General features: G+C 38.5%; 7 protein-coding genes across 8 annotated transcripts in view; 5 read left to right on the forward strand and 2 right to left on the reverse strand.

The window, feature by feature from the left end:
• The window catches only part of ncam1b (neural cell adhesion molecule 1b), a gene marked incomplete at its 3' end in the record, with an annotated part of 71556 nt that extends 68263 nt beyond the window's left edge, over positions 1-3293 (forward strand). The window contains exons 18-19 of the mRNA XM_079246630.1: positions 1443-1644; positions 3173-3293. Coding sequence (XP_079102756.1) covers positions 1443-1644; positions 3173-3293 — 323 coding nt within the window. The remainder of the gene's footprint in view (positions 1-1442; positions 1645-3172) is intronic.
• Positions 3294-13484: 10191 nt separating this feature from the next.
• Positions 13485-34922, forward strand: zbtb16b (zinc finger and BTB domain containing 16b). The gene is made up of 7 exons (XM_079246998.1): positions 13485-13587; positions 14734-16004; positions 18323-18420; positions 20746-20832; positions 27403-27573; positions 28667-28834; positions 32373-34922. The coding sequence occupies exons 2-7, from the start codon at positions 14785-14787 to the stop codon at positions 32600-32602; spliced, it is 1974 nt and encodes a 657-aa protein (XP_079103124.1). The 5' UTR covers positions 13485-13587; positions 14734-14784; the 3' UTR covers positions 32603-34922.
• Positions 34923-45767: 10845 nt separating this feature from the next.
• On the forward strand, positions 45768-51786 carry tmprss5 (transmembrane serine protease 5; the record flags this gene model as incomplete). The annotated part of the gene is made up of 14 exons (XM_079246011.1): positions 45768-45799; positions 45892-46177; positions 46837-46975; positions 47220-47300; positions 48386-48499; positions 48892-49033; positions 49265-49378; positions 49486-49529; positions 49669-49831; positions 49976-50160; positions 50602-50700; positions 50821-50963; positions 51071-51223; positions 51718-51786. The coding sequence occupies 14 exons, from the start codon at positions 45768-45770 to the stop codon at positions 51724-51726; spliced, it is 1704 nt and encodes a 567-aa protein (XP_079102137.1). The 3' UTR covers positions 51727-51786.
• A 442-nt stretch (positions 51787-52228) lies between these two features.
• pih1d2 (PIH1 domain containing 2) lies at positions 52229-54404 on the forward strand (the record flags this gene model as incomplete). The annotated part of the gene is made up of 5 exons (XM_079247036.1): positions 52229-52411; positions 53288-53414; positions 53489-53728; positions 53860-54134; positions 54270-54404. The coding sequence occupies 5 exons, from the start codon at positions 52229-52231 to the stop codon at positions 54402-54404; spliced, it is 960 nt and encodes a 319-aa protein (XP_079103162.1).
• A 616-nt stretch (positions 54405-55020) lies between these two features.
• dixdc1a (DIX domain containing 1a) lies at positions 55021-66662 on the reverse strand. Its single transcript, XM_079246761.1, has 16 exons — positions 66474-66662; positions 66176-66361; positions 63158-63315; positions 62897-63042; positions 61121-61210; positions 60823-60876; positions 60674-60724; positions 60303-60407; positions 60122-60175; positions 59948-60040; positions 59240-59317; positions 56474-56635; positions 56279-56345; positions 55979-56087; positions 55644-55752; positions 55021-55378 (listed from the first exon to the last, which is right to left on the reverse strand). Exons 2-16 carry the CDS (start codon positions 66196-66198, stop codon positions 55295-55297), a joined length of 1383 nt encoding a protein of 460 aa, XP_079102887.1. The 5' UTR covers positions 66199-66361; positions 66474-66662; the 3' UTR covers positions 55021-55294.
• An 11286-nt stretch (positions 66663-77948) lies between these two features.
• Positions 77949-82295, forward strand: nkapd1 (NKAP domain containing 1). Of its 2 annotated transcripts, none has more exons than XM_079245851.1 (6): positions 77949-78016; positions 78254-78353; positions 80623-80711; positions 80866-81006; positions 81179-81232; positions 81654-82295. In XM_079245851.1, exons 2-6 carry the CDS (start codon positions 78270-78272, stop codon positions 82111-82113), a joined length of 828 nt encoding a protein of 275 aa, XP_079101977.1. In that variant the 5' UTR covers positions 77949-78016; positions 78254-78269; the 3' UTR covers positions 82114-82295. The 2 variants fall into 2 exon arrangements, with proteins under 2 accessions (XP_079101977.1, XP_079101978.1); XM_079245852.1 differs by having other exon boundaries at positions 78277-78353.
• Positions 82296-87803: 5508 nt separating this feature from the next.
• Positions 87804-214151, reverse strand: lrfn1 (leucine rich repeat and fibronectin type III domain containing 1). The gene is made up of 4 exons (XM_079245907.1): positions 214060-214151; positions 151655-151706; positions 91218-92613; positions 87804-89012 (listed from the first exon to the last, which is right to left on the reverse strand). The coding sequence occupies exons 3-4, from the start codon at positions 92591-92593 to the stop codon at positions 88115-88117; spliced, it is 2274 nt and encodes a 757-aa protein (XP_079102033.1). The 5' UTR covers positions 92594-92613; positions 151655-151706; positions 214060-214151; the 3' UTR covers positions 87804-88114.
• Positions 214152-270000: the final 55849 nt, after the last annotated feature.

Genomic DNA, 270000 nt, shown 5'->3' on the forward strand with positions numbered 1-270000 from the left:
GGACCACGTGATCATGTTCGTCCTGACCTGTGTGCATTTTGGTCTGGGTTGTGCTGTCTCCACCCTCAGCCACTCAGGGCTGTTCATCTGTGACATGCACTGTGGTATCACTCATCTTGTCCCTCATCACTGTTCTCCTGCTATCATAGTTCACACGTGTGGGACTTTGATCATAACAGTACAGGAGAGCTCGCCTTCTCTCTGGCCTGGCTGTCTCTCTAGGTGCTTTCACTCCTTAAAAACAGACTTTATCCACGACAGACGTGTCTCTATTATGGATGACAAAAGGATGTCGCGTTGCTTCAGAGCAGACCAGACCAGACAGACGAATTGAACCAAAGGCAGTGGAAATCCTGCGCCTCCCACTGATTCCCTCTGCTCAGCATTAGCACAGCTAGACAACAGAGAAGAGTGCCAGTTTACAGTGATGAACAATAGAAGAATCAAGCTGAGATTATTATGGTGAAAAAAAAAAAAATAGCACATAGAATCGAGTGAGAGCTGAGTTCTGAACATGGACGTTTACAAAACCACTGTATTATCTTCTTTAATGTCTCACAGAATTATGCAGATGTACTGTAAAGGTTTGCGTCATTAACATTTACATTGTTGAGAAGACAAACGCCTAACTGTAAATGAAATGTTTGTAATGTTTATATTGGGACAGATTGACAAACTGTATGCAGAATTGTTGGAAGGAAACTTATTTTTGTGCAGATTACTAAGACACATGTCTAAACATTCCTCATGCATGTAATGTTTATCAGATGCCATCAGGAATTACAAACTTGTTTTTATACATTTATACAGTAATTGGGGTGCTTCTCTCAGCTGCATTTTAGTACCTAGTCAGCATTGTTTTACTAGTTAATCTGTATTTACAGAGTAAAGTTTCTGTAATATATATAAATATATATAACAAATGATATGTCAGAGAGTTCTGCAGGCTTTCACAATAATTAAAGTGGACTTTGCAATGAATGGGGATGTGGAAAGCTCTTCACGGAATCTAGAAAACTTAATTTTTTTTTTCATTCTGTATCCATAAAATAGCCTGCATGTAACCAGCAACACTGTAAGCTTTGGATTGCTCGTCTTTCTAATACCAAATAAATGGGTTGAATATATATGTGTATAGAAATATGTTTCATCATGTCTCTTCCAGCAACGGCTGCTTTCATAGGAATTCTTCAACATATCTCATAGTTAAATAATTATCTAGTGAAACCTCAGTCTGTACACACATATGACAGTCTTAAAGTCGCCTGAGACTGCTCAAGCGTATCGGTGTACACATAAGCAGGTGAGTTGTAACTGTTTGAAGGTATTTGTGGTAACAGTAGCATAGCAGCACTTTTATTTAGCCATTGCAGTTATTTCTGGAAAAGTGTGTCCCGCTCCAGTTATTCAGCGTGCTCTCTGTGTTGTCTCCTGTTGGGCAGATTTGGGTGATGAGTCTGTGCTCTCCATGGGCATCGTGTTCTGGGCAGGAATCCTTGTAGTAGCGTTTGTCCTCCTGCTGCTGGCTGTGGACGTCACCTGTTACTTTGTCAACAAATGCGGCCTCATCATGTGTCTCTGCGGCAAATCTGTCTCAGGGACAAAGGGGCAGAATTTAGAGGAGGGCAATGCATCCTATGTAACGTGAGTATACAAAAACACAAAAGGCTGATTTCTTTTAGATATTTGATTCTTTTTTTTTCTCAGAAAAACTATTTTAAAAAAATGACTCAGGCATTTATTTTAAGAGGGGGACAGCATACACAAATATTAACTTGTGTAACTTAACTCCACATTAAAAGGAAAGGCTTGCTCCTGCTGACAATCCTGAAGTACATCTCCACATGGAAGGGGTTTTAAAGTCTCCTTTTGCCCTGACACACTTGATGCACATGAATTACACCAGCCAGACAAAGCTAGCAGCTTAGCTGATGATCACTGACACATTTAGCTGCTAAAGGTGCTGCCGCTGGCTCAGTTTTGACTTCTCTGAAGGACACATTTAAGTGAAATTGAAAAACTTGGACAAGATCTGTTTCTCTAGGATGAAAATATGTCCGTTTTTGTTTACAACCTGCAAGGTTTCATTGGACTTTTTGGTAAAGTACTGGATATAACATGAATGGACATGACATGCATGCATTTAGTATGTAAAAATGGATTTAAAGAGATTGATTTGAATATGTAAATAGCTTTTATTCCATGATTGAACAGAAGTGCTGCTATGCTCTGTAACTTTTACAAGTTTTTGTTTTTTGATGTTATAATTGTGCCGGACCCCAGGAAGAATAGCTGTAGCTTGCTACAGCTAATGGGGGACCTAGATAAACTAAACTAAACTAAACTTTTGTACCTCATGCACCCAGGATGGTCTGCAGCTGTGTTTTATCATCTACAAAAACTTCGCTTTTGTTTGTTTTGTGAATTTAATCACAAAGTAATCATCAGTTTCCAATTTTCAAACATCTGAACATGGTGTCCAGAGGAAGAAAGAGAATAAAATCAGAAGGAAACCTTGGACCAATGGTTTTGTTACTATTTTAAAGTAACACAACATAACTTTCTGACCTTAAAACTTTCTTCTTCTGACCTGTTTGATGGCGCACTGACATTAATTACGCTCATTCCAGAGCCGTAATTGCCCTGCAGTATCCTGAGGCTAAAAAAGAACAATTAACACCTTTTTCTGTTCCACATCATCATGTTACAGTGTTATTTGGTTTTATGGCACCGCATCACACGCCAGCATCTGCATATAAGTACCATGGTGTTTAATTCAGCAAAGACACCCGAGAGTGAGATGAGAGAATAGACAAGACAGGCAGATGCCAAATTAGCCAAAGTTTAATAATGGAGCTTTAGTTTGATTCAAGTAGCATAAAATAAGGACACATTGCAAGCTAGTTTAGTCATTGATATCACCAGTATGAGGTCCTCCTATGATGCTGAAGACACGAAGCCCTGTTCTGTAATAATGTTTAAACAAGTAAAACAAGTCTGCTGATTGCTTGATATTTTTGTGCAGATCTTTTTATCCTACACCAGTTTTAAACTCTGGTGGACTGTGAGACAGTTGTGGATGTTTGTTCAAGATAAAGAAATATCAATCAATCAGTTACAAGCATTAAATTTCACCATTTTTTAAAAAAGATTGTTGTCTTTTCTCCTACAGGAAAGATGAGTCCAAAGAGCCGATAGTGGAGGTGAGAAGAGAAGATGAGCACACGGCCAATCATAACGCAGCAGGACCGATAGAACCCAATGAAACGACGCCTCTCACAGAGCCAGAGTGAGTTCAAGCTGACAAACGCCACACAGCCTTTTTATTGCTTAAGTCTCATTAGCTGTTGTGCACTCCACTTTAAAGAATAATTCTATTGTTTAACAGGACTTAATCTGACCTTTGCAGTTTTTTTTTCCACCCAAAGTTGAGGTCATTCTTTAGTGGAGTCCACTGAACCGTGCTGCTTTCCTGTTTCTCCTCCCCGCTAGAGGGATTACTGTACTTTAAGTTTCTTCTGCAGCTTTTGGAAGTTTTCTGTCTCATCTTATGAAGGTTGAAGCAATACCAGTCAAAGACACAGAGGCTTCTTTCCTCTTTAGTGTGGTTAATTCCCAAAGCCATTTGACAACCAGAAAACCATCAGGAGCCTGGAAAAATGAGATAATGCAGTATGAGACTGTCACTGGTACTGTTTAACCCTTAATGGTGGATTTACGTGGTGCTGTAGTGTTGTTTGGAGGAAGGCTGGTGCCTTTGTTTTTTTTTAACTACACGAGTTTGCCTAGTCAGTGTGTACCATGTTGGTGTATGTATGGGATGTGCCCTTTAATGTTCACTCACAGCATGGCACCTTTTTTTCTTCTTTCTTGCTTTTTTTCTCACCAGGCTTAATAACTGCTGTTCTTTTAGTTGCTTCGTCTATGTTTGTGTGAATTTCTAAAGCCAACTAATCCCTCTGCATGCTCTCGTCCGGGCCACCCTTCCTCTGTCACAGTCACCCTGGTGTCTAGTCTGTGTGTCTCTGTTCTCTCCCTGCTCTCTCAGGCCGGTGACTTCTCTGCCACTGGACACCCCCTCCTCCATAGCCACCAACACTGACACAGCCACTGCAACAAATGACCCAGCTCAGGACAGCCCCTCTAGCGAGACCACTACACTAACGTGCAGCCTGTCCACCCCGGCCAATGAACCTTCGCCCACCCCTCTCGCCGCTCCGGCCCCGACCCCAGAGTCAAACATGGCCCCGCCAACTCCAGTCATCTCCTCGACTGCCGTCGAAGCTAAAATGGCCCCGTTACTCGAACAAAGAGGAAGTAACCTCCCAGATGAACAGGAGAAACTAAACACTCCTCCTTGCACCCCTGAGCTGAATCGACCTCAGAAACCTGGAACACCGATACCACCCAAGCGCAGACACTCTCCCAAGCTTGCTGCTCTGAATGCTAAAAGTAGCCCCCCTGTTTCCCCTCTTGCAGTATCTTCCCCTCCTATTCCAGACACCAAGAAACCTGCTCCGAGCCCCCCAGTCACTAAGCCCACCACACAGCCAAACACTGCAGCCTTAAACACAGACCCAGCAGCACAAGCTGCCTCCTGTCCAGCAACTATGGCCCCTCCAAAACCCGAGCCAGATTTGAAACCCTCAGCCCCACATTGCCCTGCGTTCAGTTTTCCTGCCTTCGACACAGATAAACCCACTGATGCTGCTGGAGACAAAAACACGCCCCTTACTGCAGGTAGCTCTCCTTTAGTGACCAGCAGTGCTCCTAGAGAGCTGGATAGTGAAAAGCTCGCTTCTCGAGCCGCAGACGCCCCCACACCTTTACCCGTCACCTCCATATCCTCCGTCTCAAGTGATCTCCTGACACCAGCATCAGTCATGTATGACTTAACAGCTCCAGACGCAGGGCCCAAAAATGCAGATTTACAACTCGAGCTGACAAACAACAAGAGAAGACCCTCCAGACCCCTCTCAGACCTCATTAGCTTAGAGAGCCCACCCGCTGGCCCCTTTCTGCCCAATGGAGACGGAGCAGACCTTCCCCCCTCAGGCCCAGTTGTGGAGGCTTCAGAGACTCTGGCCAAGACCGGTCCTCCTGTCAACGATGAGTACGGCTCCCTCTAGAGGTTTATCTGTGTGTTTGTGTGAGTGTGTGTAACTTGTATGCCCATTCATTCACCACCGCATCTTGCCATTAACCACACAATATATATTATTAATAACCATTACATAATTATATTGTAATGGTAAACTGTGGTAATGACATTGGGTTTTTATTCATGGAATGGTGCAGACAGACGTGACATGTTGGTGCTTGTTTTATTGCTTGTGTGTGACATGTGTTCATTGTGGGGTCTTTACTTTTTAGCATTCACATCAAGCATAGTTGAGCCCTTTTTCCGACATACAGACCATTACAGAAATATTTTACCACAAGCCTCTGTATCTCTTTTATTTCCCCTGTTTTTGGGCCATGCAGAGTTTATTTTAAATCTTACAAAACATTACATTTTTTCAATCAAACTATTCAAAAACAAAGAAAATCCTGCAGACTAGCCTGGGTTAAGCTGTTAATGTGATTTATCTTGTTTCAGATCAGTTCTTATCATTTAGTTTACAGTGTTCATATAATGTTTGAAATTAGTTTGAGCAGTCTGGTTGTTGGCATCACCCTCTATTGGGAGGCTGTTAACATGTTATTAGCTGAAAAAATAAGAAGAAGAAAATTGGTGGATATTTACTCATAAACAGGTGTAGCTGTGGGGTCCGTAATGCTTTGCTTTTTCTGCGCAGAAAGAAGCTGACAGGAAGGCAGAAAGGAACAGAAAAATGTGCTCCAATGCAGTGATTTAGTGGATGTCTGCTCCTACAAATACAAGCGCCACTGGCTCTCAGTAACACTGCGCTGATGCAAACCCTTAAAATACTTTTTCAAAAAAGTTATGTTTTAATTAGACTTGTAGTTTCATCTTCTGTATTTTTATCTTCAAAGATTAAGCGAAATCTCCAGAAAGTGATTCAATCAAAGAGCAGTGTAAACAGGGGCCCTAACTTATCATCTTATGGCTGTTTACTTCTCAGATCGTTTGAAATAGTCAGATTAATAAAAAACAAACAAATGAATCAGAGCACTTATCAGGGGATTGTCTTGTGTGTGCATCACAAGACATTTCCCCTTATAATATCCTTGCAAGTCCGTGTATTGCTCTCCCTGCCATACACCTGATGGCCTTACTGCTGTCTGCTCAACCTGTCTACTCATGTCTGCATAAAGCTGCAAACAAGTGTCTGTAGAAACAATCACTGAAATAGCAAAGTTAAAAGCTCAATGTCTGAAATGGACCTTTAATAATTACAAGATGCTTTGTCTCAAGCTGGAGCTACATGTCTCGAGGGGTTGCCTAAATCCTCACCAAGATGCGAACAGAAGCCCGACGGTGGTGTTTCCTACTCTGCACTGCACAAGAGGAAAACAGCAGCAGCTAGAAACTGATAACTAGAACAGATAGAATCACATAGCAAAGCCAGGGGCTCATTTATTCCTATACCATCATCACTTCGATGCAGAACTAATTAATACACTATATTTACTAAATATTTCCTGTTTAAGAGTAGGAATGGTAGCCGATACTGGATGTGGGTTTATCATTATCTGTTGATCTGACTGTCTTAAAGGTGGTGAAGAAATATGTAAGAAGATGTCGAAACACGGTGTCCTCTTACATATTGGGTGAAGATGTCATGAGAATAAATGGTTACAACTTTGTTCAACTACAGTGTTTGTTTGCTGAGATGTTTTTCTTGACAGATACAGTCACATCTTTCATTTGGACCTTTGCTTTCTTTCCACTGCAGGAAGATTTTTGCTGAGGAGAAAGGCAAACTGGAGGAGGCGGGCTTACCAAACGCCCTGATCACCACAGCACACAACAGTGTGATACAGACAAATCCCACCGAGAACAAAGTATGATGGGCTAGAGGGGAAACCTCGGCCCAACCCAAAACATTTTGGAGCAGCAACAAGAGGGAAACACTGCAGGAGTTATGATTTTCAGTGCCCTTAACAACGTATTCCAAACAACACATGTGACGATCTGTTAGAGCGTGACTGACTGTGCTTTCATTTCTTGTTCCATCCACAAATGTTTGCCACATCTGAGGATTTTAATCGTAAGCTCATAAGAGATTTATTTTATTTTTTAAATTATTTTATTCAACCAGTCAGATGATTTAGAACAACCTTACTTATAGCTATCACTTGGAAAATATATGAAGCTCCTCTTGTGCATAGTTTCAATTGCAGTTTCGCACAACTATTGGATTATTATGAGAAAAATACGTGTATAAAAAAAAAAAAGAAAGAAAGAAAGAAAGTGATTATATATAGAAATTATTTTTCTTATGTTCATGTTCTATTGTGCAAATGTAAAACTGTTCAAATTGTTTTTAAGTTGGTTTTTCTTTGTGGGCTAGTCTCATTAGGTAGTTTGTTCTGCATGTCTGACTTGAAAAGTGGTTGTAAAGTTTTTACAAGGTTTATTGTTTTACTCTGTCTGCAACAGGGATGCTCCATGTCCCACAGACAAGGTCCTGAGCGCAGTGCTAGGATAATAACCATATTTCTAATAGTTAAAAAAAGGGAGGAAAAAAAAGAAGTTAACAGATTAAATCCCAGCCGGCTGCAGGAGGGGGAGAGAGACTGATGGAGATTTCTTCAGCGTGTTGACGGCGCATGACCGGATCAGATTTGGACCACTTTTGAGATCAAATTTAGTCAGTCTGTCACTGCCTTACCACAGTGCTGTTAAAGTATTCGCTAATCAAAGTGTATTTGATTCGATAAAAATTAACATTCACCTTAAGACAAAAAGAATATAAAAGAGAGAAAAAACTACCAGCAGAAATGCTGACTTTCTGCCAAGGGTTAAACTGTGGATCAAGCGAATGTTTTGTGGTCCCAAGCTAGATATACGCCACATATTTGGAGGACGACGACTAGTAATAGTTGGTTGTCTTAATTCCACTTACACTCTGGCTTCATAGTTCGGGTTGTGCTTTGAAATTTAGAAAAAAGTTTTTAAAAAAAAAATACATTTTTGTACTATTTAAAAATGACAACGATTTCTTTTTCCATTCCTGCCTGCAAGCTTGTGCACTGTGCCTGTGTGTCAGTAGATTGTCTCGTCATCAGTTTCTATGATAATCTGCATAGCTCTATTGTGAGGGATTTAGCCTGTTCTTTTCATTTGATGTATTATTAGAACAAAATACAATAAGTGGACTAATGTGGTCATTATAACACGTGTAGTGTATAAAACTGTCCGTCTCTGGTCACAGCACTATATATTTCCAGCTATAGTGAAGAAAGGTGTTTCGAAGCCTTGGCATGAATTCAATCAGTACTTCATAACGTATAACTACAAGGCACACAGACGTGCTGGTGTTTGTATGGGGAAAAACTGTTCTCATATTGATTTAATGGGTCTTACCTACGGGGCTGGTTCTGGCATAATTACTCATGCTTTTTATTTCTCTCCCCCAGTTGTTCTTAAAGTGTTGTGTAATGTGGATTTCTTTTTTAGTTATTGTCTCTTTTTGTATTCAAAATTGCTCACTAAGAGCGACCGCTTGACAGGTTCAGAATAGCAGTGTCAGGAAGCAGAGTGGTCCACCTGAAACACAAGAACACACTTTTTTTTTTTTTTTTTTTTTTTAAGCTTTAGATTACATATTTGTTGTCAGGAAACCTGACTGCAGATTAGAAATGTAAAAGAAGGAAAAACTCTAGCTTCACTCTTCCTTGTACTCCACTTCTCTTACCAGACCACCTTGCTCCGTTGTCTCTGGACCCTCCCTCTTTTTTTTTTTTTTGTTTTTTTGTTTTATCGGGGTTTAGCTCAGAAAATATGTTGTGTACAGTCTGAGTGATAACCCATTTACAAAATAAAAAAATGGTTTCTGAATCTAATTTTGTCCTGGCCTATTTTGTCATTAAATTAATTTCCTTCATTTCCTCCGCGCTCTCGAGCTGATCCCCAGCATGCAGTGACGCATTTTGGACAGCAGAGGGTAGTAAAAGACTTCTTTCGTTTTGGGATCCACACACACACACGCGCGCGCGTCTGATGCTGGATTTTCGCCATGTCATGGACACGGGCTTATTTACAAAGAGGTTACAGTACATGCAGGTTATGTTTGGGCTGGAAACTCCGCGGACTTTTTGTTCAGTTAGATGCGGCGCAAATAAACACGTGTTTAATGACGCATGTTTGTGTGGGAGCGAACTCAATACTTCCAGGCTAGGATGACCACAAACTATGTCTCAGTGGGGGCTTGATATTTTCAGCTGTTGCATTCCTGCCCTCAGTACCTCTGGTGTGATATAAACCCGTGTTGTGTCAACAGATTGTCAACAACCACACTGGTTTGGTCTGGCATCCAGTTTCACTCAAACATATCCCTCTTACCTCATTTCATTTATTCTATTTTTCTGTTTTCCTCTAACAGGACTGCACTACTGTTTAGCCCCACTGAATTAACCAGGGCTGCCTCTTATTTCAGGTCAAAGAGCAGCTTCTGTAACCTCTCAGTAGTTCAGATGTCCTGTAGATGTCTGATTGCAGCTTGGATGGAGGGACGAGCTTTCAGATCCGTGACGCGTCCCTGGTGGTCAAGTCAGCAGAGGAGACATGAGGAGACACAGGAAGTTGGGCAGCTGAACTTCATAGTTAAACCAGTCAGGAAATAAGTAAACTAAAATATAGCAACAATATAAAGAAAATAATTTTTGTGTAGAGCTGACGATGATGATGAAAAAAAAGCTTTTGGATGTGATTTTAACTGAACTTTAACCAATCAACTTTGTTCATAAAGCACATTTTAATAACAGAGTGCTGCAGATCAAAAGTCGACTACGTCACTAAATGACATTAAAATAAATGATGATCAGATTAAAATAATGAAACAAGCAAAACGAGTTAAAAATAAATCAGTAATAAAAATGGACCGAATAAAGTACCTGATGAAGAACAAGGCATAGAGGACCACACAATTCAAACAGTGTTAAAAGCCAAAGAATAAAAGGGGGTCTTTAGAGGAGACTTAAAACATTCCACCGTGGGGGCAGGTCGGACACGGAGAGGCAGAGCAATCCAGAGTCTAGAGAAGGCCCTGTCCCCTCTGGTTTTAAGTCTCGTCTTAGGCACCACAAGCTGTGACTGGCCCTCAGACTTCAAAGCGTGCGCTGGAGTATAAATTTAGAAGCATTCGGTGACATATAATGATATACAAACAAACAACAAGCTCTTACCTTTAAAGTCTCTAAATGTTCAGTGTTGAAATACTTGGTAGATAACATGTTGAAAACAATGTTTCTGAACCATGAAGCCATCTCTAAATGTTCTGGTTTAATTGCACCTTGTACTCAAACTGTTCACATTTTGACATCACCAGACTGAGACAATACAACGTTCACATTGCATGTTGTGAAATACCGACCGCTGTTCTTATCTTTTATGTTTCAATACATCGTTTGAGGTGGAGGAAATATCACTACATGACTTCATCAGTTTTCTACAGTCATAATTGTTGCTTATAAATCCTGTTTGTATCTGGAGGGAGAATGCAATGAATTTAATAGACAATGAAGGGTTTGTGGTTTCCTTATGTGCACATATAACAAGCACACCAGGACAACAACAGTCATCTACCACTACAAGTCTTTTATTCAAAGCCATCAAATTCTGCTGGGATGGTCCAACTTGGGGCCCATTTAGCCAGCCCACATGGGTTCCCCATGTGTTAAATTAGCTCACTTAACCCACCTACATCCCTATGGGGCTCATGCAGGCAGTCCACATGGGCTTCACATATGGGACCCATGTAACTGAAACCCCATGGGACCAGCTCAGTTCAAGCCCAGGCACACTTGGTACCTATAGCCCAAGTTGAACCTTTTGGAGCCTCGCATGGACATGCTGGCTGGGATATGGGGCCTATATGAGATCTGTGCTACTCAGCAAGTTGACCCCCAGTTGAAACCCAGTCAGAACCAACCTGAAACTAATATGGGCAAACACATGTAAGGCCATGTAGACAAATCCACTATGGACCCTTATCGGCAGCTCAAGTTTAACCCTTACAGGGCCAACATAGGTAAGCTGGAATAGATTAACACTGCTGGGCCTGAGGCAGGGTCAAGTCATACTCCAAGAAGGCTTCTGCCAGCTCTGATGCCCTCCCCCAACCTGCGAGGCAAAATTCTACACATAAACAAGATACTCTGACAGTATCACATCAAGAATGTGATCTTTTGGTGTGTCTTTGGAAACATCCATCCTCTGCAAAAAGAATAAGTCAACATGACAGTTCTTGACAAATGAAGAGAATAAACACATGTAGAACATAAAAATAATACCATCAAATGTGGTTTGGTGAATATCAGATCTATGCCGTCAAAGTATGTTAGTCAATGACCTGATTGGTGATCATCATATTGATTGATCCATGTTGTCTTAAACAAACTTGCTCCAGCAGGATGATTATGTTAGTATCTACTCAGCGTAATTATTTAAATTCCCATGTTACTAGTGCTAGAGGCTGAGAAGGAGCTGTGGCACTTGTCTGCCAATCGGAGCTACTGATCAGTATCAGGCATAATTCTTTGAAAAAACGGACAACATCAGTTTCACCCCAAAAATAAAAATCATAGAAGCCACTTCTGCAAGCAGTAGTGTATCGTCCATCTTGACCTTTCTCAGTTTCTGACTCATTTATCACATTTCTTACTGAGCTTAGTGCTAAATACTAAATCTCTTATACGGTGCGACTTTAACATTCACGTTGCTAATAAAAATGACTTAAATATTGCCTTCAATTATATATTATTTTAACTGGCTGTTAAGAAACTGTCCTCATACCTACATATTCTCATACTCATACTCTTCATCTTGTTCACGTGCGATATTAATAGTGAAGAACTAACATTTTTTTCCTCATAACCCTGTTTTGTTCTGATCATTTCTTAATAACTTTTCGGTTTACTTGACTACATAATAGCTGAGAAGAAATTCCCTTATAGTTTGTCAGATAATGTTGTTACCAAATTTAAAAAAAATACATTTCAGCGTTTTTTTTTTTTTACGGTGCTGTGCGTCAATATGACAGACAGCAACCTTCTGAGCTTTACTCTGACACTGGTAGATCAGCTTGTTGACAGAACGTGTGCAACACCAGACTTGTTCCTCTGAAAGAAGATAACCAGTCAGAAGAAGCAGGATCTTCAGTTCATTTCACAGCTATGAGTTTTGAAACAAACACCAAAAAGATTTGAAAGGCAATGGCATTCACCTGGTCAAGAAGAATTTCACTGAGCCTGGAAAGAAGCTTTAATAATATTAAAGAAAGCGCTGCATATGGAACAGCCAATTATTCATCATCAGAAGAAGAACCGTCCCAGGTTTCTTTTCGCCCGGCTGACTGAGAGTCATTGTGACATCGAGCCTTTAACTCTCAACTGTGATGACTTCATGAGTTTCCTTATAAACAAAGTTGTTTCTATTAGAGCGAAAATCCATGATATCCTTCCTAGTCGATGTCTCGTACAGCAGCTTTAGAGACTTCATAAAAAACCTGATTTATGTTTCTGTCCTGTCCAGCTCCTGTAAAACCAGACAAATAGCTTCATCTTCACCATTAACTTGTATTTCAGTTCCCACCCCACCCAATCTGTTCAAGGAAGTTTTTCCCTTTAACACATCTGTATTGGATTTGATCAACATATCTACATTGTCAGGACATGCAACATAATCTTTTAATACTGATGTAATCAAATCTTTACTTAAAAAGACTCTTAGAGTGTTGGCAAATTATGGACTATGTAGATGATAAACTTACTACTTCCTTCTACTCCAATCTTACTGCTTGTTATTTTCCAGGCATAAGCTGGTGACAGTATTGGCATCATGAAGTATTTTTCCTCTTTCAGCACATCTCCAGTGCTACAGTGCCTGCTGGTCTCTTTCCAGTCCTCTCCACCCAAACGTGTCCAGTCACCGGTTCTACGGTATTTTTTTTCTTCTTCCTGTTAAAAGGGTTTTGCTGCTTTCCACGGTCACCCAGAGCCCCATGCTCAGGCAAGGGGACTGAATCTAAGTTAAGATTTGTGATCCAGTCTGTTGGTTTTCCTTGTAGGCTTTTAATTCTTATTAAACTTGTATGAATAGCTGGACTATTGATTCAGAGATTTAATCTTATTCAGATTGAATAAGATTAAAAGAACAGTTTTTAATTTGATTTTGTCTTGTTTTTCCCAAGATTTTTTTTTATTTCATTTTTTTAAATCGCTTACCACCCATATCTTGTAACTGTCACTCCTCCTGGCGCTTCAACACGTGGCTTTTTCCAGCAGAGTTTTGCTTTGAAAGTCCAGGCCGGAAGTCCGCTTTTCCTCCAGCTAGTTTGACGTGTCGTGGCAGGGTGATGATTTGCTTACTTGGAGCGGGACTGAGTTTGGAGCGGGTACTGTGAAATGTGTAAGCATGATGTTGCCTGGATAATCAGCGGAGGACGGTAGGAGACGCAGGTAAGAGCAGCCGCGACATCCGCCACTCTTCTTAATCCTCACCATTTCCATCCACAACTTACTTCCAATGTCAGAATAATTCCACTAATTAACATCTCTGGACAACACCGGTTCTGATCGGCTCGATATCTAGTCCTCTGAGGGCTAAACGTGGGAACCAGCCCAACTTTGCGCGCAGCCGGATTTAGGATGTTCCAAACTTGATTCCGCGCGGACACTTCACTTCACCACGAAGATCCATTTTCAACAAATTGGGTCTGTTATTTTTAAGACTGGACGTGCTCCCTCACACACTATCCAGACAGTCAATGTGCGCGCAGACAGCAGCTTAATTTGTCTCGACGTGTTTAAATAAACGAAAGGACGGATTTGCGCGTCCGCACCTGATGCGCTCTGATGTTGCGGTTAGTTGAGGATGTCAGCATCCTTTTCAAAATGCCGACTGAACTGGTCCGACAAGACAAAACATCTCAGAGGTTAATCATCATTCAGACAGTCATCCAGGTATTTAAATGCATGCCGGCGGAAACACATATACACACACATACACACACACACACACACACGCAGCTGGATTGTGCGTCATTGTCGAGCTTGAATAATTTTTTGGGGGGTAGTTTCATAACTTATTAAAGCTTAATTGTCTCCAACTAAATCGTGAACGTGCGCAGCCTAAATGAAGTGATAACCATCCCTTGGAGGCATGTGTTAATCGCCGGCCTACCTGTTGAGGACAGGGGTTTATGTGTGAAAGTGTGTGCGGAGCCTGACAAATTGAACCGTCACCTCTCAGTATGCAGACGCTATTCCAGCGACGTGACCGCTCTCAGACTAATCACCTGCTATGGAAACTGTTGCTTTGCGCTCATCGACCCGCTGTCTGCCTTTGATTCTTAATTAAAACACACAAACATGTAGGGGGTGCATCAAACAAAAACCTCTGAAGATATCACGTGGGAGTTCTCTATTTCACAGAACGTGATTAATATTTCATGCTTTGCTTCGTGTTATTTTAAAGAATATTCCCTTTGATTGGGAATGGATAAAAGTGTCCATTGCAGTTTAATTAACAGCCTTTTTACATCACATTGTGAGCCAATCAAGCTCTAATGATGCTTTATCCTCCCTCCTCCATCCAAACCACAGAGATACAACCGGACTGAAGGCAAGTTGAAGCAGGCAGAGCAGCCACACCTCATGCGTGGGCTCAGCAAGGGTCCGAGTGGATACGGTCTGACAAATATGGGTGTGCTCCAGCTTAACAATCCCACTCACTCCAGCACGCTTCTGCAGCGGGCCAATCAGATGCGTCTGACCGGCACCTTGTGTGACGTCATCATCACAGTGGATGGCCAGGAGTTTCCAGCTCATCGCACCGTCCTTGCCTGCACCAGCAAAATGTTTGAGATCTTGTTCCACCGCAGCAGCCTGCGCTACGCCCTGGACTTTCTCTCCCCAAAGACCTTCCAGCAGATCCTGGAGTACGCCTACACCGCTTCGCTCCAGGCCACAGCCGAAGACCTGGACGACCTCCTGTATGCCGCCGAGATCCTGGAGATAGAGTACCTGGAGGAGCAGTGCCTGAAGGTGCTGGAGACCATCCAGGCGGAGGAAAGCGAGGAGGTAGCGGTGAGGAACCACGGATCTGGAGACCATGGTGACCACAGTCGGGCCAGGCACTGGAGGCACATGTTGATGTCCAAGAAGCATTCCATACAGGATGGAACCAACTGCACTACTCCCACTGCCCTGCACCACCTGGCGCTGTATCATGTGACGGAGAAGAGCTCTCCTGGTCCGGGTCCTGAAGCGCCTCCTGAATCCATCCCCAAATTGGATGCTGAGGTCGACATGGATAGCACTCAACAGGTTCAGCATCGCAGCACAGATGTTACCCAGGACTCATCCCTTCATCCTGCCATAAGTGTCAAATCAGAGCGCATGCAGGTGGACGACGCCAACGGCTGTGAGGGCAGATCCTCCAGCGCTGGGGAGGGAAGCTGCATGTCTGACCAGCATAGAGACGAGGGCCCGGGTACGCCCCTCAGAGGCAGCGTGATCACCAGCGCTCGTGAGCTCCACACTGGGCCCGAAGATGGGGGACAAGTGGTGGGGAACACTCTTGACACTTTTCCTGGAATCGCTGACAAACACCTGGCCTCCATATACTCCGTGGCATCCAACCACGCAGGGGAAGGCCTGCCAGTGTCCGTTTCAGTGACCCCGTCTCTGGGTGTGCCGTTGGATCCCAGGGCCTATAGCAGCCTGCTTCACCAGGGCTTGCTGCACAGGGAGCTCCTGAGCAGGCTGGGCCAGTTTGCAGCAGGAATGAGACACGAGGGCCAGACTCAAGGCCAGCAGTGTTGTGGCGAATGTGGCCTTCAGCTGCACAGCAGGCAAGCCGTAGAGCAGCACAGGTAACATTCATCAACAACAATCATTCTACATTCATTTACTCTGACATACATCCAACTGCAACATTTAATAATTATTCTTTTTTTTCTGCTTTAAAAAAAAAAGACTTTTATATTCACTAATACTTTCTGAACTTTGTCTTTTTTATTTTTATTATCAAATGAATTTGCACGTGCAGCTTGACATCTGAGCTAAACGGCAGATTATGCTGAACACAGATGTCTCAAATGGCATCATGTGTTTTTTTTCTCCTAGACATTTTAACTTCTTGCTGTTGACACACTACAGCTCAGAAGCTGGAAACAGCAACAGCGGATGTGTTGATTTATTCTCAGGGACACCTGCACTCATGTCTTAATGGTGTCGGGGAAACTTTTAGAATCGGGGCCTCTGCGAGGGGAGTGATATAAAGAGGCCTTAGTGTGGTATAACGCTGTTATTTACAAAGCCCCTTTTTTACTATTCTGTTTGATTATTTGCGCAGACGTGTGCCTTACACAACAGTCTGTCTCTCAGGCTATTTGATATGCATTCCTTTGCATCAGTAGAGAGAAGCCTCTCAGCGGGGACCAGGCTGGACGCCTCGGCAGCAAGATGGATCACTTCTGCTTCACAGCATCACCCTGTTGTTGTTTTTATTTGTTATTTATTTAATTTTCGCCCCGATGTGTTTATTTTTTGCTTTATTTACGAGCTTGCCACTTTTTAATTTCATCATTCTACAGGAAAACCTTTTTTTTTACCACGAGAAGCTCATTAACTTGATTGCAGATGTTTGTAAATCTGTTTGCTTGGCAGTGTTTGACTCGTCACTAATCATTTGAATAGCGACAACTCCTAATATGCTGATAACCTATGATTAAGATGACTGCTCTTCCCTTTTCACGCCCCTGGCTGACATTTCAGCTGGATGCCACTCCAGAGATCTGCTAAAAGAAAGGAAATATCCGGCGAGCTAGTTAGTAACACGCATTCCTTACTTACAGAGATGTCAGCAGGTTGAAGGAGCTGTGTCGATGCCACTGCTTTAGCATGTAATGCAGTTGCTGTAGGTCTAAAACCAGGTCAGTGAGCATACACCTGGTACGCAGACTGACATTTTCTAGTGTTTGCCGAGAAGCATCTCTTGGCACGGTTTTAGACGGAAACACTTGAGGAATTCAGTCAATCTGGTTCGAATAAAGGGAAAAAAATTCCGACTTATTAATTTTAAATAGGTGGCTGTGATGCAAAATTCAAACAGAAAGGACGTAATTCATTTTAAAAAGTTACTAAAACATCATATCATTTAAATTATGAGGCGGTTCTGCATGTTTGAAGACAAAGTCATGGTTTCAGAATCTTTAATGAACCATCTTGAAGTGAAAGTTTCGTATTAATGAGTGGAGAGAAGAAGAGTTGGGTGTAAAAAATGCAACAGTTGCATCACAGGATTTTATGATCACTGCCCTTCACATAATAAGAAATCTCCTTGGTCACCAACACACCAGAAATAATAATAAAAAAAAACTGAAGTAAGATTAAGTCAAATCTTAAAATACACAAAAGTTCCCACTTTGTTGTCGATGTCGAGTGTGTTAAATCAGGGATTTTACTTTGAAATGTATTTAATTCATGGCCCATTTGTCAGCTATTAGCCTTGCCTTTAGTGTGTGTGTGTGTGGTGGAGGGTGGGGGGGAGGGTGATATAAGGATAACAGTACAGATGCCTTGCATGCTTGGATGTGTATGATATGATATGATAGGTTTTGCTGCCGGCACAGCTTCAGCGAATCATCTTCTTTTCATTGCAGTCACTGAGGAAGTGTGTGTGTGTGTGTGTGTGTGTGTGTGTGTGTGTGTGTGTGTGTGTGTGTGTGTGTGTGTGCATGCATGTTCTATTGGGATGTGAGTCTGCGTGCATCTAGTTGGTGTATGTTTGCATGCATGCCCACTGTCTTGCAGCGCTGGCGGGTGGAGGCACGCGTATGTCTGCACTCTGAAATTAGCCAGATATCCTATTGTCTGTGTTCTCTTAGCATTCATGCGTTGTGATTCACAACTCCAAGGGCCTCTTACACTAATGATGTTGCATTCAGCGAGGGATTCTTGCCGGAATTAAAACATGCTCCTCTTGTCATGAGGACAATGATGCTTCCAGGTTGGGGAGGTCTCAAAGAAAAGACGGCAGAGACGAGACGCTGCAGCATCATCAGGCTGACTCTGCATCACTTGATCAATGAGCACTATCCCCGTCGAATAAAAGACATGATCACAAGCGCGTTGTCGCTTCGTTCTTGTCTTCATTAACACATTCTTATTAGTGTTCCTCTTTTCATAGGAGGCTGCATGACGAGCAGAAGGGCAACGGCTGTGAATACTGTGGAAAACACTTCCAGGACAGCATGCGGCTCAGGATGCACATGCTGTCTCACACAGGTATTTAGAAAACTCACACACACTCATCTCACAGTGCTGATCAACCCTCTTGATACAGTAGTGCGGCCTTTCAGATGCACCTGTTCATTCACCCCCTTCCCCTCTACACACACACACACACACACACACACACACACACACACGCAGCAGTTAGTGCTGCTCCGAAAACTTGGATCATGCTTTCTTTTCCGCGCTCGTACGTCCCTCCCCTTTTCTCTCCTCTCCTCTCCTCTTCATCTCTCTCCGTTTGAATCCTCTTGTGTTTTTTCGGAGACTCTGGCAGCGCGCCAGCTCTGCCCCTTCTGAGTGATGACATCATCAGCTGCCGGCAGGCCTGGGTGTTCTGCCAGTGTTCCGAAGCGTGTGTGATGGCTCGCTCGCAGATGTGTGTCCAGGAACACACTGTACCCAAATGCAGACTTAATCAGACCTGACTGCTCTCCCAGCTACTTTATCCAAAATAGAGGAAGGGGGGGAGGCGGGGTAGGTGGGGGTGGGGGGGTTGGGGTTGGGGGGGGGGGGGGGGGGGGGGACGACGACTAAATCAGGGACTAAAAATGAAACTAAAACAGAAACCTTAATTTGAATATGTGTGCAGACAAGGCAAAGTCCCTGTCCTCTCCGCCTGCTCTCTTAGGATTGTTCAGGAGTGACATACTGCTGACAGATAAGAGAGGAAACTGCTGCTTTAAACTTCACCTGAGTCTTCCTTCATCCTCCGCCTATACCATCTGCATAACCCTAAACACACACGTTGCTGTTGCGCGGCTCTCAGACCTCTGTGGCATGCTATGATTTTCAATTCGCAGTGACATCCAGAACAGCAGCACCTTTAACCGCATTTAAATTTTTGCATGCAAACCCCCCCACCCCCCTCAACACACCCACCCATCCCATGTGTCAACCTATAATACTACAAAAAAAAAAAAAGAAAGAGAGAGATGTGGATCTCATTTCTTTGTCACTGTGTATTTCAGTATAGCTGCCTCAGATCCCGCTGGTTGCTAAGGAGCGAGTGCTCCACCGCTCTAATGGGCTGATTTGGTATTCAGCTCGATGCTGGCGCTTATTTTGGTATGCCAGACAAAGTGTTTTGATGGAGGACGATTGCAGCCGCGTCTGGAGACAGTTTGATGGTTTATGGATGAGAGCACACTCCGTGCCTTTGACTGCACAAGACAATGCACTATGTTCTCTTCTTCCCTTATCACACAATCTCACACAGCACAACACACCGCACTGGACAGCGTCAAACAACATCAGGATCTACAAATGCTGCTTCTGTGTTTCCACGACACAAGACGACTCTCAACCAAGTTTTGTTTTTTATTCTGCGAGACAAAACGCGTCGTTCCAAAACAGGAACGGTTTGTTTTCAGAAAGTGTTGTTTTTAGAAATGGAACAGATTGAGGCTTTTTTTTTTTTTTCTGTTATTTGTGTGCAGCATTGGGAACAGTGGCACACTGTCTGTGCACAGAGGCATCGTGAGAGTTGAAAGAGGACCACATTTAGGCTGTAGTGCTCAGAGTTCCCAAAGCTAGTGGGTGTTTTAATGAGTCATTTTAACTTCATTTAAAGCCAGCTGAGCAGAAAATAGATCAGTGAATGAGCCCAGGGCCAGTATGGATCTGCAACCGATTTACATCTCAGTGAGAGCCAGCCCACATCCAAACAGCTGTGTGTGTGTGTGTGTGAGAGAGAAATGTGTCTGTGGGCATGCGTGTGCATATTTGTCCTGTGTGTCAGGTGTGAGGTGAGAGCAGAACAAGGGCTGAACGTTTCTCCGAGCTATGTGCAAACTTGTTTGTTTGGTGTCTTCATCAGAGCAGACAAGGGCATTCCAAAGGTTACCTGGGAACTGTAGTTACAGTCTGTGCAATGGGATTTGGGGCGTTGACTCTGAAGAGTTTTTTTTTTTTTTTTATAAAGGGATATGCCGAAGGCAGGAAGCGTCTGCTGTTCAGAGAACACCCAGTCCTTCTGTGGCCTCTCAGGCAGACAGTCTGCTCACTGTTCAGAGACTGATAACACACCATGGTAAATAAAACTCTTCAGCTCCTTTTTGTTAAAAACGGGCTATGGCACCCTGTCTGGGGCTTTTGTTTGCCCCCCAGATGTTTTTTTTTTTATAATTTTTTTTTTTATGACACTTTCCTCTGATCTATTGTTTGCTTCCTCGTGTTAACACCCAAAGTGTGTAACAAGCGAGGGTCTTTGGTGTGTCGTTTAGTTAAGTCTCTAAATGAACTCGCTCTGCGCTCACACTCGCGTTTGTCTTCATGTGTGATCAAGATTCATTCTGATGAATTTGATGTCACCCACAGCTCCTGTGGAGGCGCTGGTGTGCGATCAGTGCGGAGCGACGTTCTCGTCGGAGGATGCTCTGGAAGCCCACAGGCAAACGCACACAGGTACCTAAACACGTGCAGATGCTGCAACACGTCACACGCATGTTATGTTGAACTTGGACAGCATGCATTTAGCTGTTGAGTAAGCCGTGACTCGGACCCTTGTGATCGGTGGTCTAAACTTGCTTGTCATGCTGGCTGGGTTAAACTGTTCCTGTCATGATGCTCCATAATTTATCAACAGGGTGGTGGGAGGCCATCTCACATATCACCCACTAATATCTCCTGGCATTCAAATTCAGTGCATGCCACTTTGCCACAGAGGAATCTTTACAGCGCCGGCGTTACACTTCCACGGACATCATATCCTCACCTCCCCCTGATGGCGGCTGTGAAATGATCTACCTTACACACTCAACAACACCTCTGTTGTTCAGCAAACTTGGATTTGCAATTAGGGACTTTTTAAAAGTTTGGAGCAACCTGCTTGAGCAAGTAAAGAAGAAAAAAAAAGTCAACAAAGAAAACACGAATAAGGCTGATGAAATGGGGAAAAAAAGCCAAAGAAAAAAAACAGACATTTATTCAGCAGAATGTTCCTTTCTCCAGTGAAATAATTTGTACGACAAAGAAAGATTTAATCAGTGGTTATTAAACTGAATTTTTTCCTTCCACTATCAGCTCCAGCCTGACTTAGCAGTTTAGCGTGAGTTGGATTCCTAAGGAGGAAGAAAAAAAAACCCAGCATTGTTGTCAGACGGTACATATGCCCGACAGTGTCTGAATCCACACCTTTTCTGCTACTGTCAGAGAAAGGTGATAACCCTCTCAGGAGCATTGGCACGTAACTGTAACTCCAGGTGGCACACACGGTATGAATAGTTAATGGATGTGGACATGGAGGGGGTGTTAACGATGCCCAGAAGTTTCTACCCTCATCTCCCCGAGTTGTAAACACCCCGCGCTCGGTTTCAGCCCGGCGGTTGTATCCAGAGCAGGGTACAGGAGAGCATTACTCTCTTATTTTGTCATGATCTCAGCTTGGCCTCGGTGACGCACTCACATGGCCTACGACATGAGCCATAGGTAATTTAATCAGCTGTGCTGAGGTTATGAGTGGAGATGCAGCCGTTTAACACAGAGATATATTGAAGAAATCACTTGTGTTGCATTTCCTCCAAACAACCCTGGATGTGTGTTTTTTTTTTGTTTTTTTTAAGTGGAGTTCATGCAGCATGTGCTTTAATTTGTGACATAACCAGTGAGTCAAATGAGTTTCCTTTTAGCAGATTAACACTTGCCAGACCTCAGCAGCTGCCACATGGCCGTCTATGTCCTATAGAGGGGAAATAACACTACTTTTAGGAGACTTATCTCTGAAGCAATTTGTCTATTTTGGCAGCAAAACTGGTTTACAGTGAAATTCTCTTTATCCATTTCAATATGTCAGAGGTGAATGGCCGTGGGTTGCTGAAGTTGGACATCAAAGAGAAGGGGTGGTGGATTTCAGGGGCGGGTTGGGTTGTGGGAAGGAAAGTGAGGAGAAAGGGGGCCGGGGGGTATGTGAGGGCTTCCTGAGGGCAGGAGGATTGCTGCTGGTGTTGGATGCCAGGAGTAAGAGGAAAACATCATGTGCTGCTGTTTACTCCTCACCACAGCAGTGTCATAGTCTCCTCTGACCTACTTGTCAGTGCCCAAAATAAAAGAATGGATCTGTCTCCAAATTGCTCGAACAACAAAGGGGTTTGTTTAGTTGGGGCAGTTGGAAGCTACAGGGCCCTGAGCTTTCAATTTTGGAAAAGCCAAGACTTTGGCTTATTTGCTGCATGCACTGTAAATGCTTCAGAACACGCTGGCTGACCATTTTGCCACCTTGCCTTCAGGAAAAGGCTGAAAGAGTGCTGCCTTTGTGTACTCACAGCAGCTGCAGTGTTTCCACACATTACTGGCTGCTTCATCAAGTGAATAATATTACCTTCTGTCCAAACCCTAATTAAACAGTCCTGTAGTCTATTCAGATACAGCCCAGGCTTTCTAATGCATTCCTCTTAATGCAGACCTTTTAGCTCGCCTAATTGCGTGCCCGTCATCATACTGCACCCTCCTCTTAATTCCCAGTTGTAAGCCTTAAACTGAACTGAACTCTGCTCTGTTTAGCCATTATGCCTCCGATATTTATTTACATCTATTCTTATGATATACAAAGCCCCAGGATATCCTGTCATGTCCTGTAAAACTGACACATGGTGCTTATACAGAAAACGGTAACGGTTCTGGGAATAGAGGCAAATGAAGCTGAATGTGTAGCCTTAGTGAACCGGACCGTGGAATGGTGCTTAAACACGAGCAACGCATCTCTTGTTGCATTAATTATTGAGTTGGTTGTTCGTCACTCGGGTAGATTAGCAGTCCACTGATGAGCGCCTGGGGTTGTTTAAGGTACTGTAGCTTTGTGTGTGTACTGCAAGGCCCACATCTCCAAGGAGCCATCTGCATGAGAACATACAATAAGCATGAATGCACAGGGTCATGTGAGGGCTTGGTCATAATGTAGCCTGCATGACTGTGTATGTTTGACTGGCTGACACAGTAGTATTTAGCCAACACACACTGTGTGTACACAGAAGCAGGGCCTGAGGACATGGTTTATGGTGCTTTCACACTGCACACTAGTGGATATGATCAGCATTGATGATACATTAAAAACTATGGAATCTGTGTGAAATCCCTCATTGTTATGAAGTCAACTGATAATTCATTCATTTTGTTGTAATTTACTGAAACAAAAACCTTGATGGATAAAATTCTGAAGAAAATAAAGCTAAATACGTAGAGTCAAACATCTATCTATCTATCTATCTATCTATCTATCTATCTATCTATCTATCTATACACCACAGATCGCTCGCACTTATCTGTGGTGTATATATATATGTATATTATATGTGTATATATATATATATATATATATATATATATATATATATACACTTAATATATATATATATATATATATATATATATATATATATATATATATATATATATATATATATATATATATACACCACAGATAAGTGCGAGCGATCTGTGGTGTATAGATAGATAGATAGGTGTGTATATATATGTATGTGTGTATATATATATATATATATATATATATATATGTGTGTGTATGTACATATATATATATATATATATATATATATATATATATATATATATATATATATATATATATATATATATATATATATATATATATATATATATATATATATATGTATATACACATACATATATATACACACCTGTCTATCTATCTATACACCACAGATCGCTCGTGTGCATATGTATAAATATATGCATATGTATGTATATATTAAACAAATGAGTTAGAATGGTGGTTTGTGGACACTAAAGTTAAGATTAGCTCAGAAGAAAATGATCCAGATCTGCGGTGATCAGCGATACAGTCCTTTGTTCAATTTGCAGTGGGTTTACTCCCAGATTCTCAGGGTGGGAAAACTTTTGTTGGTCCCTTGAAAAGAAACAGGCTGCGCTTATTTGTGAATGAAGGGATTAGCTTGAACACTTCACCCCAACAAGGACCCTGATCCTATCTGGTTGCCTAGACACTTGGTTTTGTTTCTTAGGCAGCGTGAGAGCCTGGCTAGCTCCCACCTCGGTTGGACTGAATAAGTGGCAGATGTATGAATGCAGACCATGTTAAATCACATGAGCATACGCATTGTTTTGATGGAGATATGCCGAAATAGCATTACAATCTCAAACTGGCATCAGTTGCTGACCTAACTGCTCAACAGCACATGCAGTTCTGTAATATTATGCACACAGTAAATGGAGAATTGCTTAAAAGTAAATCATTATTCGCACTGTTAAATCTCCATCCCACTGAACACAATGATCACTCAACTCTTCAGGCTTTGAGAAAAACCATTGATTACATGGTATTTACCCCAGTGAGGGCCAAAGGTCAGGAGGTCAGCCTGGGCCTTAAAAAGCCAAATCCCAAGCCCATTGTGTGGTTAGGGGTGAGAAAGCAGGGGGCAATGACAGCCAACTTTAGGGCTTATTCTCCCATAAAGAAGCTCCTCTGCACTTATTACCAGAAAGCTTACTGGAAAACTCTTTAACCACAAATCCTTTTTTGTTTGAGGAGTTACCAAAGTGCAGCGAGACGAAATGCCATCACTAATGCACGCAAACACTCCTCTGGTTTTTGTTTACACTTCAAGATATTATACGGTATTTTTATATTCAGCATCGGTTGCGCAGAATAAAAACGACTGCTGAGCTGTTGTCAGTGTGTGTCAACCTGAGATCAAGAGTGAGATTCTTGTGTGAGAGTATGTCATTTTTATTCTCAGGTTTCAGTATTGTGGGTGACAGAAGGATCAGGAGCTACATCTGTGAGTGTCTGCGAGTGTGTCAGGGAGTAACAGTTTACCTCCACAGGGAGACTAAACTTTCATAGCAGACACAGAAAAGTACGCAAACCAAGCCACTTTGAAACACAAACTTACTAAGTTTGATGGTTAAAAAAAAAGAAAAAAAAAGACAAAGTGCAGAGAGGATAATTAAAGTAGCTTTGATGTATCTACAAGGTGGATAATGTGCTTTTCAGAGTGAGGGCTCTGCTCTGCCTGCAGCTACAGTAGCACGGTCAGATTGGAACAGAAAGTACTCCCCCTGCTGGTTCATGGTGAATATCATGAGATAAAGTAAAAGGCTTCAGATCTCAGCTCTTGCAGGGAGTATATTTTCTGCTTCTTGCATGTCCGGATGGCTCATTATCCAACCTTCACCATTGCAAAGTGAATGGACTTCAGTGAGAAGTCAGGCGAAAAGTGAAAGGATTTACTGTATGGTCAGTGACTACCCAGAGTGAGGAGGGTGCAGAGGCGGTGACGATGCAGACTCTTTTGTTTACAAGTAAAATATTGTGATCCACGGGTGAGAAAAGGTCTTGGTCATTAGGTGACAGCATAAAGACAGGGATTGTCGAGCTGCATGAGAAGCCTATGACTAATGGGCTTGGTCAATAAGGGCCTGAACCTCATTGTGTGCCCTTTGTGCAAAAGTCCAGTGGACAAAGCCTCCAAACAGGTGCAGTTCATTCCACTGGATCGCCTTCCTGAAGGTTTGTTGAGATCAGGGAATGCCTTTCATCCCATCGTCTTTTCTGCTGATGATTAGGTATCATCAGAGTTGTTTTTTCTTTTTTTCTTCTTCTTTTTGGAAGGAATTCTCAAACCAGAATAGCTCAAAAAGATGTGCCCTGATTTCAAAGGCAGTGTGTCTCTAAAACTCCAGTAATCTGTGAAATGTTAACTCTAAAAACGGTTTTGTTTGAGCAAATAGCGATGCGTGCTTTAAGATGTGACACTTGAATATGTTTGATTTACCCCCTGAAAATGCGAGTTTGCCTCATTTGTTTCTTCTTCTTTCCCTTTTGGAACAGACTTGTCTGTCTGCTAACTTGATTGAACCTAAAGCAAGTGTCTGACACTCTTCCCTCTTAGTATGAGTGTGCTGTATCCCTTTCCCTGCGTTAATTCCAATTTAATTGCCAGTTGCCTCAAGGCACTTCAATAACAGTAACAAATGATTTGATTTAGTGGACCTCATCAGACTGCATTTTAAATGCGACACAGCAACCCCACTTGAATTCCAATGAAGTGCTGGCACAGTCCTCTGTTTACTAATGATCCTCCGCTGGAGATGTCTGATTGAATCTGAGTCAGGAGCAATGGGACCTGCTCGCATTGTAAATGATCTGCAACCTGAGCAGACAGAGAAATAAGGACCTCATAATCTCACATTAAAGCCTCACTCTCCAGGACATGCACATTATGTCAATGCGGGTGATTAACCAGTGCCTCAGTCTTACCACACATATGAATTTGCATCGCTGGGAATGCCAGAATGGATTTGAGTGCTGGCGTACGCAGCCTGTAGATCAAGTGTCGACTGTATGACAGCCAATGGATCTTCTTCACATAGCCATTTTGACTTAAACTACCCTGCCAGTGACTCCCTATCTGTATTCCTCTCCACACTCTTTGCAACAGGAAAGCAGCCCCAAAGAGATGCCAGGTCACACACAGGATTAAACTGGATTGTGTTTTTTCCTGCAGTCCTGCCTTTAATGGCTTGATATCACTACTTAACATTCTACACAGAGCTCATAGTGTAGGCATCATTTAGGGTGGAGCTACTATCAGCTGCTCTTTGAGCAGAGAGACAGAGGACTTCACAGGCTAGAGCTGACTCCTGATGGGGAATGAAGAGAATAATTACACATCTAACACACCAGGAAGGAGCCATTGATTGTGTGATTGGCATGCTGTGCATTGCGCAGGGAAATTCTTAAAGAAAACAATCACTTTCATGGTTTAAAATAGAATCGAAAAACGTACAAGGACTTCAGCTGGAAGTGCCTCTGGGCTTTTAGGGGAGTTAGTTTAGGTAGAGGCACTTGCTCTTTGAAAGAAGATTTTTCCCTCAGAGGACTCACACAAAGTTGAAGTGACCCAGTTTCCCCACTTAAGGCCCTGTCTGTGCATGGTACTGAAATAACTATGCGTCTGTGTCTTGTGTGATCTCCAGGGACTGACATGGCGGTGTTCTGTCTGCTGTGTGCAAAGCGCTTCCAGACCCAGAAGGCCCTGCAGCAGCACATGGAAGTCCATGCAGGGATGCACAGCTACATCTGCAGCCACTGTGAGCGCCCCTTTCCAAGCCACACAACGCTCAAAAGACACTTGCGCTCACACACGGGTAAGAGATCGCTCGCACTTATCTGTGGTGTCAGCTCCTGTCATAAAACATAAACATGCTGGTGTCAATTGTGTGCATATGTTGAAAAAGAGACAAAGACAGCTAGGTTTATTTTTGTATATGGGTTAATTTCCTCGGGTTATTGGCTGTAAGGTTTTAGTCAATTTGCATGCATCCTCTCCCACTCTTCCTTCTCCCTGACTATAAGATGACTCACCTCTCTGATGACAGCACTGTACCTTTATGGCCAGTGCATATTTTGGGCAATTTCATCCTGTTTATAATTTGGGTTCTTAGACAGCCTTTGGGCCTCTGCAATTCATGGCTGTCAGTTCTTGTGTGGTTCACCCAAAATGATAGAGGAAGCCCAAATAAATATTGAAGGAAAAGCAAATGGAAATGACTTGTCTCTGTGTTCTACCGAGGGTGAGTCTTAGTGCCGGGGGAGACGGAGAGATATTTACTGCAAAGATGTCCCCTTTTCTTCTTTTACCTTAAATAACACTCCCAGCTGTCAGGACGACTTGATGTCTAGACAGGAGAAATACATAATTGATGTGAAGAGACAGAATTGAAGGGAGTTTTGGCCATGGCAGCGTATCTTGTTTGTTTACCATTCTGCTTGGAAGTAACATTTTGTAAATGTCATCTGCTCCACAGTGGGGTGGGGGATTGGGGAGAATCGGCCTGTAATGAGGAGAGCAATGTATCCTCTGACTTGGCTGTTGCTGTGGACACTGAGATAATGAGGCACATAGGTCATTGGAGATGAGTCAAACCCTCAGCCTAGGAGAGAAATAGATTAACTACAGTATAGAAAAACAGAGCAGCACATGCCTGGAAGACTTTTATTAGCTATTAGCAGACAGCCAAGAGGAGTGTCCCGATGTCGTAACATTAGCGACGTCTGAAAGCACATCATTTCCCTGCTTGATATGCATGTTCAGAAAGGCCCCGTGTGACTGGCTGACCTATACGGCTACATATGCACCACGCCACGTTGTGCCAAAGATGAAGTTAGCCTTTAATGCGTCTCGGGATAATGGTCTGAGTTGGTGCTGCGGCTGCTGTTGTGACACGGTTGTGCTTTCAGGCGATCACCCGTTTGAGTGTGAGTTCTGCGGGAGCTGTTTCCGAGATGACGGCACACTGAGGGGCCATAAACGCATACACACAGGAGAGAAGCCTTACGAGTGCAATGGCTGTGGGAAGAGGTTCAGTCTGAAACATCAGCTGGAGACGCATTACCGTGTTCACACAGGTGAGAAAACATGTAAAGAACTGCTGTTGTAAAATTTAGAGTAAAGAGTCTTTTTTTTTTCTTACATGTTACATTTATATTTCCAGTCAGGGGCAGAAACAGCCTTTTTGTGGGTATTTGTAAAAGTATTTTCAACCTTCTCAGTTTCTGAAAAAACTCGTCACTCATCCGGCGGCATTTTCTAGAACTCGGGTGTATGAAAGTGGTCAGAAAATCCTCTCTGTCTGCCCCCCCCCAATAAACTTATTTTACTGGAAATCCCTGCAGACGGAGGCAGTTAACAATGCTCGCTGTTCAGTAGGAACGATGCGGCTATCAGCGCTACAAACAGAAGAAAAGTCTGGAGCATTTTTTTTAATTTATCAGTATAAAAATTGATCAGATTTTCCCAAATATTTTTTCTTTGATGCTGTGTACCATCAGTAATTTGATTTAATGCCAAACCAACTTCCTGTTGGCATTGAATAGACTTCATTTGTCTCCCATACTTCAGCAAAATAAGAGTTTATCAAGCTTTCGAGCACTTTTCTATTATCGAAAACGTATCCACATTTTTTTTTCTTTTGAAAGATTATTATTATTATTATTATTACTAATGATAATAATGATAATACTAATTACAATAATAACGACTTATTCAGAAAAATCCAAGCTTCAAATCCAAGAAAAACATGCTAAAGAAAAGGTAATTTTTTTTTGTCATTAAAGAGCCATTCTTGAACAACATAATGAAATAACGACCAAAGATTTAGGGTTATGTTTCTATCAAGGGGCTAAAGACAAGGATAATATTGTAACTAACAAGGTATTAAATCAAATCAAAATCATATTAAACTTTCTTATAAAGCATTTTGTCATATATAAAATGCAACTCAAAGTGCTTTACATTAAAGACCTCCCCTCCCCTCCCACCCCCCTCTTTCCCATTCTTTCCCATCAGATCTACATGACCATAAATTAGTAGCATAAGCATAAACATAGTTATATAGACATATATGGACATAAACATACCCGCACAAACGCAGACAGACACACACACACACACACACCCGTATACGTCCATGTACATAAAACATTGACACCTGTTGTACACTAAGACACATATTTACCATAAAATATTGCAAAAGATCTCAGAAACTGTATGTATCACATATGATACTTATTGGATAAAAGGAAAAAAAGGAAAAATAAAAAACTGCAAACGTTTATTCAAACTGAAAGACAATTGGCAAAATAAATGGAAGTTTATCTGTTGATACTTAGACTCTACCAAAAACAAAAGAAAAGTTCTCCTCAGACGTCTGCTCTCTCCAGACACAGTGCTAATACGTCAGTCAGCCGCGGCACAGCACCTCTCCCTCCTCAGGCAGGAGATGGAGACCTGGTGAAACTATGCTCCTGCCTTTATGTTTGAACTACTTGGTAATTTGGTAGTTACTGTTAATATTACTTCACAAGCTAAGTACCTTGGCTATGCTTTAGTCATACAGTTGGAGTGTCAAATATTTCTAGTAAAATCACCTAAAAACATTTGTGATGCATTAAAAAAAAACACACATACAAATTTTCATAGCCTAGGAGTTTACAAATTAAAAATTTAATTAAATGAATACTGTGGGTGTCACAGAGGTAACATCCCCATGAAGAACCAGTGGTGCCTGCATGATTATTATTGTTGAATGAAGGGTAATATTACATAAGAAAAGTCAATCTTATACAAGCGTGAATATTTAAAAGCAGCCATGTCTGACAGCTCTCCTCCATTAGATTATATTTTGTCATATTTTCAAACAGCTTTAAATGGCTCTTTTCTTTCCTTTCGGTTGCCTTTATGCAGCATTATGAAAACATTTTCAGAGTAAAGACAGATGTGGCAGAAACAGAAGCTAAAATTGTCATCCTTCGCTCACGCAAATAAAACAGAGCTGTTCTAGAAAGACGTGGAGCAAATGCTTCATTTTCGTAGCAATTTCCTAGTCCCGACTGAGGAACTGATAATTATTGGCGATCAAAGCCTGTGGACACAACATCAGAGCTCCTGTGGTCCCTTGTCAGTCATGAACTAACAAAGCTTCAATCTGAAATCACCGCGCCGTGAATGATGACATGCAGTACATGAGAGATTAATAAAAATATTGATCGGTGGATCAACAAAAAAGATTTTTATGTGAGCTGTTTCCATTTTGTGTTTTTTTTCGTTTTATTGTTGGTTGTACTGATTTTACCTACACTATTATTTGCATCAATCTATTGACAACAATGTCAATAATATGTCACATTTGTTATGTATAATTAGTTTTTGTTGCTTCTTACTATTTCCTGATTTTTATATTTTATGTTTTCCTTGTTATTTATTCTCTTAACTTTATTTAGTCTTAGCATCTCTTTTATTTTTCCAGTGTTTTACTTTCCCGACACAGTTATAGGGTTGGGACATCGTCTCTTGAGATACAAATGAAAGTGTTAGCATTGTTGTGTATCTGCTGGTTGAACAGATTCTTAATTTAGGGCGATATGATACGTATAGCACTTTGTGCTGCATTTTCATTGGATGAAAGGTGCTTTATAAATAAAATTGATTGATTGACTGATTGATTCACCTATTTAGAAACACTTTTTGTTTCTAAATAGGAAACAAATCATAAAAATACAGAGCAGAATATGAAAAAAAAATACATGAAAAGAGATAATGTCTGACAGCCAGGTGACTATAAGTATCTTTATTGTTGACGCATGTTGACACAGACAAGGCAGGGTTAGAAAAACATTCAGCCTAATACATTTAAACTTTAGTTTTTTCCATAAGCTGCTAACAAAAGAAACGTTCTGATATGAAATATTGATGGAAAACAGCTTGAATAATAAGCGGCATTAGGAGCTTTCACTAACAATAGGACTAAATATGTTCTATTAAACCCAAAAAAAAGTGATCAGTTTTTAGCTTTTTGGTGAATACAATTACATAGAATAAAGTTGAATCATTTAAAAGTTTAGCATGAACAATGAGAAAACAGAACGCAGCAATACGGCATTTTAATGACAGATCTTTGAGCAAGTTCTCGTCCCCCTCTGTTTTATCTTCTTACATTATCAGCTTGGTTAAGCTTCACATGCAAGTTTGCGCATGTGAAGCCTTTGGCAAAGGGACCAAAGTTCTCGGTTTCCCTCCAATGAATAAACTAAGTATTCAAGTTGAGCACTCTTACAAAAGGTTTTTAAATCTGAGTCCATACGAGCCGTTTCAGGAGCAGCACATTCGGTCCTTTTTGGTATTGGCCGTTTCAGTAGCTTTCAGTAGCTTTACTGCTGAAGTGTCACATCATGCAGTTACAACGGAGCCTACATTCTTATTTCTGACTAACTTTAACAGAATTTCTGGTGGAGAATGTCCTAATATAAAATTAATGGCAACCTGAGACAAATCTAATCCTTAAACTAACGCGCACACACGGCTCTGTGTTCCACTGTAACAGAGGTGAGTCCTGCGTCACCGTGCAGGCTTGCCGCGGGGTTAATGCTGCATTGTTGAATTTTTTAGGTGAGAAGCCATTTGAGTGTAAGCTGTGCCACCAACGATCCAGAGACTACTCAGCGATGATCAAACACCTGCGCACGCACAACGGGGCGTCTCCGTACCAGTGCACCATCTGCCAGGACTTCTGCCCGAGCCTGGCCGCCATGCAGAAGCACATGAAAGGCCACAAACCCGAGGAGGTGCCGGCCGACTGGAGGATAGAAAAGACTTACCTGTATGTCTGTTACGTCTGAGCAGGACTTGGACTCCAGGCACAGTCTGACACACACACACACACACACTGTCACTATCAGGTGGAAACCTGGTAACTCCTGTGTTGCTGATTTTAATGCTGAAGGATTACACGTTCCTTTAGGGGTTTCAAATAAAAAAAAAAGCTCGTTTTGGATAAAGTTGTCACTGTAGGAAATGCCAAGGTTCTTACCTGACACTGATATATGAAGCAAGAATACAAAAGTGTGTGTGTGCACATTAGGGCTGCAACTAACGGTTAGTTTCATTATCAGCCGGATTATTTTTACCTTGAAGAATCTCCAGAAGTAGACACGTGTTGGTGGTAAGATGGCCTCTTTTGTCTGACTAAAAGTCCACTCCAAAGAGATTTATTTTGCAATCTCTTAGACGCAAATTCTCGCATTTTGAGAGACAAGAGAGGAGCAAACGTATTTCCTGTAAAAGCATAAAAGATTGACTCTTAAAGCTGTTGACGGTTTCCTGATGACTGTTTGAGCCCTCATCCGCACAGACACACATGCTTCCTATTCCTCTCATGCAGTTTGGATAACTGTGTCTCTAAATGATCCATTGTAGTTAAAAATCAATGCCACAAAGGCTGTGACCGCTGGCCTGCGTGTTCAGCTGGAGCGTTCTGACTGATTGCTGAACTATCAGGCAAACCGAGTCATCTTCTATGATTGTACAGCAGATGTTGAAAATAATTCCACAAAGGCTCGATTGGCTGAACTTTGCAACATTTCTCTCCTAATTTTCTGTGACGTTTTTTTTTTTTTGTTTTTTTGGGTTGTTTTTCTGACATTAATTTTTTTTTTCTTTTAGAGTTGTTTATTTTCTGCATGTGTTACTTGAATGGCTGACCTCACGAGCTTGATCTCTTTAATTGCTTTGTCTCCGTTGCAGTGAGTGTTGTTGTCTCGAGGTAGCTCGCTCACAAATCGAGCTTCTCTTGTTCTAATTTTTTTTTTTTTTTTTTTTTGCTATTTATATGTTGTTTATTTGTTACCAAATACGTGCTGGTTTTTATCACCCAGTTTGTGTCTCTTGGGATGTTTTCTAGTAGAGCAAGCTCTACCTCTTCCCTCACGTTTGTTTGTTTGTTTGTTAGAAATTTCGCTGCAAATTATTCATCCATCAGTAGGTTTAATTTAGTCACAAACATCACAATTTACATGGTCAAACAGTGTGATGAGAAAAAAAAAAAAACGTGACAAGCCTCAGTAAAGCTTTTGAGTTTTTTTTTTAACCATTGCTTATATATAGATGTCTTATAAAAATGAAAGAATCAGAATTTTCTAGGAGAAAACGAGTCAAAATATTAAAAGAAGTTGTTTTTTAATAAAAAACACGATGAGAAAATTCTGTTATCGGATTACTATGAGCAGGTTATTGTCAGTTGTAGTGTAGCTGTAACGTACAAACTGTCATGGTATGTGATTCCCTTATGTGAGCCTAAAACAGGCCTTATAGATTTAAACATGTTGTATTTTTGTATTACAGTAATCTGCTATCTGTTTACATTTGGTATGATTTGAGAAACATCTTAGTGTGTGTTTTATAAGTCTCTGATTTGATTAAGATCCCTCCCTTGTGCCTCTTTTATAAGTAGAGCATTGATGTGCTTGAGTACATGGGTCTGTGCTGTTGGTAGGTGTTTCTGGGTGTTTGTTTATTGTTAATTAAAGATAGACTGCCATGTAGATCCATTTTGTCTGAACATTGCAACTGGAAGCAACATACTGTGATAGTGGCTGATAATCTGATGCAAGTTCCAAGCAATTTTGATGTATAAAAGTACACGCTTGTCTCAAATTGTTCCCTTCAGAGTGACAGTGAACTGACATCTCGGGGTGGAAATGGTGTGTATATCAAATCTTGGCATCTGTGGGCATTACCAATGCCTCCTAAAGTAGCCAACAACACTCAGTGCCATGAACACACACATTGACTGTATCTATTCTACATGAACATGCACTATAAATGGATTTCCTCGGTGGACCAAAAGAAATAGAGCACTTTTGTTTGAAAAAAGGGTTTTTTCTTTGATCTTTGTATGTTGTGATAATGCAGCTGTCTTTTATTTGATGTGTCCTAGAAGGATGTGATTAGCATTGTTTAGATTATGTCACTGTCTGTCTACCTCAGGGCCAGATCAAAGCTCGACCTGGTATCCAATCAGGGTTGTTCTTCTTGCCATGTGTGCAGTAAAATCCCTCTTCATTACAGCTTTGTAACACAGTGTGTGGAAGTGTTTTCTCAGTGTGGATTCAGGCACAACTCTGTATGCGTCAGTGTTCAGTGGCATGGTTAAAAAAAGAATAAAACGATTTACTATTTTATGCATCCTGTCTCATTTGCCTGCTGTTGCTGCTGTCTGCGTTTGGTGGAGCGTCAGTACTTCTGTTTGATCTGATGTACCCCCACAGGGGGCTTTATTTACACCACCTGACATGCAACAAGGGTCTGATATCAATATATTTCAAACTGGCTGTCATCAAACACGACAGAACACACAAGAGTTATGTGAGCTGCCAAAGTCTACACCCGTCTGGTTGAGTTTCTGTTCCACCACTAAGAGCCGGCAGGAACCGCAAATTTAAAACGTTTATTTCTTCTTTCTATTCCTAATTTAGTTTTTTTCTGCTTTTTCCATTATTGCTGCTAGCAGTAAAAACTAAAAGACAGTGGAAGTAGTTAGTCACAACTGAAAACATATTGAAAATGTATTAAATACTGAAATAAAATCTAATGATGTGATTTAACCGTTTATTCGTTAAGCTGGTTAAGGTGGATTTTTAACAATCCACAAAGGTGCTCTGTTAGATTGAGACGTGGTGACTGTGGAGGACTCTCTATGTCATGATTGAAACCAAGTGTGACGTTTCTATCTTTGTGACATGGTGCGTTATCTTGCTGGAAGCAACCATCAGAAGATGCTACAATGTGGCAAGAGGGGCGTGGTCAGAAACAGTCCTCAGGTGGGCTGTGGTGTTTATATTATGCTCAGCTGATACTAATGGAGCCCAGAGTGTGTGAAGACAATTATAAAGTTGGATCCATGTTTTTATTAGGTGTGGGAAAATCGAATCGAAAAATCAGAAATCGGGATTTTTTTCTTCACAATTTTAAAATCAATTTTTTTGTCAAAAAAAAAAAAAAAAAAATCGCATTTTTTTTTCAAATAAATAAAATGAATCCACTATAGAATTTTTGTCATTTTCATTGTTTTAATTGATCTTTTTACTTGTCTTCTTGGGCATTATAGCAGCAGAATGATGATCTGGCTACTGTGTTGTTTTTTTCCTAACTGAAATCAAGAAAAATTACTAGCAAAATGAAGTTTTATTAAAAAAAAATTTGTTTTTAATTACAAAAATCATCAATATTGAAGAATTTTGAGAATCGCAATTTAAATCGAATCGGCGCCCAAAACAATCAGAATCGAATCGAATCGGGACAAAAGCATATCGTCACAGCCCTAGTTTTTATCTTCACATCATCTGAACGTTGCAGCTGAAATCCAGACTCATCTCACTGCAAAAACTGAAATCTAAGTAAGATTAAAAATCTTAAATTGACTTCACATATGCTCATTTTTTTTTAAAGGTAAGATGATTCTTAGTTTTTATGCCAGAGAATTCCTCTTGTTTTAAGAGTATTATTATTTACTTGTTTTGGGATGTCTTGACAAGCTAAATTTTCTTGTTGTGTTGGCAGATAAATTATCTTATTTTAAGCAACATTTAGCTAATTTTTGTATATTTTTTTCTTGTTTTTTTTAAGGCTGAGTTTTTGCAGTGCTGAGCGGGCAACTTAGTTGCACGTGGGCAAATTATACCTCCACCTTCCTGTTGTAAGCTGACAGGAGCTACACCCGGTGTGGTCCTCCACTGCCTCCACCTGCTTCAGGTTTGATGCTCAGTGATGCTATTTTGCATACCTTGATTGTAGCCAACGGTTACTGCTGCTTTTCCATCGTCTGCAAACTGTCTGCTCGTTTTCCTCTGACAGCAAGGTATTTCCATCCTGATCACCGCTGCTCGCTGTATATGTAATCATTTTCAGACAAGTCTCCATTCAAATAGTCTTAGTTTATATTTGGTGTATCTTTTCATCCGGGGAACTCTCTGCCCTCTGTCGAGCGAACGTGGACTGCCTGAGGCAGACGGAGCAGCAGCAAAGACCCCACAGTGCACAGCAGAGCAGCATTAATGACAAACATGTCACTGATTTAGACAACAGTTTAAAAAGGAGGAGCTGGGATGGAGGTGGGTTTTGAAGCAGCTTGAAGAGGAAGCAGCAAACGCAGTCAGACTGGAAGGTTTAAACAGAGCACTGTAGAGTCACCGACTGAACGTGTAGAAGGGAAAAAGTGGATCAATCAGTTGATGTGGGCTGACTTTCATTACTTCTGCACCCCTGATGCCAGTTTAAATATAGTTTGTATAGCTTTGCTAAATAATAAAGCTCTTTTCCAAAGACTTTCTTTTAGCTTCTTTCTTGATGTGTGGCCCTCTGATCTAAATGTAGTCATTATTTGTTCTTTTCCCCCCAAAGTTTCAACAATCCTTACTTTTCCACCAGATTGGGGAGAATTTGACAATGATGTTATAGAAAACCTCAAATAATTTGCAGATGAATAGTTATGTCTGATTTTATTTTTAGTATTTATTATTGAGATATTTAATTTATGTTCAACATGGAGTTTGAAAAACTATATAATAAAAGATCCCAACAGTTGAGGTTTTGTGATATTTAGGGAGAACTTTCTACACACTCTTGACATCCCAACTCAACTCATTAAATTTAGCCATTGAACACTGCAGCAATGTCCAGAATTTAGACGGACACATCTTCTCTCTCTGCAGTTTATTAGCTCTTGCAACAGCAGCACAATCACTCCCACGCTATTTATAGGGTTTATGCTTCTGAGTTGCAAACCGCTGGAGTCACTCCCAGTTCTTTCAGTGTTGCAGGTCATTGTGCAACAATGTGTTCCTTTAGTTTCACACTCAGTGCCTTCATTTGTCACGCAAAGTCCCCTCTGAGTAAACTGTGATTTATTTTGACTAATTTTTTTTCCCCTTTTCTTGCTATACAGTATGACTTTTAGCCTACAGCGTTAACACTCTCTTTATAATGATCACATGCTGTTACTTTGTTAGCGTTTCTGGTTTTTTTCAGCTCAGTTTCACAACAGGAATAATTTTAGTTTAATTCATGCTCCAGTATGTGACTCCATTCAGTACTTTCCAGCTGTACAAGAGTAAACATTGAGAATGTACTCTGACAAGCCACTACGTCTGAGCCCCCCCACCCCAGCTAATATTGTGCAGTTCTTTCTTTTGGCAAAGACCACCGCTCTGACCAGTAAAAGCTTTGCGTTGTCGGAGTGTCTTCCAGTTTCTGACCGCTGCCATGGAGGGTGACTTTATTTTGCCACAAAGCTTTTCATATTATTGGTGGTTTAAGGGTTGTCTAATCTGTGCATGTGGAATGAAAGTAAATATTTTCGACAGGTAAAATTCAGGGTGAGGTTTATTTCCAACAGGACTTGGAACAGTGTAACATTGTAGCTCCATCAACTTGGCATCTTTATGACTGAACTATAAAAAATGATCAAAATCACAGTGAGTTGCCATCCAGGTTGTTATACATGTGAAAGCTCTCTGTTTTCTGACTCTGATGAAACTATTAATGTAAAAGAAAATTACCAACTAGGTGTGGAAACTGGTGCTGGATTTTTTAAAAAACAAATTTTAATGCCTTTTACGGCCCATGTCATGTCATCTCATCAACACTCCTCTCATCATCACCTGGGAGATTGGCTACACCTGGTTTTCTCCCTGGCGCTGCCCTCAGAGTGATGTGCTGGTCGGTGATTGGTTGTCTACACTCCCACCTACCTGTGATTGGCTGAGCACCAGGATAAAGGCTACCATCACGCTTCATTTGGAGAAACTGTGTTTGGTTGGGTCTCTGTGTCACAGTTTGCCACTTATTCACTGCCAGTGACTGAATTTTGACTATTTGGGTGTTTGTGGTTTAGAACTACTGTGTTTAGTAAACCGTAAACTTTTTTATTTTGGCTTTTGGGTTAGCTCTTTGAGTAACTCATGTGGCTCCTGATACCCTGTAATGACCAGTGGGTCCTAATTAAATTCTTCATATTTTGTATTTTTCTTGTATTTTCATTGTATTAATGTTGCTGCCTCTTGTTCCTCCGGACAAACTCCAACTGAGGTTGTAACATGCCTGACAACTAAAAAGAACTTGTATACATATTCTAATGAGGCGTAAATGGAAACAACTGCTAATAAAAGGAAAGAAACAGAAGAGAAAATAAAAAAGAAAACTGACTGAACTTATCGCTGCACTATGATTAAAGCGTTTGTTACTGTAATTATAATGGTGTAATTTATTAAATCATTCACATTCTTATGATGTTTAACATCGACTGGCTGTTATAAATGCTCTTTGTAAAAAAAAAAAAAAAAAAGTCAACTCCAAAAGACAGAAAATATAAGTTTCCCCGGTTTCTTGTGGCTCCACTACTTAAATTTGGCGTGCCAACATAAGTTTATTATTTTGACTTTATTCAGTTTTTTTTCCTCCCAAAAGATTCAAATTAATGAAAAGGGTGAAAATACACAAATCAAGTTGACAATATTCAGCTTACAGGAGAAATTTACAAAAAAAAATGTCATGCTATTCTGATATTTATATGTTTATAAATGTGCACTTTGAAGTTTAAATGAAGTCACACAAGTCTAAATTAAGTTTAGCAATTAAGGGAAGCTATGGCACCTTTAGGCTTTCTGACATCACACAAAAAGCAGAATATCACTGTGTGAGTAGTATGTTTGGCAGACAAAGTTATGTAAGACTGTATTTTTTATTTCTCTGGAGATTTGTAATGAAATGCATTGAAAATACAAGATCAGCTCCTTTGGATGATGACAAATCGGGACTCAATAATACTAAGGCTGAAAGTCAGTATTTGTGGAGATCACATCTGTTCTTCAGCAATCCTGCATCATCTTAGACAAACTCTTATTTCCGTAAGTAGTCTTGAAGTAACAGTTCTCCAGGCCTCTTGACAAACTTTAGAAAACTCTTTGGATGTTGGCTGCCTTTGTTCTGCTATCTGTCAACATGTTGAGGTCTGGGCTCTGGGGAGAATTCCTCCATCAGTCGGACCCACTGCCACTCATTTTCAAGGCATTTTGTAAACCTTTTCTCCATCCCACTTGGTTAAGAATGGTTTCTTGACAGACACATTTCCACAGAGGACATTTCTGAAAATACATTAGTGAACAGTAAATGCATCAGCTGATGGTTTGTATACATCTCTCCGGTCTCACATCAGGCTTTGCTAACGTTACTAACTAAAGAAATAACATGTCTTGACAACAGACTGATGGTGACAACATTTCTACATTTTAAATGGGCTCTTTTACCACGTTGCCCATTGTGTTTTCACAACATTGGTTTATATCTGGTTTATGGTTTATTCATAGATTAGTGTTTAGAAACATGTATTCTGGTACGGATCAGACTGAAATGGAGACTGGAGAATGTTAAATACAGACGTAGTGTTGTGTGATGTTTTTTTTTGCACAATATTAAAATAAATTTTTATCATGGTTAATGGTTTGTTTGTTGGCACCATAATTCATATAATCATAATTCATCACATCAACTAAGCTCATTTTCTCTTTTCTTGCAAATCTTTTCCTTTCCCCCACTGAAGACGCTTACTTATATTCAAGTAGTTGTTTTTTTTCCACAACATGATCTCATAATTTTTTCCCAGTTTATTTCCTGTTTATTGGCTTTTATTCTAATCAATCAAAGATTTTTGAGTCTTCCACATTCAGAAAACCCTCTGGTGAATCCAGCTACACAGATTTTGACCTGAACTCTGAAACGGAGCAAAACTCTTCCATGATATAAATTAAAAGTAATTGTGCAAGTCTAGCTGTGAAAAATGACAATCACCTCTGCAACCAATCAACTCCACCCCCCAACCCCCTCAAATCCAAGGCCACGCATGGTGGAGAAGCAGACAGAGTGGGAACCAGTGTTAATGTAATCTCCTCTGTTTAATTAGAGTGAGCATGGTGGGCAGCTAAAGCAAGCCACATTACTCACCATCTGGTGAGGAGCATCTCTTCTCTTAAACACACTCACTATGATTAGCCCCTACAAGACAGGATACAAACACATACATGACAGCTATTTATTCATCCTGCCACTTTCAATGTAGACACAACTGCATACCATTTAGAGAAGCACTCATAGACCTGTCACAAATGCACTGTCCTGTAATTACAATATGCCACACAACAAAGCATCCAAATTAGAGGAGTTGTCAAGGAATAACATTACAAAAATCACAAATTGTCTAACACATTTGCTGTGGCATTCATTTATTCTTTTGTCTGTCTGGATCCCACATTTTGACTTAACTTTTTGTGTGACCTTTACAACATAAGTCAGTAGAAAGCACTTAATTTACTTACTGAACTAATTAATCATATATACAAATATTTATATAGTCTATATATGCACTCAAATAATAAATCTTTAATGTTTCCTTCATTCAAAGACGACAGAAAATGTTAGATGTAGTTCCACATGTTCACCACAAGAGGGCAGCATGTTGCCATGGACAGCATGAAAGCACAATTAGCCCTTGTGTGTGTCTGTTTGTGTGCTTCATTTTATAGAAATGATGGAGAGACCAAGACCTGACTGGAAACCAGCTTATGAAGATTTCCTGTAAACATGGATGCCACAATTTAATTTTTATGCATACAGGTCATTTTTGAGGATTAAGACTTCTAAAGTCATTGTCAGAATCTTAGAGAAAACCTCCCTTAAGTTCTTCATCCTTACCCAGACAGCTTACCTGATGAACACAGGAATATATCCTGACAGTAACAATCACACTCAGCTGACAACCTTGGTACCGTCTTAAAGGTCGATTCAATCATTTATTAACACGTGAATGTGATTTACTTCTAAATATGGATGCTTTGGACTGGCTATTTAACAAACCCTTTCAAACAATCAGGCACAGTTATTGATCTTTTCCCTATGACAGCAACATTTCAGATTGAGCTAGCCAAAATGAAGAGGTTTTATCTGTTCTGCTTGCTCAATAAACAAATCTCAGTGGAGAAAGACTACTTTATCATCTCAAATCCTGGCTGAACAATGTAAATGACACATCAAATATATCCAGCTAAAGAGCGCTTCTGCAAGCTAATCAGAAAGCTAGATTTAATACTAAGTATGTGATTAATCTTTTGTCTCCCATCAAACATTCATGCATAAATCCTCATATGTGTTTTCTGTAAAAAAAAAAAAAAAAAACTAAACTAAAAATTATTTTCATTTTATGTTTTGGTCAAACTTTGAGTAAAAGAACGTTTCGATGCAAAATATCAAAGTCTGTTCTCTCATAACTTCTATCAAGGCTTAATTAGCTTGTTAGGTAAATGCCTTGTTTGCAGTAATTGGTGGAAAAGGTCAGGAGATGCAAATTAAAAAATTTCTGACTACTCAAACCTTGTCCAAACAATCAAGCAGTCATGGCGTCCTCTAAGCAGCAGCCAAGAACTCTGGAAATTAAAATAATTGATGTCTACAAAGAGGAGAGAGGCTGTAACAAGCAATGTCTTTCAGGAATAGTTCAGTTTGTAATTTAATTAGGGAAATTGAGGTAAAAAGGAATGTTAGAAGTCAATTTGAGGTCTGGACAGCCAGGAAATCACAGATAAACGAGAAGTATATAGACAGGCTAATTAACCCCCCCCCACATTACTGCAAATGTCCTTCAGCAGAATTTTAGCAGCAGGCTGAGGTGGTTGTTGTGCAGCAACATCTTCACAAAGGAGTCATGAGAAAAAAAAACAATTTCTTTGGTAGAAAATTCAATATAAAGTTAGAAAATAACATTTAAACAAGCCGGATGGATTTGGAAACGTGTTGTTTTGGGAAAACAACATGTTCCTCCCAAAACAACGTTGTTTTGGGAGGAAAATAGTTTAGAAAAGAACATGTCCCCCCACTGTTCAGCTCAGCTGTAGGTTTATTTTGGAGGTAGTGATACAAAGAATATTTTACGGGTGGCCAGAAAAAATGGATTCAGTTTACCACCAGTAAACTCTGGAAGAAGACATTAAAAAAGCATCTGAAGATGAAAATTGGAGGATTTTTGTCACTGGATGATGATTCTAAATACATCTCCAAATCCACCAGGGACTCCCTCAAAAATCTTAGGCCGAATGTTTGGCCATGATGCATAAACATCCATGGACGGCCCTCAAAATTAGAACCCACATGAACCAGCCCAAAATACTTGCATAATACTTGTGGGAGGAATGAATAAAAATCCCATAGGCAAAAACCTCAAAACTCTCCGTCTCCAGCAAGCTTTTAACAACCCCCCCCCCCCCCCCCCCCCTTTGTGAAATACTGATCAGCTGACCATGAAGGATGCACAAACTTATATGGAGCTATTTCTAACTTTTAACATATTGTCTTTCAGAACCTTTCTAGACCTGGATTCAGTGTAGTAGATTAAAATATCAAACAGACGACATAAGGATTACAGATATGAAGAGTGAATTAGCTCCCTTGGAGGTAAGCTTTGAGCATTTATCTGGCTGTGATCTGTGTGAACCTCCCATTTAGCCAGTGTTTATTAATCCTGGTCCTTGTGTGGTTCAGATGACTCTCTGTTCCAACACACCTGACTCAAACAGATGGATTGTCATTAACTTCACTACAAGCCTACTGACGTGCTGTTCTTTCCTGCCATTGAATTGCATTGAATCAGGGAAACATCTAAAACACGCAGGGCAGTGGGGACATGGACTGAGAAATGCTGCATTTAGCTGCCTGATCTGAGCGTTACAGATTTTCTAAATTTACTCAGTTTCTTTCAATAAGCCTTTAAACGTGCGAGAGCAAGTCAGATGTTGAATGTGGTAGACTGTATTCATCAGGAGTTATTAGTGTTAATCTGTTGGGTGTTTAGAGGATTCCAGCATAAGACAGAAAGCGGTACCACTGTCTTTAACAGCCTTGGCTCTCCCTGAGCAGCCTCTGTGCAGAAGACACGTTCAACCTTTACCATCTCTGCTTTGTCGTCACAGAAAAAAAGCAGGAAAACACAGGAGTGATTCAGTTTTAGATGCCTTTCTTGGCTGATTTAGTCAAAATAGCCATTCAGGTTAAAACCATCCAAGGTTAAAAAAAAATAAATAAAAGAAATAAGTTTTTCTCTATTCTGCATCCATAAAACCTTACTAAAGGATCTGTGGGTGGGGACCAGGAGACCACATCTGAGGTTCAGGAATTGGACAGTGGATAGACGGTGTAAGAAGAGAGCTGATCAAATCTCAACACCAAATGGGGAGGAATCAGTCCCTGTTCATGGCAGAAAAAAAGATAGATGCAGTTCCAAGCTGGCCTGCAGCCAGCCTCTCCGGGGGGAACCTCAGACTGTGATACATGTAGAAACAAAATGTAGTTCACACTGGGACCACTGTTATTGTTGTGGTCACTTTGCAGGCGCTTTAATTTACATGTCTGATCTGAACATGAATGTGAGCCAACCTAGTCAAGACGCTGGCACAGTTTAGAGCTGTCGTTGTTTCTCATTATAATAACTGATGTAAGAATTAAAGAAAAACCCTGAAGACTTCACCCCTTCTGAGAACAGATGTTAATTTCACTGAACTACAAGCGTAAATCTACAAATTGTTTGCACAATGATTAAAAAAAAAAAAAAAAAAACCCCCAAAAGGTCTCTAATCCTCAGTTTGGTTATTGATTTGTTGCCATCGTCGGCACCACAGACTGCAGCATCCAAATGAGAACATCAGCTGAATGGCAGCTACATGTATCACTTAGTATTCATATAGGAAGTTAATCATGGTTATGTACACCATATACAATCACAGAAGATTGAGTTTAAGCTGCACACATATGAGCAAAGGGGTCCCTCTCTTGTTTACTGTAAAGGATGAGTAACATTCACCATTTCCAAAACTACTTTTATTCAGATCATAGGGCAGATTTCCACCTCAGGGCAGTTCATCTTCGGATGAACAACTTTATTGTTCCAGAAAACATCACCATTTGACTTGTGTCTTACAATAATGGAGAGCGATGAACTGTGACATTTGAGGATACGTACTACACCAAAACATGGTGGAAAGAATGAAGATGATACAGATATGTAACCCTGAATTGAAATAAAATGAAACTCATTTCTAAGAAAGGTGAATTCAGTGAATGCTTCTCTGTAAATAACCTTACTTTGTAGGAGAATACATTTCACCAGACGGAGACATCAAGCATTCGAGGAAATTACCAGCCAACAGCTTGTATGCCTCAGCAGGAGAACAATTTAGACCAATGCTAATATCATCAAATATTATTAACCCCCCCAACCCAGGTGGTATAAAACTCAGCTGTTGCTCCATCACATGCAATTTACGCTGCTGCCATCGCTCTCATTATTCTGCGTTTGTTTTCCAAATAATTCAACGCGACACCTGTTAGATGAGCCGAATAGATCTAGGTCGTTTCTGGGATTTTGCTTTGACAGTCAGACAAGGAGGAATTTTCACCCTGGCAGTTTATCCCTTCATGTGGACTCTGTCTAATCCCCACACCTTGCAGACAGGACACACATAAATACCTCTGTTATCAAATGTTCCTTTTAGCTACAAGGATCTAATTAAGTGTCATGTCAATAGAAATTCAGTGTGTCTTCCGGGATATGAAGCAACGGCAGGCTTTGGTCTCGTATCTGATTGAAGCTCAAGATATCGTCCGAGCATTTTTCAAAAACCACACGTCCTTATTTTTTTTCTATTCTTAGAGTTAATTGCTTCTCATATGCCCCTCAACTCACATTTCATTAAGTAGCCAGACACACAAAAGAATTTAAAAAACCTGAAAAACAATTCAAGAAAAAAAAAAAGAGAAATCAATAAGCAGTTAAAAAAAAGGAGAAAGTCTCATCTGTCAGCGAGCAGACAGAGCAGACTTCATTTTGCTCATGAGTGATAAGAGATGATAGCTTCGGATTTGAAATGATGGGGACCGACATGACATGAGGCTTTTCAACAATCTGCAATAATGACCTTTTCCCAGAACCTGCAAACTGTCAGGTAATAATGGATCTCAGGTGAAAACAGACAATCTTTTGGCACAGGTAAAAAGTGTTACTTAGCAAATACCCCGGTGTCCTGTCAATATTCAGCTTGGAGGTATCTCTGGAGATGCGCCCCCCCACCCACTTACAAAGACCTGGTTCAGCTTGCTTCCACAGGCCTCATGACCTCCCTGGACAAACAACAACCTCATTCTCTAGCCTGCTGCTGACCTCATTGTCTCTTTGTGAAGGGAAAATCCAGAGTTGCATTCTGTTAAATGGCAAATGGTGCATCACCTCCGAGGGGGACAGAGCTCCACACCTCCAGCGTAGGCCTACAGATGAGCACGGATACAACTCCCTTTCCCTCAGGACTGAATGCAAGGAAAACATGGTAAGAACAAAGGAGCCCAAATATTAACCACACCTTGCTCTGTTGCAGTGTAGCGTAGTCTGCACAGCATCACCTCCATCACACTCCTATTTTCACTCTCACACTCAGAAACTCTTCACACACACCAGATTCCCTTCAAACCCAAATCTCACTTGTTTCTGTCACATTTCTTTCTTCTGAGCAGCTGTGCTGAATTTTTAATGGTTCCCTGAGCTACAGAGATGCAGCACAGGCATTCCAGAGGTTAAATTATGTTTGCCACACACAACGGCACAACAACAGATTCGTCCATATAGATGGATTTTGCTCTGTTATTGTCGCTTTTATCATAAGCTTTATTATAATTATAGCACTATTCTTGATATAAAACGCATAGAAACAGCTGCTTCTGTGAGTTAGTTCAATAAACAAACACACACACACACACATACATTGTGACTTATTTATACTTTAATCACTGAGAAGAAATGTGACATTAACACATATGTTTACAAGTGACCGCATACACATCTGGTCAGCGGTGACCAATGTTTGGGATTACAGAGCTCCTAATTTAATTTGACAGAACCTGTCAGGTGTTGTTTGGGAGCAGATGGTCAGCGCGGCTGCCCAGACGTTGTCAGACGAAAACAGCTGTAAGCCTGCTGTATTCCTTACAGAGTCTTGATGGAGACGTTTTATCAGTGATTGAAAACCCAGCAGCTGTCAGTCATCCTTTTCAGTCAGAGACAACGGAAGGAGTTGCGGGGACCAAAGGAGTCCAAGGCTGGTTAAAAGGCATTCACTCCACTAGTCATGGTAAGCTGAAGAGGTGCACCAGCCGGTGAGCAGCAGATATCAAACTACTGCAGCAGTATTTTCGGTTTTTTTTTTCTTTGCTTGTGGTTTTTGCTTTCCAATTTCTTAGTATCACACATGTATAGAACAAAGCGTGCTCCTTTCTGACTGTGTACAATTTATTTAACAGCATACGCTTGATAATTCCTCTCAGATTACATCAGGGTTCGAGAGGCATTAATTCAAGTATTAACTGTTGCTTTAGCTCACAGACTGGTGAGGCTGCTGGCAGCGGTGTGTGCAGTCGGACTCCTGGGAGGCTTAGTTGTAGGTGTCTGGTTTCTAGGTGAGTCAATGCGTCTGAGAAAGAATCACTAAATAAGCATTGCAGGGGCCAGGAAGTGGAAATGAATGTGCAAAATGCCAAATTAGAGCTGTACAGTCTTAGGTCAAAGCTAATTTACAGAGAGCATCTTAAAGCTTTTAAAATTTTGATGCAGTCTTGCAGCCACTTCTTGATTAAGAGGTAATATTATCATGTTGTTAGTAAAAACCAAACTGACTGCTGTGGCAGATTCTTCGGTTTGAGAAATGTGAGTATACTTGATGAATCTTTTTTTTTTTTTTTTTCTGATTAAAAATCCATCATTATATAACAGAGTGTTCCTCGTGAAATAAGCTTTCTCTAAGAAATGAGAAGTTAAAATTAGACTTGTTAGTGCTCTCTGGTGGTCAGACTAAGAAACATATTATCTCCACTGTGGATGATGTGTGCTGTGCTTTAATTACTTATTTGGAGGCATATTTTTGATGCAGATATGGCTGCAAATACCTAACGAAGCCAATCCTGTTCCCTGGCCAATTAATCCGCCTGGCACTGCCATATAAAACTAAAATAGGCATAAATCTTCATATGATTCATCATTCCCATCTTTTAAAAGAAGAAATCTTGGCAGCAAATGAAAGTAAAACTGATACAGCAACATATGGCTTTTAAAAAGAAGGATTTATTATGTAGAGTTCATGGATGACAAAATTGGGATATTTACTTGTTTTCTTTTAATAATTTATATCATTTCACCTTCAACTCGTTCCTATTTTTGTATTTATTTATTTTTAACTTCATTTCTCAGAAGTCCTCCAGCATTATGGAAGCACACCAGCAAATTAAGGCTTAGAGAGAAGATTTCTGGAACGTGCACAAACCATTTAAAAATAATGCTACGTTTTAATTAGCTTCTTGTCTTCTTGGCTGCCTTCTGGACATCAAGTTATTCAATTACATTATTCTCTGTAGAATAAAATTGCTCTCCTCCACTGTCTGTCTGAGTGTTAATTCAGATTATCTGGTAACATTTAGAAAAAGTTTAGGTTTTTCTGTGTTGTTGGTTGATTAATGTACTTATTAACAACATCATTATCTGCATCTAGTCAAACTTCTGCTGAGGCCGTCCTCTTCCCAAACTCCAGTAGGGCTTGGCGATACAAAGGAGACGTTTTTCTGCAACGTGACGGAGGATGTTTCTGTCGCTGACCCAAGGAAAGGTCTGTGCCTCCTCCTTATTTTTTTGGTTTTGTTCCTTTCCAGGTTTTGTGAATTAATCAGGGCAGCGATTGTGTGGCTGCTCAGCTTACTTTTATGTGATTCATTGTACAGGGTCACTTCTGAAGTAATTTTTTTTTAGTTGCACAGTAGCAAAATGAATATTCAGCAGCTGCTTCTTGTTGCCTTTTGCTCACTCTTCAACCTCCAAGGTTCCCATTGACTGACATGAAAAAAATCACACATAATGACCTGTTTGTATTGATTGCATTTGCATGGATACTTGTGTTTTTTTCTTCTTTTTTTTTCCAAAATCATTGCCCACTCGAATAGGAGGTTTGTTCATTAGTGTTGTACTGAGAGCTTGTCTCTGGAGGGATTTTCAATCAATCAGGTTCAGTGTTTTACAGAATCAGTCCAGAAAACTCCCTCTTGGAGATCCAGCTGGGGAAGCTGCCTACCTGGCTGCCGGTGTGCTATGAGAGATGGAACTCATCGCTGGGAACACTGGTTTGCAAACAACTGGGTTATCTCAGGTGTGTCTGCACTAATTGGATCTCTAACACACCTTCTCAGTTTATAGTGCTCAACCCTGAACACAGACTGAGGCTACGGTGGCAGCTAACTGGTGGAAATTTGGCCAGCTTTGCAAAGGCTTGGCTTATTCATCATCTTTTAATACCTCATTTACAATGTTCTACAGCTTATGAGCATGAATTATTTAGATTCTCTCTCTCTTATCACTTTTTCTAATCCTTTGTTGCCAGACTAACCAGGCATAAAGGAGTGAATCTAACAGATATCGGACCAAACTACACTGACGGCTTCATACAAATTACCTCAGAGCACAAGAACAGTCTGGAAAACATTTGGCAGCTCAGGTAAAGCAGTTTGTCTGATGACTTCATATTCATAAATATGCATGGAAAATCACGGCTACCAACAGCTTAATTGTGCTTCATTAATTAACCAGTTTATTCTCATTTAGAGGGAGCTGTATCACAGGGAAGGTTATTGCATTGCAATGTTTCGGTGAGCAAATTAAACACAGCTTTTGGTGTGATATCAAACGTATCATGTAGCTCAGAACAGAGTGCATGATTACGTTTTTTACAGCGCTTTTTGACCTGTCCAGTTAAACTCCTTTCTTATGAATGGGATCTCTGTGTAGAGTGTGGAACTCGTGCAAAGCTGTCCAGGATAATAGGGGGAGTTGAGGCCACTCTGGGCAGGTGGCCTTGGCAGGTCAGCCTTTACTACAGCAACCGTCACACCTGTGGAGGCTCCATCATCACCACTCAATGGATAGTAACAGCTGCCCACTGTGTACACAAGTAAGACTGCTGACCTTAACAGCACTATAGGTCAAAGGTTACAGCAGCTGTGAAGGACAAAAATCAGTCATTAACAGCTGCACAAAGCTGGATATTATCCTTCTTATCAGTGTCTGTCTTGTGTTTTCTTCTTTCAAATGTCAGCTACAGGCTACCTCAGGTGTCTAGCTGGGTGGTATATGCCGGCATTGTGACCCGCAGCTCCGCTAAAATGGCTCAGCATACGGGATATGCTGTGGAGAAAATCATCTACAACAAAAACTACAACCACAGGAGCCATGACAACGACATAGCTCTGATGAAGCTGCGAACACCACTCAATTTCTCAGGTGTGTCTCGTAACAAGCTTTTGTTGAGACATGAAACACAAAATGTCTGTTTGTGGAAAACACACTCTATCAAGCTACATTGTAGTTTCCTTAATAAAGCGTTAGTTTGACCCTCTAATCCCTCATAATCCACACAACGAAGCAAAAAAAAAAAAAAAAAGAAAAAAATCCACAGGATCTATGGGATTCAGTTGAATAGTTTACTTGAAACTTAGAACACTATTTGTTCAGCAGTTCTCCAAAGTATGAAAAACAAAACAACAAAAAAAAAAAGAAATAAATAAATTAGAAGAAATAAAACAAGAGAATGAGAGGTAAAAAAAAACTGTGTGGCTCTCCTCCACACATGCTTGCATGGAGATGAAAAGATTTGAAATGGTTATTTAATCCAATTTGTGATGTTTTTGCATGTCAGAAAGTTTCTTTTTCCTTTGTAACTAGATGCAATCAGGCCCATCTGTCTGCCCCAGTATGACCATGATATCCCAGGTGGAACACAGTGCTGGATTTCTGGATGGGGTTACACTCAGCCTGATGGTGGTAAGTTGATGCACCACTGCTCTAAATTTTCTCGCTGCCTTAAGTATAATTCAAACATAGTGAGAGATCGTAAGAAAGATATTGATAGAGCAGCCTTAAAATGCATTCTTCCTCTTGTAGTTCACTCACCTGACACCCTAAAAGAGGCACCAGTTCCAATAATAAGCACAAAGAAATGCAACAGCTCCTGCATGTACAATGGAGAAATCACATCACGGATGCTTTGCGCAGGATACATCGAGGGGAAAGTGGATGCATGTCAGGTCAGACGCATAGTTTGAAAAGTTTGTAGGACCTAATTAAAGATTTATAGTCTATTGTGAGATTTGTTTGCAGCTGAAACAAAGAGCTTCCGTATCTATCCCTCCAGGGGGACAGTGGAGGTCCTCTGGTTTGCCAAGATGAAAATGTGTGGAGGCTGGTAGGGGTTGTCAGCTGGGGGACAGGCTGTGCTGAGCCAAACCATCCCGGGGTTTACACCAAAGTAGCTGAGTTCTTGGGCTGGATCTATGATATGATTGAGGTAGACTTTTATTCAACATGGCATCACCACATATTTTGACAGTTCAGAAATCATAGTGTAATCCTAATGTATGCGTTCACCCTGCCTTTACAACAGCTATTCTATTCTAAAACTAATGATCAGTGTGTTTTATAGGAATCAGTAGCAAATTAGTTTGTGAAATAGTTCAAATTTTAATGTGATCATTGTCAATATTATTTAATGTCATTGTTATAATATTGTCAATATTATTTGTTGAGGCTTAGTCTAAGCAGAAGCTTTTGCTTTAATAATATTTTTCTTCACACTGAAATGTAATTAGATGCTTTTTAATACATTTTTTTTATGTTTAAATAAGTATTCCTTACTTACTTAACTAAAAAAAAGAACATGTTACGCAATCCCCAATTGAATCAAAACATTATCAAAATTACATATAGTAAAACAAAGAAAGTTGCAAAATGAACAATATTGAAACATCTTACTATTTACTAATGATTACTCTCTCTTTGCAGAATTATTAAAAGCTCAAGGAGCACAGGAAGAGGATGCTGCTGCTGTAACAAAGATATTTAAAAACTACAAATATATACTATATTTATACTTTACATGTTTGTTATATAATGTACACATATAAAGAGTGGAAACAAAGAAATACATTTTTATGTTATATTTTTCACGTATTGAATAATAAGTTGTGCTTCTGGACAACGTGTTAAGCCTGTTTATTGAACGACAGATGTTTTCGTCGCTAGGTGGTGACTGTGTAACGTTTCATGCGGTTTCCATAGCAACTGACAACATTAGCCAAGCCAGTATTAGAAAGTTAATGTGATAAAGTTAAAGACGTATAGTATAGACTAACTGGACTCATCTCCAAGTAAAATACTCGTTTCGTAACTTAAAAAAGAATACGTTTCCTACTCTTTTTTTTTTTTTTTTTTTTTTTTTTTTTTTTTGTTATTAGCAAGAAGCTAATTAGCTGACGGTCAGGGGCAGGACTGCATTCAATGCGTTCATCTTAAAATGTCCTTTACTGGAAGTACAGCGGATGTTTTGCAGCAGGTCAACCAGCTTTGGTCCATGCTGGACGATCTAGCTGAAAATGACCCCGAAGGCTATCGCAAGTTCACAGAGAAACAGATGACGGAAAGAGCTAAATTCAGTTCACCACCTGAGCTCCACTCTTGTCTGCGCACTCAAATACTGGTAAGTTCCAGCTGTTAATGCAAATATGAGACTGCAAGCAAGTCAGCTTGCCCTAAAATATCACACCCACTGGATGAAATGTGCACGCAGAAAATGCACCGGTCTGTTTCATTTAGAAATCCTCAAAGTAGGCTTTGTAGCTAGACTGGACAACAATAAATAGAATAAATAAATAAATTATATACATATATACATATATATATATACAGGGCCGAATTAAAGTGCACAGGCCCCTTGAGCCCAAAGTGTTCCAGGGGTCCCCTTCCCCCACTGCAACATTGTGAAATTTGCAAATGATACAGTGTGAAATGACATTTCTAACATCTCTCAACCAGTGGTACCAACAGGAATACACTAAACACTGTGGTGTAACTATCTGGCTTTTATGTATATTTTGTTCATGTCAAAACTGCTGGTGTTTGCCCTACGTGGGCCCCACATGGGCCTAAAAAGGGCCCTAAGTGAGCATGGCCTGTGCCCATAATGCCGATTGGATAATCTGACCTTGTACACACACACACACACACACACACACACACACACACACACACACACACACACACACACATATATATATATATATATATATATATATATATATATATATATATATATATATATATATATATATAAGGAATATTTTTTTGAATATTATATGGCCTATCCAGTATTTACTAAAAATTAATTATGACATAGAGTTTCTGATAATTAATCTTGTGGTGACCTGTCAAACTGTTTCAGCTCCATCTGGCTCCTCATGGAAAACATCCGACTTTTAGCATGTTCTGTAAACCTGTCAAGCCTTGGTCCATTTATAGCTAAGGAATGTGGCATGTTTTGGCGGTCCCTTTGACAGTACATCCATGTCCTTATCAGGAACCAAAAACAGGCTTGCTGTACATTAATATATGCAGCTGGAAATGTGTGCCTGTGCCCCAGGATCTAAACAGCCCCATATCAGTGTGTGCAGGAAAAATGGAAACAGGCACAGAAGAAAATCAAGGTACATCATATGCAACAAAGCCATCCTTTGTGTTACATGACATAAACAAGGTACTCAAAGGCTTTTGTCCACAGGTTGGTTTGCTGTGTTGGATGTGGCATTAAATCCTGCAGTGCTACCAGAAAGCAATGGAGATAAAGCAGACATTAACAAGGTCTATGGGGTAGTCCTGAGGTTTGCCCAGCAGCAGCATGGGATGCGGTTATCTCAGGAGTACAGTGTTGTCAGCTGCAGCCCAAAAAGTAGTCCAGGTGACTTACACCACCGGCTTGGGTTTCAAACGAAGCCCAACACCTCCAAACAAATGGAAACAGGTAGAGAAAACGACACATACTCTGATAAGCTACTGCGAGCCCTTTATGTTGAACCTATTTTCCTGTCCTTTGAAGGTGTATTATCTGAAACCTCCCACCAGGCTCTCATAATCTAGTCTTCCTTTTTGCAGTCAGCCAGACTCCAGATGGCCTCTTGAGGCTGATCTCTTCTCTACGATCAGAGAAACAAGACGAAGTCTCCACAGCCCAAATTACCAGTAAACCTGCGGTGCACATAAAGAAAGATTTGATCCAGGTCATCTCTACTGCTTTTGTGGAGCCTCAAAAGCCTGAGTACCAACTTGAGGTGAAGACTGATACAGCAGGAGTTCCTCGCAGCATGGAGCTGACAGTAGAGCTGCCAAAGGTACGCTCTGTGTCAGAGTGCCAGCTGAGACTGTCCAAGGTAAATGGTTACACACTCCCCTGAACAGTTATAATGAACCACTTCAGATCCCAGTGTGCATCAGTGCATGTGGCTGGTTGTCATAATTGGCTTATAGTGAACATTACAATGTACTGGATGCGTTTTGCTTCACAGGAAGATGTCTTACTGGAGGTGGAGGACGTTTACTATTTACTTCTGGAATGGCCAAAAACCATAAAGGAGGACTCTGCTTCTGCCATATTCAACAAGAAAATACGAAGGCTGAAGTTGAAAGTTGATGTTTTGTGAACATTTTAGAAAAACAGTGGAGAAAAAATTCTCCAAGCAAGGAGTGAAAATACAGCAGTGGAAAAACAACCTGACAAGACCATAGTAGACTGCAGAGTGGAGCATGGTCTGCCTCCAACTAATCTGCAAGTATTTTGCCTGTAAACTGATCTACTTTTAATGGCAAAATCTTTTTATGCACATGTGTAAGACTGTCCCTTTTGTTTTGTGGGCTGATCTACAAAAGCAAATTTACCTCCACCCCCTTCCCTCCTCTCCTCCCACCTCTCCAAAACAATAATTGACTTTAATGACAGTCTACAAAGTCTGTTTACTAATATGTGGGCGTCTGCATGTAGGTGTATAATGGCTAAAAGCTAGTGAACAGCGTCAGTAGCATATGCAAAGGGGAATAATTGTCAGCAAAATGATCCATGCAATAATTTACGTTTATTAAAACATCAAAATTGATGCAGAACAACAACATCACTGTTTGGCAATCCAGAACGTGTGAAAAATGTCAGTAGACGCTTCCATTTTGACGTGCATGTGTTATGCACTGATTACAGCCTTTATGGCAAATGAACATTCTTTTGTATTTAAGAGCTTCAAGTATTGTATTACTGACCATTAAATTGCAATTCCACTTGTTAATTTTTAGCTTCAAACATTGTGTAGTGTGCATTCAATTAAACAAACTATTACCCAAATGTAAAGTCAAATTCTTGGTATGAAACATTCATTTTTAAAACATGGTTGGGAATTGAGAGGCATTAAATCCATTGGTCCCAGTAAATTGTATAATAATACTGTAGCTGTTCTTTCTTATGGCATCACATGTATTTATAGTGGCTTCCGGGTCCAGCAGGAACAAGGGAGGTTTCCAGTGGTGATCTCCGGTATTTGGGGCTCTACCTCCGCTCTCCATGGTCCTCCTCCACCCACGCTACAATCTTCCCCTCCCAGCCAGGCACAACTGCTCCATCCTGAAACACCTGAACGACCAACAGAGCAGAATTTACATACAGGAGAGACTTGCACCTAAAAATTACAACACAAAGCTTTAGATGGGATGTGAAAATAACTACTCGGGTGTTTTCAGATTCTCTGGGATAGAAATGAGTCACTTTGCAGTGTTTTAAATAAAGAGCAGGTGTAGTTGATATTTGCATATCCTTCTCTATAACTGCCGTTTTACATTGTACCCGCTGAAGTTGACGTGAAAAGATGTAGGGGCTGTGATTTTACTCCCACGCCTACCTCCTCTTTCACTGTGCCGAACTCTGGGTCAAGGGCCTTGAAGTGGTATCTGAAATTGCCTTGTCTGTCGACAGCAGCCTTGAAGTCCCGAAGTGTCACTTCACCCAGCCTGTAAGCACAAGCTGTCAGTTATGATATATGCATTCAAACACCCACGTAAGCTTTTCTTGGATAAACATAAAGCCACCTAAGAGCCCATTTTAATGCTCTGGTCATGTCTCAATCCAGCTCAAACCTAAACAGCAATTTGTCTGCAAATCACACACTCTGCTGTGAAGAAATAAACAAAGACACAGCTACATAAGCCTGCCATTAGGGTGCATTTTTATGTTTACCTTTTTGGGATGTTAATCAGAAACGGAGTGAGCGAGCGGTCTGTGAAGTAGAGCACTTTAGTGGAGATGGCAGCGTCCAATCCCGGGCTGCTGTGCGAGTGTGCCATTTCTGGAACAAATAACAAGAACAAGAAATAGTTTGCACGATCAGAATGTGAAATGGCTCTTGCCTCACAGCCACAAATACAGCCTCTTTCTAAAGCAACATAACTGAATGGGACAATTTGATTTAGCAGCCCAAGCTGAGATGTTGGAGAGGATGACAACTACGAAGCAAAACAAGTATTTTGTTTGTCTCACTTGAACTCGGTGGCCAGGAGTCACGGTCTGTTGAGTTGGCTCTGCGTCCTGGTGATTTAAATTCCTCCTAGAATAAGGACCAATCGCTCATGGTAAACAGTCAAGTGTGTCATAGATGCTTGAGTCATGATATGTCAGGTGACAAACATGCTACTGCTTCTTAAAATGGTCTGAGATGCTTGTTTGAGTGTTTACCCCTCTATCCTGTCTGCGCTGGGTGTCTAAGGAGTGCAGTCGGTCCATGAGACTGGCCACACCCTGCTCCAAAGTGTCCAAGGTGTGATGTTGAGGGTCATGGCCCGAGAAACTGTCCCTTAAACTGCGAAGCGCTTCTCTGACGAGCTGCAGCTCCTCACCCTGTGACAAAACAAACTTATTATTTCATGGTCTGCACTTGATTTAAATAAAAAACTTGCGATGCTGTTTTAAAGACTAGCATGTGTTCAGTTTGGCTGCGAACACAGGACAAATGCATGTGGTTACCAGATCAGCTGAAATGAATAAAAAGCACAAGTTACAATATGTTTTATTGCACATGGATGGGTGAATTTTCTCTCTGCGTACTCCTCTCTGGCTCAGAAACCGACTCCCACATGCAGCTGGTATGATAGGCTTCAGTGGAGACTTACTGAAGGAATTGATTAAACAGTAATAGCTCACAAAGTGGAAAAGTACTGACGCACAGGTACAGAGTAAATTGATCTCTAAAACGTACACATGAACAAGAATACATTAGAAGAATATGCATAAAGTTTAAAATGATAAATGCATCGATTGAAGATATATGAGGATGAACCTTTCACTGTACAACAACATGACAACTGTCCAATCAGGTGCACCCAACATTTTCACTCCTGTTTGAATATAGACAGGAAAAACAATCTGTATTTCTTTTTATTTTGCATGATGTATGATTTCAGCAGCTCACCACTCAGTTTCCCCTTTCTTTCACTTTTTATTACATAAACGTAAACACATTTTCAATCAGTGATTGCCCTAAACTGCAGGTATACTAGTCTGGGCGCCTATTTATGAAGTCGTAAGAGCTGCAGGGTAGGATGGACACCGAGCCTCTCTCAGCAATTGAGTGAGACTCTTAAATTCTACTTTGGGAGGTTGTGGCATTCATGAAAATCTGGATACTGTGAATTTGTTATAGTAGAGTACTGTTAGGAAAATTTTAGCACCAACATGGATGAACATAGTCAACCTTTCTGTAGTTTAGACACAACAATGAAAAAACAAATACTTTGATTTAATCAGGTTTTGAGAAATTACAGATCTTGTCCCAATGTTGAAAAAAAAAAAGTATTTTTCAATCATTTGTTTAAGAACAACTCAGAGTCAGATGGATTTCATTCTAGTGCTTGTCTTCTTAACACCATCAGTGCAATAAACTGGACACATGTCAGATTTGTTCCTTCACATGCATAACATCCTGACATAATAGTCCAGGTCATCTGTAACTCCCAGATGCTCCTGCTGAATGTGGTCATGAATCATTTCTATTCAACCCAATGGTTTCTTCATCAATGATTAGTTAAATTAATAATGCCCTGATTGTTTGGTTTCTAGCAATGGTAACCAACTTATCTGGAGAGTTAGTTTAGCATCTGTCATTTTAACAGCACACCGCATCTTAAAAGGATGCCATAACAGGAGGCAAATTGCTTTAAACACTGTAGAAGGGACAGGAGGCAATGTATGTAATGAAAATGTATCCTTGTGTACATTTTCCTCCTTCAGCCACTACACCACAAGGATGTGTGTCCTAACAGCCTCATGGGACCAGACTACAGGCTCCTGTCCAAGTTCAGTTGTAAATAATTGCCTGTTTGCACATAAAGCTGCTATTATAAGATTTTAATCACACTGTGTGGTTATTTATAACCATGTATGAAAATGAGGGCAGTCGGGTTTCAGTGAACATCTTCATCATCACTTCTTTTTTTCAGTCACACTTTTGGCGTTCTGTTTGTGATTTTTCCCGTCTGACATCTATCTGGGCCTGGTTGCACATGGCACGTAGGTCTTGAGCTTTTATGGGCATTGTTTGGGGATTTACCTATATGCAACGGTATCTGGTCTGTCCTATCAACTTACAGTGTAAAAAGAAAGATACAACTAAATTGCAGAGTAAGAACATTTGTGAATGTGACCGACATTTTCTGTGGAAAGAGAAAACTTTGAGAACAAATTTTGTGAGAACATACTGGTGAATGAAACCCGGTTTCTTCCCTTCCTCGTTAAAGGCATACTTTACAAGATAGCAAACATTTTTGGGTCTAATGTGGACCAGCTTTTGGGCAAAACAATTATGTTCAACTAGATTCATTTCAATAGTACTTGCTTTTGAGCTATGTTTACCCCAGCCTACATGGTAATGCTCATCTTTACCTTGCATGGACATGGCATACCTTGACATCTACCAAAATAAAGTTAAAAATATGCTTAATCACAGGATAAATTTACTCTTGTTTGTTTATCTGTTTTGATCTTGTTTACATGTGCTTATTTGTGTTTTTCTTTGCATAGTAAAATTTAAACTTGAATTTATGGATGCGGCGATACTGTTTTGAAAAACCTTTTGCAAGTGTTTTCACACCAGATTTTAGTTTGTAATGCGGTGCTACCTGAGGGCCTGAAGATCAAGGCCTTCACTTCTGTTGTGTTTGGATTCTCTGAAGCTTTGAATACTATTAAAAACCATATATCATAAAATCTCCAGGGTATGAACTATTTTACACAGAGAAAACATCTTCAATAGTTTAATTCTTTCACCACACAAAGTTTCAGTTTTTCCCCCATCTTTACTTCCGTTTTTCTTTTCTTTTGTTGTTGCTTTTACCAATATCTATAAAAATATAATTATTTATCTAAAATTTCCTTTTTGTACCAAAAACAAATTCATACCATAAGCCATCAAAATAAATGAATGAATAAAAAGTAATGGGTACTTACTGGAGCACTGTGCTGGAAAGCTGGAGGGGAAGTTGATGCCACCGAGTTACTGTAGCCACCATTGTCACTCCTAAATGGCTGAGAAAAGTAAAAATATAAATGAGATGTGCTCTACTTTTACATTATTATTAGAAAATACTACAAAAAAAAAAAGTAAAAAAAAAGAGGCCAACTGTAGCTGTAGCTAAAGCGAAGCCAGATGGAGCCAGTACCTCAGAATAAAAGATTCACTGTAGTTAAAATACTATTAAAAGCACATCAGTGACTCACAATGTTGCACTAGGTGACATGTTTTGTTGGTTTTTTTGATTATGATGTAGACTGCAGCACTGTGGCTTGTGTTGAGTCATTCTCACATTTGCTATCCTGCTGCAAGAAAAGCTCACTGGTGCAAGAAATCTGTATTAATCTGCTGCTGAGAATAGTCCCCACAAATGCTCTATTTGCTCCTGTGGTTTTTACAGAATACGATGCTGACTTGTATGAGGAAATAAAACTTACTTTTAAGATGACATGCTGCTTTAATGCTTCAGTGATTCTGGTTTTATCATAGGATTTGTTGACAAAAGAAGAGTGGGTGTTGCCTCGTGTTAAGCAGTGTGTAACTGTGATATGAAAAAATCTCTCTGCATTCTTATTCAAGATTCAGATTTACATCTTAACAACGAGAATACTAGGGGAGTGCTTGAACCGTGTCAGATTCCATACCCGTCCATGGCTGACTTCGTGTGCTTTATGCTGAGCTTCATCAAGCTTTTGCTGCTGTTGATGCAGAATTCTGTCCTTCCTCCCAAGCTGCTGCTGTTGTCACAAGACAGATGGATGACATGAAGCCAGCCTTTACCTACACGCGTTCAGCTCAAGATTGATGAAAGATTGTACCTCATATTCAATGAGTGCTTTGTTTCTTTCGCTCAGCTTGCGTTTGAGCTCTTCCTGCAGGCAGAGACTGGACATGAGTGTGATATAAAAAGTCCAATATTTTTCTCCCTTGCACTTTCGTCCACGAGTCAAGCAGGTCAAATAATTTATCAGGTCGAAAGGAAATCGTGACTTTTCTCACATTTTCTCCTTCCAACTGATCTTTGGCCATGCTGCACCTCAGTAGTTCCTGCTTTAGCTGCAGCACAACGTCTTCTTGCACTGCCAGGCGCTGCTGCAGAGCATCCTAATGAGAGGGAGAGAGAGAGAGAGAGAGAGAGAGAGATCAAAGACAAGAAGACACTAATACAGATCAGCTGCATCCACCTGCCTCATCCGTGGCATCCAACCACAACTGATCTTGTCATCTTTGTAAAGAAATTAAAAAAAAAGAAAATGTGTTCAAAATAGCAGAATCATCGGTTTGGGAAGGTTCAAAAAAGAAGATTGAATTATATCCCCTAATCCATTTCAGTTCACAGCAAAAGTACTAAATTAGAGTAAGAGGTTTACCTTGATGGCCTGAATGTGCCGTGTTTCCTGTTTGTGCCTCAGGAGTTCCCTCTAAAAAAACATAGGCATGAGCAGAAACATTAAAGAAAGGAAATCTGGTTGTTATGCAGCTCAACTATATTAATTCTAATTACGTTTGCTTACTGTACCTTGAGATCAAGGGCTTCCTCCATGCTTTGGTCCAGACGGCTGCGGATTAGAACCTTCAAAAGGAGAGGGTATGAACAGGATAATTAGAAAAAGGAGAAATGTCAGAACATATAAGGAAGCAATGAGAACATATGACAGTCAACTAGTAGATCAGAGAGAATCATCTGTTCTCTGCGGCGGCTGCTCTGAGAGGAATGATGGCTACAAACATCATCACAGCAGAAGGGCTGACACGGACACTTCACACAGTTAAGTGATGCTTTCTCAAGTTTACAGAGAGAGGGCACTATATCGTACCAGTTGCTGCTCTGCACTCGCCCGGCTATCTCCGAAGCTCACTGATCCATCCTGGTCTTCCTCGGGGAGGGAGCCATGCAGCAGCAAAGCCTGAGGACAGAAAACACACCAGTAAAGGCACACACACACAGACAAGCAGTGATGATGAAATAAATATGTCAGTGAAGCCTGATATGTTTCTGTGTTGCACTTCTGTATTTAATCAGATTAACATTTTACGAGTTGCTGCTCAGAATGTCAGTAAATTTAACTTAATTAAAATGAAATCACTCTGAAAAACTTGATGTGTACACAAGCATAAGCACAGTAAAGTGAAGTGCATTTCATTCCTAGAATACAAGCAGGAACTTCATCCATCAATGTCTTTTTTCCCTTTTAACTTCACAAGACAAAGCAGCTTTACTTCCCTTTATCTTAAACTCTAACCCTTCCCCAACCATGTTCGGTTCATAAGCTACAAAACAATCCGTTCACAGTAATGACATTGTTTGATATTATATAAGCAGAAAATTAATTTCCATATTTGTTTGGACATTAGTGTGAAATTTGGATGATATGGTGGGACGGACGCTCCACATTCGGATTTGTTCACCTTAATTATGTGTTGATCTCTGTCCTGTTATCTGCTTTGTTCTGCATGTGTAACAACAACAATACTACTACTACTACTACCAATAATAATAATAATAATATAATAATAATAATGATGATGATGATGATGATGATGATGATGATGATGATGATAATAATAATAATAATAATAATAATAATAATAATAATAATAATAATAATAATAATAATGTACTGTATTAATCCCATTTTGGAAATTCAGCTCTGCATTGTAAATAGATGAACTTGAGAGCAGTGGGCTGCCTTGTTATGGCTCCTGGGACCAGCTCTGAGCTGTTAAGGGACTTGCTCAAGGGCCTACAGTGGTTCACCTGTGTTAGCACTGTATGTAATCATGCAAACAGAAAATAGGCAACAGAGAGAAAATATCATAATAACACAAATAAATATGATGTACAACCTATTTCTGTGCAAATATATGTACAAACAGAATATTTTACAGGATTATCATAGTATGCTTGCAACATAAAAATGAATTCAAATCAACCAGCAGGTATAATTTGACAGCTGTAATGGTGTCTATATCGAGCAAGATGTCAAGATCTGTGGGGGTTGGGTATATGTTTTGTTTTTTATTGTCTCATTGTCTTGTCTAGCTTCCTGTTTTATTTTGGTTTGATTATCTGATTTTCTTCACCTGCTTCTCATTTAGTCAGCTCACCTCAGTATACATGCCTTGATTTCATTCGTCAGTGTTTCCAGTCTTCCGCTTGTTCCTCGTTGTTTGCCTATTAGTTTATTATTTTTCAAGCATTTGGGTTTGACTCCCTCCATGTAGGATGACACAAGATTTTAAATGATCCGATCCCAAAAACTTGATCTGCCTTAATGTGAAACTTAAGACAAGTCTTTCAACAGAACTTATGGAGTCTAGCAGGAATCAGCAATAACTGTTGTAAGTCTGATAATTACAACAAACCCTATATGCATTTTGCTTTATATTAACATAGTACCCTTTTTTTTAAATCTGTGAAAATATAGCAGATGTTTGCCGAGAATCAGGCATCAACCAGGCTAAAATCTCACTTGATGTCGTTTTTAACCTGCAGCCTTCCTCGGATTTATTTGCAGTCTGTGCACCTTCATCTAGACTTTTTCAAAGCTGCTGTGCCATTTGCTTTAAAGTTTGTTATCACCCAGGGTTACCTGTAAGCGGAACACCATCCTTCTGGCTTCCTGCATCTCCTTCTCCAGCTGCTCCTGGTGGGCATCAAGCTGCTCCTCCCAGGACTTCTCTTCCTCTTGCCCATCATGCCCGAGGGAGGGACACAATCCACAGAGAGAAACCTCCTCTGAAAGCAAGATGGGGACAGAGGAAATGAGTCTACAGAGCTTTTTTTTTTTAATTAATGTATTTTTCACTGTATCAAATTGGACTTTATAAGAACCGATGTGCATCCAACTAACCTGGGACAGATTTCCTTTCTGTCAGCTCAGGTTTGTCTTCCAGAGGTTCCCCCTGGTTCTCAGACTGATCATGGACTGTTTCTTCTTTCAAGGTGTCAGTGGACTGAGTGATAATATACTCCTCTTTGGGGGAGTGAGAGGGGCTGGCTGAGCTGAGACTGAAACAGATTGAGGGAACAGGCAAGACTGAATGTGTTAACATCCTGACAAAAGAACAGCAGTAAATAAATCTAGCAACATAAAATGGAGATTTAGACTTTATACTCCCAGAGGAGCGCCAAAATAGGAAATAAAATATTTTACCCAGATGGGATTAAACTTATCCCATTTTTTAACATATAATAGCCCTAAGAGTACAAATATTGAAGTTGATAAAACCAAAGCTACACACATTTAAAACTTGCTGAGTACGTACACAACTGGGGAAGGAATGCACACAACTCAGCCATTTTCCCACAGGAAATCCTTCACATATTTTGAAACCCTTTTGACCATCAATTGAAAACATAATGCTGAAAAGCTGCTATTCTTACAGCTAAGTTTTTGTTTTTGGAAAGCATCACCAGCAGTTCAAGGCTGATGCAAGCTGCCATTTTACTTACAGTATCTGTGTTTGCAGAAATAGGATATGCTGACCTGTGCCACACAGTAATACGCGTGGCCATGGAACAGGAGGTTCTGTTTTTTTGTGTGTGTATGCATGTGAAAACAGGCCAGTCAGTGAAGAAACAGGTCTTAACTTGGTGCTAGCAAAATCATAAAAAAAGAAGCTCAAAACTCATCATGCCATGCTTGAGGCTAAATAACCAAGAATGGAAAAAATACCATGGATTTAACTGTGGGATAAAGTCTTGTTTAGAAGCCGATGAATCTCCTGAAGGATTTCTTTTAACATCTTCCTCTTTTAAATATGGAGCAAGATTTCGACTTTCGCCTCGGAGGCTTTCTGCCTATCTGCTATCATTATTCAGCTCAAGCTTATGTCATAACAGACAGCAAACACTTGTAGCATTTGTTACTGCCTCTGTGTGGACTATACTCACATATCATGGTGACAATTTCAAACAAACTGGAACCAAGCCTAAAGCAACCGTAACTAATATTTGAAACCATTTTGAGAAGCAGAACTATTTAGCAGCTAGCACCACATGTTCGATGCTAAAAATGATATTCAAGTCAATGTTTATCATCTCCATCCCTGCAGCTTTGTGAGAATTTCTAACATTAACAAATAAAACTAAGTAGAAGTGGATATTGTAGGATTTTACAGGTTGTCAGAAATAAAAATAAATGATCATTTTGACAAGTTAGGATCAACTTGAAAGAGAAATGTAGATGCAAATTGATATAATAATCCATGCTGTTGTTATATTTCTAAATATTTAATTTATTAGCAAATTAATCTGGCATCCCCCAGCAAGTTAGCCCCTAACATACCCAAACAACCCTTTTTACACCTGACCTACACTTTAGATATCTTTGACATATTTAAACGTTTAACTGATAATGACTAAGTTTCATTTATACAGTCTACAGTAAAGAAAGAAAAACCTGGACGACAATTACGACGTTTCCATCTTAGGCAGCATTAAATTGTTCCGGCTTCATTCAGCACACTCAGATTATCTGCTAGTTTCTGTTCCTCCCTTCTCTCCCACATGGTCATTGCACCAGTTCCCATTTAAAGCCTGAGTCAACCAACTTATCAGATGCTGCTGTAATTATCCTTAAGTGTTTTTCAAGGGCGGATCAAAGAAGCAGCGTCTTTCTAATCATGTCGTTGCACATGATGACATGATAGGAATAGCTTTTGACATTGTTTCAGGGAAGAGTGCAAATAAGTTAGAAAACTTATTGTATGTTTTAAGGTGCTGATTTTGCACCAACAAATTACATGCATTTTAATTTGGAACATGCAGATTTAGCCAAAAGATTAAGCGCTGCATGGGATTTGCGGAAGATGAGCTGCTATGCATCAGATTAACATCGTTAGATTAGCAGTGTGGAAAGTGCATGCAGTTTCTCTATCACCTTACCAAAGGGCAAGTATAAAATACTCTGATACTTTTTGAGTCTTCACGTATGTGATCCCTTTTTAAAATCAGCTGCTTCTACTTGGGGCCTCTCTATGTTTATTTATATGTTCTTGGTTTAACACAGAGTTTTCTCTTTAGGCTTCTTCTCTGTTCTAATTAAAAAGCTTAAAAACACAAAGATGCTAAATGATCCAATGTTACACAGAGAAAAGCCAAGAAAGCTCAAAACTTTGCAGCACAACTTTGTATTTCGTTGTCTCAAGGCCCTTCACATTTTTATTCCCCTATCTGGGAACCACTGAATTAAAATACCATATGGTAAACATGTGGTATTTTCATTCCAAACCAGTTTAGTCACAGCAGTATTTTTTTTTAAAACTATGAGTTCTTTGGTTTTGCTACTCTTAAGTGCATGTAGCTCATAAGACTTTAAAGAGAGAAAGCAGGTTATTTTTTAAATAGTTAGTTTTTATGTCTGATTATTCTATGACCAGTGATCAGCAGGAAAAAAAAAAAGTTTAAGTGCATGCTAAGGCTAAGATTTCATTTAACTTAAAATCCCATTTCAAAATATAATGATGCTATGTTTGGTTTAACTGAGAAAAATGTGTCCTTTTTCTAATCTCATTTTAAATATGTTTTTTATTATCTTAACATTAGAGAGATGGTAAAGGCAGGTAGAGAGTGGTTCCAAGGCAATAGCAGCTCAGTTAATGCAGACACATAACGGGACACACCCACATCTTCAGCACTGTAAACACCGAACAATAACCTGCAGCCAGAGTTTTAGAGCCTTATTTGAAAGAATATAATGAACTTCTGCATGTAGAAAAAGATGCACATGCTAATGGTGTGGGAGTTCTTAATTTAGGCCTGATAAATGGAATACATCTGCCACTGCATTGATGCATTGTATATGGAAATAACGGCCTTATATCTTGTCATTATGTTAGAATAATAACAATAACAGAATGGCGCTTACCATTTCATCTGTTTAGCTCCCATGGTGGTGATTTTTATAGGCTTAACCACCCATACAGTCCGAGCCCTGCATCTGGGTGATGCCCTGCTTCTCTGTCAGGACCATAGTCCAAACACAGCCGGAGGCAGCAGGGAGGGGAGCAGCACACAGAGAGAGCAGCGACCACAGGAGTCTCCACGTCGCACACTGGGTTCAATCAGAAATAACAGCACGTTTAAATCCTCTGCAGCAGCATATTCCTATAACATAAAGCTCCAAATCCTAATCAAAAGCCCCAAACCCTTCCTGTAAATCATACCAAGGCTTGGTCCAAGCTGGCAGAGGGAGGCAGGGAGGGACAGAGGAATAGAGGATTGGTGCTCAGCTACACTGGAGTCTGCCTGGTTTCTCTTTGCACTCGCCTGATGGTTGAGCTCACCAGCTCCCATTCCCGAACACAATGTTTTTTGTTCCTTGCCGGCAGGAACTGATGCAGCTCTTGTGCATCTCTTTCACATTTTTTTTTTTGTTCTCTGCCAAGCTTTTTGCATTTATTCCCTCTTCCCTCCCTCCAGTCTTCCCCTCTTTCTCTTCTGCTTGGCCGCACTGGCTTTGTATTAGTCCGTCCTTCCTTCAGTAAGCGAGGATGTCAGACATGGCTCTGTCTGGGTGTATTTACCCTCCCCCTTCTCCTTCCTCATTCCTCCTCCCTCCTACTGCTCTCCACTTTCATGAGGAGGAGGAGGAGGAGGAGGAGAAGGGAGATTTTTCTCCTCTTTTTTTTATGCATATGCTTTTTGTGTGCCCTGTCTCTGCAGCTAAAATAAGAACAAACATATGGATAAAAGGTAGCTTTAAAATCTTGAGTGCTCTTTGACAAGAGCCAATACATACCCACAGAAACACACTTAAAGGGGCAATAAAAAAGCTACTTGAGGAGAAAATATATATAGATTTTAAACATCAGTTTGTGATTACAGCTCTTCCCATCATTCATTATCGGTTCCTGTTGAGAAAACTGGTTCCTAAAATAAACACTACATTCAAAGTGGTCGTCTTTATGATTTCAGCAGCAGGCACTATAAACAAAGCCTTTTCTTTAACATGCACTGCTCATGTTGAGTACTCTAAAAGGCATTTGGGCTGAGCAGATAGTCATTAAGCTGTTAAGATGTTGCTTGTGTCACCAGTAAAACTGAAGTAGCCTTACATGTGGCAGCTTGCAGTTCTGTCCAGAACTAAATGACAGTCTTAAATTCTCTACGAGCACCATCAATGCATGTTGCAGCAAGTCGCTCTGCTGCAGACTCATGAATATGTATATACAGCACCAGACTTATGTAGCATAAGACTGAAGGAGAAAAAACAGATCAGGCAAAGTCGATTACAGTTTGACTGCAAAAAGACTATTTTTTAATTGCATTAAATATTTACTGTTTTGTTTTTTGGGCAATAAAATCTAAACTAATTTAACTAAATTTGAAGACTTTTGTATCTCAGTTTATTAAATCAGAACGTGATTAAGTGGAGGCTGGTGTTTGTGTACAATTTCTACAACTCCCACCTTCATTATTTCAAGTATTATTTAAACACAAAAAGTTTAATCAAAGCAAAAAACAAAAGCGCCTTCTGATAGTAGCACTCTTACTTCAACTTGATTTTGATTTTATTATAGTATTGTTATTGTGGATGCTTTTAGCCAAAATGGACTAAAAACTCTAAGAACCTGATACATTGACATGTGTTTTCAGGAGAAAGTCAGATGTTTTAGTACATTTTACTGAAAAGCTAATGGTATAGCCCCCAGAGACTCCTGAGAAAAAGCAGATGTCTCCCTGATTCCATTAAGATTGGGAGCAAAAAATCCCAATGTCTTGCTGTAGCTACAATTTGTATAAAGGCAGTAAAGTTGAGGGCATACACACAATAGTGGTTTGTTTTTAACTTTAACAGTGTCTCTGTTAACTAGCCTGTAGGGCCACCAGTCTCCTAAGAAGACATGCAATAGGTACATCCATATAAACTGCCAAAAACATGCTAGTAACCCAGTAAAGATGCTGAAATTGTTAAAGACAAATGTTGGATGTTGCCTTGTGTTTCTGAAAGAAACAAGCAAACCAGTAACCACATGCTCATTACTATCCTAATTAAAGATTTGTTGTGCCTCACCTTAATTTACCACTACAGACAGCAACACAAAACATTGTCTTATTAACTGCAGGCTATTTATGAGGTGGTAGAAAGTTCAGGTGGTTTCATGCCACTTACTGTTCATCACTTCCTCTAACATCCCTGCAAGAAATTTAGTGTTGCGTCACTTGGAATGATTTAATGCTTGCGCAATTTTAAGTATTGTAAAATACGATTCTTTAAGGCAAGAAAGTGCTGCAATTTGATCATTACCCTACAGCAGTCGTTGACGTGGCACAAGAAAGTAAATTTACATTTTTCTGTGAGACTGTCAGCAAGGAAAACACTCAAAAGGAAAAAAAATGTGGTCAATAGAACTGGAAGAAGGACAAATCATTAAAAAGTAAAATGATAAATGAGGACAGACACTATTTATGTATTTATTTGCATGTTTATTTAACAGGGACAAATGCATAAAACATTGCAAGCTATGCAAAGTAAATGAGTCATATACAGGTTTCTAGCCAAGGCTATCTACAACCCCTGTCCCTGGTTACACTTTCTAAATAACTTCCTTTGTTGATAGTTTTCAGCAAAGAAATGTGGTGATTACATACTTGTGTGCTGCATTGGATATATTAATAATATATTCACATACATGTGACTTGCAAAGTCATGAAAATATTCACAGTGAAATTGTTTAGCCTCCTTTGAACCCTGGTCCACTTCCACAGATAGCACCGTTCATTTGAAGAGGTGTGAATGATTATTTGCTAAATTGTCTGCAAACCCTTGCTGTAAGGTATGTCTGAGGACAACTTAAAGCCTTCATATTCTTCTAAACAATAGTTATAGTTTATCAGTCCACAACACTAATCTAGTATTGCATGCATGACTCAATAACACAAAATGTTGGGGAATTAATCATTATTTAACCAATCAGATAAATAGGAACCTCTCCCTGAGCCGTCACCTTATCGTGGTGGAGGGGTTTGTGCGTCCCGAAGATCCTAGCAGCTATGTTGTCGGGGGCTTTATGCCCCTGGTAGGGTCACCCATGGCAAACAAGTGTCTAGGGGAGGGACCAGACCAAGCACGGCTCATAGACCCCTATGATGACGACCAACCTGGGCATGAATGTTCCCTTGCCCGGACGCGGGTTACCGGGACCCCCCTCTGGAGCCAGGCCTGGAGGCGGGGTACGAGAGCGAGCATCTGGTGGCCGGGCCTTCGCCCATGGGGCCCGGTCGGGCTCAGCCCGAAAGGGTTACATGGGCCCCGCCTCCCGTGGGCTCACCATCTGCGGGAGGAGCCGTAGGGGTCGGGTGCAATGTGAGCTGGGCGGCAGCAAGGGGCGGGGACCCTGGCGGTCCGATCCCCGGCTGCAGAAGCTGGCTCTAGGGACGTGGAACGTCACCTCTCTGGTGGGGAAGGAGCCTGAGCTTGTGCGCGAGGTTGAGCAGTTCCGACTAGATATAGTTGGACTCACCTCGACGCATGGCTTGGGCTCTGGAACCAGTACCCTCGAGAGGGGCTGGACCTTCTTCCACTCTGGAGTTGCTCATGGTGAGAGGCGCCGAGCAGGTGTGGGCATTCTCATCAGCCCCCAGCTTGGTGCCTGCACGTTGGGGTTTACCCCGGTGGATGAAAGGGTAGTTTCCCTCCGCCTCCGGGTGGGGGGACGGGTCCTGACTGTTGTCTGTGCTTATGCACCGAACAGCAGTTCAAAGTACCCACCCTTTCTGGGGTCCTTGGAGGGAGTGCTGGAGGGTGCTCCTTCTGGGGACTCCATTGTTCTGCTGGGGGACTTCAATGCTCACGTGGGCAATGACAGTGAGACCTGGAGGGGAGTGATTGGGAGGCATGGTCCCCCCCCTCTGAACCCAAATGGTGTTTTGTTATTGGACTTCTGTGCTCGTCATGGATTGTCTATAACGAACACCATGTTCCAGCATAAGAGTGTCCATATGTACACCTGGCATCAGGATTCCCTGGGCCGCAGTTCAATGATCGACTTTGTAGTCGTATCGTCGGACCTGCGGCCACATGCCTTGGACACTCGGGTGAAGAGGGGGGCGGAGCTGTCAACTGATCACCACCTGGTGGTGAGTTGGCTCAGATGGTGGGGGAGGAAGCCGGTCAGAGCTGGCAGGCCCAAACGTGTTGTGAGGGTCTGCTGGGAACGTCTGGCTGAGTCCCCTGTCAGAGCGAGCTTCAACTCCCACCTTCAGCAGAGCTTCGAACATGTCCCGGGTGAGGCGGGGGACATTGAGTCTGAATGGGCTGTGTTCCGTGCCTCTATTGCTGAGGCGGCCAGCCGGAGCTGTGGCTGCAAGGTCGTTGGTGCCTGTCGTGGTGGTAATCCCAGGACTCGTTGGTGGACACCAGCAGTGAGGGATGCTGTCAAGCTGAAGAAGGAGTCCTATCGGGCCTTCTTGGCCTGTGGGACTCTGGAGGCAGCTGATGGGTACCGGCGGGCTAAGCGGCATGCGGCTTCGGCCGTTGCCGAGGCAAAAACTCGGGCATGGGAGGAGTTCGGCGAGGCCATGGAGAAAGACTTCCGGACGGCTTCGAGGAGATTCTGGTCCACCATCCGGCGGCTCAGGGGGGGGGAGCAGTGCTCCATCAATACTGTGTACAGTGGAGATGGGGTGCTGCTGACCTCAACTCGGGACGTTGTGGGTCGGTGGAGGGAATACTTCGAAGACCTCCTCAATCCTACCAACACGTCTTCCCATGAGGGAGCAGAGCTGGTGGACTCAGGGGTGGACTCTCCTATCTCTGGGGCTGAAGTCGCTGAGGTGGTCAAAAAGCTCCTTGGCGGCAAGGCCCCGGGGGTGGATGAGATCCGCCCGGAGTTCCTTAAGGCTCTGGATGCTATGGGGCTGTCCTGGCTGACACGCCTCTGCAGCATCGCGTGGACATCGGGGGCAGTACCGCTGGATTGGCAGACTGGGGTGGTGGTCCCCCTTTTTAAGAAGGGGGACCGGAGGGTGTGTTCCAATTACAGGGGAATCACACTCCTCAGCCTCCCTGGTAAGGTCTATTCAGGGGTCCTGGAGAGGAGGGTCCGCCGGATAGTCGAATCCCGGATTGAGGAGGAGCAGTGTGGTTTTCGTCCTGGTCGCGGAACAGTGGACCAGCTCTATACCCTCTCTGGGGTCCTGGGGGGGGCATGGGAGTTTGCCCAACCAGTCTACATGTGCTTTGTGGACCTGGAGAAGGCATTCGACCGTGTCCCCCGGGGGCTCCTGTGGGGGGTACTCCGGGAGTATGGGGTACCGGACCCCCTTGTACGAGCTGTCCGGTCCCTGTACGACAGGTGTCAGAGCTTGGTCCGCATTGCCGGTAGTAAGTCGGATTCGTTTCCGGTGAGGGTTGGACTCCGCCAAGGCTGCCCTTTATCACCGATTCTGTTCATAACTTATATGGACAGAATTTCTAGGCGCAGCCGAGGGGTTGAGGGGATCCGACTTGGTGGCCTCAGGATTGGGTCCCTGCTTTTTGCGGATGACGTGGTCCTGTTGGCTTCATCTGGTCGTGATCTCCAGCTCTCGCTTGAGCGATTCGCGGCCGAGTGTGAAGCGGCTGGGATGAGAATCAGCACCTCAAAATCTGAGACCATGGTCCTCAGCCGGAATAGGGTGGATTGCCCTCTCCGGGTCGGGAGTCAGGTCCTGCCTCAAGTGGAGGAGTTTAAATATCTCGGGGTCTTGTTCACGAGTGAGGGAAGGATGGAGCGCGAGATCGACAGACAGATCGGTGCGGCGTCTGCAGTAATGCGGGCTCTGCGCCGGTCTGTCGTGGTGAAGAAGGAGCTGAGCCAGAAGGCGAAGCTCTCGATTTACCAGTTGATCTACGTTCCTACCCTCAGCTATGGTCATGAGCTGTGGGTCGTGACCGAAAGAACAAGATCTCGTATACAGGCGGTTGAAATGAGTTTCCTCCGCAGGGTGGCCGGGCTCTCCCTTAGAGATAGGGTGAGGAGCTCAGTCATCCGGGAGGGGCTCAGAGTAGAGCCGCTGCTCCTTCGCATCGAGAGGAACCAGTTGAGGTGGCTCGGGCATCTGGTCAGGATGCCTCCTGGACGCCTCCCTGGTGAGGTGTTCCAGGCACGTCCCTCGGGGAGGAGACCCCGGGGAAGACCCAGGACACGCTGGAGGGATTACATCTCTCGGCTGGCCTGGGAACGCCTCGGGATCCCCCCCGCAGAGTTGGCAAATGTGGCTGGGGAGAGGGAAGTCTGGGCTTCCCTGCTTAGGCTGCTGCCCCCGCGACCCGACCCCGGATAAGCGGCAGAAGATGGATGGATGGATGGAGATAAATAGGAAAAAGTCCACAGACATCTTCTGAGGTGTTCAAATGTACTGACATGTTATTTTGACTTTCCTGGAAGTAAATTTAGTGAAAATATTAATTTAGTAAGGACTGATTCTTATTTGGAAACTCTTCTACTGCAAGCAGGAAGACAACATTAAAAATATTAATATTTGCCAGTGCTTATTTATGTGCAGGGTAAAACATATGTTCTCTCAGAGGAGTTAATCAAAGTCATACTGTGTACACAGATGACTTTTTGCTGATATTAGGCAATAACTTATTAAGCGCCTTGTCCTCCAGAAAAAGAAGAGAAGGAGGGAGCTCGTGCAAATAAAACAGATGTATCAGTCTGACATTTTAGTATTCATTTGCAAAGCCCTCCAGCCTTCAACATACTGATTTTTTTTATTTATTTATTTGTGGACTCACTTTTATTCCTCACAGTATTACTTTTATTGTTTATGCTCAAATATTAAAAAGGCATGGACAAATGCAGGCCTCAGCAGAGACAATAAAGATTTAGCAGACCGTGACATGACTGAGAGAACTGTGGGAAACAAAGCATTTGTAACAGAAACTATTTGAGATTTACATGTGGATGATATATAAGAAGTGACATCACTGTTCAGAATGAGGACAGAGTTATTCCAACACTCCAGGAGCCAGAGGGTGAGAGGAAAATTGGTTTGCTACAGGGGCGGCACGAAAGAAGCCAATTTGTAAATCAAATGAGTTGCTAAAATAGAGCAGATTGTTTGTATGATCACAATGGATTCTGATTGCAAATTATGACTGTGCCTGCTATGAAATGCAAGTTATCAGTGTTGTCCATTTCAGTGACCTTCAAGCAGATATGCACGAAGCCCCACTGATAAGATTTTGTCCCTGGAAATCTCATCCATTCTTATTGTCAAATGTAATTTAGAGAAGAAGTCGTGATGTTAATGTATTTTCTGTTAGGAAGAAAGCAATGAATTCAAAGCTCCTGTTATTATAAATCAGCTACTGTCCAAAACATGCACACACTGAATTAGTTTAGACCGTAAGGTTTATACATTAAAGTGAACCATTTACTGGTTTTGTTAATACCACAATAACCTTTACAAATGCCAAGAATAAACCTAAGTGAGATTCTTCGAAAGGGCATCTCAGCCCCGACAGCTGCATCATTACACTAAAAAACACCCCACACGTACAGACTTTTGACAAAAACATAAAAATGATCAAAAATGGATATGAAATTAAAATTGGAAAAGAAGATGCAATAATAAATCATTAAACCAAGAAAGGCTTTGTAAAATAAAACAGTGTAGACCATGGGAGTGCCCAAGTTCAGTCCTTGAGACTTATTGTCTTGAAACTTTTAGATGCAACCATTGTACAACACACCTGTATTAAATGAATGACTCGTTACCAGGCCTTTGCAGAGCTGAATGACATGCAGAAGAGGGAATTTGAGTATTTCATTCAGGTGTATTGGACAAGGAATGCTGCAGGATGGTACAGCTCAAGGACCAACCTTGGTGGGTTAAAGGTCTAGCTCAGGGGCTATTCCTTCGTTGCCAGTTTGGGTGCTTACCAGGGTCCTCCAACCCCAAGTCCACCTATCATATATATCTATACTCTGTGTATAAATAGTATATCATATACAACCATCGATATTGCGGTTGATGAATTCTGCATTGAATCCACAGTTTCAGAAAGGCAGATCAGTCAGTTTATGAACTATGTAGATCATCGGAGGGGCTGTTTCTGCCTACCTGCAAGGTGGGGCATGCGCTATAGAGAACCACTGAAATGAGAAGCAATCACACTGCAAACAGAAGCTGGAACAGGCTAAAACAAGGTGGGTCATTTTCTTGGTTTGTTTTGCACTTGCTGGCAAGGAACCAAATTCTGTTAGGAGGCACTATCTCCTTCAGTTTCGAGGCGCCTCTAAGATAGCTTTTCTTCATAGAGTGGGCCTGCCTACAATCAGTGCTACTGCAGCTGAATGGGCAGGTTTGTTCTTTATTGAATAATTGATTGGAAGTGATTGGAGGTATAAAGATAAACACTGACAAGTGTATAAATGTTAATGTGTACCTGTGTGAGTTATGAATTCATGTGCTGGATTACTGAATGTGAAATGTTTTCAAAAGAATCCTGTTTTGAAAATAATTCTGTTGATTAATTCTTTCAGAAATCTGTGGTGACTGCTTATTGAACTGAGAGGTTGTTGCCTCATAATATATTTATGAGGTGCTGCCTAGGAAACCAGTTGGTCTGCCCAGGGGAGAATTGACAGTGGTGAAGTGTTCTATGTAAAAATACATAGATAAGTGATTTTCTACCACTCCATGGCTGAAAAAATGGTCTCATTCTTTCTTACTGATATGTCATGATGCCACATTCTGTAAATATTAAAAGGAAATCTAAAGGTGTTCAACTGGAATAGAATTGGTTTTACTTTATCTAGAAACACGGCAGTGTCCATGAATATATCAGGCATGCATCTGCAGTCCTTATTTGGACAAGAAAAATTTGAGCAAAATATAACTGAGTTTTGCCACTTGAATTTCAAGACCAATGTAGGAGCAATCGTTCATGCAGGAAACATTAGAAGAGAAATTATTTGTTCAGTGTATTCACTCTGGCTTGCTCTCATTAGCAATTCCTGGACTCAAGCCAGTGGGGCTTAGACCACCACCAAGAGGGCTGATCACTCCAGAGGCTTACTCTGACCTCTTCCTCGTCGGTTGGGGTTTGGCTGTAGTAGCCAGCAAAGGACTTGCTACCCAGGTGGCTTAAAGTCCAGGAACTGCTAATGTGAACAGGGTAGAGAAATAATAAAGTGCAAAAAGAAAAACCCCCCCAAAAATACTAGTTCATTGATATGACTGCTGGTACTCGGTGCTCCCCAGAAAAATGGCTGGAACAGAATCCCACTGGGATTCCGTATTACTTTGCCACAGTCGGTGAAATTGGGGCAGCAAAATATGAGGTGAGTATCAAAACGTGTTGCTGCAAAAAGAAAAAAAAAACTTGCTGTTTTCACGCTCAGTGAGATGGCTGCTTTTATTATTTAATGGTTCTTTGTTCTTTACAGTGTGAGTTTAGGAAATCTCATTTTGCATACCTGCAGTTTGCAAGACTGACAGGTTGGAGGTGTGTCTGAGGTCTCTTTAGCATTTTCATACTTATCCTTTTACTTATTCTGAAGTTTTTACAACCAAAACATTTTAATATTTATGACACACAGACACAAACAGTTGGGTTTAAGCACTAAAGGTCAAAATGTATCTCTAAGATTTACCTCAGTGTGTAAAGAAAAATCCAAACATTGTGCAGGCTTGAAACAAATCTCAATAAAAAATACAATATCTTTGAGGCAAAGCTCTCATAAGAGCAAATTTAAAATTTTGTGTCCTCAAGCACAATAGAAGAAATTTTCATTCATTATTTTATGAGACTGGGCTAAATGGTCCCCACAAGTCCCCTTTCTCCTGTTTTCTGCCTCATTTTGTATTCTGGTCTGCCATTGTTCAGTCTGCCAACAACAGACAAGTCTTATTGTTATGGACAGTTGGTTCAGCTACCCCTAAACAGAGAACAAGAACGTGGCGATGCAGACTGACAGCACTTACACCCACATGACATTGCAGCAGTAGGAATTTACCTTGGAAGTCAAAGCAGAAACAGCTGATAGCATGCATTATGCAGCATTTGTGCATGCAAACACAGCAACATGATGTTAACAGATAGAAGTTAGACACTGATATGTGTCAGAAGTGTTAACACTGTGAAGTGTTATCAGTGTGTTACTGCAGCTTTTACCATTTCCAAATCTGCATAAACTCCTCTCTTTATGTCTTAGCCACTTCAACCAGATGATGTGTGCTGGGAGATGCTGTTGTTTTAAACTAATGACAACTAAATATATCGTATGACACTACATTATTTAAACATTCTTTTGTTTCAGCAAAAAGCTATATTTAATTATTTCTGCCAGACACTGAAGGTTTGCATGTGTACTTCTAATGTAAGCTGGAGGATTAATAAGAGAAGCGTGTATGAACCATAAATTGCACGAAGGAGATGAACATAGAAAGTAAACTGAAGTTTTCTTCTTTGCAGGGTGAACCCACTAAGTATCCTTCAAGCTGAGTTACTGCCTCCTTCTGGCATATTACCACTCCAATAAAATCCTTATCAGCCTACACACTCTCTGAAAAGAACTGTATAGTACAAATCTGTATGTAGTCCTAATTAATAATTAATAATACAGAATTAGTCCCGATTTTAGGGATGTAAATATAATTTTTTTGTCCTCCACACTACATCCATATTCTTATGGTTCTTAGTCTTTACACTGAACTTGTTGCATTTCTTACAGATTTTCATGTTTTTTTTTTTGTGTAAAACTATGTGTACCATTGTCTCATTTCATAATAGTTGGATGCTTAGCTGTGGTGAAAAGTATTTGATTTAAATTGCTGTGAATAATTTTGTTTCTTTATTCTATCATATTGGGACTGTTTCTTACCCCTTCTACTTTATTTTCAAGTTGTCAATTTGATATTATTACAAAGTTTCACTCTAAGCTTGGACTTTTTCCTGTCTAATTTTGACAACTACTGTGATTCCTCACCAATCTGACCCCTCATCTACTTTTTCATTTTCTGTGATTACTGTCTTGGTACCCACATGTCTGGACTATCTTACCATGAAAATACCATGTTTTTTTTTTTTTATTAGAATAATCTTGATGATACTGTTAAAATGCTTGCAGATAGTGATACTGATGGGAAAAGGGCTACATCTAAGTGGTTTTTAATCTTCCCTATAAGTCCAGGTTTAAGTTATAATGTGGTGTAAAACTTCCTACCACATCCCTTCTATCCCTGCCTTTATGAATAGTTTACATGAGAAATCAAAATAGCCAATAGAGTTTCCCCTCAATTCTCATTTAACTTTTTCACACTGTTACATGTCATACATATTTTTCTCTCGCTTCATCAACCTTTTCTCATTCTCCAAAAAATGTTCATACTGCTTGATTTTCGGTTTGAAAGAAGATTTGGGGATTCTGGGATCTCTTGATTTTTATTTATTTATTTAACTCAAGATAGTGTTTTTTTCTTTGTTTTTTGTCAGAAAATATCTTTGATCAGTGTAGTTTTAAGCCCTTTTCGTAATTAAAAATAAATCGTTCTGAGATAAAAATAAAAACATAAAAAATAACTAAAGTTAGAGGGATGGACGTTCACAGCCTGCAGAGCTTTAGTGCCACGTCATGATTGATAGGTCTCTGGTCCAATCATCATTCAGTTTCAGTTTAGTGACGTAGATTGTGCGACAATCTCGCAGCGGAAGTACCGGCAGAGCCTGTGTGCTGTTTTGTTCCTCGCAGATACAGCTCATTTCCGAAAGGTACAGTTTGTACATAACTACCAAACGTTGGCTAACAGGTAGTCTGACATTATCTGGACATAGTTCACGGACTAGATTTAAACATGTTTCGTACAAATATAGCGAAATATACAGCAGTAGCTAACGAGCTGAGTGCTAAAGTCTTGTAATGATCTCCTGTATTTAGGATATAATCTATTTTTTGCTCACTCCAGCCTTAACTTTATTTCTTTCTTTTCCCATAAAATAAAACACCAGTTTGTCCATTTTTGACATGTCAGGAGTCACCATGTCCAAGCAGCCGATGGGGAAGACATTGCTGAGGAATGTAATCCGGCACACAGATGCCCACAACAAGGTGCGTTTGTGTCAAGAAATTATGTCAAATTATGCCATCATCTAACTGCTTAGAGATACAACTCTGCACATATTAAAAAAAGTAACACATTATCCGCTCCTATGCCGTAATTAAATGCATTTTCTGCTAATATTGTACATGAATTGGGGTGAATCTGACATGTCTTGCTAAAGACATCAAAGTTAGAAAGTCTTAAGGACGAGGAAGACAACAAACGCATCTCAAGTTAATATTCTCTGCTTGTCCAGCAACAAAACTAACAAGACAGGAACAGAGCAGTTCACCAAGAACAGCCACTGTTCAGTCATCCAGAGAGGTCTGATCAGATGAAACAAGTGAAAACACTTGTTGAGAAGCAGCATTGTGTTTTGGTGGAGTGGAACATAGGCTTTTTTCTAGCCTTCATGCTGATTAGTAAAGAGCAGAAATCAGAGAGAAAAGCTAATATTTATATGATGTAGTTTTCTTTTGCATATCATTACATGACTATTTTCTAAAGGCAAATGACAGAATTGCTAAACACAAGTGAGCTTCATTGACTGTGTCTGCTTTGCCTCTGTTTACTGGAGTTGATCCGTTCTGCACTCTGCTGTGCTCTAATGTGTAAAGATTTTCTAGACAACCACAATAATTGGAAACATCATCATTTCACAGCAGCCACTCTGACAATAATGCCTGCAGAACAAATATCTGCATTCATTTTTCTTACACTGGCCTCATGAAATAATGGCAACCAGCGAGAGTTATCTCAAAATGGCAAATAATCAATTTATCATTACAAATAGTATTGGTGGCTGTGTGTTCTATAAAAACCTGAATGGTTGGGAAATTATGTCGTGAATTAGCTTTATATACACACATATAACTAAATGTTATATAGATGCTACTGTGTAAATGTAGTCTTTTATTGTAATTGTTAAAGAAAAACTGTGAAACATCCTCAATCAGGTTTAACATATATTACTTATTTATAATTTACTTAAGGGGATAACTATTTATCTATTTTTAAGTAAGGTACTGCGTGAAGAACCTACATGTCTTACCTGCATTAGACGGTGATAAGAGCATTTTGTTTAGAGGATCAGGAGACAAGTCCAACAGGGGAGCTAAGCTGAGCTTAATATTGAGGCACAGAAAAAGAAAAAGTTCATATTTTAAATCAAAATTCAGCTTGTTGCTGGCATTAAATTCAAAGTGAGATTATTTCCAAAAACAACACAACTTTAGTTTAACATGTTGATTTTGTACCTGTTTCAGTTCAATACACTGTTACCCATGAGTTCTTCCCAGCCAACACTCATTACAAACAATGCTCTCCAGAGTTCGCCTGGCACAGCGGACAGCACACAGCACAGCAAACCAAAAAAAAAAAAAAAAACATAACTAAAAACACTCTCAGTAATAATGACACCCAGGCTGGCAGGCTGACATCCCTCCTGATTGGCTCTTCAGGACCCTGCACTGTACTGCTTATTATAGAAGTGGCTGGTTGGACATGAGAGTAGCAGGTGTGTGCCAGTCAGCTGTGCCTGGTATCTCCTTCTTCTTTTTATTGGTTATTTATTTATTCATCAACATACTGTATGTGTATATTTTTTTCAAATTCCCTGACAATTAAGTGTTGTCTCATTAGACCATTTTAAAAATGATTTAAAAAAAAAAAGTTTTTTGTTTGTGTTCATTCGTTCATCTGTAAACTTCAGTCTGATCATTCTTGTAATTTCTAAACATGAATGTGTAAGTTTCTGGCGTTGTTCCTAACAAATGTTACGATAACCACTTACATGTGTGTTTTTTTTTTATTATTTATATTTACCAATAGTCTTGAAATTTGTACCTATTTAAAAAAGAGCTGTAAGAGACATTCTTTACTTGTGAGTCTTTGACCCCTTTTTTTTTTAAAAATTTTTTTTTATCACATTTGCTTTGGACCTTTCCATGTTACTGTGTGTCCATCAGTCCTCTTAAAGTTGTCAAACAAGCTCTTTTTTGTTGAAACAGATCACTAATGTAAAGTTCAAGAGTTCTTGGCAGCATGAAAGACATTCAGAATATTCAGTCTCAGTGAGGTTTTTGTTTTTCTTAAATTAACGTATATTTACAATTTTATTATTTTTTTTATACCTGTGATACTTTCCAGCTCCTGTTCAAAACATGTTACTGCCTTGACATTTTGGCACATGGACGTGTGTGGACTTCTGATCAGAAATGTACATTAATATGTCTCTGTGTAGTCTTCAATACACATGTTTCTGTTGACCCACTGCAGATCCAGGAGGAGATGGAGATGTGGAAAATGCGAGACTGGGAAATCCAAACATCCCACCACAAACACGTTCCAGATACAGGCAGTATGAGGTAGGAGCAGTGAATGTCCCAGTTTAATTTGAGCCATCCAAACACAAGTGACACCTCATCCCCTTTGAGAGACACGCAGAGTGAGTGTCTCTCAGTATGGAGGGCTGTTAGTGTATGTTGGCTTGATGATTTGTTGGTAATGGTTTCATTCCAGAGGGCGTATGCACTGTGACCGAGTGTCTGATCAACCCAGAGTAAGGAGTCGAAGCAGAGAGCCAGTAACAGAGCATGACGACAGGGAAGCTCGATACTGGACCCGCAAACTTTATGAATTTGAGGCCGGAGATCCTGACAGGTACACAGCATGACTAAATATAGTTAATTTATTGGGCTACTTCCTGAAATGTAAATTGTTTTCATTTTTGTGGTGTTTCAGTGACAGTACACATGTACCTGTACTTTTATGCAGTCGCAGCAGATTTATAAAGAGGTGCAAAATGTGTCTGTCCATTGTATTCACATCACAGATGGGGACATAGTGGCTTCAAGGAGCTTTACCCTGAGGAGTTTGAAAGTGATGGGTAAGCAAATATACACAACTGCACCAAGTAATTCTTCTGCCTGAGAGCAAAAGAAACCTACATTTGTAATCAAACTAGAATTTAATGGATAAGACATGGAGTTGTGAGAACAAACCCTCCAAACTAGCACTGCTTAATGTTAATGTTTCTATACACACTCAGGCTTTACCAGTTTAGACTGAAATCTCCACAATGCAACCAGGAGGGGTTATTTTTTATGGACTTTAAAGAAGGTTTCAGGCAACTAGAAGAGGGATTGATTTTCACTAGCTATATTTCTGTGGTTAGGATAGTTGGACTATTCCAATATGACAAATACAGCATTATTTAACAGCAAAAAAATCAACCAATGAGCTTTTGCTGTCTTGAAAAGAGAAACAAAAAAACAAAACAAAAACATGTTGTCCATTTTGTCTGTTAGGGAAAAAACAGGCACCATGAAAAAGACTGGGCGGCACAAAATGAAGAAATCCAAGTCTGACACAGAAGCGTGCCTGTCAAAACGTTCCAAAAAGTCCTCGAAGAAGAAGAAGAAAAAGAAGAAGAAAGCGGAGGACGGCAAGTGGAAGAAAGACGAGTCCTCAAGCAGCGAGTGCAGCAGTGATGACAGCACTGCCATGAAAGACAAGCAGAAGAAGAGAAAAAGGACTAAAAGCCGACATAAAAACAAGAAAACTGTGAAGAGCAAAGGGAGGGATGAGGACAGCAGCGCAGGAGACAGTAATGAGGAGGAAAAAAGGGAGAAACAGACTCGCAGTCGTAAAAAGAGAAAGCAGGACACCCACAATGACTCGGACTCAGGGCCACTTTCCAAAAAGAGGAGGAGGAAAAACTGGAAGGCAGCGGGAGAAGAGAGCTCAGATGATAGTTCTGCAGACTGAGACAGATGCACAGCTAATGACTAAGAAGACTACTGCAGACTCTTCGTATCCACCTGAGCTGCAGAGACGGCTCGCCAACTTCTGTTGTTGTGTTCAGCATCAACACGCCTGTGCTGTTGGTCTTGTCTGTGGGCGATAAGCAGAATCTCATCAGCTCTGTACGAGAGCAGCAGCATGAAGAGGAGCAGTGTAATATTTATTATTGATTGATTATTGAATCTCATCTCAGACTTCTGTCCTGAATTTTCTTTTTATTATTTTTTTAGAAGGAAAAAAGGTGAAAATTTTCATCAGTTATCAAAAAATATGCATTTGCTTTTATTTGTGTTTTAAAATTTTATACATTTTAACAGCTTTCAAATGTAAAATAAAAATCCCCTTCTGTTTCTTTTTAATTTTCTTGAAGAAATATTTTTGGCTTTCTATTTAAGATGATGGGATATTTGACAACATTTGTCAGGTTAGTAAAAAAATGATTATTTTCAGTGTTATTACATTAAAGGTGGTAAAGAAATAAAAAAAACAAAACATCAGTTTCATGATATCTAGTTTTTCTACCTTTTTATATAATTCATCGTGCTCTTGCATTATCATAGAACACAAAAAAGAGTGCTGAGGTTCATAAAGGTCAATAATATCGTGATGTACAGAATTAACTAAGTTATATTTATATTTTTTCCATCAATTTGAGTATTGTGAGGCCTTTTTTCTTGTAAGGAGGTTTCATTAGAGAAAATAGAGATGTTAAATATTAAAGTCAGATTAATCTGAATTAAATTTTAATCATATTTTTTGGGGAACTTAAAAATAATGTATCTGAATCTTAATCTTGCGAGTTATAGCGCATGTCTGATATTTCACTTCACATCCTTTAACATGTGGGTCTGTAAATGCTACAACACATCCTCCCACGGATCTCTTCAGCTGAGCTTGTTTGAAGCCAAAGAACAGGACTGCATCAATAGCGCTAAATTTGTGTACATAACTGATTTATTAATTCATAGTTGAACACTTTGAAATAACCTATGGTGGAGATGACATTTTCCGATAGGAAGCCTTGTTATTGTTCTGATTTGTCAAGAAACACAGGGCGGTCTCCTCTCCATGGACAACTGAGGATCAAACAGCTCACCAAAATCCTGCCTGCCTGCAAAGGCTCTTCGTTATCAGGCAGAAGATAGACATTAATAAGCTGCTGTTTGTGATCAAAGTGAATACACTTAGTGACCTGTCAGGGAGCTCTTTTGCTGTTACGCTAGTCAAGAACTCCAAGTATCTCGGCTCAGTAGTGATAAGTAGCAGATCGTGCTCCCCTGTAAGGTGTGTGTTTATGAGGAGGAGAAGAGCCAGTAGCACCACCTAAAAATTCAACATTTTCACTAGACCTACCGGTAAGTTTATTTTAACCTTATTAACATTGTCTTTGTGTGAACCTGGTAACAAATCATGAGGCTGTACCATCTGGGTATTCAGATAATCTGATGCCAAGGGAAGTGTTGGTAAACCACTTTGAAATTGTGTGCTCTGCAAAAGCCTGAAGCACTTCCCTAAGTCTGTGTCAATAGGCTAAGTGTTCTCTCCAAGAAGCACAGAGCGAGCTGAGTTCAGTTTGGCTGCAGCTGCACGAATCTTGGATGCAGAAAAAAGAAAATGAAAGTCAAGTCAAATTGTGTTGATGGAGGTTTAAAAAAAAAAAAAAAATGCAAACACGGTAAATATGCAGTCTGATAAAAAAGGCCAAAAATCCACAGCTGAGTGTGTCTTACAGCTGTTCTCACTGTTGAAGTGATAATAAAAAATAAACAGAAACCTCATGCTCATGCTTTTCAGAAAGCCATCTTGGACTTCAGGCTGCATCATTTTGTGTTGTCCACCACTGCAAATGTCCACAGATGGATTGGATAACAAGTCACGCTGTTGTTTCCACTTTAAACAAATTCTGTTCCACAGTGTTGAGAGTTGCTAGAGGCAAGACATGAGGAATGGACATGCTGGTTTGTTAGTTCAGTCTGAATCAGACGGAATTACCTCAACTACAGACCAGAACAAAGGTTGTGATCAGACATCCCTGGTCTTCAGATAGATGGATGATAAAATCTAAAGTAATACGTTTCCCATGCTGAGCAGGTGAATAACTGATGGGAAATTACAGCAGAGGTGTCAAATATAAACATTACCAGCTAAAAAAAGGCACATGAGCATTGTCATTGTAAGAATTAGTGTTTAGATCAAATAGATAAAAAAAATGAACACAAAAGCTTGGAATTATAATTTCCCATAGTTATAACAGGCACATAAATAAATGCACTATGACTTAATGGCTTTTCCCCCTCTATTTCTTTATAAGGCATTTTTACAAAATTCATAAGCCTACCACATCTGAATTTGTTGACATGTCAGCAAATTTAAGAACTTGGCTGGTGGCACAATTGTCTAAACACTAATTAATGGTCCAAGCAGCATCAGTACCCTATTCTTTTGCTCTTATTTTTTCCCCCATAATCTGATTGCACTGCAGAAAGTATCTGGCCTAGAACTAGGAAACTTTGTAACTGTGTCCCACATATATGAGGAAAAAAGACCCTGTGGTCCTGCATAGATCATGCTGTAAAACTTAAGTTTACACTTTTGCTGTTAACTTAAATGGTTTGATCAAGGGTCAAGGTTTTCAGGACATTTGACATGGGAAATGTTTATCCATGTGTCTGCTAAGTTGACCTTCTCCTTTACTTTGTGTATTCTTAAAAAGGTCTGATCATTTCTAAAAATATTTAATTATAATATATATATATATATATATATATATATATATATATATATATATATATATATATATATAGTTCATATATATATATAGTTCATATATATATATATATATATATATATATATATATATATATATATATATATATATATATATATATATGTATATGTATATGTATATATATATATATATATATATATATATATATATATATATATATATATATATATATATATGTATATGTATATATCATATATATCACAAAACTGTGATACAACCATATTTCATTGATTTGAATAAAATAATTTTGGGGTATTTTGTACACTGAATATGAACGAGTGAAGTTAAATTACTGCATTTAACAACACTGATAGTTCCAGCTGTCTGCTTTGATCATAATATTTGGTGTTTGTGGCTGTATTGTTATGATGGCCACAGAAATGTTACTGAGATGTGTGCATGCAAATTTTATGCACTCTGTCTTTTTTTTGAGAGACATACAATATTTATTTTTAAAAAAAATGCCTCCACAGCATCATAAAGTTGTAGTTTTGCTCAGTGTACACTCGACTGACTTGTAAAACTAAAATAAAATGAACAAATTACTGCACCACTAGACAGTTACATTGATAACATGAAACTATATTGCATCTTGAACCATGCGTAGGCTTAACTTAAACACACTTTCATGCAACATAATATGAAATTGGATATTTAGTGAAAAAAGTTATTGCCTTCACCAAGTCAAGGCACTTTTTTTTTTTTTTGCAAATATTCATAACTGCTGATAAAACACTTTGCTCTACACTTTGTGTTTGCTAGCTTGGCTGTCCAAGCCAATTCTTTAGGATAGGGTGAAATCTTCGTGTCCTCCTACCTAAGCAGATTTGGTCTTGAATAATGGTCACAGATAGGAGCTGACATAAATACATTCCCTGCTGGGAGAAATGGTCTGCAGCACATTTCCAGGCTGAAAGTGTCAGTAGTTAATGGTTTGGGCCTGAAAAGTTTTTGTGACAGCTGAGAAATCACACCATGAAGTTTAGTCTTCCTCTAGCTGGGAAAAGACAATTTAAGGATGTGTAAAATGGGAATCTTCAGGGTACAAAAAAAAAAAAGAAAAAAAGAAGAAAGAAATAGTTGAAGAGTGATGAAGACAGATGGAAGGATGACCCCGTTCTTGGATTCAATCTTCTCTGTCACAGCAGATGCAAATAAGAGACTCAAGAGGATTGAAAACCTCCTGTATGACTTATCTTTTTGCACCCCTTTTTTTTTAAATTTTTTTATATCTCTTTCTGTCCAAACAGCTCTGTTTTATCTGAGTCTGTGCAAACCTGGTTGTAATCTGAGGAAGAGGATGTTTTCTGTCAAATCAAACAAATATCACTAATTCACCCAGATTGTCTCTTCACCTGGTGTCATGCTCTTTTTAACAACTTATCCAGCATCTAAATAAAACATAAAATTTATCTTTAAAAAGGATTTACATCCACAATAACATTTCCATTTCTAATAATTAAAAATTTTGGTTTGAATATGCATTAATTCACTATGATGTCTGATCACAACATTGATAAGTAATTCATGTCTTTGTACCGTATGTATCACCATGACAACAAGTTGAACAAAATAGAGTACCGAAGGAAATGAGATGCAACTGAAGGAACATATTTATCAGCTGTTTTAAACTGTGTTTCCATGTGTAGAAAGAAAAGGCACTCTGGTTAATTTGTTAAATGATCAAATGGGCTTTTGTAATGATTCCTAATCTGTCAAGTGTTGTGCAACGCTGATTTTAAATGCTTAAGAGGTAAATAATGTAAAGTCTGACTCCTTTTCTGAAAACTACAATTCTTAAGTGCAGGATGCGATGCACATTTCCTGCTAATAACTAATTAATACAATCTCGCCTCAGTCTGCAGTTAAATGGGAACCATTCACAGCTTTGTCTCCCTCTTGTGATGAGCTATGGCTCTTACAGCCTTGCAAAATAACAGCTGGCTGCATCTCAATTCAACCCCACGTCCAGCTGGCACGTCCCTCGTCGTCCCACATCTTACTCCACTTCATCGCCGGCGAGATGCATTCACAGGAGCCTTATAAATAGCACCGAAGAATCAAATATTTATCATTTCAATTCATGTGTCCCTTGCTGCAGTGGACACTGCAGCACAAGAAGAAACTGCCACTGATACAGTTAACCCACACAAAATTTTTTTAATACCCTTCATGAGGGGATAAATGGTCCAAACTTTGACATACTAAATAGGAAAGGGTGTGATGACACAGGTTTTTAATGTAAAAACTTGCAGCCAACACCCAAATGCTCTGTAAAAAGTCATGTGACATTATGACTTACTTACTTACATAGTTAGTACACATACACCAATGTTTTAATATACTTATATATGTCTTTTTTGTTTGTTGCCTTTTATCTAGACCAGCCAGATACAGTACCGATTAATATACAGTCACATCTGGAACAATATCTATTTAACATCATACAGTCTGACCGTCAGAGAGGAATCCACGGCAGGTTTCCACATCCATCCTCCCTCAGCTGACTGTAGAAATCGGGCTTTGAAAACTTTGTTCTCTTTCAGTTTTTCTTATTGTATAGACTGGTGGTGATACTTGTCCTTGTATCTCGTGTCTTCTGTGCAAAAGTTCTTTTTTTCCTTTTTTTTCTTTTATTGGAAAGAACCCAAAACATGATTGACATAACAGGATACCTGGTTTTTCACTTTACAGTTACTGCTTGATGAAGTTTTTTTTTTTTTTTCTCTTTTTTCGTTTTTTTTTTTTTTTAAAACAATTAAACAGTCACATCCAAACGCCCCTCCCCTCCCTCCCTCGGCGTATCACAGAAAAACAGTGAAAAATAAAAATGTAAAGTAATGCTTCCCGTTATCAGAGTGGGAGGCAATGCCAGAGAGGAACGTTTATGACTACAGTGAGCAGCATCCTCCATTCGTACGTTTTTAGGAATAAGGCACTGCTGCATAAAGAAAGGACATGGCCAACAAACCTCTCTGGGAGTATGATGGGAAGGCAGGATGAAGGAAGATGGTGTTTTTCTCCAGCAACTCACAGAAAGTTAGCATATGTAAGTTAATGTGCTTGTTTTTATCGTTTGCTGTTACATGGTATGTAAATGTGTTTTATACATGTGTACGTTTGTGAGTGGCTGAGCCTCTTGGTTTTTCTTTTTTTTTTTTGGCTACACGGCTTTTCTCACACTGTGCTCTCGAGCATCCACTCAGTGCTGCTGAACGTAACTCTCCTGTTGGCGAGCGGCGATGATTCCACGTTGAGCTGGTTGGTGGACTTGTGCCACCTCGTCCTCGCTCTGCGTGGGTAACTATGACTCTGAAATATGGAATAATCCCCACCATCAAAAGAAAATCTGTGCCTAGTTCGTGCCAACTCGTTGGGAAGCAACCCCACAGTGGCTAGAGCACTTTTCTTGTCCTTAAGCCTGGGAGCCTCCTTGGTACCAGCATTGGGGCCTATGAGACACAGGGACATGGTGGATCCTGTCAGACTACTGTCTGTCTGAGTGTCCTCAGATGGTGGACCAGAGGGCTGTGCATCCATACTGCTTCTTCTCTTCATCTTGTCTATATTTGGAGGCAGCTCCACCTCCAGGATGGCAGTGGTGGTTGCTGGATCTTCCTTCTTCTGTTCGTCCACTCTCAGGACCAGTGCCATGCACTCTTTGGGTGCCTGAGCCTCGCGTTGGCCCTCGTCAGATGGCTGCTTGGAAGCAGAACGCTGGAGCCGCTGCTGACTGCCGTTGGTCTGTGAATGCATGCTGGACCCAACCTTAGCCTTGTTGTCGACTGGACCGCTGTACGCCTTGTAACGGATCATCAGGATGATTATGAACACGAGCACCGATGCAACGATAATCCCGCCGATAATGATGATCATGGTGCCTCCCAAGAACTGGCTGTGCATGAACCTGCACTGGCTGACCTCGCTGGCTGTGTGGAACTGCACGCATCCAACCACACGTGTGGCCGTTAATGATGTGATGCCATCGTCGTATACCGCAAGCACACAAAGGTCGTACTCCCGTCCTGCAGCCAGGTCATTGATTGCAAAGTGTTTACTGGCAGATGGGATCATTCTGCAGAGCAAAGAAAAAGAGAACAGTGTTAAAGATGTGAATGTTTAATAATGAGAATCACATCACACACCTTCACTGATTTGCATGAGGTGCATTAAATCACACAAATATACCAGCTACACAAAGAAAAGGGCATCAAGGACCATTCTAGCATTAAATATGTGTCATTCTTGTGGCATAAAAAAGCAACACTTATAAGAGAAAATGTTATATCTCAAAATACCTGTGAGATATGAACGTATTGGGGTTGTGTATGAAGTGACAGCAGAGGTGATAAACAAGGTAAAAAAAAAAATAAAAAAAAAAGGTTCAGTGTGACGATTACACCATAACAGCTGCAGGCTGCAGGACAAGTGATGCATGTTGTGAAGACAGTTTTGATGTGTGATTACCTAAGGTCACAGTTTGACTGCAAGCGTGAGATTTCTCTAAATACGCAGGAGAAAGGTACTGACTTCAGGTCAACATTGGTGTTAATATAATTAAAAGCTTGTTCCTTTTCCCTAAAGGGAGACTTTGATGGTTATCATTTGTAGGTAATAATGTACCACCTAAAGACAAAACAACACTCGGCTTCATGCCGAAACAGAATGAGAAAATTATACAGGAGAGCTACTCATTAAATCTGATGAAAGCTTAGAAAAAAAGAGACAGAATGAAACAATGTCAACCACTGTTATTAGTATCCTCCATGAATACAAAACTACTCTTAATTCGTGTCATAGATTTCAAAAGTATCATGTGAAGCTTATTATTAAATTTGAAAAGATTTGGAAATGATGGCTGCACGGTGGTGCAGTGGTTAGCACTGTGGCCTCACAGCAAGAAGGTCGCTGGTTCGATCCTTGGCTGGTTTGGTCAGTGGCCTTTCTGTGTGGAGTTTGCATGTTCTCCCAGGTACTCTGGCTTCCTCCCACCATCCAAAAGACATGCATGATAGGTTAATTGGTCACTCTAAATTGTCCCTAGGAGTGAGTGTGAGTGGTTGTTTGTCTCTCTGTGTGGCCCTGCAATGGACTGGCGAGCTGTCCAGGGTGTACCCTGCCTGTTGCCCAAAGCCAGCTGGGATAGGCTCCAGCTTCCCCACAACCCTGAATTGGAATAAGCGGTTTGGAAAATGAATGAATGATGAAGATTTGGAAATGGTAGCTTTATCCCATATTTTAAATAAGGGACGCAAATTATTCAGCCACTGTGCAGAACTTAAACACGAGCTGTTAGATCTATTTTATGTGAATCAGGTGTGTTGGAGCAGGGAAGCATCTAAAAGCCGGAGAACAGTGGCCCCTTGAGGACCAGCGTTTGAGATTCCTGCTGTAAAAAATGCACCTGCTCTGATGTACTTGCATCTATCTAATTTTTGTAAGGAATGATGATGGTAATATAACACTACAGGGACCCATTCTGTTACATCAGTACTTTCATTTTTTTTATTTAATCATATCTTTTAAATACTATATTACATCTCCATTTCTCTTAATACAAACAGCAAAAGTTTAACTGGGAAATATTAACGCCTGATAACCTCCCTTTAAAAAAAAAACAGGAAAAAATGGCAACATAAAATGTAAATCATATTATTCCTCTCAAGACCCCTCTTGTACATCTAAAGGCTTTTTTTTTTTAATATGATGCAGTTCGACTTTTAACTTTCAGTAAGCAAAAAGATCTGAACATTTCCTTCCCCACCACCACCACAAAGCCTAGCATTGTGGATCCCACTCTCTGCAGCAGCAAATTAATGCCAACCCTTGCTAATGATACAAACTGTTACATGCAGTGAAATAGTTGGACCTCATGTTATTGTTGTTGTCATATTATATACTAATGATGCTGACAAGACCACTTAGTCTGTTAGGGTACTGGACTCATAATCAGTTCAGCAACAGTCGCTGGAGAGTGTAAAAAGAAATCTGTAAAACGTGATAATCTGAGGAAAACTTCACAATCTGTGGTTGCTACAATTAATTTCAGTGCAAATTTAGCTTTTTTTCTTTTTTTTTTTTTTTTATTCTGGCTACTCTGTAAGAGTTAAGCTCTTTTTAAGCATGTTTTATAATTTCCCATTTCTGGAATATGTCAATGTGCACTAATGGGAAGTTGCATCATTCAGCAGATGGTAACTCCAGATGCTTCACCTTTTCCCATATCTCCACTGCACTACCCTTTTCTCCTCCCATTAATCCCACCTCCTCCATTGCTTACCTGTACACCAAAGTGTCATCTGCTGTGCTGTTGTACTGAATCTGGTACATCCGGATGCCGGGGATATGGCGCTCTGATGGCCAGTGGATCACAGCAGAGGAAGAGGTGAGGTCTGCAACCATGACCCTCCTGTCCTGCTTGTCGTAGCCTTTGGTATCATTGCCAGATTTGGAGGAAGTGGTGATGTCCGACAGTCCGGGGTCCTCACGCATGTGGGCCGTGTTGTTAACAAACAAGGGTAGGGGGATCATGTTGATCTCAACAGCAGCTGTGGCGATGCCTGCGGCATTGGATGCCACACAGTTAAAAGCCCCACTGTCTTTCAGTGTGGTGATGAGAATATCAAGGGTCCCATTAGCATACAGGACCGTCCGGGAGTTATTATGCACCAGCTTGCCATCTGGTGAGCGCCAGTGAATATCTGGGTCTGGATCACCCACAGCTTTGCATTTAAGAGTCACACCTTGCCCCTCCATCACATAGGGCTTTGTGGCCACATGTTTGGTAATCAGTGGGGGGTCACAGGTAAACTCCTCTTCTTGGATTGACCAGAAGTATTTGTCCATGAGGTGTTCTGGTGAAGCACAGGTCTCCAAATCATCCTCTCTCGTCAGCCTGCGCAGCCACAGCAGCTCACAGTTACAGTGAAGAGGGTTTCCGCCAAAACTGACAGCCAAGGTGGACGAGCTGGAGCCTTTGGCATCAGAGAGGACCTGAGCGTGCTGGAACAGGCTGTCTGGAGGCAGCTTCTGCAGCCTGTTAGAGGTCATGTCCAGGCGGACCAGCTTGGTGAGCATTGTAAAAGTCCCTGCTTCAATGTGGTCAATCAGGTTGTGATCCAGGGTGAGCGTGTTAATGTTGGTCATTCTGGCTATAGCTTCCCAGGGAAGGCTGCGTAGGTTGTTGTTGGAGAGATCCAAGTCCTCGATGGTGGAAACAAACTCATCAAAGGAGGTGGGAGCCACCTGGTGGATTTGGTTGTTTCCAAGGATGAGGTGTCGGAGGTTGATGAGGCCTTTAAAGTGTTCACTTTTTATAGCACTGAGGCGGTTCCCATCCATGTGGAGTGCCCGAAGGGAACGCAAGCCCAGAAAGGCATGGGGGACAATCTGACTTATGGTGTTACGGGACAAGGTGAGGTGGACCAAGCTAGTCATGTTGAAAAAGTCTTTCCTCCGGATGATGGTGATGAAATTGTCAGTAAGTCGCAATTCGACGGTCTTGCGGTCGATGGTGGGGGGTACAAACAACAAGCCAGTCTTAGCACAGAGAAGAGTCAGAGTAGGGGAGAGGTGCTGGCAGATGCATCGGCCGGGGCAGCTGTATCCCTTTACCAGAGCTGCACACAGCAGCACGCACAGAACCAATCGGTCCATTGTTGATTAGTTTCCAGGTCCTGCGTGAGACAAATGCACAGAAATAAGAGATGGTGAAAAGCAAAATACAAAAAAAAAAAAAACATCTTTGAATTAATAAACAGAATCATAGCCGATATGAGAGCCTGCTGCAAACATCCAGGCTTTGACCAAGATTGCTGAGACAGCCAGCGAGGCATCAATCACAAAATGAAATGGAGCTTTACTGAAATAATGGCACCTGGAATGATGAAAGGCTGTGCCAACGCTCTAAGAAGCCCATGTCTCTGCAGCCTTTTAATGAAAATAACACAATTTTTTTGTACCACCAGGATGCATCACCACTGGATTATATAATAGCTTAAATAGTCACAGTGCAGTTTTCCTATATTAGGCAATCATGCAGTGCACATACACGTCATACGAAAATAAGCTTGTGTGTTTTTCTTGCAGTGAATTTCACATCACAGGATGGAGAATTAAAATATGAAAAGGGCACTTGTCAAACAGAGCTTGATATTTTTTATAACCTTTTGGTTCTTTGCCTGTGTTTCTGGGATGAACTGCTAAATTAGATAGAAACTTGTCAGATAAATCAAAGCAACAATAAGTAAAGGGGAAAACAGTGGAAACAAGGCTTGTTTGAGTCCATCTAAAGGGGCCTTTATTGGATGATTCTTGGATTTTCAGGATGTTCACATTCTCTGATTACCATTTAGAGGTATTGATTTCAGCCTCTGAAAGAACACGCCTGTGGTGACAGGGGAAAAAAAGGATCCTTGGCTGTAATAACCATAAAAGAGCCCGGCGGAACATAAACTGCAATATGCCGATTTCATATTGCCAGTTGTTCAAGCGTCTTTGGCATAGGTCTAAACTTCTAATGGTTTAAGCTTTACTGCTGATGTGAGAGCCTGTTAATGCTTATTAAGTAGAGAGATGACAACTCATTTTTCTCCTCTAGTTTTAAAGATTGACAGAAAGGTTGCCGCAGCCCAAGACTTCATCTCATCCAACGAGGTCACTCTCCTCCACGAGAGTCAGTGTCAATCAGCGATCTCTCGTTTTAAAGGGTTCAGCATAATTACTCAGTCTGACTCAGGAAGAGCTGGCTGTGGATTTTAAACACAAATATCATCTCTTTTTCCGTAGTTGTGATGCCTTATCCAATTTGTCATGACTAATTTTAGAGCTCCTTTATCTGCGTTCCACCATGTTGAGGTGGTGCTGACGTCCCTAACATTGCTCATTTTGTCGCCTATTGTGCCCAAAGCAAAAGCATCTAATATGCACAGTACCAACAGCTATAAAGCTCATTTGATTTTAAAAACTCCGGCAGCATCTTAAATGCCACGTGTCAAATTTTATTAAAATAATTTAATATAAACCAGTTCTCTCCCTCCATTTATGAAGATACCTTAAACATAGGGTTTTCATAAACACTCCTCTCACTCAACCCTTGAACTTAACAGAGCCGATCTTATTATACATTAGTTGTTATGCATGCTCATAATACTGAAAAGCACTACAAGTACAATGCTGTCATTTTACATCGACCTGTGGTGCATATGCCAGACAATAATTTAAATTCTCAGTTGCCTTTTTTTTCCCCACCTTTACGCACACACAAACACACACACACTGCTGTCTGGCTGGCAACTGCCTGACAGACATCAGGGCTTGTTGTTAGCTATGAAAAACTGCTGTCCAATCAGAGCTCTTATTTAAAAATGGGCTCGTGATGTCATTATCTGAAGGATTGAAGCACAAGTTCAAACTGGTGGGAGAGTTTATCAAAGGGGGCTTTTCAAATCCCAACATCCACAGCACAACATTGCTCATTTCTCTTCACTATAAGACTGTATTTAGGAGAAACATGAACCTCAGACCTATCCTCGGTCTGACCGGTTATTCTAAATTGCCCCTTAGGAGTGAGTGAGTGTGCGTGTGTGGTTATTTGTCTCTGCAATTGGTGGCCCTGCGATGGACTGGCGAGCTGGCCAGGGTGTACCCTGCCTTTTGCCCAAAGACTGCTGGGATAGGCTCCAGCTTCCCCGCGAACCTTCATTGGACTAAACGGTTAAGATAATGGATGGTTGGATGGTAATTCTGACCCTGTAGGCTGAGTTTTAATGTCTAGCTCTAAGTTGGCACCAATGGGAGACAACATACACATATAGTTATTTTAGATAATTAGTTGCAAATATTTTAAAGGTAACACACCACTTTGCACAAAAAAACCCACACTGGATGGTAAACTGTGTGAAAAAAATGCAATGCTTTGTTGTTGTTTTGAAAGTGTCTGTCTTGTCTAGTTTAAATCTCTCTCTCTCTCTCTCTCTTTTTTCCAAGACTTTGGTAAAGCTAACACAACAGAGTAGGTGACAGCACGGAACAACTCACTCTGCACACCATATCTTTCTTCTTTAGAGATAGACGTTTTTGTTTGTTAAATTTCAACAGAAAAGCGACCCTGCTTGATTGTGTTAGTATTCAGATGCTAACTAGGACACAAAGCTCATGGTTTCTCAGAGGACCATCTGTGCTAGAGCATTTCCTGCCACACCGTTGAGGATGCTCTATTGATCTTTCAGCTTCTCAGGGAGGGGGAAAACTTTGTTGCCACAGCAACTCTGGTGTAGAATATAGGTCTTTGAATTGCATTAAGATGGAGTTGAGCTGCTTGAGAAGCACGGCTTCAATCTTAATGGGTGCAAAGAAAGAAGGAAGGGACGTGAATGGATGTTTGAATGACCAGATAATTTAAATGAAAAGGGCAACTCTCCCTCACATTTGGTTTATTGCTTAATATGAGTGCAGGCCACTGAATCGATACAGAGACAGCAGGAGAGTGCAAGAGGTGAATTGGAGTTTAAGTTTGTTCTTGTGACAAACCATGTCAGAGCATTTACAAGCGATTACCTGGATGCATCTAGTTTTAGGGTTGCAATCACATTTGGTCATTTTCAGAATCGACAGTAAATCAATCAGTGACTGGCTGAAGAAAATAAAATTAAAAGTTTAACAAAGCTTCATCAGTAGGTCTTTCTTTAATTGTGTTTTTATCTCACAGCTTGAATAAAAAAAGCTCCAATGTCTGGTGCCATGACAGTTTATATTTTGGTACTACATGTCAGAATAACAAAGGTAGAAGATGATGTGGCGCCGCACATACACATGACCACACTGATATTGTTGATGTTCAGTAGGTCAGCATTTGTTATGTTCTGGGTATTTTTTGATTATTGTGCCTTTCTGTCGTTGCTGTTCCATTCCAGTTTGTCAAGTTTCCAGTTTGGACTCTGTCCATACTGTAGAATTTAACAGAAACTTGGCTGACGAACTTAGCCTTCTTGAGTTTCCCTGGAAGTATGTTCATTTCATCAGTGCATCGTTGAATGCCTGTCGCACTGGGCAAGGGAACACAAACATATGGACGACTGAGAAACTGAGAACAGATTTTACATTACCTTCTACTGGATGTAAAAGGTTAAAGTACTTCACATTTCGATGATACAATCCCTTTAGAATACAAGGGATTAAATCTGAAATTATTATCAACTCTAAATGATCAGTACTAAAAACTTATTAAGAAATATACTTGGTTCTGTAACTTTCGATAACTTCGGCTACAGCCTATAACTTAGGTTAAACCATGGTCGATGATAACTGTAATGACAACTGGCATGCATTAATTAACGCACAAGTAGTTAGTGAGTTAAATCACTGTAACATCCCTCAATCACGGGGTATCACCAAAGCAACACAATAATCAACTGATTCAGATCATTTGTCTTTTACCAGGTGAATAAGAGTAACGGGCTGTAGCTTGACAGCGGTTGTTTGGCATAAAAAATATATTGAGGCCAACATGAAAGAGTTACTATACTCATATTTAGCATATTTAGCAAGTGTTGTAAAAAAGAAATAAAAACTTGTTATAAATTGCTTACTGTGTGGGACCATGGTAGAAATGGACTAAACAACTCAGATCCATGCATTAGATGGCTATAATGCTGCTGTTCTAGACTCCGAGTCATGCATTATAACCGTCTAATGCACGACTCCTTGTTGTTTAATCCTTGCTTAAATAACCACCATGTGTGGGTTAGTTCCTGCAATGAATTCTTTTTATTCACTTGAAACCTTAATCCATTGTAAAATCTTGCAAATAATTTACTTTTCACCTAATGTCACAATTTCCCATGATTGTGTATTTTTTATTATCCGTGTTAAGTTTGTATGAAGCACTGGAATCTATATTCATGTAAAATTGACAAATAAAGTTGCCGTTGAAGATCTGGATCAAGTTCTTTGATGTGAGCTGAACATGCTGCAAGGTATGCATTATGGAAATGTGTTTCATGGCAAAACTAAGCAAATAAACAGAAACCTGGACAACAAACAAAACATTTCAGGCACTTCAGGAGCAGTGTCTCACTATTATGGTTCTTCTCATAATCAGAATCAATGAGGGGAAAAAATGATACTTAGCTTTATAGGCAATCAAACCTTGCTGCCCAGTATAGTGAAAATGAAATAAATTATTAACAATCTTTCATTGCTACTTTTTCCTTAATAAACACCCAAATAATATCTGCTCATTAAAAAGAAAAGTTTTCTTTCCACCTTATTTTATTTATTTTTACCTCTATATCACAGCTTGAAACGCACAGTGGATTAAATCAAATTCAGCGTATACAGGATGAAAGATAAGTAATTCTCCCTATGGACAGCAATGACTGATGACTCATCTGTATTAAAGGTGTATTTGAGTGCGTGGAAAAACAAGCATAGATAAAATAACTTCATCTAAATGCTGGAGGCTGGAGCAAAAACAAGCTGCTTTGTTCAAAGTGGTGATGCTGATGATGATGACTGTTGTATAAGGAAAGTAATTAAGAATAAGAATGTCATACGCCTCCAGTACGTCCTTGTGTCGTGTTATCAAAAGGTTATATGTTGCTTTTAGTATTCAATGCTTGTGTGGCGTGTTACCTCTTTTTCCGATGGATTTATTTGGAGGCAAGACGTTGTCTTGTTTTGGGCTTCATATAGATGGGGTGATCGATCACTCATTTGAGTTACTGAGTAGTGTGTTCAGGTTTTTATCTTTGTACAACAACACTTGCTTGGGTCTATGGCGGGCAAAACACATGTTTTCTAACCGTTTATAGAGAAGTCTTACCCCTATGTACTAATATATACGTTAAAGTGCCTAAATAGTTAAAATTGTTAATTTTATCTGCTTCCCAGTGTTCATACATTGAAGCTATCGTCCACCAAAATGTGTCTTTGTAAACTAGGACATTACTAATGGTTGGAAAAGGCTGTTAATGCCATGGTTATGTTCAGCTCAGTCTGATTAATACCTGCTGATAATATGATCTACTGCTGATGAACTGAGAGTCAGTTCAAACCCCATAGTATTGCTGACCATCTTTTTTAGCATTGCTCAATAAGGCTGTTCTGCATAAATCCCAGCTGCAGAGGAGTGGAACTTCTTTAAATAGGATTTTTTTTTCTGTCTGTCTGTCTTATTTTTTACATGAATGAAATGAAAAAGAAAAAAAAAAGAAAAAAAAAAACAGAAAAGAATTTTATTCATCCAAGAGGGAAACAACAAATTTAAGCCATTGTGTCCTTCCTTCATCGGGTGCAATTCTCCACTTTACATGCACATGTTTGTCAATTCAGTACCCAACTGCACAACTACTGTCAGAGCTTTGCTAAATTATCACACATTTAAATAAAACATAACACAAACAAACAAACTTCAAACATAATGGGGCATAGAACCACACAGGGTAATATAAAATGCATCAATTTCAAACAAATAGTTACAAGCTTTGTTACTAACTCGCCTAATCTATGATCCTAAATACATATACAATTATTAATGCAGCCATTCACAAACTATTAGAAAATGTCAAAACATATTTCAAAACAAGCATATTTTTTACTCAAGGCATGCACATGTGAGTGCATTCAAACACCCACAGCTACCAGGACATTTTCACGGGAGAATACATGTGGAATAATAATTGCATATCTACTCATCCATGCACATGCAGACAAACATACAAAACACAAAAACAAAGTGAATTAACAAGGGGACACAACAAAGAGAAGAATAAATGAAACTCCACATGTGCCATTTATTTCCCAGTTTTACTGGCTCAGACTAGTTCTAAAGGACATGTGTGCGAGCAAAACATAAACTGTGTCGCTGCATAAAAATGATCTTAATGGTTCACAAAATCACAACAGGAATTCTGCTAAATCGCAAAAGCAGGTATTCTTGGGCACTGAGGTGCTTATTTAAAAACACCTTTAAAAAAAAGAGCCGAGGATTTTATAAAGAACACAGCAGGAATCAAATAAAGTCTGAAAGTTACTGTCTCAAAACAACTTGTTCTAGTTGTGATTTTGAAGCTCCTTCCTGCTGCATCCAAAGCAGGGAACGAGATGCATGTCTGAGACTTTGAGGAAAGGTGGGAAATCTATGAACTATGACAGCTCTATGAGCTGTCAACATTAATCTAAACATCCACAGGAAGAAAAGTTTTTCATCCACTCATTGTCACTGACATGATATAAGCCCACAATGCTTAATCTACACATCTAACACACAGAATTTTAATGCATTGTAACCCTGTGTTTGCACTGAGAACCTGATAGCTGCCACTTTATAGGATGTGGAAAAAAAGATAAACATGGTGACAATGTATTTGGTTAATTCTAAGATGAGTATAGAAAAAAAACCAACAGCATCTTTATTATAAATAAGTATGCAAGACCCCTAAAACAAGAATACAATGTCTTGCTTCTGATTGCCATCAATCCTCAGACATCAGGTGCAATTAATCCCAAACTTCAATTAAAGATTGTTGTTTAATGCAGCTTGCAAAGGATAACTTTAATTTCAGAGAATGTGCACAAACAGTGCTTCAAATAAACACAAAATACACGGGGCAGCCATCATATTCATGTGTACCTATAACTAAAGTACATTTCTTAGCCTATAAATTCCATCCCACAAATAAAATATACAAATCAAGTTAAATTAAAAATGATTCTCTGTGACAACAATGTACAGATCTGTGCTATTAACTTGAAGAAATAAAAAATAAAATATTTTGAGGCTTTTTAGTAGTTCAATCCTTAAAGTCAGACTCAATGAGATGACATCATTTGAAATGACTCTGCCATGGTTTAATTAACCATTTTTGATAGTTTCTTTTGTTTTATTTCCAGTTCCCTTTGTCTTGTGGAACAGAAAAATGCTTCCTCAGTCAGACAAAACAAGCTAATTGAGGAAACTGCTATCAATTTTTCTTACATTGTTCTGGCATTTCATGGATCAAAACATGTTTTAGCTTTTCAAATCAGAAAAGGAAAAAGTTCCTCATGTAATCATTTCTGTCTCTATAATGGATCTCATGCAGAATTATGATGAATGTTATTCACCATTTTAAGACGTCAAAAGATTTGTATATTGCTTGAAGGAAAATGATCAGAAATTTAACTTGGGATGAAAATATTGGCTTGGATTACAGTAATTAGGGTGTTTCAGTGGTTGCACGATTGAAGTAATTGTACACAAGCAGTGTGAGGTTTGTTCTTAGCCCAGAAAAATACATGCCTGCACCCACTTCATGGTGACAGCTTTTTCTGGACACAATCTTTGTCACTCAGAAAACCTTAAATGCCAATTAGACATCGCAGTCTGTGAGCTGCCAGCTGCCCTCCTGCAACTCTTACCAAGAAGTGGGCATAATTATTGACAGGCCAAGTTCATCAATGTCACCTCTGTTGCCACCAGTGAACGCCTAAACTGGGGACTGCAGCCCCAGGGATTTCTGGTCACATCTCATCAAGGTAGTGGGTGGGTACTGTTCCAAACAGGAGGAGAATTTGCATATTATAATTATGTCTGCATTCAAAGACAGTCTTCTCAATTAAATTCAATTTGAAACATTCAAGTGAGAAGCACAAACTATTGCAGCTCCATAAACTTTAATTGTAGAAGCCTCCCTAAACAGGAAAAACAACATTAGCACCACATTGCCAGTTGACAAGTATGTTTACGTACAACAATTACTGATTGAGCATTTAGGTGATTGATATTTACATTTTACTTTCTACCTTTAATTTGAAAACCTCCCTTCAGAGATATAATCAACCTTAAGTAGCTGCTGCTGCAATTGCAAATTACTGCAACGCAAATAAACAAGCTTTGTTGATGAAATTGTGTAAGTTACACTAACAAAAAAAAAAAAGGAAAAGCAAAAAAATCGGTTGATTGTAAAAGCTCAATTTATCTTTTTTTTTTTTTTTTTTTCTGACAGCAAAAGTGTATCCCTGGGCATTAGCTGTTAAATGATATGTAACGTTCATTAAATGAACGACATAACCATAATTAGTGTCAGTTTCACCTGTTATCTACTTTGATAAATGGTGGGATCTTAAAAAGGAAAATCTAAGAAATCAGACCTTGATAGAAGAGGAAGAATAAATCCAATTCAGTAAAGAAAAAGTTACTAAAATGGTCTTTTCCCCACTATTTATTGCACTATTTCTTTCCAGATGACAGTTCTCATAAATCAAACGATGTAATGCAACATATAAATAGACCCTTCAAACAGCCAAAGGAAACATATCTTAACTTATATGCAAACATTTTCAGTAGATCTTGCATATTCAAGTCTCACAGACTATATTCCTGCACAAAAGACTAATCAAGGTTTATTTATTGTATTCATTCTAAAATCGTAACACTGGTCATAATGGGATGAACTATTTGATATTTTCCTACTTGGTTCATTTTATCCACAAATTTAGTTGTCCGAGGAATAAAAAATAAATCTGCTAGTTGTCATGATAAAGAGACTCCACAGGACAATGTGATGTCCTCTGACTTCTTTTGGCTGCTTTCTGACTCTAGATTAGATTGTGCACAGAGAGGTTTGGCAAAGCTTTGTGTCTAAAAAGAGGACTAACCATTCTGACTTTAAAACATTTCACTAAATACATTACAGCAGTTTTTACAAAGACAAACAAATGTTTACTTTTCTTGGGTTTTAAATCCTACTTCTGAGTAAAACATGAAAGAGCATGAAACCATTCGAGTCTCAAGTAAAAACACATAAGTAATCACGTAATCGTCCGCACTGTTGTTCAAAAATCTGCTTCGAGAGCCGTTAAAGCAGTGAGAGATTTAGTAATGGATTGAGGTTTGCTGGCAAACCCCTTAAATTTCCCTTAATTTTCAGCCTTTTGTTGGTTTCAAAATGGTATTGACAGCAATCAAAGCGCCACTAAAACCAGCACTTTTATCTAATATTCTAATCTGGATTAATTGCAGTAGAGACACCCTACTATGTAGTTTTTGAAACAAGCCCAATTCCCTAAAAAGCTGAGTGAGATGTGTTGTATTTTGTGAAAAAAATATGAGCTTAGTTTGAAATTGATGCGTTGCATTTTATGAAAATGTTGGGATATTTCCAGCTGTGTTCTATCCCCTCTTCTTATAAAATCAGTCCATAGACATCTGGGAACTGTGGTGGCCAGGGGAACGGACCTCAGGCAGATACATTTTGCTCTGTTTTTGCCCAATATGCAGTTGCCTAACAGTCACACACTCTTTATTCCTTTTTTTGTAATTCAGGAAAGTTTCATAATTGATAATGTCTTTCTAAATGTACAAGACGTCATTTCATAGATATTATTTCAGCCCCAAACTATCAGAAAAGCTGACTTAGGAACTGATAACAAGCAGGATAGTCTCTTTACTCTCTAGTCCAGTGGACAATGAATCCTTATTTTAACTTTCCAAAAATAATTTTCAAACTTGATTAATCTGATCGGAGCAGTTTTCTATTTCGCCTCGGTCTATTTTATATGGACTTTGATCCAGACAGGATCACAGCATTTCTGGATCAAACTCACATAACTTCTTCTTAGCATGATAAAGATCAACCCACATTTTTAACACATACTTAAATTCTTATGAAATGACATGATTGAAGTTTGGCATCAGGCTCCAATCCCATGGCTCATTGCACACATATTTCTTTTCTCAACTTGATATTACATTAATAAGAACCCCTACCCATCCCAAACGAGTTATAACACATAATGTGTGAGCAGCAGCAGCAATAATGGCATGGAAAGCAGGCAGCTTATCACATCGTGAGACAGCAGAAGCAGCACTGGCAGCAAATAGGAGGCAGTGAGCAAGACAGGGAATGGCAGCTTAAATAGACCACCCAGATTGGATTGGAAGGTCAGGTTTGATATCTGGCTAATAGAGTATGAGTTGCTTGCCTGAATTTGCTTGCATGCATTGCTTATTTGTGGATGGCACAGTTACTTGTGTTTAAAGACGGTGATTTCCGGAAATGGTCCCAATTCAGTGCAGTGATGTCATGAAAAAAAAAAAATCACACCTGCTTTTAATGCAGTACTGCCTGAGGGGCCAGAGGGTCACAGCCATGCAATCCAGATTGTTTTTAGCTGTGTCCCCTGCAGAAATATTTTCAGATTCTTTGAATATTTTGTGATTTCTTATGCTATTCAAATCAAATGAATCCAACAGCGTCTTGTCAACCTATTCAATAACTTCAGGCAGGTGTGTTGAAGCATGGAGACAACAAAAACCTGTAGGATACTGGCCCTCGAGGACTGGAGTTTGACACCTGGGCATTAAGTAATGAGTGCATGTAGAGGTCAGGGCTTACAGCACCTCCAGCAATGGCACATGGGTCAGCATACAGCTTTAAATACTTGTAAAATGATTAATGCTGACATAATAATGTGCTTTCCTACATTTTGCAAGTACAATCTTTTACGATTTCTCTCCATTGATCCGATCTGGGCTCAAATATTTTGATTGAATTTATAAATCCACTCAGTTAAAGATCATCAGAAGTTGCAGTTAAATATTAATTCATATATCATACATAATAAATAATACAGCAACATAAAACCAATAAGTATGTCGTTAAAGTTTCCACACAAAGCATTTGTAAAAGGAATAGTACTCTCTCAGGGCAAAATACCACCATTGTGTTAGATTTTCCATGTATTTTAATGAAACTGGGATTTCTAACAAAACACAAAAAAAATATCCCATTAAAAAAGTCTATTCTTCCAAATATTGTTTTGATTTTTATAGTTTAGCTTTTTATAGACATACTATAATAAATAGTCTATATTAAAAAGTCTAACATGCAGTTAAAAGGAGGAAATAAATGCTCTCTCAGGTCTGAATTGTAAATCCTCACGTCACTGGTTTTCTAATTTTGTAGATGAGAAAATGTGCACAGTATGATAATCTTATCTTATACCATGTAATCAGCTCAGAACCCCGGCTTTATAACCTTGCAAGTAACTACAGCTGCCAAACAAATTAAATATAAAAAGTTATCTCTTTTTTTTTCTGGTGCGGTGGATGCGGTGCAGATAAAGTAGAATATTAAATTACTTAAAGTACAAGAAACTCAAAATTGTGCTTGAGCACAGTAGGCACCAGTCTATATTTTACCACAGTATGACATGATTATATTTAAATAAATTATACTTTTCTTCATCAGACTTCAAAAGATGGCATCTGTATCTCTACAACATAAAACCCAAAGTGTGGGTGCGATTGTTTTGTGCCTGATTTTGTTCTTTTTTTAAATCAACAAACAGCTCAAAAGTAAATAGTGTGGCCCTAAATTATTTGTTTCATGTATCACTTTCAGAGACACCTTCCAAGAGATTTCTTAAATACAGCTGACATATTTGCCCAAGAAGAAAACAGCGCAGACAAACAAGTCATTAGAAAAACATAAAGCAAGAGTTGCTAGCAAACAACAAGGCGCTGCTTCTGAATGACATCCATCTTCTGGGATTTCTATTTCTAGCGCTGGTTATTTTAAAACTAGATGAAGGTCAGAAACAGTTGGACAGAAAATTGGTGATTTGCAAAAGCTATGACAGTATAAATGTCATTTCTACACATAGTTTCTGCAGGCTGTGATAGGTTGCTGTCTCCTCGCTAATACACGTTTGCTTGTCCCTTGTACTTATTTCATCCACTCAGTTGCTGTTGTGTGTTTATCCATGTCTGATCATTAGCAGAACCCTCCACAGTGTTTAGATGGGCTGAATAAAAACCCTCTGAGCTGGTGCTTTGGGGTGTCACTCTGAGCTACAGTGATTCTGAAGAATCCACACTTGGTTTCAAATCCTACTCCCAAGGCTCCTATCCAGCATTGATCCTGGCTGTATGCACCCTGCTCTATATGCTTCTTATGTGCTCCACTGCCAAAGCAGACTAGCGAGGAGCCAATCTATACTCTGAAGAGAAAATCTATTAGGTGGCTGAACTAAAAAGTTTTCCCGGTTGAAAAAAAATACACAGCTTTAATTGTACACCAAGACAACCAAGAGCAGATTTATCATTAATATAAACTATTATATGCATTTAAGCTGGTTTTCTGACAGTCGTTCAATATTAAAGGCACCATTCACAAAATCAATAATGTAGAGCCGACATTGCTGCTGCTACTTCAACTAAAGCAACTGAATTTCACACCATTATACACAGGATGTGTAGAGGATGGCAGTTAAGCTGTGCAGCTTGCTCTGAACATTAATCAGTCAGGCATCAACTTTAAGAAGTGTCAATATATGGTGGATGGGTCACCATCTTTCTTTAACCATCACATGGGATTGTTTGTTTTCAAATGGAAGTTTCTTAACGTAAAAGTTATGTACATTTTATTGTATAATTTGCACTTTAAATATTTACTTTTCTGTTAAATTTTTCTTGAGGTGCCATCTTCAGGTCCGATACACAAATAGAATTAATAAAAGCCTCAGCTGCTCTTTATGTCTGGTGCTAATTAGCAAATAGGCATGCTAACTCATTAAAATAAGTTGGTGAACCTGCTAAACATTGCACCATATCACTCTGAGCACATTAGTGTGCTAAAATCTGCATTTAGCTTGAGGCAGCTCTGTACTCTTCCTAACTAGACCCTCACAATTAAATAACCACATTCATTATTTTGTAAGTCAAATAGTATTTAAATATCCAGCACGTGCCTTCCATTTTTTGACCACAGTATCATTTTATTAGAAAATACAATTGAGATTTATTACCAACAGCCTCCATATGAATAAATCTTCTGATAAGACTGGATGCAATAATGGGAAATTCGCACAGCTCTAATTGATATAGAGGACAGTGTCCCAAAATCACTCATGGCTGTAATGCCTATGAGTGTGTGTTACAACCTTAGAGCGAGGTAGTAGTAGCTGCGTGTGATTCACTGTGTGCATGCAAAAATTGGACGGCACAGCTTTAATTTGACACACTTCATAGCAAAGCCGGTGCAAAGCAGGTTTAAGCAGAACGTCTGTCAAACATATATTGAAGGCTTTACTAATCCTGTTTTTGCATCAAATAAAGCACACCAAAATGTCAATACGTGTAGAGTGGCAGTAGGCCATCACATTCGTATGAAGAGCGGGTTTATCCGGTGTTGGCTTTTATAAAGGGAGGGAAATAAAAGTGAACCCATGTTGCACTTCAGTACTTCACCAGTCGTTATGTTCCAGCCACTTTATATATGTTATATGTTTGTAGCAACAAAAGATTCTGTGCACCAATTTTGTTTGTACAACTGTGATTAATTGAGTTTAATTTGCATATGTATATTTGTTTATTTAAACAGTTATGCTGATCTTACATTGCTTTGTTTTTGTGGTGGATGCAACACTGAAAAGGGCTGACACTTTGGCATTTTTTTATCCAGCGTTTCTTATTTGCAATCCTCAAAATGCAGATATGGATTAACTCAATGTGTGGTCCAAAAGTAACAATAAGCTCATACATCCCGTTGAGCTTATCCCCAAAAGCCTGGAAACTGACCAGTTTTAAGGTTCGCTGTGTGACAGCTTGTTTGTGTATCATTGTATGATAATGCACTCATGTATTTAGAAATATGTAAAATGCGCACATGCCATCATCTGTTATATCTGAGGTAATGAGATCAAGCATTTTCAGACCAGTTCTGAAAGACTTCCTGAGGGTAAGTGGTTGCTGAGGAACCCACGTGATTGCAATGAATTTCCAATGTTTTTTATTCTGTTTAGATTTTATAAATTGGATGGTTAATCAGTGTTTCTGCAGGGATTTTTTTTATGGCACAGTCCCTCAATTCCATGGAGACCACTGCAAAAAAAGTTATATAATGGTTCTTATTTTCTTTAGTTAAAGTACTACCAAGATTCTTGTAAGAGTTGGAAATTTCTGCGTTCCAAAGGAGTTTATATTGTTTTATTTTAACACATGGTTATTTTATGCTATAAAAGCCGTTGACATTACATAATTTTCCTGCTTTCAGGTAGTTGCATTTTTTCCTTGTGGGTAAAATGGTTTTATTTTAAACTCTTTTAAGCAAAAGAGTTTGAATTATTTGAGGTTTGAATTTTACAACAAGAAATATTTGCCAATATGTTTTCACACTTGCGAAAGGTGGGAAAACAGCTATCAGTGTCAGTAGCAGTAAAAGCAACTAAGTGTAAAGATATTTCTGAATTCCATTATACACAGTGCTCTGCCCCCTTTCCCTGCATAATTTATTCACAATTTGTTTATTTCACTTGACATTTGGCATCGTTTTCACAACATCTTGTAGTACCTTCTTCATCCATGGCTCTTGTTAAAGACTCAGCAACAACTACTGCTTACCTCAATTAGTCAACCCTCAGTGATCAGTGGGGGGTAACTCATTAGTGTAGGAAAAACTCAGGAAAAACAGGCAATGCATGGTAACACATTTCTGTACACTTTCTGAAAAGTTCTATAAGATATATGATAGACAGAAAGTATATATAACTTTTAACTTTCTAGGATCCCTGCTGCTGTCCTTGGTGCATTGCTATCATCAACTATTACTGAATTGGTGGGAAAGCATCGATTTAAAAAAAAAAAAAAAAAAAATCATGTTATGATAGTTTCAACTATTATCATCAAAAGCTATCATTCAAAAAAGGCAAAGCAAGTTAATTTGTTTAGCACAATACAGAGTGATCAAAGGTGCTTTATAGAAACACAAAAACATTGTAAATAAGAAACATAATTTAAAATTAATTATAAAAGAGAAAAGGAAAAAAAAAACATTTGATAAAAAGTATTAAAAAGATTATTAAGATTAAAAATACAAGCTTTGAAGAAACAGTGCAGCTTTGAACATTTAAATAAAAACTTTTCGAATAAAGAGGAAGAATAGGTGGATCTTTAACCTCGTTTTAAATTAACGGAGTGTTTCAGCTGATCAGAGGCTTTCTGGGAGTTTGTTCCAGATATGTGGAGCATAGAAACTGAATGCAGTTTCCTCATGTCTGGCTCTGACTCTGGGAACTGATAAAAGGTCAGCTCCAGATGGCCTTGGGCATCTGGTAGGTTCAAACTGGGTCAAGAGGTAACTGATATATTTTGGTCATGAACCATTCAGAGCTTTATAGACCAGCAACCGAACGTGAAAGTCTATCCTCAGGCAGCCAGTGTAAAGGCCACGTAGTTGATGTGGTCGAGCAGCAGAGTTCTGAATGAGTTGCAGCTGTCTCGCAGATTTTTTATGTAGACCCATAAAGACGTTGTTACAATTATCAAGCCGACCAAAAATGAGAGTATGGACCAGTTTTTCCATGTCCTGCTAAGATGTCAGAATTTCCACTTTTGATATATTCTGAAAGCGGTCATATGCTCACTTTGTGATTTCCTTAAAGTTATTTTCCAAAATTTGGTCTAAGTTCATAACTATTCCCTGATTTCTGGCCTGGTTGGGTGCTTATAGGTACATAGAATGAAGTTATGCAGTGACCTTTAATAGTTTCTCTTTGGCTCCAAAGACATTAATCTCAGTTTTGTTTTTGTTCAACTGAAGAAAGCTGAGGTGCATCCAGTCCATAAGCTCCTAAATGCATTTACCAAAAAGCAAAGGGTCTCCAGTCTCCTGGTGGCATTGCAATATAAATATGCACATCATCTGCATAACCATGGCAATTACAGTGATATTGTTGCTCTTTATGACCTGTGCCAGTGGAAGCCCATCCTCTCATCCATTTTCTATAGCGCTTACTCCGATCAAGGTGGAGCCTGTCCCAGTAATCACCAATCAAGAGGCACCCTGGACAGGTTGCCAGTCCTTGCAGGGTGCCAGACTTGTGAACAAGCCAGTTTGTCTTCAATAGAACAAAAACAGCGAAGTACCAAGCAGATCGCCACATCTTCTGAGAGATAACATTTTCACGTGTAACTTTGAGGCAGCAAAGCAGGTTCAGCTCATCCTTTTTCCTGATTTAGGCAAAGAAAACAGTTTAAGATCGGGTCTGGCAGTGATATGACAACAATTTGCAATGTTGCATTTTCAAAAACATAAGGCTGTGTTCACACCAGCCCTTCTTCATTAAACCCTGAATCACTTGGAAAGTCATTTGAGGAGGTATGAACATACAAACAAACTCTAAGAACGTCTGTCTGGGCTTACTTGAAGGAAATGAATTGCAGGAAGTAGTCCACAATTTCTGAGGTGGAAACAGAGGTTACCAAGCACATTAAGCAGTAAACAAACTAGCTACTCGTACATTTAGTACTGTCTTTAGCTTCGGTAACTCTTAATGCAGCGATGGCTCAGGTGTGGAGGGGTATACATTTTTTAAGAAGTTCAGTCTGTTCCATGTATAAGCAAATCTGTACCAGCTGAATTTAGCAATCCTCAATTATCATAGTGAAACCAGCGAATTATTATGTGCAAGGACAAGCTATATCTGACCCTAAAACCTGAAAAAGGTTCAGTTTTTCAGAGGAGCTAAGATATATTTTAGTCTGGATAGAGAAGAACTTTTCTCACTCAGTTTGGTGTTTAGCACAGCACTGTAAACTCTCTGAAAAGTTTTATTAAAAGACAAGGTGTTCCTCTCTACCTTCAATAGTCTGTTAAAAAACAATCTTTCGAGAACAGCTTCATACAACTCGTGTTTAAATAGATTCAAAACTAACTTGGTAATTAATATTTTATTAATGTTAATTAATTAAGATAATGGTAATTAACCTGTGTTTCTTCCTGCAGTGAAGCATTAATGTTAATCTTTTGTAAATAGTTGTGGATAAAAGCATCAGTTTAATGACTGATTGCAATGTAAAAACGGCTTCAGATGAGCTTGTCAAAGAAATTTATGTGACAATGATTTGAAGGCTTGTAAAAACATAGTTCAAGTTATGAGCTGCTTAGATCCTGCAGGTTTAACCTTAAAAACCTTAAAATGAAAGATCTATGTAATTCTTAATTAATAACATTATGAATCTGATTCATGATATTACAGAATAATTTGTTATTATAAGGATGAAATCTTTAGACTTACGGATGACAAGCTTGAACTACTCCATGAAACTTCAATCACAAACCTGCAACATACATTTAGCTATTTTTTTTTATCTGTCTAGAATAATTAGTCTTTGTTATTTTTTTTAAAATCTACATTTTTTCCTTGGCTGTGCACACATATAACATAGTTGAATACTCACACAGCAGTCAATTTCACTCTCTGTAATGGAAAGCCAGTGATACACGAAATAGATTAGCTGCTATATAAAAACTGCTGATGTCTTACCAACTTCCCAAAGTAAATGAAATTGGCCTGCCATTTAAACCTCAGTGTAATTTTGCAAAACTTTAGCCACATTGTTAAATTCAATTTAACTTAATAAGTGAAGTAACAAGAGGGATTCATTGATGGGAATAATTGTTAAGGATATAAGACATTAAATATTGCATGTGAATTGACTCTGAGCAAAGGAAGTTCCTCACAAGTCACTGTGGTGTGGCTGTACTTATACACAATCAGTTTATAACCTATTTGGTGAAGGTGGCTTTATCAGGAACTGCTCTATATTTTCTGCCTCTATTTAATTAGTAAATTTGATACATTTGCTGACGAACCAAATTGCAGTCCAAAAGCTATCAAGTTCGAAACAAATTAGACTTGAAAAATGAGGACATTAGAAAGCATTTAGGTGGATTCAGCTGAAATACTTTATTTTATTTCTTTTTTGGACTTATTTCTTTCTTTTGTGACTTAAATTTCTTTTTTATCTTATAGGATGGAAGTTTTCAAAGACTCAGCCATTCTTTCACATAGAGAAGCTGCCGTGTTTAATAGCCAACACCAATTCAGTTCAGAAAATTGTGTAAATAACAGCTGTGGATTTTAATGAATTTTTTAAGAAGACTTAATGACCATTTCTCAGGTTAGAAGGGCAATCTGAAACAGAGGGTAGTGCAGCAGCATGTGTGTGTAAGTCTTATCCTCTGCCTTCATTGTGCCTTCTGTAGATTCAGCTCATGATTTTGCATTTGTGTGGGTTTTCTCCTGGTATGCGATCTTTCATATGAATGAATAAGAAGAAAATTAGTTGTTCATTAGTGAAATACATCACAAAGGGGAGCGGTGAGTTACACGTTTCATTCAGATTACTATAGCAACTGATTGTTTCTTAAGTTCTGGGAGAAGAAGAAAGAACTGTAAACAATGCAGTTGTAAAGCCAACAACAGCAATGTTGAATGTGACTGAGATGGTTTCCAACAGTATCTTTCTATATTTTACACTATGCACAAACACAAACTATAATCTTGGACAGAAGGGCAACCTGCTCAATCCCATTATTGCACTTTAATATAGCTCTGCCCATGCTACTTGTCTATAATACTACACCCTGGCAAGCTCATTGTGCTGCCAGGACCACTTATAACATCCCTGCCTCATGTGCAGCTCCACCTCCTCCTCACTCTCTTCTGCCTATGAGCCAATGCAAATTACAGTAACAGCTTGGACGTGAGTATAATCTCAAGTGGTGCGAGCTGGGCTCCATTGCAAGGCATGCAGGCAGATGGAAGCAGAGACTCTGCCAGGGCTCTTTAGGGGCTCCCACTCTCTCTGCAGCATGGTAGACAATGGAGGAGCTGTGGCTCATAACCAGCTTTTCGTCTGCCACTATCATGCGGTCTACTCCCATACGCTGTATTTGTAAACGACACGAAAGGAAGAGGGAACCTGTCAAGACCTTTTTCGGAACAAATGCACAGATGGACACCAAAATTGGTGCCATCACATCACAAGTCACCTACTGTGCACAGCAGTGGCTAGAAACTTGAGGAAGGATGTCCAGATGTTCACAGTTACAACAAAAGAAAAGCAGGAGCTAATTTTGGATGAGATCGCGAGTGATCTCATGATATACGCAAACCTTGCCTCTAAAGGACCCATTATGTAACTTTTTGAGTCTAAAACTCTATATCCTGGACTTGTTTGATGACACAATGGCATCTATCATGTGCATTTCTAGAGCTGCTGCTACCTAGCAGTGTCCCGAGGCTGAGAAACTGCACTATACAACTTTTACATTCGGGACACAACATGACATTGCGGCAGAGTTTTGCTTCACGGTATATAAAGGAACTGGCTGTTTTGAACAAGCGTCACTGATTCAGCAAAGAAATGCAAGAGGTCTTAAAAACAAAGAGACAAAACAAGAGTCATCGTTGGACTGTCTTTTGGGGGCGTGTGATGGGAAAATGGCAAAAATTCTGTAGTGCGTCTTGATTTTCATATTCTGTAGCCGTATCTAACAACAATTATTTTGTTGAAGTTCATGCTATTCAAACATGGTTGAATTGCTTCTACTTTGGAAACATTAAAAATCATTTAGGTTAAGTTACATTTTAAATATTTGTATATCCAAACATAAGTTGATGATGACTGTAAACATAATTTCATTGTCATTTTAACTGGCTATCAAAGATAGTAACCATTTCAAATCACACAGTCATTTCCCGTCTTTCTCAAAGGTCTGAAATCTCATGTGATCTGTGATCTTGTGTAATCTATGTTTTACTTATACAGTTTCCTCATCAGGACACCATTGTGCAGTCATAGGTTACATAAACAGCCTCTTCTTTTAGCTTCTCACATCACGTAGTTTCAATTAATAACATTTTTCTTCTCATAATTTATAGAAACGCTTTAATTCTCTTTAAATCTTTAAATCACCAAATATTATTCATTAGGCAGCTCCGAAGAGGAAAACACTACTTAGAAAAAAATTGTACTCATTTATGCAAACTGCCAGAGACCCTAGTTCAAATACACTTGAGCATGTTTCTGTCTGTACTGATGAACTTCAACCACCGACACTAATCTAAGCAGCTACTGCCAGGACTTGGAGAGAAGACTTTCTCCTGCTCTGCAATTTGTGCTGCCCAACTGATTTCTGCAGCAGTGAATAAAGTGAGAAATGTATAAAAGAGGGCTGCCAGTAGACATTTTGTGTTGTTGCTTTGTTAGGTGGAGAGCTTGCCTTTTTAGATCCAAGAACAGCAGTACAACTTGCATCAAACACAATCCACCTTTTAGTTTGAATGAGTAAGCTCCAGGGTTTACACTTGCATGACAACAGAGATCACAGATCTTCTTGTTTTGCCACTCTAAGATATAGCCTTGTTTGTGCTCACAAACACTAACTACGCAATTCCGGGGCATTAATGTAAATGGATTTTAAACTCAATGTTGGTCCTTTTAACTAATGAGGAGGCTTATTGGATAAAGTTGCACCTCCACGTGTCATTAAACATGCCTCTGCATCTCTAGTCTGCAAACCGGAGAGCTCCGAGACAGACAAATGTGCATAGAAGCTCAAACAATGCCGTCTCCCCTGTGTGCATACATAACAAACGGTGCAAAAGAATATGATGTATGAAGAAATCAATAGACAGTGAATCATCTGCGTGTCAAGATGTGGATGTTTAAGTGACTTAGTCTCCAATGTGTTTGCCAACCTTGAGTGCATCTGCACCAACAAAAAGATGTTTGACTGAGAAAGAAAATGAGAGAGAGCTCCAAGACGCTGAGCACAACACCCCTGGAGCGATGCGTCTTTTGTATCTGACTTGTGCGCACACAAATGCAAGCGCATTTGATTTTCACCACACTTTTCTCCGTGAATATTTTGAAAGAGCTTCAGCTACCCCATTTCAAATCGACAAAGCCTTTGTTATTCTAAGCAGCGTCAGACACAAGAGGGTATAGCTTAATATCTGTGGATGATTAGAGCCGTAGTAACGAGGATCAGGTGCAAAGATGACATCTTAACATGGCGTCATGTGCTGGAAGCCGCGGGAATACCCATGAGCTGCTGCTCGACACAGCCTGTCACTGCTCTCGACACTTGGCATTCCTGGAAACACCAACGGAAAGAGCCTGATTACTTTGATAAGAGAAAAGAGACCACAAAACACAAGAAGGGGGTAGAGAGGTCTGAACAGCTGTTTTCAGGTCATTTAACCTTCTCCTTGCTCTTTCCTCAAGCAAGTTATGGCTGTAACTGGTTGGTATAATTTTTCTCTACATCGTCATACCTTCCTTATCTGCTGTCTGGTTTGCTGTCCTCTGGACAGGATCGGTTGTGCTGGAGCTGGAAGTCAGAAAGCTGGAGATATAAAAAACGCTGTGAAGCTGTGTCGGCTTGAGCTGGAGGCTCAGGCTTGACTGTCTGCAACCTCTGCTAGTGGCCTGGCAGTTTCCCCCCTCTTTGTCCACCACAGCATTTAACGTGAGCAAATAAATTACCTTGGTGTAGAATTTTTGTGAATCTAAAGTGGATTCATATTTACAACATTTGATCAAATGCTTTGCAGTGACCTTAATATATTTGACCTCTTTGGTAACAGTGTAAGTTGTCAGATAATGCTCATGATGTAGTCGCAGAGAAGCATATTCGATGACCAATACAAAGTGGTTTATTTACAACAATACCATCCTCATTCATTAATATGCAAGAGAAAAGCTTGTAAATAGGTGTCCACTATATGGCCACTATGCATGGAAGGGTTAAGATGTGCACCTGAACATGTTGTACTGTATTTGAATGAACAATCTGTGTTTTCCTTCACATAAGGTGCTCTTATTTCAGATTAATAATGTACGCATGCTTCAATCATTCTTCCCAGTTGTCCCTGAAAAGCCCTACTCTCACCCAGTGTCACAGTCTCAACCTGTCAAAGCCTCCATCGGAGAGCTGAGAATGTCGTTACTGTCACAAACCTGGACATGGCATTATGGAGTGTTTTGCCTTTAAACATAAAAGTAAGTCAAATGTACATCTGCCGAACGGTGCTGGTTTGCAGCAGGCAAAGTCCTGCTGGAAAGACCTTGGTTTCTTATTAAGTCAAAGTGCTCGATCCATGTTGTAACACGTTGATTTTTAAAGAAATGTATTCGCTGCCTGCTTGAAGAAGATCATTTTTCCAGTTTGTAGTACCATCATTTACACAACAGAGATAAGCTGGTGAAGATCTTGTCAGTGTCCCTCTTAACTTGACATGCGGGATTCAATGATGTTTAAAAGAGAAGCTTGGAGAAAAATCTCAGACTACATTTGACCAAAATTACAGTACTTTCAGAACAGAAACTGCGGTTTCACAAGGAAGAGTGAATTTAAATCTCTCTCTCAGCAACCAAAATGATAACAAAAACCTGTTAATTGAACTATGGAAATTTCTTTATTTGGAAACAGGCATAATAAGATGTCTCGCAGTATAAAAAAAATATGCAGTTATGCAGGATGTGTGACGCTGCTTCTTAAGTGTGGGACGAGGAGGAGGGAAAACAGTGGTGATGTTCAATTCCATACCACAAGCTGGCTAATTAGCAATGCCCTGCCATTCCCTTTAAACCAGAGGAGGACGTGTGGGAGTAATCATATTTCTCTGTTCTCGTCATTGTGCGATTCACCCGCTGACCGCTGAAATCACAGGAGTTGACCGCAGAGGGTCAGAGGTAGGCAAAATGACCTCATCTCAAATTCCTATTCTTTACAAAACTGCTCCTGAGGGAATCCCACAGACCTTTAGCTAAAACTATGCCCTCAACAAAGTAGAGATACTGGCAGCAAGGTAGATCAGATAAAGCTCCTGGATGTAGTGCAATGACATTTTCAGGATTCAAACCTACTCTGAGTGCAGCAGACAGATGCTGGGGCGACACAGGTAGTTTCTGCACTTCAGATGCCCACAATTATTCTTAGCTGAGTACTCTCTGAGGAGCTTGCACAGATTGTTAACTCTGTTCTATTGTGTGATGATTTTTAATTGATGGTTTCGTACTATATTGTATCATGTTTAAGTGAAACAGCATTTATGTACTGCTGCAGAAGTTTTATGGCCCATTTCAGATGCAGTCGACCGTGTAGTACAAGCTGAATAGAAGGTTTTTTTTGTGACGCTTTATATCACTTGGAAATTTTGATTTAGCTTTAGTCAAATCCGATGCTAGGTTGGTTTGGTTTGCCTTTTTGTCATTTAAGTAGGAGGCAAATGACTAAAAGAAGGGTTTGTTTGAGAACTGTGAACAAAGTCAGTCTCCAAAAAAAAATCCCTTTTTTTTTTTTCTCTGTTTAAGAGTTTCCAGTTTTGTTTCAAAGTCAAGTTTAAAATCAAAAGAACAGGATAGATGAGACAATGAAAGGTCTATGTGACTGTTTTTCCCTTCCAAAGTATTTACAATATACACACCATCTATAGTGATCTCCTAAAAATGCTGATCCTTTATCAGGATTTTTTTTTTTAATATATCAAAGCGTGAGCATGATCTTTTGTTGTGCAAGAACATCAGGAATCCAAAGATTTAAGCATACATCCCCTCCTTTCATCTGAGCTCTTGCATTTACTCAGATGAGATGTGAGAAAAGACTCTTTCACTAGAAACACTGGCTCAGTGAACTGACAAGTTAAGGACCAAAAGGTGCAAAATGTAAAAGGTTCACTTAAATTAAATTTTCACAAAAACTTCCATATGTTTTTCATCTGGACTGCAGCCGCGATATGCTAATGACTTGGCTATAAAAGAGATTTATAGATGGAAAATACAAAAATTTCACTTCATTTCAAAAGAAAACGGTCAAAATAAATTCTGCTTTTAGAAACATAGATGATGTTTTTTCCTTGCCACACTGCAGATGCAATAAATTAATTGTCATCACACCACTCTTTAATTTGGTGTTTCTGTGAGCTAAATTCTTCATTTTTACCAAACAGTTTTTTCACCAATGCCTCCTTCAATAAGTTGCATCAGTTGTTTCTCTTTCTTCAACTCCATTTCTTTCTGTACAATATGAACATGGCAAATGGCAGCTTTTCCTTGTCAAATACAAACAAATGTGCGTGGTTTCCTAACAAAACCTGGGTTCATTCATTCCAAGCTGAGGAGTTGTGTCACTGTTATGGGGTACTGTTGTGGGTTTGTGTGTTCTTGTCATCAGTTTTTGTGCCCTGTGTTATTTTGTAGTCTCCTCCCTTGCATTTTCTGTTTAGCTTCTTGTTTCCTGTTTGTTAAGTCACCTGGTTATGCTTAGCTCATTCATTCCACCTGTGTCTTGCTTTGTTCTCTGTATAAATACCACTTGGCTGCCATTCTCATTGCCAGTTCATTGTTTAGTTGTCCTCAGAGTAGCTGATTAGTTTTCATCATAGTTGTCATCACTCCTGTTATTATCTTTCCTTGGATTAAAACATTGTTAACTGCGTCTTGCCTGCATTGAGTGACCTGCACTGGGATCCCACCTCACTCTTCCTCATGATAGTTTTCCTTTTTCAACTTGGGCTGCTAGATGATTCCACATCTTATCCTCACTAGAAAGTCCAGTTCTTGAGATCCTGCGATGCATCTCTTCTCTGAGACACCTGAATACGTAAAAATCTGTTCATCGTACTGAGTTTAGTAGTCATATTTTTTTTTAACCATAACACAACATAAAGTAACTCTGATTTGAAGAAGCCCTTTCATTAGGTTCTTGTTCAGCTGTGTGAACTAAATTTAAATTGACCCAGTTTTACTCGGCACCTATGTCTCTTTATAGTCTGTGAAAATCCCTACTGTTGCTCTACATATTGCTGCATCCTAAATCTGCTGATGCATTTACTGCTAATGCAACATTTTCTTTTAGCACAGTTAGAGCTGCCCGAGATAGCGGTGCACCTGAAACTCCTCCCAGGTAATGTTCAGCGGCTTGGAAAAAAAATGCGACAAACTCACCAGCTACCAAGTCCTGGTCTCCATTACAGGTTCCACATCAGCATCCTGATTAGGCGGCGCTCTGAGAGACACGGTGGAGGAAGGCAACTCCCACTAGTGTCACAGGAAAACACCACAAGAATACAAGAGACGTGTTAAGACTTTTCGTCAGACTTTTTCCAGCTGAGATAAGTTAGTAAACATGACTTAAAAGACAACCGGAGTGGAGCTTGTTTTAGGATGTTTACATTGTAGTTGCAGAGTAGACGGTATTCCTGGGAAGGAGGCAACATTTCTCAACACTCTGGAGATGCATAATCTCATTGACTGAGCTTGCTCCCTTTTACACTTGGCAGCTATGGGCAAGATATGAATACTGATCTGATTATGGAACAACAGGAAAGAAGCAGAAGCAGCAGGAGAGGACTAGAAAAATGGAGCAGAAGATACCATGAATGTGTGCCCTGTCATTAATATTTCAGTGTATCGTTGTAGCAAAAGGAGAACAAAGTGAGAAGGGAAGTATGATGAAAAATGTATTATATTTTGGTTCCGATTTAAAGCTCATCTGTGCAAAACAAGGATGCGGTAAATATTCCACCTGTGATGACATTTTGTAACTGAAAACACAGTGATTAATGCCTCTGAATAATTACTCTATGTTTTAACACAAGGTTATTGCCATGGCAGACCCAAACATAATGAAAATGAATGAGGATCTCTGAAGAAACTATGTTCAATGCAACATTCTTCTTTTTATTTGCTTTTTCTCACATAGGAAAGAGGTGACTCAAGGTTGAAAACCTACAGTTTAACACTTTACCTGAAAAATTGACATGTCACTGCTCTGCTTGCATTACAGCGGCATGCAATCCAAGACAGAGAACCATATCACTCGCATTTGTTTGCAGCCATCATGCATGAAAAAACAGAATTTTGCACTCAAGCTCCTATTTTACTGTAAAACGATTTGTATTCAGACAAGGTCTCCAGGCCTGTCACCTTCAGCTATTCATCCATCCAATGAAGAATTTATGACGGAAGCTTTTGCTTTTTGACACGTCATCCCGATCTTCTTCCAATTCCACTTCATCTTGCACCGGAGTTATGTCAGAGTTGAAGAAATGAAAAACTAAGTCAGAGTGTGGCTGTCAGCTGTGTTCACAAAGGAAAACTTTCATCAGTGATTCCTCACTTTTATCTTTATTTTCAAGCAGCAAATCATTACCTAGTCTATAGAGTGAAAAGTCTGATCTGGAACGCACCAGTTTCACTTCCCCTAACTGTATGCCCTTCATCATAGAAAACATTTTACTTTCTTGCTCCATTTTCATCTCACAGCCACAACATTTGACCTTTCTCTTCAGGTAGAGGAAGCAAAAAAAACCAAGAAAAATCCTCAGTGCCACACAATTTTGGCCAAAGGACATACCCAGTCAAGTCATTATCCATCAGTGTGATTCCTTCCTATCTGAGCAATACAAAGGCAGTTGTTAGGGAAACAGTCATCCGCCTGTGGTGCCAGTGCTGTGACTTAGAATATTCAACATGACAACGGGAGCGATGGAGATTTCCATCTTTGGCTGTATTCTGTCAATCATCACACACACTGAGAGGATCTGATGTGGGTAGTATAAACAAAATCTATATATAAATATATATACATATATATATATATATATATATATATATATATATATATATATATATATATATATATATATATATATATATATATATATATATATATAAAAACATGAGAAATGTTCCTGCAGCGAGAGCACCACCAGTCAGTATATAACTATTGGATTGTTAGGAGAATTGCAGAAGTGGTGAAGTGGATTGTTTTATCAGGCTGTAATAGTTAGAAAATTTGAATTAAATATTTAGCTATATAGCTTAGCTTGGAGACATCATTAGAAATCTGTAACTATAGCAATCACAAAAACTATGTCAGTAATCTGATTTGTTTTAAAGGCACAATAATCTAAATGATCTTTTTTTTTCTTTTCAGCTTAGAATTACTTTGTCTTTATATCTACATCGCAAACGTAACTAAATAAATCTGAAAATGGCTCCAGGTACAACCAATCCTTCCAGGAAGTGAGAGAGAAAAAAAAGCTTTACAGCTTTATAAATAATAGATTTAAGTGAATCCATTCATATTGGACACAGCTGCCCTATTCTGTACTTTATCCCTCTCAGATGTCATGAAAAGATACAACAATTTCTGAGCTTATGCCGGCAGGTAAGTAAGGACCCACAGCATTTAATAGATGGCAGCATTATGGGAACCTAATTCAACCTCAGCCATGTGACGATATTTCTGTGTATTTATTTCAGGCTTTAATTATTTTTAAATTGCCTGACTGGGGTAAAGGTTTGCGTTAGAATCTAATTTTTCAGCAAGGAGCTCCATCCTTCTGCGAGGCAACACAGTCGCCGAGATAAAGACAAGTAATAGAGCCGCGGCATTTCAAACACGGCTGTTAAAGGACATCCTCAATGTCACCCAGGCTCAGAAGAGGAGCGTCAAAGCCACTCGTTCAGGAAATGGTGATGCTGTTCGGAAGTGTAGTGTAGCCTGATAGCTGTCATAATCGAGAGGTTAAACTCATCCCAAGCAGATCAATGACAGCACATACCATCAGACCATTTTCCCTTTTCCTCGACTTTACTGTCATTTACTCCTCCTGTCCGCATTTTGATTAATGGTCTGCCTCACAAACAGGATCATATGCACTATGTAGCAACATATCAATCATACCACTGTACGACTTCATGGATTATCTACAGCTGTGTCACCACAGTCACAGACTAATTACGTCTTACTAATTGTCATGAAACTGGGTCAGAAAGGAAGGATTGAAATGCTAACTCCACAGAAGCATAACATCAGTGTCCTTTAATGGACATCAAAAAGTGAGATCCAAGTGGTAACAGCAGGCAGGCAAAAGAAATGCAAGGTGCAAGGCAGAAGGCATTGCAGGGTGACAACACTTCTGTATACACAAGGGAAACAAACTGGCAGGGAGTATACAGCGTATACACACTCATACAGGAGGAGACAATGAACTCATTAAGCTGGGCCAGGTGCTGATTACGGCAGGGCAGGAAGTAAAAATATGTGACAGAAGACAAGACGGAGCCCAAAACCAAATAGGAAATGGAAAACTGAAAACCATGATGGTAGAAAAAGTGGAGCTGGTTGTAACACTAATAGGGTGCATTAACAGCAATATGCTATTAGGAGTATGCTATTTGGAGTAGAGTCTGTTTATTCACTTAGTCCAAAATTTGAAATCAACTCAGGATAAAAACCACCAGTGAGGCGCTTATGGTAGATTAGCAGTTGTTTTTGTGTGAGATTTGACTGGCATATAAATGAAAAAAAGGATCAGACTCTAATGAATGCTTCCATCCTGACAGTCTGACTCAAACCAAGTGGAGCTCGCCACTTAAAACAAGATAATGTAGCTTTGAGGTAAATCTATTGCCAGCGCAGTTTGATTGAATAATTAGCTTTTTATTAGCTTCTACAAACCTTTAGCATTAGAGGTCAAGCAAAGACGAATTGGTTGTACGGTTGTGTTTCCCAGGCAATCAATACTCATGAATCTGGTGATGCTGGAGGGCAAAGTTACCAAGAGGAGAACAGAAGCTAAAAGAGCAGGTTCGGATCAAAAAGAAAAAAAATCCTACTCTTTGAGATTATTAAAGCTGCTTGTTCGGTAGTTAGACTCTGCCAGATCATACAAAGAGGTCAGAAGGTAAAATGTTCGTGTCAGCTTTTTATTAAGACTTCATGTTGTCATGTCAGCGAGGGTCAAGTTGCAAATTTAAACAAGCAATAAGTTTGCTCTTTTTGGGCCTTGCAATATTAATAAATTTTCCCAACTCAGTTCAATTGGTTGAAAATTGTTCAGACTATACTGCATTGTGTGGCAAACTCAGAGTTCTTGTATCAGTAATGGTTATGATTTTTTTTTGTGTAACATTGTAAAGATAACACGAAGCAGCCCTAAATAATAAGTCTAACTCTGAATTGCGACTTGCCCAGATGAGTGCGAACAGAGGAAAGTCAATATGACACAGCTGGAGTGCAAAGAATTGCTTTCCCAAAATCAGTGGCTTGTATTTTTCCTTTTTCAAAGTGTGGTGAGAAAATGCCAAGTCACACCTTTTTAAACCTTTCATGGACCACCTCTGGGCAAGTGAGACACACTGAAGTCATGGGTAGTCATACAAAAAATGGATGTAAACACTCATGTAGGTACATAGCACCTTTTCAGCCCACTGCTTTTGCAGTGACTACTGGGGTGACTACTGCCAGAGAAGAAGAAATTAAACATCTTTTATAAAAAAAATAAAAAAATAAAATAAAATAAAATAAAATAAAATAAATAAATAAAATAAAAATACTGTTCCAAGACCGACAAAACCTGCTGGGGAAAGATGTATGGAGGAGCTGTTTTTATTTTCCAACATTCTCCCACCTCCGACCACCTCTCTTTATGTCTCTTTCCAGGAGCTACCTATGTATACTCCAACTCAACCAAATATTAAGCATGCGAACCAGCCGTGCCATCCTTGCTTTCTATGTGTGAGGCTATCGCTAAAAAGAAAAAAAAATTGTTCTGATTAGAACAGCAGCTGTTTCTCATTTTATAAACATTACATAAAACACATAGACAAAACAGAAGTGAGATGAGAGCGCCGGTGATGGATCATGTGACAATGAGACCAGAAACAGAAACAAGGAGGAAAAGGATAAACACCGGGGAACATATCTGTTGCTATTTTTTCCATATTGTTGTCAGGCTCCTGGAATACAAATCCAAGGCTGTCAGCTGCAAATGCAGAAACCTTTCCACTGTGGTGAATGATTGTCATGCGGCAGATAACTGCAGCTCTTTGGTTGTTGCCGGTCATTGTGCTCCATTTGGGTTTGTTTGCAAATACTATCAAATAAAAGCACTGTGCACTGAAGGCCTGACCAGAGGATGCTAAAACTAACAATAACATTCACAGCTGTATTTTGCAAATAAAACACCTTGCAATATCTTTAGGCTGCATTCTGTGCAGAGGAGGTGTGAAAAATATCTGAGTTCATTTAGTTCCGGTTACATTAAAACACGAGTCTTAAACCAAACTCTTGTGAAAACTGCACAGTAGGTCAGAGCTTAGTAAACATCAAACATCCTAATGTGATATTAATTCAAAGCAACTGGCAAGTAGTGAATGATAAGATTACCATTGGTCAATATAAATAATAAACTCCCTTTTGCCTGTGAGCGTGATTATGTTTTAAAAGCACTAAATGAAAGGTATCATCAAGAGAATAAAATGCAGTAATTATGATGTTTTTTATGCCTCCTTAATGAAAGACATTCTTTTGAAACATGAAGGCCAATCATGACTTTGTAGATTAAAAAAATAATAAGAAAAAAACGAAAGTTCAGGTGCAAATTGAGTTTCCTTACTCATTAGGGACATATTTCTCTTTACTAATAAGTTCAGTATTTATTAAAAACAAAATTTTACCAAGTGCTTTTAAGATGTGTTTGCTGGTAAAATGCTATAGAGTCACATCTTGTTTAAAGTTTTGGCACTTTAACCAGCATGTGATGGCTTTTTATGGAAGTTTACAGGGCCTGAATATTTCACATCAACAGAGAAAATATTACCCGATGGACATGATGTTATGAAAGACCCCGACTGTTTGAACAGCTCTTATTAAAGCTAAGCCGATAATTCATTTAAAAAATTCAATTATTTTCATTGCTCTTGACTTGCTTGGCTGAGTTTTTATAGATGATCTAAAACAGCATATGATACAGAATTACCCAAACTTAGATACCTCTTTGATTGTTATGTGAGATCCTATGTGGAGACCACAACACATTAGCAAGTAGCATCATTTAAACGGTGACATTTTCATCATTTTCTGCAGCAATAATAAGAAAGACACGGCTGATATACTAAATGAAGGTTTTACAACTTCCTCTGCCCCATTGAGCTTTAACCTGCAAATGCAAATGGGCTTCATGAAAACTAAGTGATTTCATGGTTCGCTGACTGCTGCTACACATGCATATGGTCTGCAGTCTAAGGAAAATGTATTACAGGGGGAGAAGGGAACATTACGTTAATCTGTAGCTGTTCGTTTTCTAATCAGTCAGTCATATTTAATTCACTTGCATGTGTGTGCAGCATTACAGGCTGCTGTATTAAAGTCATTGGGATCTTTAAAAAAAAAAAAAAACCCAAGGGAATTTAAACCACTTTTTTTTCCCCACACAGCTACACTGTATAATGCCATTATTATTTACTGTATGTGGAAAAGACATGGTCCTCTGTTCACAAATTCAAGCATGAAGATTACAAGGGCTTAGCACGACAAGTATTAGCATACCCTGTTCCTTACAAGCCTCTAAGCACGGTTATGAGAAAGTAATGGAGCTGCCTCCAGCGGGATGAAATTTAGTGCAATTAATTGAAAGCTGAAGAAAATTACAATAAAAAAATAAAAAAAATAAATGGCACCTTTGTTACATAATCCCTTCACAAAGATCGATGATTCTGAGGCAACAGATTTGAGAGCTTTCCTCTCTACCTCACCGAAGTAGGAGGGCAAAAGCATTTTACAGAGCCCAAAGCACCGGCGTAATTTGCTAAATGAATGTGACAACTTGTCTGCAAACAAGCACTGGGGCTGACTATGAATTATAGTGGTTCACAAGATAGTTTTCCTTATTTACCTCTGCAAATAATGTCAGAGTTGTGCCGCGGCACTGTCAGAGCTGTCACTTTGACAGGTTGCGGAGGTGCGGCAGTCAGCGACAAAACAAGTTGAAAAAAACAAAAAACAAGCGTTCTTCATTTTCTCTCCCTTTTGAAAACATCCAAACTATCTCGATGCTGGTAGACACTTGGACATCAGTAATTTGTGTTATGTTTTTGAATTTATTGCCAAAAGTAACAAGATTGGTCTGTCAAGAAAAGAGTCAGAATGAGGGGAGCAAACGGGACTGGAAAGATTAGATCACTTCCAAAATGTCAGCGCAGAAATACAGGAAGCTTATCTGATCTTCTCAGCTGGCTCTTATTTCACTTGTGCTAAATCACCAAAACACAGTAAGTCAGTCTTTCCTACTGACATTCCTGGGATTAATACTAATTTATTAACATAAGAGCACTGCAGGAATATTGCTCAGGCTGATGTCAGGTGCAAATATTTGACACATCCTCTTTAACTTCAACTTATATTTGTCTTTAAAGTTTCGGAGATAGTGTTGAAACAAGTAATCTGTACTGGAAAAGAGTTTGCGCCTACGTTTTGATGCTCGTCAGGAGCCGTCGTGACGTATCCTGTAGAGCCAGGTCGTGCCTTGTCAAGTAACAAATGGAAAGATGTTTACTCTCTGGAGTAAACATTTGAAAAATGCAGATGACACAGAAGCAATGAAGACAACGCAGGAAAAACATCCTGTCAGTGTTTCTCTGTCATTTTTGTTTCTTGTGTGAAGGATTCATATTGTGAAAACTCTCAAATACACTAATATATCACAAAATAACATACTGATTTAGTTTGTCTTACAAGAAATATTAATACTAGCTTTGCTCATTAAAAACTGAAATAGACAACTGGGGGCTAGTTTTCTGATATGCATTAAGGTGTTTCTCTCAGATTTTACCATGCACAAGATTTAAACTGCAAAATGTTACTGGATAAATGTTTCCATTAAGGCTCTTATTAAACGAGTAATTTAATAAAAAACTATATCTTACATTTTGATTTAATTTCACATGGAAACATGTTAGAAAGCTTTAAAACTTTTAAATAGCTTCATACCCAATACTGAAACATTTCTAAAGAAAACTGAATTTTTAAGTTAATAAAATCCTGACCGACTTGCTTTTGTCATTTTTACATGCATAAATGTATATTTCTAAATAAGCAAAGAAGAAGAAGAAGAAGAAGAAGAAGAAATTCACTGAAAGTTCAAAATATCTCCCCAGGTCTTCTTCAGAACAAATACTTGGCCTCAAAACCACCAGCTGTAAAACATAAAATTTTAATGATGTTTTATGCAATGTGCTTAAAAGTACTGATAACACCTCAGTACCCACCATGATCTTTAACTACGCAATCAAAAGCAGCTGGCACACCAAAAACTGTTTAACAGGGTGACAACTTTCAAGTACTTGGCTGTAATCTTGAAGTCTGTCTCGCACGGTGAATAAACAGCGGGGCCGGAATGGGACCAATTTTCAGCCTGGCGATTTCATGTCAAAGACAAGCCTGCTTCTTTTTAATGTTGGAGGAACTGGATAAATTATGTAGTTTTAATTAGTAAGCCTTAAAGAAGTTTAAATAAGTTTTTCAGGGGCATCATCATTCTCAGCAGGAGACTGGGTCATTCGCTGCCCAAAGGCAACAAAAGCTTTTAATGAACGGATTATTTTACAGCATGCAAAGTTTTTACTTTTAAATTCCTTCAAGATCTTGCTCAATTTTTAAACTCCATTACTTTTGATTTTGCCTGGTAATACACTGACAGCGTGTCATTTCAGAGTAATTACCAGAGTTGCGATCATTGCTTGAAGAAGCAGTTCTGTGCTCATTTAGTAAAAATATCACTTTCAAACATTTGAGCTTCATCTTCAAATAGACGTCCATTACAATTCTATTTTCTCAATTTCAAAATCACTTTAAAGATGGAGTATGTAAGATTTTCAATATTTTCCAAATAAGTTAACTAAAAAAATAACTACAATCATAATTAGTTTTTTTTTTTAAACATGTAGGTTCCAGTCTGTCCATATTTGATGTGTTATTAAATTGCAAGTTTAATTAATGGCAAAGACTCTTCTTAAATGTTTGCCTACCAGTAAAAAAAAAAAGTGCTTTTTGTCATTTGTCATTAATTAAACTTGTAATTTAATAACACATCAAATATGGACAGACTGGAACCTACATGTTTAAAAAAATATCTAATTATGATTGTAGTTATTTTATTAGTTAATTTATTTGGAAAATATTGAAAATCTTACATACTCCACCTTTAATACCAAATCAAGATATGAATTAAAACACCCTTTTTTAAGAGCTTGGCAGCAGGTGATTGCTTTGTGGTGACACCCGGCTGAAAAATTTTAATCCTAAATTTGTTTAGACACCAATGTGTCAAGTAAAAAAATTAATCCGATTAATTGGCATAATGAATTCAATGAATATTAATTAAAATAAAAAAAAGAAACAATCAAGTTGTCATTGTTAATCCACTAAATTTAGTTTGGAACTTTTATATTATGTACAAATCTAAAAATCTATTTAGTATTACAACTTTTTCTAGGAATATCTATTTGCCCCGTCAACACACTGCATCATCTTGCTGGTGCCATACTGGTTGCCTTGTTTTCTTTTATTCGACGCACATGGGCACATTTAACTCTATGTATTATTGATGTACTTGGGAGTATTACAACAAGAACTTTGGGATTCATCCAGTTAAGAGGGATAGTTGTTTTTTTAAGACTTCCAGTGACTCCTCCTGGTGCATTTGACAGTTGTAAACATGTGTATACTGCTGGTGAGGCTAAATCAGCCATCCATAATGGATATGGAGTCATGCAGCATAGAACAAGTCACTCCTAGTAACATACTGGGACTTTATAAAATGTTTAAATGGATCTCTATAAAAATGTTTTATATTTTTATATATAATATTCAAGAGTTTAAATTTTAATGTCCATTGTCCTCTGTCTGACTTTCAGATTGGCAATGAGAAAATATTCTGGATCTCTTTTAATGTTGTGTAATCTGACACAGCTGTTACAATAAGTGTCTTAACCTGGATGAAATATGACTTAATAAAATCAACAGTGTGTCATTAACTACAGTGTAGTGGACTGGTTATAAATGATAAAAAATATATTAATAGATTTGTAGAAATTTTTATTTAACTCCTTTTTTTTCTGTCAATGACAATGATGAAAATGATAAAATGTTTAAAGAAGGCAAAAGTACAGCAGCGTTGATCACAGAGGGACATATGATTTGTTCCAGACTGTGGTTCTCTGAGCTCATTTTCATAGTGTGACCGATAAAACACTGAAATACATTACACATAGACAATACAAAACACATATACGGGCAATAAAAAAAGTAAATTGCAATACCGTAAAATAGTAGAAATAAAATACAATTTTACAAGTTATAGAAGTCAGCATTTCAAAGAGTATTAGAGGGCAGCAATCATTTCCCTTGACTTGTCCTTGATTCTGTATTTGTTTGTGACTTCACTGTTTAAACCTACCTACCTGTTTTAACAAGGTAATACTATGGAGTGGGAAGAAAGAAAAACAAAAAATAAATAATAAAAAAAAAAAAGCTTGTAGCACTTCATGTAAGGACCTGCATCCAACTGGACAGTCCACTATAGAGCACCTTCCTACAATGTCCTCTATTGTTTGATTTCATGCTTGTGTTTTTCTCACTCATATGTAAGTCGCTTTGGATAAAAGCGTCGGCTAAATGATAGAATAGAAAAGAATAAAATAAAGCCTGTTTGTTGCCACCAACCAGGTCCTGCTGCTTGAAAGCTTGAAACAAGTGTGTATGTCTCTTTCTGCCTTTCAACGGATACAAACATAACTCGCTGATAGATTATTTCCTGCTACTTAAGGTAGCGCATGTTTTCAGTTGAATGCATGTTTTTATCTTTTCTCTTCATTAAATCTAGCCCTTTACGTCAGCCCATTAATGTATGTGTATTCAAAGCAGCAATATGACTGAGTATAAATGGATAGTTCAATGTATGTTGAAACAGGATTAATCAATAGAATACCGAAAATGCAGGAAAGCAACTTGCAGTTTTTTGGGGTTTTTTTTTCAGTTCCGCACGTTCGTTTCTAAAATAATATCTTTCAGACTTCTACACCAACATAAAGTGCAACAATATAAATGTTTCTCTTAAATGAACAATAAGAAGTTAAACGTGTCTGTTGTAACTTTGGTCTTCAAGAAGGATCACTGCAGGGGACAGAGTTTTATCAGCTTTATTTCTCATACAAGATTAATTAATTTATTTGAAATGTATTTATTTTTCTTCCAAGCCTAACATGCGTCAACAAACACTCTGTTTCCTGATGATTGCTACTGTCTCCTTTTATTCTAAGTATAAAAACATCAAGAACATGGATAACGGCTAAGAATAACACAAGAAAAATCTATATTTCATCTTATTGCGGATACTATTGGGGCCAGTGCTACAGTTCAACCTGTTAACAGGAACTGGTAACTTTCAGGTGAAAGCACTGGTGATTGCTCATAACTACGAAAGCAGATGGAATAGAAATGTAGCTATGTGGGGAGGGGTTGTTGGGGGGGATGGGCTACGGACGTGTCCTTGTTCTTGGGAATCCCGCCCCCGGTGTCGTGGTGACGCCGGATGGTTTTGCTCTGGGCGGGCCGGGCCCGCTGGGTCTTGGCCAGGGCTCTGCCAGGGGGTATGGGTGGTCCTAGGACCTGTGGGCTGCTGGCTCTCTGTGCGGCCCGCGCTTCGGCACCCGGCACCTGCCGGGCCGGCTTGCCGTCGCCCTGTGCTAACCGCCTGCCTGGGTCCATTGCTCTGGGCTCGGGGGATGGCAGCTCTCTCTGCTTTGCCTGCCTGGGCTCTGTGCGTGGTGGGCTTGCTGGGCCCTGGGGGCCTTGGGTTCCTCCCCTACGCCTCGGGTCATGGTCGTGCTTCCCTACAAGCACTCAGCCGATCTTTGATTGCATGATCACAGGTTGAAAACTCACATGTGCACGCCCACAAAGTGCTCATCTTCCCATCTGCTTCCTACTAAATCTTGCTGATGACTCTCTGTAGGTGTGTTTGATAACGGTTGGTATTCATTTCATTCATTCATTCACTTTTTTTAACTTTTATTTATTTTTTTTGTCTGTTTTTGAACATTGACACTATTCTACTTATGTCTTGTTGTATTTCTGTAGTAGTTTATATTGTTTTGCAAATGCTGTAACTTTAGCAGCTTAGACATGCCTTTCTTTTCTCTCTCTCTTTTTCTCCCTTCATCTTCTTTTTTTTTTTCCTCTTCCCCTGCCAGGTCCAGCTCAGCCATATCAAGACTGACGATGATTTCAAAATAAAAAAAACAAACAAACAAAAAAAAAAAAACCATAATAATAAAAATATTCAGATTATCAAGAACAGCTATATACATGAGATGTCTCCCTTGACAGAGCTGATCTGTCTGGCAAAAATATGGCACGCAGATTGCTGTTCTGTATGCTGAGATGCTGGACAGGACAGGTTAAAAAAAAAAAAAAAAAAAAAAAAAAAAAGAAATGTAGCTATCAATGTCAAAGCCATTTGTTTTGTGTTTAATTTAAAAGTCAAGACATTACACCACCTTACAAATCCATTTGTAAAGTGGTGTGTAGTTACCAAGAACTTTTACATCCAATAAATACTTAGTTGGATATATGTGCACGCAGGCCAATGTAGCTGCTACGCTGAACTCCTTTGCTGTTATTAGTTGCTAAAGGAAACACCTAAACTCTGCAAATCATGAAACAAGGTTGAGCTGTAACATTAACACAGTTGCCTTCTATACAGATTCGCACAGTTTGTTTTTTCGGACAAACATGCTAGCAGACATATTAACACTGTAAACCCTTTAATTTCACGTACCAAACAAAGGCAGTTCTGATGCACACAGACACAGCAAGCTGCCGCTGTGTTCACTTTAGGCTGGGAATAATAGTTTCCATCATCAGTTAATGTGTCCATTAATGCCGTCTCTGATATTTTGTTTGGGAGAAAAGCACATCAACATTTCACAGAGTTTGTGCCGACATCTTAAAATGTCCTCTTGTCATCTTACAAACATTATCAATATGCAGATGAAACAGATAATAGCTTTAAAGACCTACATTTAAAGTACTGTATCATTTCATGATTACATTTCCACAACTTTCTCCTTACACATTCAGCTTGATCCCGACTAGATTAAACGCCACAATGAAGCCCCAAATAAACTATTATATCTTTAACTTTGACATAAAAATGTGGTTTTTCCAAAACTGGGACTCTTTGTTATATATGTGCGACCAGCTGGACAGAGGAGGTTTAATCAGTGGCCTGAGTAATGCAGAGCAGTGTGATACTGTAAGATCTTTGTCCACTGGGACAAATTTAGAGAGTAATGCCTCGGAGTGATGATGAGTAAAATATGTGCATGGTGCAGTGAACCATTACGTACATGTCACCTGCTGTTATGCTAGTCACAATTAATTGAAGTTAACATTGCTGGTTCTTGAAGCTTCAGCACTCACCTTCACTGTGTGTATCGGACGAAAGGTCATCTCGTTCCAATTTATATTGCCAAAAGAAGAGCACACAGGGGAACAAGTGGAGGCAAAGAATTAAATCAAAGTGCCACCATGATGCTAAAACCTGCCTCAGCTCAGCGAGAAACCTGCTTCATAATGTTGCGTGCCTTTGTATGCAAGCAGTAACGCACGACTAATGATCAATGACTGAGCCCAAAAAACACAAGTTTTGTGTATAAATAATTTGTTGATAGATTTCATTTCAACATCCTCTGAAAACAACTTTTGAAGATAATAAATGGGCGGATCATTCTGATCAATTTTTCAGATGGAGTGATGCTCATTAGATTAACAAGAATAAAAGGCAGAGGGGGTGTCTAATTGTTATTTTGGTTTCAAGAAGGAATATCACAGGCAAGCAGAATCAAAATGAGTCAAGCGATTAGAGGACTTATCGATCCATTTATTCAGGCAAACGTTTCTGTTAAAAGAGAGTGGACTTCACCTCAATTTGTGCCTGTAACTCCCATGATGACTGCTGGCACTCAGCTGGCTATTAAATCGACAACCAATCTTTAAGAACAATTGCAGAGCCTGCAGTCGGCTGCGTGAACAGTATTAGCACACCTAGATGTTGCAAGTTTCAAACGTATGAGAATTAATATATACATTCAGTATATTAATATATAATTCAGTTTAGAGTTTAGTGCATTAGTTATAATGCTTTAAATTTTTAGTCCAAGTTGTGTATTCTTCCATCATTTTCTGGAAATGTGCATAAATTAAATTGCTTGCAATTCTCCGATTGACCTTTGTGGAAATCCGTTACATCTCATCTGGAAACTGTTGGCATCATACAGCTGCATAGTCTCAGTTCAAAACCAACAAAGCTCAAAGTGGAACCTAACTTGGTCTTTTTTCTTTTTTCCTGTGGGAGATTTTTTATCCACATATATTCACCGGATCAAAGCCTATTTATTTGCTTGGTCCATACAACACACTTAGAACTGGCACTAACTGCACATGTGGCTGGATAACTTGTTAAACTAAAACCCAGAATAATAGATCAAGGAGTGACCACATGCGCAGGTAAAAACATTACCAGAGTTTTTAATCTTGTATGACATGTTCATGTTGTGTTTTATGTTCAGAAGATACATTATAAGTAGAAATCAATGTATAGGTAAGCATTTTCACCATGGTACCAGGATTTATCATCTAAAAGCAAAAGAGTTACCATATATCTAACAAACCAAAGGAACCAACTCATCTTGAGGGGGTTTAGCTGAATTGTCAGATCAGGCCAATCAAGTGAAAGGGAGTCATGTCAATTCAGTGTAACTGAACCTACTCTGGATTCATTGGTTTTTGATTTGTTTGACAGGAAATGTGTATCTGTCTCATCTGCTAAACTCACTAAAATTCCCATTGTTGCTACTTTGATGCCCTTGACACACGCGCAGAGGCGTGACTCCAAAGTTTCACAAGAAAAAAGAAAACAGCAGAGTGGAGCTGCACACAGCTGGCCAGACAAAGACTCAGCAGAGCAAACAAAAGGAGAGCAGAGAGACGAAGTGAAGATTACCACAGCGGATGAGAACCCTTCACTGTACCTTTCTTGTCTTCTCAGGGAGCTCGCCATTTATGATCAGGAACTGGCTTTTTTTTTCTGTTACTTGGAAAAATGACACAGTTTAGTGGTGTAACTGACTGTGTCCGGGCATCTTAAGAAATGCAGAGACGGAGCTTGAAGGGATGCAGGCAGCAGCAAATGAAGGGGGAGGGGAGGTGGGAATCAGGGTAATTTAAATATTCAGAAATTCCTCTGCATGCTAAATAAGGAAAGGGTATGGAGTAGTGGACTGCATTAGGGACATAGATTCTACAGGTCTCATGGGACCCAATGCAAATCTCGCAGGAGTGGGCACTTTGAATGTTGCTGCAGGCGAGAGCAGGTGGATTAAGGGATTGAGAAAACAGTCCCACACAGGCCTCTAATGTGGAGTTACATCTAAGCTGCTTTACACCATGAAATCATTATCATTTTAATGGGGGGAAAAAAACATCTACATATATGAATTCAATGGAGAGGGAATAGTTTTTACATGTTCAATCAATGCCCTGAGGTAGACTCTAAAACGTCAATCTCAGGGCTTCGATTTGTCATAGTCGTTTCAGAAGATTTACTCTTTTATACACAAACTGCAACTAAGTTTAAGTTTGAAGCGGTTTACCTTTGAATATATCAATGACTCTTTTCATTTTAACAAGTTTTAAACTGAATGATTTCAACACTGCTAATCTATGCTAATAAGAGGTGTAGATTAATACAACACCAAAGCCTTTTTTCAACACCATTGTTGAAGTTTAATTAGGTTTAGAGACTAAAATAAGCATCACTGTTACAGCGTGGGTGGAAAGGGCAGGTCTGGGATACGACCACTTTAAAGTTGCAAGACCTCGTTGGCAGTAGATAAAAAGTATCAAGTTATGGCTGTACTAATGTAAAAGAAAATAAAATAAAAACATTATAAATTTAAATATGTGAAATAAAAAAAACAACAAAACACTGAATGGCATTTGGAAATAAACTGCTGTCTTCTGTTTTGTTGATGCATCCATCCACCCACTCCTTTCTCCCTACGCAGACTTTACCATTCTATAACAATGTCACCTCACTCTGCCTCCTTCGCTCCCCTTATAATTACTACAGACTTGACAGGGATTTGTGGCCTGGAAGTACACATATGTCTTCTTGTGTCACTCGCAACTGATGGCGTCTCTCTTCTGGAAAGGACATTCTAGTTGGATTACTTGCATGTAGTGTTTTCCTATAAATCAAGAGAGAATTTACACCAGGATTTTGGACCCTTATCATTAATAACACAAAACATTTTACAGAGAGGTAATTATTGCTATAGAAGTAGAACACAAAGCTTATTTCTAAGGGTAAAAAAAAAAAGACATAGTAAATATCACACAAATGTAAAAAATATGACGCATGTCACAGTTTGTAGAGTCAGCCCGGTATTTCTCTACAATCTACTGTCATGTGCCATTTTCCAGTGTCATGAACATCCATCTGGAAGAAATGAGTGCGCCCTCAAACAGTATTGGCAAGCATTCGTGCAGACGTGAGCGTTAAATCCTAAAGACATGCCGCACAGAGAAAGCATCAACCATCTTCCCCTTCCCTGGTAGTCACCGCTGCCGCCTTGCATCGGCATGAATGAAGGAACAGCAGTGAGGGAAAAAAATGACATGCCGTGCTGTCTAGAGGGAGATGTCCTTCATGGATTATAGTACAGCAAATGGTGTTATTATCTATGACCACTGCATTCTGTTAGTCCTCTTCACCCCTTCGCAGTTGTGCATGTACTCTGATGAAGAGGGAGCCATATTTCACCTTGTTTTTTTATATGTAGCTGTAATAATCTCCTAAGTTCCTTGCCCTTTGCATTCATTTAAATATTCAACAGTATTTACGATAAGGGCCTCTGCAGGGCGGACCCATCACAGGCGGAGAATAGGGAATAAATTAAGAATTACATCGAACGCAGAGCCCTACTCTGGGGTCACATGTGTTGTGCTGCCATTTTAAAACAGGCGGATCGCTGAGGAATAGAGCAGAAGAATGCTTCGAGTCGGATGCAAGTGAGCGTCTGTAAATGGGCAGCCATTGGGGAGTGGTTTAATAATTCATAGCTCCTTTTGTTTTGCTGCACAACAAACACAGACGACATAATGCCAGTTACAGATTTCTGTTATGCTTTGTCTCACCATGTCTTTTTTGTGCTCTGAATTTCCATCTTCATCCGGTTTATTTTATTTGATCTGATGAGCTGCTGGCAAGCTTGTAGAATTGATGCAAGCCACAAAATGCAGGTGTTTAAATCAGAGAAAAAAATAAGCTGCCCCCACTCAGATAACTCATCATCCTGCAGCCTGGGACATCCCACTACATTTGCCTCCAGAGATGCCAGGTCTCACTCACGCAATTCTCAAGAGAAATTCACAGCAGGAGCCGTTAAACATGGTACTTCTAAAAGAAATCATGCTGAGAAACAGTTCACCTGGCCTTACCCGTAACTTCAAAAGCACAGCTGAACATATTAATTATCTCTTCTGCAGTGGTTGAAACAGGCAACAATACATGTATTTTTTATAAGCTCACATGCATACAAGTAAAGGACACAGAAATTGCAGAATGTGCACTGTCACCACACCTTCCTTTGGCAATGGCAACATATTATATTTCTCTGTGCTTTTGATTTTGGCTTAAGATCCCTGTTTAAGTAGTGTAAACTCATTACAATCTGAAAAAACTGAAAAAATACTGAAAAAAAGAACACAAAGCACAACAGAAAGTATAACCAGCAACCTTTGTTTGTGTTATCTTGACTGTGATTTCACGTGAAAATGTAAATGTCTCCAGATTAAATCCTTCACTACTACTGTATGCGCCCGTTCAACCGTTTAATTTACCAAGCGTTGCATGTGTCTTTCTGCATGTACTTTGGTTGTTTAATGTATAAACTCCCTGAAATTGAATCATTTTAGGGCTCAATGTTAAATATGCATACAGACGGAGCCATCTGTCCATCCTATGTACTCATTACATGCATACTGAATACATTCAGATGGGTATGTGTTTGTAGCAAATGGAGCATTTCCACCATAAACTGTGGGGGCAGTGCTGCGCAGCATAGCTCACGTGTAACCAGGGAAAGGAACAAATAAGATGAAGAAGCTGCAATGTTTTTGATGGTCACAAAGACCACTGCCATGTTCTACAATGCCTTTTTTAGATGCCAATCGAAAAATGTCCATGATCACAGTCTTCTACATTGTATGGTCGCCATGTTTGCCAATGTCTAAAACAGGTCTGTCAAACTCCAGTCCTCAAGGGCCGGTATCCCACAGATTTTTGTTGTTTCCCTCTACCAACACAGCTGATTCAAATCGAATAAATCCAGCAGCTTCTTGTCACCCTGTTTTGATTAGATGTGCTGGAGCATGGAAGCAACTAAAACCCACAGGATGGCGGCCCTCGAGGACTGGAGTTTGACATTTCCGGGTCTAAAACTTATGTGAAAACTCAGAAACAAACGTTGATCTCTGCATTGCCTCTGGTGGATGTATTGCAAAACAACCATGTCAATGTAAGGCAGAAGAAGTGACATTTGAGGTGTGACATAGACATACTTAAAAAGAAGATAAATGAGGCAATGATGAATATCAGTAAGTATTGTTTATAATTAAATAAATGTAAAAAGTAAAGCTTAAATTTTACTTGGTTTTTATGTTCTCCTGCTAATACACAACATTCATGAGAAAAGTTGTACTTGTGACACTTCTTTCCTAGTTTGCAATGAGGCTGCCTTATTGAACTACATTCCTCTTGCTAAGATGGTGTGTGCTACACTAGTTTGGTAATTTTCAGTTTTTTGTTATATAGGCAGTTGTCTGTTCTTATACACAGCCTGGCCATAATAAAAATAAAAAAAAAAGTTGCCCTTTGAATTTAACTTAGCAAACAGGTGAGAGCCTATTGGATAATTCCTGTATGGGGGATTATTTCTCAGCTGCAACAAGTTATTTAACAGCAAGTGATGCTGCGATTAGCTTCTCATTTCTTAAACAAACACATGGGATGACAAATCTCGTGGCCGTGGAGAAGATGTTTGTTTGTTTAAGAAGAGTCAAATAATTGACTTGCATCAAGCAGAGAAAACACCTCTGGAAATTGCAGAAATTGCCAAAATTGGGTCACAAGCTGTCCTAAGCATTAATAAAGATTGGAAGGAACAGTGGGGGGCTGTAATCTTCCAGGAAGAAATGTGGTTGGAATAAAAGTCCTAAACCCTTGCAATCAGTGATGATGTAAACGTTGTGAAATCAAAATGAAAAAAAAAAAAAAAAAAAGACCAGCAGAACTCAGTGTTATGTTTAACAGTGAAAGTAGGAGTATTTACACATGCAAAATTCAAGGGATTGGGACTGAACAGCGATGCAACTTAAGGAAAACCACTAATCAGTGAGGCTGACTGGTCAAAAAAAGGGAGCATAAAGATTGGACCCTGGAGCAATGAAAGGAGGTCATGTGCTTTGATGGGTCCACATTTACCCTGTTCCAGAGTGATGGGTGCATGAAAGTAAGAAGAGAGGAAGATGAAGCGATGCATCCATCGTGCTTAGTGTGTACAAGCCTGTGGGGGCAGTGCTGTGATCTGAGGCTGCTGCAGTCGGTCATGTCTAGCTTCAGCAACATTATGCACCCAAAGAATCAAGTCAGATGACTACCTAATATGAAAAATGAGCTTGTTATTCCATACATGTATTTTTCCTTCTGATGGCACAGGGAAGAAGACAATGCGAGGATTCATTGGGCTAAAATTGTGTTCAGGGAGTTTATGGATCGGCCACAACAGAATCTAGACCTGAACCCCACTGGGATGTGGTGGACAGTAGCTGGACTGTCCTAGCATTGATACAAGACGTTGGTAAAGAAAAAATGAATGCAACACTGGATGGAAAAAAAATGTGACATTGCAGAAGCTTATCGAAACAATGGCCCAGCAGTGTGTGCTGTAATCAAAGCTAAGGGCGGCCTAATGAAATATCACAGTGACCTTTTCTTTCTTTAATGGCAATTTTGTTTTTAGTCGGGCAGTGTTTATATTGTACATTTAAACCTTTGTTTGGTTCTACAAAGCACTTTTTAATGTTTCACATTCTCTGTCCTACAAACATACACACAAAAACACACACACAGGAAGATGCTGGACTGCTATCAAGAGCAACCTGGGCTTCAGTGTCTTACCCATGGATGCTTGTGTAGAGGGTGGGGATTTAGCTGCCAAATGCAATAAAAAGATTAATTTCCCAAAGCAGCTCAAGGATGGAACAGATGGCAAAGATCAGCAGCCACCATCTTGCAATGGGACTGTAGCTGTAACTGAATGTAACTGAAATAACTTCATAGAGTAAAATCTTCGTGTTGGGAAAGTTACTTTAGCGCTATTGTTAGTAAGTATTTTACTTTAGGGTCACAGATTACTTGTTAGTAAGTATGTAATAATGGTAGACAGTTAATTTATGTGCAGGGTTCTTATTTTGCCCTTTAGCAAATAGAAAAAAATAAATAAAAACTTTAATTTGCATTGACTGTACACACAGTTTATTTGTGATGTCAGAATTGTTGCAGTACAAATGGTATCCACCAGGGGGCAAAAGACATGTATCATGAGCAAATTTTTTTTTACCATAAAGCAATGCAATAGGTCCCAGAAATATGTTTCAAATATGATACTGTAGCATGTTGGGTTGGTGGAGCTTCCCTGCATGCCTGCTACTACTATTGCAGTTCATAACACGCTGTTCTTTCACTGTTTTCACTGGTTCAGATTACTCTGTGAAATGAATGATAAAGTACAGCTTTGTTAATGATCAAGTTGATTACCTCCTTATTTTAAATGGAATTCTGAACTCGTTACAATACAGAAGGCATTAAGAGGTTAGGGCACTTTGTTTTATTGATGCCCCAAAATCTTTTGATCATGTTAATAACAGAAAATTATTATTTAAATTGTGAAAGTTTGTCTAAATATGCTATAAGACTTACAACTATGCTTATCAGACTATGCAAATAAATGAGTTGTGCTTCTGCTCCATTTGAGGTTAGAAGTGATCTCAGGAAAGAAATGATTTTATCTCTTGTTCTCTTCCGCTCACAGTATATATTGATGATACTTTCAGGGGGTTGAAGCAAACTGGATGTATGGTTGGCACTATACTGGTGAATCATTTTATGTGATATTATAAATGTGATACATATTTTGATCTTCAGTCTAAGTAGCGCTCGCCTCCAGTTGCTCCTTTCTACTTGTTCTGTAAATGGAGTTGAACATGATATCAAATATAATGGGAGGAAGAGTGTGGTTATGGTTTGCAGAACTGAAGAAGACAAATGTCTGAAATACCCAGATTTTCTCTGTCCTGTATTTGTCCTTAGACAAAAACAAATCCTGCAAACACTCTTAAGAATATTTAAATGTTGACGTACTTGAACAAAATGCAAGTACGTAATACAACAACCAATAAAACTTGAGTAATCATTTTGTTATTTTTTAAAATATGCCTTTTGGGCATTTATCAAGCATTGCAGATTCTGATTGAACGTTATATTTTCCTCAGGAGAAAGATAAAATATTTTCCTGCTGGGGTCAGTTCTTCTCATGTCTGTTTAAAAATATTTATTGTTTGAATTTGTTTCCTATTTTCCTTTTATACTATTCAGTATTGCATGTTACCAGCCTCAGTTATGCAAATATTGTTACAGTTGTCTTCTTGTGACTGTATTTTATTTTTTTTTAACTCTGATTTAAATCAAAGTCATTATGATCTTAACACTTATCTTTGTGTTTGTCTTTTGATTAAATGTCAATTCGGTTCAATTTAATCTTTATTACTTCAAGACAAACAAAATAACCCATTGACATACAATGACTGAATTTAATTTGACTGGATTTGAAACAGATGGTGTATTTTCAGATAAATATTGAAATCAGCATGCACTGCCAAAACAGAAGTATCTCCCAGTAAACATCCATCTGACTTCCCTCAGTGCTCACCTAAGTAATACTAAATAAGGACATTTACACGATTAAAAGATACAATGCAAAAGATTTAAACTCACCTTTCACCAACAAGTTTTTAAATGAAAATAGTTTGAATTGATAAATATGAATATTAAAACACCAGATACCTCATATGAGGAATAGCACACTCCAAATGACAATGAGAGACAGGGGCATGAAGGAGAAGTCATGCTTCTACTAATCTTCAGTGTAGAACATTCACACCAATTTTTTTTATAGCCTAATTAATCTGAAGCCATCGCCACATTTCTGAATATCCATCACTGTAATCTTGCACATCAGTGGTGCTGTCAAGCTGACAAAATCTGGCTGCAGAGAGACAAAAATGGCTGCCAAGGTAGCAGGAGTAGGTGTCATCAGGAGAATATTTTGTCATAGTGATACAAACAAACACAGACCCACAAGGCGAGAACAATAACAAACAACACCAGCTATCAAAGAGTCCAAGAAAATATAATCACACTGTTTAGTTTGCTAATTAGTTTACATCTAAATCTTCACACAGTAAAGAGACAAAAAACTCCACATCTACACCTGTTTTCTTGCTGGCAGTGGTTGCTCCTTATGAGTCTGTATGTAAAAATATATTCATAGACAAATAATTTCATTCTGGGTTTCTAATGAACCACGTTAATACAATTCATTCCCAGTTTATTAGCATCTTCATGCAGCCTGTTTTCCTCTTAAAAGGCTCCCTGTTGATGAGGCCTATCTACTGTGAATGACTAGTTGAAAAAGAATTGGCCATGATGGATTAAAAACATAATTTATTTACTTATTCTGGCAAATTACATACAAATAATTCTAATAATAGTGCTAATAATTCTAACAATCTGCACCTAAAGCAAACAGGTGGGTACATGTGATAAAAGCCTGCTGAAAATACTCAGAAAGCATAAGAGCATCATCGTCATAGAGCAGCATTAGTGCTGTGCATGCAAAAATGTGGTCTCAAAGGCACGGGGCTGTGATAAGCGCACGCTTAACCCTCCTTACAAGCTCATCTCTGCTCAACACTCCTCAAGGCAGCTTGTGAGGATTTGGAGGTGGCTGATGTAATGGACCGATTGTTGTCGGCTAAATTTAAGGATGAATACAAGCCTTATGACTTGTTGATTGTTGGGTTTTTAAGTTTGTTGATATTATTTTCAGTTTATATTGTGATAATCTTTTATTAATTTTATATTATCATAATCTTTCTTAATCTTCATGTACAACTTAAAGAGTTATCTTCTGGAAGTGAGTGAGTGTTAGTGTCTGCTCAAAAGCTGTTCAAGTAACAGGAGAGTCCAATGTCCCTGCAAGAGGACATCGTGGGCTTCAAACATCTGGTTCTTATCAGGACTGCTTACGGGAAAGAGCGCACACACATTGGACTTTGGAACCAAATAAATACACACACACACACACACACACACACACACACACCCACACACATACACACACACACACACACACACACACACAGAGAAAAGCGCGTCTCGTGCACATAATACACATTGTATATTATCAACTTGTATGAATGTCTTGTTTGAATAAAAGTTGCAGTGGGCTTGAAGGTTCTGGCTTTGCTGGTCTGTCAGCGACTGACCCAGTGAACCCCTTGCGCAAGGTCGTCTCATCTGGTCTCCTTATTTTTCCAGAAATAATTATTTTTAAAGATGTTAAGTTTTCAGACTTAACATGTTGATAAACCACTTTTTTGGCATTATAATAATCATACTCTGCCTCTGAGTCGAACTGGACCTGCTGAAATGACATGTGGAGCCAGGGACTACTCAATCAAAAGAGAAGAGTCCACAAACACTGTCCAGGAGTCAGAGGTTTAAAAACTTGACAAGCAGGCATTGCAGAACCTGTTAGGAGGGTTGACAGTGCTGGAAGCGGCCCGGCTGATGCATATTGGAACCTGAAGGGATGCCTTTCTGAAAGATTACTATTCTGTGATTATATATCCTGATCAAGTATCAGTTTTTCTGTGATGGACTCAAGTTACTGAACAGACTGATGTTTATTAGAATATGCAAAACTCAAACTAAGTTTTCATCATTTTCGTGTTTGTCAAATAAAGGTAAAAGCTGTGGGCAGAAGAAGATGACTCATTTAAGCTGTGGAACTCTAACAGTGTGTTAATCAGGGGATTTGATATGTAAATGTCATTTATGTAAAATACAAATTTCAATTTTGTTTCCATGAAACTGAATATAGATCATGTTTCTAATGATGATCTAATAAATTTTATTCAAGCTGATGGCAATGGATCCATATAGATCCATCGCCTACCTTCAGTGTGTTTATGCAAACAGATGTAATTGTATTTCCATTTATGTTTGAATGTTTCATTAAATTGCTGCACCTTCTTCCATGTTTTCAGCAACACATAGAGGTATAAAGGAGTGAATATAAGGGCGTATTCAACGGTGCTGCAGTTTGTACACCTAAATGACCTTTTCAGTAAATTTTGCGACGGTTACTTAGCACATCCAACCTACTTGCAATGCGATGCTTAGTTTCAATGGACACAAGATGGATGACATCACATGCATATTCCTGAGGAAAGAATATAAACAATAACCAATTTGCATTTAAAAATGCCCCGTGTGTGGTGTGGACATAAAGCGAGAGGAATATATACAATTCAGTATGTGCACTACAGAAATAATCCTGTGTGATCTCGGTGGCACAATAGCTCATCCACAGCCGAATAATTTAACAATGATATAAAAGGACATGATATAAAGGACATTCAGCTTACATCTCTTCTTCTGTCAGTTTTTTTGTTGTCTGAAACTATATTTTCCCCTTAATACTTTGTTCCTCCTATGCTTCTCTGCATGCTGTCTCTGATTTGTGCAGGGATGCCCGTTGTTCTCCTTCTGGTCGCCATGCAACAGCAGCCTCTTTGAATCAAAGTGATAACATGGCAAACAGCAACAGTAGCCTTTTTTTTCAGCATAATGAGATGGAACATCAGGGAAAAGACACCAACAATAACACCAACAAATTTAACAGAAATTGCTTTATCAATTAGGAAAATGTGACAGTTATTGGATTTTAAACAGAACTAATTTTTTAACATATGTGGTAGGCAGATTTGTTAAAAAAAATTTCAGGAAATAACCACAGAGGTTTTAGGGTCTCTCAATGTCTTCTGTTTCTTATGAAACCCGTCCAGTTCTTCTTGTCACAGGTAGTCGTTCTGTCTGACTTGAGTTTTATGTTTAACAATTTGTAAACTTCATTAAAGTAACTACTGCTGTATGCTCCATTCAGAGTCTCCTTTTTAAACCTTTTTTCAGTCATATTACCATAAACCCTCATCTGCGTCTGCATATAGGTGAGCATGGAATCTGACGTATTGCCAGATGGGCTTCTAAATTTGGACGCACCTACCTGGGAGATGGGCTAACAACAGCCGAGCAAAAACAGACAGCATATGAAGTGGGATCAGCTGGGGTGAGCTATCAAGTTACAAACTCAGTGGGAATTTTCACGATAGATATTCACTTGCCATGTTACAGCAGAGAGTCAGGCTGAAACAGGCGGCAGATCCCTCAACAAAAACGGCTTCTCTTTGATATGTAATTACACATAGACAGCCTACATATTTAACATAAGCATACTAAAAAAAAAGAGAGTATGCATACATAATGAAGCAATAATAAACAATCTGTACCTCATGGGAAGTAGAGTTCATTCCACCTTCTACTGAAAGTGAAGAGAGATTTGCTTTTCCCTGTTAAGCAAAGATCCAAAAGGATTACATCCCATTTGCAGCTTGTCTTTGGGATCAAATGTCATTTTGTTGCTGTGGGACATTGTAAGTCCTGTTGGACTATTCATGTTGGCAGTGAATCAGAGAAATGTTTGCTTACCTCTCCATCGTTATCTGTTGCTCTTAAAAAAGATCTATTTTCTGCCCTTTGTACCTGTGCAAACTCTGACAAAGTGCCCAAGCTCATGTGCTTTAATGATGAGATATGAGCATTATCCCAAGGATGGTGTCAGATGTGGTGAAGTGATGGGGCAGTAACCCCCTTGGGGGTGAGAAATTAATGAAATGAAAGGCTGATAAAGAAAAAAAAAAGAGATGTTTTTGTTGTTGTTGTAATTCTCAAAAGATAACATGATGGAGCAGTTCTCTACAAATGTCAGGAAATAAGCAAACGAACGTTGAAGTGCTCTTGAATTGATCTTAACTCACACTCACATATTACAAGCTTAACCTCCATTTTCTAATGTGTTTATCTGTAATTGAGTCATGACTTAAGCCATTACCAGAATAACATATCAAGGAAGCTAGAAAGCCGACTTAAACTGTAGCATGATTATTAATATGCCCGCTCACAGCAAGTTTTGAGTCAAAGGTAGTTGAGTATGATACATGGTTGTAATGGAGAGTGTGTGTGTGGTGTGACGCTGTTCAGCAAATTTACCCCAAACTGACTCTTGTTGCATTTTCAGACATCTCTGATGTCTCATGGTAATAAAAATGAGTTGAGAGATTCTCACACAACCGCAATCTTAAAAAATGGATTCCATTGTGTGTGAAATCTCGCTGCTGTTCAACCTGCACTGCAGTGACACAGTTTGTCTTTTAGTAGCCATTTCTCACACTGACACAGAATGAAAAAGCCTTCCCCCACCCTGTTCAATCATAATGCTTCGAGAGCAGCAGATGCCAACAAAATAGCATAACAAAATAAAGAAAGTTGAATTAAAATAAGGTAAAAAAATTCTAAACTTTATTCAAGCATGTCAAGTTATTTCTAGATGGACAAAAAAACATACAATGATGTGTAAAATTAGATTATATACTTCACAGTAAAGCAAGAGATGCAAAGAGGAAAATATTTAAAAAGGATATACCTGCTTCGGGTTGATTATTTATTTCAAGCATTATCATAATAATTGTATTCTTTGAAGAAAAAAATGGATTTTTTCATCACTTGCGGTAAAAATAAAAACCTTTCTCAAACTTAAGGGAAGGAAAACAGTTAAATAAGCATTTTAACAGCAGCCCAAAGCAACAGCAGTCCTTTAATTGTGTATTTATTTATTCACTTGTTTATTTACTTTGCCACACCCTTAGGTTTCTATCTAAATGTGTGTTTCATCTATGTGAATTTATTCAAACTGTCTGCAAGCAGTTGGACTCAAGATCGGTTTGTAAGGTCACCTAGGGCAGTGGTTTCCAAACCTTGTCTGCAAGGCCCCCTTTTCATCGACGACAATGTCGAGCCCCCCCTCCTGTCACATGAACCGAAGAAACATACTAAGAAATGCATCTTTAGTTTAAATAAAACCATGTCAGTATTATTATCCATTCTTCTGCTTCAGTGTAAAACATTTAAACCAGGATTATCTGCAGACTACTTTAGCTGAGTGGAGTTTTCTATGAGACGATGTTGCTTAAGTAAAACAACTTTGCTATATATGATAGTTCGATACTTTATTTCTAAAGTAACCTGCAGGCTTTTCTTTGTGCTGAGGATGAAAAGTCCCTTAGTGGTTTTGTAACTTGTTTGGCTTCATACTTCATTATATTAGATGATAATATTTTGGTACATGCAAAACCCAGTGTACAGAGAACCTTCAGCTGTGGTTCCCAGACAGAACTGGAAGAAAATGGTTCCCTGTTGTTTGAAAAGCCAGACACAATAAAACTCGATTTCCTTTTGATTGTTGAAAGAGGAAATAAAAACTAAAGTCAACTTGCACTTTTGAAGTCTGAGCATAAAGAAATTAAATCAAAGTATGTGTCAACACAATTATCACAGTGGACCTTAAGACTCCACATAAACAGAGGAAGCATCACTAAGTTTTTTCTGATTTTCTAGAGCAGACAGTTTCCTGGTGCATTCGTCAGCTCCATAGCTCACTTTGTATCATTACCCATTTTGAACTTACAAATACACCATTCAAACACCACAGGTCATAAACCGTTATTATAACAGCATGTTTTCCTCATTATAACTTATCAGAAAAAAATTTCTACAAACATGAGCTTTCTTCATGATTTTTATCAGTTCTGTGTTGATTTTTGGTCTGTATATTCTCGGTCTGAACCAGTATTAAGAGATACTTATATAAGTACTGTAAATTAGATCTCACTTTACCCAACCCATTTCCCAAATCCAGCTCATGAAAACATACCAAGATCTCAAACAAAAGAAAAAAGTACACCCAAAAACCTCCTCTAAGCTGTACAAGGAAAAGTACTTGTTGCATTTAATCTATGAAACTTCTAGGGACTTAAAACGATCAATGATCTGCCCTGAACTGAGGTCTAAATTTAGCCTTGATAGGAAACATGTATAAACATGTGATAGATAGAGCTTAAGAGCTTTATTAATTTGATCTAAAATAATCTTTCCAAACATTTTCTGAAAGAAAAAGATGCCTATGAAGGTATCAGATTACAGTTTTATCAAACTTTACAAAACTCCAAGCAGAAACTGAAGTGCTGATGCAAAAAAACACACCAGATATTTTCTGCATGGAAGAGTGAGAAAATTAAGTTTGCTGTTGTTAAAACAAAACAAATTTTAATGGATCCCACAACTTTTTTCATCGAGTATATATATAATAATAAATATTTGCTTCAAGTGAATGGTTGTTGTACACTGCTATTGCATTACATTTAGATCACCATATAGAAAAGGCTGTATTTGGTATTCAAATTATTGTTTTTTGTATAAAATATTTATTACAAAGATAGAAAAAAGATGATGATGATGCTTTGCAAGATTAAAACATTGGCAGCATGGTGGTGTAGCAAGCAAGAAGGTTGCTGGTTTGAGCCTTGGCTCCCACTCACTATACCTGCATGTAAGGTGTTTGGTTAACTGCTATGTTTAATTGATCCCTTCTCACATGTAAGTTGCTTTGGATAAAAGCATCTGGCTGTGGAAATGACTGAAGAATAGAAAGAAAACCATTCAAAGACACAGGTACTCTATTAAACCCATCCTCACTTATGTCATTTAAACATGAGAAGCTCTACATCTTCTTTCATGTATTTCTAGTTGAATTAAATTGCTAATATAATGGTTTTTCCCTTAAAGGCTTTGTTATCGCTCGTACTATGGATTATTAGCTTTCTATTTTATCCAAATTGCCAATTTGCAGCTGTTAGCTGCTTTCCTGCACAGTGCTAAAGCCAGACACTCGCTTTGTGCAGACAAGTTTTCAGCAGGACTGCCAGTTCAAAGCAACAAAAATCAATGTCTTCTCAGAGAGCAACATTATGTAAAGCCCAGCCACCTGAAAATGATCTGTCAATATGTGCACTGCTTAGTAGCCACATGTGTTGAGATCTCATGAGCATGCATAAATGCTGTTTGTTCAGTAGCCTACTGTTAATTTTTTTATTATCCAATTCCTGCTGTGGCCAGTATTGTAATATTAATATTTTTATGTATTAATTTCTCACCATCCATCCATTTTTATGCCGAAAATGGATTGATGAATTCATTTCTTTAACAATTCAACTTTCTGAAAAGTTTCAAACCAGCGCTGAGCTTTTTAAGGTGCATAACAAAAATGTCTAACATATTTTATGGACGTTATGAACTACGAAGCGGCTTTTTACAAAAGGATGAGTCTGACTTTTTAAAACCCAGCAAAAAAAAAGACATTTTCTTTGAAGACTCTCTGTCATCCTTTCCTGCAAAAATGTTGCTGTCTTACAATAAACTTAGACTTAGACTTAGACTTAGACAGACTTTATTCATCCACAAGGGAAATTCTGTTGTCACAGTAGCTCAGAACAGCAATAGAGGAAGAAATAGAACAGCAATAGTAGGTAAGAAAAAAAAAGTAAATAATAATAATAAAATAGAATAGGTACTATCCATAAAGCAATCTGGAACATGTACACTTTTACAAAGACAAAAGATAAATAAAACTATCTAAAGTAAAATTGGCAATATAGAATATGGAAATTTAGAAATTTACAATATATACAACATGTGACTAAATGCAGTGCCAGTTTACACAGGGGCTTTGAAATGAATGTTAGTTATCTGTCACAAAGTGGGGAGTTATTGTACATCTGTATAGAGAATGGTATGAATGTGTTCTTGTAGCGCTCACTGTGACAGGGCAGCTGTAAAAGTCTTTTGGAGAAGGAGCTCCATTTGTATTTATCCTAAAAATCTTCAAAGTTGGATAAATAATTAAATATTTTGTGTCTTACGGTGCTGCACTTTGTTGAAAGGCAACAAAAGGAGCAAAGGAACTTTTTTTCACTCATAATTTCTTTCTTAAATCAGTCAGTTAAAGAAAGTCCCAGGTGATAATGTGTCGCAACAATTGATTTGCGCTTCCATTTTCTATACAAATGCTGTTGAATGGTGAGTGAAATTGTTTTAAAACTAACCTGCTTTGAATCTCACAAGAACTCTTCTGTACAGTATTGTAGAAATGCCCAGAATCACAAACTCTGATCCAAAAATCCCAAAAGGTGTCATTATGTCCATTTTGTTAAACCTCACACTTTTCTCTGCCATTAGAAACTGGATACCATAAAAATCAAGTTTCAAACATGATAAAGAAGAAAAAACTTAAGCCCGTGGCTGTAGAGAGCAGAGATCTCTTTGCTGGTTAGCATCGACAGACAGTCTCTGCACATTTACTCTCACCGCCCCAAATCTCTGACCTTCATTTGGTGTACATTACAAGTAATGATGTCACTGTTCTTTTCACCACTTAAATTTTTCTGGGGCTCAAATTGAAAAGACTGATCAGAAATGCATATCTAAAAGTAAAATCCAGTGACTGGAGCCTTTCAGCCAGTTGAAGTCATTGTCATAATGCACAGCAAAATAAACAACAATGTCTGCCTACAAATGAAACGTATATGAAGACATCTTGGAATCTATCAAATATATATGCCAATATACATTGGCATATAATCAATGCCAATGTTGATCTAATAAACCATAGTCATATAAGGAAAACGTTGCTTTTGAAACGAGTGGCTGATCCACTTCATGTGTCCAAATTACAACTGGCACAAGTGAAAGCAGCAACATTCTCCTCCCCTGAGTCTCCTTGAATGGTGATTAGAAGTTATGCAGTTGCCAGAATGACAAGTCTCTTCCAAGGAGGATTTGAGAATACAGCTGCTTCTGTTAAAGGTCACTGTTTTACTGGTTGAGAAGAAAGCAAACGTGGAATACTGCTGTCAATTTTCCAGAGAATAGCCAACTGGTCCTATGTTTCTTCTGTGCAAATTTTCCCTTTTTTGCAGCTTTTCAGTCTAAAAATCCGTTCGGTGCATGTACAACATTACATTTTGACCACACATTACACTACACATTTCTGTAAAAGTAGCACAGAAAAGATAGCTTTTTCACTTACAGCCTATGCAAACAGTTATTCAGGTCCTCCTTAAGATATTTAATTGGTAGTTGGTTACCAGCTTTTCTCTTCTGAAATCATTTTAATGTGGAGATGATGGAGATGTTATTCATATCTGTACTGTAGGGATTTCTCCTTGCTGTGCTGTACTGTTCTGCGATACCTCAGCTATGTCTATTAATCTAATTTAAAATGCACGCCCAGTGATTGCTGGGATAGGCTCCAGCTTCCCTGCAACCCTTAATTGGACTAAGCAGTTCAGAAATGATATAAGCAACTAAGATATTTTTTGTATGCTTGTTACTTGTCTGCTCGTATGTTTTTGTAACCAAAGACTAACTGGTCCATATTCTGTCCATCAGCCTTTTATTTGTAGAAAACTGGGCCCCATATTACAAGTTTAAGTAGTTTCCTTGTGGTAACCTACTCACACTTCCATCACTTAACAATGTTCACTAAAAATGCTGTTTTCTCCATGTGTGAACAGTAAAGTCAAGTCAAGTTGAGTCAAGAAAAGTAAAGTTAAAAACAGACCCATTGAGATAAATTAAATATTTTTTTCTCCAGACACAAGACTCCATTTATTTTATTGACTTCCAAATGTTGGGTGCTTGTCAGACTTTTAGAACTGCAGCAATGTGACAATACCATTGTTCTTGGCAATGTTTCAGTCACATTAGCATGCAGCATTGTGCTTATTTCACATACTCCTGTGAGACTTGTAATGTTTCAAAATATTTCATGGGGACTTGTTTGGCTTCTTTAAATTTTGTTTTGCTCTTCCTTTGCTACTTTATTTTTTACAGCCAATTGTCATTTAGCAGATTTGTGCAAAACTGAAGATGGTTCAGGGAAGCTCCAGCCACAACAAGAAGAACCAAAAGAAAAAAAATATCTACATTGTGAGTACTTTAACTTAGCTTATTGTTAACATCTTTGTGTTGATATGGCAGTAGTGCTTTTCAATAACAGGTGCAAAAATGTATCCAAAATAATGTTTTTGTTTCTTCAGTGTTCTTCTCTCCATAATCCAGCTAATGTCTGTTGAGTTCATTTGTGATTGTGAAGTGACCCTAAGAATGAGCTTGTATATTTGTTTATCCGTGTGTTGGCCCTGTGCTTGAATGGCACTCTGTCTGGACTGTACAACTTCATTTGCCCGATGGCTGCTGGCAGCCCTTGTGGACTTCCCCCTCTCAAGAGGCCTCCCATACATTTCCATCCTATTCAGGACTGTCCTGATGAACAGGATAAAGGAGGTAAGACAGCACTGGTTTTAGACAATTTAGATCTGTAAGATGATTACAAAGACTGTAAAAGACAACTTCAGCAAAGGTATGATGCTACTGAGAGCTAGCTGACATACAAATGGCAACTGTGGTGGCCTTTTTGGCATTGATTAAACTATTGGCAGAGCCCTGTAAATAAAAAGCAAGTCAAATATTGTAATACGCCATGAAAGATATGACTTTTTACCAAATTCAGCTGGAGAAAAATTTAGAGAGTTGTCAAATATGAAGGAAAAGTGAAAAAAACAAATGGAGATACAAAAAGAAAAGACAAAACAAAAGAATTGTCTCAGCAAGAAGCTTGGATCATATTTTTGCACAAAGGCATTTATAAAAAATTCTCATTAAGATGATCCAGCTGCTCTATTTTCTGAGAGGTGACTATGTGGTTTTGTATGACTGAATAAAAGAAGCACACGCGAGACTCTGGATCATGCTGAGTTTCTGTCATGTGACACAACAGCAGTTGGTAGTGCTGTCATTGATCTGTAAGCGCGAAACAAAAAGACAATTTTTTTTTTCTACAGATGTTTGCATGACTGATGGCTGCCTCATGAATAAATGCTTTGACAAACTGTATTGTAGTTAAGACAGTTTTTCTGTTTCTGAATGATAATTTACTGTAAGAAGCAAATTCCCATGGTGAACTGTGACCTATAACCACTCATTCATTCTCATAAGGTGCTATTTATACGAATAAATCTATCAAGCCATCTTTTGCATGCGTTCTCACCCATGTTCACACTAGCCCAGGGTGTTTTATACTGTTCATCAGAGTGGCTGTTTTCCATGTTGAGATAAGGAATTAAATCTGCAGGAACAGAGGATGCTGGGTTTGCTGCAGGGTGGCGAAGCAGCAGCTCTGATAATGGAGCCGACTCCCATTGCGCAGGCTATGAGGCAAACAGCCATGGCGCCAGCCCAACCCTGCCTATGTGAGAAGATATCTAACAGTGTCACAGCGCGGAGGCTTTCTCTTTCTCTCCAATGTGAACATGAGGTTAAAGCTGCATGTGACAGAGGCGAGGGTAAGAATGAAATGCTGCGCTTTTGAATTCCTCTGTGGCTCTATTTGTATTAATATGTGGGGAAAAAAGCCAGAGAGACGGGAGAAGCTGTGTGCTTCGCCTTTGTGCAGGAAGGATGACTGCATGATGGGTCAAATATACTGACTCTGATTGATTGATCATCTCAAAGGTTTGCAATAGTCTTTCGCTTTTGTAAAACTGAAAAATAACCAACTCACACCTGTGTGGAAATGGATAGTGCAAATGTATTGCATACTTCAGAACTTACCCAAACTGCGCGTGGTTTTGGATCCTCCTCACTGAGATCACTTCAAAGGACTCTGCAGAGAAAAATAAGAGGTCACACCTTAATGTGGAAGAACAAATGAAACTGAAGGCCACAGCCAGCAGTTGTAATAGCGGTAGAAACAAAAGGAATAAATTTAGAATTAAATCTTTGATTCATTTTAGCCAAGGTTGAAAAATAACCTCCTGCTTAGCTTCAGTTTTTATGTAGATATATTGTTCTAACTGGCGTTTCCTGTAAAGATGATTTTCTGCTTCAAATGCCATTTAACTCTTTTTTTTTTTTTTTTTGTGCTTCTGTGTGTGTATATGTGTGAGTGTATTAGTGTGATAATTAACCCCAAAACATACAGTGAAGACTTCTATTACCCCAAGGTTATTTTTCTTTCATATAAATGATTTCCCATTACAGCTATTAGACACAGTGAATGGATTTTTACATAAATGTTTGGAGGTTTGTAGTACCAGCTGTACATCACAAAGGTAAATTGTGTTATTAGGCTTGTCATAGATCAAAATGCCACGCTTCTCTTTGTTCAGCAGTCAATAAGCTGAACAGTGGTGAAAAAAAAAAACATCAGAAGTTACTGTGAAAGAATAATGAAAGCCATTTCAGTTCAATCCAGTGTAATACAACAGCATCCACTCTGACCATACGGGTTATGCGGGTGGTAACCAGACCACCCATCACAGCTCATTAGTTTTAATTAGTCATTATTTTAGTGTATTTATTTGTAGTTCATTTAATAGTGAATCGGATCATTAACTCGATTAATGACAACCGTTCTCATTCTGTCATTCTGTCAAATTTGCAAACTACACGGCAAATCGCATGCATTTTTGTGCTTTCTACTTACATTACATGTGAGACAAAGCTCAGGAATACATTGAGGGTACCACATAATAAATGGCTAAATACCAGGGGCTGATAAAAATGTGTGTCAGAAAGTTGTTTGTTAAAACATTTTTAGCAGGTATAATACTGTATTTTAAACAGAGTTGCAGTACACAGCGGGTACTCGCTAAAAAGGTATAGAAATGCATGTATGCATGTAGATTATTGAAACAGACAGCTGAACAGCTGCATTTACTCTGCTAAACCTTGCCTCCTCTCAATGAGTTGCATTAACTCCTAGCGACTTGTTTTCATAAGTGTGTGTTGTGTTTACAGTATATGAAAAATGGATTGTGTTGCGCAGTGCTCAACTTAAGAAAATGCTAATCTTTGTGGTTTCCCATCAATGTTTTATGGAACTATCATGAGAGAACAACAAATGTATGAATGCAAAGAGTGATGTAATAAAATGTAAAATAAAATATTTTTTGGCAGGATTATGGGGATACATTGTGGAAATGATGGAGTAACGCTCACCTTTGCTAATCACAGGATGGATGGATCACCCTGTTTAGTGATATAGGGCTGAAATAGACTGGAACATTTATCAGTTATGTCCAAACTGGCCGAGAGAGAGCTGAAAGATCATGCTGGGAATGGGTCACTGCATTCAGGTGGTCAGCCCTGCTGTAACCACCGATACTGGACAATGATGGCTGTATTGACAAGTAAAACATAACCACCAAATAGTTGAGTGTATTTATATTTGCCCTAAGGAGCACGTTTTTCTCTGCCAGCAGCTGCTGTGGTGGACCAGAGAGAAGAGGAAAAGATGAGTTCTTTGAAAGTTAGTTGCAGCCTTCAGCAAACATTGGCTGAGTTTTTCAGACCATCTACTCTTAGCATCACAGCCAACTTTACCAGAAACTTCAGCCAATTCTGTTGGTAGTTGAGCCTGTCTGCAGCTGACACACCTGCGCAGTTACTGCATACAGACCAAATGTTAAACAGAAGAGCAACATGCCAAAGATCCTGTACATCCATTTTACCAGCCTTTAAAGATGCCCATTCCATGCCCCTCTCGAGAGGAGGATATAGCTTTCGCTGGTGTCCGTTTAGTGATTTTAGAGGGCAGGTTCAGTTAGCCAAGGAGCGGGTTAATGGCAGTATTCACGAATTGCGGGACTGGTTGTTTCCCTTCTTGAGGTCACAGAGAGAAACATCTCATACTCAACCGTTTGACCACACATTCACCAAAAAGCAGAGCAAGAGTGAAAGGTGACAGAATTTTCTCATTTTGGGGATATACAAGATATGGAGACACATAACTATTAGAAAACCTTTAGAAGGTGAATTTTGTGCTATTTGGGACCTTTGAAAGAATTGTCTTAGGCAGGTCTCAGTGGAAGGAGGCCTCTGGACCAGTCCACCACTTCCTGGAGAGGTTATGTTGAATTGGTGTCGTCTCAGAAGTGCTGGTTGGAAGTCTGGTTAGTATATTGACCCCATATTCCAGTCCCAGATAAAAGAAAGATAATGGCTAGGTATATTAGTCATTAACAAACAAAACTGGTTTGCTGTAAGTGTTTTTATTCTGCACCACTGTCCATTGGCTAAAACTGTTCCTAGTAGCCACAATTTCTTTTCTTCCTTCATCCTGCACAACTACAGCAACACAAGTGGTTGTTAATTATTGGAGCCTTTTGAGATGAATAGCCACTGACTGCTTTCAACATCTTCATTTTTTGTCAGGAATAATGACAGCCGAAGAATAGCTTTGATTTTCTACTATCAGATTTAATTGCCAAAAGAGCAATCTTGTTTAGAATCTCAATGGTATTTTTGATTTATTTTTTTTATCATTGCCAGCACCAGGACATGGTGTTTGTCCAGACAAGACATATTTACCAACCTCTCTGCTAAGTACAGATGAGGTAAACCTCTTCAAAAGACCCTGACATTGAAAGCGACCTTAGGGGTTTGTTCAGTAGTCAATTGCATTTAAAAGTAGTAGATTTTTCTTTCATTTCATTTTTAGCTACAAGCTACATTTCATCTGAAATCCTTCAATCTAATGCAGCTTCAATCCTTTATATTCAGCATGCAATTACACTGTGCCCAATATCAAGCTTTCCATCTGACCTAAAATAGTGATGTAAGTGGTACAATTTCATGGATGTTGTACATCCCTGAGATGCCCATCTTGTATTGAAGGTCCCTGAAGCAGTCAACAGGGAAGAACTGATTAATATCCAAATGCTTGCACTGCAAACATTTTCAGAAACTTCCCTTACTTCTGTAGCTGCCATATTGTGACTGTATGCAACCTGATCATACACCTCATCAAACTCTCATGCATATCAACTATGTACAGTACGTTCATACGGTCAAGCTGAGATGTTTGGAATTAAAAACACTGTAGTAGGATGTGTGAGCTGCAACAAAATACTTAAGCATGCTGTTGTTTTCCTTTTGTCTTTCCCCCTGAAGCGGTCACCGCAGCGAATGATCAGCTTCCGAGCCAGTACATTTATCCAGGTGTGTGTCCCCCTCAGGGCTGCAGTGTAGGGGAACAGGACTCAAACCACCGACCTTCAGGTCACAGGACAACTGGCTCTATTACCTGAGCCACTGCCACCCAACTAGGAAATTATTATGCATCAAGGCCTATTTGGATCAAACAATCTTTCAAATATCCAAATCTATCAGCCCTACTAATCTTTCTTTTGGCTAAAATAAATTTGAAAACTCTTATATTTCAAAAATGGTTATAATTTCTGATGATATCTCACGGGATTCTGACTGAATTGTCTAAAATTGTTATTTATTATTATTATTATTATTATTATTATTATTAATTATAATATTTATTCCTCTGCACAAAATCCAGATGCAAATAAATTATGATCACATTTTAAAAATGACAAGAATTATAGTCAACGAGGAGCAATAATTAAGTCATATGAAATTAACAAGCAGAAGCAAAACAGTCAATAACAGAAGTATCAGAATTAAAGCAGACTGTTTCCAACTAGCTGGTTTATACATATATATATACTTTATATACTCCTGAACATAATCCATAAAATTAATGTTTAAATACACAAAAAACAAGCACAGACAAGACTAGTTTCTATATGCCTGATGATTCATTAGTCACTGCAGCTGTAAAGCCAACCTAGCAACCCAAGCCTTTCATTTGCAGCCTTCCTCAAGGACAAACATCCATTTGTTCACTGTTTCAGTGCATCAGTGCACAGGAGGAGGCAGCCGTTTGGAGAGCTGTAAGCTTATTTTTTCCCTCCCATAGTAACAAAACAATGGCTTATTTTGTTGTCCCTACATTTTCATTTAGATGAGCATTCCCTAGAAAATCTAAGAGCTTCAAACTGAACCTGAATTTTCAGCACCTGTGATTCACTGTCGTGACCAGAGGCCACACATGTCCACAGAAACGGCATAATCTCTCAGCCGACACACCCTCAAGAATTCCTAATGAAGAGTGAAAAGAAACCTGCTACTGGGTGTCTTTATAGCAGTGAGTAAACCATGTGTGAAAATGCTAGGCACATTGCACATCCACTTCCCTATTATTCTGCCTGACTTGCGACAAAGCTAAAATGCAAGTATTTTGAATCTTACCTACATTGCAGTTATAAAATCCTCAATAAAAGTAAAGGAGTGATTATATATTTAACCCAGTAAAAATGGAGCAGCTGGCAGGGTTCCCTTAGTACCCTCACTGCACTTACACAGCCCTAAAATAAGAATAATAATAGCTAAAGCAGTCTTTTTTTTTTTTTTTTTTTTTAAGACTTTCAAGACTTGTTATTATTTTGTGTCAATGACGTTATCGCGTTACGTGACATGCGGGGTACAGCGGCAATATAAAAACACTGTGCTGACAGGAAAACATAGGAGAGTAGGAACATTTGGTGGGTTAGCATAGTGGCGATTATCAGAGAGATTGAAAGGAAGGTATAAAGTTGAGTTGAGTTGAAGATATAAAGAGCGATAGTTTTTTGTTTTTAGAGTAATTCAGATAGTTTTGACATTAGTTTTCAGTAGTTCCTACAGTAAGGAGTTTTAGCATAATTGCTTATTTTACCACAGTTCATTAGCAGGCTTAGCATAGTTGCATGTGTGTTTTTAGCGCGACATTAGTAGCTTTCAGTAGTCCTAGTATATCCACCATCTTTCTGGGGTTAATGGCACAGAGAAAATACCTGACAGAGTAGGTCAGGAAGCTGTTGAGATGTTGAGATACTTCGTGAAATAACACCATAGTTTAAAAAAAGTGCAGAACTAAAAAACAGAGACTGTTGCAATAATTTGTATAGTGTAAATAATTATCTTCTTTTTTTGTGCAGTTAGAAATGTTTTGTATCACTATGTTTTGTGTTAATTTAGGAAAATTCAATAAGAAAAAAAAGTTAAAGATTTTGGTGTATATTTTATATTTTTGGCAAATTTTCAATACTATAAGTTATTATTGTCCATTGAGTTTCATGACTTTTTAGCTTAAGCTGTACAGATCACATGGGAACCACTTGAGGATACTCAGTAAAAACAAATGTCCCTACTTTGAAATAAAACATCATTTTAAAAAAAAAAAAAAAAAACAGTGTAGGCACAGGCAGGTCATTTTTTTTGCAACTTTTAAAGGGTTGACTGAAGGTATTGTGAATTTGACTCAAAGGATCTTAAATAGTGGGGGAAAAAAGCTTGGCTATTAATTCTGCGTTGAGTCAGACATGTTTATTTTACCTTGTTTTATAGTTATCAGTGTGGATTACAAAGCATAGAAGGGCCTCCTAAAAATGATCTAATTCTTTGCATGCTTGAGTGCAGTGTTTGGCTGTGTTGTGCATGCTAAGCATGAAACAAATTTCACCAAATACAAAATCCTTCTATTATACTGCTGCCTCCAGTGATTGTGACTTAAAGGCAGCATATGGTCCTCTTAGCATGCCTGTGGTTGGCAAACTGACCATTACAAGCAGCCCCAGGGTGGCCAATGTGACCTCCAGAGCTATGAGAGTTCCAGACAAAAGCAACAACCTTAGGCAAGAAGCCTGAACAGCACTGCAAAGAATCTGCAAAGAGAGAACACATGAGCACATAAGGATAATTGTGTGGGTGTAAAATGTTGCAGAAAAGATGTGCTTTACTATAAAAAAAATCAAATATGACTGGGTTATTGTGACTTCTTTGTTTAAGAAGGAAATCTCTGCAAGATACAGACAGTGGCCGTGGTGACGCTGAACAGTAATACGCGTTGCCTGAGAGAATCACATCAAATAAGATACGCTCTAATAATTGCTCTGGCTAAGCAGCTATTTTTAATAATAATAATAATTTTTAAAAAAAACAGTTGCATTTGCAAGTCTGTTATTTTAAATCATATATAAGTAAGTGAACCAAGCCTGAAATGGTAATTGTATAATGCACTTAGTCATTTGGTAGAAATAATTGTGCAGTAAACGCGACATAAAGTTGTGCACCAGTGGTCACAAAGGTTAGCCTAGTCATCCATAAGGCCCTAACATGCAAACTAGGATCTAGGAACAAGCGAGGAATAAGAGTTTCCTTGACTTCTTGATGAGTCAGGGAAGATCGTCTGTGCTGCTCATGATCTGATGCTCTGGTTGTAAGCTCTTTCCCCTCCCTCTCTGCCTTGTGAGCTGCAGTCTCTGATGATGTCCATACTGCTATTTATACACTTAGGCATGCTCAGCACATTTACCAGCACCACATAAATAATCAGTGAGTATGAAAGACAGTGTGCAAAAGGGCTGGGTTTGCTTTATCACAGCAATTTCTGGCCTACACAAAGCAATGCACTGTGTTTGAAACAGTGTAGTTCTGGGTACAGCTATTTGAGTCCATCCTGTCATCTTGTCTCTTCTTATGCTACATTAAGTTTCCTACCCCTCTGAACACAAAAACAACAAAAAGCCCAAAACATTATGCTAAGGGGATGAAGTAAGATGGAATAATTTGGAAATTCTTGTCACACAAACAAAATAGTAATTATTCTGCAAATAGTCAGGTCATAGCCATTTGCATTTGCATGAGGGTCTATAATCACATTTGAAATGTGAAACATCTGTGATTTCTGCAGGTCTTCAACCAACATACAACAATATTAAGAAAAGCAATACAATACCAAATCCCATTTTATCCTCCGTAGGAGGACAGACTAGGAAGTTCTGTTGCTGGCCTCTTAATGGTTTGAGACCAAAACACATCAGAGACCTCCTGTCCCTGACCCCCTTAGGTCATCTGGATCCAGTCTTTTATCAGTTGCCAGAGTCAGAACGAGACATGGAGAAGCTTCATTGAGCTTCTATGCTCCACATGTCTGAAAAAAACTCCCAGAAAGTCTCAGATCAGCTGAAACACTGTTTATTTAAGGTTAAAGATCCACCTGTTCCCAGCTGCATTTCAGCAGTTTTTATCAAAGCTAATTTAAGTTTATCTTTAGTTAAAATCTCATGATTTTAATAATTTTTTTTGTTTTGATTTTAAATTCATTCATTCATTCATTCATTCTTATTTTCTAATGTTTTAATGCCTCTGTAAAGTACTTTGAATCACTTTGTTTGTGATGTTTGAGTTGTGCTACATACAGTAAGCAAACTTGCTTTTGTTATTGCATTGCAATAGTTCAACAGCTGGAGTGACCAGTCTGCTGGCTGGACCTGTCAGCCTTGAAGGCTACGAGGAGGCATGGAAATGATGAGCAGATTCTGAAAACCTGTATCGGTCATTTTTAAACAGAATGCCCTGCTTCTGGTTTCATTTACAGTTGACTGGCAATACAAAGATATACAGTATTTATGGCTGAATCACAAGGACGGACAAGGTCTGTACTTTGCTACCTTATACGGTTCTGCTCTTAACAATGTATTTCTCATTCAAGCGTGCATGCAAAGAGTCACGCCAGTGGGTGCAGAGCTCCCCAGCACAGAGTTTGCCTCCCACTTGGAACCACCTGGGTTCAATGTCTTTCCACACTTTGACAAATGGAAAGGCTCAGAGTTTAGTCTCATGCCCTGCACGGGCACTTCCTGTTGGCAATGATGCCATGAAATTTGGCTGTTGTTGATGTTTACACAAGCCCAGTGAGATAATAACTGATTACCTAAAGCATTAAATGTGTGATCGGGTGGGGGGTAATGGTGCAGGTTTATTAACAGTATGGTTATTACAATCCAGAACAAAGTTTTTGTTGTCTGAATAACCTGCGCTAATGAGTTTACACTGAGGCAGAAATGCGTGCGGACATGACAACAGCAGATGAGCAATTAGCACATATACTCCTGTTCATCTGCTGCAATCTGAACTACTTATTCTTTTACTTTGTTTGTTTGTTTGAATAGAGCCTGATTATGTTAGCGCTGATGCAAACAAAATTTAAAATTGAACAATTTTCCCATTATTTCTGACAGATTTGATACAGATGCAAATGTAAACACAAACAGACAAACAAGAAAAAGATACATTTATAGAAGTGCTTTTATACGCAGGTTTACATGGCATATGTTTGTGTAACAGCTGATCATGTTCATCCTGTTTAAAAGCAGCAGACTGTTTCCTAATGGGCTGGGAGGAGAATCCATTCTGGCTTCTTATGTGACTGAACTATTCCTGTTCAGGAAGAGCTAAGACCCAAAGCACAAACATACTACACTGTGAATACAATGATCCCTAGTTTAAACTCTGACACACTGACATGTAGCATTCATCCCAAGCATGCATGGTAAAATATACTGTAGTTAGTATACCATAAAGCTACACATACAGAAATGAACATAACAATCATAAGCATGTTTGAGTTAGGTTTATTTCAAAGTTGTTTTCATAATTCAAACTGTTTTATGTATCCTATTTTAAGTATTTGCATAAATTTGCATTTGCAATCTTTTTCATTTGATTTATAAAGCTGCACATACACCTGACTCTGCTATATAAATCTAGTCCCTTGACATATGTAGATGCTCAATTTCCAACCGGAAAGCTTGTTCTTCACCAGCATCAGAGCAGCCATTATTACATCTGGTTGTGGATATTTATAGTACCAAACCAGTATTCCCTTCTACAAAGTGAAAAAGACAGAAATGAAAAGGAAATTTGAGTCGAAAGTAGATCAACCATCTGTTAGAAAGAATGTTGTATAATATATAAAGTTCATACTGAAAGAAACTTCAAGAGCTTAAGAGCTCAGGATTAATTTATAAGGTCTTTAACACGAGGTAAGTAGTTGGATAGTCAAACACAAATAAACTAATATTTCCATTAAACTGCCTCCCAAATAATTAAAAAGAAATTTAATTACCAGAAGCTGCAAAAATAACAATGGTAATAACTGGCAAAGAGGCAACACGAACAAGATTTTACTATCCACTCAGTCCTTAGATTTAATCATATCACTCACATCCAGCTATAATAAATTATTTTTAAGTACTTTTATGGCATGCTTTTCTCATTTAAACACTAATATGTCATATGCTCCGTTTTTAAGATGTTAAAGCTAAAAAAACAGAAGGAGGTTTTATACACTCTGGTAAAGTCTGCTGTCATGTCAGATTATTTATTTAATTCATCAAGACAGCTACTTATTTTTGTGTCATTTCACTTGAACCACATGTGGTACATCCTTTAAGTTTGTGACTGCAGTCGGAAAACGTGTTAACACGATGGTTATACTTCTTTAAATCCACTGAATGTGGCCACACTCAAACATCTTGGTTAGTGTGCAACGGCATTAGAAAGTGAAGAGTGTCCATTACTTAAAAAAAACACCGATTTGACATAATTAGACTGCCTTTAGAGCACAGATGAACATCTTTTGATGTTTATTTAAATTTAAAGGATGAATCCTGAATACTAAATGAACACATTTTCAGAACTAAAGGTGGTTTGAAGGAATGCATTCAGAGTTCATGTTAAACTGGAGAGTAAAACAGCTGCAAATCCTGATCTGCATAAACAGAACCTCAGCCTGCATGGAGAATGTTTTTTTCTCACAGCATTTCCTTTGCACCAACATCTATATCCAGCTGTTTAGGGGATGCATCGTCCTTTCACCTGCCTGTTCGCAATCAAGCTTGATTAAAGCCACAGAGGATACACACAGGAAGCATGAAGATGCATCGCCTGTGCCTGCTCCTACATGGAAACCAATCCACATGCACTTTATCACTAACAAGGCTTCTGACTTCCTAAGCAGTCTTTTGCTTTGTTCATGCGAGAAGACATGATAGAAAAAAAATGCATTAAAAATAAACACTTTGTTGTAAAGCACACAGGCCTTCATTCTAGTGATCAGACTTAGCATTTAATGTTAAGCCTACCCATTTAGTGAAAAAAAGAGTCATCACCAGTTGGAAAGTCTGATGAGACATTGCCTATAGTGCTGTCAGAGCTGAAAATGGAAAGCCAAAACATTTCCTTTTATGTCTGCCGCAGCAAAAGAGATAAAGGCATTTCAAACTCGAATGTGTCATTTATTGGCCCACGGCCTATTATAAATGAACAAATGATGCAAAAGATATATTGCTCAGATTTTTCATTATAACCAAAAACAGTTTAGTTTCACAAATTATCATCAAATAGGCCAAATCTAACTGTTCACTTCATATTAATGAAGAGAAAGAGTTTCCCAGCAACAAACCTTCATTTTAAATGTCCTTTTCATTTTCATCTATTTGCACCAAGAACACATTATACTTCTTCCCTAAACACATTTTAATTGTAGCTTGCATAATGCTTTAGATTCAAATTGTAATTACAGCAACTTTTCAGTTTGCTAATTCAGTTTAAACTCATTTAAAATGAGTCCCCCTACTCCAGTGATCAGGGTGTTTCCTGGTTTTTACCACATGAGTGCCTGTAATGATTGGGCCTCAGGAATGAGAGCAACACAACAAAAATGGATGGAGTGTTTGTATTTAATTTGATTACATATTCAAACATTTAAAACCTTCAGTGCATTAGTGAAATGCACAAGCCTGGATATCTATAAGCTGAAGAATTTAAAGTCTACGATAAAGAAATGTAAGATGAGATGAAATGCAATGAAACTTTAATGAGCACAATGAAGAGCTGGGCTGCTGCAGCAGCAGTTATTGATAAGATATAATAAGAACATCAGAAATATGTTGCGTTCAACACTGAGCATCATTTCCAGTACAGTATAGAAATTGCAACGGTTTCAAATGCTTAGTGGCACAAAAACGGCTAAAACAAATCCATTTTTTTAACTTTTAGCAATATCTGAATGTGCAATGTCAACAGTTTGTTTGGAACAGAGCTGGCTTTCATAACTCCCTCAGACCGCTGTGGTCCGCTGGACTCGGACCGTCTTGCTTAGTCATGTTGACACAAGAGTGTTTTCACAAAACATTAGAAAAATCCCGGCGATGATCCACAGCTTCATTTGAAGTCAGGTGCCAAACATACGGAGAGCCGCTGTTTGTTTAGCCCCTGAGATGTGCTTGAAACGCTGGCGTTGTGGGCTGAACTATTTGCTGCAATATCTGCAGGGTCCACAAACGCCTCAACGATGGGGTGAAAACAATGAAGCACAGCCTGACAAAACACTGCATCAATTGTTCAAATATTTTTGTTATTACAGGGTAAATGAAGCTGCCGCAGCTCATAAAAAGCACACTGACAGCTATCACTGCGACGCTGCCATGCTTTGTAAGGAACAACAGTAAGTCCTAAAAAACATCACATCTCATCCATTTGTGTCAGCGTATTGACACCCATGCTGATATTGAAAAGGATTATGTGGCTTAAGTCTGCATGTTTTGCATGCCTGAAGAAGTGTTCTACTTGGATGGAGCCTGATCTTACAGTGCCAGTCAGCTCCGTCTGACTACAGACTTGTTCTTCTGCAGATAATCCCATGAAAAAGACAACTCTTTAATACCTAACATCCCAAACGTTCTGTGAATCAGCCACCATGGACACTCAATCCATTTTGTGCCTCACTGCAGACCTTTTCCACGTGCCCCTGAAGATTTGCCGTCAACATGAATCAGACTCATCGTGATTTGGAATAAAAGGAATGTGGATTTGTGATGGGCACACAATGATGGCGCTCCAAGATAATTCATTTTAGATTCAGCATTGATGCGTTAAAAAATCTAATTTCTTAACTATTCATCTTGTGTGTGGATAATAGAGACTTTTTTGGTCTTTGTTGCTGGATTTCCATAAGAATAAATTTAACTATGCGGGTAAAATGGACAAATAATTTAAAAAAAAAGACTGCTGTAGAGGTTCATGAGAGGACAAAATAAAAACAAAAAATATTGAGATTTTTTATAGTAATGCTGAAAAGCTGCATTGTAATGCTGTAGATGTACATGCAGAGCTCCTGCATATATATTTATAGCGTATATTTATATTTATAGCGTATATATTTGTAGAATTTTTTAGAAAAGTCTGAAAAAGCCCTAGATTTAAACCTTGTCTGATTCTTTAGATGTAACATCATGATAGAGCGAAGGGAGAAAGCACAGCCTCTTTCATATGTTAAGTCCTCCACAAAATGTGAGGCTGGATCCAGTTAGGACACCTGTGCCTGACAAAAAATGAAAGAGGCAGAGGAAAAAATATGGGCATCTGTCTGCATGAGTAAATGACATCACTGGCCAAACACTCAACAGTTCCACCAGATTCTGAGGAGGGGCAGTGAAACAAGACTGCAGTCAAAAAGACTGTTTGCAAAGAAATGTCAATCATCTTGTTATGCTTGCACTCAAGTGCAGATGGAGGCAGCTTGCCTGCACAATGAGTTTACCTTAAAAATGCAAAGACAATCCAAGATACATGCAGTATACTGGAACCACATTGTTCTTTACTTACGGTGATAAAGGGTTTAAAAGCAATTAGCCAGTCGCTAATGACCTGAAAATAACTTTAGTTTAGGGTGATTTTTCATGCCTTAAAAAAATATACCATTAATTGCAAGCAATAAAGCATTCATGCAGACAGCATGTAAATGATCTTCTACAAACTTTTACAGCATCCTTAAAACAGCTTTTTTTTCCCTTCTTGAAAAAATTCATGTTAAAGTACAGATATTGTGACAGTATCAGCCTCGAGATGACAGAGGTGGTACTTATGGACATGAAAAACAAATAAAACATCCACAGTGAAAAAGAGTTCCTCTCTCTAATTTCCTGTTTTATCAGCTCAAAACAATCTTCCCATCTGCAGATTCACATAAATGAGATAAAAAAAAGATTATTCCTCCACTGAGGCTGTGAGTTATTTAAACATAACAATATTTTTGTTATTTGTTGGGAATAAATCTGTGGCAGTCTTTTGTCAAGTATAAAATTAGATAATAAAATATTTGCAGCAACTCTCAAAGTCAACAAATCAGATGTAGAGGCTTAATCAATTCAATGTCTTCATTTAAATGACCTGGGGTTTTTTTGGGGTTTTTTTTGGTACGTTATATGGACTTTAAGGTTCAAATCATTCCCTGTGATGCTGTGAGGATGAGGATAAAAGTGGTGCAGAATCCATCAATTCTGCATGAAGATTCACCATTGTATTGTTAAAGTTATAAAAATGCAGTTTGTATTCTGTCGAGCACTATATATATTAGGAGGCTTTAAGGTTTTATTAAGGTTTTATCTGCTTTTTTGGTATTGCTGAACTATTGGATCTAGCCTATGGTGTGATTGGGTAACAAATCATTCATAGCAACCCGAAGACAGCAGAGAGCTGTTTTATTGTTTTATTTTTTTTATTTTTTATCAGAGCTGAAGGACTGAATTGGGAAAAGTTGCTGCATATGAAAAAGTGCCATAAAGGATTTGGCCAGAGCAGTAAAATATCTCTTGTAGTGGAACGTAAATATTTCTTCTCCCAAATCATGTGTCAAGAAAAAATGGTCGAACCTGTTGATCACACTTTTCTTCTTTACTGTTATATATATATATATATATATATATATATATATATATATATATATATATATATGTTCATTTAGTTTATTTCTGTGTATTTTATTACTAATTTCTCTTAAGATGTGCCAATGGTTTTGTTGCCAACATGACGAAGGCTGAGCCCTGACGTTTGGTGGGTTTATGTGGATGTCGGGCTTGTTTTAGATATGTCACATGTTCAGTTTTGGTTACCAATATGTAATATAAATGTAATAATAATAATAATAAATAACAAATGAGATGAGTGATAAATAAGTTTTTTTTTTTGTTGTTTTTTTGTTTTTTTTAAACAAAAAGGAAAGCAGCTTTGGGTCAATTCTCAAAGAAAAGATTCGACATAAGTAGTGATGCCCGATCTATTTTAATGCACAGTATGCATGCACATATTATATAAAAGGGGAGGGATGTTTCAAGAGAAATATAAAGAATATTCACTAACACTTGTAAAAATATTAATTTAATTTGCAGTTCAAATGTTTTCTTTTAAAACTAAACTTCATTTGCATGTAAAATAATAATAATGATAATTAATAATAATGATTATTTGCAAGGCTATGGCATGTTAGCTTAATAAAACAGTTGTTTGAATGACCATATTTTCAGATAAAGTCTGTATTAGTTCATTTAAAAAAATGCTTTCTGTAGTAAATCCAAGATTCGAGCGGTTCATCCAGAATGATTTTTAATGGAGAGCATGTTTCTACAGGAATACGTTATCATGAACATAGTTACATAAGAAATGTTCTGTGCACGAATGTTCCATATAGTCGTGAAAAAAAGTATTAGACGGCCATTTTTTCCCAAAATTATATATTGATTTCAAACACCTGTTCAGTTTTGGCAATGGGTGTTTTGTTTATTTGTTTTTTTTTTACAGTTTCTGCCGTTTTAAACAGAAATGAAGATAAACGTATATTTGTAGATATTAATAGAGCCTGAGTTAACAAGATTGATATCTGTTTTAATTTAGTCATCCACTAAAATCTATTTGGATTTTGAGAAAATACGTTTCTTTTTCGGGCAAATGTTGTTTTGCAATAAAAATGCAATTAATTGAGATTAAGTAATTACAAAGCATATAAATAATTATATTAATTTTTTAAGGCCTTTCCATGCATCGTACTTTACATGTGATTTTTCTCTTCTGTTTTCTTTTTGTTTTTTCCCCTTGCATGTCGATAAACTAGTACTGTTGAAAACTTAGTAGGCATTATCTCTCAATTTAGCCATGCAGTTGGCATCTTTAGTGCTGCGTCTTTCATCATTTCTCTATTTTTATGTAAATTATAGGTGAGCATCAGTAAATGGTGATTTAAATACAGTATAAATACTTTTTTGCTGCCATTCAACACTGATCCATTCAAACATTAGAAATAACTGCAATCTGCACTTGTGTTAAAGGATGTACAATACAGCACATTTTTCACTCAATGTGCATATGGAATACAGAGTGAGAATTCATTTAAGTTCACATTTAAAATTGAAATGAGGTGCATATTCAGCTAGAACAGACACAGCGCTCTTCCACACCACATGACAGGGAATAATAAAGCTGACTTTGACCGCTGTGAAAAAAAACTTCCTCCTTCTCAGACAAAAACCTAAAGTTTTAGAAATGTTTCTTTTGTATTTAGTGGGTGATTTTGCACGTGATAGTCCAATTTTGTAATGTATACCTGTTATTAATTGTGGAAAAATAAATATTTTTTGTTGATCTCGAAAAACGAAAAGTGCAGGACAAGACATCGTTGGATTCTGTTGCCTTGGACTCCAAAGAACATTGAGATGAGAACAGTTAGAAAAAAATAATTGTTCAATGTTAATAGCTCTCAGAGCAGAGAAACAGCTTCCTAATGTCTTGTTGCACCATGAGAATGCGAGCGGGAAGAATGAAAGAGTTTTTTTTTGTTCCATCAAGGTCAATTGTTCCGCAATAATTTCATTACAAAGCGGAAAAGAGCTTGATAATAAGCTTACCTAATAGCTGTTTTTCTAAACTTGGTGGGCACAAAAATAACATCTTATACTTCAACTGCACAGATCACAAATCTGTTCTTCCTCATCCAGTAATAAATGGACAAAAAAATAATTTCAAGTCCAGAACTAAAAGTCATCAAGCCACTGTTGGGTTTGCACAGAAATTTGAGCTGCGTTTGACAGCATCCATTATTTATGCCAGCGTTCTTTATTTATTCTAACCGACATATTAATTAACACAATTTGTCAGGAACGTTTTATGTTACTGGAGGCATCTTGACCAGCCTGGCACAAAACAGAAAGCGCACACACCAAGCTATTTATCATTCATTTGTCATCATTTATATTTAGGCCGCGGAGAGGATTTTAATTATGTAACAAAAGCTTTTTTTATTTATTTATTTATTTTTTTAATCCTTTCTGTGAGTAACCAGTGAAGAATACTTCCTCTGCAGATTTTATTGCTCCATCTTAAATCAGTGCCACTGGAGTTAATCCCATTAAAGGGCCAAATAGCAGCCAGGGTGAAAGAAAGCATATGTATACAGAGAAAATGGGATCAGAGTGGAGTTAGTTGACCGAGCTATGTAGGGGTGATCTCATAGTTTAATGGATTAAACCCAGTCATGTTATGATGATAAACCTGACACCCTTGTTGCAGAGATGCTCGCTCATAACTCAGAGCTTGAGATACTTGTCTGTTGTCTGCGTTTTCCTACTGAATCATCTGAGGATCATATCCAAACTGTCCTGCAATCATGGCCACCAGACAAGGCCATTGGACACCCCGAAGATCCATCTGTGAAAGGCAGATGACAGGGGGGGGGGGGTTGACTCGTACAACACACTACACCATGACTCACAGATGGGAGCCAGCTCAGGCAGGATTTGTCACCATAATGGGAACGTGTCTGTATATGGATACGCGTGAGCTCTTGTGTGTGCAAGCCTTGTGAGGATGTCATAAGTACATGTGTGGTGAGACTGTGGTGTTGACTCTCGGCGGAAAGGGGGTGGGTGGAGGAGAGGCGCTTTGACAAGTGTGTGATGCATGCTACTGTGACGGCAGCAGCCATCGGAGAGAGCTTGAGTTGTCAGAGACTGATAACCCAGACAGGAGGAGTTTACCACAATGATCCCTGTCACTAGGCCTTAAACACAGATCAGCAACAGGCTCCATACATAAAGTCAAATGTGGGAAAGATCTTTGTTTTTGTTTTTTTTCTGTATTTATGAAACAAAGATTGGTGTTATTGTCAGTAGAAGGTGAATGAAACAATTTGCCTGTTCATAAATCAAGTGAAAGTGAACCGTTTCCAGGAGGCTTACAGCTATTCTAAATGCACTACACACAACAAAGTGTTTAGTAAGTGATTTCTACAGATGCTACTTCAAAATATCTGCATAAATAAATAATTAAGTGATCTTAAGTGATTTGACTTTTTTTAAACCTTCATTTTTGTATTTTTGAGGTAAAATAAGACTAAAGGTCCACAGATGGATGTTTTCTTGATTATTTCCTTGTCCTAACAATTATTACTATACCATGACAGGTGATGCTAATTAGTGAGCAAAAACATGACTTATCTAGTCTGCCAATTGTACGCATCATAGCTCACATCTGTGCAGGTGTTAAAAGGATACTATTCATATTCCTATAGGTTAATGCCTCCATTTTCTCTTATAAAAACAACTGTTTAATGAATGTTTTGAAGTACAGCAATAAATGTTAATTCACTGAGTCTGTGTCTAAATGTTCAGTGCATATGTGGTAATTCAATTATTTCTTTATTTTTTATTTTAGGTTTATTGTTTTGGCATTTGTGATTTTGTTTGGATGAAGCGTTCACAGCTGTTTCACTTCAAATCAAGGAGAACAAAACCAAATCCATCTTCTCCCCAACTTTCTTCTCCAGATATACCATGCGATTGTAACCAAAGGAGACATTTTCTACTATTCTCTAATGAAGCACAGCATTTACACCTCACATGAAAACTCAGGAGGATTAGTCTGGAGGCTGTCTAGAGGCTTAGGTCTTCTCTGTCATAAAACCTTTAAAAAGTGAGGAGAATTTGACATTATTTCATTTCTAATTTTGCGGTGATGCAGGTTTCCTAATGTCAAGGAATTCTCGACATTTTGGCTCTAGTGTTTTATACTTTCTGTTTTCTCATCAGAAACACTAAAGATTAATAAAAACACGCAATGAATGTGTACGTAAAAATGTGTAAGAACATATTTGGTAACAACTATTAATTTCTAGCACCATACAGTATAATGTGGTAAAATAGGTCATGTTATTAAGAATTTTACTTATCTGTACAATGCTAGGCATTTTTAGTTGGTGGAAGCTGCTAATGCTAATTAGCTTCTAAACTTTTTTTAGACAGTTTTTTTTTTTCTGCCAACCGCTAGAAGAGGGCATGGCAACAGCAACAACATCATCTCTACAAGCGCATGCTCAATAGAGCTTGTAAACAGAACAGCATGGCCACTAAGGAGAGAGTTGGGGATTTATTTTTATCTATTATGGGTTTAAGAAACATTTCAAACCATCTAAAAACTATTCCTAAAATGTTTATACACCACCAACCCTACAGATGAACATGTGTATGCTTCCAACACCTTAACCTGGTTGTAAAAGAGACCTTATAACAAGGTAATGCCAATATTGGATCATGTAAAGCCATAAAAAGCAGCTAATTCTATTTTTTTAATTGGCTTTTTGCTGGGTAAAACTTCAATTATTCCATGTGGTCACTTTCAAACATGACAGGGTTAATGTGAGCACTGCGTGTATTTTTAATCACATTCTGGTGGAAATGTCAGACAGCAGACTAAAGATAAAGCTGTAGGAGTGGATTCAAGTCCATAATGTCTCATGACACTTCTTTTCTATCTTCTGTGAAACTTTTGTCGTCTATTGTAACACCTGTCAGACAACCTTTGCTTTCAAAGGAGAAGCAAAACTTTGGTAGACCTTTCAAGTCTACAGGATGTGTAAAATACTCCAAGCCATTGTATGGAAAATCTCAATTTAATGTGATAGAGGGGGAATTCATTTGCAGCTAACAAGGCGGGTGTCTTATCTAAAAACATTAAACATAGCCAAAGATCCTGAAATGTTATTCTGACTGTTACTAATCTATTATTAATGCAGTAAAACTTCAACCAATGAATGTCACACACCAAAGGATCTTGGCAAAGTCTTACAACAGATTTTCTCATGAATATGTTTTTATTAGAGCGATCGACCCTGAAGTAAAGTAGAGCTTAAGAAAATTTTAAATTAACCAGGACACCCTGCAGAAGTATCTACAGAAACATTTTTGGGTTGCTTTAAGTCAACAGAAAGCTCATGTCAGATCATTAAAAAACATATCTTACCACAGCCATAACATGCCCTTTACCCACAAGCACACAACAAGTCAGTATTTGAATATGATATAAACTCTAAAACTGTCACTCTGGAGGCGTAGTAGACTAATATTGTCAATTTTTTTTAAATAATGGCATACAGTATTCTGCATTTAACATCAAAGTATCAGCATCTGATTGCAACAGATCCAGTGGCATGCTAAAGTTAGCAAACCCCCAAGTTAATTCTTGTTTCTTTGAATAATTATGAATAACATGAACTGATCGCCAGAAGGCAGCAAGCTAGGCATATAAAAAATACATATATATAATTTTAACATTTTGAGCTTTACATGCCATTTATGTTTTGTAGACTAAAGATGTGGAAAAAATGACAGAAACCAAGCAAGCAAAAGTTGGAGTAGTTGGAAAGATTTTAGATTCTGACTCATTTTTGATAATGATTTCACAGAAGTAATGCTGTAAGGCTCAATGATAAACAGTTTTGATGATTGGAAATGTAGCAACAAATCAGTCACAAGAACAGACATACAAATAACCAAACAACTAATTTGGTTGGTGCCACTGCAGCAACTTGAGAAAATTGACTTGGTTTTTGACTTTCCACCACAAGCGTCATGATAGCATGCCAATCTGACTTGGTGGCAAAGGTCAAAACTTCCTGAGCAGCAAAGGTGAAAATTCCTGGTCCAGAAAGTAAAAGTCCTGTCCGGCAGCTGTTCCGATCAGTCACCAAATGAGCTTTTGTTTGCCAGGTAGACAAGCCTGTTAGTGAACACACCTGTTCTAAATGTACAGGTAGATCCAAAAACATGGCAGGACTTTTACTTTTTGGACCAGGAATTGCCACCTCTGCCGAGCAGTGACAAAAAGTGACGCATTCACCTCTGAAGAACTGGCAACCAAGATAAAACTGTGGCAACACGAACAGAAATATGTAAAACATGCCAAGACTAGTTATCATACAATGGGGATACCATCGCCAGCCTCCTACCACACTCTTTGAGGCCATTCTTGGCTGGATAGCAAGGCCTTGGCTCAACGACATGGAGCCAGTTGTGCAACGGCAGCAGTTACACCTTGCATGATTGTGGATGAGGTGCACAAACCTCTCCTTCAATTTTAAATGATGCATAGACTGTGTGGGAAATGTCCCGCAAGCGTTGTAGCATGTCCCATGTTTCAGCATTTATTTAATGTCCAATATCTGCATATTGACTCGTGAAAAAAACAAAAACAAAATGTAAATGTGCAGTGCTGGCGGTCAGATAGCATCTCCTGCATCTGGCTTTACAACAGACTAATGTTGCAAATTTGCAGTTACTGAAATGGCCACAGCCACGGGCTCCTCAGACCAGATGTCTTGCATTCAAATACTTGAAATAAAGTGCATGCCCAAAGCAGGTGGAAAACTCAGAAGTAAACTTTTATCCATCAGACATCATCATCTAAACAAGCCTGAAGTATTTTTGAAACCAGACCCGTGAACTCATCATTTAAAATAACTCATAATGTTTATGCCTGCTATGGACAAAAGTATGTTGGGAGGAAAATGGGTTCAGGATTAAGAAAAAAAAACTGTTAAGAAAGGACGGATTGTATTTTGGGTTGTGCTACACCACTGGTACGGGGAGCATTTCCTTTGTAGAGAGAAGAACTAGTTCTATTAAAAATTCTGGAAGCAAACATTACACAAAGATTTGTCCATGATAATGATGAAGGTTGAAAATAACCAGTGTTTATCAGAATAAGTATCCTAAACACAACTCACAAAACAACACAAACACAACTCTGCAATACATCACATGCTCTTCCCTGTTACAGGAGAGTAACAAGTATTAGTAAAACAAAGCTTGACAAAGAACTATAATCATCTTCAACTTCTGCATTGTTTTATTTTTTTATGTTTTGATTGTAAAATAAATATTAAAAAAATCTATATATAGTGATATATACTCTACCCTGAAACATTTACTAAAATTGAGATGTTAGATTTCAGTCAGTCAGTCATTTTCTGAGCAGCTTTGTCAGATTAAGGGTCTGGAGTCCATCCAAGCAATAATTGGGTGAGAGACAGGGTACACCCTGGACAGGTCACCAGTCCATCAATGGACCAACAGAGATCCAAACAACTATTCATGCTTAAACTTACCCCTGGGGAACATTTAGAGTATCAGTTAACCTCATTCTAATCTAAGATTTTGGATGGTGGGAGGAAGCCAGAGTACCTGGAGAGAACCTATGCATACACACAAGAACATGCAAAGTCCTCACAGAAAGACCACTGTTCAAACGTTCAAGGCTTGAACTAGCGACCTTGTTATTGTGAGGCTACAGTGCTAACCACTATGCCACCATGCTCCCCTCCCATGTTACATTTGTCATCCTAATATAATCAAATTTAAAATTATGTTGTTTTTTTTTAAACTGTTTTAAATAGCCGCTGAAGTTTGGCAAACTATCCCTTTCCGAGTGTTGTTTGTTTTGTTTTTTTTAAATGCATGCTATTTATTGAGTTCCCTGTGTGGGAACAGAATTCATTCATTAAATCAAAACTTCAAAATTTGTTAAATTCACATTTGCAAAATTCCTTGAATCTGCTTCAATGATGTTGAAACTCAAGACCTCACCAAAACCACACTGACAAAATGTCCCCTTTAATTAAAGATAGCAGCATACCGAGGACAAGCCTGAGGTAACTTTTATCCATTTCTAGAGTATCTCATGGAAAAAATTCACCCTAAAACTAGAAACTGAACATCGTGCTTTGAGAGTTGAGTCAGATGACTAAGTTTAAAAAAATCCATCAGAAAATGCTGCTGTCTGACATGTGAGATGACCCGAGTAGCATGCTGAGTGAGTTTTGTTGTTTTATTTACTGCACAGTCGGGTTACTGCTGCCACAGTAAATTTTCATGCCTGATAAATGACTATGTGGTTGGAATAGACTTGGTACTTAATAAATCTTAACCATTCCTAGAAACCTGAGAGGTTTCACCAGACCATAAACATATTTTTTACTCAGTACCCTCTAAACTTCTGGAGAAAGGCCAGCTTTGAGTTTATTGCATGTTTTGTTTGATGATTTTATTGCTTACCCTGAGGCCGTGCATCCCCACCCACAACAATGCTGCACCTACGTAGGAAGGGAGAATGCCTAGATCTCTCCACACAGCTTCTGTGTGTAATGCAGCTTGAAATATAAAAACCCTGTAAAATTAATTCTAACACCTATGAAAACCCAGACTGTTCACTTATTCATGAAATTCTTTTCAAGGTTTATTAAGTTTTTGAAAATGGCAACCTTAATACAAGTCCACAGAGCTGATCAAAAGATTCGTATGTGGTTTGGATATTTTGCATGTCAAAATTCCACAAGACTGACTTTCTGGCTCCATTTGAATTTGGTGCCACTCTGAGGGAATCTCAAAGAGGATGAAAACTGGTTTGTGACTGCCATAGAATCAAGATTCACTGCCTCACTTCAGAAGCAGCGCTAAAAGCACCGTTTGTGATGAGGAATAAACCAATCTCAACATTTGACAATTTCCACAACAGATTCCAGGGGAGCTGTTACATATGCAAACAATGTCCATGCCCAGTACATTATGTGTGCCTGAGAAAAGATAAGTGTGGGTGTAGTGCTAACGGAGTGTTCCTCTGACAGGGAGCTTTCAGTTGTCTTATGAAAGCAACCTGTTTTTTCCGCAGAGGTGAGTAAAGTGGTGTGCTAGCAGAAGCATGAAAAGATTAAGATTTTTAGTCTAAGAATTGCTCCTTCAGGTTGCCTGCATACTGTATTGGGTGTCTGGTCTGTGTTGCTTCCCAGTTGTGTTTTCTAACAGTTACATAGTAGAATAATCTATACACAGTCCTTTGCTATAGTGGCCATTTAACCACTTTGTTGTGGCAGTGATATTTTGAAAATGGCACTTGGCTTTCCCTCGTCTAACACCACACCTTGTCACTGCACATGTCAGCAAAGTACCTTAGGCTTCTTATAAGCTTAGTGGCTGCAAACCTTTTGATATAGAAAATGTTTAGAATGCAGCTTAAACAAGAATAATGATAATTTTCTGAACAATGCACCATCATTAAATAGACACATTTGAGTCCTTAATACTACTACTGCTACTACTATTACTACTAATAATGACAACGATAATAATAATAATAATTACAATAATAAAACAATAATTACAATAATAATTACAATAATAATTGCAGGAGACTGAAGGTTACTGTACAATAAGCAAGATTAAAAAAATACTTTAGGAGATGATAGCAGAGGTTGGGGAAAATGGACAATAGCAGTCATTAAAGGGGTCAGAGAGTAAATCTTGGCTGTAACCAGAGACGTGGAGAGGATCCTGCTGGCAGGTGGATGGCTTACATTTTTGGAGGAGTTCAGATGCATCAGCATCAGAGGAAAGTGTAAATCTTGAGTCAGTGAAAGATGATTTGGAAAGCTTGGAAGGGTAAAGTGGCTGAGATATGTGGGACGAGTTGGTGATGAATGCTGTCAATCTTGATGTATCAAAGAGTGCAGCAAAAATAGCAAAAATGGCAAAAAATCAATTGAATAGAATTGAGGAGGAAAACAGGTAGATGCAATGTCTTGTTAGGCATGAGAAATAATGCTTTTCAGGTACCACAAGTCAGATTAATATGTGTGGTAAATGGATTTGGCAGTGATGAGTAAGTGCTTGTAGGAGAAAAGGTGATTTGTGAAAATGCCCTTGTGAACAGTAAGAGCAGTCTTTCTGTAAAAACACTTTTACAAGTCTACAACGCAGTAGCTGACAACGTTTTGCTTTTAGTAGGCACTGTTCGGACGTAAACGAAGGGGTCAAGCAGATTGTGAAGGCCATTATCATATAAGGAATGCAGTTAATCAAGAGAGGATGAGAAGTTGATGTTAGGAAAGTTTATGATACCACTGGCTAGTTCAGTTAAGTTAATGTCCTCAATACAAGACAGTTTAGCTTTGGATAGTCTTGACATAGATGGTAAATTAGCTGTAGAACGATTGGAAGGAGTTGCATCAGAGTAGCACATGAGGTCCAAGATATGACCTTTTGAGTGGATGGAAAACTCAATAAACTGCTGCAACTCGAAGCTGTCTAGACAGGATAAAAAGTTTTTGGTGAGATAATTATGAGTACTGTCAATGTGAACATTGAACTCACCAAGCAGAATTATAGTTGGTGAGAGGGAGGAAGCGTGGGGTGAGGAAAGCAGAAAATTCATTGATAAAGTCAGTGAAGGACAATAAAAAGTGACAACTATGATCAGAGATGCCCCATTTACTTTTATGCCTTGACACTAGTGACTGGTATACAGGCAATAAAAATGGCAAGACTTTCCAGGTATTACTATCGATCATTGCGAGACCAGTCCCATGACCAGTGACACAGAGCGGACAAATGTAAACTAACCCAGGGGGAGTTGCTTCATTCAGCTGGGAAAAGTCATATTCCTAAGTTTCACTTCGACTCATAAAGTCCTGCTTGCACTCAGTGATGAGATACTGGAGCAGATATCATTTACCCGAGCGGATGGGAAACAGGCCGCAGAGAAGCTCTCTGTGGTCGCTCCTGACAGAAACATTAACCGATCTGACTATGCTGTGTAGTACACTGTGGTCTACTCTACTAGCGACATGAAGACCATATGGGGTTGATGGGAGAGAAGTCATCAGTTTTGAAGTTTTGTCGGGAGCAACGGTGGACATATTTTAGATGGAGAAAGTTAGCGATGTTGGGAAAGAGCTGCGGTGCCACTGGGTAAGAAAAGCCAAGAAGACAAAGTTTCAGCCAAGTATTGGAGTAGAGTCATTGAGGGCGGGGGGGGGGGGGGGGGGGGGGGGGGGTGTAACTATGCTGTATGTAGCCAACCTTGTTCTGTCTCAACAGATTTAGAAAGCAAAGAAAACCAGTAGAGGAGCAGGAGCCAAGGCCTCCCAGGTGGGAGTCACAGGTAGGCTGATGAAGGCACATAAACATGGATAATCTGATACAGAAAGGAGAAGAATAATCATCACAGGAACATAGATTGCTGTAAACTTCATTTAAAATTTTGCTTTAAAAAAAAGAAAAAAAAGCTGGAGAGCAGTGACATTAATTCGATCCGGCGTTCACTCAGACCGGAAACCGATGAAAATGTTGCCCAGAGTCAAACCATAAGAAACTGTTTGGCTCACCTCACTGACAGAGAAAGACTAGCTTTCTGAACACAAGGTGATGAGACAAAAACAGCCCAATGGGAAAATTTCGCTGCACATATCTAAAGAGAGCCTTGAGTTGAAATGTGCTACATGCTTTTAATTAATGACAAAGAGGAGGAGGATGGGAGCAGTCAGGGGAAGAGAGCGTCCAGACAATCAACATAAATATCCTACAACAGGGTCTGAAGGGAACACAGCAGAAGGCACTGGACTGTCAGCGAAAGGCCCTGATTAATGACAGCTCTGAAGTCTGGAGGTGGTTTTTATTCTCAGTAATACAGCTCTTCGCTCGGCCCCGAGCATCACAAAAGTAGATTACTCCTTTACACGTTCAGTCACCATAAATCAAACAGCAGACACCGTTGCCAAGAATATCTCTCCTTTGTCTACACATCAGATGAACATTTAATTAGGGAAATATGTTAAATTGTATACATGACAAACTGAATTTGGCTGTTGGCGTTTACATTTAAGGTGGGAGGGAAGAAGATTCCTTACATTACATTAACTTTGTTATTTTGCCCATCCTTCAAAACGTTAAAGTGTAAAGGGTATTAGTGGAATTCCCTACCTGGAAATGCAGTAAAATGACTAATGAATAAGGCAATAAAACCTTTTCTTCAATGATCTTTAGTATATATAATGAATAACAAAAGTTATTTTCGATTAGTTTAATAAAATATAGGTATTAGCAATCTCAAATTTGCATGTTTTTGTGGAAAGAAAACTACGCTTGTCATTATGCTTGTTGTATGGGCAACAATGCAGTATGAGATTCATAAATGCTGCATAAAAGCAGACAAATATAAGTCCTGTTTCCAAAGACAAAAACCACAAAAAAATATTTTTAAAAAAAACTGAAAAAAGATCACTGTGATGGACTGGCGAGCTGTCCAGGGTGTACCCTGCCTGTCGCCCAAAGCCAGCTGGGATAGGCTCCAGCTTCCCCGCGACCCTGAATTGGAATAAGTGGTTCAGAAAATGAATGAATGAATGAATGAATGAAAAAAGATCAATTTTCTACAATGAAACATAAATATTTACAGGCTAAAGTAAATATTTAATACAGGCTAAAGGACTATATTTTCAGTGCTTTTACTGACCACCTTCATAGTATTTTAACAATTAATCTGAATTGAGACTGAAAACTAACATTTAAATGGTTTAAATGAACTAAACGACAAATCCCACATTCAAGTCTTTCCTGTATTTTAGAGGCAATTTTCAAAATGATTTGAATTTTTTTTATTTCTTTACAACAAGAGGCTTCTATCCAAACATGCTGCAGTTCGCACTTTTCTCCAGTACGCACCCCAAAACAACTAAATGTGTCTTTTAACATCTCTTTTGTAACGTGATTAACTGGTGGGATACATTAAAGAAGCACTACTGGATTTTTGCAGATGTTCTTGTGACACGTCGTATTTATGTCCAGTATCCTACCTGCACTGTGAGCTCTCTCCAGCTTGTGAAAGATAGTGTTATCTTGACCTGTCTCATCTCTCTTCCTTCCCTCTCTCTTTTTCTTTTCATTTCTTCCTCCAATAATATTTTCTTTCATTTTTTTCACTGAATCAACCATGGTGCATGATCAGATGGGCTGATGTGTTGATATCTGCTCACTAGCGTGTCGTTTTGTGTGTAAAACTAAACTCATCAGCTGCAACATCATGCAGCATCCAAGAAGAGTTGCAAAGTTTTGAAATGTGGTTTTTAAACCTCAAGATGCGGTAGAGCAGCGACAGCTCCACAAATGTGCATAATAACTGTCAATGTGCCATCAAATGAGACAATAATGCAGTTTTAAGGTCTTAAAGTTTTGTAATGCATCTTTTTTTGCAATCTGCAAATCATGTCGCTGAGGGTCACAACATCTTCCAAACTTACAAACACTTAAGAGCTTTCAAAGTTATTTTAATATAGTACTGTATCCGTAGCAGTATTATGGGCAGTGCTAGAAGGGATTTTATTATTATTATTATTATTATTATTATTATTATTATTATTATTATTATTATTATTAATAGTAGTTTTATTATTGTTGATATTGTTGTAACCATTGTTGTCTTAGTCATTACTTTATATGTTTGTTATTGTTAACTAGCATTTCTTGTGTGCCCCTCCACAAACATACCTTAAGCAGTCAAATGATCACTTGCTAAATATAGCATATTAACATTCAGAATCAATTAAATGTGTGAAAATACATTCCACTGTCGCCTCTCTTCATAGTCACTGTTAGTACACTCACGATCACTGTGAATATTTTCATTTTCTTCTTTGAATATGTCAAAGAAAGAAAGTGAATTTGTAAAGTTTGAATAGAAACATTAAGCATTTACAACCAAAATATTTGGCATTTATTCTTTAAGTTCAGCAGTCTGAACCTTAGAAGAGCGAAGATCAGCATTTTTTTATTTAATAAAAACATGCATAAAATATAAATAATATCCAATAATTGCATAATGTCACAGCACATTCATAGCCTTTTATTTACACTCAATATAAGTCATGTTATGAAGATGCCATCACATTCACTTTTAAAGAAAATCTCAATCCCTTACTGAGAACTATTTTATCATGCAAGGCATTTATTCTTTCCTAAATGTGTCACATTTTATACACAAAGTTAGAATTACTGCAGTGGATTGAAAAGTTTAATATTAACTTCAAACTAATCTCTCTGTTGTCACATTCTTTCATTAGGTTTGCAATCACTGATCATAAATGTAGTGACACTGATGACAGACGGTAGGAAGGTTGGTCAAGTCTTTCTGTGACAGTGAAATACGACATTTATATTCTTTGAGCTGTTGATTATTATATTAAATTACTGTTATATGAAAGCTGACACTGTAAACATCACTAAATGACCACCATCCATGCTTTACAATAGCGTGAGACAACATCTGCGCCATAAAATTGTCTTTTTCATCTGTGCAGCTGTCTTGTCTAATGCTTGCAGATGCGATTTGATTTCAAAGGGCAATCACAAATTTGATTGTGTCAGGCCAAAAAAAAATCACACTGCATAAACCATTTAGAAATGTGCTCATGCACTTGCAATGATGTGCTTAAAAAATGTTGTTGTTACTAAAGGTTTATCTTGTGCTTCTTCGTATTGTTTTACACATCTTTTCACTTCAGTTTGTATTTCTCAGAGGCAAAATATATTAGCTTTGGTATAAAGAAAACAAAAAGTATGACAAATATACACAGACTGAGAAAAAAAGATTAATTCATCTATTGTAAATTAATTCTGACAAAAAAACAAAAGACTACATTTTTGTTTAGTCCACACAGCTCCTCGTGAGATTTTCAGCATTATGCGCCGTATCGATACGCCTAACAGTTGTGAGCAGCAAAGACCAGAGCCGACATGCTTCCCACGACTTACCCACAACTGTATATTATGCATGCCTGTAGTGTTTTATCTCACTACTTCACCTGTTCAAGACTTCATTTATTTATTTATTTCCTGCTGACGAGCCAGCACTCTTGCTTCTCACAGTCACTACAATCCTCTAATGCGGAGGTGGGAAACTCCTCGAAGGCTGCAGTCGTGCAAATGTTTGGAGCTTCCCTGCTGCAACACACTTGGCTAAAATCAATGGGTAATTAGCAGACTAGTGAATGTGTGTGTTGCAGCAGGAAAACTCTGAACACTTATAGGACTGCAGCTCTCAAGGAATGGAGTTTCCCTCCTCTGATGTAATGCTTTCTTCAGTTGCAATGATTTCATCATGTCACTTAATATTACTGGAGCTGATTGGTTTTATTCTCAAACAGCCTCACGATAAAAACTCTCCACCAAACAATCTATTTTTTTAAAGCAAGAATTGTTTGGCTGGAGTCAACAGAATTTCAATCAATATTTGCTAATACAGCAGCATGTGGCAAAGAACAGGAAGCAAGGTTACTTGTAATACTAACTGTGTTGTATGAGTAAATGGAAAGCACTGGATTATTGTTTAAAGTTGGGGTACGGTGGGCCACATATGTTGCCACATTCAGCAGGAAAGTTGCATCCTTCATCATCTGACTGACACAGAACTCTGATTTTGCTAAAGTAAAACAAAATTCAACAGACTTTCTTTTTCTTAGACACTCAGAAATAAATAAACTAGCAAAATAATTGGGTGAAAAACAACAAAAAGTAGGATTCAGATTTACCTCATTTCCTTAAACAATTTGCTCGATATTTTTTATTTATATAAATCCAGTACATAACACTGTATACATAAACATACATACACATAAAGAAGAAGTAAGTCTGATTGTATTTCACACAAATATCTTAAAAGATGTCTTTTTAAACCTCTTTTTACCTCCCCTCTGTCTGTTTTATAGCTTCACTCCACAACCTCAGGTACAAAAACTTTTCAAAGTATAAACATGACTGTTTAAACTTTAAATCTCACCCCAAATTATTTCCCCCTTCTATTTCTATGAACACTTTCAGCATGTTTTCTCTGATCAACTTGTTTATTGCCCTATACATCACTTGTGCAGTGTGAAAACGAACCGGTTCCTTCCATTTTAAAATAAACTGAATGTAGCCTGTGTTTGGTCTCCTTATTTCATCATAAATAACAAGTTGAAACTAGTAGCATATGTGTCTGTGACGTAGGTTCTGAACCTGAAATTAGGTGTTGGGGACTAAGTGTGGAAGGTGAACTACAGTCAGACTTCAAACAGCAGGAGCCTTTCTTCATCATGCCTTCCTTCCAGCCTAATTTGAATACTACACCCCAGCATGCATCGGCTTTGAAATTCTTCAAATTTCGCAGTCATCCAGCACTGAAATGAGCCTTTGTGTTGGAACACAAATTAATTTTGTTCCAAGTTGCAGGTTTCTCATAACCAGCAGCTTTCTATCATATTAAATGGGAACTGCTGGTGGGTTAAGCAAATGTGATGGCCTGGACCAAATGTGCTACAAGTCTCACATTTATCTAGTAAAATTTCTGGAAACGGTTGCTTTTGTATGTACATATTTAAGCCTGAATGTATTATTATTGCGCTCACCACAACTGAGGACAGTGAAAAAGTGCTATTTTTAAACAGCAACATTATGTCTTCTGTTTTTATTTTTAATCTAAACTGAGATGATTTTCAACAAGAGAAAAATGTGTTTCCCAAATGTTTTCAAAAATACCAGTTTAACAGCTCCCCTCTTATGATCTATAACACTATCAGAGTTTTTTTTGTTTGTTTGTTTTGTTTTTACATTTATCCCTTTAGTTATTTTAATATGTCAGGCACAGCATCAATTTTCCTAGTCAGTTTGACCTGGAGCATGTTTATCATCCAAAAGTATCAGAAACTAGCAAAATCCTAGTATTGTTATTATCTCATTATTAATGACCTATTACAATTTGCCCCAACTTAGCAGCGGGAAAGCATCTATATAAATTTTTGTTAACGCAAAAAAAAAAAAAAAGAAAAGAAACGTCCCAAAATTAATTACATTGTTTGTTATACAAGTAGTTTTTATTTTCCTGATGCTGACATAAAGCTTTCAGTCGTTTGTTTTAACAGGAGAAACCCGAAAAAACCTTGAAAGGTCAGACATGTGTGTTAACTGACTACGGATGGCTGTTACATCTTTCACATTTGATTGCGTGTGATGTCTTTGTGCATCACCTCTTTCTGAGAAAAAAAAAAAAAGGTATGGCATTCCTGACATGATCCCTCCTCAAGCTGAGAGACTTTGTTTGACGGTGATGGGAGATGTTGCCCCAGTTTCTGCTTATCCCCCATGGGAACGGTCTTCACTTTTCCCTTCTCGCCTGGTTGAAAACAGAGAGCCAGGCGCAGTGAAACAACTGCACTAAATACAGCCTTGCAGTTACCATAGAAACCAGCACTGGTGCATCCCTGACTAGTCCCACTGTATTTCATTTTGCACTTGACCCAGAAAAAACGCTAGGAGGTTGATGTTTCATTTCTTCCCAGTCAAAATTTCAAGAGTACAGGTGATATAACAAGCAGGAACCAAAAAGCTTTGCTGTAAATGAGGGGTAAGTAACAACCAAATGCATTCTGGGGAAGACATATGGGAGAGGTGCAGGGGTGACGGAATGATAGAGACATATACACATGAGAGCAAGTGATGATGCCAAAGATGCTTCAAGGAGAGTGGATTTACCCTGACAAAAAAATCAAATACAGCTGCAAGGCAGGCCATAGTGAAACTCAACTAGAAAACAATGATCACGTTTGAAAGTCCTACTTGTCCTGGCACCTTTACAAAGATAAAGGACATGGTGACACAGATTCTTTTTTCCCAAGGAATAGCGGGGTAATGCTGTTCTTAAAGTTATATAAGGAAAGATGCTGCAATGCATCGAATGACTGTGTTTGAAAAACCGAGCTGATAGGCACTCTTTATACTAAGACACAGACAACATTCAATTTTAAGTCAGCAACCAATGAAATTAAAGCATCTCTGCAGAGAACACATTAGCTATCAAGAAATGCAGGCCATAAGTGAGAGAGGTCAGTCCTTAATGATATATCTCTCATAATCTGTCCCTGCACTAAAGGACAATATAATGTCCAAGCATGTACCAAGTTAACTCATTTATTGTGTGCGCTCTGTTCCACTGGGATATTATTATAGTGTTCAAATAGGTCATGGGTGACCCATTATACTGTTGCCGAGATTTGTTCTACTGAATACGATAAAGCCTCCACACCACTGAGTTAGTCAATTTATCATCAAGTCAGAAATTCTCTGTCCATATAGCAACTGTCAGAGAAAAATGAATTATTGCAGATGTATTAACAGATAATAATTGGATTCTGAAGAGAATATTAAAAATGCAATTTGCATTTATATTTAGTTCAGTAATGTTTGAGTCAAAGCATAAACATCTGAGAGAAAATGTCATTATTACTACACTGGTGGAGCACTGAATGAGCCAAGTGCACAGCATTTACACAGCCAATCAGCCACCAGGCTTACAGGATTCTTAAGATTTAGAGGAAACATTAGAGATTAGATTTGGTCATTGAATGTGAATCAGATTTTAAAACAAGCAACTCTAATTATTGGATAAAAATAAATATCAGTGGGAAAGTACAGCAATTGCTTTCAACAGGTTAGACATAGAGAATCAATCTATCCTCAATTCAGCTAGCACCAGTAAAAGCACAAACATCACACTGGACGAAACACTCCTCCAACCACTATTCCACAAATCACAATTTACAGTGGTATTTACTGCTTGATTTATTGCTTACAAAGTTGCTATACGGCAGTATTGCTGTGAATAGTTTCTTTACTGATAAAATTAAAAACACATCCGAATAATGATAAAAGCAGCAATACTGCAAATTCACCCACAAACATGCCAGAGTGGTAAATCTAAATGAATAATGTGGTCAAGAAGAGCCACCAAAAGGATTTATTTTCCTGAGCAATGAAGTATCCACTGAGGTATTTGGACATGTATTTGGACTTATAATAATTATGTTAAATACATTTTAAGTACTATATATTACTGCAATATATATATATATATATATATATATATATATATATATATATATATATATATATATATATATATATATATATATATATATATATACCCACACACTTTGTGGTTTTTCTGTAACTGTTGCAGCCTCTATGGATATGCAACATATACATAAATGATATATCTGTCCTGAGACTAAAAACTAATTTTTACGGAATAAAATCAACTGAAATGAAAATAAAAATAAAAAAAAGAAACTCCATTGCACTGGACAACTGGATTCAGGCTGCAGGCACTGTAAACATGTAGAGTCGCCGTCTATCATGGCAAAAAGTCATAAATGATTTGTAAAGTCCTTACACTTCCAAGGAATTACTGTGGCTACAATCTAATTTTGTGCTTATGGCTGAGTTTTATTCTTTGCATACAGACAAATGGCAGTGGGGGCTTGCTATATAGAAATTACTTTTGCAGTCAGCATATAAAACAAAAACAAAATTCCAATAAGGCTAACCAAGAAGATAAATGGGGGGACAGCAGAGTTTATTTTACATGATAAATCTCACAAAAAACAAAAAAACAAACTAACAAAATAAAACAATCAAAGTTCTGTTACTGAGAAAAATTACTGCACTTTCAATTACAGCAAGTTCATAAAGACTGTGTTTTATATTCGTGTTTGTACTGGAGGCTTATTTGTTTTTAGAGCATCTATTTCAGGGCTGTTTGGGAGACACGTTTCTACTGGAGCGAATGGCTACAGAACAGGTCAACTTCTGTTTTTTCTCTTTTTTACTTTGTATATTCCTTATCAAAATTATCAACAATAATGTTTTCACATAGTACCTAAGTGACAAGTTGTAGGTAGCGATTGGTTGTTTATAAGTTACTTATTAGGAATGTTTTAAATATAATACAAATATAATTTAATCCAATGGCAGTAGTACGGTTATCTTTAATTTGGGTAATGACCCATGCAGAACTGGAGCTAGGTTATGTTCATTACTTTTGCTTGAATGAGTTACAAGATTAATTATTATCAAATTAATTCCTAGATAATATTTTACACTGATGGACTTACAAGATATTTAATTGAATTTCTTTGGAGATATTCTGTCCTATTTAGGAAGGCCAGAACAAAGGGCAGCTTTACAAAAGCCCCTTTTGAGCTGATACATATTCAGGGGTCTCTTTTTGCTTCTCTTGCTACAGGAGATGAGAGGGCTTTTCTTTCACTCACATGCAGACATTGCATGGACTTGAACCTCTGCGGCTCTAACCTTTAGCTTCCCACCATCATATTATAAGTTAACTAAAAAAAGAAGGAAATAATGAGAAAATACCCATAACAACATTCCTCATCAGCTAGTGAACTTTTAAATGGTTGCTGTGACAGCCAAGCAGGTGTTGATTAACTTTAAAAAGCAGATTAAACAACCTTACAATTTAACAAATGTGCTGGGAAAATTTAACTAATTTACTTCCAGTATTTTTATTTATTTATTTATTGTATCAAAGAGCAAATTTGGCACACTTTAATATTTGTCTTTAATGGTAAATTGATAGACACTGGCATGCATGTGCAAGCCTATCTTGCAGGATGGTGTTGAGCCAGTCTCCCAAAGCATCATTGTTAAAAGGAAAAGCACATGACTAATGAAGGTGTCATCGCAAGGTATTGACAATGTGGGAGAAACACAGAAAAAAAATTATATAAGTGTACTTACACAATAGGTGTCTAGCGGCTTTTTCCCTTTAAAGAATCAATACCTGCCAATTACTGCATCAGAAAACTTGGAACACAACCATCAATAGTATGCTGACTGGTAGGATGAAAACAAATGACTGCTTTACGTCTAAGTAGTGTAAGCAGGATCCGTGCGTTCTCACTGCAACATGAGTAAATATAAAAGACACATCTAACAGGCACAAAGAAACATTTTCAGCGGTTTATTTTGTACCATAGAATAGGACATTAAAGTAGGACCAGATTCCACAGGAAGTAACTGTATTTCAAATCCAGATCAGTCTTTCATTTTTATAAGATTAGACAGAACATTCTGTTGACATAATCTCTGTTATCGTAGGTCATAAGAGATTAGTCACACTAACTGTACTGATCAGATATTTCAAATGAATTTTGGAGAGACTCATATCAAAAAGGTCAACAAAGCAAAGTTGTATAAGTGAACATGCTAATAAATATTTCAAGACGACAGATTTCAGGTAAGATGTAAAGGATACCTCCGGGAGTCAAAACTAACCTTTCCACAGCTACCACTGACTTCCCAATGTGTCCAGTGGGAGAGTGCATATACAGGGACAGAGCCAGAAATAAGGAGAAGATAGCCAACTAATTTTAAGGACGGTATCTGATACAGTAGCAGAGCAGCCAAAAGAAGAACACTTGGACCGATTTGATTTGCAGAAATAATTGACCTCATTGGTTGCAGTTTGTAAACCTGTCTTCATTTTAACATGAAGGGAAATTATAACCATTTAGAATCATTAACACAAACTTTGATCAAACAAACAGTAAAAACAATTAAACTAAAAGGTTTATAGATGATATTAGCGAGTAAGGTTTTAAAACTCACCTATCTTATTCAGTACAAAAGAACATAATGAAACACTTCAAAATACTCTTTTGATATTATGTTTCAATAGCAGAGAATAAATTAGCCACTAACACTGTAAACACAAAGAAACAAAATTAAACATTTTGTAGCTAATTTATCCCAGAGAAATATAGTAAAACAATTAAAATGATTAATTAAATTCAGTAAACAGGGTTCTGGTTTTAAGCTCTCAACAACAATCAAACTTCTGAGATGAATGGTATCAGAAAGATTCTTTCTAAATGTCCATATTTCACATTGAACTGCACGATGGATGCTGCTGAATTTGTCACAAATGATTACAAACTTTTAGGTTTTCTTCCAAAACACCAATAAACCACATTTCTGTAACCTTTATTTCTAGTCGGCCAAGAACAGGTTTCTGTTATACCGTTTTCTTCATAAAATCCAAAATATTTACAAATAAACTCCTGGAATTAATCTGTTTTTTGTTTTCCCTCATGAAACAAAAGGCTGATGTCAAGCCATATTTGAAAAATGATCATTACTCTGATATCCATAGCCTGAGTAAACCATCACGTTTTCTCAAGATAACAAAGATCGCTTGATTAGCATAATGGTTTTGATGTGTTTAAAACCTATTTTAAAACGGTAGTTTTGGAAAGTTGTAGAAAGCGATTCATGCAAGAACAAAGAGAATAACTGCTTGCCACGACTTACAGCTAGAGATTCTAACCAATTATGACAAATTAGATGCTAAAATTACATTTTTAAGGTTACTTGATAACTTTGTGATTAATTAACGCCGGTGGTTATTTAAAAAAAAAAAAGTCCTATTCTTCAAGCAAATGAAAAAAAGACGTCAAATTATTTTCATCAACAAGTCAGCAAACGTAACAGCAGCAACTTCTTACAATGATACATAGGGTTGGCATGAGGGCAAACTGACGTAGTTCCCTCTGCTGGATCACAGACAATACTTCTAATGGTCTAATCCAAATACAGAGTCTGATCCATAAGCTGCAAGTTTTTTATATGAGTTCAACATTCAAAATATCTTTACATTTGAACAGATGTGACAACAAATACAACCTGAGGCCCTCCAGAAAACAGCAGCAAACTATACATTTCCAGCAGAAGGGCTAAGTGAGTATTCACTTACCAATAGAGGTAATAAGTTACTTCTGTGTGTTAATTATTTGCTAATTTTACAAATAAAAAATAAAAATATGATTATTTTTTCAATTTTTATTCATATTTCAAGCAAACTGGTATTTATTTTCACTTACCTAATTTCACTGCAAGCATAACTAGCACGAACCACTTTTTAGATTTATTTGAACACTTTATCAATAAATGGTTGTTATGATATAGGAAAAATTGTTTAAAAATGTATATCTTTTTTTTTATTGAAAAACTTTACTTAACTGCTGTTGGCAAAAAAAAAGTAACATATTCAATTATAATTCATTGCAGATTTTTCTTTTTTCTTTTTTTTTTTTTTTTCATAGCACTGCTCATAAGCTGACCAGAAAATACCTGATCTGATAGCATGAAGTGCAATGATTTCACAGGACAGGTTCATTTGTAGTTTATTTGAAAGCTGTTCATTTTTTGGCTGCATATCTACAGCATAAGGACTCACAGCAGATATAATTAGCATGGGTGATTAACTAGCCAGGTTAAGCGTCTTGCACTAGAAGCCCTCATTAAACTATCCACCTCTAGGGATCAGATCGCCTGTATGACAGATAATAATATCTCTAAAATCAGTGGAGTAGCACTGGGGCTGGAGGCACACCAGACAGCTTTTGTGACAGTGGTTATGTGTCTGAACATGACAACAATGAGGACAATGTCATCAGAGAGTACGATGGGAGAAGTGTGTCACAACAGAGCCACTGAGGAAAGCTGTGATGATTTCTCTTGGATTTAAACACACAACTGGCATTCAAATTTAATGAGCACAAGTCACTGTGAGTTTGGGGTGGTGTTAATCAGATGGCAGCTCCAAACCATTAAAACAACTTAAAGAAAATCAATTTGAAATCTCAAGTTCAAAGACATCGCAGCCAGGGGTTGACTGTGAGCCTGATTGAACTGGCACTGGGGATTTCTCTTTTCATAATGAATCATTGAAATGTGCAGGAACACACACATTAGGTGACAGATGGTCGTTTCCTCAAGTTACTACACAGTTTGTTTGTTTGTTTTTTTTTTTTAAATCCTATTTAGGTTAATCATGTATAATTAGCAACTGCATCCTTTTGACTTGTTTTCCAAAACTGCATGAATGTAAAATTAGCACAGTGTGGTCCTAAAAGTCTTTACATTGCAGAGTCAACTGAGTGCAGTGCATTTAGAGGTGAGAGGTATCAGAACTACTGGAGTCCTATTCCAATCTCTGAAGTCACAGCAGCAGTTCGGCAGAGTAATTGTGTGCAGGGAAAAGGATGTTTTCACCATTTCGTGGTGTTGTTCTTCTGCAGCTCTATTGCTGCCTCTAAGAGTCACTACAGGGTTTTACGGAAAGTGGAGATCCACAGCAAAGTGAACCCTAGACTACTCTGACTTCCTTGAACTTGCCAAATCCCTCTCAGCCTGGTGGACAATTGGCACCTCGTTTTCCCAGAGAAAAGCCGCAATGTCGGTCTGCTGTCCATCGGTGCACCTGTTAGCCTCGTGCCTCAAAGTAGCCTCATGACCAGTTCTCATTTTCCCATGTTGTTTACCTCCTGTTACACTCAACATGTTTACACGGCAGTGATGAATCCCTCCGTAATCAAATCCAACCTGTTCTCAGAAACAGCAGGGTGATGAATGTATAACAGCAGGACGGTTCATTTGCTGAATGTCAGCCAGTGAGTGTGTCCTGAAAGGGCCATGCCTTTCGACCGCAGTTCACTAGATTAAAGTGGACCTTAAGTCATTCACAGGATCATTTAGTTATTCTATATTTCATTTGGGATACTTGTTGAAACTTCATTTACGAGCATCTAATATAGTCATGTCTTTAATTTGTCCTCAATACAAACTTTTGTTGTCTTTGTGTGTGTAAGTGTGTTTGTATGTGTGTGTAACTACGAGTGAGGATGGGTTTTTGAGTAGCCCACGTTTATTTGTTCCAAGAATCCACAGATGTTATTGACCCACAGTCATCACTAGCACTTCATTATGGGTTGCTAGGAGGGATTTGTTTTTGTGTAAACCAAAAAAAAAACAAAAAAAAAAACCACAAACATGATAAAGAATAAATAATTTTACTAATAGAAAACTATTGAGCATGGCATCATTACCGTAGTTAACAATTTGCATATATGAAGAATAATTAGTGTGTTTCTACAACCAAAACTACACTTTTAAAATACAAATATGTTTGTGCGATGGACTGGTGAGCTGCCCAGGGTGTACCCTGCCTTTCACCCAAACACTGCTGGGATAGGCTGCAGCTTCCCCGCGGCCCTTAACCGGACTAAGCGGTTCAGATGATGAATGAATGAAAGAATGTTTGTTTGTTCTTTTTTTTTAGCAAAATCGTACAAAATCTGAGCACGACAAACCAGGCTAACACGCTAAGATAATGCAGTTGACCTGTATGTGAACAGTGAACTAGACTATAACATAGTTCTTAAATGATACTAATGCATCTTTAACATCATACAAGGTGAAAAACTAAAAAGCTTTTTTGTTAATAATATTAAACACTAATAATATTCTTATATTCTTATAAAACAATCAAAATCTTCATACAAGTATCTTAAAATGTGCAGTGCACTTGGCTGTTCTTACATGGGCAAAAAGCAGAAACGACACACTCTAATGGTGATTATGACCATAACTCTTAACCCTTTCCAAGATAAAGAACACAGCTGGAGAGGAATTTCCTCTACACAAAATAGAGGCCAGTCAGCTGTGATTGGCTAGCTCCAGAGGCCTGATCAGATGCTGGACTTATTGCAATTGGCGGAAAGTTGAGTTAGTGTTTTTTTTACCCAGACTGAAAGAATTTTTTTTTTTTTACTTTTTCAATTATATTGTTGTCCTGTAGATCTTGTTGTCCCACAGTTTATAGTCTACATAACAGATCGTAAACAAAAACACACACTGGATTTTTTGAGTACTTACAAATGCATCTGAGCTTAATTTGCTATATGAAAATTGAATAATAAATGTATGTTTAAAGAATCCTGCCAATATTCATCTTACTTTCTAATTGAAAGCAATAATTTCAAACTGGTTAATTATTAAAACATTAAATCTTAATGAAACGTGAGAAACATCTCCAATAACATGGCCAATTAAAAGCAAGTGGGTGTGTAAACAGGAACGACACAAATGACAAAGCAAATGTTTTATTTACTAGACGACAAACTAGTGTGCTTTCTTTATATCTGCATACAACAAGAAATAAGCTGCATTGCTTGTTTGGAGTTTGTGGTTAAAATTTTCCTGAAACATTCAGTAAATATTTAATAAAGAAGAACTGATTATTTGGACATTGAATTAACATTTACACATTTCAGTAAAATGTATTTAAAAGTTCTTCATTTCAGGACACGTGCTTTCCATCAAGAAAAAATTGTGTGTGGTTTTACACAAGATACCGACACCTCATGTAGGGAGTTACGAACATAAAAGAAAAAATAGAAATCTGGTGCTCTTTATGCAAAAGCCATCTGTCAGGCTACACCTAATTTCTGAATTTACCTTTATTCACCTGTAGCAACTTTCAAATCTTAATTACACATCTATAAATGTCCGTGACAGCAACTTGCACTGGCACTCTTTCATTGGTGCTGCTACATTTTCACTTACTTAACCTTTTTGTTAAAGCAAGTTAATCTGAACTAGGAGACAGCGGGTGTGACAGCTATCTGATTATGATCTGCAGATAGTTTCTCCAGTTATCAGGCAGCTGAATAAATTAAAATCTCAGCTTATTCCAGACAGTATGCTTCAGAGTAAGATAAGAAAACCTATATCTTTCCAGCCTGTGGCTCTATGTACCAAGACTAGGCTGTATTTGTTGCTCTAATCATCTGTAAAGGTTGTAAAACATGGCAGCTTTGTGCTACAATTGAAAGAAAAGCATCTGTTGAAGCATTTGTTATGGCTTGTAGTTTATGTTCAACCTAAAGTTTACTTTAATATTTACAATTTTAATAATGCAAAATATGTCCATTTCTGCTGTAATAGTTTGCAAATATTACCTTGGCCTGGTGTTAGAGATAAGGATGCTTTCCATGTTTCAAAATCCCTCCAAGTGTCTCTTATCCGTATAGAGCCTAAGGCGGTTCATTTCAGTATTACAGTGGTGGAGATGTCAATGTCTGAATTTGGGGATGTTTTCCTCCAGGGGAAAAGAAAAAAAGAAAAAAAAGCCTGAGGTTAGAGGGCTGATAAAGTCATGAAATGAAATCAGAACATCTAAATCTCTGATAACTACACAAACTCCAACTGGTACAGGAAGAGGGGTGTAATCAAAAGCACTACAAGACGGTAAGTGTTGAGATGGGCTTGCATGGTCAGGTACAGTCCAAGCACTCCTTATATTTCATATGTCTTAAAAACAAAGTGGTCCATTTTCATTTCAGCATAAACTCTGAAAAATAAAAATCCCAACTCTGTTAGCAATGATTGCAATAACCTTGCCTTTATATTGCTAATAAATACAACAACCTCTTTCAGTGTATCTCTTTTCTTTATTGCTGCTCCATATTCAAACAAGAAAAGATTAATATAAAAATATTTAAGTGACAGCAGACTCTTTCTGTCTTGCTCTGACATTTTCCTTGCAGACACAGAAAAGCCTGAAATCTTCAGCAAAAGCCTGTGGCCATTCTATGCAGTGGGAAGATAGGACCTTAAAATGCATAAAGAGAGGCACAAATTCTGTTTTTAATACTTAATTTTCAAGTCTGTGCTGGTAAGTAACTTTTGCGCACTCTGCATACTAATTTGCACAAATGTCGTCCTTGAGAAGCATTTGATTAATAATGGATACAGTGTGACTTTATGCCCATGGCTGGGCCAAGCTGTGGTGCAGTGAGCTGCAACGCTGGGTTTAAGAATGTGCTTTCTTCCATCTTCACATCTCAAATATGGTGGGTTTAAATTAACCAAGACAATTAAAGAGTTAAATTTTCCCAAATTCAATTGATCCTCTCCTGTGGCTCGGCTGCAGAAGGATTACAGGAAATCTGTGAAACTTGATAATGCGGTCAAAGCTAGCCAGCTATGAGGCTGCACGTCTGCATCATCCATTTCAAAATCTTCTTTCTGTTTAAGCACTGTGTATGACACACATACAAGGTGTTTATGGAAATAAGGGCAAAAATAGCCTAATAAATAACTGATCTTGTCCCAGTTGTTGGGGATATTACACTTGAAAATCATCTATAGTGTGGGATCTGTTATATTTCAGTCTATTTTAATGCATCTGTGAAATGTAACAGCTGTCAAATTAGCATATAAGATGTAAAATTTTGTTTAAAACCCTATCACCCCACTGTAAGTCAGTGTAAAGCATTTTTCTGAAATGACATGTATGGATCAACTCTCAGTTAAGATGTATGCAAAAAATAATCTGCCTCTGACATCTGCATAAACTCACTTCTATGTGCATTTTCAATTCTGGATGACACAGTTTGTTAAAAACATGACATAGTATTTTAACCTCAGTGCTAACAATGCAAAGTCTAGCCAAATGAACAGTGTAAGTAAATATTGTATACAGCTTGCACACACGTAGAAGAAATGCATTAACCAGCTGTAGACTCATTTGCTGGGGGCCATTTGTACGCCTCAGCAAAGTTTGAACAGAAAGCAAGCAAGTTAAGCATCCATTATTAAACAAAATGCAAACACTTTTTGAAAACCTAACAAAGAACAATGTATCTGGGCTAATGAGGATGCTAAAATAGTCATGTTGTGGTGCTGATTAAGAATGTCAAATGTTAAAAATGGAATCACTACAAGAGCTTGAGCTCCTTTTCTGAGCTCAATCCTCATAAAATGACCCAGAGTGAGAGATTATTTTTCTCTGCAAGGTGTCTAGGCAAACTGCTTTTTAGTTCCTTCATATTTCCTTCAGTCCTGTTGTTAAAGAAGATCAACAAGTTTTTTTTTTTCATCATACTTTCAAAAAAGACAGATGGAGCTTTTAGTGTAGGGGAAAAGTTGGATGGCAAAATGTAGGCCTAAATTATAATAAGGTAAATTGGCACTATAAGTGGCTGCTATAAGTGGTACACTGTAGTAATATGCACCATTAGATCAAATACTGGTGAAATCTTGATTCTCCACATCCTTGAAAGCAATAATTTAACATTGTTTTTCTTGTTTATAGACAGAAGATGAGGGAAAATGAGAGTTGCAAGTGCTCTATAGATACAGAATGGAAATACTTCATTGCAGGTATTGAACATTTATGGCAAAATAAGCTTCAGCTGAAACATTTCCATGTACATGACAGTCTTGGTAACCATTGGAAACCAACCTCCAGCAGAGGACAAAGGCACGCCTGAAGAATGGGACCTGCCAATGACTCCCCTTGTGTGTAGTCACAAGACCCAGGCCATTTTGATTTACTGACAAAAACAAGGTCCCCTTCTGTGTGAGTCAATGTTGGTGTGAAACACACACTACACAAAGAGGATATTACACTGTACTGCTACTTCTGATCATCTCTCAAAGGTAATGGCTCAGAAAATCTTAAAAGGCTAGGGCTGCTACAAGGCCATTATACATTTCTAACTCTACTCATACAACCATCACAGCCTGGACAAACTGACATACGGTCACAAGCTTATTACTTTCTCATAAGCACGGGATCTAAACTAAAAGGGCACACTAAAAAAAAAGTCTTTATTTACTTATGGTAGCAAGTGTAACCTGCAAACGACAGGTTGGGACAAAGTCAATTACAAACACTATGCCTGTTTCAAATATTTACAGGATATGCAGTTGGAGTCATAACAAAGGGATTGGGTGACAGTTCAGTCCTTCATGTGTGATGGTATTTTCGCAAGTACCTTTTCTCTCTTTCTGATTTTAGGTTGGGAAAACCCTTAATCCGATGACCAGGCTCTAGCAAACCACCATCAAAAGATTCTGGAAATATACTGTATCTGTGCTGCACAAGAACGCGTGGTCAATAGTCAGTGTACAAGACTTGCCTCGCTAAGCCGGCTTATACTTTAGCTCATAGCACTTGTAAGCTTCTTAAGCAGTAAGCTCAAACTGAGCTAATTATTCATAGACAACCTCGAACTTAGGGAATAAAACCAAGGATGAGTACCTAAACTCATGTTTTTTTTTTTTCACTGTAGTGAATGGAAACTGTTTAATTACCTACTTGAAAATCCACGCAATGAGATAAAGCATGTCAGTATTTTCTCCATCAGCCTCTTGCCAGCCACAGTTCTGTGCCTCCACCTTGGCTTCAAAAGCTCTAATTGTTGCAACAATGATGTCTTGATAAGTCACCTAGAGTTGGGATATTTTTTATGTTTTCTAATTCATAGCATGTGTTGGTCCCCAAAGGTTTAAAGGCTGACTTATACTGTTAATTGTTATTCTTTGTAATGTGGCTTTTCTATGTGCCTTTTCTCATTTTAACAGCTCAAACTCAGCGGTTTCATTCACTGTGTGAATGGAAACATTGCAGAAATTGCAGTAGAAAGATCTTGTGTATGTCAACAGTTCACTTTCTTCCGTTATTAAATTTGTAAGCCGTTGCACATCTCAATCATGTTAATTAGAAGTGTGCAATGAAAGGCAAAACATTTTACTAACATTTCTTTTTCCTCAGTGCTTTCAAATGTAATGATTAAAGCTGTGTACAGCGACTGAAATAAAATTGCAGCTGAGCTAAAAATAAAAAAAAAGAGAGGTATGAAAATAGGCCACTATCAGCAAATTTAGCTCATTACATTTACATTCAAAATCCTGCTCCATCTTTTTTTTATGTTTCTTTTCCAGGTACATCTACATTGATTTCCTTACATAAGTAATATGCTCACTGAAGCACTTCATCACCTGTCACACTGATAACTTTTATAACTTCATCTTGCTCATTAGCATATTATCTAAAAACCCATTTATGAATGACAGTTAGAACCTCTTTAAGGATCACTGTTGCAGAAAGTAAACATAATTGTCCAAGTGATATCCTAAAGGAGTTGGATGCAACATGTTTAACATAGAGTTGCTAAGAATGACAAGAGAAAAATAATTACATCTTTGAGAATAGGCGGTTTTTGCATGGTAATCTTTGCATGCATGGAATTAGATGACATGGTCACAGTGTGATGATAAAACAAAACATCAGTTTGATGAAACAGATGCAATCCTACGGTAAGATGTAGCAGTACATGGTAAATTGTTTGCAAAATACCAAAGAGAAGAATCAGCGTTGCTTTTCTGGCGTGACATGGCTGTATATCAGAGCAAAGTTAACCTCAACTGAAAGCTTTTATTTACTTGTGTAAGCAACTGGTGGTAATAGTTATATGCCATAAGTTATGTACAACTCACAACAGAAATTCAAACATTCAATATTAAAATAAAACTTTCACTCAACTTCCAACTTTAGTTTTGACATGAATTAGATGGGAGCAGCCCTGCTTATGGGTCACACAACTGACTGGCTCTGCACACAGCTGTCCACGTTTTCAGCACAATCCACGCCGAGAACAGCATAGAGCTTCCACACAAACTTAAAACGGCACTCAAGATGTTTACATTTGTAGGCACAACACAGTTTCCTTTTAACCATCAAAAACACACGGTACGTATACTGCCAGAGTTATCAGGAAGAAGAGATGGTCCTGCAGCAGATGGTAGGGGCCTCACAGAGCACTAATTTCGACATCTGGGAGCCAGTCTGGGATTACACAAGGAGATGGAAGTAACTGAGACAGCCTAAATCCAGAAATGTGACAAGCTCTCCAACACACTTGGAAAAAGCTGTCAGAAACTTTGGAAAACTGTGAGCCAGCCTAGCAACTTAGAACTGGCATTTTTTCATTTTTGCAAGCATTCTCACTTTATTTTTAGTGCTGAAAACATTTTTCACAGTCGAATAGTGTCTATCAGCTGGATTTATTTGAGCTAACATTTTAATTTCATGACAGAAAAACTATTTTCCAGTGTTGCTCAGCCCTAAATGAACATCAAACTAAATCTGCTCAGTCGTTCAACGCCAAATTCATCCTCAAAAGATTGTTCTTTTTAAATGTATGAGTTCACTAATCTTTATTTTTGAAAACTTGCATTAAATATGAAATGGCTGCAGTAATCAGTCTAGATTAATTAAAGGCATATATCTAATAATGTATCTTAGAAATAAAAAACTATTGCACTCACAGTTACTTAAATCACTTCAACACCTTGTAATAATGTAACCCTACTGTAACAGGGTCACTCTTTAAGAATATTTTTCACCTGGAGTCTTGTCATTTGCCAGTTAATCAGTGAGCTTGGACTGGAGAAAGCTGTAGGATCATCCGCCATATGTTAGGCCACCGATTAGATTCACGCTGAGAGAAACACTATCTCTCAAAATTACAACCAAGGGCGCATCTGTTCTGCATGAAGCATGCTGTACACCTTCTAATCTCTTTATTGCAAATCTAATTAAAAAGTTAGACAGCTTTCCAACATGCTTTCTGAAATTATTATCCTCCAGTATCCACTTTTTTTTTTTTTGTTTAAAAAGCAGTGGTATACATCTCAGTCATGGTTTAAAGCGGATTTTGAACTATTTCTTTCAATGTTTGGGGTTACGGTTTATTTCCAGCGTAACTTTGTGCTGTAACATATGCCTTGTTTTGAGGTTAAATAGAGTAGAAAAGAAAGAGTAGAGAGAAAAGAACAATTTATAAGAAAGCATCCCTGCTGGATTCAACAGCATATCAAAATTACATGGCACACACATGGCTCCAGCTGAGCCACCAGGATGTCACAAACAGGTTTGTAGGATGTTTGTAACCATGGCAACCCTCTAAATAACACCTTTGTGTATTATGAACTGGCCCACAAATGCAGGCAAACTTAAAAGCTTCTGCCACAATGCCACACAAGTGAAATTAAGTTAAAGCTATTGTCAACAGACTCAAAAGTGGTCTGAAGTGAGTCTCAGGCAGGAAATCTACTTAAAGCTCTGTCATTCCACGGTATTGCAATAAAAGAGCTTATTGCAGACTGAAAAAAATGAGGAAAAATATCTTTTTTTTTTTGTTCCCTGAAGAAATTCCAGCTAAACATCAGTGTGTCCAAGTGTCCAAGGTTAAATGAGCACACATGAATTCTGCGTCTTTAACTCAATAAATCACCCAGTTTAACGTAAATTTTCTTTTGTGGTGAAAGCTGAAATGATTGCAAGGAAAAGTCACTAAAGACCTTTAAATGCACAGGGGATCTTACTGTCTAATTTGATGAAGACTCATCCCCAAAGTGACTCAAGTGACAGCCAGCTGTCACGCTTCACCCTCACTCAGCTGTCTAATCTCAGAATTACTGACTTGTCAAAATTCTGAAATTTTTGTAGCTGCAAAGAAAATTGTGAGGATTTTTTTCATATTTATGTTTGCCTGTGACACTGATAGACTCTCTTACATTTTTCAGATAATGCCTCTTGTACCTTAGCAACTGCAGTACAAGCGATTTATTATCAACTAATAGAACATTAAGATGAAAAATCCAGTCTTTCACCAAAAGTATGTTTCAATCTGCATCAAGGAATCGTGCAAGACTCTTTTTTTAATATCCATAATGGTGAATGTAAAGACTTCCTAAATATGAGACCCATGCATTTAAAGTATTAGATTCTCTACATAGTGCATCAGATTCACATATTCACAGCCAGGATGCATGTCTATGGGATTAATAAATGGTTTTATAGGTGGATGATATAATCTGGGAGAAACTGGCCTGTAAAAAAAAAATTAAATAAGTATAAAAAATAAAACTGGAAAAAAATTAAATAAAAGACAAATAGGAACAAAACTAGACAACAGAAAAAGTAAATCTATTAGAATTCCATGATAAAAATAAAGTGGTGGTAAAGCATCAAAGGCTGAATTTCACGTCATTCCAACTGTTCCCTGTCAAACAAGAATGAATATTTTTTATTGTATGACAGCTTTTGCAACAAGAAAAGTATTCAGTAGAGGATATTCCACTCCCCTGTAGTGACCCCACTAGCTGCAGGACTTTTTCATTTCAAACTCTCTGTAATAGAAAATCAAAATTCAGAATACAACATGATTTATTCAACAGTGTGTCGAGAACAAGCAAAGACACAGGAAAAGAAGAAAAAAAAACTTAGGCGAAATAACTTGCCGAGTGTACACAGAATGACACAAATCAGTAATTTGCATTGCAGATCTGAGATCTAAACACTGGAAAAAGTAAGGTTTGAATGATAAAGGTTTCCAAAAAAAACAGGAGAGACTAAAAAAAATCCTTCTTTTGCAGAATAAATCAGAGAAAAATGCCAACTCCAGGAAGAATGTGTGTGTGTGTGTGTGTGTGTGTGTGTGTGTGTGTGTGTGTGTGTGTGTGTGTGTGTGTGTGTGTGTATTAAGTGTTTCCCCGCTGCAACACACTTGACCTAAATCAATAGCTCATTAACAGGCAGATGCAGAAGATGACAACAAGCCGGTGGAGAAACTTTTCATTTGAATCAAGTGGGTTTTACCTGGTTAACACTAAAACCTGCAGGGTGGTAGCTTTACAGGACCAGAGTTGGAAACTACTGATCCTGGTCTTTCTAGAAGACTGGATTTTCAATTCTGTTTTTGAGTTTGTAAAAAGTTATCTTTGTGACAGCTTTGATATGGCAAGTGGAATGTCACATCTGAGTCTATCAGCACTCCAAGGTTACACAAGGTTACACAAAAAAAAAAAAAAAAAAAAAAAAAAAAAAATATATATATATATATATATATATATATATATATATATATATATAAAAATTCAGCGACTGTAAGCAAAATAACAACTGTTACTATTAATATTACTTTCAGTGTCCTAAATTTTTTGTTGCGTTATCCTACTTGTGTCACACTTGATGTTTGGAAAACAGCTTTTATGCTTTTTATATCATTAAAATATCCTGTGTAGTTTAAATAAATCAGAGAGGACACAATACAAACGTTTAACTGCTGAATGTCATCACCTCACTCAATCGACTTCTCTTCCTCAACTGTGGATCAAAGAGGTATCCCTCTGCTATTACTGAGCTCATGCAATGTGCTCTGCCAGTTAGAGGATTTCTCAGACGTTATCTCCTTTTCATCCTGAACTGGAGCTTTATTTCCTCTGCGACATGCACAAAGCACGCACCCAATCATCGAGCAAAACAAACAAAGTATGCGACAAGAGGAAAGGGCATTTTATATTTCCCAGTTTGACACATCATACACATACACAACATTTCACTAATTAAATCACATACTTCTGTCAGATATGGATGTGTTATCTGAGAAAGCAAGGTGAAACCGGCCAAGTGGAGTCAATAATTGTTGCTGCTGAAGATCGTTCTGCACAAAAATCTTTAACAGATCCAAGTTTTTCAGGATAAGAAAAGTTTATTGAAGACACAAACAAAAAACGTTGCTAAGATATGAACACCTCATCCGCCCATAGTTTTGTTTCAACACATAAATTACAATTTTCTGAAGCGAGCAAAATAATGTTTTGTTCCATCTGCGCAGGGCAAGTCTTTGAAGTTGACTCAGTTGAGATTTTTTAAATAGAATTAAATTATAAATATGCTATTTATACACACTGTCTGCAATTCTTTGGCAAGAAATTTTCTCTCTCACAAAGAAACATTTTACAGCATGAAAACCTTTTTTATGCATACCTATAAAAAAGCAAAACAGAATATAACTTTTTTGTTGAAAACTGCATTAACCCTCTTTTATTCTCTTTTTTGGTAAATCTCAAAATAAACACTGCTTGACAAAAATCAAGTAGAACTACAAAAGCACTCAGACCTCTGCCAAGAAGCTCATTTCCGCCTATGAAGAAGTTTTTAAATTTTCCTGTGGCCAAAATTCCTTCCAGATGATTCCCAGAGTTTCATGGAATCTAAGTTAGATTAGGAATCATTCCCAGAAAAGAATCAGAAGAAAGTGCTTTATAGTTTTTGCAGAAAGAAAGTTGCTAACAGACAGATCGAGTCAGGAAAACATAACCTCCTTGGCAGAGGTAAAATACATGGTTTATTGTGAAGTTGCTCCAGGATTAATAGGAGATTTATTTGGCATTCATACATGATGCCACAACAGAACTTCTTCCAAGCTGAAAGATAACAGAGGTACCCGGCTCCATGCTCTTTGAAAAGATTTGCCTTTGAAAGCTTGAGCATGGTCAGAACGATGTTTCAAGCGTTTGATTGCTTTTCTTGTGTTGTGTTTCTTGCTATGTCGAGCCAAACCCGCTCGCCTACGGGACGTCTCAGGACTGCAATATTTGGGCAAAAAATGTTGAGACATAAACATAAAAAAAGGCAAACAATCAGCTTAGCATCACAGCAGCTTGCTATGGGGGTTTTGTGGCGGTGTGGACATATTTTAGACAGTACAGGACTTGAAACAATCAGCAATATCTACATTTTATCCCTCAGATTTATCACAGGGAGCTCTGTCTTTTACCTCTACCTGAGGAGGTGACAGACGGGTATTTGCTGGCATTTATTTGTCTGTCTGTTTATTTGAAACTTTATGCAAAAACTACTGTTAGATTTTCTTGATTTTTTTTTTTTTTCTCAGAATGGGTATTGGTTAAAAAAAAGGTTTCTTTAAGTTTTGGGAATGATCTGGATCACCATCTGGATCTAGAGATATTTCCTAAGGATACTTTATCATTGCCTGATAAAGCTATTTTCAGTATACATGTATATAAATCCACAGTAATATATTCAGAAATTCAGGAGAACTTCCCAACAAGTTTTACAAGATATCATAGTTAGATCTGGATCCTGGCACAATACTGGATACTAAAATCCAGAACAGGGAAAAATAGACAATGTTTCTAATTTTCATCACTTCAAGGGAACAAATTAAAACATAAACATGCAACAAACACCACGATATAGCCAAGACACTGTGGATTCATTATCAATCTCTCTATTGGTGTTGACATATAAAATGAATAGAGGACAATGGGGCGTAAATCCAAGTATGAGCTGCTGGATGTCTGCACTCTGCCAGTGCTTCTGTAACTTTACTATCTTTATCTAGTAAAACTCAGTCGATATGGATTTCTTAATCTGGAACACAAGGTTATCCTACTTTGTAGTCCCGCAAACTAGTCTTAGCAGAAAACATCTAAAAGGGAGAAAAAAGAAGATGGTAAGGTGCTAATCCATGAATATTTTGTACTATATGTAAGTCCTTTCAGTCTCATCTGTGAATGGTTAGGTGTGAAAAAAAATTACCACTTACTCATTTTACTATTCATAAGGATTTAGTCTAACAGACTGTTATTCCACAACAACTTAGGATAAGTTGCAATATTGCAATTCACAACTGGGAAAATGTTACATTTTGTCTTGATGACAACATACTTCTTACACATTTTCTTTGCTTGAACTGGGCTGGTATTGAATTGAGGGGTAAAATATGCTAAAATATTGTAAAATACTGCAACTAAACCATCTGGATTCTCATTGTGGAATATTTTCCTTGAAGTTAAGTGAATTGGACAATGGGACACCAAGTCGGTGTTTTACACAGAAAAAAAGAAAACTTCCGAATTAGCTTTCCATCCACCCAGACTTCAAGGAAGAGTCTGACAAGCTTTATGGATGCCCTACATCATGTCCCCCATAAATGAGGCCTTTCTAGTCAACAGACACCCAGTCCTAAACGACTGCATCCAGTCCTCATCTATCAAGTCTTGTGTCAGAGAAAAGTAGTTTGTCAGTCCAATCATATGAACTTTTATGCTTGAAGCACATAAAAGGGCATCATGAGTAACTGTAAACATAGCAATCCCTGAAAGTGTGTTCAATCATTAACACTCTTTAACAAGATCAGCTTTACATAAATGGATTGACTATCTAGTTTACACATAAGTAGATAGATAGATAGATAGATAGATAGATAGATAGATAGATAGATAGATAGATAGATAGATAGACAGATAGATACTTTTACCCCTCAATAGATAGTAAGTATCAAACTTTAAAGCTTTCGTTTCATGTTTCATGTCTGAGTGTACATGAACATGAAGGACAGCTGACCATTTGCCATTTCCTCTTGGTTGGCATGTCTCAATGCATCCTGACAGGCAGGTAAGCTGAAGATTGAGACTGTTATGTCACTGTTGTTTGTATTAACACAGTCAAGTTGGAACTGGTTAAGCTGTTCGCCAGTTCACACCATATTTAAGTTGTTGTCACCCATCTGCTCTACATAGTCCTGAACTGGTGACTGAATCATCACATGGAATTTAGATAAGAAAATGGCGTGCAAACCACCCTCGTATCCCTCTGCAAGTATGCCAGAAGAAACACTATAAAATCAAATGGCAGTGCTGATGGTTAGCAGGACCCCTGAGAGAAATTTTAAGACAGCATTGCATTGAGTAGACTATTACCATTGATAAGAATAGCCCCAGTGCAAATTCAGTTTAAAAACATCTTCTCAGAAATCATCATTTAAAAGTCAGCATCATATCAGATGATAATTTCAGCTAAATCATGTCAAAACTCAGCTAAGTGTTGATTTCCCACAAAGACAGTTGTTAATTTAAAGTATAGCATTTGTTACACTTGATGTACTAAAATATGACACAAACTATGTGGACATACTTGCAATGTACCTCATGTTAAAACCATACTGAAAGCAAAACTGCAAAACTTGATATTTAAGATAACTATGCTGCAACAATATTGCAGAAATTACAGTTTGAAAGTGAAAATTTTAAGTGAATATTGAGACAGCTTTGTTTTTTTTGTATTGCAAAACACAGATGTGAGGTTTTTTTTTTTTAGAAGTTTTCTTTCCTAAGTATTGCAGTTCCTTTTATTGTGTGTGTTTTCTGTTTCCATGCATTTTCTGTAAAGTTATCGTGTTTTGTGCAGTCTTGTATTTCACCTATGGGAAACAATATGAAATATTATCTTCTGTTGCAATGCTTCCTATGATAAGAACACCTTCTAAAAGCTTCAACTACAAGTAAGAACTGTGTTTGTACAGTTCCAGTGTCTTACAGGCTATAAATGGCTAGAGGTGCATTGTGCACAAAACAAAGCTTGCACTTGGTCCACTTCACATGAGGCTAGGGTCCAAGAATAATAAAGATTTTTAGGAGATATTTTTAGAGTTCCAGTGAATAAAAGAGGCACCCTTGAAAAGATTTTGACAGAATTTGTCTTTGAGGAATTGTTTTCTTTTTTTCTCCTGTTCGCAACCATGTCTCTGTCAACTGTCTGATACAACGTGCAACAAATAAGCGTACATCATGTTGTATTCTGATGTTTAGCACAATTTAATAGGGTCTCAGGGAAGCTGGAAACTACACCTGCAATCATTGGACAAGAGTGCAGGGTACACCCTGATCGCCAGTCCATCACAGCGGAGACAATATACTTAATAAATTACATAAGATCATATAGACAAACAATAGATCATAAATAATGTTGTTTTGGAGTGTTATATTGATAGAAACTGTCTTTCCACAATGCATCAAAGAAAGGAAAAAGAAGAGCGATTCATTGCTAAATATAACCAAGTTAATAATGAATTATTGTAAATCTTTCTCAGAAATTAGATTTAGTCACTTAAAAACAACAAACGTACCATGGCACATTTTTATAAAAATTATCTTTATTAAGGAGTATGGCATATTTTGTTGTAGTTTGATTGCTGTATAAATACTGTATTATTTCCCGTTAGTATGAAGTGTGTGTGTGTTTGTTTCTGTTCACAATCAGCGCACCAAAAAAAGAAATCATGCATAATGCATACTGTATACAATCAAAGTAGCATGAAATTTGGAAACATTATTAATATTTTATTTTGTGAGGATAAATGTTTCAGTCCTGCTGTAGTGTAGTGCTGTGTGTGTGTGTGTGTGTGTGTGTGTGTGTGTGTGTGTCTGTGTGTGTGTGTTGGACTGATTGGTGGACTTTTGTCTTGGACTGGTTTAGTTTGATTTTTGTTAAAAAAAAAAAAAAAAAAAAAGGCCTAAATTAAATAATTAGGTCTAAAAGTAAAGACTAAGAATGGATAATGACTCACTAAGAGACAAAAAATCTATAAATTGCAAATTATTTAAATAATGTTAATTAATGCTACTTGTCGCCTACTGAAATATACAACGCATAAAAATTTCATGTTCTGTTGGTTTAATACAGCTTACTAAACAGCCAGTCAGCCTGCGGACACATGAGAGCAACAGCGTAACATCCAGAGGTTCACAAATCAGACTCATAAGTATGGCTAAAATTAATCATAATGTTGAAATTAACTGACTGCTGGAAATGATGAAAAAACAACATCTGTCCGCTCAGCAAGACGGGCATTTTAAAACTAATTTGGTACCAGTGATTGAACAGCTAAAGACATAAGATGAGGTGAAAATGAAGGATAGATTTCCTGAGACACAGTTCAAGCTTTGCATCAGCAAGAAATCCTCCCTGGTTAAGTGTCCCTCTGATCATGTGAGCACAACAATGTGCTGATAAAGATGTTATACTGCTTACTTAAATAAAAATGCAGCCACATAAAGAGGTCGCACAGCGCAAGCTCAGCATTAAGTAGGTTATAAGAACTATTACCCAGCAATTCAAAACATCAGAACAACAATTATGTAGGACAAATAATTAACCTACAAAGAAAATCAGGAACATAATACTGTATACAAGCTCAGTTGTTTTTTGGTTTTTTTTTAAGATGTTTTTGTAGATGTTTTTTTGTTTGTTTTAGATTCAAACACCATGTCCACTGAACCAACTCATTTAGTGGATTTGAAACTTGTAAGGATATTATGCAGCGCAGTTAATTTATCTTTCATTTCATTAAAAAATTTAACATCTAAAAGAAGATTTGCTTCAATTAGGTTTAGTGAAAACCTGTTCAGATATTAAGACTTTGGAAGGTTTAGTCAAGCTCACCTGACCATTTTTATTTCCAAGCAGAAAAAAAAAAGAAAAAAAAAAAGTTTAATAAGTTTTAAGTTTACCTGTTTTTTCAAATCTTTCAAAACTCAACATAACTTTTTGATTAAGAGATACAACAGAACAAAATAAGAATAAAAACAAAACCAAACATAAAGACAGAAACTCAAGGTCGAAGCTTCAACTGGAATAGTTATTGTTTCTGTTGTTTTCCAGCATTTAATGGTCAGCAGACAAAGACATCTCCAAGCCCGGTCTGCAGTCTGATGAAGAGCCTGCCATACGAGTTTCTGACGAAAAAAAATCAATAAGGACAGAATGATCTCTCTTCGCTGTGGCATATTTGGTTGGAGTAGCTCACAAAGGCATTATCTTTGTGCTAATGATTCACTGAAGATAGAAGAGTGCATTTAATGCTCTACATTTTGTCCAATGCTTCTTAGTTCAGAGGAGAGTCTTAATAGAACTAGTGAGACTAGAGGTACTAAGCGCTGTACAATAATATATTGTTCTTATGCATTATTTAATGGGAGTGTGGGGAAGATTGTGTTTGTGCACATTTCAAATTCTGTCTAAGAGCATACAGCTCTCTTAATTGGCTTGCTCGGGGGAACTAAAGGGAAATGCTGTTCTAGTAAAAGATATTGATCAACATGACCAGATGCAGATACTGAATGCACGGTTTAAATCAATGTCAAAAGCTGCCGATTCAGACATGTAGAAGTTTACTATTATACTCAGTTATTGTTTCTCATTTACATAATACGTGGTATGATATAACTCTGTCACAGTCAGCAGCAACAGTCTAAGGTTGCTAAGGTTTCAGGCCGACAGCGCAACAGCTCTTTTTAAGCGTGACAGATGCCACCAATCACTTTGCATACCCAGTTTATCAGAGGTAATGGGCAATTAGGCCAGGACTATGCAATGGATCTTATAAGTATAAGATGCTCCCATGCAGTTTGAATGTCAGGTGCTCTCTGGCACGTTCCATGCAAGTTAAGCCTCAATCCTCCCCAGACAGGCTAAATATGGTGCAGCTTGTCTGGTTTTTAACCACATGGATTATAACTGCCAGTTAGCACCAGACTGATCATTATTATTTAGTTGGCTGCAGTCATTTTGAAGAAAAGTTAGAACTGCTTCCCTTCACCTGAATATAAATAGCAAGAAGAGCTTGTCAGAAGAGTTAGATTTCCATCAGTTTCCACTTAGTTTTTGACTGACGCCTCTTTAAACATATACCACCATGTTGTGTCTCCTTTTACTGCGACGGTTTAATGGCACCTGAGTGGACAATTAGCACCACCAACTGTTTACTTTGAGGCATATAACTTCTATCATATGACCTGCATCTTGATGAGCATCTTCATTAAGGTCATTGCTTTAGGTGTACAGCCAAACACCAGCATGACTCTAAGCACATTTTGGCTTTAAGTCTAATGCTGATAAAGGACATTTTGCTTAGAAAAAGAAGAACACTAAATAAAAATGTAGTTTTCATTAATAATTATTCCACATTACCAATTAATATCCAAGTAATCAATCCATTTTTTTGCTTTAAGAAGTTTGTTGATGACTAAAATGATTAATAAATTGTTCATCTAAGCAAACTTTATGACAATTAGTTGTCAACTAAAATTCCATAACTCTAAAATCCTCGCTTATGACTGGGCAAACTGGAGCATCGTTTCACACCCCACATAGCCTCCTGGCAGATTTAGCTCTCCAGCCACTTCGTATCAGTCTGTACCCAATAGTCCGACAGTGATCCTCTCTAAAAATTGCATTCTACATTTTTGATGTGCGCCTTAAAGTACTGCACTAAAGAGACCCGACTAAAAGCACAAAATCCAATTCTGCTGGTGGTTTTTTGCCATTTTGTTAAAAAGTTCAGATAAATCCTGATAGCAAATATTTAATTCACATGCATTACTTATCACATAAACGAAAATCTGTCTCTGCTTCTGGCAACTAAGCACGGTAATACTCTCTGGCATGCGAGAATAATCACAAGGTTCCTGTTTGATAAGAATTCCTTAAGATATCTTTTTATTTCGCTTGTAAGTCATCCATTTCATTCTTTCTTTCTTTCTGTCTGAGTCTTTTGCTTCCAGTAGTTGTTTTAGCAACTGGTCTGTTTAACATAGTTTATATGTTCTTATGTTGATTATGCTGTGCAGACTTTATATTCAGTGACGTTGAGAAACTTCACATCAAATTTGTTTGGCAGCTAGACAGAAACACAGCTAGCGACCAGGCTATTAGTAAGACCCTTCTGCTTCATTTTACATGTGACAGTCATCACAAAACACCCAGCAGGTACATTTCAAACTTTTTCATCTTTTCATCTGTCTTTGTCAGAAACAAACCGCATCCATGAAGCCATGTCATTAGTATGTATACTTCAGGCACACATTCATGCTTTATGACAATAAAGGACAGCTTTCTTTATTCAGACATACCACTCCGCTGCAAAAGACTGAAAGCCTCCAAGATGAAAGGAATCTAGGAGGCATACGAAAACATGACAGGTAATAACAGTACTATGGACATGTAATCTAATTTCTGAAAGTTAAAATTGTAGATTTAGGGTGTGTTGGGCCGTTTTCTGGTGCTTCACTTTTACTGCCATTTGTTTGATCTTAATTTATGGAAATCTGTTCGACTGTCCCATCTGCAGCGACATCTGCAACAGAGCCAGCGAACGTACAAAAATAATGTGATTCACAGATCCATTTTCACTGCTCAGCCCCTTTACTGTCACAGGGCAGAGCAATCTATCCCAGCATGCAATTGGGTGAGAGGCAAGGTACCCTGTGCACAGGTCAGGAGTCTTTGTTAATAAAGTCACTCTCACCTTCACACAGGCAGAATAATGTCTAATCCCGCCAAAGTGCACGTTCCCTATCTGTGCATGAGCATGTTTTTGCAGTGGGTGCCGCCAGCATGTACACACACATTCGGTCCTATCTTCTCCCCGGTGCACACACAAAAGTCATATTTTCTGTCCACACCATTTTATTAAATAATTCAGTTTACAGATAAGAAAAAAAAAAAAACGTATAACACATCTAACGGAAAAAAATAAATAGCTCTATTTATGACTTTAACAATATCACTGCTGTTACCGTTTAGGGTCATATTTATTGCTCTTATGTTTCCCACTTATTGAAATTCATGATGTAGCAGAGTTGAAAGTGGGAAGTGTTTTATGCCTCTCGAGGCCGGTGTGTTATTTACCTGTGTTTCCTCCAGTGCTTTGAGTGCACCACTCCTTCTTTTTGTCACTCCGTTCCTCACTGGCCGGCAGATTCAAAGAGTAGCACTACTTTAATTGCTTCAGTCCTTTGGAGGCTACTCCTTTGATCCTTTTTTGGTAATTATGCCATTTCTTGAACTTTTCTCATGCATCTTGAGCACTAAATAACTCTTCTTGCCTTGAGAGAAACATCTATCTCACTCTGTCGCTGTTAACAACTTAATTGGCACTTATTTTCACTCCTAATTTTTTCACTGGCACTTATCTGCATAGGGTCCAATATTCAAAGCATTAACAAGTTTGTTTTTTTTTTGTGAGTGACACATTAAATCAATGTCTGTCATTGACATCGGCAAAATGATTTATTAAAAAAAAAATGTGCAGACAATTGGGTCTTGACTTTTTCCCAAATTTCTGCTTGAACTGCCCCCCTCTCACAACTGAAAATACTATTTTAGGTTTGTGGCTGTGTTTGTCTGGAGCACACCTGAGATAGGACATAAAATCCCTGTTTTGTAGACAGCATTGTTATAATGGGGGAAATGGCTCTGCAATGTCAGTACTTGAGTTGATATCAATTAGATATTTTTGTCTGGATGTGGGCACAACAGCAAGGAGATTGGAAGGAAACAGCAAAAAATAGAACAAAGGAATAACTTGACAGCATGCGTAGTTACTAAATGCTCTGGAGAATTAGCTGCTACATTTGCTCACTATAGATTGTCTTTCCTGACATTTTTCTCAAAGACTCAGTAGAAGCATCCCTGCAAAACCTCTGGAGCAAATGCTGCAGATGTATGTCTGACATATTGGCAGATAGTTTAACATGATGATTACTTAGTTTTCTATATAAAAAAAATCCTGAAAAGCATGTACTAAGTCACTCAAAAGGAAAAAAAAAATTGCATCCCGGGGTTTGTCCAGCGCAGCAGTTTCTGACTCAGATATAAAAAATACATTCTGCTCTGCTAAAACAGCAGTGCTCCTCATTAGGTTCAGCAATAAACTATGACAAAGTTCATTTTCCCTTTTCTACACAACTAATACAGTCTACATCAAGAATAATTGATGCCAGTCAAAAGTTTGGACACACCTACCATTTTTAAATGAATGTTTAAATAAATCAAAACAGCAAGGAAATTTCCAACACTTATGGTCATATATATAATCCGACCATTGTAAATCTTGCCAAAGCTTGTTAGGTTGCCAAAAGTCATTCTTATCCTTAAACATCATTGTATGAATATGTAAGTTTGGTGCACGCATTTAGAGTGTATCTAGTAATAATGAATGCATCAGGCAACAAAGTCCGTAATCCAGCACGGATATCTTGGCAGTGGTCATAATTCAGCCAGTTGGCTCGTCATCAAGTTAGTTAAAATCTCAGGCTACTAGTGCTTTCAGAATGACACACAGCTTAATTGTGCAGCTGAAATTAGGTACCTATATAGGAACATTTCAGACATGCCAAGATGTTTATAATGGCTCATTAGGGGAATCAGAGAGAAACAGAATAAAAACCATCTCCCCATAGCATTTCCAGGTCCACCTGGAGATTCAAAGCAAGCCAAAGCGATATCTGACGCTATATGAAATGGATTTGAGCATATGCTTCCACACATTGCCTGAGCACTGCTGCAGTGCATCATCATGTCCTCATCTTCATCAGTCTTGGTCAGTAAGGAATATAGAAAATCAGAACGTCTTAGTCTTAATGCATCATCTGTTCAATCATTGACATTGAGAACTGTAATAATGACCCCCGTTACATTTTTCTAACCATTAACTGGACTTTTCTGTGCCATACCTAACCAAAACAGTCAATAACAACAAGTTAGTAGAAAAACCTGTGTTTTGTGTTGGCTCTTAACCGGTGTCCTTCAGCTGAAACGCTGAGTGTACTGGTGTCATCCACTGCCCCCTTTTCCTACTTATGTGGACTTAAGGGCTTTTTCAAATAATACTTTAGCTCCATTTTAGAAAATGAAGAGGTGATAACCGTGCCTAGAAGGTAAAGCAGGACTAGCTTATATGTATGGGGAAAATCTGTCGTAATGACACCTGTACAATGATGTGACAGAAACACGGTTGGTCTCTCGAACAGATGGGCTTCAGGTCTGTTAAGGTCCAGCTGAGATTTGGCTAATCTGAGGTTCCACCATTCATTTTTTTTTTTTTATCCTTTAATAAACAGTACATTTAAGTAAATGTATGTGTGTGTTTACTTTGTTGTGCAAACATTTGCCAAACTTTGACATAAGGAAAATTCTGAAGAGTGATCTTTGTGAACTATCCAAACCATATATATCAAAACAACAGTAATCTTTGAAGGAAATACCCCCTGAAAATGTCACGCTATGACTCACTGCAAGAGGCTATTTTGATATATTGTATATACAACAAAAAGTAGTCAATATATTGCTTTGTGTTGCCTTTCATGCTCCAGAATAGAGATCAATAGCTTGGGTTTGTGTTTTATTCCATTCCTGCAGTGGGTGATAACCTTCTCCTGGTCCCGATTTCATAATGCAAAAGCATGACATCGGCTGCAGAGCAGCTGCTGTAACACAATACAACAGAATGACAGAGCAGAGAGACCCCATTAATCTCACCCCATGGCCTGTATACGGCAACTTAGAAAAATAAATCTCTGCATCCATGCCTTTGTGACTATTTTTATGCATTACCTGCTGAGAAATGAATTTGTTTTGCTGTTGTTTCCTGCTTGCATTAGCATTGCTGGAGATGGAAGTGTTGGCAATAATGCACAATAATGATAATGACCATCCTGTCTGATTTCATTAGGCAAACACATGACAGCAAGTGCTCTGAGCTTCTGCTGTAACATCCAGCAACATACTGACAAGCAAAAGAGGCGATTATCAGCATTTACTGCATCACACACAGCCAGCTAAAAAAAAAAAAAAAAAGACATACATTTATAAGAATCCCACTAAACACGATGCTAATTCAAATTACAAATCCAATAAGGCCCATGGGTACCAACCCTCCTACAAGGAAAACTCATTAACCTTTGTTTTTAGGAGTCATTTCAACTCATTTGTTTTAAAACTTGTATGATGCCGTGTAATTCCTAATGTGATTCCCTAAACCAATAAAAAAAAAAGGGATACAACCTTTACTTAAGACATTAACATAAAGAGATTCTTCAGATAACGGTTGATCCTTTTTTTATATCCTATACTATAAAAGCTTTACATGACAAATATAGCACAGTATTTTATTTCTCTCAGTCATCTGTCACATTGTAGAACACTGCCAACATCTTCTGACAACTGTCATGTTTCATTTAACTATAAAGTTCAGCAGACAGCCATAAAGAGGTGGTGTACTATGTCACGCATGTATCACTTACGATAAAAAGGGCATGTATAGTAGATGCAGCTGGGAATCTGTTTTATTTCTCTTTTTTTTTTTTTTTAACAGCATTGCAGGTAGCAGTAGCACTCACTGTCTACCCTGATGTAACCACACAGCTGGCCAGTACCTCCATCTTCCCCAAGGGGAGGTCTTGGAAGGTATTGTGTGGATAAAGCAGAATTAGATAAGAGATGTCTACTTTCCTCTCTAAAGATACAGACCCCCCCCCCCCCCCCCCACCCCACCCCACCCCCCCCCACTGAACCCTTATCTGTGTGTTGTTTTCACTCCCTGAACAGATCTTTCCAGAGATCAGACACTGACCTCTGCAGCCCTGCATTCCAAAATCAGTGCACTACAAACTTGTCACAGATGCTGAGTTGAAACAAGAAAGCCCGAAAAAGGCAACGAAGAATTCCAACAGCAAACACAACCATCATCTGCCCCTCACTGTGAGATCAATACTTCTGTATCATGTTCATCATCTCCAAGCTCTGTGGGCTGATTGTCTGAATCCATTGTGATCCGTCTTTTACACACATGTTCACACATGAAGCTGGGGCCTTTCACCAGTCTCCTGGCTGGATGCTTTTGACTAGTGAATACTAACAAGTTTTCTCATCACCCAGGCTCTGTAGCTCCACAGTAGAAAAGAAAAAAACTGTCCACTCTCAGAGCAATCAGTGTGATTTGGCCTGAAAGGAGGATTTCAGCAGCTACTGCTAATTTATCAGAAGTCTTGGTCTCTGCGTCATGCTGATGCAGACACGCCCGGGCCATTTCCACATGCGCCTCTGTCTGTGGGAATTTAACACATGTGTCACTGTTTAACTGTCTTCAATGCATATTTGGAAGCCACAGCAGCACTATGACAAGGCTGTTAGGGCCCATCAGGGTCAGACTGTTAAACAGCACCAATACTAACAATAAGTGCTCTACCACGCGAGCACAGAAAACACAGACAATATATATATATATATATATATACATATCCAGACAGATTAATAGATAAAGATATTACAGTCCCATTCATTCTGTAATCTTATTCTTGTTCATCTTCGAGCTCATGATGTGAGACATGCATTTCACCCACACCGAGCTGCCAAACTCCATTTTCCACATTTCTCACCAAGTGAAAGAGACTTACCAAAAGTGTAACTAATAGAGCAGAAGCCAAAGGGCTGATCCCAGTACACATGACTTTAACTGGTCACACACTTGCCCCACTTGATATATTCGTCCCAGATTGCAGATGTTGAGGGTTTGTTTATTCCAAATTGACGCGTAAAAAAACCTTTTTTTTTCTAAGCAGCGCTGTGCAGCAAAATCCAGAGGACGTGATGAGCTGATCTGCCGCTCAAGTGTCATAAACAAGAGGCAAAGGGGGTCTCTTCAGTTACCTGCGTCGGGATAGAAACCCCACCTAAAATCCCACAACAATCCGACTGAGGCTTAAAAGGCAGCGAATGTAAAGCTGAAATCACCCCCCCCCCCAAAAAAAAAATCCCCCCAAAAAACTCGGGAGAGTCCGAGTCTGCGTCCGAGTCGTCTCCAAATGGTTTTAACCGTGCGTGCGTGGTCCTATCAAGACTCCCGCGTGCGGGTTTATAACGCATGAACACGGTGGGTTCGATTTCTCCACAAATCTCACGCCTCTTGTGAATTGCAGTGGTGGTGTCGGGATGGAGAGCTGCAGTCCGGGGCGCTTTCAATAAGCGCTAGTTTGCGCTCCTGGAGAAGGAAGAAGGAGGGGGGGGGGGGGGGGGGGGGGGAGCCTCTGGCGATTGAAGCCTGGTCAGATTCAGTCCTTAAAGAAAGTCTCCATCAACAGAGGTCTTCTTGTTCTAATCACAGCCCCATAACGCAGGTATCACGTCTCTTCAAGTAGCGTTTGCTTGCCATCCTTGTATTTGTTGATTTAACTTCCACTGGCTGAGGCGGAATGAAGGAATCCCACCCATGCGCTGACACCGTTATTCTAATGTTATACGTACCTATGTGAGCAATTAGTTTTTCACCCACGACTTGGTTTGTCCGACCCTACAAAAACAACAACGGGTTGGGATGTGGCAGGCAGATCTTGCTGTATCCCAGCGAAGAAGAAAAAACTGCACCTCTGCTCCTCGTGCAGGCGCCCACCTGCGTAACACGAGGACGGTATGAAAATGAAAAACGCTCTCACGCCATGATGTCTGGAGGAGAGCAAAGCCAAGTAGCCAGTGGGCTGATTTTTTTTTTTTTTTTTTTTTTTTTTTTTTTTTTTTTTTTTGTTATCACGGGAAACGACTGACACCTTTCATGGACAGTGCAGCACTGCAGCAATGTGATGTCATTTTGGGCTGCATTTACAGCAAACGCACGGCAAAGTGAAGCGTTTATTTATTTATTTTATTTTATTTTTCTTCCCCTTCTTGTTTTCTTTTTTTGCCTTTGGGCGAGAGGATCAGAGTTTAACATGAAGGTGGAGTGATACTAAAGGAGGAGGTGCCATGAGGGTGTTTGTGATGGGATGGGCTGGGAGCTCATGGTCCAGCAAAATATGATACTGCAACAGTGGACAGGAAGGGAGGGACTAAGGGAGGAGATGGAAGGGGGTGCTGCACTTCAGAAAATCACATTCATCACTTAACAGGCCGAAGATGTGTTCTCAGCCTTCAGTTCAGACACTGGCTATTTTTTTTTTCTTAACCGTGTTGAATTGGCATAATGCTGAGAAAATACTTTGAAACACCCACATGTCTCAAACAGATCCTCACACTTTTACTTTCCTTTGGGATAAGCCTTCTTCTTCCCCAACAGACATGGGCTATCTAGCCAAAAAGAAATAAATAAATAACACACTGGGGGGAAAAAAATACCCCCAGAGGAAAAAACAATGACTAATCCTCTCAGAGTTATGAAAGAAAGCCAGGGATCACCCATTCTTCATCATAATACCAACAACCACAACGTGTTCTGAATATCCCCTTTCTGTCTATTCATCCCCAACAGTATTGTTGGCTTCCAACGAGTCCCAGTGACATGCGAAGAGAAAAGGAATTCTGGTGGACTTGACAAATCCCATCAAATCGGACTGGTTTGGCTCCAGAAGCGTCATATATTATACAATACTGCAAGCTTGCAAATCACTGTATATGAAATGGTGAGCTATGAAGAAATTATGAGGAGGAAGAAACAAAAAAAGAAAAGTACTTTGTTGTTGAAGAAAATTTAAGATGTGACAAAAAAAAAAGAAAGAAAAAACACATAACAGGTTCTAAATGTAAGACTATAATAATAATGGTAAATTATATAAAAATGAAAGCTCCATTAATAAAGCAGTTCATTCTAAAACAAAACCACAGGTGCACCTTATGGCCATAAAATGCACATTTTAAAAGCTATGTTGTTTTCTCTTCATCACTGTGCTGCCACAGATCTCTTTTTGCAGTGAGAGCTGTAAGTTTCATGCTATTTTTGTTTTGCTACTGCAGCATGTCAGGGTCAAAACTATCTGACATGCTGTTGTTGTACAGGAGGAACAGCATGTTGCAATTAAAAGGCACATCAAAATAGCTGAGCTTGTCCATCTTCAGGTCGTCCTTTTTAATCACAACCTACTAACTCAGCTGTGACAGAACACATAGTCATAGTTATTGGAATGGGTTAAAACCACATCAGTTCAGAGTAAAATGCACCTTTTAAATCAATTGTCTGTGTTTTAAACAGATTTTTCTAGCTGAATGTGCCATAAAATGTGAGTTTCATTATGAGATTACTCTGAATAAGCATGTGTGTTCATGAGGTGGGTGAGCGCAAAAGACGCATGCAGTGAATACTGATGGAAATTGAAAAAGAGCCATGAAGAAGCCAATTTGCTATTTATATCAGGCTGCCTTCCACGGGGCTAAGCTCCCTCTCACAGTAATGCACTCTAAAAGTGATTGATTAGTCTGTTATTGAGATCTTGTCAATCTTAACAGTCCTCACTCCCTGAAGTGATGAAATTACCACACAGTACTTTTTGAAAGCGTAATAGCAGATTAGGTCGGTGTGATCCATCTGCTCTAATAAGGAAACTTGCAGTCCCCTAAAATGCAAAACATAAACGGGAAGGGTGGGAGGAGGGATCTGCACTCAGATCCCGTGTACCATCCAACCACTTATACCGTCAGAGGTTGTGCCTAATGACCTAGAACGTATTACATGCTGACGTTGTTCAGCTCACTCTCAGGTGAACGCAGTCTTTGCATGAATCGGTCTGAAAAGGTCCACCGTACAAATTTCCATATTTTCATTTCAACTAATTATTCAGATCAATTTTCATGGAAAGAAACAATTTGTCTTTTCTCAGTACAAAGGCTTCTGATATGTTTTGTCATGAGTTTGTAGTTAGTCTAACATATATGCATAGATTGAATTATTATTAAATCAGTTACAGGAAAAATAAAGAGTAACCAGCATGAAGAGCACAGTCTTCAATGTACATGCAGTACTATAAATGTTTAGAGCACTCAGGTTAACCCACTGTGGTTCTGTGTGATGGGGTCCCTGTTGCCATGGTGTTGCAACTATGAATGTCATAATTATTTAATTAACAATTCATCAAGGGAATTCAACACTATGATTAAGTTAAGATTTCCTGATATTGTGACTTACTGATTTGAAATGTAGGACATGATGGTGAAAAGGTCTTCTGACCCCAGGTGACCCTCGCCAAGCAGATACACACCTTCAGTTGTTTTCCTCTACGTCATAGAGTGTTTTGGCCTTTTTACATACAATACACCCTCTGCTGGGGCAGGGCCACCATAGGCTGATCAGACCTGGGCGTGTGTCCTAACTTCTCAGGGCCCACCTGAGGTCCTTCCTCCTTATCCATATCCACTTGCTGGAGCGGTCAGCCGTGTACGAAGCTTCTCTGATGGTGCGGCGCAGGGCTTGGCTCCTTAAGCAGATTGAGGGTGGATGTTGCCACGAAGCCTCAGCAGCCCACCTCCACAGGGCAAGCTGTTGCTCTCCTGCCTCACTGTTCAGCTGCTTTCAGGTAGCACATCATTTTCTTCTCACAGGCCTCGTCTGTGGCGTCTTCCCATGGTGCTGTCAGCTCAATGAAGCAGACAGCATGCAAGTTGTTGGACCAAAGTACTGCTGGAGTTTGTGGTTGTTGCTTTTCTTCACATACAAAGGCTACTGTAGAGACTGCTTTAGATGTTCTGAGTGGAGATGAGGTGGTTGCTATTCTTTTGTCCTCCACAGCTACAGCCAGGGTCTTCAGTACATGATTGTGCCTCCAGGTGAACCTGGCCTGGGTGAGGCTCACTTTGCAGCCGGTGTATCAACTGGGTCATCCTGCAGCTTTAAAACCATCAGAAGATTTGGTTCACCACTGTGACATCATGCCCAAAAGCAGCTTCTCTCACACAGGAAATGGCAAGTTTGGATTTTTAATAATTACACCAGTAATTACTCTGTTTTTGAACATTCAGTGACAAAATTCTAAGTGTGAGGCATAAAAGCCTTTATCAGAAATGTCATGATAATGGAAGATGATGGATTCAATTCAAGGCTGTTACAAAACATCTACATGCCACAAATCAGCGACAGATGATTTCTAATATGACATGAGCCATGACTTTGTTGTCCATATATTAATGCCAAAGTAAACTAAAACGTGTTATTTCCACAGATTTTTTTTTTTTTTTGGACTAATAAAATAATTTTAACTGATCTAATTAAAATCTGAAGCGCTATAAGAAGTGTTATTGTAATTTTCCATATTTATAATGTTGGTAAATTATAATAAATGTCCTAATCATAAAATCTTGATTATTTCAAAGAATGGCAACATTTGTAATCATGACAACAATGAGATTTGGCACCAAAGATTTACAGTGTAGCTGTTGTTTAAACTGCTGTGCAAGTTTATAAGGTTACAGAAGTCTTGGGTTGCATAAATTTGTGGCCCTTTTCAGTGTAGCTTTAAGCGCTTTAGCTCACATTTCATGATGAGCTTCTGAGTGCTCTCTGATGTGGTGAGGACAAACTCTTTTGAAAGCAGATCTGGACAAACTTAATGTTTTATTAACTGACCAGAAAGTAAACTTTAACAACTGATTGTGTCCTAGTTAAAGTTTACCTGGTACAAAATGCAGTATGTTGTTGTTATAAACAATACAAGTAATCAAGTGAACAATTTTTACTACAACAATGTCTGTTGTGTTCAGGAACACAACTAGTCCAAACATTTAGCTTTGAAATAACAAGGTACTTTTAACTTCGCCCTATAACTCAGAAAGGAAGAAAATGACTGAAACGAAGACGTGTTGCAGACTAAAGGATCTGCAGACTTCAGATGAAGACAGTCCTGGATTTAGCCAGTTGTTGAAGCCCTTGGAGCTCTCGTCACAAACTTCACTTCACAGAAACAGCTCTCTTTATGCTCTGCAGTCACTTTTATGTTCATACAGGATGCACAGAGGACAGTCATTCAGACACCAAAAAAAAAAATCAGTTTTTCATATCTATGACGTTCATTCGACTCCTGAAAGTAGTGAATAAGAAGGCTGATCAGCATAATCAGGCCATATCTATTAATGAGAGTAAATATATGCGGTTATATGGTAGTTTATGCACATAAGATACATTGCAGACATGTTACATACCCTCCCACCCTTACCAAATGTTATGTGTCTGCTTCGTGTTTTGCTTTAAAATTGGGTAACATAAACAGTGTAAAAGAGAAATTGCTTTAAACATACCATAAATGTGATTTCCAAAAGTAGTCTCTTTAATTGGCTCATCAGCCGTTCTTTTAACTCACAGTGGAAAACAGGCATCTGCAGGAGACACACTGTTTCATCAGAGATCAGCCTACATACTGTATGCATGTACTGCATGTAGATCTTGCTTTGATTTTTTTTTTTTTTTCTTCAGATTTTTTTCAGCATGATCACTCAAAAGAAAACAAGGCTGAACTATAAACCAATCTTCCTTTAGGTAACAATGAAATGTCGTTTGCAATGAGCACATGAAGCATCAGAGATCTCCTGCGATTGCTGTAGGCTCAGTGTAAATAATGGTTCACACTTACGGTACCTGTGACACAAGTGCTATATGTCATTCCAGTCTTATCTGTTACGTGTAGTGAAGGAAATCCTGCTTTCATGTTTCATATGTGCAGAATGTCAGTCTGTGCCACTCTATATAAAACAAGAGTCACTTTGCGGCTTCAAGGACTTTTCAAATATGTCCTTGTATTGGAAATCTTAAAGATAGGCATGGGGCCATCTGGGAAAGTGTGAGGTACAGCTCGCTCGCAAGCATGCTGGTCTTGACTGCAGAGATTTAGAAGAACACAACTCCTTTTTTTAAAAACACAGGACTCATTTTTAGAATCAAGATCAATGCGTTGTATAACACATACGGGTAAGTTTCACTAAAACAACTAGTAAGATACCTGCACTTATAAACATTAGAAATGACATCACCAGGTGTAATTAGGGCTCTGACATTGTACCATATTAAAAGAGCTAGAGGATATGTTTTAAAACAGCCCCCTCCCACCATTTATTCGTCTCAGGTTAAGACTTTTAATAAAGAAGGATTCAAAAGGTCATTCTCCTTCTTTTTTTAATGAAATTTTAATCACCTCTTTGTGGAGCCAGAGATACCTTCTCAATGGCAATAACTGAAAAAAAAAAAGCAGACATGGGATGTCTGGCCTCTTTTAAGTGGCTTTCTACAGGATTTTTCATCACCCATTTCTTAATGGAGCTACTGCACTCATTCAGTATTTCAAAGAGGCACTCTGTTTCACTTTCCACAAAGGCGTGAAATCATCCATCACATCTGTTGTTCTGTAGTTAATGAGTCTATACATTTCTACAGTCTTAGAAAATGTCCAATGCATTTCTTATGTATGTTCAATTAGGGCTATAGGCAGTTTGGGTGTTGTTGAATATGCTTAAGGTTGCCTGGAATTTAACACGTCTCCCTGACAAAGGCAGACTGCGATGGTTTCTGACAATAATGCTCCATTTATTGTTCTTTAACAGAGGCTAGAAGGTTTTATTTCTTTGCTTCTTTTGATCTTTGTTGTAAGAAGGGATGGAAGCCTGAAAGAGATGGTTTTACACAGAACATTAAGATACACATCAGTTCTCACTGTCTGTTGGGACCAATACGGATATATGGTGCCCCCAAGGTGCAAATCGCTTTTAAAAAAGCGATTTGCACCTTTTAAAAAAGGTGCAAATCGCTACAACATTGGAGGACATTCTCATGTCCAACTCATCGCATACATGGGTTACTAAATAGCATTTCATTTAGGTGAGTTGTCTAATTAGGTTGAAGGGAAGAAGGTGGATATGACTCAAGCATGGCTGCAACAACACTCTAATTTTTACTTCTTAAGCTCTACTTCCAGTTAAGGTGAGAAAAACATTGTGGAAAAGCATGAAAAAGGTTTCGTAACTCATATTTCCTTGTTGAAATCCCCTTAGATATTTTTAGTGCTAACTTAATACAACCTGGAAAAGCTAGCATGTCCTAAAATGGGGCTTCTGTGGTACCATTTGTGTGGTGAAATCCTGAATGAAAAAACAGAATAAAACAAAATAGAATGCATAAAAAACAATAGCAAAAAAAAAAAAGGAGAAAAAGTAATATTGCAGGGGACAAAATGATTTAAAAAAGAATGTATAGTTGTTCTGTTTTGTTGTCACTGACTTACACAAAAGTGTTAACATAATGTGTTACAACAAATAAAAACATGGCAAAAGTCACTTTGTTCCTAAAGCATGGTCAAATTTATTTAAATATACTGTAAATATATGCAGGCTATGTACATGTGTAGTACAGCACATGTTCATGTATGTGAGTGTGTATCTAAAAAAAGTCTGTGCATATTTGAGCAATGGTGTGATTGTGACATTAGCAGTGGCCCACCGAGGCCCATGCACGACTAGCAGGTGTTTTATCGATAAGACTGATTTTTATTTGCAACATTATGTTATGCAGAGTGCATAGGATTTCTGAGCGAGCAGAAAATTATGCAAATATTGGAGGGATAGTCATCACATTTTTTTCTCTATACAGAATACAGATTTTTTTTTTTTTTAAATTAATGATTCCTCTGATATAAAGAGCTGAAGACTTCAGTTGGAATATTTATTTGACATCAATACTGTCCAGACTAGGAGGCTGTTTGACGTAGCTCTATATATACTGCAAAACAGTCATCAACATTACAAAATTGCTTTTTTTTTATCACACAGAACAAGACATCTTCTACTTAGTCATCAACTTAATGAATCCTTGAAGGAAAATGTCCCCATTAAAAGATATAATTACAAAAACAGCAATAAACCATTGTTACATAAAACATAATCATGCTTATAATTGTAATAAATTTGAAAAGAAATAAATATGTGATTTTTTTATAATCTATTTTAACAGCATAGAATCTGTTTACATCATTATTAATAGCAATTCAATCCATTTTGTAAAACCACCCATTGGAATAAGTGCTTGTCCTTCCAGCTACTAGGCAAGATGCAGGATACACTCCAGACAGGACACCTGTCCATCACAGAGAGACAACCACACACACACACACACACACACACACACACACACACACACACACACACACACACTCCAAAGGGTGATTTAGCGTGACCAATGAATGTAACATGCATGGTTTTGGACTGTGGGGGGAAGTGGGAGTTCTTGCAGAAAACCCATGCATACACAGGGAGAACATGCAAAGCCTGCAAGCCAGCAAAGAAGAGCCTGGCTGGATTCCCCTCCCTTTTTGCTCTGCTAACCCCCACATCACCGTAAAGCCTAATTGCAAACATGCAGAAATGATTATGGTTAATTTTTGGCTTGGCTCTGATCCAAGGCTAACCATTATAAGTGATTTTGATGTTGACTAATCAGGACAATTAAAACCTTTTAGTCATGGCGTCATCATTACTATATGCTGTCCACCCACATGAGCCGTGTTTTTTGTTTTTTATTGTGCCCTTAGTTTTTATTGAGGGTGTGGACAGAAAAGAGGGTCAGAGAGAACAAGATGCTGTGAGCCGCAGCATACCAAAGCTAAATATACAAGCGTTTAGCAGCAACAAAACCAGTCTTTTGTTGCTGTGTTGTCATTGTTCCATCTAGTCTTTATTATACTGAAGTGCAGCGGGTTTCAAAAGCAAGTCCTTATGTTGGTAAAATCATTCTAAGCTAGCTTCATGCCACACAATCTGAACTTGACTATGTTCTTCAGTTGAGTGAAATACTAACATGCTGCTCCAGCCTGCATCCATTACAGATGCAAACTCCATCAGAAACAGCTGTTAATCTGTCCTGCTTCTGCCCCCAGATCAGGGTTGGGACAAACAGGGGAGACGATTTCTCCTGGGCTGAAGCTGCAGCTAACTTCAGAGTTAACTCCTTCGCTTTACACAGCAGTGGGAAAACAGACATGGGACAGCTGTAGCATTTATTTCTGATGCGTGTAGCAAAAAACTGTATCTACCACTAAATAGGGAGTTTCTTTCAGTAAACTTGCTGATCTGATCACATGTTCCAGTGTCACTCAAGCATGGATGTACACTGCGCTGCATCTCCCTTCTTTCTCTGTTACTCTAACATCTCTCTTCAGAAGCTCTCACTCTTAAACGGGCCACGTTATTCTTATAACAGGAGGGTTACTCTCATGTCTTCTGATTCACTATGAAATATTTCCATATTTACTTAGCAAGAAACACAAGACTAGACTGTATACCTCTTACTTACATCAGTTGCTGTGTATTTATGTATATTATATTTGATTGTTTGTAGATTTGCCATGTTCCTTTGTACTGCATAGAAAGCCACTAAAAGTTAAATAAAATACAAATATTTTAGTTCTACAAACGATTTATTTCATGTTTCTTTCAGAGGCTGAGAAATAAAGGCACAAATGGCGTATGACAATTCTGACAAGTTCTCCACAAAAATCAGTTTTATTTATGTGTTTGTTTTTTGTTTTGACCATTTTCTGTAGATTCTCTTGACATCAGTGACAGAAGGACTCATTTGAATATTACCTAACTGGGTCTTGTGGTAGCTTAGAGGGGAAATTCAATCACACTGTTATTCATGGGAAATATGGAGCACAGTTTTTGAGGTATTTTTGGCAAAACATTTTTCCTTCAGTTAACATAATAATATAATATTAATATTATGATAATATATTTATATTGTCTATATTGCTTTGCTTTTACTTTTTATATTACTCTATGTTATTTATTGTATTTTCTTTCATTATTTGCTTATTTGTTGTATTTTGTTACATTATCAAAGTACCAAGGAGAGAGAGAAGCGGTATTTTGGCTCATTTGTATGTTCCACATGTACGGTGACTTGACAATAAAAGGCTTTAGATTCTTTTGAATCCTGAATCATATGAATTATCTATCATATAAACTGATAATCTTTGTCTATAATATGATATGATATAATATAATGCAATATAATATAGCCAAACTCAAAAACTGCAACAAGTTCCTGCATGACTCTAATTAAGATTGTTAAAGAAGTCAGACAAACACAATATGTTCATGACTTCCCTTCTAATATAAGGAATAAAATTCATTGCGACTGGAAATATTTCCAAGTTTAACTTGGAAGTTTTTTGTGGAAAGTCTGCGTGTTTGTTCTGCATACTCAAACTCCATTCTGAGCTCTGTGAGCATGCGAGAGGAGGAGTGAGAGATTTTAACTGCTGCCTCTGTAGGTGTATCTCCAGTCCTGCCAAGAGCAATTTCAAACTCCATACTTCTAAGAGTGTTTGTGCTTTCAGACAGAATTAATTTGACAAAAATGCAGCAGAAGTTTCACAGCAGAGAATTACTCATGTTATTTACTCGAGTCTAGTTTTTTTTTTTTAAATTTATCTCAAGCAATCTATTTTCATGTTAAGCACTAATTTTATCTTAAATTGATCCAAAGTTGTTCTATCTGAGAGGTAAGAGGACAGAAAAATGAAAACTGCTATCTTAGGAAGAAAAAAAAAAAAAATCTTGGCAGCAGATTTTTCAAGGTACCATGGCAACAGGACATTTGGAGAATTTTGATGAGAACAGCAGGCAAAGACAAGCTGATTACAAGGGAGACGATTTGTTACTCCAATTGCAAGAGCATGAGAGTCTGATTGCATACACAAGCGTTGTATTGTCTTCCTTATGTAGACTACACTGTACAAACACTTTTTGTATTCCATCATGACCCTTCAGTCAGAGGATGAGTGAGAGCACTTTGGCATGGTGATGAAGGGCTCAGACCAGAGCTTGGCTGACAAATACTTTTTTATATATAAAAAAAAAAAATTAAAAAAAAAAAATTAAAAAACTATTTCAAATCACACAAGAGGAAGTGGCAATCAACATGGCACTGCCGCTGTCTATCTTGAGTGGCCATTTTCACCTCCCAATCTCACTCTCCAGTGCTCAGCAAACAGAACACCATCCTGACAAACATAATCACTCACTGCAGTGATTTAGAGAGCATCTGTCAATGGGAAATAATCTGAAAGAAAAAAAGAACCTCTACTGAACACCTTTTTTTGTGCTGAATAGACAACTCAGAGCTACACATTATTAGGTGGTAACTGCTCTGTAAAATCCCCTGTGCTCAGAAGCACAATACTTCACTTCCAGTGCAGAAAAATCAAAGCAAATCCTTGATACCATATGTGTTGAATAGACAATTTACCGGATGCTTTATATCAAGAATATGAACCAAAACATTTTTTAAGTGATTTTTTTTTTTTCCGTTTTAAATATGTCTAATTCACTGAAGATTGATCAGTCTTCAGTGTATCACCAGTGCATTTACAGTGCCTTTCACTTCTCCTAACTTCCATACCAAGCTGGCATTTATTATCGCTTTTAAAAATATGCATGCAGTCTCAGAATTTTGATAATGTGCAACATCTTAATTAGGTTTTATAAGATATTATCTCAAGCTCAACTGTGCCACTGTAATTGCTGCTAACACGCTGGAGAGAACATCAGGGACTGTCATACATAATAGTTATTACTGTGCTGAACTACAGAAAGGACTTACAAAAGAAATTAGTCATGCAGCCAATTATTGTACCATTGTTGATAAGAGTTACATCTGAGGTGAATATAAAGTCTAGCATACGTCTGCGGTACAGCGTTTCCCAACTATATCAGGAGGAAGATGCGTCTGGAGGCTGCCAAGTTCATGCAGGTGACTTTCATGGCTCAACGCCGTGGTTTTTGTTCTTTAGAATAGATGAGTGGTCGGCTTGAGTGGGTGTATGAAATCGAGGCTACCATTGCTGAGATAAAAAGGAGGCTGCCAGTGGAAAACACAGAAGACGGGTGGCAGTGACTAAAGGCCCTACCTGAGCACAGCAGCATCACAGAGCAGCCCTCATCTCCTCCTTTCAGGGTGACTCTGATGGACTGTGTTATCAGCACAGACAGGCAGGCTAAATCACTGGTTGAGTAAAGGTTAGAGTTACTGGTCTGTTTCTCTGCCCACAACAGTAGGAAGGTGAATGTCACAGCTGTCTGAATCACAGCGGAACACTGTGGGGCAGGGGGTGAATCAACCCCCAGGAAAAAACACAGATTTATGCATTACTTGTGTTCAATGGTGCAACACTATATTAAACCGAGCAGTTCATTGATGAGCAATATGTCATCTGCAGAGACCGTCGTGAATGTGTGCAAGTGGCCCACCTTTTCAAGCCTGGAGTTTTAGTCAGGAAAGTTCAGCTGTATGTTAGAGTGTGCCACATAGCATGGGATTAGATTTAACTCAAACAAGGTAAAGGCGCTAACACTCAACTCAGATTGCATTTCTAAATGAAGCTACATGGCTAAAGGGAGAGGAAGCACCATAAAAGGAAGAGGAAGTATTTTTTTGTATGCAGCTCTTAAGTGATAAGAAGTGTGATAATAATGCTTAGAAAAGGACACTATCCTAGTGCAGTGGTCCCACCACTGCACTAGGATAGTGCACACGACCCCTGTGTGTGTTTTACACACAGGGGTCGTGTGTTTTACGAAACTGCAGGAAAGAGGGCATTTACAACTCTTCACAAACAGCTGACGGATGAGTTTTTGATCAAGACAGAATACCCCCTGGATATATCTGCTCTACAACGAGATCAGCGAGCAGAAGCAGGATTGCAAATCAATCATCATGCAGCGCAGAGAAGCTCTCCATGCGCCAACCGAAGTGCAGAGTTGAAAAATGTTAAACGGAAAGCTACGACAGTTTCCACTGTAGATAAAAGAGCGTGGAAGCACAGTGAATGCATGTTTCCTCCCAGATTTACTTTGCATTTGGGCATGCTTCGGAGTGTAATTAAGTCTTGTTTCAACAATGCTGAGATATTCTTATCCCAGTAATCCCAAATACTGGATCGAAATGTCTACAACCTTGATGATGTAGAATTCCTTGGCAGTAAAGATAATCTCACTCACCAACTAAATTATGTGTCTAAAACAAATGCATTTCCAGGAAGATTTATGAGAAGTCAAAGAAGATGATGTTGCTCATAGAATGGTGAAACACACTTTTTCATCCTTTTATCCCTCACGATGTGTCTGTCAGAGATGCCCTTCAGTACAGTTAACAATGAAAACAAAAATCTAAAACAGGCTGGCATGAATCGTTTTTCCAACTTGATATCTTGACTGATATTGTTGACCAGCTAGTTCAAGATGTCCTTTACTTGAAAAAGAACTAATAGTACATTCTAAAGAAGAGGCCGGGCTGCAGTCTCACTATACACTGAGAACCCACTGGTAGCAAATAACATCACTTTAAGCACTTACTTAGCTTCTCTCTGTGGGCTTGTCAACACTTGCAAGGCAGTGGGTAGTTTTTTGGGTTTTTTTGTCAGCGAATATTGTATGACCAGGAGATCTACACCTTCTAAGGCCCAAGCTTCCTCGCCTCACATTCACATCACTTTTTCTTTGATGGTTTTACAGCAAATCACTCCAAAGCTTCCATGCGATCAGTGTTTAAGTATTGGATTACCTGCAACCCTACACTGCATAGGAAGGCTTCACCACTATAGGAAGAAAGTGGAAGCTTTTGTGGTTTGTCACATTTGGCAAAACTTCAAGGTATAAGAAGACCAGCAGTTTTAGTTGTGTTATTGTTTTAGCCAGTGTTGCAAAATAAAATAAAAAAAAAAGCCCTTTGCAATGGTGGTTTGGATCTAGCTGGCAGCCCACAGTTTGTTGTGCAGAATTATGGTGCTGCAATAATTTGATTTGACTTTGGCAGAGCACAAAATATGCCTTCAGGTTCTTCTTCTTCTGTGTTTTATTGCTGGGCTCAGTAGAGAAATAAAACTGTAAATACACAATGTCTTGTTTTTCCACCTGGCACTAAAACTGTGTCTGGGACTTGGCTATAATTGAGACAATGCAGGATTCCAATGGTACATCTGTCCAGTACGATGCAGCCTGTTTAGGGCTCCCCATTACAACAATCTGCCAACACCAGAGACCTTGTTTCATATTATCGGCTTGAAGCTCGCTGTCCTCCCTTTCGTGGCATCCTTTTGTTTGGGAATTTGCAAGATATGCTAAATGTGAGTTTGAGAGCAGCTGTTCAGTCTCTGTACTTGTAATTTTGTGTTGGACTTGTGACTGCAGTGAGTGCAACAACTCGCTCTCTTTTCTCCAGTGATGGCCCTTTATCCATAAATCCCTCTGTTGGACAAAAGTGCTTTGGGTTAAACAGCTGTTGTTGCTCTTTTCTCAGAGGAGTCAAGAGTGTACACAGGAAGAGGAAGAGGTGGAGTTGAGCCTTGGGGTACGAGCAGCTATGCAACTTCAATAGATAACAAGAAGTATTCTTAGCATTTCCACCCCCATAGCTCATTCCTCCCCTTCTCTCCTGCCACTGTCATTTTAACTAGACTTGTGATACAGCCCGTTTGCTGTGATACCCCATTAATTTCCCCAGGGGCTGATCACTCAATATTCAATACCTTGTGTTATGCAGCACCAACTGTGGATCAAGCGACTGAGACTGCTTTCCCTGACCAATATCATCTGAGCACAAAACAATGTCTGCAAGGGGATCACAAGATCAACTCGGCATACATAAATAACTTTGTTTAGGAAAAATTATCTGTCTATTGTTTGACAATTTTGCTATAGCTGAAGCAAAATATGTGAGCTCTACCTTCTAAATGCTGAGAAAAACACAAATAGACAGCATTACTTGGTAAAAAGAAAAAACAGTCAGTGATCTATTTTGATGGGCTTATCTGTTGTAAAGCATCTACTTAGACATGATATATCTTTATGATGCATAAAATACTCTTTCATATTGTCAACTTCTAAAAACAAGCAAACACTAAAGTATACATAATTTCCTGAATCAAGCCCAGAGTTTAAAATGCAACAGATGTCACAACAGTCAAAGAGAGACTATGTACAGACATCAGGATTTTAAACCAAAAGAGCTGAGTTTCCATTACTTCTGCATGATTAAAGTCTCATCGAGCTCTGGAAAACAGTGAGTGTGATTAGCAGGGATGTCTAATGCTTGTTAGTGCCTTTCCAGAATACATTCATTGGTAAACGGTGTCAATCTAAAGCATGAGGGGGAAGATCAATTGCTGTTTAATCCTGTTTGGGTTTAACTGCACAGGGACTCTTTTGAGCAATTAACTCCAGCGATGATAGTTGAGACACTGTGAAATCTCTTTACACACCATGACGGTGATGCAAATATTCAGAAATGTATCAATATGAAGCAAATGGAGGCTATGTTTCATTTGACAGACTTTCAGAACAGAAGGTCCTGTAGAAGTCACATCCATATTATCTCCTGAAAGGATTTTTTTTTTATCTAATGTTCTAATATGTAAAACTTAGTAATTGAAAGCAGATGTGGATTCATTTTCATCAGTGTATGTCACTGAGCTGTTGCTGGAAATGTGATTTTTATGTGAGATGTGACATTTTTCCACTAATGAATCATTGTGTCCTTGGTTTTCATGAGCTGATATGAGAGTAACTCGACCGCTGCTTACATCTAACCATCTCAATAAAGTGTTTGTTGGTCAAACAAATTTGCTACGCTCCTAAGAAACAGCAGCATCAGCTGTTTCTGCAAAGCCCGCAAAACAACATTCACCTATGTTTGACAAGGTCCTCTAGGAAATATTGAATGTACCCCTCTGCAGAGAGGAAATAATGCCGGTTGTTCTTGCAGAAATATATGACAGGAACACGTCTTATCCACAGCGCATTACATGGCCAAGCAATTCATGTGTTAAAATGTCGAGCTGAATGCCAACACCACATAAGGCAACAAATGTCTTCTTCTCCATTGTAAAAAGAAGCTTTTCCAGTTTTTCATATTTCTAAGAGAGTCGGCCTGCTTGGTTACCAAGGTGACAACATGACCATTTGTGAGAAAAGGTCTGGGATTAATTCATTAAAAGGAAAGAAACAATCAAGTTCTATTGTTAATTTCCAGATAACCGCCATAAAGTCTGAACCATTTATTTTCTAAATATAAGATAAATTCTTTTTTAATCAAATTGAATCAAAAAGGTCACACACGCTAAAGAAGAAAACCACCAAAACCAATCATGATGAAAGCAGGTTTGGTTCTCAAAAATAAAAAATAGGGTCTTTCTTAGAGGTTCTTAATCCCCTGTTTAGTTCACATATCAGTTATTACAAATCACTTTGCACTGACAGTGTTTCCGTGAAGCAATCTGCACTAAGACAGGGTTAAATAGTGGTAACAAGAATGTCACAATGTTTGCATTACAAAAACTCAGCCTTAGAAAACAAGAAAGAAATATGCAAAAATTAGGTAAATGTTGCTTAAAAAAGATAAATTATCTTCCAACAGAACAAGAAAATTTGGCTTGTCAAGACTTCCCAAAACAAGTAAATAATAATACTCTTAAAACAAGAGGAATTCTCTGGCATAAAAACTAAGAATGAGCTTACCTTTAAAAAAAATAATAATAATAAGCATATGTGTACTCAATTTAAGATTTTTAATCTTACTTAGCTTTCAGATTTTGCAGTGTGTTTATGTCAGACACATCGAGAGGCACACATTTTCCTCTGTGTTACCAAACAACAATCAGAATTTTTAAGTACTGGCAGATGTAAGCCACTACTTTCTTATGATTTGTGCTCCTGGAAAAAATAATATTTAAACTATTTTGAAAGTGCTTGATAAATAATGCAATCCTACCTAAAGGGAAGTTGGGCTGGAAAATAATTCTAGGTTTTTCTGGAGGACAATAACAAAGAAATTGTTCTTTTTTTTTTTCTTTTTAAATTCTTTTGAAAGCAGACATTTGACAGTATAAAAAATTGTTACCACAGAAATGGTTGTCAAAACCCGAAGTTTTAAACATGGCATGCAGCATTGTTGTTATTGTAGCGGAATATGCCTCTACAAATTATGAATTTATTAATTACCTCGGAGCACCACTCATCACTTTTAATTAACCTAAGATTCAGGCGGATGAGACACCTGAAATACTCCCAATTTAAAGGAGTAAATCCTAAGAACGAATGAACCAGAAATTGTGCATTCAGAACGGATGAATTGATTATAAATATTTATTACAATGATGGTAAACATACAACAGTGAAAATGAGCAATGATGGAGAGGTTATTGGTGAGATGGTATAATGAATTTGTCTGCATGGAATTTCATTTATGGCATTAATAAGGAACGCTGAAATTAATTAAATGAGATGGAGCAGGAAGAAACTGGTTGGAATTAAGCAAATAAATCGGGATGATTATGTTACTTAAATCTTTGATAAGAGCGTGTTCATTAATTCTAAATTTGGATAAGAATTCAATTTTAATTATTTAATTAGAATTTGATGTACTGGTTTGGGACATCACAAATGTCAGAGCGCTAACAGATCTTACTTTTGAAGCAGTCGTGGAGCTGCCGAACCCGGGTGGTTCTCTCCTGGACTGCAAGTCTCCGGGGAATGGACTGTCTGTCGTCAGAAGAGGTAGGTCTATGTAGCTACTCTGGGCTTCTGGGTCCGTTCAGCAGAGTTCCAGAGCGGCGTGATGATGATCCAGATTGTCCCAAAAATAGATATTTCCAGATTTTACGTGTAAAGACGCAGTGGAAAAAGTTGGAGTTATTGTTCTAGTTAATTACTGATCTCGGGAAAAATACTGGTTACAAATAAACACTTGTTGTGCTTTCTCCCGTTCGGAAGAACGGAGAGGTAAAAACTTATAATGAAATAACAAAAAGAAAAGAAGGCGAAAGACTAAAGAACTAAACAGAAGACAAAAGCTGAGAAAAAGAAACAAACTGAGAGTTAGGAAAAAGCTTAGACTGAGAAAGTCGGGCTGCCAGTCTAATTTAAACAGACCCGCCTTTCGAACTTCCAGCCAATCATGAGTTGTTTCTGTCAGAGGCTGACCAACCTTATCCAATCAGGTCAGCTCTAGTTCCTTCCCTCTGTATCTCATTAGTGTGAACATAATACCCACAATTCTTTGCTTTGTTTGACTCCAATATACATCAAATCACATTCTTTCAGAGTTATGCAGATTCCTCGTTTGCTGGGGAAGAAAAGCATTAACTTTTAGTATTACTTTCACACATGAAAAGATTGGCTACATGTAATTTTATTAAAGGTGGATTAATTAATTTCCATGAATTGTCCTCATCGGCAATAAATCCTAAAAAGGAAAACTCACATTTTATTCATTCACATTAGTAGCTTAAGAGAGGTCTGAAGCTTGGAAAACATAATCAACAATATTTAATGCAGTGTTAATGATTAATATCCGTGTGTGATCAGTTCAAAGAATTAAATCACATATCAAGATAAAATCAAGTTAAATCGGTTCGACAACTTGTAAACTAAGATTGATGATTAAGATTTAGATGCTTAACCTCATTGCATGAGGTTAAGCATCTAAAGTTTCCTTCAATTGGGGAAAGAAGTTTGAATTCCTTTCCAGTCTCCTTCTCAGTCAGGGGAGGGATTGTTCTGGCACCATGAAGTCTGGTACTTTGATGAAAGGTGTCATTTTTGACAAGAACCAGGGTTTGGTCAGATGCGACTCTCGGCATCCCCCGACCTGCAACCATAAATTGTTAGATGTTCTACTCCCTTTGGTGGAATGCTGTAGAGAGAAGAGTTGTAAATCTCTGTGTGTCGTCCTCCCTTGGGTCAAATGGTCACCCTCCTCGTCCTGTGTGGACCAGTCTTACTGTAGAGAAAGAAATGACAACGTCTTTTAATCCAGTTCGAATGTCTTTTAATCCTGGAAGGCCAAGATCACTACATTATCATAGAATTTAACTTTTATAAACCTTGGTTCAGACATTTCAGTTGCCAGTTGAAAAACTCTTTATTCAGCAGGTTAGCTTTAAACCGTATTGTAAGAATTCAGTGCCCTTCCTTGTTCTTTTTGGACCATGAATCCATTGATGTTATTCACCAGGCTGCTCTCACAACTGTTTGATAACATTTACAAAAATAAGGGCAGGAATATGCACACATACACCTACAAAAGCCTAAGCCAATCATTGTCCAAGACACTGAAGGTGCTCTCTCTGCAAGGCTCTGCAAATGGCCGAAAATGCAGAAAAAATATAGCATTGCTTTAACTGGTACACTGTTATGTTAATTTTTGTGTGTTGCTGTAGCTGTTTTTGAAGTCATCAGACAATTTTGAATTAAACCTGGTGACTCATAGATTGTTTCAGTTACATCATTTTGATATTGGTAAAAAAGTGTAGAGTGACAAAGAATAACAGAGAGGCTGAGATGTGCAAAACAGTTTTACATCAAGTGAAATTTTTTTATATTTTTGAAATATACATTTATATAATAGAAACCATGTTTATATATATAAATTAAAATAAAATGCCAAAACACTTCAACCAAGGGCAAAACAACTTTTCTTTTGCAGAAAAAGCAAAGTACATAAGGTGAAAAAGGCTTTCACAATCCTTGACAAAAACTTGTGTCAAATGCAACTGTCGACATTTTTCTGCCTAAATAGGCAAACAAGCAAATGTGCTGGCAACTTATCTCCTGTGTTGCTGGTGAATCAAGGCAAATCCAACGAAATATTGCTCATAGCCTTTTGTCGGATTTGCTATGAATGGGTATTTACATCACCTTGCATTCCCCAACCAGATATCTGCCTGAGAACGCTTCATATACAGAAAAAGTACCGGCTCGAGGTATCACTCATGCAGCAGCACAATTATCAAACCCACATTCTCTTGTAATAAGTCATTTTGTGAACTCACTTATCTGTGGATTAATGCTTGTAATGTTTGCTTTACATGGAAAATGAAGGGTTTTTGGGAAGTATTGAGAAACAAGTAGAATACACAGAATATTGATTATAAGAATGTAGAAAGAAAGTATAGCAGCATCAGAGATGATGATTTTTTTTTTTTTTTTTTTTTTTTTTTTTTACTTTAATTAAACCCATATACAACATTCTGACAGGTTTCATATTTATTTGGAGATATAAGGGTTCATTTCAGTGGGATCCATTACACCAATAATGCATCTGTTCTCCCTGCTCATCTGCTTCCCTCTGAGTTATGCTGTTGAGGTGCTGAGGTGGAGTGTGTGTTCAGCCTTGTTAAAGTTATGTTACAACACTTCACTCATCCTTACCTAGCACTTCTCTGTCAGGTGCTTGTTGCTGTATTGAACCTTGAATGTTGTTTAATTGCTCATTTTTGGGTAAATTGTACATTGTGGTGTATGTTTGTGTCCTTGTTGACCCTTGATGAAGGCCTGTGACCCTTGTAGGGTATATGTCGCCTTGCATCTGAAAGAAGCTGGGATATCCTAATTCATGGCCCCTACATAACTCTGAATTTGAGTAAGCAGGCATGGAAAGTTGATAGAATAATTATAAAATCCAGCTACTACAGGCTGCTGCTGTGCTCTTACAAAAAGAAAGCCAGTAAGACCACTTCAGCCAAATTTATATTTTCATAGTATATCACCACAGGGCATTTTTCACAGTTTTAGGTTATTCAAGACCTGACTTGTATTGCCATGACACATGGTTATATCACTTTAAACTCAGCTACCATAACATGCCTTCTGACCTTCTCTTTAAAGAGGAAAACTGACTTTAACAGAGATTTTTTTTTTCCTAAACACATCACTCAAGGAATCAAACAAATGTCTCTACATGTCTTTTTGAATATGTATGAATTTCTTGGAGAGATTGGTTTCAGTGTAGATGGTATCTGCAGGAATTTCTTAGGTTTTGTTTTATTATTCTTTGCCACACTCTCTTTTTTTTTTTTTTTTTTTTTAAGTTTAGGGAATGATTGTGTGCGGTCCAGAGTCTCATGTCCTTGCATGGTGGCTGGTAAAGCATTTGCATATGCTAATTGGAAACAACTGGCAATGTTCAAGGACATGACATTCGTCATTCAGTGAACCAGGTTATACTCAGGAAAAGGAACAAGTGATTAAACAGATTTATCAAATTTAAAATAGATTTATCAGGACTTTTTTTTGTTGATTATCTAAAAGCAGTGTGTGTTAAGTTGTGTCACAATCAGGAAACTCTTTGTCACAAACACACAGTGCATCAAATCAGTCATGTGACCACTATAGTGATATTTTTTAGAGCCTCCTGCAGACTGTGGTGCTCCTGCAGAGTGAGCTTGACTCTAGTAGCTGATCTGCTTGTCATTAACTATGTTTACATCGACCACTTTTAATCTGGGTGAACATCCAATCAGAAAGAAAATGTGTCATGTAAACACCACAGCTGATCGGATTGGCCCTGATCAGAAAAGTTTCAATCAGATCAGGAAAGGTGTTTTAAGCCTTTTCACAAGCGGATCAGAAGGCAAAAACAACCATGTTGTTTCTGCGCATGTTTGAATTACTTCGGGGAAACGGGATGTAAAGAATTTTCAACAGGACTGAGAGATACATTTTTGTTGGAAAACTGAAAGCGTTGGAGATAACTGACTATTTCAAAAATCAAAAAGGGTCAAAATTTAAAAAAAAAAAAAAAGAAAAACCTTTTCCAGACAAGCGGGCACTGCGCATGTCAAAAGTATTACAATCATATTAAATCTGTCCATCATGTAAATACAGCTGATCAGACAGATACAACCTTGTTTCCATATAAACATGCCAGCTGGAATCTCCGATAAGACTGATTTCAATCAGTCTTAATATTTGTCCATGTAAGCGTTGCTACTGTGTGTCACTTTAAGTTGCAACTCCATTTGTAATTTTAAATAGAACACAAACAATTTTATTTGTCTTTCAAAAATAAAAAAGGTCTCCCTGTAATGTGATATACTTCATAATAATCATCATTCAAGCCCATGGTCTGGCATGGCTGTCCAGTTCAGACCTTAAGACATGGTGAAAGTTTCATCATTCCGTGCAATGTTTTTGTCATTCAGTGCAATACTGCCTTTCTGTTACACCACAATGGCTTCCAGTACACTGAATGACAGCTTCACAGTGTAACCTGAGTAAAACCCATGCTGACCAGTAACAGAAAAGAAATAGTCCAAATAAAAACATAGTGAAAGAATCCACCAGTAAAAGGCTGTTTAAGAGCCATTGGAGAGTAACTTCTGTCTCAGTTAAGTCTTAATGGTAATATTCTACAAGCAGAGGTGGCTATGCACTCATTATTATGCCAACTTGCAGGAAAACAGCACTACATAATGAAAGCTCCTGTGGAACTAAAAGTGCCTAATAGGTGATAAGCCAGTGCTAAATTTCACCATGAAAAATGGCTGAATTTTAAATATCGACTTATGGATAAGGATTTAAACATCTCATTTACATTTCAGACTCTTCACTATAAATCAGTGGTGAACCTCCAAAATGCTTCCAGAAAACAAGCCAAATTCTCAAGGCACACCTACACTAAAATCTGTGCACACTGTTTGGAAACCAATACAATATTATAAATAAATACACATCTCAGTGCCTTCTTGTTTACTTTATGTCAGTGTGTTTTGTTTTTGTTTTTTTTTTAGTTTTGGTTTTTTGCAATTTGTCAAGGCAGTTGTGTCTCTCTGTGTGCATACTTTTATTAATTCATTAGGACCTTTTCTGGTATCATCACTGACCTTTTTGCAAGTATTCCTCATGGGAATCAAAGGCTGATCCTAATGAGGCAAACAACCGGAGCCATGGTCAGGGTAAAAAGTAGAACATTAATGTAGTTAGTTTTAGTTTAGGTATTCACTAGTTATTGTTATATTCATAGGCTATCAATGATAAACTGAAGAAAATGACCTAACAAGGAAAGCAGTATGTGCAGGCTGCTCCTATAAATGGTTCATATGATTTCTTACAAAAACGAATACACAGATATTTGCACATTTCCTGAGCCTGCAAGGGCAATGATGAAACCGTAATGGTGCTTTGTCATGTCTGCAAAACTTTTCAGCTTTCAAAATAACAACATAAAGGCTGAAAATGCAGAAAAATGTAGCAAAAATTGATGTAAATACTTATTTACATCAATATTTAAATGGAATCTTATCTAATGTTACTCTTCAAATTGGTTTCCAGTCAGCAGAACTTCTAGTGATTTGCAGAGACCTGCAGTGCAGTCTGTTCTGTCATAATCTGGCAACACAAAGCTTTTTCACGAAACCTCAGTCAATGTGCCTTTCTCTGATTCACATTTCTGTTTTTCAGCTACTCAAAAGCTTGCTTTGTTGTTGTTTTGGTATGAATGGAAACCCAGCATATGTCTGAACAAGTTTTTAGTTCCATGTTAACATGGATTTTGAACCTACATCTCCTATTTTTGCACCACAAAGACTTCTAATGTGGTTCCTATGCAGGTTTTGTAGATAAAATTTTATATAAGACTAAAACTAATTTGACAATTCTGTCTGATACACTACCATTTGACATCACACTATGCAAATGTATATAATTATTAACATTTCTAAAACAATGTATGAGCTGATCATACACTGAGATGTTGAATTCTCTTTTTAAGAGCTATTCAAATTTTATAACAGTGGATTTTTTTTTAAATCTTTTTCACAGGGATAATAATAGGAAATTTGACTGCAAATAGCCCACTTTTTCTGTGTATAGTTCAGCTCTATAAATTGTCAGTCAAGCAACTTTTTTTCTGTGATTCTGCCAAAAAAAAAATCACAAGCTCATCCAATTGCCAACCGATTTGTTCAGACAGTCTTGGAAAGGTCAAAGTTTCTTAGCAGCAGTTCCTGCACTCGAGACATTCCACACTTAACAAGAGTTGGTGAGTGATTAGGACCAGATGCTGGAGAGCAGCCAAGATCAGAGTAATTGGAAGGCAGGTGAGACATTAATTGTCTTTGTTCAATTCACAATACTCATCATTCTCAACCCCTCCAGTTAAATGATTTTTCAATTTGTTCTGAGGCTGTGAGGAGTGATATTGTCAGATCCAATACAATATTTGAACTGCAATCTCATTTAGCTATTGGCCAATCTGTGCTGACAGTACTTTACTTAATTACAGCAAAATAAATAAACAAATACGAGTGAATATATATGATTATTAAGAGTTCCAGGAGTCATTTAACCGTTTATGTCCTGGTGTCTGGGACTCATTGCTTTTACCTCTGTGTGTGCTGTTAAGACAAAACCAAAAGTCACCCTTATGGCTGTGTTTTAGTATAATTTCAGCTCCTGTTTACATGAAGATGCTTCTATTCAAATCCCAAAAGTTTTGCTGTAACTTCTACATATTTGAAGAAATTTGAATTTACACGCCAGTAGTATAAAAAATACCTCCGAACAGACAAGATGCAAATATGGGTTGGAAGGGATGAAGTCTGCATGCCAGGATTGTAGTAAGCAGTGAACTTTTCAATGACACATCCCATATGCACACTGCATCTTCATCGGAAGACAAAAGAAGAACTTGTACAGAGCTGTATTTGTTATCAAGCACATGCAATCTTTGCTGACGGCATAAAAGCTGGTTCTGCTTTTGGAGAACAAATTACTTTAAAAGATTCAGCAGTACATACAGAACATAGAGGTCCAGAATTGGCGTCGTTGGATGTAAACAGGCTTTAAGTGCAGCAATGCAAGGTGATCTGACAGATGTCGTCATCGCAGAAAGATTCTGGGTCATCATTACACAGACATGATGCTCCTTGCATTTTAAGAGAATTTTATCTGCAGTGTCTTCTCAAACCTTTTTAGTGTTGTCCACCCAAGACTCTGTTACAATGTAAACAAGAGGTTAGAATTGTGTAAATGGGGCCTGGGAGGTACAAATGATTTAATGCGCTAGAAAATCATAGTGGCCAAACAAAGTTGGACCTTGTCAGAAAGGATTTGCACAAATGACAGGCAAGGAATGTGGACAGAATTCCAAAGTGTGGGTAAAATGTTTAATGGAATCTGAATCACAATAAACATTTATCCTTTTTTTACTTCACTTTTTTATAAATGCTATTTGCACTTAAACTGAAAGGTAAAAAGTACCCTGTTTGATTGTTTTATATGACTTGTGGTTTGGTATCAAACTGAAGGAAGTCTTACTTGCAGATATAGTTTTGCTGCGTGTTCTATTGTTTTTTTGGCAACAGTTTCAGAGGACCTTTTTCTGTCACAGCATCCCAACACCATGCACACAAAGCAGGGATCATAATCGTTTCTTAAGTTTGTTGTGGGGGAACCCGACTGTGACCTTAACCTCCTCAAACACCTTTGGGATTAACAGTGACACAACAATCTTTCTTTAACAGGAAAAACTACCTGCGAGCCACACCTTATCACAAAACATCAGCCCAAGATTTTACAAAAGATTTTGAGTCTGGATGGTAGTAAATCCCTGCGATAAGGTTCAAAGGCGGAAGAGAGAGTAAAAGCTGCTATAGAGGCATATCATTGCCCTTGGATTTGAAAATAGATTTTCAAACATGGAGTATGCACATGCTTTTGACAGACACTCATCCATGGAGTCCAGCCTTGTTGAGGCTTTGCAAATAGTAGATGGATCCAGGTGATGGGTCAGATTAATTTTTCAGGTTCTGTGAGCACTCTGATGGATTCTTTTCCTCCTTCAGACACTGCTCATCTGCACTAGATAGTGAGTTTTCAGATGTGACCCTTCTTTTTTCCCTTCTCCAGTTTCTTTAAAATGGTTTAAGAAAAGACGGGACCTCATGCTGAAATGTACCACGTTTTTCAAGAGAAAAGAAAAAACGTTTTAAAAAATTTATCAGTTTAAGACTTTTACACATTACTGTAAGTTTGGTGCAAATCTAAAAACAGCAAATGTGCAATCAGGATTATTATTATAGCTGCATTTTAATCAGTGGAAAGTTGGCAGTGTCTTTTGCAACATAAAGATTTTTCTGCATTAGCTTTGCCAAGACTTAAAAAAAAAAAAAAAGAAAAGAAAAAGAAAAAGAGCTCTGCATCATACTGTCAATGAATTACATGCCAAAAATTCCTGCAGTTTTCTAGTACTACCTAAATGATTGTTTTCATGCGATGCAGGCACTGCAAAGCGCAGAAGGGTGTGTTCCAAAAGATTCACTCAATACAACTCAATCATTTTTGCCAATTTAATTATAAACACAAAAAATAAAAACTATATTTGGGTGGTACTGGGACATTTGTAGCTTGCAAGATTCATTCAGAGGCAATTCTTCCGTAAGTGGATCGTAATTACTTTCAATTTACTGCTTACAGATTTATGAACTGAACATGATTGAGATGAATACGCAGCAAGCTCTCAGACATCTCTCCACTTCCATTTCATCTCAGACCTTAGAGTAAAAACACTAAAAAATAGGTAAAAAGGAGCTGAGGGAATTCGTGTTCAGATAATTATATTCCTGAGTAATGATGGTAAAATCAAATTTATATAGAAATCTTTTACCTCTAATGCATTTTCATCTGCCTGATAGTATCTCGTTTTAGACTTAATAATCCATCATTAATCATAAAGTGAAATAATTGATTCCACATGTCTGCATACTGGTCCTTTATTTTCCTTTTTCATCAGAGACTGGTCCCTGAAGCAGATTATGTCTTCGAGTAATTCTGCCATAAAACAGGTCTTTAGCTTGCTATTTTAAACAAATTGTTTCAATGTCCAACAGCTCTTGGCAAAAAAAAAAAAAAACAGGCATATATAAAATGTAATTTATTAGCTTTGTCAGCAATATGTATGTCAAAAACTGTCAATTAAATAATAATCATTAAATATATTATTCAGAGGAGGTAGAAGACAAAATGAAAAACAAAACAAAAACAAAAAACATCACACTTCTGCTGGTTTTTCTGAAAGCTGAAATTACATGAAGAATTTACTGACATGTAACAATATTCAAGTTTCATCTTTATTTGTATAGCAGGTGAAAAATCAGCTTTGGAGCTTTCATTTGTTTTCATTTCCGCCATAAATATTTAATCAGGTTTAGATACTGGTGCATCTTTTTCCTGTAAACGACTTTAGTGTCACCAACCGTCCTTCCAGTTGAAGGAAGGAGAAAATTTTCCACCTATGTGTTTACTGCTGAGGTAAAAGCAACCAAGCAAAAGTTCCGGCAACTTTTGTCGGAGTTATGAATATAATTTCCATCTAAACATCCACAATGCAGGACGAATCTTCAGCCGAGTTCAGTTGATTTCATCCAGTTCAGTCACAAACATCAACTTCTGTTTCTGCCTATTTGCATTTTATCTCTATTGTTGTGCATTTTTCATTTTCAAGACAAATTTCTTTTGGTATCTTCTTTGGTCAACCTGTATGTTTCTCTTTTACTAGAGAATTTGCCATTTTCTTTGTATTAACACCAAATGTTAATTTGTTACATTAAATGTTAATTTAATGTTAAGACTGAGCTGACTGGGAGCAGTCCACTTTTTTTTTTTTTTGCTGCTCTCCAAGCTGAATCAGCTTTCTGAAGGATTTTCATAATCCCTTCCATTGTTTCCACTGACAAGTCTCAGTCTCTGCTTAGGCCATGTTTCCTGCCAATCAGCTGTGAAGCTGCTCATTAAGTCTGTAAGCTCGCTCTCTCTTAACTGCACTCATTTGCAAAACCAGAATGTTCAGCTGTTCAATAAAGTTGTTTGACATCACATCTGTATACTTTTTTTTCTGGATAAAACCTAAGCTGAAAAGACCTGCCCCTAAAATATTCCATGACTTTGTAAATTTTGCCAGTGATTGAATTTCTACAGATGGTGGATTAAAATTTACGTAAAAGATGTTTGATCAGTCAAACTCTGAAACTGTTCATTAATTATTGATGTTATCATAGTTTCATTAGTGCACTTCATTAGAAGAATTAAAAAGGTAATAACATTTTTTCAATATTTTACACATCACACAACCGAGGATAAAAACCGAGGGAAAGTATGTTCAAGGGATGAAACTGAGCAGCAAACTTTGAAGTTCCACTTTTTAAAAACTTATAAAATACACATATCACCATGTAGACAGTGCAAAATTTTACAATGTTAAGATAATGAAAGAAATAAATCAGTTAACAGTGAGGTTACATTTTCCGTTGTCATTTTATCCCTTATGGTTTGTACAGGATCACCCCTTATTAACAGCTGGGATTGCCTCAATTTTTCTCCAACCTCCACCCTAAACAAAACAAAGCAGTGATAGAAACATTGAAAAGTTGGGGTTTTTTTTAATCTCCGTATTTTGTCTTGCAGCAGAAATTTTCCCCTTGCTCTTGTTTCCAGGACCATTTGCTTAAAGTTGGCAATAACACTCTGATATGCATTCATTTTGCATTGGTAATGTGACCCAGCAGCAGTAGCAGCATCTAACAGAGAGCTAAAGCTACATTATAAACAATCAGCAACATATTGATAATCACTGGATCACATCAAGTACCCATTTTGTCACAAAGCCTCTAATAATGACAGGATTCCAGTTTTATTCTCACTTTCTGTTTGGTAAGATGAACACAACCAAACTGGTTGAGCTTGGGCAAGAAAGCCACTGGTGGACTGATGATGTCTGTCATTATCATTTCAAATTAGCATGAAATTAACAAATGGTACCATGAATGAATGAATTAGGAAATGGCACAATGGACTTACTTTAAACATGTTTAGTAAAGTAATAATAAATTAGAATAATACATTATCTCTTTTGACAACATAATTTTCACTAGAAATAAGAAAGATGCAAGGCACTTTTAAATTTGCTTGATTTTGCTGACCTGGAAACAAAGTTTAACCTCAACACGTAGTTATCCACAATGTTGATCTGACACAAAATACAACCAAAGATAAACAGCTGCATGACTGTGTCATCAGTGGCCAATGGAAAACAGTATTAAAGCGACATTACAGAATTAAGAGAATTGACAGGCTTCAGAAAGTTATGTGCATGGTGAAACTTCAGATGTGAATAGTTTGTTGCTTTAAATACTTCTACAAGCAACAGCCATGAAGAAATGCTCCTTCTTAATACAGATCACAATTTACCAAAAAAGTACAAATAAATCCACCTCCTGGACTCAACTCTTGAAACTAAACATTTTTTCAACCCGATCACATTCACTTGGGCGAAAGTGAGAGTTTCCACTTGGAACAAGTAGTACTATGGTACGTGTTACATAAAGACAAGAGGCTCATATGTGGGTATTTGATAGCATCACAGTACAAGCAACAACACAATGTGCAAAGAAGAAAATGTGGTTTTACTGTCAGTCAAGCTGAAGTCTTCTGAGAACAGCACACTGACATTTGTTAGCTGCCTTTCTCTGTAAAACTGGCTCTGCCTTCCAGGTGACCTTCCAAGGTCTATTTTTGGCAGGTAATGACTGTCATTATGAATGCCTTTTCACTTTACATTGCTTCTACTGCAACAGTCTTGCTCCAATAGAGACGTTCAGATCACAACAGAGCGGTAAAGCACCAATCACAATGAATCTGACCAGCATCCATGGGATAGCTGATGGATTGTCAGGTTTCCCACGCACTTGGTAGGGAAAAAAAAAAAAAAAAAAGTGGAGGTGCTGCTGCTGCCCTATCAGAGCGTGCTTCAGCGCCTCCAGCTCGCTCTTGATTGCCTGACATTCTTTATCAACAGTCAAGTAAATCTGTTTCCTTGGCAACTGTTTCATGCTGATACAAAGAATCAGGTATCACCTTGAAAGTTTAAGAGTGTGTGGTAGGCAGCTGCAGTGCTTTGATTTGCGTGCAACTGCACCCTCGTTCTCAGGAAATAAACTACTTATTAGGCATTGACCTACAATAAGGTCATGACAATCTTTTTATCTATCTTTTCCACCTCACCAGTGATGAGCTCAGGGAACATCCTAACTATGATGTCCTTTCTGGATGACCATGACACCAAGATCATGGTCATGATGTAAGTGTTTCACCTTCTCCAGTTTGACGGCATCCCTAACTACTAGTGTCCACCAATAGGTTGGGGGATTACCGCCATGACGGGCACCGACCATATTACCGTTACAGGTCTATTTGGTCACTTCAGTGTTGAAGGTGTAGAACACAGCCTAGCCTGCTAGGCCTGACTGGGATTAGTTAACAGCTCCAACCTTTTCTTTACTCAATTATCCAAGACAAGTCCAATGACACCACTCCAAAGTTGACCATTGAACCACAGTCTACAGTTTCCAAGTGTGTATGTGGACACTTCTTTTTACACCGGAACTGTTGTGTGTAAACGACATGAAATAGCAAATAATTCTGAGGTTTAATATTAATGTATTTGTCTATGAACATACAAGTTTGATTCAAAACTGCAAATACTATCCAACGCGCAAAGTGGCAAAAACAAACATGGTTTCCCCACCAAGAGATGACAATATTGTGCTGAGCCTGACAAAACAAAAGGAAAAACAGTGTAGATCCTGTTATAGAAAAGAGGGGATACCCTGTTCATCGTTTAGTCCTCATTTATAAAGCGTTCATAAGAACGTTCCTAAATTTCACCTTACAAATGAAACTTGGGACGTGTGTAAGTACATAAAATTCCAGGTTTATCAAAAGTGCAGTGGCCAGCTAGTAAGTAATTAATGCTGATACATTGCAAATGCTCTAAATCACCTAATTGTGTTTGTTGTGGTTTTTTGCAGTTATAAATGTCCTCATTTTTAACATTTGGTAACAGCAAGTCCTTTAAAAACATGCACAACTTCCTTGTTTTTTTCCTGAAAATAATGACAAAGATATCAAAAGAGAGGAACTTCAGCAAACTGAGATGGAGGTCCTCGTTGCTGAGGCCGAAACAAACCAAAGCTTGTTGTTTGGTTCTCTCATCTCTTGGATAACCAAACAAAAAGAGAATCCTGGTTGGGTGAAAGTAAACATTACAATAAATGCAGTTGGGGCAGAGAGGATGTTTCTGTCATAAAATTAAAAAAAAAAAGAAAAAAAACAAATAACAGAGTACGTGTGATGGCCTTTATGTATGACTATGGTGTTGGTTTTGGAAACTCTGTGGGGAGCACAGATGCCCAACAACAAAACACCACTTGGGTTTAGATTATGGCGGCCATTCCTCCCAGTCAAACGCTTTTTATGTCCTACTGTCATTGCCCCTGTAAACCTCCTTAATGGATAATCTTTTCCTTGGGTCAACCCTTTTCATGACAAGGTCACTGTTTCCAAAGCCCAGTGTGTTTGCTGATGTCAATTTCCAGATTTGTATTTTATTTACATTCAGTGAAACTGGTCAATGTGGATACAGAATATCACTTCCTGTGTGATCTTTTTAATTTTAGGTTGTTGTTTCAGGTCTGATGATCATTTTTTATGTATTGTTTTATGTCAATGATACACAAATCAGATGGACGTAAATGAATGCTGTACATTAAAAAAAAGCTTTGGCTGCAGAATTATATAAAAAGACAAAAGAGCAATTCTACAAAAAGAAATTATAATGGGAGGCATGGATTGTATTCTTCTTTTACTTATAGTTAGCTTTTTCTAACAGGGGTTGGTGGATTTTTACTGTCACTCCATAATCCCTTCATGCTCAATGTGATCTGTTGGTTTTGTTCCTCTTGTGCCAAAAGTTAGCATGGGTCTAACAGATTTTATCATCAAAACTGGTTCACAAGGTCGCTCATCGTTATGGGTCAAAGCATTTGTAATATTCACTTATGACTTTACACTTCAGGTGCATTCATGTGCAATGAGTGAGGAGTGAAAAGTCTGCTGCAGCTGTCAAAATACAATAAATGTGAAGAGACACTCTGCCATATTTTGGGCTCTGTGGGCATTTGAGACAACTCAGTCGAGAACGGGGAGTTTATACTCATATGAAAAAATGTAAATGCAAACATACATGAATATATTAATTCCTTGACCATTTATTAAGAATAAAACATCACAGTTTACTTAAAATGAAACCTTGTGATAAATATAGACAGAGAGTACAACATGGATATATGACATCCTTGAACGAGTCAGTGAATACAGAGTGGATTATGTGTCCAATGTGAAATGGCTGTAACTGTGAGGCAGAGCTGGGTCACTATGAGGGCCAGTCTGAGCAAATGCCCTTCAAACACTTGAAAATATGATTCATACTCCAGGGGAGATTTGTCAAGGCAGCATTGATTGGAATTGTGGTAGGAAGGGTGACATGCACAACATGCTGAAACAAGCATCTTCTCAGCCCACAGCAGCAATACCAATTTTTCATCCTGATCTTTTTCCAATAGGTAGCTGCAACCACAAGCATGGACACACCTGATTTACTACTGCTTAAAAATCTAATTATATGTCTTGACAAATAAAACCTCTCATCCCATCATTTGGTCTGTGAGTGTGTTAGGTGTAAAAATGCCTCATAGGTCGCGCAAATTTCCATTTTTCATTTACTGTTCTTTTGCTTTGGAGGATGTCACATTGATTACTGGGAATGTAATCAGCAATCCTAGCTGTGTGATTAGTAAAGACAGATCTCAAATGCTTTGCTCCAGTGCAGTCCTCATTGTTTTGCTCCACAGAGGAGATCCCATAAACCAAACTAGAGTCTTTGCAGTTGTTATAATGATACAGTTAAGTTTATCAAATGATGTCACTGTGTTTTATCAGAGTTATAGACCCTGTGGATCCTAGAAATAAGTCAGCGCTGCTTGCCAAATGCTTCCTAATGAACCATGCTGAATTTCTTGTGCAGTCAAAGACGCTTGCAAGACATTTTGCACTCTGCAAATGAAGGATAGAACTACAGAGAAAATACAAATGTGTTTTTTTAAGGTCACAGAAATAGTTTTATGTCAAAGAAGACAATATTTTTTCTACTTGTAAGAAAATATTTTAATTTACAAGGTGGGAAAATCAGAATAATTCCTGTATTAAGCTGCTGTGGCAAATGCAAATATAAGACAATAATCCATAGCTGGCTGCTTTGAGGCAGACAATTATCTGCACTGTTTATATGCAGATAATCCATCATTCATTAAGTTTTTTATGCATGATAATTCATTAAAAAAAAAAAAAAAAGATATTTCAAAGTTGTATAATTCATTCCTTATTATGAAACATGTACTGTAATCCTTCCGCTCTCAACACCCCACCACCCCGCAAAAGAAACAAGGCAAATGTTTGTGAACATATTCCCTTTTTCAGACTAAATGGACTGATACGCATGAGAAAAGTAATTAAATAGGAATATGTGTATAATTAAATTAAATGGCACTAATTGCTTCAGTCATCATTCCACACTGCACCAGAGCCATGAATTTATTCATCTTCTGTTAAGGGTCCATTCGCAGCACGAAATTTCCACTTACAGAAAAAATCTAAACATTCATTAAAAATACAGATTTAGTGTCTCCAAGCCACTAAATCTGTATTTTTAATGATGATGGTTTCTTTTTTTCTGTGCAAGCTTTGCTGTTCTTTTTGTTGTTGTTGTTTTTTTGTTTTTTGGTTTTTTTTTGGCTTTGTGTGTAATTATTTGCATTTTATTACAACATCTGAAGTAGACTTTTTTTTTTTTTTTAATTATCAACATACTCATTAGAAATGTCCTGATTGTTCATTTTTAAAGAGGATTTTTTTGTTGTTGTTGTTGTTCTTCATCATCCCTTCGTCCCGTCATTTAAACATAGCACGGCTGTGTAAAACATCCCTCTCCACAATCAATTCACATATTGTCTTAACACTGCATGCTAACTGTGCAACTCTTAAACAATATTCACTGTAGGGCAATTAGATTTTTAATTGAAGAAGGTTATCATAACCATGCTTCCCCAGGTTAGATGTGAAATGTAATCCCTCTTGTGTATTCTGAGCCTCCTCCGAGATGGGCATTTCTAAAAGAAAGTTCTCTGGAGATATCTTAATGAGATGCCCGAGCACGTCGACGAGATCTTTTAGACTTGAATGAGCAGCAGTTCCTCACAGAGTCCCCAAACGTATATATCAAACTGAGTCCAGCCAAGCCTACTAAAGAAAATCATTTTTAGAGTTTCTGATCATAAGTGTGGGTTGATGCACTGACAATAAATTCCTGCCTTCAGTTCAGCTGTGAGGACACAGCTGAACTGAAGGTATAATGACCATATTGCTGCAGATCCACATGTCCATCTAACAACCCATTCCTGAACAAGATCCAAAGATAATTGAACTCTTTAGTTTGGTGTAGGAATTCACTGCTAACCTCAGCTGAGCAATCCACTGTTTCCGGTAGAGAATATTACACAGCATCAGAGTTGGAGGTCCTGACTCTCATTCCAGCTGCTTCACACTTGACTGGAATGTGTGTGCTTCAGGTCAGATTCTGAAGAGGCCAAAAAAAATTATGTCATCTGCAAAAAAGAAAGAGACATGATGCTAAAGGCTCAAGTCCCACAGCATTGTCATTTTGTCTGAGCCATCAAACCCCAGATAAATACTGACATGGCTCAAATGAGTGTGTAACAAAAGAGTTCACAAGAACGAATCCCAACACATGTGGACTGACACATGTCACAGTTCTGGTTCTCATTCAGATGAAATGGTAAATGGACTTGTACTTATATAGCGCTTTTCTAGTCATGCAGACCACTCAAAGCACTTTACACAGTCACCCATTCACACATACACTCATTCAACACACTCATACCCCGATAGGCACATCGGGGGCAGCTTGGGGTTCAGTGTCTTGCCTTAGGACACTTTGGCATTTTAGTCAGGGGAAGCCTGGAATTGAGCCCCCAAACTTTCCAGTTGCTCTTCCTCCTGAGCTACAGCCACCCCACAGCAGATTGTACAACAAGAGACACGAAAGTTAGAAAACAGACCAGCAATCAAGTTATTTAAAGCAGAAAAATTATTGCATCACACCTCAGTTTATTTCCTTTAATACTTATTTGTTTTTGTGGCTATACATTTCCATAATTTGAAGCACTGCTTTCATTTTAAGATTCAAATAAGTGGGATCTTGCATATTTGTGCACATATGAAAAACAGCTTTTTTGTATCACTCACAAAAACTAAGTTATTTTAACATATTCCTGATACTGGAATGTAAATTTGCATCAACAAACAACAATTGTAAACATGAATTTACTGCCATCAAATGTTAATATGGACCACTAGATCTGTGAATTAACATTCTCTGAGTTAGAAGAAATGTGGTTGCTGCCATGGTGTTAAAGGAGAAGTCCACATTCTATTCAAGGAGTCTGAGCGTCATTAAGCAGGTATGTAAAGTACCAGTCAGTCACATTAGCAACATCATTTTAAATCATCTATTTAGAGGCTATACTGAGGCAAAAGGAATGTAAAAAATAAACAAACATGCAATGAAAGCAATGAAAACTGACCAATGTCATTTATCTAATTAAAAATAGAGCTCACTTTTGTTATCAGTAGATGTTAGGTTGATTATTAATCTAGTTTTCTTGTTGATCTTTGGGTTGATTTATGCACAGTCTATGAAACAGTCTGAACTCAGAGTGATCTGTCTGTCTGTGTGTTTGTGTGTGTCATCTACTGTAATTTCTCTATGGATTTTTTTTTTAAAAGGTCAACATAATGACAGTATAAAGGTTTATCGAGACTGCAAATCATCACTGTACTTTTTCAGTCTACGTGACTGAATAGTGCCATGCAGTTTGATCTTCAGCACACAAGAAAATTTCATCAGTGTGAACAGATAATGCTTGACATGCACTATCTAATGATACAGAAATCTATTTTGACTTTAAACTCAGTGAAAGCTCAAGCTGTAAACGTCCTGGGTACATTTTCAATTAAACTTCTACAAACTTAGACAGGCAATGTTAAGAATTTCTTCTCTCTGTAGAACCACAGTCACACCGACAGCACAGTTGCCACTGCTGAGGATGACAACTTAATGAAAGCCACCTGGCCATGATGAGGGCAGCCTGAACCCCCCCCCCCCCTTCTTTGACGAATCAAGTGCTTCAGTTCAGCTCTTGTAGAGAGGATAAAGTTAGCATTACTTGTGCTTGCAGTTCCAATTTTTATTTGAACTAGAACGGTCAGCATTTTAAATTACACTGACTTTTTTTTCATTATTCTTTCCTTTATCATCCATTTGATTTAGTTATTTCCTTTTATTTCATCCCTAAACTATAAAATACTTTCCACAGGCGTCATGGTTCAGCAGCCCAGTGGATTGCAGCTGCAAGTCCAACGGCACATCCTGTCAGTTATCGCAGCAGACATTAATCCCCTAAATTTCAGAGTCTCAAACCTTGCATTGGACAAATGAATGAATAGATGATAAAAAATGTCCTGCGAGAATCCTGCTAAACTCTTGAGTTCTGCTTCACTCTCTGCCATTTTAACTAAATCTAATGTAACTGGGAAAAAGTCGCCTGTGTCTAAACTTCTTCTGCCAGACAACCCCAGAATAGAGTCAAGAACTGACAATAATGATCAGTAAATCATCTAAATCCTTTAGAAAGCTAGACATCTGCGTTAAGCCTTTTAAATATGAAAAGTCGCTGCTTGCCTGCACCATCTTTTTGTCTTTTTGATTTGAATAAAAACTCTGTGCATTTTGCCAGTTTACAATATTTGAGTTCCTACCTTTTAGCAGCCATACTGTCTCTGTCACTGCACATAACCATCATTGCCTGCATGTCAAGCTCTCTTAAAAGTGATATGAGCAGACTCTCTTGCACTGTAGTAAAGAGAATAAATCTGTCTGCAGCACTTAAGGCACCAAGAGACTCCCTTTAGTGTTATGTTCAGCTCACCACACAAGCAGAGAAAAAGTCAGTACAATACCCAAAGGTTTGTCATGGAAAACATGTTGTAGCTGAAACTTCATATATTCTGCAATTCAAAATGTTAAACATAATATTTTTATTGTTATTATTGTTTACATTTTCTGGTTGCATATGAAGAATACTTCATGCATGTAGGATATTAAGAATATTAAGTCGGAAGAAGTTCTATGCTGCACAGCTACATGTATACTGATCTTCATAGACGAGTCATAAGAAGAAAACGTGTTTCTGCATCCTTCATTAAAGATATAAGTGGTTTGCATCAAAACATCTAAACAATGTTGACTCATTTTGGAAACATGCTCCATGTTTTACTCGTGATAAAGAAGAACTAGGTGGCTGTAACAGGAAAGAGAAGGTATGGTGAAAAAGGCCGTGCTCAGCACAAAATGGATCAATCATGTTTAACACCATGAACTGAGGCCAAAGTGGCATAATGCTGTGCTACTTTGGGTAATGGATTTGTGTTGCAACCAGCAGTGCATGAAACATCTCACGAGTAGAGAATAGAATAGATTAAATTAAATTTGTGCAAATGTTGCAATGAAATATCACTGTATGTGATAAAGCTAAAGATCAGCAACATGTAAATGATCCCAAACATAGCTCACAATCCAGAAATTACTAAAGTTTTCTCCACTCTTTCAACTTATTCCAAAAGATCTGAGCACAAACCTGAAGAAAAAAAGCAGTGCAGGTAAAACTCCCCCAAAATTAAAGAAAGAAAAGAAGGTGTAGAAGAATTTTATAATTCCTTTTAATCAGGAAGGTGCGTATGAGTGGAGGTATCCGGATAGTGACTCTGCTCCCAGAACAAACCTTAGAAGGTAGGGGATCCCGTCAAACTCACTTATGAAGCTCTTGAACGAAGCAGAGTCCGATCTGATATAATAAAGGATTATTATTTACACAAAGCGGCAAAGTATGTTGCAGTGCAGTGAAGACAGACGCAGAGATCCGTCCAAAAAAACCGACTCCTCTCTGGGTTTGCTTTTATGCAAGGCTCAATACCCCCTTCTTTCCTCTCACTCCAAGACACAAACACATCCAGATGTACACTCAAAATACACTTCTTTTCCTGGAAAGACCCTTCCCAATCTGGAAATATTTATCTCTCATGACTTTGGTATTTTGATTGTCTTAGAGCCTGGCTCCTCTCCACTAGAAACCAGTTTCATCTGCCCTCCCTGTACTTTTCAGAGTTCATCCTAACTCTAGACTATTTTCTGTTGTCTGACTGCAAATGACCTCAAATGAATAACTTTTATCCACTGCAAATGCTTTGCTTTTACCCCTTTCTTGTCTGTCATTTTGTCACTGTAAAAAGAAAATAGAAAAAAATAGAAGTAACATTGCTTCATATTCAAACAAAATTAGTCATTTCTAACTTTATGCCTTTTGGAAAGCTGGTCATCTTGTATTTGCTTCGACAGAAATGTTGATATTCCACTATTATCTGCTCATATTTAGTCTTTTTGAAAATGGCAATCAGGAAAGTCAAATTGCATTTAACCAGAGGAGCTGTATTCCGCATAATGTCTTCCCATTTAGCTGTTTAGGACAAGGTTTTTATTCCACTGCTGATTATGAACAAAAGTGATAAAAATCCACATCAGCTGATGAGCTATGGCGCTCACATGGCTTGCCAATTACAAAAACTAGGTTACTTTTCCATCACAGAGCTGAACAGATAACTTTCCATTTATGATGTTAAATGCAGTAGTTTTGTTTAGCATTTGCTTTATCAGCTTGACAATACGGTGCCTCACAAAGCCTGCAGCTGCCTGATAGCTCTGTTTTAGACCACTGAGCTTTTGTTCATGTGTGCGTGTACCTTTGGCTGTAACGAATAAAACACTTATTGGTTTTACCTCCAGCATACCATTTAAATACTTCCACTTACTGAACAAAAAGTTCAAATAAAATATAATTCAAGATGAAATTATATCCAGCAGATATGGAGACAGTTCAGCTTTAAAGACAGCAGAACAAAAGTAATTTGTTTTCAGATCAAACATCAAGGTTGAATTTTATAAGAGATTCCAAAAGAAAAAGAAAAAAAAAGAAAAACATTTGTTTGCAAGAAGCCAAAATGAAATTATAGGTGCATAAGAGGAAAACCATTCCTAGTTCTGAATTGATCCACAAAGGTCAAAAACAAATTTTCTAAACATAAATGGAAGTGAAAAGAATTTCTAGCTGAATGCAAAAGAAGCAACTTGGAACATGGAGATTCAGATGATTTAAAGCAGACACTATATTACTGAGTAAGAAATCCCACCAAAACTCTACACTGAAAGAAAACAGATTAAAGCAAACTGGCTTTGATCAAATTGAGCCATAATAATTCTATTAAAATGACAAAAGAAACATAAACTTTTCCAGAGAGGAAGAGATGAAAAATCTCTGGAGATTCCCACTCTAAATAAATATTCTGGCAAACTTGCAGGTGTTTTTTTTTTTTTTCTACCCCAGTAATCACAACTCAGTTCAGTCTACAATGGTTTTAAGGTTTCAATATTTACATTCTTACATTTATACATATGTAAGGAAAAAAACATATGAGTCTAAAATACAACCTGAACAGTCAACAATAGCTGTCTGATTGCCTGCATAACTATTTCAACCATGAAGTGAATAACAAATCAGCATACAAGACAGTATAAGGACGTAGCATTTACAAAACAACAGTTAATAACAATTTGCTAGAAAGTCCATTTTAGAAAAGGAAGGTTTTAAGGTCTTCTTTACATGTTGGGTTTGATGGAATGGATTAATTATTCTGGTTTTTTCTGCAATGCTTCAGGAAATGCATTGATCAGTCATAATGTCTTAGTGGGTGTTGTGCATTGAAGGGACACCTACATGAATTCCAAGACCTTCAGCTATAGTGCAAAAAGCTGCTTTGTAACAACATGATAAATGTTATTCACTTCATTTTGATGATGTGTCTGACTGCTTGAAAGTCTCATTCCTTTTAGAGTGACCAATAGTTTTTTTCAGAAATAGATTTTTTTTTAACCAGTAAAGTGATAATTGTAAAGCTGATAAGTGCACACTTTTATTTTCGCAGAAGCATCCCTCCTCTGCACACATTAAACGAAAGCCACTAACTCTGCAAGTCATCAGCATACCCTGCTCTTCTCCTTTCTGTTTCTCAAAACAAATTATATAGCCTGCTGTTAGCCCTGAAAATGTTTTCACCTTACCAGAGGTAACGTCAAACTGTCAGACCACATAGGGGATAACTGTAAGACTGTACACAAGATTCCTCAGTAACCTTTACTTAAAGCTGAAGGACTAGCCCATCCTTGATGACAATATTGCATTTTATTCTAAAGTAGTCAAGGACACCCTGCAAACACAAAATAAAATTCAGTGGAAAAAAGGAACATTACACAATAGCTGGGTTATGCAATATAAAGCATCATCACAATTCAAAACCTAATCTGAAAATGGCAATTAGATAAAAGATCTGATAGACAAAAAAGAGTTGTTTCATAGATAAATAAAGGGAGATATGTTTTCGAGACAGAATTTGAAGATATGCAGAGAGTCAACGTTATGGATGTCTTTCAGAGAAGCTTTGAGTGACAGGGTGCCGCTAACCGAAGGCTCTAATCCCTGTGGTAGGTGGAGCAGCAGGGGGTGCAGCGAGGAGGAAGGCTGGAGGATCTGAGAGAATGGTAAGGCGTGAAGATATGAATGAACCCAGAGACATATGGAGGTGGAAGGTTATGAACGGCCTTCGAGATGAGAAGCAAAGTCTTAAAATCAATATAGTTTTTAACAGGGATTCAGCCTAGATGCTGGATAACTCCCATATCGGGTGATACGGTAGAGATACTACTAAATGTCTGGGGACTTAAATTCTGGAGCAGTTTATGATGGAATTTGAGAGGAAGATCAAAAAGAGTTAAAATGAAAAGTTCTGTACATTTCAGGGCACGTGTGAAAAAGCAAAGCAGAACTATGCTGTTGGTTGTAAGAGACAGGTGAAGACAATTAAAGTTGTTTCATGGAACATAAAAACTGCACAAAATTACAAACACATGCTATAAAAAAAATACTACACCTGACTTCTTGCCTCAGATGATGAAAACAGATTATCAAATTATCAATACACTGAGAAATAAAAGCACCAAGGAGAATCGTTAATATATCTAATTGGGTTTGAAAAAGACCTCATAAACACCTATTCCCAGGAGGCAGTTTAAAGGGGAAGTGTGTCAGAATGAGAAGAGGGTATGTAGACTGGTAGAGCTAAGCATCATCATAATGGCAGTATGGCATTGGATACTGAATTTCCTGAAAGGAAACCAACAGATAAAACATATGGATAATAAACAGAAGCTGTCTGAAAACAAAACCCTGGGGTACGCCACTAGTCAATGAAACACTTAAGGTAAGGCAAGTTCATTTATGTAGCACCTTTCATGTACAAGACAATTCAAAGTGCTTTACATGAAACATTAAAAGCATTATAGATGGTGTAAAAGAGCATAAAAGACAAAACAGATAGCAAAATCACAATAAATCATAAATAATGTTAAAATAATAAAGAGCAAAATTATTTAATAGTTGTTTCATGCATAGGTGAATGAGAAAAGAAATGGTTTTAACCTGAATTTAAAAGTGTTTACACATGCTGAAGGTTTATTTTCCACTGGCAGTTTCTTCCTCTTGTTTGCAGCAGAACAGCTAAATGATGCATCTCCATGTTTAGTCTGGACTCTGGTCTGGACTTGTTGACCTGAGTCTTTGGATTGAGCTCTGCTTGGTTTATATTCCCTGGACAGATTTATTCTGGTCCTAAACCAGTCTGGGATTTGTAAACAATCAGGAGGGTTTTAAAATCTAACCTGTGACTGACTGAAAGCCAGTATAAAGATTTTAAAACTTAAGACTTTGTCTCAGAGAGTTTAGTATATAATATGGCATTAAATGCTGCACTTAGATAAAGGAAGGACACGATGGTAAACAATAATAATTAATAACAAATATAATTTCCTTTAGTGTACTCAGTAAAAACCTACAAGACTTGAGTTGGAAGTTCAATCTGAAGCAGGTGAGAAAACAATGAGGTGTTGATGAGCGACCCAGGGAGTTTGGTAGAGTGTATCAGCGCAGCAGGACCTCATCACAACTTTCTCCATCTTGCTGTTTGTGGATTTTACAGTGAGTGCATGTGCCTGCAGGTTGTATGCTCCATGTGAATTAAGAAACAAGAAAGTAAAGTAATGAGTTATTTTTTCAATGCAGTAACAAGGAATATAAAAAAAAAAACATTTGACAGAAGTAAGGAGTACTGAGTAACTAATTACTTTTTTTTTATTATTATTATTAAAGCTGGGGTAGGTAATCTTGCTCTGAGACTTTTTTTTTCTTTTTTTTTTTTTTACTCTGGTTGAAGTTTCTCCTTGTCCTGATAGTAGTCTATTCATTTTGTAATCATGAACAATAAGAAATATAGTTAGACCTTCAGTTTAATGTAAATCTGTAAAAACTGACCAATCAAAACGTTCGGACCGAAATGGAGCTGTTCATTTCTTGTATTTGGTAAGCTTCTTGTCTCAGCTTTCCTCCTCCCCCTCCCTCCACACCCTGCATATAAATAGCGTGTTAGGATGAAAATACAAAGTAGTGAAGAAGCAACTCGGAAGGCAAACATGGCGGAGAAAATGCAAGAAGTATATCTCAACCCAACTTGGTTTATTTGCCTCCTCCCGCTAAACAGCAAAGAAAGAGAAAATTGTTGGTGGAAAAAGCTGCAAATAAAAAAGCCTTGGATCACACAAGGAGCAAAACCAGAGGGGGAGGAGCAAGGACAGGCTGCCACTTTCAAATCTTGCTAGCTCCCCAACATTACCTACTTAGGCTTTAATTACCCAGGGAGGCAGCCAACCACAACACAACTTTTGGCACATTTAAAGGAAACTATAAAAATCTAAGAATTGACACTGATGGTGTTACGTTTTAGCAGCCTTTTGTTTTCAGTGGTGAAAGACCCGGATGAGACAAAGTTCCCGCTGTTTCCGGATGATTGTGCCTTTCCTGCATCTGTAAAGAATCCTTCCTGGAATTCCTGGATCCAGCTGATGATATGGATCACCCCCAAAATCTAAACATTTGTTCTTTAATTCATTTATGAGATTTCCTGAACATTTTATCAAAATTCATCTGTTAATCAGAGTTATGTTGCTAACAGACAGACACACCCAAATACATGACCCCCGCCTTGGCCGAGGGTAATAAGCTGCACTCAGATTATTCAAAACTGCCTGTGAAGTTTGTATTGTTGGAATTACTGTAGCCTTCTTGAGAAATAACGAAAAATGACCAGAAGTAAAAGAAAGGTGCATGAGGTCAGTTATTAGAGATGACAGGAAGGCTGGAAATCTTCATCTGGCTCCAGCTGGCAGGTAGAAAATCTGGATTTTCAAAAGAAATTTGAATAACAGTTTTCACAACTCTGCGCCATGGCCTCACAGCAAGAAGGTCACTGGTTTGAGCCATGGCTGAATTTGAAATGTGGCCTTTCTGTGTGGAGCTTGCCAGTTTCCCCCATTGGTTGGTGCTTAGCAAGTACTCCAGCTTTCTCCCACCATCCAAAACATGCAGGTTAATTGGTCCCTCTAAATTCTCCCAAGGAATAAGTACAAATGTGAAAGGTTGTTTGTCTTTCTGTGCTGGCCCTGCGAAGGGCTAGCAACCTGTCCAGGGTGTACCAAGCGTCTCACTTGCTAATTGCTGGGATAGGCTCCAATTTCCCCCCGACACTGAACTGGAATAAGTGGTATAGGATGTAGATAGATAAATAAATAAATAAATAGTTTTTCTGGCATTAAAAAAAAAGGTCATGAACATAATACGGTGAACACCAAGGCAAAGGTGACGAACTAGAGTACCAGGCATTAGAATGCCGGATGTTATGAACAGTGGAAACCAGGGCTGTAATTTCCTCTGCCTGTCCTAATTAAATCTGCATAATAAGTAAGCTGCGAAAAGAGCATCTTTACGATGATGTATGTGTTCATCATGCATATTCTTGTGAAGACAAAGGCTTTTTTTTTGTACAGAGGTGTTCAAGAACATGGCCTTTATCTTCATGCTGCTTTAATTTAGAGGAGAACCCCAAAAGACAAAGTAGGTGAAGGACACAGTTCGAATTTGCAAATGAGAACGCACATCACAACAAATATGATTTCCACAAAAACAATCATAAAATGATTAATTTGCCAATCGCCCCTCATTTGTTGAGGAATTTATTTGTTCAGCTGGAATTAGCAGGTGAATTCAATTTCATGACGTGCATGAGCAGGCTTGTATCTGATCATTTTAATTTGACCATTAGAGAGACCAATAAGTTGTTAGATTGTGGCAAACCAGATGTGAAACAGCTGCTTCACAATACAAAAAGCAGACAGGATGAAAATGTGGCCACTGGAGGAAAATTGATGAATGGACGCAAACCAGCACTGTCAGTGTTATTTTTTTTTTAAAAAGTAATTTGGAAGAATTATACTGATTGTCCATTTGCATAATAAAATCCTTCACTGAGTGGCAAACACATGAAAATCTTCAGGCATTAAAGTAATCAAGCTCAGTCTTGAATATGCAAACAGTCTGTTGAACCGTATTGTAACTGTTAGCATCCCAAACACCAGAGTATCAAAAGAAGGCTTTTAGAGGCTAGAAAACCGACAGTTTGGCATTAAAGCATAAATATGTGACTCAGAAAGACAGGGTTCATCATCTGTCAACACTACACAAACAAGTCTCGGACTTGAGTTGACCATTTGCACAGTTGTTCAGCTGTCTGGAAGAACAGTGGAAACAACCACAGAAACATCACTGGAGTGCAGCTGCCATGAAAATTCACTGTTTATTGAAAAAAAAAAAAGATTTATGTCTTCTTAAATATAGACATTTCTCATTTAGGCTAGTGTGTTTATTGTAGTTAATTCTGCTGGCTGTAAATTTGCCTTCAGCTGGACATTTGTACTTATCTAGACCAGTGAAATAGTTACATATGCGGCTTAGAAACCACACAGGCACTCACAAACACACCCACATGATAAAAAAAAACAAAAAAACAAAACACTTACCTCACCCACCCTTCCATCTCCTCTGTACAGGGTGGGTGGCTTTTTATCTTGGGTCCTCTTGAGCTTGAGGGTCCTACATAGTATCATGGCTGTTCTTAGCACTGCCCTCTTCTGGATGGAGATGTCTGATGTTTCTCCAGGTATCTGCTGGAGTCAAATCTCCAGTGTAGGGAAACACAACCCCCAGTGCTGTTTATCTACAATATATGTACATATTTATTGAAAAAATTACAACATTTATTCATCTTAGTATTGACAGTGATGGTTTGATGCCTGAGTGAAAGCAACTTATGTATCAATAACATGACTTATTAATATTATAAGGCCTTGTGATGGACAGGCAACTCTTCTGCTAATTGCTGGACTGTAGTTTCACTGACACCCTGAATTGGACTACGGGAAATTAATGAAAGAATGATGCTGAGTCAGCAGATACTTATAGGCGAATGTCACCTGTTTCTCAACACACATCACAGCTCGATATGATAATGAAAGTAATGAAAGTTTTAATCTAAGTTGAGACAGAAAATATTTTTTATTGAGACTAAAAGCTGAAGTAAAACTATATCACCATCTGTCAAATAAATGTTTTTTTTCTTTGCTTTGAGCGCATGTTTTCTTGAATTATCTATTAGCTGTCAAGGCCAACTGTCTTAGCGCCATGATTCAGCTAAAAGTTGGACACCTACTCGTCTCGTCTCGTCTTCGTGCCGCTTATCCGGGGTTGGGTCGCGGGGGCAGCAGCCTAAGCAGGGAAGCCCAGACTTCCCTCTCCCCAGCCACATTTGCCAACTCTGCGGGGGGGATCCCGAGGCGTTCCCAGGCCAGCCGAGAGATATAATCCCTCCAGCGTGTCCTGGGTCTTCCCCGGGGTCTCCTCCCAGAGGGACGTGCCTGGAACACCTCACCAGGGAGGCGTCCAGGAGGCATCCTGACCAGATGCTCGAGCCACCTCAACTGGTTCCTCGGAATGCGGAGGAGCAGCGGCTGTACTCTGAGCCCCTCCCGGATGACCGAGCTCCTCACCCTATCTCTAAGGGTGAGCCCAGCCACCCTGCGGAAGAAACTCATTTCAGCCGCCTGTATACAAGATCTTGTTCTTTCGGTCACGACCCACAACTCATGACCATAGGTGAGGGTAGGAACGTAGATCGACTGGTAAGTCGAGAGCTTCGCTTTCTGGCTCAGCTCCTTCTTCACCACGACAGACCGGCGCAGAGCCCGCATTACTGCAGACGCTGCACCGATCCGTCTGTCGATCTCACGCTCCATCCTTCCCTCACTCGTGAACAAGACCCCGAGATATTTAAACTCCTCCACTTGAGGCAGGACCTGACTCCCAACCCAGAGAGGGCAAATCACCCTATTCCTCCTGAGGACCATGGTCTCAGATTTGGAGGTGCTGATTCCCATCCCGGCCGCTTCACACTCGGCAGCGAATCGCTCAAGTGAGAGCTGGAGATCATGACCAGATGAAGCTAACAGGACCACATCATCTGCAAAAGGCAGGGACCCAATCCTGAGGCCACCAAGCCGGATCCCCTCAACACCTCGGCTGCGCCTAGAAATTCTGTCCATATAAGTTATGAACAGAATCGGTGATAAAGGGCAGCCTTGGAGGACTCCAACCCTCACCGGAAACGAATCCGACTTACTACCGGCGGACCAAGCTCTGACACCTGTCGTACAGGGACCGGACAGCTCGCACAAGGGGGTCCGGTACCCCATACTCCTGCAGTACCCCACACAGGAGCCCCTGGGGGACACGGTCGAACGCCTTCTCCAGGTCCACAAAGCACATGTAGACTGGTTGGGCAAGCTCCCATGCCCCCCCCAGGACCCCAAAGAGGGTATAGAGCTGGTCCACTGTTCCGCGGCTAGGACGAAAACCGCACTGCTCCTCCTCAATCCGAGATTCGACTATCCGGCGGACCCTCCTCTCCAGGACCCGTGAATAGACCTTACCAGGGAGGCTGAGGAGTGTGATTCCCCTGTAATTGGAACACACCCTCCGGGACTCAATGTCCCCCGCCTCACTCAGGACATGGTTGAAGCTCTGTTGAAGGTTGGAGTTGAAGCTCGCTCTGACAGGGGACTCAGCCAGACGTTCCCAGCAGACCCTCACAACACGTTTGGGCCTGCCAGATCTGACCGGCTTCCTCCCCCACCATCTGAGCCAACTCACCACCAGGTGGTGATCAGTTGACAGCTCCGCCCCCCTCTTCACCCGAGTGTCCAAGGCATGTGGCCGCAGGTCTGACGATACGACTACAAAATCGATCATCAAACTGCGGCCCAGGGAATCCTGATGCCAGGTGTACATATGGACACTCTTATGTTGGAATATGGTGTTCGTTATAGACAATCCATGACGAGTACAGAAGTCCAATAACAAAACACCATTTTGGTTCAGAGGGGGGGGACCCTGCCTCCCAATCACTCCTCTCCAGGTCTCACTGTCATTGCCCACGTGAGAATTGAAGTCCCCCAACAGAACAATGGAGTCCCTAGAAGGAGCACCCTCCAGCACTCCCTCCAAGGACTCCAGAAAGGGTGGGTACTCTGAACTGCTGTTCGGCGCATAAGCACAGACAACAGTCAGGACCCGTCCCCCCACCCGAAGGCGGAGGGAAAGTACCCTTTCATCCACTGGGGTAAACCCCAACGTGCAGGCACCAAGCTGGGGGCCGATGAGAATGCCCACACCTGCTCGGCACCTCTCACCATGAGCAACTCCAGAGTGGAAGAAGGTCCAGCCCCTCTCGAGGGTACTGGTTCCAGAGCCCAAGCCATGCGTCGAGGTGAGTCCAACTATATCTAGCCGGAACCACTCAACCTTGCGCACAAGCTCAGGCTCCTTCCCCACCAGAGAGGTGACATTCCACATCCCTAGAGTCAGCTTCTGCAGCCGGGGATCGGACCGCCAGGGTCCCCACCCCTTGCTGCCGCACAGCTCACACTTCACCCGACCCCTACGGGTCCTCCCGCAGATGGTGGTCTGGTCTGGTCCCTCCCCTAGACACCGGTATGCCATGGGTGACCCTACCAGGGGCATAAAGCCCCCGACAATATAGCTGCTAGGATCTTCAGGACGCACAAACCCCTCCACCACAATAAGGTGATGCTCAGGGAGGGGGACACCTACTCCTCACACTCTTTTATGTCAATTTGTTAAATAGACAAAAAAAAGCTTTCCTGACTCACTCATTGTGATTCTACTCCGGGTCCAGAGAGAGGGAGAGCAGGACTGAAGGCTGGGGAGGGGGACACACTGAATGGCTGCTCAAGTTTATTTCAGTGTAAAGTCACAAAAACTGTTAACAGTCCAAGCACTTGCTCCACTGCAGTACACCATATCTATGCACCAACTTGTGCAATTTTATTTCCCAGTGGCCTCAATTTGTCAAAAGGGATTCTGTGTGTGTCAGACCTTTCTCTCATAGCACTGGACGGTTCGCTTGTGGGAGATAGATGCCTATACAGCTGCAGTGTAATGGTTCTAATACTAACACCCCTCAATTTAACAGAGAATAATCAGTGTCAAACAACTTGGTTTTCTCTCCTCCCTCCATCTCCCTCTCCCTCTTTATGAGTTGCCTAAAGTGTTGGTGTGTCATGCCCACCACAAATAGAAAGCAGCAGTTCCATCTGTCTGGTAAACAAGCTGGCTAAACTGTCATCTCGGTTCACCCATTTTGGATATTTCCCATGAGTGAGGAGATTCAGATGCTTCATGCCACTCAAAAGCATTTATCTAAGCAAGCTGCTGTGTTAATTTCCTCTAAAAGCCACTGCTATGTTTAGTTTTTCGTCTGTAATGGTACTCAGCAAGTGGCATTTCAGGACTTTAAAAAAAAAAAAACTATTATTTTACTGGAAATGAATCTTTAATTGAAATCAGGTTTTAAACAGAAACCTTTTAAACAGCATCTTTTAAAGCTATGAATGACAAATCTGATGCATGAGGTCCTTGTTCTTGAATAAATAAGGAAAGGTTGCATGTTTTATTTGAATTTTTTTGTGCAAAGTGAGACTCTGGTATAAGTTTAGTTCACCTTTTAAAGCTACTGAAAGGCCTCGACAAGGCCTTTGTGTCCAAAATCAACAAATATGCAAATACATCTGCCAATGTCAGAAAAGACAGCATTTAATATTCTCCCACAAGGAAAACTACTTCCCATGATATACTCACTTAATCTGTTGTTGCATGTAATATTAACAAAGCGTGTGTATAAACTAAGAAGTAACACCACATCACTATTCACAATGCAACACTACACAAAAACATATTTAAAATGCTGTAGAGATGGCTTGGTGATATCACTGCATCATAGTATAATAGGGTATTTAGAAATCCTGAGGGTATAATCCACAATGCCATCGAAAATACAGCCGCTTTGCTCACTATTAAACCGATACAGATATGCTGCATTGAGATGATGCATTGCGGTGCACTGTACAGCATGCTAAACCAGAATCTGTCAATACCAGAAGAATATGCAGATGAGATTTGAGGAGCAAAAAGAGCCCACAATGAGACAGACAGTCAACCAGCATGTCGATGTGGCAGCAAGCCCATGACCAGTGTGGTTTTTGATGGGGTCCAGTGCACCCTGGCATTGTATTGTAACTGTTCTGACTTATAGAGGAAAGGGATCATCGAGGCTGGACTAAATGTTGGTATATTTGTTTCCAACAACTACTGTAAATTTGTAGCCAAGATGGCTACAGATGTCTTTCATGTATTATTAAATACATGAAAGACATGTTTACCTTTTGTATGCCTCAAAGTTTCTTATTGCAAATAAGAAACTTTGAGGGTATGTATCTCATTTCCAAAAAGCTAAAGTCAACTCATTTCTTCACTCCAAATAGAATTTACTTTCTTTTATCCAGTGTGTTTGTTACTAAAATGGGAACAGGGCTGAAACAAACTGGTTTATCAGTATATAATATTATGAGACAAAAATCACAGCATAGACCTTTTATGTAGCATGTCTTGTCACTATTGTTTGTGGGATTTCTGTCCAATATTCTTGCAAAATGCTTTAAGGTCTGTGAGATTATAAGGTCATGGATGCACATGCATGTTTTTTTTTTCCAGCTTTGTAATTAGATTTTCAACAGTAATCTGGGGGGGGCTATAAAGGCCATGTCGTTTCATCATACACATCTCGAAGTATTTCTGCTGTGTAGTTTAAAGAACTGTGAAGCAAATCTATTTTTTGTTCTCTGTTTTACCACAAAGTGAGGTATTTACTTTCAGAATTGCTGTATTTACCTGAATCTATTCTTCCCTCTGTGCCTAAATGCTCTCTGCTGAAAGCTACTCTTTTCATTAAATCCTGCCACCTCACTTCTCTCAGGGCATACCAAAAATAGCAAAATGAAGAACAAAACCTTATTTTAATGAAGAAAAGCTCCACTTTAGCATTGTTAGTCCCTAGGACTTATTTTCAGAATCCATCAGGCAAGTTAAGGTGTTTATTTGCAAGCTTCTCATACTGAATGAGGATATAAGTAAGGTTTACTTTAAGTATTCTCATATAAAGGTAATATTTGTGCAGGTACAGCTGCATATAAAAGAGTAAACCACCACTCCAGAGAGCAGCAAGTCTCATCTTCTGCTGTCAAACAGGGATTTTAATTTGCCTTAACAATTGAACAAATCAGTTCTTCCAGAAAGTTTTCTTGCGGCAACTTTACCTCAAAGGTTCCTCTTCACTGCCATTTCTTAATTACTTTATGAAATGAGAAAATGGCTACCTGAAAACACTTTGCTATCTCTGTATAACCTTTTACTGCTTCATGTGCATCAATTATTGTCATTTCCAGCATGCTAGGTTATTCCTTCAAGGTGCACAGCACTGCTGGCATGAGACAAGGTTTTTGAAGTTGCTGTAAATATATATATATATATATATATATATATATATATATATATATATATATATATATATATATATATATATATATATATATACATATATATATATATATATATATACACATATATACATATATATATATATATACATATATATATATATATATACATATATATATATATATATATATATATATATATATATATATATATATATATATATATATATGTATATATATATATATATATACACACATATATATACACATATATATATATATATATATATATATATATATATATATATATATATATATATATATATATATATATATATATATATATATATATATATATAAACACACACATATATATATATATATATATATATATATATATATATATATATATATATATATATATATATATAAATAAAAATAACCACATTTCTTAGCAGTGGCTTCAAAAATATAACCAAATTCATGTGTCTAAATGATAATAATTTCCTTTTTTTCTAAAACTGTACATAAAATAATGCATTAATTTTGTTTTAAATTTTAGAAAGAATATTTAAGTTATTTAGTGTTGTGAACAAGTTGACTGACTGCAGTAAATAAATGTATTAGTAAAAAGACAGAAATATGACATCAACACTATGGTCTTTTGAAGTTGAACAATCAAAAGTTGAATTTTATCATGTATAGATACATCCCTGCATAATCTGTTTATGCAAAAGCAGGAACAATTGAAAGTAGCTAAACAAGAAGGAGCAATTACTAAATGTCATTTTTATTATGATTATATTCAGCCTAAATATTGAGATACTTTCTTATATTGGAAACAATAAGCCTGTTCTTGCTTAAATAAATGAAAACAGTCCTTAGAATCATTCAACCAGTTTCTAACTAATAAGTCAGTCGGCTCTGATTAGATCATTTATGCATTTATTTCATTTTTGGCAAGAAAAAAAAAAAATCCTTTGAATTTTAATTCACGGTAGCAATTGAGCAACCTTTTTAATAATTCATAAAAACCCAACTGATTAAATATGCAAACAGAACAACAATAAACTTCTAATTATCACTCAACCAAACAGTGCATATTTTCTTAATTTGACCACACCATCACACTGATGCTCCATATTGTAGTGAAACAAAACATCGCTCCCAATGCAGAAGGTTCAAAACACATAATTGGACAGAAATCCTACATCTGGTATCAGCAATGTACATTAGATTTTCTAACATGCCAACATACAGTAAGACTCATAAGTAATTCTGTAACAATTCTGCCCAAACACACAGTCAAAAACAGACAGATACACATCTCCAACCTCCTGTCAAAACAGTTTACAGCTTGACAAACAAGGTGTAAATAAGCTCAGCAACATGAGCTGTAAAAACCAGCAGCTGTGATGATCTCTCCATCAGGAGGGATAGCGATGATTCCACTGCAGACATCACACTCCTCTCTTTACACAACTGATTAACCAAAGCAGTCCCTTACTGTTGCTGCAAGTAATCAGGGCAGACAGGATCATATGGTCACCCATTTCAGATTTAGTCTGCAGGGATATCATCTGAATTTTTAAAGCATTTTTAGACTTTTAAAAAATAACTTTAAAAAAAAAAAACAAACAACAAATAAAGCACAGCAATAACTTTTTGCTTTCAGGATACCAATCACGTAATGCAAAGAGGGGCTGATTAAATTTGGTTTGTTGGTGAAAAACAGCATGTTGTACATTTTCTCCAGACACAAGAGTAATTTTTTGTGTAAAATCAAATTTATTTCTCATTACAGAGGCGGGGTGTTAGAAAGATGCTTTCTTGTATATCCATGGGCCAATGTTGGGCTCTTTTGCATGAAAGCCATTGTCTGTTATTTGCTTTCTGTGAGCAGAAGGGAGAAAAAAAAATAGTTCTTTACTAAGAAAACTCACTCAGATGCAGACTTGTGCAGATGGAGTGTATAAAATGCAGTTTATTGGGTAAAACTATGTGAGCAAACAAATATGGGTTAGAAATGAGCCTTATATTGTTCTTCTTCAGAGGGTGCGTGCGGGAAAAGAACGAAACATCTCTTCACTTTGATGACTGTTATCAGATTTTTCACCCAATGTATTTCAATCACGACGAGATACCGCTACCGAAAAGGGTAAGAGGAATGATGGCATCTCGTTCCCTCTGATTGAAGATGCTGAATCCTCTCTGGACAGGGAAGGCTTGAAATTACGGCTGGTGCAGATAAAGCTTCACTGAAAATAATGTACATAGTGTTGTTTCCATGGTGGCCACAAATCTCCTGAGATGCTTTAGCACCACTTATGGTTACATAAAAAAAATGATCAATTGACCTTTCTTAAGGCAAGCTTTGTTGTTTTAGCATTTGAATTTACCAGATGCTGCAGTGTATTACCCTTTAACTTTGTGTACAAGTAATTAAAGGCAGCCATCCTGTCAGACAAACCCTAAAGCAATATCAGCTGCAGGCTTATTCAAGTACCAAACACATCTGTACTTTTTCTTTTAACTACTATGAATGCCAAATAACTTCCAGGTCATTTTACTTTGAATGCACAATGAGATGACAGAATTTATGAAGCAATTTGCTTTGATCTTGGTGTGTTGTCCCCATTTTACAGGGAGCACCTGCCTCAAACACATTTAGAGAGATTAGGAGAGAGCTTGTTATCTTTCCACTCCACACTTGTGTCTTTTACAGGACTGGAATTTCAATGCAGGACCAGACACTGTGAAACTGTTTTCACAACCGGCAGAACACAGCAGTCGTTCATTTGTTGCCGAAATGTTGTTTAACTGCATCAAAGCTCTGCACGCACTGATGAATTCAAGTGATGCAGTAAAGTGTTGCAGGATCTTCAAAGTCCTACAGGTCGTTCGTAGTTAAGCGCAATTAAAAAGCTCCGTTTAGCCAGACAGGAATGAGACAACTTCATCAGATCAAGGCAATACACATATGCTGTTAAGTCATGTAAATTTTAAAAACTTGGCTACACTTCTGAGATTCTATCATTAATAACATAAATAAAAGAACCAATTTGCATTGTGGCTTTAATCTTTAATAGAATTCCTCATTGCTCTGAATTATCTGTAGAGGCATTTTCTGATGAGAAAATCCCTCACAGCCATATAGTTTATAATTACCTGGAGCTGCAACGTGTCTTATTGATGTGTGAATCCCAAACCAAATTTCAGCAAGACAGATAGTGATCGCATGATCAGGGAGAAGTGATGGATATGGTTGACTGTGTTGTGTCTTTTCTAACAAAATAAACAACAAAATAAATATAAAATGAAAGTTTTCTGGTAGTTTAAGCTGCAGGTTTCCACTAGGAAATGAAGTGTTTGCTTTGTACACAATACATCTGTCTCTGTTTCACAGCATAATGTACATAAATGTGTCACTTGCTGCCATTTTCTCAATCCCATTTTTCACTTTCCTTTCAACATATTTTCTCATACGTATTTATCCACTGAGGCTGCACGGTGGTGCAGTGGTTAGCACTGTGGCCTCACAGCAAGGTCGCTGGTTCGATCCTTGGCTGGTTTGGTCAGTGGCCTTTCTGTGTGGAGTTTGCATGTTCTCCCCGTGTATGCGTGGGTTCTCTCTGGGTACTCCAGCTTCCTCCCACCATCCAAAGACATGCATGATAGGGTAATTGGTTACTCTAAAATTGCCCCTAGGAGTGAGTGTGAGCGTGAGTGTGGTTGTTCGTCTCTCTGTGTGGCCCTGTGATGGACTGGCGAGCTGTCCAGGGTGTACCCTGCCTGTCGCCCAAAGCCAGCTGGGATAGGCTCCAGCTGGAATTGGAATAAGCGGTTCGGAAAATGAATGAATGAATGAATTTATCCACTGGGATTAAGAATGTTATTGAATGCATAAGTGCTCACTCATGGAAGTGGCACATTACACTAGCATCACACTGGTGGTGTAGCATGTACAGAATATGATGCTTGCATTTAGGCTTCCATGATAACAAATTGGAGAACCCACATGGACATGTGTCTCAGCTGTGGCTCAAGTAGTGCTGCAGCCATGAAGAATATAAAGTTAAGGCGCTCTGCCAATTTTTACCTTATGAGAGAAGCATTGCATGCATTAAGAAAGCAATTCTCAGCAAACCTCGGAGTAAACAATAATTTTGGTGATCATATTGACTTCATATCAGCAATGGTCCCCCTTTCATTTTTATTTTAGTGTCTAGGCGATATGTCGCAGACCATAAAAATACACCTTACCAGTTATGATTGATGTTGGCAATGAATCATTTTTAGTTCGTTTCAGTGACTGAATGTGAGTTAGGCTCTTGCTGGGCAACTTTTATGTCTTAACTTTTTTATTCAGTCAAGCACAACACAAAGCTCTGTATTTAGAGCCATTACCAGACACACTGGTAAGAAACTGCTGCATGAAGCAGAACAACAGAAAGGTCGTTGGTGTGAATACAAACGTGCAGCTGCAAAGCAGTGGTGCATGCAGAGATTTTGTATTTTTGTGGTTTTTTTAATTCAGAATTAATTATTTGGAATGAAATAATTTCAAATTAAAGTATTCTCCGTCAGCTTTAGATTGAAATTGTAATTTTGAGTTAAGTTTTACAAGAAAAACACATTTATTATCTTTCACTTAATTCTGCCTTAGATCTGGGGACAAAGACCCATGTCCTGCTAATTTTATTTTTGGCTACAACATGGAAGACTAAATAAGTATTGTTTTTGCTTTGGATTACAATTTTGTAGCACCAGCTTGACACATGCATACGTTTTTCAGCAACTGAGGAGGAGAAGGGGGGCAGAAGACTGCATGTAATATGGGCAT

This window comes from Telmatherina bonti (assembly GCF_933228915.1).
Source record: "Telmatherina bonti genome assembly, chromosome: 9".
Taxonomy (NCBI): Eukaryota; Metazoa; Chordata; class Actinopteri; order Atheriniformes; family Telmatherinidae; genus Telmatherina; species Telmatherina bonti.

Coding starts and splice junctions, on each gene's coding strand:
- zbtb16b (XM_079246998.1), top strand. CDS start 14,785: ATGCGTGGGCTCAGCAAGGGTCCGAGTGGATACGGTCTGACAAATATG. Junction 18,421..20,745: donor GCACATGCTGTCTCACACAG/GTATTTAGAAAA, acceptor TGTCACCCACAG/CTCCTGTGGAGGCGCTGGTG. Junction 20,833..27,402: donor CCACAGGCAAACGCACACAG/GTACCTAAACAC, acceptor TGTGATCTCCAG/GGACTGACATGGCGGTGTTC.
- dixdc1a (XM_079246761.1), bottom strand. CDS start 66,198: ATGGGAGCTAAACAGATGAAATG. Junction 61,211..62,896: donor GGATGGTGTTCCGCTTACAG/GTAACCCTGGGT, acceptor TTCTGTCCTCAG/GCTTTGCTGCTGCATGGCTC. Junction 55,379..55,643: donor TCGGCACAGTGAAAGAGGAG/GTAGGCGTGGGA, acceptor TTGGTCGTTCAG/GTGTTTCAGGATGGAGCAGT.
- nkapd1 (XM_079245851.1), top strand. CDS start 78,270: ATGTCAGGAGTCACCATGTCCAAGCAGCCGATGGGGAAGACATTGCTG. Junction 78,354..80,622: donor ACACAGATGCCCACAACAAG/GTGCGTTTGTGT, acceptor GACCCACTGCAG/ATCCAGGAGGAGATGGAGAT. Junction 81,233..81,653: donor GAGGAGTTTGAAAGTGATGG/GTAAGCAAATAT, acceptor TTTGTCTGTTAG/GGAAAAAACAGGCACCATGA.
- lrfn1 (XM_079245907.1), bottom strand. CDS start 92,593: ATGGACCGATTGGTTCTGTGCGTGCTGCTGTGTGCAGCTCTGGTAAAG. Junction 89,013..91,217: donor GATGACACTTTGGTGTACAG/GTAAGCAATGGA, acceptor TTTGCTCTGCAG/AATGATCCCATCTGCCAGTA.